This window comes from Ixodes scapularis, unplaced genomic scaffold (genome assembly GCF_016920785.2).
Source record: "Ixodes scapularis isolate PalLabHiFi unplaced genomic scaffold, ASM1692078v2 PGA_scaffold11__112_contigs__length_91849675, whole genome shotgun sequence".
NCBI classification, from domain to species: domain Eukaryota; kingdom Metazoa; phylum Arthropoda; class Arachnida; order Ixodida; family Ixodidae; genus Ixodes; species Ixodes scapularis.
Window position 1 is genome coordinate 38654361 of NW_024609837.1, and position 288358 is coordinate 38942718.

Sequence of the window (288358 nt, forward strand, 5' to 3'; positions counted from 1 at the left end):
AATCAAACTCCCCCGGTCGACTCTTCTCCGAAGTCCTGTCTCTGCCCTCATCGGCCCCTGCCTCTCCTCCTCTCACATTCTCGTCTTTTCTTCCCTTCGGTTAGTGACATACTAGAGAGTGACATACAGCAGAACATGCGTCTGCCCCATCCACCACCGGTGGTGCGACATCGCCAGTGTCGCGGCCAGCGACAGCATGACTCTTCTATGACGTCATCAAACGGAAATGGAGTGACCACTTTTTTTTTTGACGCGGTAAACACACCAGTCGGAGACACGCTTCAGGCGCCATAGTACGATTGCGAACAGCATCACAGGGAACGACGGAGTGCGTAGCCTGCTCTAAGTTCTAACCGTGGATTGGAGAGGAGTCTGCAAGAGTGGGTGCCTACTCGGATGTCCACTCACTCACAAGTGCCACCCCCCCCCCCCCCCCCCAATATTCTTCACTACGCTGTTTTATCAGCTTCCAGGTAGCGCAGTGTGTATCAAAGGTCACGCACTTTTGCGTTCTTACACTGTTCACGTTAATGCCTAATTGTTTTTACAAATAACAAGCTACAATTAGTTGCAGGAAGCATTGAGTTACTCCAAATAACTCTCAATAGCCATCTAAAAAGTGTAAGGGTAAAATATATCTTTTTTGCATGATTTTAGCGTGTATTGTAAGACTTGTACGAACGTCACTAGAAATAGGAAGGTGTCTTTTATCCGATTTTTACAGTGGAGCTGTTCAGTGCTAGTTTCCCCAGGGTCGTGTCCGGTACCAAAGAAATGTCGACGCCCGTGGTCGACACAATACTCTGGTTGCCGCTGTCACTCATAGATGGAGGTAGCTGTCCAGAGTGTTATGTCTGCCGGTTATCTGCTTGCCGCCGTCACTTATAGATGGCGGTAAATGTTTTTAGGAGGAAGAGCGGGAACGGAACGAGCGGCGATGTGCGCAGCAGCGCGACTGGTTCCGCAACCGCCGCGAGGCCGCTATCGCCTAAAGTTCCACTGCGTCGAGCGCTTCAGATTCACTTGCGAAAGAAGGGCAGATCGCTCGCGTGGAAAGCCCCCGCCAAGAACAGAAGCTAAAGCTCCGCTGCTCTTCCTTCATCACCAGAGTGGAAAGGCTGAAAATTTCTTTTTTTTTATTTATGTTCCCGAAAGAACATTATTTAAGTCAGTATTTATTACAACATGTTCATCTCGGCAGTAGTTCGACTTAACAATATACATATCTTTGCATGTATGTAATATCAACTTTCTAAAGAGAGCCTTTGACTCTTTTGCCCCTTCCTCTCTTCCTGTCTTTATCTTTGCATGTATGTAAAATCAACTTTCTAAAGAGAGCCTTTGACTCTTTTGCCCCTTCCTCTCTTTCTGTCTTTCCCTCTATCTCTCTATCTCTCTCCGTTCTTTTTCTTTTCTTGCTACGATTCTTCTTTCAACCAGCGTATCTACCTGCTTGAATTGGCTTCGCTCATGCCGCGATTTTTTCTAAAATACGCTTCGCATTGTAGTGTTCTTTATTTAGTTCCTCTTTTTCTTTTTATTGTTGTTATTGTTTCATTGACTGTTTGCGTCTGTCTGTCTTGTGCCGCATAGAAGCGACTAGGTTTGGGCATGCAGAAAAGCGGGCAAATGCCTTGCCCCGAGGCCTTTCGAACCACTTCCTGCACGCACCACCGATTAATTTAATTTTGGATTCGCTCCTGCCGCAACGCCTTTGCAACGAGGCATGCTGTTTCAGCTCTTGCCACGCGATCCTGGGTTCCTGAGCTACGAGACAAGGCCCGCAGGCCTGTTTAGAAAGACGCGCCAAAGTTAATTTACAGTTTGCGTCTTCACGCTGAAAGTATGCTTCGGATGACGGGACCTGCGCTCACAAGGTTTACTTCGCCAGAGATGCTTCTGTCGTACGTACTTAAACACTTGCGCTACAGATAGGAGAAAAGTTGCTTGCCTATTTTCGAAACATGTTCGGTATTGCCGTTGCGTCTATATTTCAAGTTTTTACGCTATAATTATTTTTATTTGCTTATATTTTTAAATATCTCCTGAAGCAAGACTCGAATCTTCTCGAACCTGGCAAAAAGAATACAAAAAAGGTAACCTCCAGGAATCCTTAAGCCGGGGCCACAATGCAAATACATCGTACAAAAGGCAGTCGGCAGACACCGTCTAAGGCATGTTTATTCTTTGTTTGACGGTGCTTTCACATTGGTGATCAAAAACTGTTTGCAGATATGTTCGAAGTATACTCGAAAATTCGAAGCATACATGAAGCTTTGAAGATACTTGATACATGTCCACACACACTTCTGTCATCATGTCTGGAGAAAAACTCTGTGCCTCTGCTTGGTATGGGAGCAGTACAAGTGCGGCTTGAAAGTGCCAGCCGATATTATGCTTAGTATTGTAGCTTCTCCCGTTTCATAAACACTACACTCGAAACTAATCTGAGACGCACAGAAGGTATAACGTAAAAACTTGAAATATAGACGCAACGGCAAACCGAACATTTTTCGAAAATAGGAAAGCAACTTTTATCGTATCTGTAGCGCGAGCATATTGCGAGCTTTCATTTTGTAACAGTCTTTGCGTCGAGAGTATGTTGTGTTCCACAAAACCGGTTCATATATGGCCCTCGGTTTCCATGACGACCCGTACCAGCAGTACGGTGCCCGGAGCGCGTCTCCGACTGGTGTGTACAGCGTCCTAAGCTGCCCATACATCAAAAGTTGTCCCGAATCGGCAATAAATGACGTCACAGAAGCCGAAGTGCCATGCTGTTACATGTCAATATCCTGGCGGCTGGTCATAGAAATGCTAACAAGAAGCTGCGAGTAGCTCGAGTGAGCGCGAGCGTCGCCGTCGTCACGGCGTCCCAATTTCTGGATGCCGAAGCATCCGCGGACTGCCACATTGGAGAGTGACCTGCAGGAGAACAGGCATCTGCCAAAGACACCACACCTGTTGGGACTCCGCCAAGATCCCGATTGCGAAAGCATGACACTTCTATTTCGTCATCAGGTGGAAATCGAGAGACTACTTTTTAAACGGGGTAAAGACACGAGTCGGAGGCGCGTTCCAGGCACCATAGCAGCTGCTTGTCGCAAACAGTCGAAACGGTCGAAACTCAGTCGCTCATACTCAAAACGCACAAGCCCAAACTAGCTCATGAGTTAGTAAAATAGCGCAAAACAACAAGGAAGGAAGTACGACGTAGCCAGGAAGGGCGCTAAACTGACAACTGACATTTAATAGAGTCTTTAAAGGAGGAGAGGAAAGAAGCAAGAAGTTACTGGTGTTGCTACTTAACAGAAAAACAAAGTAGACCCTCAAAGTTGTTATACGTAAAAATTTAAAATAAAATGTATGAAAAAGGTGAGTTGCTGATGATATCTGTGAGTGAAAAAAACGTAAAAAAACGCGCTATTTTACTAATGATGAACGACCAACTAGCCCGCCAGCCCACCTTATTGTAGCTCATGAGCCCTACCTCCTCTAAGAAAAAACGAAAGGTGCGGGCGGTCTCTGCATATGAACATAGTGTTAACGCTGGTCCCCTGGCACTCTACGTCCACGGGGAGCACCAAGGCCCGTTGACATTGTGAATGCGCGCTTATGTTTATTCAACTTTTTACTCGAGTCCTCGTGATGCGACTCGCGTGTTGTCCTATAAATGCCCAACAGAGTGAGTGCTTTTATAGTCCAGTCAACGAGGGAGTGCAGAGCGCGACATGGCTCACACGAACAACAAAGTGGCGCTTTCTTTTTTCTTGCTTACGCAGGCTTCTGTTGCAGATGGAAAGACATACAACACCATTACCTACGCCTCCGCGACGACAAGAAAAACACCAAAAGAAAAGAAATTGCAACAACTACTACTAATAATACTACTACTGCTATTACGACTACTATTGTCACAGTGCTACTACAACATGCTGCTATTTGATGGGGACGATCAAGCATCGCCAAAAGGGCATCGTCATGACGCTCGTCATATTTGTGTGTTTGCTATTGTCGGCTAAATTAATCGCGCACAAAAGCAAACACGCAGCATTGCGCCGCATTCCCCGTGCCTGATTGGTCCAGCCGCTTGTAGCAAACGCCCAATGGCGACGAGGGCCATGGCGACACATCCTTGGCGTTGAGTAATCGGCTCCGTAGAGTCGTAGCGTTAGCTTCGGTTGGACTTAGTGTGAAACGGAGTCTGGTATCGCTCTTAGTTCAACTACTACTAATGTTACTAGATTCATGACTACTTCACTGCAACGGGTTTGCTATGGAAAAAAATAACCACTACTACCACTGACAGTACTGCTACTGCCTCTACCACTATGTACAACTACAACTACTAAAATAATAATTCTTGCTACTACTTCCATTGCAGCAACCATCTTGCACATCTACTTTGGTGGCACACATGAGCAGTTTCCAGCGAGATAGTAGTCTTTTTTTTATGACAGCTTTACATCTGCTTTTTTGACAATAAAAACATCGACATTAGCTTGCTTCTGTAAATGCGTCCCTCTCTGTATCCGCGCAGGTGAAAAATATTGCTTACACACCGCACATATTTTTCGCCAAATTTCCAATTTTGATCAGGCTTGAAAACAGAATATGTCACCTAGACAAATCTTTTTACTGGGTCTTGTTTCCAAGCGATCACGTTTTTTTTTTTTTTTCATTCGGGTCTTTTGTTTTTTTTTCCCTGAAACATGACGTCATCCCTCTCCGATCGGTTAAATGGCGTTCAGTTGCCCCAACCACCTGCTCCTTCTCGCAATAACTTAGTCTGTCGCCATCTTGTTTTTGTTTGTTAGTTAACTTGGCTCAGTCTGAAGCTCGATACCAAACTCTTTTCTTTTTGCCGCACAGTCTACTTGTTTTTTGTTTTTTTTTTAATTTAGCTGGTGGAGTTTTTTGGTTGAAGCTCAGAGAGCAGCTTGCAAGCTGTCTTGTTTTGAACATGGGAACAAAAAGACGGCACTCCTTAGAGTCAAGAAAAAGTTACGATATACAGTTAAGAATTGGAACCGTGTCCCATTTCGAACTGCTAAAAGACAGAGTCGGGGTGTACCGCAGGAAAGCACCATGAAGTATGAAATAAAAGAACATATCAGGTAACAATACAGTGAGAATAACAATAGTATCTTGTTACAGGGAGTTCGTGAGGATATAGACAAAGTGGGCGGAATTGTGTATCTCGCCTCCCCCCCCCTTCCCTCACACACACACCAAACGAAAAATGAAATCAACGAGCAAGACATGTGCGTATATCTGTCAACGAATCTGGTACTGGCCTTATATACTTTTGTATTTTGTATTGGAGTTTTATTTTTCCAACTTGTACTCGAAATTTGTGAAGTCCGAAAGCATTTCCGTGTTTTTACAATCCGTTTTTTTTTTTATATCAATATCGAGAGCGCAATTTGAGTCAAAAGAAGTTCTTATCGCATTTAAAAGCGAAGGAATATTAAGGTGAATCAGGTTGCGCAAAGAGCTATACATAGAGAGGGATTGCACCATTCGTCCTTTCCGTCGATGCGCCAGTATACCGGGAATCCTGTTCTTTGGCCTCAGAGTATCACCTGTGCGGGTATCTCAAAGGGGGGCATCAACTCTTCATTTTGCCATTTTTTTAATGCCACACTGCATTGCTCCTGTACTCGGTATAGGAGAGGAGAGATCAGAATTCGAAGCATCACTAGTTTTTTCCTCATGGTTGAAAAAACCCCGAGACTGCGGGTAAACGACACAACACTAAAACGTCTATGTACACACTTTTTAGTGTTGTGTCGTTTACCCGCAGTCTCGGGGTTTTTTCAAGCATGTGCAATGTACACCAGCTCGTTGGCGCTCTTACATTTTGTTCACTAGATTTTTTTTTTATCCGGCAGGTTGTATATGCTTCCACCTGCTCGCTAATAAAAGGGAAGGAGCGGTGCGCTTTGAGTTTCCCTGCCTTCCGAAATGACGAAACGAAAACATCCAGGACCGGTTGCGAAAGATCACCCGACCGGGAAACATTCATCTTAATCTTCTACCCCATGTACGCTTGACTGCGCTTACACATCCCTCGATGTCCTGGAATGGTCCTCCCATCAGTCATCTTTCTAGTTTGAGTCTTTTATTCTCCGATATGTTTTTTTCTCTATTTTTCTTCCACAAATATTATTTGTCATTTTTTGTTTAGTGCTGGCTGGAGTTGCACAGATATTTCAGTTGCCTAATAACTGTTGGTTTTTTTCTAAACATTTCATCTCTTCATCGCGATATATCAAAATAAAACCCCGCAAAGAGGATATTTTCTTTTTTTAGTGAAACGACTTTGCAATTTGCGAGAAAACACCGCAATACCACCTTAATTCACAACTTTATATCTGACTTTAGTTCGTCTCTTTTTTGTTTTGTTTGCCATCACGTATTGTCAAGGAGAGAGCTGTAATCCGCATACACCAACTCGTGCTCATTGCGGCTTACCACAACGACCGCGGAGAGCGTAACATGGAGCATGCGAGAACACTTCGCATTTCAAAAGCTCGCTTTTGCTCATGCGTACTTCTCGTAGACCTGCGGGCAAGCGCGCGCTTGTTTATAAACAGCAAGTCGGTGTATGCAAAATTAAGTGTCACATACAAGGGCCGTGCGCTTATACTTTAGTACACTGACGGCTACCTTGTTCCTCGTTAAAACATCGTCATTTGCAGATGCAAATGACGATGTTTCTAATTATTATCTGAACTAAACCTCTGAGCAAGTAAACGGTAATTCTTGGAATCTCAACGCTAAAGACGTTACTTGGCAAAAAAAAAAATATGAACCTTGTAGTTCGATCATTTCTTACAGATGAAACCAGCAATATTGGCTTCAAGCTTGTCCTAGAACAAACTGCACGAGAGAGAGGTCTTGGCAGAAAAACTCGTATTATCCGCTAGAAAGCTAGTTATTAGAGTGTGGCGAAGGAACCACCTCATACGATTAAATGGAGATAGCCACAAGGCATTTCGCCAAATTTCAAACCTGATATTTAATAGCGCAGGTCGGAGCTTGTCATACTAAAAACCTAATCATAAGTTTAAAAATATTTTTTTTCAAGCACACCTAGAACAAGTAGTCAGCCCATAAAATTGTCTTCTTTGATGGCTTGTGTCTGTGCTGATAGAAGAGAACAAAAAGATAAATTATTAAAGAACAAGGCCCAGGCGAGCTGGTTGACGTTCATGTTTTCAGACAAACCCGAGAAAAGGGAAACAAGATGGACAAACGTTGCAACTTTTTGTCATGTTTGTCCTACTTGTTTCCCCTGTCTCAGGGTTGTCTTCAATAATTGAAAATAATTCCAAATGTAATTGTGTCAGAATTTTAACGGCGATTCGGCGCCTTTACAGGAGACTGAGAGCGGTGGCTGCAAATCTTAACTTAATCTCACCGCGGTCTCTGCGCAACAACAGGCTCTGCTCCTCGAAATACAATGAACGTGTTATGGATTCTCGCTCATCGCGACGACAAAAGTGGAGCTTTACGGAGTCGACAGGCTACGCGGTAGTTTACCAACAGACTCCACATAATCCCGCTGTTGACGGAGTGGAGAATATTGGCTTGCAATTTAAGGGGGATCTTTTGTTGGGTACCAGAAGGGGACCTTGATGTCACGTAAGACTCCTTATATTTTCTTGAGCCTCGAATCAAAAACGACACGCTTTCAGAAGGACGGCGTCTCAGGGAAAAATCGACACAACGTTCTGTAATCTGATCTGTTATTAAGGTCTCTTTAAAGTGTTATTGAATTTTCTCGATGAAATCAACATAAGATGTCGAGCAATTGGCATAAAAACGTAAACTATTCATTAAAAAGTATCAATGGTCTTGAAAGACAATTCGTTTTATTCTGGTAGCCAAAAAAATAAAATAAAAAAAGAATAAAACATTTACCAATTCAAAAACTTGGTAAAAATTAATTAGGTGTTTTTTTCTTGGCTGCAGGAATAGAACAAATTACCCCTCCTTTTCATGCGTCTTGAGGAAGCTTATAAGTATAGTGGTTCTGTTTAAAAAACCTCTGACACGCCAAAAAAAAAAAGGATTCAAAGTGCCCGCCAGTGCCCTGTGACGTAACAGTTAACCGCAAGGTGTCGGGGCGGTCAGAAGGGAGGCATCGATCTACGTCACTAAATTGTATTTGCCAGAATTCACGTGAGTTTCACTCCTCGTGCTCCCCACAAAGGTACATAATTCGTTGCTTTTTTTTTTTTTTTTTGGGGGGGGGGGGGGGGTGAGGGTGGTTTACGAGCGATCTTAGAAAACGAAGTTTCAGTTCCACTAGCTTTTTTATCACTGCACCGTTGGTTAGTTTGCGTGCTGTAAAAGTTGAGGACGAAGAGTCAGTAGATCGACGTGATGGAGGACAATGATGAAAGCGTTGCGAGTACAAGCCTGTGTGCGAGTGCATGCCATCAGTCCAATAGTACAGAACCATACTCAACACAAAGCAAGCTATCGAGTTTCGAAAAAAAAAAAGATTTCAATGCTCGTAGAAATTAGGATTGGTAGCATACGACACGCCCAATCGCATTGCTGAAGGTTCAGACACCGAGGTCATCGAATCATCGGATACTCTCCAGGCTGAAGATGTTTGCCGTCTAGAGAATACGAACTGGTGAGTGTACCAAGTACAAGTAAACATCAAGCGTAAAGTACGTGTTTTGTCTAGAACATGAGCAGAACTTGTTTACTAGGTTCACTGACTCCTCTTCTTCTACCGTTACAGCACATCAGGTGATGAAAAGCAAATAAAAGAAACCTTGTATGATTGGATTGCTCACGGAGGTTCGGAGAATAACAAAAATATAAAAACGATATTACACACGGTCGTAGTAAGCATGAGGAGTGATACAACTCACGTGACTTCCGGCGATGCCTCCCTTCTGACCGCCCCGACATCTTGCGGTACGTTGTTACGTCACTGGGCATTGGTGGGCACTTTGAATTAACTTCGTATTTCTATATTTTATAAAAACACTGCGCAACTCTAAAATGAAACAATATTTGGGTGATATCCTGATAAACTATTGTAATGCCTAGCATGAAAAAAACTTTTTTTTTGGCGTGTCAGAGGTCTTTCAAGCGAGACCGAGCGAGAATTTTATATGCGGCCACAACAATGCGACCGCTTAAATATACCTCCCTTAAAAATAATGTGCCAGCGGCATTTGAGAACTTCCAATTCGTTAAAAGCGGTCTGAAATACTGGCGCTGATTAGCGCCAATATTTCAGACGACGAAAATATGTTTTTTTTTTTTTTTTTTCATAACACTATCACTTTCTCAAATGCCAATTCTTCGTCTGTAAGCACTCGTTCACTCCTAGATATTACTGCTCCTCGTTCCAATGAGCGACTAAGTCACCGGCTTTTTTCTCACCCCACTCAAACTTCATGTCAAGTCTCTTCGTATTGTGAGGTTTCAGTTTTGTGCGCATGTATCGAATGCAGTTCTCAGCTGCCTTTACAGCCTGTACAAATGTTATCTACTTTACCTGGGGCCGGCAGTCATGACACTTTATATTAAAGTTGTGTGGGAGTCACGCGTGATTACTAGCGGAGAATCATCATAATTTTGCAAATGTAAAAATATGAAGGAAGTGACGGTCGGTGAAGAGAAACTTAGTGGCTTCTGTGAGGTGATGTAGCCCATCGGTGGTGTAGTGTTTCACGGGAGGTGCATATTGGAAAGATATTCAATATTTTCCTAACGGATTGTACTAAACGTCTTCTTCAATATGTATCTGCTCGGGGTTTTCGTACAGACAAGAATAGCGAGAATTTCCTTGGACTCTTAAAGAAATCTAATGGTGTCTCTTTTGCACGCCTACCCCGAAAACGATGTGATGAGCAAGGTGTCCGTTCCATAAGGTATCAAACGACACACAGTCAAAGAGGAACAGCGTCGCAAGTGACGCATTCGGCAGATGATACTGCAGGATGACAGTGGCGCCATCTTTCAAATTAATCCGCTGACCTACCTTAACGAAGTTGGACATAAGAAAACTCCGAAACCAATAAAACTGAATCAACTAGTTCTTTTTGTCGTTTTTGGTTATTGTAACATAGCATTACCTAACTTTGACAACATTTGATATAATAATATACTCTTTTTTTAAATATATTGCCGTAATAAGAAATAACGTGGAATGTAATTGTTTACTTTCCAGTAGATTGTCGGCTTACTTTTAGGGGGATTTACTTGGTCATTTTTTAATTTCATTTTAGTTAAATAATTGTAACGATAATCAACTAACATTTTTAGGAACGTTCACTTCCTTATCATTTTTTTATTTATATTTAAGAAAGACAAACGCCATTAGGAGCAGGATTTCCACACAGAAAGGCGGTTGAGTTCTTTTTTTTTTCAACAATGACTTTGGTGCAAACGATGAACCTGTTTAATGCGAACAAAAAAAGTGGAAATAATTGACTAAACACTAGCGTTTTGATAATAACGGTTTGTTTTGCTTAATGGCATTTTAATGGATCACGGAAATCTTAAATCTAGGTTTCAGCTCAATAGTTTCTTTAATGACCCGCTGAGAGGCGAACCAGGTAATCTTGTTTCAAAGTGCTTCCGAATTTCGATGAAGGATGTAATGCAAGTTTCCATTAACGCGCCGCTTTTCAATTTCTGTAGAAGGATCTAGACAGATAATCTCCGCTGAAAATAGTTATTTGCGCAACAAACACTACTAATGATTTCTGTATATTTTGAGGGAGAAAAAAACGGTCTTTGTTGGTGAACAGATTAGACTCTTGGTTCTGCCACCAAATAATGATTAGATCACCGAGATACCTAAAAATAGTTTACATAGGTGAGCTCATGCAATAAAGGCGATTCAGATTTGTGATATGTCTTTGTATTGTGACATTTAATCGAATGCACTTTTAATATTGAAAGATTATGATGTCTGATATTGTATTACGTTGTCGATTTTAATTTTAAGACGTGGAACCTGAATTTCAGTAACGGTCAATAGTGGTCGGTTTTATTTTGTATTGTATTTTTGCGAATAATGCGTCCTTAAAAGAGCCATGAAACGATTTTTCTACCTTCTTTAAATACTACTTACAATCACTCCCTAACGTTTACAACTGAATAAACTTGCCATAGATTTTTGTATCTTGGCAATGGCAGTCGCCAAAAAATTCCAGAAATATAAGCATCTTTCATGCACTCTACTCGGCGCCAGAACAAGCGGACACGTGACCTGGTTCCTATCCTGTGCCGCCAACGTTAGTCATATCCACGCGCTAAGATTGGCAAAATAGAAAACGCGTGCTGAGCTCCAGGCATTGTTAGTGTTCGACTATGTTCATCACCGCAGTGGTGGGACACCAGCCACTAACCGAGCGTCCGCCAACGCATTGATTGTTTCGAGCCGAGGTCAAGTTCGCACGCAGTTCTTGTATGAACTTCATGAGTCGCGCTCGACTGTTGTCAGGTGGGTGGTTTCGATCTCACAATTAGGTCATCAAGCTTTGCGAAGGCAAGAATAAAATAAATACACTGCAACCCATTTATACCAATGATGAGAAATCCTGAAATTTCAATCGCTACTATCGATTACCGTTGTGTCTGAACGAGAAACTTATCATTTCCAGTATAGAAACTTTATAAACTGACAGTTATAAGCGGTACATCCTTATATAGGATGTCGTAATAAGTGTTTGGGATACTGCGTCGTGGTGAGACAAATCCCGACATAGAAAAAGGGCGTCGCTTTATTGTCTTTGTAGCGGTAGTCGGCAAACGTTCCGGTGCATCGCGTACGTGTAGCAAGTCGTCTTGTTCGAGCTACGCCAGTCTGCTTTTATATTTTTATACCACCGGGGACGGGAACATGCGTCAGGGGCAGTCGACGATGACGCTGTGGTAGCTGTTTTTCTTATCGGCAACGCAGTGAAGCGAGCGGCCGTACTTCGCCGGAGTAGACGACGACGAGGTGAAGGCCGTGCCGAAATGATAGGGATAGTGCGTCGCCACAAGTGGGTTGCACAATAGTCCCCTTTTATCGCGATTTCAACGTGACAAAGAAGCTTCTGAATCAGTGGAGGTATTTTCGATTATATTTTAGCCAGACTAGGCCCAGTACTCCATTGCAAAGTCATTAGAAATTGTTTCATGTCCCCTTTAATGTGCTAACGAAGCAGTGAGTGATGTCTGGAGTAGCTGTTGGCGATAGAGGTATGTTCTTCTTGACTAGGTCGGTTCTAAACTAGAACCCGAAAATTTGTTTGAATTGCTCAACTGCTGGGTTGTAAATATGACTAAAATAAGCAGCAAAAAAAATGTGCACGTAAAAAACAAACAAAAAAACATCAAACATATTTTAGAACACTTTTTTTTATCGGCATGTGGTTAACAAACAAAGTACCCCTTAGCACTCGCCGCCTTAAAAGTGTTAATTTTCAATGGGCCGAAGAACACAAAAATTAGATAAAAACACTATATAAAAATTTTTGGTGCGAATAATAACTGACACCAGATAAAAAATGTCCGTCAATAGCACTAGGTGTTGACAACTACAAGGGAAGCGACAGCCACCCAACAAGAATAACGCGATCAACAGACTCGCGCTTATCCAAACGGGCAGCGTAAATTGATGCAGTCTGCTGGCAGATGCGTCAAATAGAGAGAAGAAAAATAGAATTGGATGTTTAGCTTGCGAGCATAGCAATCCATTGAACAACAACTTTTTTTTTTTTTTTTTAAACAGCATAGGCCCTATGTTTACGGGGGTTGGTAAACACTGAAGTAGGCGAGGCAGCTTTCCAACCATGCGGACGTCGTCTAATCCTGTCGTTTTCATACTGCAGATCTTCGCCTTGTTCATGCTGTCAGTGAACTACACCGGCCCGCCTGGATTACCGGGATGCAGGCAACACCAGCAAACGCAGATTTTGTCCGCCAGTGAGGTCGGTGGACATTCCGGGCCTCACCAATAATTTTTTCTGGGTTCGCAAACGTTTCATGACGCCACCGGATCGACATCGTCATCATCGGGATCTTCACGAACCGCCCCCCTGCTTATCGTGGAATTCGTCAGTGGGCAAGGCAGCTTTTTAACCATGCAAACTTCGTCTAGTGCTGTCGTTTTCATACTGCAGATCTTCGCCTTGTACACGCTGTCAGTGGACTACAGCTTGCCTTGATTACAGGGATGCAAGCAACACCAGCAAACACGGATTCTGTCCGCCAGTGAAGTCGGTGGACATTCCGTGCCTCAAGAAGAATTTCTTCTAGTTTCGCCTGCGTTTCATCGCGACACCGGATCAACATCGTCATCATCGGGATCTTCACGAACCGTCCCCCTGCTTGGCGCGGAATGGGTCAGTGGGCGAGGCAGTTTCCAACCATGCGAACATCGTCTGATCCTGTCAGTTTCATACTGAAGGTGGGTAGTCGTCCTTACTTTTCGAAAGTAAAAAGCGACTATTTGTGTCTCGTAGTGCTGCCTCGCCCGGAAGCTTTGTGTCTCTGTGTTTCGACTGTGTTGATGCATTATGTTCTTTGATTATGCTTTGGTGCGGGGATATTTAGTATAACCCGGGGCCTAAGCCTGACGGCCAAGGCAAGCAGCTTGACGAAGTGCTGAAGCTTCTCCATGAGTAGAATTCTCGTACCCTCAAGTTTGAGGAGGGCCAAGTTAATCTGGTGACATCTGTCAACGAGAAAAGAAGCAACCAACAATCGATTGAAAAATAAGTCGTTGAAGCAAACACTAATCTAACCGTGGTTGGAAACAAGGCCTTAATGTCTGACGAGTGGCAGAATGAACTGCGGGTAGCACAGGTGATCGCCAATAACACAAAGAGAAAATGCGCTCCTTCGCGCCCGAGTGGACCGAGTGGTTGAAATGGAGGACAGGTCGAGACGGGACAACTTAATATTCCATGGTGTTATTGACGCTCCACTTGAGACATGAGCCCTATCCCAAGAGAAAGTGCGGGAGTCACTCAATCGGGAAGCTAACATGCAGATTGCTGAAGACGGCATAGCTCGGGCTCATAAACTCGGCGCCTTTGTCGCGGGAAAATGCCACCCAATAGTTGTTAAGTTTGCGCTTACAGGCATCGAGAAAACGTGCTGGGCGTGTCGATCAAAATTAAAGGGCAGTAGTGTGTCTGTGAGCGACACACTAATATGTCACCTTGTTTCTTACCTCAGTGCCACTTCATGCCTATGGAACATTTTGAAATTGAATCCATTGGCATTGTTCGAATAATCGATAACCTTAAAGGGCAACTCCGGTCCATACTTTCGATTTTGGGATTATGGCTGTTTTTAGTGCAGTTAGCGCCCCTGAATTTCAAGGTGTAATATTTTCTGGTTATTGTGCGTAGTTTTAAAGATATCGACGTCTCAAAGTTTTGTTTGGGGCGCGGCCGACAAAACCGAAACTAGCCGCTCGAGGTTCCGGCAACACTGGAAATCAGCCGCTATGTGAACGTGACGTCAAGATCGTTCTCGTTCAACGAGTACGCAGTCCAAGCGGCACCTACCTCTGTTGCGCTAGCCGTCTAAAGATAGAAGGTAAGCTGATTTTGTTTTAATTTTGTATACGTGGTAGTTATCGAGCATATGTAGCAAGAGTTAGTGCGTATACCCAAAAGCTAGCGACTGGAAAACCCGTCAACTCGTTCCGTGCCGTACATGGCGGTCGCCGCCGCGCGTGCGCTATGCCGTGCCGTACTCGTTGCTTGTATACACAAAAGCTAGCGACTGGAAAACGAGTGAACTCGTTCGGTGCCGTACTCGGCAGCTGTCGGCGTGCGTGCGGTCTCCCGCACTCGTCGCTAGGCCTAAATTGTCATCGGGGCTCCGTGGATGGAGCGGCGTTGCTCTACGCCGCGCTGCCGGTGACGTAAAGTACTGGGGGCCCTCTCGCTTTCGCGCTGCGGGTCAGTCCCAGACAGGAAGCTTTAAGGCTCTCCGGCGCGGGCCGCGACGCCCGAACAGACGTGTGCTAAGCTGTAGACGTCTGTTTTTTCGTTATTTTTTCCTCAGGCGCGTAAAAGCCGAATTTGTAAGCTACGACACTAATTCATCACATAAGTTCGTCCAGGTAGTGAATCTTTGTACAAATAAAAAAAATCTTGCCGCACTAAAAAATAAAAAATAAAAGTTGTTTGGGCAGTCATTTTCTTCTCAAGACTAGCAAACGTTTGTGTAGGTGATAAAGGAAAACAGAGAACGTTAGCAAGGTGAGAACACTTTCTTTCCCTTCCGCGTTCCGACCCCCACCCACAACAATTTTTTTTTTTATTGGAATACATAGGATTTTAAGTTTTCCTTCGTAACTTTTGACTAAGGCAAGTGTTTTTCTTTGTTTTTTTGCATTTTTAAATATTATATTTACCTCCAGCCTAACGCGGGTAAATCAGAGAGTTGTAACTTAAAAAATCCTAACTTTCGCGATTTCTTTAAAGTCCCTTGTGGTATTCACAAGCGCAATGTTAACTAATACTGCTGCGTAACGGGTTCGAACGATTGGGAGGCGAATGTTTATATCGCATGAGCTTCACGCGCCGCAGTTCCCTAGTAGTCGTTACGGACCTGAATACTACGCACGAGATTGCGTAGTAAACAAGCAGTGACGCAAAGCAGAACATTGTTTTCCTTTTCATTACAAACTTAAGTGTTTGGAGCTAGTTAGTGGTTGTACTCTACATGCCCACCATTCCCCATTCAACAGACATTCAATGGAGCGTGAATGCTCAATCTTCAACACTGCACTTGACAATGACTGTTTCCTTTATTGATCAGGATACTTTCATCATGTTTACCTTTTCTGTACATGTACGATGGGAGCGACGGGCGAAGAGCGACGGCACGACATCCTTTTTAAGCCTCGGCCCCTTCGCTGGCAAGCCACAAGCAACCAACACCTGTGGGTTTCGTTCGTAACTCTCCGGCGAAAAATGATCGGAGCAGAGCTTCGATCTGGAGGTCGGCGTCCAAGGCTTTCCAAAGTCCACTCGTCGAACAGCGTTCACCCACACCTTCTCCAATTTCCGATCCGTTGGAAACTTGTGAAAAAGCACCCCCGGGTTGCGCAGCGGGTTGTTTGAGCAGTCCACAGCGCTTTAAGTTGTACTCGGCATCTTTCGAGGAACACCTGGGCAGTCTTGGGCGCACCGAGTTGCTCGCTAAAACGAGTCTAGGACTCCTCACAAGCAAATAAACAAAAGACTATACCAAGCTACACGGGCTACAGGTAAAAGCAACGGCTAAACACGCATTCACAAGCCGAAGTAGCGGTGGTAGCGGCACAAAGAAGCGCGCGCGACGGCTGCGCCCTGCGCCCGTGCGGAACGGAGGAAAAAAAGAGAACGATGTTGACATCACGGCCCAATGTTGCTTTAGCGATCGGCAACCCGCTGGCCGCCCGCTAAGGAGCAGCGGCTCGCGGCGGGTCGCATTTTTATTATGGGTATTAGTTGAGAATGCGGCGTCCCACAGACGTGAAATTTTGGCTGGGGTCGTATTTTGTGTCACTAAAGCGATACCAGTAATTTAATTCATTTTGAGTTTTGGCCAGAGTTGCCCTTTAAACTACTATCCAGTGCTGGTGTTGACAATATTAACTCCAAATTTTAAAAAAAAACACAAGTGTATTTTCTTCCATCGTACTGTCAAAAATATTCACCCAATCACTAGATCTCGGTGTCCTCCCAGACGATTGGAAAGTTGGGAATGTGGTTCCGTTGCACAAAGGATGTGATAAACATTCCCCTAAGAACAAGATACCAATTTCACTCACTAGCATTCATACCATGTAAAATACTTGAACATGTCATTTATTCACAGCTTGTTAATTGTTTGGAGTCTAACATGTTTTTTTAACGCGGCTCAACATGGATTCCGAAAATAATTTTTCTACGAAACCCAGCTTTTATTATTTATTAACGACTTGCACTCTGTTCTTGATCGGAGGTTCCACATGGACTGTGTATTTTTGGATCTCTCGAATGCGTTCGATAAAGTCTCACATGAGTTTCTTTTGTTGAAACTAAATAACCTTCGCATTGATGCTAACGTTATGGCTTGGATCCAGTGCTTTCTTACTAACCGATTCGAGGCCGTTACACTCTAAAAAAAAGGATATATTCTTACACTCCTTGTCTCATATATGACACCCCAAAACATCATTTAGACTGACAGCGCGCTGGCGTCAAACAGACGGCCTCAACTTTTACGAGGTGCCTGAGAATGTTGAGATACACCTCATTAAACAGCTAAAGTACGTGTCAAATACTACAGAAAAGAAACACTGAAGTTTTGCCGTAATACCAAAAAAGCCCCAATTAGTTTTTTTTTTTTTTTGTAGTCAATAGCACAGTGCATTACCTATTTCAATAAGTTGTAGCACTCGGCTCTTAAGCCGTTTGTGAAAATTGGGAACGACGGTTCGAAATCAGCGTGCTGTACGTCGAACTGAAGTTTTTGGGTGTCGTATATGGGAGAAAGGGTGTAAGGATATACCTTTTTTTTTTCCCGAGAGGCCACCGCAATTAACCATGCATCTCCGCTCGCGCCAGTGACCTCCGGCGTGCCTCAGGGCTCTGTACGAGGCCCGCTTCTGTTCTTAAGATTCACCAATGACGTGCCGAATAGCATTTCTTCCTCAATTAACCTTTTTGCAGATGATTGTGTCATTCATCGTGAAATTAAGGATGGTTCAGATGTTATCAAGCTCTACACTGACATTAATGTTAGTATTCATTGGTGTAAAACTTGGCATATAGAGCTTAACGCAACTAAGTGCAAAGTAATGATAGTGACTCTTAATCACTCAGTTTCTCCCTGCTACTATCTTAACAATGTTTCTTTACTTTCTGTGTCTTCTTATAAGTACCTGGCCGTAGTACATATAAGATCTGAATTTTCCTGGAAAATACATTTTGGATACGTTATTAGTAACGCTAATCGCATGCTTCGCTATTTAAAACAGAATTGTTCTTTAGCTCACTCCTCTTTGAAATTAACTCTTTATAACACACTTGCACGCTCATAGCTTGAATGCGGATCGTCTATCTGGGACCCGAGCCTTTTTAAATTTGGTTAGCCCCCTAGAAGCTGTTCAAACTCGTTCGGCTCGTTTTATCCCCAGTAATTGTCAACGCACTGCAAATGTAACCTCTATGAAATCTAACTTATCTTTGCCTAGTTTTGCTTCACGCCGAAAGGTAGCCCGTTTGTGTATCTTCCATAAGGTATTTCACACTAACTTATTCCTCAGTCAACATCTCCTCACACCACTTTCTATGTTTTATCCCGTCTTGATCATCCTCACAAAGTAGGTGTACCACTATGTCGCACGAACACATTTAACTAATCCTTCATCCCACAACTTCTTTGGATTGGAACCGTCTTCCAACCTCCATCGCCATGATCCAGGCCGATGATTTGTTTAAAACTGCGGTTTCTATTTTTTATTGTTCATAACTAATATGCGCATTGTGTTTAAGTGAATCATTGTATCATTTTTCTTGTTGAATGCAACCCACTGCCCTCTGCAATGCCGTTGGCCTTGAGGGTATTGAAACAAATTAATAAATAAATATATTTTTTTAATTATATATAACGCCTCTTCACATTTTGTACACACATATGCTTTTGAGAATAAAAAACAAGTTTACTTTGTTTCGTATAACCTAACGTAAAAATAAATCTTCCTCACAAAAAAAGAAGAGAAAAAAACGCGCTTGAACAAAAACAACACACTGACCAAGATGTTAACATGACCAATTGGGGACCTAGTTGGTGGGACATATAGAGTGTGAATTAACAAGCGCGAATGACTAAGAAGAGAAGAAGAGAAAAAGCGCTGTCCTGTCCCCTTCTGTTCTTAGTCATTTGCGTTTTTTAACTCACAGTCTAGGAGATATAAACGATCGTCGATTTTTTTCTTTTTATCTTCTCCAAATTAAATGCCTTGAGGAAAACTACTATCCTCGTGAGAGGCAGCCATGTAAGGCATTTGACTGGAAACTATGGTGCTGTTTACTACATTGTCTAATTAAAAAATAGAAACAGGCAACTCCATTTTTGCCTTTACTGTCTGTCGCAGCTTCCAGCTGAGTGTCCATCCTCCCGTTTGCGTTTTCTTTCTATTAGGTTTCATTAAATTCCCCTTTGTAAATTCCTTATCAGCAGCTACAATATGCCCGTGTTTCTCTATCTACTGCTTTCATCGTGAGAACTAACCCAGGTAGCACGCCAGAGTTTAACTTGACACAAGCTTGGCAATCCTACGAAACCTAACATGAGGCCTAACACGGCTTTGCCCCAATGCGATGTTTAGTGCCAGATTACTTTTATTTGGTAGTTTTATTTTATGGCTGCTTTTTAACTCGCCACATAATTGCCAAAAGTGCAGGTTGAAAGCCGAAGGTACCACGTAAAAACCGAAGAACCAGCGGTGGAGCATAAATCTGGCACTTGTTATTGGGGGATTTCGACGAGGTGAAGGGGTTTTGAGTGATAAACCGGAAGTTCGAAAGTGGCAGACTTGCCGCCCCCCCCCCCCCCCTCCCTCGGTTGCCGTCATGTTGCATGCAAACTTTAATACTCGTCACGTGACCTACAAGAGTCGTGACGTCACCGGTGAAGTGGACGCGTTCGGAGCTGGTGGATGCGTGTTCGGTGTTCGGTAGTCGTGATGTGCCACTGCTTGCCGACGATTTCGGGGTTCTTCGTGCTGTCAGACACAGCTATAACGTGAAGATGTGAAGGATTGAGACTTTCTTCCGTTTTTGCGAAAGTTCGCTCTGGATAATAGCACCTGTGAGACAGCACCAATCGTATCGCCGTAGCGAAGCTCGGATTCCCGGATGGGTTTGAGGATCGGTAGAACATTTAGTGCTTTTAGCATTAAATTTTCGCATGCTCTTAGTTTTGTTTGAACTTTGAAATGTCTGAGAATCGATAAAAAATATAAGCCTCGCACGTAGGACCTGGGGGAAGTTGTTACAGCCCTGTGTAACCGCATAATCACAGCGACTTGTAACGAGAAAGCTCCGGCAATTTTTACGTTTTGTAGGAAGTAACGATTTTGCGATACAACTTTTAGCATACAATTTTCGCATTTTCTTAGTTTCGTTTGAACGTTAAAATGTCTGAGAATCTAAGCGCAAGGTATGCGTCGCGTGTAGAGCCTAGGGGAAGTTGTTTCAGCCATAGGTCACTGCGTAAAGTTCGACGTGAACAGGGGCCCATTCGTGTGCCTTACGCCGACAACAGAATGGTGACAGTCAATATTGGTTGATGGGGTTTTGCAAAAGGTCTCTTGTACCATGTGTATATGAAATGTCCAGCTACATAACATACATCAAAACACACTATTAAACTCGATGCTGACAGTTGGTTTTGTTTTTGTAATTGACACGTTACAGCAATAACTATTTCTTACGAGTGTAATATTTATTTCCGGTAGTTGGGCCCGTTTTGTGCTCATTAATGTCAGTGTGCTATGATGCTATTACCATGTGTTTAGTTTTAACTATCCTATCTACAATGCCTACAAAGGCCCTTGGAGGGTATACATTAATAAAATACATTTTTACATTAGTGGAGTTGGTTTTCGGGTACACCACATGTTCAGGAGAGGTGGAATGAGTGCAGCACAATGCAACAAGTCTGCCAGTCTGGTATGTCCCATTGGTTAATATTGAGGATTGAGGGGCCAGAGATGCGAGTGTCCTGAATATGTCCAGCGCGTGCAGTGAATAAAATTCTTGGCGTCTAGACTTTGAAGGCGTAAAACCGAGTGGGAATATGGTCTCTATTTCGTTGGTGCATCAAATATGTTTATTTTGACCTGATTACAAAAATTATTGATCCTCACCAAGCGGTTCCTTGACGAGTTCTTTCTGCGACAGTCTTGTGTCAGGTGTTCAGTCGTACTACCTATGCTCCTTGTTGTCGGATGACGCTCCAGGCACGTCGGTTTTAAGTTTAGTCGAGTGGCGACTTTCACTGACTAATGCCATCTTGTAATCACACGTCATGTGCCGCACCTGACATCTGATGCACTGAAGCTGCAGGGCTGGCTTCTAATTCGCAAATTTTACTTGTAGTTTTTTCCGTCAGTGTAGTAATTTTGGGCATGTATTGCTTACATGGCTGTGCCTTTTGCTGTACTGTTAACTCGTACTGTTGACGTAGGCCCCTGGTGAAATATCTCTTCGAGAGAGGAGATACCAGACGCCTCTGACTTATTTCAATACAAAAGAATTTCTTACTTTCTAGAGTATGCTTATAAAACGTTTTGGTTTTATTATGGCCGCACCTATTTGTTCACTTTTTGACTGAATTAAAATAGAGATGAAAAGAAATAGAGCGAAAAAAATAATCTATCTTTCTTATTGCGTCTTATAAAGAAACTGAGGCGCTGTACAGAAGCTAGAGACAATCATTCGCCACTTCCTGAAGAAAATACAGCAAAACTGCGAGGATTATACTTCCACGTGACGTCACAATTAAAACTCTTCCTGCAAAATGTGTCGGGGAAGTTGTGACGTGACGCGATATAGTGTAACGTGGGACTGTGACGTCACCTGGTCATGTAACGTAATCTCACGTCCCAGTGTCACGAAACGTCACAACTTTCGCGCTAAATTTCGCAGAAAAACTTTAGCACTAAATTTAGTGGGAAAACGTGTCGCGTGAGGCAACGGTGTCGGGTGACGCTACATCAGGTGACGTTATATGACGCCGCGATTTTCTCACACAAATTATCAAGGAAACAAGACTTGAGGCCTCGTGACGCCACAGTTTTTCTCGCCGAATACGTTTGCTGAAAAATGGCTCACGTGCCGTCACTTGATGATGACATAAGACGTGAAACTTTCGGCGCTAAATGTAATGCAGAAACGCATCGTGTGGTTTCACTGACACGCGGTGTCACGAAGCAATTTTCCGCTACATTTAGCGGGTCACACCTTACAACGCGCAGGGCTTCGCCGATAGAATGTTTTCGTACTCCCTTTCTCTCCCTCCGCTACGCTCTACGCAACAGACACGCCATTTAAGCGCATGCGCACTGCGAGTCTCGTCTTCTGGGCTTCAGTTCTCCTACCGATTTCAGAGAGTGCCGTGTGACGGCAGAAACGGTCTGCTAAAACCTCTCCATAAAAAGATGTTATCTTGAAAAAGAAAAAAAAAAAAAACTGACAGTAGAAGAAAGAAAGAGAAAGAGAGCCGTCATTCAAAGTTCACTTACATCCCCTGAAGCTGTTGTCCCATTGCAAATGCAGCACACAAAAGGCCGTCTGGAAACACTCTGACGGGTGCTTCTTCCTTGTGTGAGGGTTCTGTCCATTGGGTCATACCAAGGCTGTCCGCAGACATGTTTGAATTCTGCACATGCACAAAGCGAACATGCTTCAAGGCGCTTGAGGCGTTTACGAAGATACTTCATTCATCATGTATGCAGAGAAACTCCGTGTCTAGGTTGGTCTGACTAAGGCTCGATGGACAAGGCTTCAAACTAAAAGTGACTATGCTAAGTATCGAGCGGTATAAGAAAGGATATTGAAAGGGTGACGAAGGGGAGGTAAGGAACCCCCCTAAATTTAACGTCTGGCGGTTTACCAATTTGTACCCTCTTCCGGAGACCGGTGTCAGGCCCAATCCTGCCATAATTGACGACTCGTAATTTTGCTTCCCGACCTGCATAATTTCTAAAGGAGAGGATTTCTATAATACAAAGGACGTGTTCGGAACTGGGAATATCGTTTTTATTTCTTTCAATAGTTTTTTTTTTCATTTATTGACAATATCCACTTTATTTATGCTCGTCCATGCATAAATGTTTATGCTCTACGATCATCGGGGGCAAACACAATACAAGAAATCGGACTTTTCTTTCCCCTACATTGCCAAGCAAAGGAATGGTTCCGACTTTGCCTAATCATCAATCGTTTTGAATACAGTATATAAAAAGTGTGACGAAATATCCTCAGTGCCTTCAATTTGCATAATGAACTTTTTCGTGCTCTTGAGCCTCTACAATTCGTTTCATCATCCCCGTCCCATTTGCCGGAACGTTCTTTTCGCTTCTTTGTATAAGCATTGTTACACTGTTTTTTGTGAGCCTTATTTTTTTTTTACGGCAAAAAAACCTTTTATTTTGGTTTTTGATAATAACATCATTACGTTATTTTTCTGTCATTTTTAACGTATGTTCTAAATTTTTTACATTAAGTTTTGAGTAATTTTGTCTGTGCCGGAGGTGTCGTAAAGTGGTTGCTGCGCTCACTTTTCATGGTGATAAATGGTTCCGAAAAACACAAATTTGCATCGTAAACAGAAAAAATACAAATTCGATTTTTTTTTTTTTTACGTGAACCAGTGAGTGTGAAATGCGAGCTGCGTAGTTAAATTGCCGTGTTCGAACGTACGGGATGGGATGCCAATGCATTCAGAACAAATAAGCAACAGAACGAAGTACAACTTTGTGATTTGTAAAATATTTCTGTGATTGGTTCGCAATTATGACCATCCTACCAACATTCGCTTGTGCAGTAAGTTTCTTTTTTTTTATCTTTGCATGAGTATGTTATAAGGAATCCTCGCCCTAAAAACAATATGGCGAAGTGTGCAAAAATGTTCCAAAAGCCGGGATTCATGATTGCAAAGCAAACACCTCCGACTTCTATAACAATCTGAACAATTTATGAGTAGACGTATCGTCTCTCACGCGAGTGAAATCATCAGTGCAGCCTAGGAACAACCCGACTAGCTACCAGCAACCAAACGCTTGCTTTGTCCTTCTCTTCTTTCGTAGTGTTGGTTCCGACGACTTCTTCGTCCATGGTATCCAGGAGGCATCATCATTACGGTTAGAATTACAGGCGGATGGGTATCTACGAATACACCATAATTTTCTAAAATTTTCAAAGGAAAAATGGAGCCCATTTTTGCCCGTTTTCAGTTTCTGGTGCCATAGAGCCCCATGTATTCAAAAACTCCGTCGGCCGCCATTTTCCCATTGAAAGTTTCAGAAAATGTTTTATAAGTTATGAATAAAGTATCGGATCGGGCTGAAACTTTGGCATCTGGTTATGACCTATAGCGCTACCTTTGGGCGGCAAATGAGCGTTCAGCGAAGCCTAGTTTATGTTTGCGGTAAAAAAAAAACTAAATTTTTTTTTGTGACACCCTGTACCTATGTCCCAAATCAACTGAAATGACGAAATTTTCACGCTTGGTACAAATGAAAGGTTAAAACGTGGCAACAGATTGCTTGAGCTACGTCGCATCTGACTTTATTGTGAGGGTTTTGTGTATATCTCGTAAAATCCGTGCTCAATTTTGGAAAAAGCGCTAAAACAAAAACAGAAAAATTAACGGGCAATTTATGCCCGCCATTCACATTCCTAACGGTATTACTACCACTCAGATAGCACGCCAAATAAGAGCTGTTCCACCGCCTGTCACATAATTTGGGAAGGTTTGACATAAATATTGTTTCAGTAGAGCTTTCGGTTCCCGACCAATATTTTCACATCGCTTATCAGAGACAGCCGCTATTGTTCAATAACTACCGTCGTTCTGAAATGTTTGAAACTAAGCACAATTCCACCTTAATTGCGTTTGGACCCTTGAACTTTCGACACAATACAAAGTTGACACTTCCCCGTTGTGGGTTTTCGGTCATCTGACACCAACGTCGGACAAGCTCATGACGATCGTAAAAGTCGTTCTTTTCAAACGTTTTCTTTCGCATTTTCGGCACTGAGTTTGGCTATGTTTACGCTTGCATCATGATCTGCCGCAAAGTCCACGAAAAGGGAATGATATCCCTATTCCCAAAGGGAGTGCGCGTGCTCTCCAGCAGCGTCTCTCTGTAAATAAGGATGACGGCTTCGGAATAATGAAAACAAATAATAAAACGACGTCAGAGCAAAATGCGGTTTTCGAGGTCTCGCGGGGGGACGGTGAAGTCCACCAGAGCCCTTTCAAGTAAACACCCCCCCCCCCCCACTATGCGGTGCCACTTCGTGCGCCTGCCCCAACGCCGTAGCCGCACTCAAAAGCAGAACACGTGAAAGCGCGCGCACACGCACTCGGATGAATATCGAGGAGGGGGTGATCGTTAAACTTTCCTAAACTGATCCGGGGTCCTCGACAAGTTTTTCTTTCGGTCTTCGTTCAAGTTTATGGCGCTCCCATTGGGCGGCATGCCTTTGCCAATTTTGGATAGGACTCTTCCGAATATTATTCACTTCGGAGATTTCTAAAACTGAAGAGGACAATTAGGTGCTGTTCAGTTTTATGTTGGCCCACGCGTCCTGTTTGTCTGTGTCTAAAGCCAGTCCGCCTTTTTAGAAAATGCTCCCACAAGGTTTCGATAAAGCTGGGTGCGTGGTTGACGAATTCTTTGGGGCTCGTATGTGTGAACTGGTGCGACCGCTTGAGCGTCCTATATTTTATACGAATTCCGGCTTAAATGCGAGATTAAATTAATAATAGTTGCGTTATTTTCCTCCAGAATGAGTAGCGGTCAGCGACAACCGGATGGGTAGATTGTCATTCAATCGTAGTTTTCCGATACTTCTTTGTAAACAGAGAACTTTATACTTTGAAAGCGTACATTATAATAATCTGCTAGTGTAATCAGTACTGTGCAGATGCGTTGTGTGAGTGGGTTGCTGAGCGCAAATTTATACATCGATCTGTGTATACATGTGTTCGTGGGTACCTTTTAATTGTGAATCAGAATCCTCACACGTCTTTTAACGTCTAAAGTAGGTGCTACAGCCATTCAAAACACGCTTGACTAATAGCCCGGATGCTAATGCGCCCTCACATCAAAGTATACATAGCTAGTAGACAAATAAAGTTTTCAATTGTTTGCTTATTATCATAATATTCGGCTGGTACAACATATTTTCCTAGATTGGCTATGATATAGACAGTTTTGCCACGTAACAAAATTATTTTGTTTTAAAAAATTCGGAGTAATTTTTTACAAGAATATCTCATATATGCGTTGCCAATATAAAGGGACATGCAAAAATATGTATAAGCAAATATTGTACAACGATGGTCTATCCTCAACGTTAGGTTTGAAGTTTTGTCACTTTATGAATCGCCTCAAACTTATGGTTCCGTGTTAGGCCGCATAAACCAATAAATGATAGCCTTGTTTTTTAAACCAGCTCCATGGCAGGATTTCTCTCTCTCTCTCCCCCCCCCCCCCCCCGCCTTATATGGGAGCACATATGCCACATTTTTAAGATATGGAGTTTCAAAGACGTTACCCTATTCTTAATGTCCTTTTTTTTTAGACTCGCACCGTTCAGTCCAGAGTAAACAGCAATATCCACGCCGTTCCGCCTTTCCTGGTTCCACTGAAAAGGGATGCGTGACCAACAGTACTTAAAAACGCACGCTAAATAAAAATAAAATAAAAACAAAACAAAAAACCATACCGAAGTGTGTGTTCTTTTCTTTTTTTTTTCAGGGGGGAGGAGGGGGGCTGCTTTCCCGTAGTTGCTTTGTTGTGCGTGTGTGCGTGCGTGTGTGTGTGTGTGCGTGTGTGCGTGTGTGCGTGTGTGCGTGTGTGCGTGTGTGTGTTAGAATTTCTGTTTACACTCTTTGAATTAAGATAACAGCAGAAAAACGCGTCGGATAATTTGAATGTAAGCATTAACCAACTTGCCCTACCCGCTTCTTTGACTCTGTATTTTTCCCGCATGAAAACAAAGTTCGCAACGCTGAACCTGTCTGAAGCCGGGAACACATTTGCGAAAAAAAGCCGAATTTTGTGCGAAAACCGCACACGAAAATTGCACGGCAGCTAGGCTCCTCCCCTTTTCCGAAAATCGGGAGCTGTTCGAAAGATCTGCAGCGCCAGATATTTTCGCACGGCGCCTCCGAATTCGGGGCGGAGGAGCTCGGTGAGCGAAAGCCTGGAACAGGACGGAACGAAACGATACGATCGGCTCGCAACGTGGCGGCTCACGCAGCTTCGGAAGCAGCGCCGGCAACATCGTATGCCATCCCTGCGTTCTCGTCTCAACCTTCGTAGAAAACCCCTTCTGTCTCTATCAAAGGGTGGTGGTACAAAGTCTCGCGTGGCATTCAACGAGGTTTTAATAGCTGAAGTTTTTAAGAGGCGCGAAATGCGGGACGCCAGTTCGCCAGACTACCGCACAGCCTCCTAAAGTCGGAGCTCCGCGCCGCGCATTCCACCTCATGTGGCTCGTCTTCCGCAAATCGCAAGCTACGATTTTCGCAGCCTCCGATTTCTCTCCGATTTTCGGTTCGTTTTTTCGCGAATGTGTTCCCGCCTTAAGACGAGAACGTCGGTCCGTGAAATTAGGGACGAATTTTAAGAGTTCAAATGCGATTGAAGTTACACAAATGACTTCTTCCTTCTATTATTTTTATTTGTCTATCATCTTTATGACAGCAAACACATTTACTGCTTCAGAAACAAAGAACGATGCCTGAAACGTTCACGCGGATTGCCTTGCGATTGGTTCTTTTGACTTTTTATTCTTCAATTTAGGAGTCTGTTTGGCGGTGGTGGAACAATAATAAGAGATCAGGAAGTCGCCACATCCTCCATTTATTAAGCTGCCGGCGACTATATGACGAGCAAGTGTCCCAAAATGCGTTTTCGGCACACCCGAACGCAAGGAGGAACACGCCAATGAAAGGGCAACATGAGGAACGCTCAGAGAGAACACGCGATGACAACGGAGCCAAGTGAGCGCCGTAATTGGCTGAAAAGAGGGATGGGGGCGGGACAAAAGTGCGTGGGCGCTTTTGGGGCTGGGGCGGGGTTAAGCAAACCATTCGGTGAACAAGCAGGAGAGGAACTTGCACTCCGTATGCCCAACCCAGGTAATGTAGGCTACATCCTATAATTTGGAGTGCGATTCCGTAACCTTCTGTTGCCGTGTCGTTCAGAACGAAAAAATTGCCTTTGGTGACAGCCGATAAGAAATGCAGAGCGCGGTGAGGTGAATTCCGAGTTTCTATTATCGCTTTGCAGCCAATGAGATTAGGGTATTAGCTAATAAAAATGAAAAAAAAAAAACTAATCTAGGCAAAATTATGTGAACATATAAATCCTCACCTTTGCGTTTCTTTTTTTTTTTGTTGTAAACTGTGAGTGACGATAATAAATGAATAGACTCACTGCAGATACTTTTGAATAAGGTCACGACGATTATTCTTCAAATCGAAATATCTGTACAACAAAAATGTATTCATTAAGCCATCTTCGCTGAACCTACGTATCATAAACACGTCGAAAGTGGGTGGGAGTGTTCGCAATAGCCAACGTGCCGCTAAACACGCTTCACAACCTGCGATTGTGGTTGTTCTGCTGCTAAGTGAAGCAAGCACGGGCCTTGTTTCCTTTAAGCGGCAAATGGGAAGAGACAGGATCGACAACAACGTACTCAGACTCCCGACTGCGGCGCATGCTTTCAACGTGATTAGGAAGGCGCCATGAGTGTGGTGTTGGGGAAGCTGCATGCGCTTTTCGCTGTAGGTCACGTGCTCTGAGGTGCATATTCTTTGACTGCGGAGTTTGTTTGTCTTTGGTACCGGCTCCTTTGATAAAAATGGGGCTTGGGGAAAGCGAAGTGCGGCCTCGTCTCGTCGATCGAATCGAACTGGGGCCCCCATTTACCTACCTTTTCTTAATATATTTATTTCAAACAAACCTAGTGCGCCACATGCAGCCAATGCCTGGCTTGAGAAACAAAGGTCTGCATACTGCTCACCGTTGGAAAGGATGAAGCGAACGGTTATCGCATTCTGTTTGAACTTTGTTGGCTTTGAGGAGAACCAATCACGAGCCGAGAGAACGCGCCGCCATACTAGCTTTGTGAGTGATTGATTGGTCGCTAGCAACGCCATCCGCCTGCCTAAATTGTCAGTTGCTTGCTACGACACACCCAAGCATTCATTCGTATTCAAGTTTCTCGCGGCTATCGTTTAAGTTGCTGTGAACGCAACCCCCATGTCAATCTATAATTTACTCCTAGACTCGTGTCGCGCAGTGAAGTTGGTTGCATCTCGCGGGTATATTGTGCTCGTTACGGGGTTTTTTTAAGCGAAACGAGTACCCTCGCGTTCGTTTTTCATTTGCCGACCGTCCTCAAACTTGGCAAACCAGGCTGACTGAGCCAAGAAGTTTCCCCCAAAAGCAGTAAATATAAAAACAAAAAGACAAAAAAAATCAGTCTTTGCTTGGTTGTTTAACTTGTGGAAGATTCAGCTGCTGAAACATCAGTCGATCATCGCGGTTTCAACCCGCCAGGATCATGAAGTACGGCGTACTTAGCGCCCCATCGTTAAGAGGTAAGGACGACCACAACTTGCGACAGAAGACTAAATATGAGCACATATTCCGGAAGTTTTGAAGTTTTTTTTTTATTTTCGTTGGATGGAAACACTACAGAAATCTACAAGTAACAGAAAACGCGGGCGTAAGCATCAAATTCAAATGCTATATCACATCGTGTCACCTCTTCTTTATCTGACCACGGCAAACTTGAAGCTTTGTCTATCTGATGGTGCATCTTGTACTTCGTTTCAGTGAAAGTCCAGACGCAGCCGTCGCCACTATATGAAACCAACCGAACAGCTTCAAAAGCTCAAGTAACTCGGCTTTTTTTGTTTACGATTGACTCAGCGATGGTCGAACACGTGCAGAAACTTGGCGAGCACCATTATGATGCCCTTTAAACACTCTCTGATTAGTCCCATTAGCTCGTAGCGTCGGCTGCATCTAGACTGAAGGTGAAACGAAGTATAGTCGAACTCTTAAAACTCTACTCGCTTAAAATCTTCGACCTTCTTATAGCCTTCGGCGCATATTGCCTAATTTTGTACTCTTAAATTTGCAAATCGCGAAAACAAGAAGGTGAGGAGAGCTATGACGTGACTGCTGCGCCATCTCGGCGTTACCGACTGATCAGGTCTCATTGCTTGTATTGTCCTACGGGGTCACTCTTTTGTTGACGAGCAGCCGCGCCCACTACGAGTAGAAGCGGAGGTCACGCGCGAACCATCGTTACGACTACGCATCCCGTGGCCCCAACCGAGCTAGAAGTGAATAAAATAAAACACAACGTAGTGACCAGAGATAAAGAAGTAAGTACAAAATGTAGAGGGAAGGAATGAGGAAAGCAACGTGATTCTCCCATAAGGTGAGCCTACTCCAGAATTTACTGCTACTTTAACGAAGAGCGGGGATGCCGAATAAAAAAAGGCGTTAATAGGGGTGACAAAATATGCGCCCGAAGAGACGAACAATCAGGGTGACAAAACGACTGCTAAATTGCGATATAAAGAGATGGTAACAACAGCAGTCCGGAAGAACAGCGAGGTATCTGATGAGTGCGATTTAAGGGGTACTTTTGAATTGTCACGAAATTAACTGACAGGACGTTTGCGTGGAGGTACGAAAAGTGACTTCTGGGGATCAAAAAACCAAGCTTTTTTTTTTATATACTGCGTGTATAGCTGGAGAGGAATACTAAATAAAACAAAATAAAATAAAGTTGCGATAACAAAAAAAAGATATATTAAACTAAGCAGATAGAATGTAGTAAAAGTTTTAAAATTACGTAAAAATAAAGTTGAGGGGTAATGCTAAAAAAACTCTGAAATAAAATTGCTGCAAGTAACGGATATTTTGCAATTTAGCTCGCCCGCGTCTTATATCAATATGGTTCGTTTTCCTCGAGGTTTTATTTTTTGTTGTACCCGAAGACACGCAGTCACAGAAATATTAGCGCCAATCGCGAGAGTCATACTGGCAGCAAAGCACTGTCATGTTCGGCGAGATGGCAACCTCTGATGATTTCCAGTTTGCCGATTGGGCGAGGGTAGTTTCATAATTGAGCCTTCAAAGTAGAGTACCATCCGTAATGGGCTGTCTATACAGGACAAAGCTGATGCCGCGAGCGACAAGGTAAACGGGGGCGCTTCTCAGAAAGCCTGAAAATTGCGACACCCACGTCCGTTTTCAGTTTTGACAAGAACCCCGCAAATAGCACGGCTTTCCTCCTCGCCTCCTCACTGTCGTCTCTTCTCTTTGCTTGTTTTCGTTAGATTGGGAACCCGCAACAATTTTGAACGCCTTGCAGGGTTGCCAGGTTGGGCTATAAATAGCCAAATCGGGCTCCTTTTTATGCATTTGGCGTCGATATTTGGCGGTTGGCTATGTGGCTATTTTTGGGCTAATTCAAATCCTAACGCGGCACCTCTTTTCTTTTTTGGCTTGGTTTAGAGTAGATGTACAAAAGGCACTTCAGCATGAACACAAAGTGACAGTCCACTCTTTCTGGATTCCTGCTTTCAGGGATTTTCTGCGTGAAGATTCGTGGGCTTGATGCCAGAACTTATTAGCTCAAGTAAGCTACTGTGACCTATAGATTCAGCTCCGACGACATCGCTTTTGTATGAATTGTGGCTTATTTGATGCTCCCAAGTTCCTTCTGCTTTCTACTGGCGTCTCTTATTTTCTCGAGTTTCCCACCATCCTCCTACAGGAAGCACCTGATCCGAGAAAAAATTATACTAAAGGCAACTCAAGATATCCTGCAGAATTTGATGTCGCCCGATAACGCGTGCTGTACCGGATATATAACAAAGGAGGCTTTACCGCGAAACATGGAAGTTTCTTAAAGCAAAATGAGCCATAACAAAAGACAACAGATTTGGGACAATGAATATTCCGAACAAGGCCAAGATCAATGCGCAGGAGCAGCCCTGTTTTTGCTGCTATCCGAGCTTGCCATCACACTTCCGACAATGCCCATGTCAAATGCCGCCAAGGAGAGTATTCAGTCACGTGTCCCTCAGAAAGTCAGGCCAGAGGAAGAACTTTTCAACAAAGGAAAAACTCAGAAAGTCAGGCCAAAGAAAAAACCCAACTCTTCAAAACGTCCTCTATCTAAAGTCTGCTTTCCTTGGGAAGAACGAGTTCTGTAAGGACACCAACCCTACTGAAGAAGTTTTTGCCCTTTTTTACACGGAAATCATGTATGAGGCGAGTAAGCCGGGCACGAGCGAGTGCTTCATAACTATGTGACTGCAAAAACGCGTGGGGAAAAGTTTCGTACTTTTGCGCTCGAAATAAAACGTTCAATACATAAGTGCGGAACGGGACAAAACTTCATCTTCCGGTACGGATATGTCATGCATCAAAAAACAGACAAAAAATTGCGCGACAATCACACAACGTGATGAGTTTAGAAAGTGACAGCTGCACTGCTTATTGGACAATGACGATGACAACCGATTGAAATTAAGCCGGTACTGGGCGTCATACGATGATCTAAAATTAGAATGACGTTGCGTCGATTTAGTTTAGAATATAGGTCACTTGATGTCAATTTTTGCGCCAAATTTAGCGGGAAAACTGAATTGGTGGTTCACGTGTCGTTAAGTTTTCTGCCCAATTTAGCGGGGAACCTCAATTTGTTTGTAGGTCCCGTGAGGTCAGGTCGAGTAACATCAATTTTAGTGCCATATTTAGCGGAAAACAGAATTGGTGCATAGCTCACGTGGCGCCGATTTTTCCGCTAAATTTAGCGGAAAAAGTGGCGGTATTTACCCTGATGCGGTCATGAAATCGGGGAGCAGGCCACTAACAGCATTCGCTCTGAAAAAACAAAAACGTCCTGTTTCAGCCTCAAATAACTGTCACGAGGTTGGCTCCTTGACACACAGCAGGAGTCTCAGATGACACTGTGCTCCGTACGCTGAGTTCCGGTACAGGTATCTCTTATAAAATCACCCCATTTCTGCTTCTAGCCCCGTAGCTCTCTCCAAGGCAAGTGGTTGGAACCGAAGACGCCATTCCGCCTACCCCAAACTTAAATACGGGTAGAAGAACCATAGGACAAAATGTCCGCATGTCACCAACTGCGACGGGTGCACAATGAAGCACCGTAGCCCGCACTACAAGATTGGCAACTACGGCTCATAATTCAATCGAATAAAAAGCGTTAAAATATAATATTTACACCTAAACTAAGAAAAAATATTGAATTATAGATTAGAATGCATAGCAAAAAAGGAGGCAAGCATTCGGTCCATATGGGGCAGGACAATAAATTGAAATGCATATACCGTAAACACACCCGAATAGACAGACAGAAGGACAAATAAATTCCTGTGAACAAAGACGCCTACCGAGATTGTCGGGAAGCAGACTAGAAAAGAAGAAGCGCTTTCAGAGAGGGGAATGGGGCAAAAAAGGTTTCAAAATAAATGGCATCGCGTGGAGCGTCCGGGCGCAAAAAAGATGAAGGGTGGTTCCCAAGTTGGCTGTAATTAGTCAACTGTGCTCTTAATCTCGGCAGTCCAGCTAGGCTCCAATCCAAAAGCCGGGTCGTAGCCCGAGCCGTAGCCAGAAGAAAAAAAAAAGGAGAGGGTGCAGAATTGACTGCCGTCTTTCTCTTTCTCTTGCTATCCTCTCCGATAATGTCTCCTTAGGGACAGTTGATTTGTGGTTGGTGGCCCTGCTAATGACCGTTAAAGGGTGCTGGCCTTTCAGTTGCCAGCCATGTGTTGATGCTGCTTTTCTAACTAATTTGAGACACAGCCACGCCTATGCAAAGACCGATAGCATGACAAAACAAAAAAGGAACACAAAACAAGTTTCAAGCAGAAAGACGGAGAATCCGCCTTGCTGCCTTGCTGCTCCTTTGTGTGAGAAAGAGCTACTCCGCTGGTTTGTATTGCGACAGAAACAATGTCGTTTCTTTATCTCTAAACCCAGTGCCAGACTCCGGCGGCAGGACCGAGAAGTTGCAGCAATAAACACCAAATTAAAATTGCGACGTTGCGCAACTTTGTCAAGCGTTTTAGTCAGCCCACAGAATTCTTATACTACAACAATAAGAAGTTTGTTTGTCGCCAACTTCCGCACGCAGCTTCAACACCGATTCTGACCAGACTTCGATGACTGGTTTGCTGTAAACGAAAGTATCGCTCGAAAACTACATGTGTTGCTTTCTTTGAGTAACGAAAGCTACTGCGTGTGAATGCTTAATAAATTTCTCAAGTAAGGATTCCAAATTTATCAGGAAAAGCGATCTAGTTTTAAGTGGAGTTTGATCAAATAAATGTTCCGAAGCAATATCACCTCCACCAAAATCACGCTCGGAATGAAGCAGACAGCCTCACCTTTCAAAACTACATGTGATATGTACGTGTTCAATTTTTGGTTTGAAAAGTCCATAGAAACGAAGCGTCTCATCCTTAACAAAAATTATTGAAAGCCTGGAAGAGTAAGTGTCTTCACTGCTAGGTGTTATGAAATTCCACTAGAAGACCGAACTTCAAAACTTCTCGGCGTCAAAACCCTAAATTATATGTGTACCAAATGCTTTTAATTGTTAATTTACTATCCCCTTGGGATTGCGGCTACTCTCCAAACCACAATTTGTTTTAGACCCATTCATTGGCGTTAAATGTGTTTTCGATAATTACCACTGCCGTGAAATGGCACAATGCACAAATCTTTTTGTCGTCTCTGGCCTTTCTTATGTAACAGTGGAGGAAACCTATTGTATTGGAAGAAGAATACCAGGCTTTACCCGCCTGGAGCAGCCTATGCTACTCCTACTTGTACCAAAGAATGCAACTGCACACCTCCTCAAACCTTAAAAAAAAGGTGAAGCAAGAAAGCAATAAAACTACCAAGAACAAGGACAAGCTAATGACCACCGGATAAAATCAAAAACAAGACAAGAAGGAGAGCAAATTCTTTTTTCTTACCTTCATGACAAAGGTTAACATTGTCAGTTCTGTGCCTCAGTGCATATCATAGCAATATTTTTTTTTTCTCATGGTCATTTTCAACCAAATTAAGATATCTTTTTGTTGGTACACTTAAATTATTCAGTTATTTTAAACTGCTTTTAAGCCCGCAGTGGACGCAGGAGCCGACACGAGAGACTTTTTGTTTTAATATGTTCCCTTACCTTCCCAACTAATTCTCTGTATTATGCTGATGTATAGCTTACATGAAAGCATTTTAAAGACGTTTTGCTTCCCTTCCAGAAGCATACATTTTGGGGAATATCCAAGTCACGATACTGTCCCAAGTTTTCCTGACTCAGCACGATGTCTGCAATAACACGCCGTTGAAATCCGGCGCCACACAAAATGGCGCCGAGGAACGTTATTCAAACTTGAAAGCCCCGAACCATGTTCTATTGGCAGGACATGCCAACGTGTTCTTTATGCTTGGGCTATGTCTGCCCCGTTGGCGTGCCCCTACCCGATGACCTCAACGGAAAGCGGCTAGACCTGACCGCAAGCGAAATAGACCATTGGGAGAAGGTTATGCGTAGAGGCCTAAAAAAAGAACACATGGAGGTGGGAGGTTTATGGTTTGGTCTAAAACGCGTAAAGGGCTCCCAGCCGGTTTAAGTCAAATGATACTGTCTAATTGATTTTCTTTCTTACTTTTTCTTACTTTTCTTTCTTTTAGCCTTTCACTGTTTTGAGACAGCCTCAAATGTCTGATGTCGTTATTGATTTTGTTGATTTATATTATTATGTATATCCCTCAGACGTAGAAGCATCATATATTGTAATGATCCCGCAGCATTAAGTACGGTATTGGAAAGAGGTGATTAATGCGTATTGTAGATAATGAGGTGATTTTAGAAATTACGACTTTTGTAGAAGAAATTTGGCAATCGCTGTCCCAGACTCAATCTTCAAAACGTGCTATGAACCATGCGCTTGGAGTAATGTAGGCCCTTGAAAAAAAAAACTCCAAAATCTTCCTGATTAGACGATCGTTACACTTTCTGTAAAACCAAAAGCAAAAAACCTAAAAAGTAAAGTTTTAAAATAAAAAAGGAACTAGTGAAAAAAAAAACCGGCGACAAACCATTTATGCTATTTTTCGCACGACGTTTGGATATCAAAATAATTCTTTGTTTTTGTTTAATGACAGGGTTTTGTCTAGTTTACAAATAAATGCCAAATTCTCGCAAACATAAATTTCACACATAGATTTTTTTTTTTTTTTTTTAGATTCAATCTTCTGGGGAGCCTCATGATAACGGACGAGGTATTACTCAGGAACAAAGTGTTTCATATTTATTTCGGCCCGAAAATTGTGGTGCATCAATTATCGTGCTCGAGGTGTTTCAACATATTTTTACGCTGCCTTAGAAATTAGCGAACAAGCCTTTTTTTCAGTTATTTGGCTCTAGAAAAGGAAAACGTAACTGTCACTGAGATATGAAAACACTTGGGGTCTTTGTTGCAACTAGTAGTGGCAAGCGTCGTGACTTAAAAACATTGTGGAGCTACAGACCACTACGCAGTTAGCACAAACAAATTACTGCTGACGTTTTCTGTTTGTTTTCTCACACAATTGTAAGGCCGTTATCAAATCTGATAGTGTTGTAAAGTGCAGTCTCTCTGGGCACGAACGTTTGCTTTAAACTTCGAGGTTTATTATTACCTTCTTGCATTAAAACACATTAAAACTTCTTGAGTTAAAACATAAAACATTCTTCTGTCTACCGTACATCTTCCACTATATCGCAAGCTAGTAATGCAGTGAAGGTTTATTTTAAAATGTCTATCACTATATTCCAGGGGGGATGAGTGGCCGAGGGTGTTAGCGCCCCACAGCTCTGAGCCTGTGGACCGAACATTCGCGCTGCGCAGAGCCCAGGGATCCTGGGCTCAATCTCCACCCCTAACCGTTTAATTCATGATTATCATCGCACTGCCATGCAGCGGTGAATCACTACCGCGTGATGCACGTTAAAGGCCCCAGGCGAGCAAAAATACTGCATTGGCAAATATTGTCATCTACAGCGTAAACGATTGTCGCCGCACCTCAAAGGCAGACCAACTCTACGCTGTCTAATCTTGAACGTCAAATTTGGTTTGGGTTTTGTAACTATATTTTAAGAACAAACTCTGCAATGATAAAAAAAAATAGAGGCGCGCACGCTTTGAGTGTTAGAATTGTCCAATATGTAAGCCACATTTGGCTATCGTAATCCGGGGGTAATCCTCGCGATTATAGAAAACGTGCGATACCCTCCTCTACGTCATCATGCTTTTCAAAGTAGGGACTAAATAAAGAAAGAGTTCACTTTTATACTTAAAATTACCCGTCGACTGATAAGCTTCAAGGGTCTGTGGCGCTGCAACGAGTATACTTGTGTTTAAAAGTGTCAGGATGCATTTGAAAAGTGAGGGGCATTGCAACGGAAGATTGTTGCACATACCAAAGCAGCGGCGCCTCCTTCGCACCCACGTTGCCATGCACGCGTTCCCCAAGTGCTCAAGCCGTCACACAGCAAGCGCAAAGCTTAGTTGTGCAGTGACATCAATAGATGTCGCTAGGCTACGTAACCTCATCACACGTTACGGTTTTTTTTTGCTTGGGCCCGGTCGACAGCCCCTCAAATGATGACGTAACGTTCTGGCATTCTCTTCTAGACAAAACTGCATTAGCACACGCTTCGAAGCAATGTGCCAAGCTTGATATTTCAGAATCTGTAAGTCTTCTCTGTTCACGCATTTACCCGTAACCTTAGATAACCCGGTTCTAAACCTGCCAGTCACCATTACTTCTGATTTTCACCAGAAATCACTCGCTATATTCGGCAATGGCGTCCTTAATTAGCGCGGGACTGCCTATTATGCGCTTTGTTTTTTCAAGGGAAGCAGAAAGCCTGCTTAATGGCGCTGACAGTGAAGGAGACAAAAGAGACGGGCTTTCGAAAGACGGTGCCAAGCAAAGTGAGAAAAACTAAAAATAAAGTAAAAGGAAACAAGGACCTAATCAAGACAGCGAAAGGACAAGGAAGGAGGCAGAAAAACGTTTTGTAAGGAGTCGATGAAATTAGGTCTTGCGATGGTGTGGATATAGGTCTAGAACTGATGATGTGACGTTTAAGCCGCCGTGGATCTCTTTCGTGCAGATAAAAAAGCATAAGGTGAAAGGTAAAAATCGTAAAAATTCTAGTAGAAGGAAGAGAGGAATGCAATGCAAAAAATATCGTTGTAGATTTTGTTGCGAACAATAGAAAATAAAGACTACAGAAAGAAATTAAAATATATATATATTAGTAATAAAAAACACGAGGCGTTATTTCTTTTTCTTAAGATGTTTCTTGCTGGTTTCATTATTGTTAGGGTATATGTGGGAGAGTGTCTGCATTTGGGAGAAGCATCGTGCTATGAAGATATTGCCTGATCTCTCCACTTAATATGTTCTAGTTCCCTTTTTTAGTTCAGCTAAATTGCTACGTTGGTTATGTGGAAAGAGGGTCATCGAACTCTCTGAAATAACAGTTTGAGCTACGTATAAAGGGCGGTAGAAAAAAGAAAATCACTACAAGAAAGGCGACGAGCACGAAAATATTGTCTTCTGCCTGAGCCGCGGTTATGGCCTTCCGGGTGAGAACGGTTTTCAAGCCCATTTTTCGACTTGGTAGCGGCAACGGGCTACTAAGAACATCTGGAAAAAAAAAAAAGTGTAGCTCGGAATTTTGTACTGGCGCAAAAATTAGGAGTTCTCGCGTACGGTTGAATCAAATACGCTAAAAAACGATGATCACTGCACGTAAAACGCTCGTAGGGGTTGGCGTTAATTGGTTTCTAACAGCAACAAAGTTAACAGTTGCGATAGATCTAAAATGACGTGATGAGCTTAGGATATTCATTGTCTAGTTATGACAACAATAATAGTCAGGCTTCGATTACATACATACATACATATATACATTTTATTGACTCAGTTTTGATTCAGTTAACGTTTGATAACGCTGTTAGTCGTTTTTTTCTCCTTTTTTTTTTATGGCAGAATGAACAGTCAGCGTTTTGCGGCGGTACGTTGCAAACGGCAGATGCCAACAAGTTGTGGTTTTTAGAACCTTTTAAAATGTCATTTATACATTTTAGCAAGACTCCCGTGACCAAAAATGAGATATGTTGAGATTACATTAATTGAAGTTAGTGTTGCGGGACAGAAAGTGCTTACTCTTGAAAGTTAGGCGACAATGCCACTTCAACACACTTTATACAATAGCAACCCTGCAATTTCTTGGCAACTTTTAGTTTGATGCTCCACGCCACATAACTCCGTAGGTTTGACGGTACGTTAGAAGGAATATATAAGCTATAATTGGCATTCAGGTTATTTTTAGAGCGCAGCTCTTAGGGCGCCCGTTTCCGGCTTGAGCGGCGTCGCCGTCGGCGGAACCGCGCGGTGCAATATGGGTAAATTTCCCCGCTAAATTTAGCGGAAAAATTTCCCCGCTAAATCTAGCGGAAAAACTTCCCCACTAAATCTAGCGGATAAATTTCCCCGCTAAATCTAGCGGAAAAGTTTCCCCGCTAAATCTAGCGGAAAAATTCCCCCTCTCAATCTAGCGGAAAATTTTCCCTGCTAAATCTAGACGAAAAATTTTCCCGCTAAATCCAGCGGAAAAAATTGCCCGCTATATCTAGCAGATTTATTATAGCCACACGTTATATAGATGCGTTTGATTCTGTTTTGGATGGGCACATAAGGGAGGTATGTAGTTGTATTTTTATTCCGCAGCTTCGTTTAAATGCTTTATACTTTCTACCTGATTCTGCGAAAAATATTTTTCTCTTGGATGCGCCGCTGGATACAAGGGATGAAAATGAACAATCCGGCCGAGTTTTAGGAGCAGCCCTCGAGAAGTTTATTGCAGGGTATTAATATTTTTGTTCTCGTCCGGGTAATCTTGAGATTAGAAAGGATCACGTGGACTAAGCTCGAAGCAATAGCAGCGCAAGCATATCTCGTTAGTTCCATCCGTAAGATTTCTTTCCGTATACCGAAGTATATATTTTGTTTGTGTTTTTACTTTCTTTTTCTTGAAGTAAAGGTTGTTGTTTTTTTCTTCTTTTGAGAGCGTCACCGATAAAAGTCAGGATTTAGTGGATGAGACGCTATCGTTACAAAATTAGAGTGCCTTCATGTGCGCTTCGCATAGAGTGATGCCAACTGCCTGTTTCCCTTTCCCACACCCTCTTCTACCGCCATTTTGTTTCTCTCATTGTTTCCCCGTGCGCCGGAAAGTGGCCTTTGTGTCCATCGGTAATCCCATCCGAGGGGGAAAACGCTAATCCTCCCTCCGTGGGTTCCACAACGCTGCTCCGAACTTCTGAGATAAGGTGCTTGTTTCCGGGAGGGTTATAAGCCCCACGGATTATCGCCGAGAACCAAGATGGCTGCTGGTCTGTCGGCGAGTGGTATTACAAAGGGTGGCATCACCCTAGCAAAGCGCACATGAAGGCTCCCTATACAAAATGATTCTTCAGGGAAGTACAACGGGGAGGCAAGCCCTTGCAATAACGGGAGAGGCTTTACGCAATTTTGCCGAGCTTCGCGGTGAAGATTTCAGAGAGACAAGAGATATTGGTTCTTGGATCGCGATGACCATATAAGGGGCTTTCAGACGGGCCTTGGGAATAGAAAGAAAATTGGAAAAACTTTGAAGGGAAACATATTTATGAGTACAAATAGATAAAACGCTTGCTTTTCTGTGTCTATTATAATAATATTTATTAATGATAATATTTATTTACACGAGTACGAGCTACATCCTGAGAGGCGTGCAAGCCGAAACAGAAAAACGAAAGTCCGTACGCATGTGCGTCTGCTGGCCCGCCTTGCCGTTGGCAAGGTGGGCGAACAGCAAGACGGTAACGCATTAGGTTAGCGGCATATTATTACATGTGTTACTCTTTTCGGTAACGTAGTAACGTACTAGTTATCACTTTAAAACTGTAACGGATGGTATACTTACGTTAATTATTTTGAGTAATGGGAAACGTCGTTACGTTACACCATAACGTCTTCCTCCAAAGATACACAAAAGAAAGGAACTTAGCGTTTTTGTGTTCTTAGGTGCCCAGTCAAATCAAACCTCGTTTTTTTCCCCGTATTTTTTCTCGTTTTTTTGCGTTCGTTTCTTTACGTGAGTATACAGGTGGAACTGTAAGAACAATAAGGTAATTATGTTAAGCTTCTGCTTGAACACAGTGTTTTTTTTAAAGTATGACGCTTATGCTACCTGTAATTTCAAAGCAATAAAACGTTTTAATTCAGATATGGAAAGTAACCGCCGAATTCAGAAACCTCACTCAAACTACACTCAAACTCAAGGGCCCCTCCACTTCCTCGAGGAAGGCGCGAGAGCCGGCGCTGCCCAATCGCGAGGACAGATCCGCCGTCGCGATTGGGCAGCGCCGGCCCTCGCGCCTTCCTCGAGGAAGTGAAGGGGCCCTTGAGTTTGAGTGTAGTTTGAGTGAGGTTTCTGAATTCGGCGGTAAGGCAAACGTTACGTGCGATGCTTCTTATGGGTAATGGTAACTCGCTCTATTTATTAACAAGCAGCGAGTGGCGTATTTCGTTACATTTTAGGTAGAGCCTACAACACAGGTGAATAATAAACCTATTGTTTTGTGTGTTTTTGTTGTTCAGTTTTTATAAAAAAATATCGGTCTTTTTTATGACTCCCGTAACACAATAGAACTGGCGTGAGAGGCGAAAATAGTGTAAACTACACATATGCTCCATAAACACAATAAATGAAAAGTGAAAACCAACAAAACGACTACTTTCTAATGTAAGATTGTTTGGGAGTTGCTATGAAATGAATGAAGTCAGTACCACTTAGATAATGAATAGAAAATTGGAAATGAAAAGACATGCCAAGTTTCTAGGGAACATTATGAATTGCGTAATACGCTATCTATTTAAACGAACAAGCATATTTATAATACTCACTCACAGATATACAACAGCTGGCTAGACCGTTCAATGATTCCTTTGAACTGGAACTTTACTGAGCAAACTCTATTGTACAGAGTGATTCAAGGGGAGGCCAGGCTCTTTAAATCGAACGCAAAATTCGGTTTCTTAACCTATCGCGCTACGACTTTGTGGAGCTTTGCCCACAGATGGTGCACTTTTTGTTTTGTAAAATTTGCTAAGAGCGAACTTACCTGAGGAAAACGTTAGTAAAGAAAAAGGGTTAGTTCCCATGGAAACGCAGCGACGCCTCCGGTCTTCAAACAACACGGCACCGTTTGGCACGGGAGACAAAAGATGGCGCAACAATAACCACCAACGAACGAGCATACGGCACCGAGAGTCGGCGTCTTTAGCAGACGAAATTTTCGACTTAAAAGCGACGCGCGTTCTGCAGGCAGCGACAGTCGCAGAAACAAAAACAGGCGCGGTAACAACAAGGAACTGCACTTCCTTCTCTGCTAAAGACGCCGGCTCTCGGCGTCGCATGCTCGTTCGTTGGCGGCAGTGCGTCGCGACCGCTTGCGCCATCTCTTGTCTCCGTGCGAAACGGCGCCGTATTGTTTGAAGACCAGTGGCTTCGCTGCGTTTCCGTAGGAGCTAAGCATTTTTCTTTCTTTACCTTTTCCTCAGGTAAGTGCACTCTTTGCAAATTTTACAACAAAAAGAATGCACCATCAGTGGGCAACGCTGCACAAAGTCGTAGCGCGAAAGGTTAAGAAACCGAATTTTGCGGTCGATTTAAAAAGCCTGGCCTTTCCTTGAATCACCCTGTACTTTAAATATATTTCAGGTATTTTCGTTGTACGTCACTTGATAGCGTAAGTTGTGAAAATAACGACATTTTATGATACAAAAGATGCGCCATCGTCCGCGTGTACTTGTTTCACTTTTAGGTAAGTTGTCAGTCCATTTTAAAATGTCTATAGTCCGAAATTCACAACATTGAAGTTACAAAAATGGCTCTGCTAAGCGTACCACATAAAACTTTCTGTGCCGTTCAAATTCCCGAAGAGACTGTCACGGGTTGAGTGTTGCGCGTAATACATCTCAGCATTTAATTAGTAGCGCGGAGCTAAGACTGCACAATAAAAGAATCTCAGGCGAACATTATACATTGACTGGGACGATTACGTTAACCAGCGACCAGCTTACGCCGACGAAATAATTCCTAGGACGACATATCTTAAGCATGGATAATTCCTCCGATGTCGCGTTGTAGTGAACACCTTGAAGATTGACGCCCTCACAAGTGTGTTGCACTTTACTTTATCCAATCCACTGACTTGTCTTGTGTAACGGCACTATGTGCCAAGAAAAAATATATTAAACAGCCCAAATTCAACGTCACAAACTTTCAATTTTACTGAAACGCGAGTCATCGTAATCACAAATGTAAGGTCAATACTAAAATCAATACAATGTGTAATATAAACAATCACGCACAAACAATTGCGGCATGAATTGGTTTTGCTCAAGTCAAAATGCACTGTACAAACATATATTCGGACAGTCGTATGGAAACCAGCGACTGAGGGTAACTGTAGCTTTCAGACAATAAGGCAAAGAAACGGCACACGAAACAGATCAACTCGCATATATCTGTGCTTTGTAGGGCACTTGTCTTCTGTTCGCCTAACATGAACTTAAATGAATTTCTAAACGAGTTAGCGAGTTTATTCTTTTTAGAACAAACTTGCTACAACCCATTCTCGATGGACGTTTTTTATTTCCTTATTTTTTTCGGTAATATTATTTTCTTTCTTTTTTTGATGCATGAATGGCGACTTTTGTTTTCTACCCATAAACTATCAGTTTTATATAAGAAAAATAAAATTGGATATTTCATAATTGCCATATAATCGATTAATAATATTTTGAGGATCAATAAAGAAAACGAACAGCTGAAACATGTTAACAATACAATTGGAGCGTGTGCCCAATTTTGTAAATCTAGAACGAATACGTTTCTTCAGAAAAAAAAAAAGAATCAATGGCATTATGCATATCCTTAACTAAAACGTAACTTCCTACACTTGTCAAACTTTATAAATAATACAACACACACAATCCACATCCCTTTACAGGTGCCTAAAATTCGATCCAATTAAAAGGTCCTATTCTGTTTTACGACGCCCGCTTTATTTTCAATGCGCTACTTATATCATAAAAAATTAAGTTCAGATTTTTTTTTATATTAAGAATAAAGCAATTGCTCTGGAGTGGCAAATAATGACGAAAAAATCTCAGTAAATTTCTGCTACGGCGTAGCGTGTGTTGTCACAGCGATAGCACTGCTCGGCGCTCGCGTAATTCGCTAGCATTGCATCGTAGCGCCGTTGTAGTTCCTGCTCCGCCCACTAAGCTAACTTCCGAGGATGCACGCACGACCTTTCGCTCACCGCTCTCAACTCCGTTATAGTGCCTCGTCAGTACACTGTCCACGACGAGCCTCCTCAACAAGTCGTATAACTGAAATTCGCGTTCTTCGTACTCACTATACGGACTTTCCAGGGCCTTGTAGGCCATACGGCGTGCAAGCTCGTCTGCACCGATCGTCGCGCGCGTCCGCCGGCACGGTCGACTACAGCCAATACCAGCTAGAAGACGGGGCTCCCCCCCCCCCCCCCCCCTCTATATGTCACCACTTGTGGATCCACGCAGTGACGCCTAGGAGGCGGCATCATGGACGCTGGCGAGTCCCTCCGCGTTTCAAAATGAGCGCGACGCTAACACACGGATACGCAAAAAAGGACGCTTCTGCTGCTTCTTCTCTCGTCCATCATGCACCACCGTATCCGTTTTTTCTCGGAAGAAACAAGTGGCAACGACCACCAGCAGGGCGCAATGACCTAAGGTATAGACGCCATGTATCGAGATTAACATTTGCATTGCGTGTTTCGTACGATAGGTATTATGGGCATCACGAACAAATTGGTCTGTACGTTTGCATCATGAGCTTCGCCAAACGATCTTCTCTTCCGTTTCCAGGCTCAAGCTTGAGGTTCTCACCGGCAGCGGCTTCCCCGTGGGAAGCGGCTCATGCAGAGCGGAGCTCCAGGGAGATGTCCGGCTCGGGTCTGGGCTCTGGTCCCAGCTCGGTCCTGGGGCAGGAACCGCGATCTGCGCCCCACGTCGTCGGCGGAGGGCCGGCAGCGGGAGGCGCCGCCGTGTTCTCGTTGTCGACGACCGGCGTGGCCGGCGAGACCCTGTCCCGGCCGAGCGCCTGCTGGGACAACCCCACTTCAAGCCCCACTTTGACAACGGCACCGACCCTAACGTGGCGGCGCAGCTGAGGAAGTCCGCCTTCCTGCACTGCAGGATATGGGAGCTTGGAATCAGGACGGTGAGCGTGACGTGAGGTCTGGGACGTCTTCGTCTAGGACGCCCTAACGCCCGCCGAAAAATGCTGCCGGGAGTCTTGGTCCAGGGCTGAGCTTTTTGTATGAAAGTGGTATTAAGTTTCCGTGGGGTTTGTTGTGAACTACATCAACAGAAATATTTTGACAAGTGCTAAAATAAGCCGAACTAAATGTGCACTTCCGATAGCAACGTTATTCCGGTCAACATCTCGCCTTTTTTGCGATAAATAATTTTCACCCCGAAACTCTAAAATTTGCTTATTTTCCCCTTCTTTAGTTTGATTTTTTATTATTTACAGTTTTGGCCAAAATATATTAAAAAATGATGACAAAGTGCCTCTTTGCGAAAAAAACAATATCTTATCACCTTTATTTTCGGCACTACTCGATGATAAAAGCAACATTTCTGTCTTATGAGCGTTTCCTAATAACACATCTATTATCTCCATTCCTCGGGCTATGGACTTTGGTGTTGTCCTTTTAAGCCTTTAAATTTGGGTTTTGCAGTTTAAAATGCCTTATTGACGCAACGCGAAATGCGCATAATCCTTAATATACAATCCTTGAGAACTTCATCACTATTTCAACTCGTTATATAGTGTAACGCGGAGGCAATAAAAACTTCTAATACACTCCTTAATGCTCATTATTATGACAATAATTAGCAATACAATATACAAGGCATACGATTCGAGAGCATTTTATTACGAAGAAGAGTATTCCAACCACGTTATTTTTTACAAACAAATACTGGATCGATGACTAGCGCTATAGACATAACTGCAGAAGCCTTCATTTGTAACTGTAAAGATTGTAATAGTGATATTTAATCATCTGTTGCATAACGAACGTCACAAACATACACACAGATTAATGCTAAAGGAAGGCAGCGTCGGCTGCTGAAATAGCAAAACAAAACACCTACACATCATTAAATCAGAAGAGCACATATGTGAGCAGTTTGTAGTTTACTGCGCGTATTTTTGCCGTAAGTTATAGTCTCAAATCAAGTTGAACGCCAAAAAACAAAATATTAACTCGAATAAATAGTTTCCAGATTAACTGAAAATCAGGTTTTCACACCAGGGACATAGCAATTATGTAATTTGAAACTGAGCTTTGATAAGACACTCTGACTGCTCGTTCAAGCGTCGTGCCTTAAAGAAACACCTATATAAAAGATGTACCAAAGCTAACCAGGTATCAGGCTTAGATTTTTGTCTCTGAATTTCCATTTTAATTTTAGTTTCCTGTTTTAGCGGTTTTTAGTTTTTAGTGCTTTTTTTGTATCAGTGAATGCATCGAAGTAACCCATTTTTAAGATGACTTTTTTAAATATGTTCTATGATGGTGCATAGTGTGTTTTTTACAGTTTTTGTATTTACAGTCGTTTTGCTGTTGGATCTATCGTTTAACTGGTTTTAGAGCAACACCGGCTACAATGCCCCTGCGTCCCTTAAGGTTTCTGAAATAAAAGATAAATAAAAAAAAAAAAACAAGAATAAGAACCGGAAATCCCAAAATGGCACCTCTCCGGTTTCCGCCATGTTGTACGCAAATGTGGCTGCTTGTCACGTGAACTCACGAAATTCGGGACGTCAGTTAATGGATCACAACGCCCAGGGCCTGCGAGGGCCACGGGAGGCGTGAATCCAAGAGGCCACTCGAGGCGCAGGAATCGTTACATAGGACTGGCTCAAAGCGTTTTCTGCGCTCTTCATCCTCTGACCACGAAGGTATTCAAAGATTCAAACATGCCCTTTCAAAACCCCATTAAGCAACATTGGCGGCCGCCATTTCTCGGCCACGAAGCGTGGGACTGAATGAGAGTTCTCGCCGACCGTCAATGTAGCTCTCGCACCAAAAACAGAGGCTCAGAGTACGTGTTCAAAGAATAGTAGACTCGGGTACGTGCCGCTGCTACTACTAGATGGCCCTGAGTCGTCAAACCGGTCTATTAGAACTCATTAAAGCGATGGGCGCTGTCTGTGCCCCATCGTTTCGAAAGGAGGTCAAACGCGAATCCGAACGGAGACAGACCCTACGTATTGATTCCCCTATTCGTTTTTCTTAATATTCATACGTCCCTATATAAACGGGGTTGGCAATCCGGGACACGCGTCGCTGGGTTTCAATGCGAAACGCGGACACTGCAGAGTGCTATTTGAAGAGCGAGAGCGTGCCCTCTTTGAGGTTTCAGAAATTTCCAAATGGCACGTTCTTTTTTGCACGTTGCCGTGCTCGCACGTGTTTAAAAGAGATGCTGACACGACATCTAGACTAGTCTGGAAGGTCGTGCTTATATTTAGGGCACCATTCAAAGAGCTTCACATTATTCGCAAGACGCAGAGTTTCTCCGCAGATACGATGAGAGAAATATCTGCGGACATGCCCGAAGCTTGTCCGAAGCATGTGTGCTTCATGCATACGTATGCATAGATTATGTCTGCAGACAGTTCTCGTGTGAACGATGTGGGAGTCATAAAAGGAAGAAACACGACCTAGAAATTGTTTCCAGACTGTTTTTGTATTATAGATTAGAGTGTGCCCGCTGCTTAAACGAGTTTGCAGTTATATATAACTAAAAGAAAAGATGGCATCCATATTAGTGTTGACAAAGCGTCGTGATTCAGGTTATGCAAATCATTGGTTTGGTCAACGAGGTAGAAGAGCTTAAAGTTCTAAAGTCGGGTTTCTGGTCCCCGCACGTGAACCCCCCCCCCCCCCTCCCCTCTCTTTCGCCTTGTACTCAAAAGTGACTACTCTTCACGTCACGTCAAAAAATCCGTGAAGTCAGAGGGAAGACGGCATTGCCCGGAGCCTGCAGTGGCTGCGAGAAATATGGATACAAGCTAGGCAACTTCAGCCGCGGGAATTACAGCATAGCCCTGGCCCGGTTCAAAAAAATTTCTACTTTGTTCATGCTCACTCGAGTAGGTATAACATAAAAATTCCACTACCCTAGATTTTTCGGTGGTTTTTTGCTCCCAATCGGCGGAATTATGGCAAGAAGTGTAATACATAAAGGGCCCCACGTTGGTTGGAGGTGTTGGAGTATCTTAAGGCGTTGCTTGAACGTCAGTTGAACATCGGAGATCTGCCATATGCATCACGCGTGGATGCACGATTTTGCTAAGGCAGCCAGCCGCTTATTTTTACATCAGAAACCCTGCCAGAATCTCAGTAATTTATAGAAGTCCTTAAGTCGCCACGTCTCCCCCCTTCTGCTGCAGTATTACACCAGAACGATGCAGCTCCTCTGGAGATCAAGAGGCGCGCTCTGTAGTGAATTTGGTGAGACCTCTTTGTCTGCCCGCGTCCCATTGGCACGAAATTTTCTCCCTTCAGCTGCGCCAAAGCTCTCGTTTCGAAATTATCGAGATGGTGCCGTGCCAAGTGTCTCGGCTGCCGTTTTCTTCCCCCTCTTGTTTTAGTCTTCCACCGGAATCAAGCAGTTTCTTTGGAGTCTACGTCGTGTGTCCTCTAGTGTTTGGTGAGACGTATTTGTCTGCCCGCGTTCCATTGGCACAACGTATCCTTGGCAGAGATCGGTCGCCGAGAATGTTAGTGCACCGCAGCTTGGAGTACGTAGGGCGAATGTTCACGCTGCAAAACTAAGATGCTTGCTGTTCAGCGCCCTCCTCCTCGCATTTTAAATCAATGAGCATCGCACCGGCGTGCGGTCGTGTATCACTAAACCGTGATGCATGTTGAGGACCCTAAGCTAGCAGTGGTACTACACTGACTAAATTTTTCTTATAAGTAAGGAGCGTAATGTCTATTGAGGCTGACTTGGTAACTTCCCACTGTCAAGCATGCTGGTGGCCAACCAGCCAGCCTTATCGCACACTGGCCCACTTCGCCCATACGCTTTCATTGAGTTGTCATGATGTCTGGTCAGTCACACTATGAAGGCTTCTAGAGCGCAGCTCTCAGAAGCCCGTAACCGGGTTGAGCGGCGTCGGCGTCGGCGTCGGCGTCGCCGTCGCCGTCGGAGTCGGAGTAACCGAGCTAAACTGAGCTGGAAAATTGATATCCTGTGCCCTCGACGCCAATTAAATTCCCCGATAGATTTAGCGGGAAAATTGACGTCACGTGACATCAACAGAAATTCAGTTTCTGCTCTAAGTTTAGCTGGGAAAATGACGTCACATGACTCGGTGTCACGTCACCTATGAATAAATTCAATTTCTCCGCTAAATTTGGCAAACAATAGACGTCACGTGACCTCAACACCAATTAGATTTCCCTCTAAATATAACGGAAAAATTAACATCACCTCACCTCAACACTAATCTAGTTTATCCGCTACACTTAGTGGGAGAAAGGACATCACATAACTTGGTGTCACGTCGCCTATGAACAGATTCAGATTCTCCGCTAGATTTAGAGGGAAAATTGACGTCACGACCTCAACAGCAATTGAATTCCCCGCTAGATTCAGCCGGGAAAATAACATCACATGACTTGGTGTAACGTCGCTTATGAACAAACTCAGTTTCTCTGCTAGATTTAGAAGAAAATTGACGTCACGTGACATCAACACCAATTTAGTTTTCCCGCTAAATTAAGCGGGGAAAATGACGTCAAATGACTTGGTGTCACATCACCTATGAACTAATTGAACGTCTTAGCTAGATTTAGCCGAAAAATCGACATCACTTGTTCTCAACAGCAATTCAATCGCCCGCAAAATTTAGTGTCGAATTGAATTGCAGTTGAGGTCACGTCGCGTCAGTTTTTCAGCTAAATTTAGCGGGAAAACTGTAGGAGGAGGGGAGGGTAGGAAGGAGGAGGAGGAGGAAAGGAGAGGAGAAGGGGAGGGTACGAAGAAGGAGGAGAGGTATACCATCTCCTCCGTACCCTCCCCTCCTCTTCCACAAGAGCAGCGCTCTAATTTTGCGTTACAGAGATATGTGAACGTCCCTCATTTTATGGTCTCTACGTATTTCAGGTCTTGCAAAGCTCCAGTGGCGTTAAAATGATTCCGTTCTTGCTTTTTCTTAAATCATGCTTTTATTGATGTGCCCGCCACGTTTCTATTTGGGTCCTTCTGTTGAAGAGGGCACATCCGGAGTACTTGCTCCTGGAAGCTCTAATGTAGCCGTGGCCTTGGCATAGCCCTCAAAATATCACCAGCCTTGTCAAAAGCTGTTCGAAACCACCCCTTTTTCAGCGCAGCTTGAAGTAGTGCTCCAGCAAAATCTTTATCATGATAGCACAGTGAGACTGGTTGTAAATTGTTTGAGCAAGAAATCAATGTTCGAACCTACTTTGTAAAAAAACCTTAATTTAACAGCCTTTCTCAAAACTGGAAAGCGCCATTAAAGGAGCGCGTGGGCAAAGCACCATAGAATCGGCATGACGGTACGAGTTAGTAAATGTACGACTTCAGATACCTCTAGTTGAGGTCTGTGCTCCCTCTTCTTCCAAGTGTCGATCGTGACCAGTGCAATCCTGGTGCCCTTTTGACACTTAGTTACTTTGGCGAAGTTAACGGCCACGTTCCCTGCGATGCAGTTGACAACGCATTCAGCTAACTGAGAAAGCGTCTTCTAGGAGTCAGTTTCATGGGTGCCTTCGTCCACGACAGGTTCATCTCTTGCCTGGCATTGCTGGTGTAGCGCTTCTCTGACGATCTCTCAAGAAGTGTTGTGGTGCCATCATCCTGGCAGTTGCCGCGAGTTGAGGGCGAGACTTTAGCGACCAGGCACTGCTAAAGTCAGAGCCGAACTTGAGTGCCGTGAGGTTGTCGATGCTGCCCGTTGTCGTTTGCACAGTTGCAAGGAACAGCTCAAGGTGGGCCTGGCTGAACTTCCTCGTCAGCAGGCACCTGATTGGTGGACCAGTGCCCACACCAGGTCTTCAGCCAGGCCCTTGGTGCACTCTCGCACAAGCTGGAAGCCGTAGATGGGGCTCTTCCGTCCTGTTTCTCTCAGCAGCTGGCTCGTCCAGTCCTTTAAGTACCGTAGGTAGTGCGAAGCATGGTTGATGCGTGTCTACAGGGTGTCCCTTTTGATAACATGAACAGTGGCCTCAATCGCTTCCATGGTTATGTGGTTGGCACCAATTTCTCAGGGCAAAGTTATGGTCGACTTCTGTAGCAAGCTCTGTGGTGGCCCCCACACCCTCGAAGCATCAGATGCCCTTCTTAATGGAAAACAAGAAGCCGCAGCTCGCTGATTAACTCAAAGTATGGGCCGCCAGGGTTGTTGCGACGACTGCATAGGCGGTTTCTGGGTAGTACTAGACGAAATGTGCAAAGGGCATGAAAATTGTTTCAAAAGGCAAAGAAGATGATCAAAAGAAAAAGGGCCAGGATGAGAGGGCTAAATAGCTGCCTCCAAGAACTGAAACGACAGCTTCGTGTGAGAGCAGTCAACATTTCTGAGAGCATCTTCACCGACATGCTGCGCAACCTAGTCGAGAGAAAATAGAGGAAAATGAACAAAACCTTCACAAAATACTTGTGCATGTTCGCCCTCACAATGTGCTTTTACTCGGGAAAGGCGTACAAGTTTCTGCGCAGGCACGTCAGGCCACCACACACAGCTGCGCTCCACCAATGGGCAGAGGTGATACATGCAAAACAAGGCTTTACCAAAAAGTCCTGAAAAATAGTCACGAATGAAGCCCGAAGAGGCGCGTCTTCTGGTCAGCCTGATGGTTGACGAATTGAGCATAAGGAAACAAGCGGATCGGGACGGCAAAAAGATCATCGGGTACCGCGACTTGGCCGCGGCATCCTTAACAACCACTGCGTCGCCTATTCCAAGCACGCGCTTGTGTTTCTGGCGATGCCAGTAAACACAACATGGAAAATCACCCTGAACTATGCCCTTATCAATGACCTGGACAAAGTAATCCGAGCCAACCTGATGCGCCAGCATTTAATTGAACTCAAGGAAGCTGAAGCAGGGTGCATCAGTGTGGCGTGAGATGACACCAACTGCAAATTGTTTGTGTTGACAGCATAATCAGAAACAGCGCAAAAGGGACAGGACACGAAGTAGAAGAAGGACACAGGACATAAGCTAACAACTAAAGGCTTAATATAAATCCCACGCGCACACTGTGGCCCGCGCAAGCACAGTGGCCCGCGCAAGCACAAGCTCTTCTTTCTCTTTCAAATGAGATAAATGCTAATAAAGAAAGAAACAGCGGCACTAGAAGGACGTTGCAAAACGCGTTACCAGAACAAATATTTAAAAAAAATATATATACATTAAAATCCTGATAGAGGCACGAGAAAGCAATAAGGTCATGCGCTGCGTACACTCCACGTTCGCACCGCGTGCAGGACACACGTTTAGGACACAAATTAGATCTTTACAAATCGCGTGTACAGTATTGGCGACGTGCGCGATCGGAAGCTTCGCGGTGGTCGGCCTTCCACAATTGGACGGATGCTGACTATGACGTCAGCAAAGGATTGCTCATGGGCGGAAATAAGAGGAACGTGAGAACTTCAATTTTGACGGTGTTGGAAGTGTTGGTTCAAGAGCACGTCGCTTTGATGCGTTCTATCTAGTAAACCTATTTCACGACTCAGCGCCATCTAGTAGCTGCAGCGGCACTTTAGTCCGCCATTGCTTGGACACGTACTTTGAGCCTCTGTTGGACACAAGAGCTACGTCAACACTCGGCGAAAAAAAATAAAAAGAAAGTTTTTTTCAGCACAGGGACGCATACTTTGTCCGCGACTTGATTCGCCGCCTTCTAGATTGTCGAGTCCTTTTCACAAAATCCAGACTATCGTCAGATTCGCGCGCGCCTGTGCGCGTCTCCTGGTCGGACCGGTCATCTTAGCTCGGTGCAAGTAGAGAGGAATCGGCAAGGCGATTACCTTCCCCGTCTGTCTCTTCCGCACGATCGCCAGAACTTAGGACATTGACCGGTGCGGAAAGCGTTCGATATTTCGCCTGCATGCTTCTCTGGTCATGCGTGTTTGCAGAGTTAAACTTTCACGGGTTCTCATGCGTGTAACTAACCACTTTTCTTTTTTCTGCCACACCGACGGAAACCCGCCACCGCCGATCTTCCTGAAGCGCAACACCGATGGGTGCAGTAGATGCTCGCCTTACGGAATCGATAATCACTCCTCGTTCGTGCGCCTCTTTTCCGGAGTATAAGTTCTTTCGCGGATGCCGGGGAGTGCGTCCCAGCGCCCAGCGATAATATTCTGTCATACGAATATTTGCGTACTTTGGCCCGCTCCTAGTCGCGGAGAATGTGCAAAGCGGTATCCTTCTGATCTCTCAATATATTGCGCCTCGAATAGGACTAGCTTTTAGATAAACGTGCCATCTGTGCTCGTTCGTTCATCAACACGGATCACCGACTTGACTATGCTAATTTTACAGCGCGAACTTAATATTTGTAATCGAGTAATTACTAGAAATGCGCACCGCTCCTCCGGAATTAAGTCGCGTCCGAGCGGCACATAAAAAGACTCGGTAGCTAGTGATTCGAACAGCATTGTACTATTCACTCTGCGAACAGCGTGCCAATCATCATTTTAGCCGATCACTAAGATAGCCGACCTCTTCAAGTTAGGCAAAGCTAGACACTACGGTAGGCCGGAACACTTTTTTCCGCGCGTATAGAACCTCACGGTTGGCGGCCGTGGCAGATCTAAGGGCCCACTGACTACCCCCAGCGTAAATACTGTCTCGTTCTCTTAAATGCCTTATGGGAGTTTGACCGACGACGTCATGCGACTGCGGCGGCGCGGCTGTCGGTAGTGCGCCTGAGGAGACACTGCACTCCTCCCGATATAGGTTTCTGCGCACGCGCAGTGCCCACGACTGGTGCTTGTAATCAATGTGTTGCTGTATACCCCCCCCCCCAACCAAAAAAAAAAAAAAGAAAACATTTTATTTTAAACAATGGATTCCATTCTTCGTTTTATATTAGATTTTACCGCAGTAAGTGATTCCATCCGATGGATCCAATCGAGCAGAGCTAAAACTGCAGTTCCGGCAGTCGTCTTTATTTTTTTTTTTTGCCTCCGTTATCAGGGGCTAAACCAATCACACTCTGCATGCGCCAGTATCCTGCGCATTGTTTTTTTTTTTATTCGTGATAGTCATAGCCAGTTATTCAAGAAGTACGGAGAAGGCGAGCACCATGACGATTACCTTTGATCGATGCTTGATTGCGTACATCGGATGAAAGCGTGGGTTGCTGTCTGACCAAAGATGAAATGGAGTACAGCACGAAAAAAAGCCTGTCGAAAATTCACGTCAAAACTAGGTTCTAGGCATTTCTTATCCAGCACTAGACCGTGGTATGGAGGCGTGTCTTAATAAACGCACAAATAATATTTAGAAAGCAGGATCATATCTATACATCGTGTAAAACTAAAAAAAAAAAATTAGTTTTTTTTTTTTTTTTTTTTTTTTACAACAAACCCAAAGCACAGATTATCGCACACTAATTCTTCTCCCGAATATGCCACTAGCGGTCTGAAACAGATGCCCAAGTCTTAACACTGACTGCTACCTCATTAAAAAGATTTTTTTTTTATATTTCATTGGTGAAATTGGAGCCAGTTGTTGCCCGATTTGGCCCGGTTTCGGTAACTAGCCCTATTCAGCTCTATGCATTCGAGAACTTGGGTGGCCGCAATTTTTCCCATTGAAGATATAAAAAAATCACTCTTAACATTAGAATGAGATGTCGGTTAGCTTTGCAACCTTGACATCTGGTTCGAACCGGTTGCGCTACGTTTGGACGAAGATGAACGTTCGGCGATCCTTAGTTAATTTTCGTGTTAAAAAAAAAAGAAAAATTTTTATTGCATATTCTTTTTTTGTCAGGGGGGATTTCGTACTTTGTGCAACCTCTCGAGAAAGTGCAGCGAATGTTGCAAAGCGATGGGTTAAGGAAGCAGCGCCAAGATCGCTACATCCCGGCGATACTCACATACACACCAATTTAGTTCGTCCTGAATTTGTTGCGGAAATCGACGTCATGCAATTTTTGTCCCAAGTCAGTTCACTCTCTAAAATTAACGAGGCAATGAATAAATAAATTTACAAAATACAGCGCAAAATATTGACGAATGGCAGGTAGAAAGCGTAGACACGACAAGGGTTGTCGTGTAAACCCTTATAATAAATATTGGTTCTTCACTCTTCGAAACGACTGTTTCATGACTTCTAGACGCATTTAAAAGATCGGTCGTCAAACACTGCATGTGACAACTGGATGGTGACCCACCTCCTTCCATCATTCGGACACCGCAGTAAAATGCCATCAATTGTCGGCGGTGTTTCCAGTGGACTATTACCGCATCGTGTAAGTACCTTTATTTTTACTTATCAAAAATATTTCAATAGAGTGACTTACGAATAGCTACTTCCGCCCAGCATTAACTAGTGAACTATTTAACAAAAAGAATGTACGTCTGTCAGCTTCCTGCAACTGAGCGGAGTGTCCTTAGAAGCTTGCGAATTGTTTGCTGCGTACACATTCGTCAAACGCAATGCACCGATCTGAAGACTGAATTTTGAGTCTTTTGGATAGCTGGTCTCAGTGCATGGCAGAAAACAAACCAGTCGCCGATTGAAAACATATGCGCCTAGAATAAAATCAGGCCGCTTTGCGCCCTGATTTTATTTGCGTTATAATCGCTAGCGTTTTCTTTGCTTGCTTTGCATCACAATCGCTAGCGTTTTCGGGTTTCATCGACTCTCAATTACGGTTGTGGGGAAGCTCAAAGAAAAAAAAAAAAGGCGGGAGAAAGAAAGGTGTAGGAGGATTTTAGGAGAGGAGGGAAACGTCGATGGCGGGGAGAGGGGAACCGAATTCGGACGCAAAAGTGCGCATTTGCGCCAATGACCACTAATGTCCTGTGTCGGTTCTCAGTGGTAGGAGCCGTAGTCGTATTGCATCAGTCGTTGCTGTTTGCGGTCCGGAACTTCACTTCGCGAATGTTCTACAAGCAAACTACGAGGGTGCTTTAATTATGCATTTGTTAATGCAGTATTGTACGGGTATTCCTTCAATGCGATGCAGTATTAAATAGCGATGGTACGCACTGCCAGGTTTCCCACTCAGCATTGCAAAAGTAAACGCCATGACTCGAGGCATACTAAAGTTACGCTATGCACATTGTCCTTTTCGCAACAGGCTTCACTATGCCGTTGAGTAAGCGATTTAACTTTTCTGATCTGAGCTTATGGCGCGTTTACACTTCCGGTTTCGCGGGCTGATCCCCGCAGGCGGAAAGTGGAGTTTGGAGCCGGTTGGCGAAATCGAATCGTTGCTGGAGGAACATGTCGATATGAGTTCCGGTCTGACCCAGATCTTCTGCCAGTGAGGAGTGGATTTCGGCGCCCGGCTCCAAAATGAACTTTCCACCTGCGCGGATCCGCCCGTGATTCCAAAGTGTAAACGCGCCATGAACCATTTTTGTGATTCACACCGGACACGAAGGTTAATGTGATTTCCGCTTTTTAATTTTGTTTCTTTAATTTTTTTCCGATGATGACAGAACTGTGATATTTGCCAACGATAATCATTGACCACCAGCTCGGGACTTGCGGACCCTATGGCCAACTGGAACTGACCAGCAAAGTCGCAGAGCGCATTCGTATCACGTCTTCGCGAGCGCAAAAGGATTCAGTTCCATCACGCGTCGGCAAGTTCTTCTTTTTTTTAACCGGACATTCTGGAGCTGTTTAAAGTGCAAACTCAGCGTCCGTCGTTTTACCCCGTCTCCCTTCATCTTTCGCCGCTGCGTGCGCGTTTTGTTTTATTGATAACACGCACATTATCTGGAAGGAACTGTTTTGCTGCGTCAGAGAACGCCTCCAGTCCTGTTGGGAACAGGAAGTTTCGGTTAACAAGGGACAAGTGGAGAGGGGCCATCCTTTATGCTTCTACATTTTGTGCCTCGTTTTGCCAAAAAAACAGCAATAAAGTGGACTGGAGACGAGCAGGCTTGGCTCAAAGATTACATTTGTGGTGCTCAGCAAAATCTCTCACCCTCCTCGATACGTTAAATTTATTCATTTCAGCCAAGAAGGCGAAAAGCAGAACAAAAATTACATTCTTAGTATTACTATTCTGACGACATTTGTAAGCTTTGCGGTTTGGTGCGTTGAGCGAAAAAGGAGGTCAACTTATTTTTAGCGCTGCACTCGCATATATATGTTGCTCCTTTGGTTTCCTCTAGTAATGACTCCGCGTACTACCTTTTTACGTCATCTCAATTACACTGAAGATGTTTTCCGGCGAACCGCAAAAGGCATTCCCCTGGAGTGTGCGTGCAGGACTGTGAATCTGCTACTTGTAATTATATATGTATACGCTTTTACTTTCTTGTATTTTTCGTAAGGGGGTGGTTTGCATTTTTATTGAGGAACGATTTTATACGACAGATATCTTTAAGCGTACGACAAATGGGTTAGCACACTATTTAGAGAAGTATTTTCGGTACTTTTAGAATACGTTAAACTGAAAGGATCGAAGGTGCTTGGCTAGGTCAGTTCATAAATCTCGAGACAATTATGTTTCAGCAGACACATTTTTATTCAAACTCTTTTTAGCAACTGACGCCTAATCAGGATATATTGCCTTTCGATCGCATATTTACTTACATTTCGGTTCGGTTCATGGTTTTTGTTAATACAATATGCTAGACAACATTCCTGATTTTTTTTAGAGTTATTCGTGAATACTCCGTGTGAGGTGTGTAGGCCCAAATCTAAACTATTGTTACCCATTTCGAGTATACGCACAGCCGAAACAACATCGAAAGTAACACATATGTGTGAAACTGTGGCTCACTAATGTCGCTGTTATGCCAAATAATGTTAAGACAAACGCTAATAAAAAAACAGAAACTAACTGCCAGGTCACTGACTCTCAGCCGAAGATTTGTGACGAGCCTGAGAATATTTGAGGCGGCCTGAGACAAGCTACGCTTCGGGCGTAACTGACATTCAACAGGTCGTCTTTTATTCTTCCATTTGTGATTTCTCAATAAATTGTTTTTCGAAGCTATTACATCACTCAACTACAAAATAATAAAAATCGGACACATGCAAGATATGAGAAAATTGTTTGGGGGTTTTACTTGCCAAACCCATAAGGACACATGGCACGCTTCGGCAGATGAGTGAGGATTATTCTCGGCAGCCTGGGGATCTTTCGGCATGCAACCGAAATCTCCGTTACATGACGCCTTCTCTGTAATAGGCCTCTATCAGATTGCGGGCGCCTCGGCCGGTATTCGAACTTGACACTCGGACTTTCGCAGGCCGGCGCATTGCCTGGAAGTCACTTAGGCGGCAAGTACGAGATGTAAATATCGGAAGTACCTACACCAACGCATTTTGGTCATCGAGGAAAGTGTTGGGCGCGCATACTTTTTCAATCATCGCTTCTGCCGTGTAGAATTGACCAATCAAAACAAACTCATTATGATTGCTCTAAAACTCGACTCAGCGGCAGTCATTTTTGACCAAGATCACAACAGTGTACTTTGAAAATTGCAGTTAGAAATACCGCTATAAATGCTTACGCTTGGCTTTGCCGCAGCTGACGTCGAGCGTGTGCCCTACTTTCACACAAAAAACAACAACAAAAAGCAGCCTCGTTACACAAACGCACGGGCATAATTAAGAGGCCTCTTAATTTCCGGTCGGACCCCAGGGAAGGCACGTGAGAACGACGTGCACCAAAATGAACGATGCATCGCGTGAGGCGAAAATAGCACCAGTGGGGTCGAAGGGAAGCGAAAAGGGAAACTAGAAAAAAAAAATGAGGAAAGCAAAAGTAAACATGCAAAACGTGACCCTTCTGTTGCCCGTAGTTCGTGCCTAAATGCTGGGACCAGTTTTCGGTTACGTGTTCCTGGAATTGTTAATGAACGCACCGCTAAGGTTGTGCTGTGTTATCAACAGCGATACGCTAGAATTGTACAAAAGTAGACAGATCGAAAGAAAGCCAACTCGGCGTGATGAACATGGTGAGTTTTTTATCAGGCCATCCACCGTAAACACTGCTGGATAACACGCACGCGACCCAGGCAAAAATTCTAGTTCTTGCTTTTTTTTTTCTGTTTTAATATGCATCATCTAAGCAGCGCGCACGCAAGCTTGCTTTTATGTACATCTTTTACGCTTCACTGAGGCATGAAGATAAACTAGTTTGTGAATTGCTGAGGCAAAATCAGCAAGAAAAAACAAAGCAACGCAGGACCAGGAACTAGGAACGCACACAGTGTTGTTTAATTCAAAAGAAAAAATAAGGACAGGGCAATTGATTAATAAACCCAGAAATTAATCAATTATGTTTTAATCGCGAATAAAGTTTTTTAGCCGATTAATCAGTAAACATTTGGCGAACTAAACTTTAGGTAAATTTTTACCCTAAACTAACCTGTAGGGGCAAGATTTTTAACTCCAGACAAGTGCAAAGGTTACACGTATCCTGGTCACTACAACACCGTGCGAGTGTTCGTTTAGCGCAGCGGAGACTACGAATATCTAAGAAGGGTCGTTGTTGCCGGAGATTACCGACGAACATTTTTCCTTCGTGCAGCTGAAGTGTAAGTGTCTGCGGCATCTGTGAGTGTGAGTGTCTTTCAAATGCCCTCAATTAAACATCGACGTTGATTCATAACCAAATATGTATATTGCACCGTTCAACAAAAAAAAAAAGACATTTTTTGTTTTGTAAGTTTTTATGCATGGTTATGAACGAGGCCGATTAATCGATTAGATAATCGATCAAATGATGGCGATTAGTGTGGTTAAACTTCTTACTCCACTCCCAGGCCTAGAGAAAATGTTCCATCAACAACTCACTGCAATGCATTTTTCAACACGTGAGACATTATGTGCAAAGACGACGTCGGCATTTTGTCTTGCTTTCGCATTTCAGTCAGGGTATTAAGGCGCATTATATTTTACTACATATATTTGTTCTCTAAAGGAAGGTGTTACACCATAATATTGCTTTTATAGCACTTCGTTATTTAAACAACGGGACGACTCCTGTTCGCATTAACAGTTGCGCGCTATGTTCAACCATCAGCATTGGAAGTTATGGAGCATTATTGCGAGTATAAATAGTGTACTCTGTTTTTATTGGCTTTCATCGATTTGCTCCGGTCATAATATTTGCCTTTTTTTCTAGTTATGCTGAAACAAAGTATTAAAAAAATGTATGTTTTTCAGTGTATGTTTGTTTGCAATGTATGTTTTTAAGCACATACGACAGTTCATTTTGATATATTTGTTTTACTATCTTTTAGTATTTCTTGCTCTACTTTGTTCATTTTTCGCGGTAGAGTCTGACGACAAACATGACTGTGTACACGCAACATTCGCTTTGTCGGACAACGTTTGAATACTCATGCATGGCCTGCTTGCAACATACTTGCATCTGTAAACACTGCTGAGGATTTATTGTGTCACCAAAAATCTTACTTGCATTTGCCGGCTAATCAAAACTGTTTTTTTTTTTACAAACCTACAGAACTAAGCCATCGTGCGACACTGTCCAATTGAATTTATGTAAACGCTGGAGGCAGCGTCACCGTAGATGAGTAACTTTTGTGTTCTGTTTTTGTGCCAATTAAAACGAAACAGGCAACATATAAAGAAAAAAACAAATATGAGATTAGGTGTTCGGATTTACGGCTGTATCCAAGTTGCAATACAATGCTCAATTCTTTCATTTGCTGAAAAACCCTCTCTATTCTAGCCCCAGGGTGGAGGGTGGCGCGGCTTCCCGCGCATAAATAGTGCTCAGTTCTGAAAGCTCGAATTGCGGGACGGTTCTCGTCCCACGCGATTGTCACACCTGCCGTTCTAGCCCACAGTAACAGCGTAGTATGCACCTTTTGCTGCGAAGCCAAGCGTAAATAAAGACCCCAGGACGGTTGCTAATCGCGGAAATCTCGGAGGAGCGCACCCTTCCTGTAAACACCGGCACGCCGCGCTGACGTCGCACCGCTGCGATGGCGCTGCTATCGGCAAGGCGCATGCGCAGACACTCCACTTTCACGCGTGTCTTACGCCCAGTGCCCCCATTTCGCGTGCGGGAACTGCGCGTTTGCCCCTGCACTTCCTGTGGCCTTCTTTGGAAACAGGGCGCTGGTCTACGCCTTTGTTTTCAGTTTGTCCGACCACAAGCTACCCTACAATCCAATGAAACCAATCAAGGAGCACTAAAATTGCATCGACACGGCGGTCGTCGTTTTTATGCGTTTTCTATCCCGCCTAAATCAATCACGCGTAGAAAAGGACGATGCGCGTTTTGCGCTGCTTGATTTGCTCCACCGGATGGTCGTGACTGCGGCGGTCGGACTCAAGGTGAAACGGAGTATAGGAACTGCAACTATTCTGAATTGACGACCTTTGTTCACATTTAGATCTGACTACTTTGTACAAAACTGACAGGAATAGCTGGCCAGGGCAAGAAGTAGCCTAAATACGCTTAGCCGTTTATTTATGACGGCATAAGAATATCGAGCTCCTTCGGAACAAAATATGATGCTGAGAAAGCGCTTAGAATAACATAACATGGTGCATACTCGCAAGATTTTGTGGAGAGCTTGCCGAGCTCGCTGGCTTAAATATTCAAGCATTCAAAGATTAAAAAAAAAATGCAAGGAGCTAGAGAAACAACCGCAAACCTTTATGCGTCTGTCTTTGTTCCCTTTTTACGTTTTAAACTTTCAGGTTTTCTGCGAGACTTTTTTTTTTTTTTTTTGCGGTTTTTAGAAGTGCTTTTAAAACCACGAACATTATAGCAACGAAAAGTCAAAATGAAGCCGAGTGTTAGAGGCACAAGATTAAGAAAAGCTCGGCATCGCTAAGGAATATTTTTTGAAGAAAACGATGCATTTTACGTGGGAAAGATACCTCGCCGCTTCTTCATCAAAGTGATCGAATATAAATCGCCCACCGAATGCCCGAGACAGTCGAGCCGATGTTCGGCTGTCCTAAAAATTAAGTCTGCGCTGTGGCATTACGCAATGCATAGCGTCATGCTTGCACTGCGTAATGTGACAGCGCAGACTTAATTTTGATGTCAAAACAGGTGTTCCGGCTCGTCATTCGCCGAGTTGATTTCGTTGATTACATAGATTGCCTATGACTGTTTTGCCGGTGAGTACACGCGCAGGCATTTTTTAGAGTGTACCTCTACAAAATGGCTAATGAAGGTGTGGAATGCGTCATTAATGCTCCTATGAGGGAAGTGGTTTTATTAGATAGATAGTGTTGTCATTCATTGACCATATATATGTCTCAGAGCTCCAAATACTATGGTCATGGCGACGGTTATTACTCAGAAACTTCTAGATTTTTTACTTGATTGCACGCCAATTTTGGACAATAGTGAAAACGAGGTTAAATATGAAAAAAAATATACGGCTTATTGAAGAGGAAGAAATGTTCTAAAACCAAGATTCATAATGATGACAAAAAAGTACACCAACTTGACTTAAAACTATTAACAATTTATTAATACCGTTCATCTCCCATCCAGAAGACTTCATCAGTTCGTGTTCAGAGACACGAATGAGAGGAGTACAGAAACTAGCAGACTATTTAAGGCCACTTTAGAAACGGGGCCTCAGTTTTTATTGCCGGCGGGTGCATCGCTACGAATGCACCACGGCTCTAAAACCTTTCGTGGGCCCACCTTTCTTCTCGCACGAAGGTCACGTCACTCGGAATATCCAAACTGTGACCCGTTTTCCTGCAGTCCTCTACTTAGTCAGCTTTTGATCTCGTGGCATGTGTGGCCTTTTCCACGTCCCTCTTTGTGTTCTTTGAAGCGGGTTTTTTTTTTTTTTTTTTCTTTTTTTGTTTTGTTTTTCGGCCAGCTTTAACGATGTAGTACGCATCACAATCTTGGTAGGTCACTTTGTACATCCCAACACACTGGGTCTCTGGAGAGGTTGCGTCCTTTGGTTCCGAAACGAGGTCACACAGCTTTGGCTGGAGCTTTAAAGTTTTATTTATGGAGGGAGGAGAAAGCGGCAAATAGATTCTTAGACACCTTTTACGTATGGAATGGCCATAAAGCCAGCTTTGTAGCTATTTGTTTTTTCACTCCTGCCTCAGCGCATCTGCTTCTGCGTGGTTGGAATAAATCTTCGTTGGTAGCCTCGTTTCAAGAGGGATTCAACAACTGCACTTTCAGATGTGCGCAATTTTGCTTTTGAAAGGATGTTCTCAGATCGGTTCATTGAGGTCTTCACAACAGCAGGCTTATATTCCAAAGGGTAGTGGGAGTTAAAACTCAAAACGTTACCACTTGTAGAGGTCTTGCGGTATGAAGCCGTCTCTACAAGACCGCCGTCACCTCGGCAAACAGTTACATTCAAGAAAGGTAGCACGTTGTTATGCTCGACTTCTCATGTGAATTGAATAGACGGTCCAATGCTGTTGAAATTCAAGTAAACGTAAGTTACATAATCGCGGTTTAAAATAACAAAGGTGTCATCTGCGAAACGCCGGTAGAACTTTTATTAATCCCGGATAAAAGCTCACCGCAAAACCAGAGGATGTGGAATAAAGCTCACCGGCCGTTGAGCAAATGCAAAGAAAATTTCAATGATTTTTTGTTGCTTTTCATATGGAGGCTGTTGGATCATGCGTAACATATATCAATTTATTATCATTAAAATTCGTCAGCTTTGTAAAAAAATATACTGTTTTGTTATATTTTTTAAGCCTATTGTGTATGTTGCTCCCAAATTATTAATTGTGGGCGAGTGTTTTTGTGCGGTTTACACTGTTGTTCTCGGAAGCCTAACTGAAAACTTCATGAACTTGAAAAACAGAAAGAAGCTTGAAAACCTAATAATGTATGCCTAAAACCTAAAAAAGCAAAACTGAAAAGCCGAAAGTCCGAAAGTGCGTGCGCAACAACGCAGTGCCTGAAATTATATTTCAAACATTTGTCACCTTTGAAAAAAGGATAAAACGTTCTGTAGGATATTGAGGTTTCTTTCTCCTACGTACATGCACGTTTGCTAGGTGTTCGTGCTGGTGTTTCCTCATGTTGCCTTTATGTGATGGTGCCCTTCTACGGCCAGCCACCAATGACCTTCAGAGATGCATACTGTCATCGTTGCTACTCGTGACCTATATAAGAACTAGTCTTCTGTAAGGTAGCAAATTGGGCGAGTTGGTAAACGTTATACACAATGAAAACCGCTCAAACCACAACGGCGAAGTGAAAACAACAAACACGACAGGACGAAGCTGTTTTCGAAACTAAAGTTTTATTAGTGAAAATAACCGAAGTAAAACTGCGTAGCTTACAGTGATTACAACAATAAACTCTTAGTTATCTATCAGGCACCACACAATGTGCGGAGATGAAATGATTCACACACCACTATTCTTATTAGCTCGCAAAAACTAACATCTATGTCTGACAGAGCTACCGATGGCGCTCTGTGAAGCTGTCTATAAACGTTATTTTATTTACGGGTGTCCGATGTTCTGATTTCATACTTGCGGCGTCAATAATATACACAATGGGTGATTACTAAATTCTGGGGAATTGGTAAATATGCCCAATGGACTTCAAAAATATTTCAAATATTGGCAATTTTTTTTTAGGAAGGTGAGGATTTCTAGTTGCGTTAAATTGCCAAGTGTGACGCACAATCCGCTAAGCTAAAAAAAAAGAATAATCAGTGATTTTTTTTTATCACAAGCCGGTGAGCTTTTCTCCTCATGTGTTGGTTTTACAGTGAGCTTTTCTCCGGCGCGCTTTTCTCCGCCGCCCGAACTTAACTGGGCGTCCATTTATTTGAAACGCCTTTTCTTCCACGTGTAACAGCAAGAGGTTAATTAGCCATGGTCACTGAAACCCGACTACCAATGGAAGAGCCTTCAGTTTGGTGATATATTTGCCGCGAAAGGTGAAATGCGATTGATTTAAACAAAACCGCAAAAGGATAACAATATCTTGAACTGACAGTGACATACGTGACAAAATTATGACGTCACTTTGCAAGCGAGCTTCAGCAACACCTATGGCGAGAGTTGTCGGGACGTCTCTAAAAAAGGATACATCATAATAAGACACCATTATGTCTTTCTCGTAAAGAAGATGATCTCGAATGAGGCCCATAAATACCCAAGAGTTTTGAACTGTCATGTTGTTATTTTCGGTTAAGGGCGCAAGAAGCTCACCTAAGTATTTTGAAATGTTGTTAAGTAGGAGAACCGATTAACAAAATCAGTCTCATAGGGCACTCGGGTTTCTGTACCTTAAAGAGGTCATACAGTTTAGAAGTAAAACCGAAAGAGGAAAAAAGGCGCCGATACGGGGTTTTGTCTAGGCGCTCCTTTCTTTTGAGATATCGCAAAATTACTAGTAAGGGACCTTTCAAATTTCGGAACTGTGGATGAAGCTGATCATAGTTTTGATCACAACCTGACAGATGTAACGGGGCGTTTTAATACTTTTTTTTTTGTAAATGTCTTCAGTGTTTTACGAAAAATGTTCGATCACGAGACCGAAATCAAAAATAACGAGTCATCTGCGTTTTTTCTTTCAGTAACCCGTGATGAACTCCGTTCCAATTTATTCAGTATTAAACCTTCTAGGTAACTTGGTCTAGATGGTATAAGTGTGGGTGTGTTCAGCGTAAGTGTGAGTGTGTTAGATATTGCTGTGTTTATAATTAAGAGCTTATTGGAATTGTGCGTGATTCTTGAACCGTTAAAGACGACTAGTATCTGGCCCAATTTTAAAAAATGAAGAGTCGAACAAAATAAAAAAAATTACTGCTCAGTATCGATTTTACCCGTCCTTGACCACGTTATTCAAACGCATCTTTTTAACATTATGAATCGTTTCGTTTTAGTTATCTAGCAGGCAGTGTGGCTTTGTTTCTGGTAGCGGCACGCAGCTTCTTTTAGACGACGTGACCGATTCAATTTACTCGGCATTGGAGGTAACATTTTTTTTTCTTTTTTTTTTTTTTGCGCTGTATGTTTAGGTGTCAGCAAAGCCACCGACACGGTGGCTTTTCTGAAACTTAAAAAATCGACGTTTTCTCCTTTGATTTTTAATATTGTCACGAATGACAAGTGATGAGGCGACGAAAACTGAAGAAAACTAAACGCTTAGTGGGGCGAGCTTGTGTCCAAAACAGAAAGAGAACAAACAATAGAGCATCGTGGGCGTCGGTGGCGGCGTAACAGCAGGATTGAATGCTGGGGCTAGACTGCCTGAGGCTCGACACGCGGAGCCCCTTATGTACATGCGTGGGCTTCTGGAACAATCACTGTAGAAAGTTCGACGCGTATAGCATTCGGACCTCAGACAAGCCCGACAGGAATCTCGAATTTACCAGAACACTAAATTTCAAGAACAAACAAAAGGCTCGTCACCCCAAGGAACCAAACCCTGGATCTTCGCGTGGGAGGCAAACACGATAACCCTTAGGCCACGGCCGCGCTGCCTACTTGACCAGCTGCGCGCGCGGCAATATTTAGGTCAATGACTTGGGATCTGTAATTTATGGTTGAAGAGTCGGTACGCAGATAATATTTTGCGTGTTTGACGACACGTAGATATTTTTTAAGCTGTAAATATTTTATAGTATAACGTTGCTCATCTAATGAATTGATTCTTTACAGTCGTATAAAATTTAACCCATTTAACAACCAAGCCGATCTGTTTTAGAAATTCCCTGAATCCATGATTTTTAAAGGTTCTGTCTTCCTTGAGAATTAGGCTCGCTAAACTTCGTTTATGTTCTCCGATGCCCTGGGTCGACTCAACTTAACGGATGGGACTAACTTTCATATATGATACTTCTTTGAATATTTGCGTTACTCATGTATGTAGTATTCTAAACAAAGTGATTTTTATAATGTGTAATATGAAAGTGCCTGAGCACTTTTCTGTTAAAAATGATTGCTCATACACCCGTTTATATCGTTCTGAGATACGGAGTTCCTGTTCATGCTTTTTGCGCAGCGTCTTGGCGATCAATGTTTATAATATTTTGAAGGGAATCTTGCGTAGTGTCGCATATAAATATCCCTTATAATCCAGTTGAGAGTTGTTTAGTGACCTGCAGATGGCATCTCTGCTTCATTTGTTCACTCAGGCGTCAAGTTTATGTACGTGTTATATCATCGTTCAGCCAATAATAAACAGAACAGGCCCAGTGAACTGCGCTTTTGACGCTGTTTCAACGACTATTGAAAAGAAAACGAAAAACCTTGAAACAAAAAAAAGTCGTGAAAGTAACGAGAATAGTAACTCGCTTCATTTGAGGTAAAGTAACGCGTTCCTTTTGAGAAGCGGTAACGAGTAACTTGTTTAGTTTCTTTTTGAGCCCGTAACGAGTAATGGTATTTAGTTACATTTGGGGGGTACTGTGTAAGCATGTATGGTTTATATACACCGAGTGTTTCAACGAAGACGGGGAAAAATTAAAAAGAATTAGGGTTTTCAAGGTTAAAAATATTTTCACGGGACCGCATTGTTCGTGGTGGCAAACGTCAGAAAATACGTGTGCTTACGAATTACTTAACTAATTAATTTGAAACGACTAACTAACTTTTTAGTTAGTGAAAATAGAGGTATGGTTGCAAACAGAAACTTGCTGAGCGTTATCGAAATCCACTAATTCAGCAAAGTTTTGAAACACTTTGAGCGCGTGAAAAGCGTCTGTAGTGCGCAAAAGTTACTACTCGTGGAACAGGTACGAGTTGCGATAAGTCGCCCGCGCGATTTTTTCGACGATTATCTGAGCCCCAGGTAATATATATATATATATATATATATATATATATATATATAAACTCTTGGAAACCATGTTTACTTTTAGAAGCTAATATATTATATGAGTTTTGTTTCGAGCATTGTCCCCTTTGCGCGTAATTGAAGCAGGCATATCAGAGATGCGCGCCGCCTGCTTCATTGGTTGCAGTCCACAGATGGATAAATAAAATGATTAAAAAACATAACACAATACTATACAACCCAATAAACACAGTAACACAATAAAAACGTTAAAAGTTGCGCCGTATTGACATACGTACGCAATCCGCCTATGGTTTCAGCGGGGATAACGTCGTAGGGCGGCTTCATACGCTCTCCAAAAAACACCGATGACATCAAAGTCCTCAGCGAAGCAACAGCTAGTGAAGCCACGAGATCGACCAAGACTCCTTGGCCTCGAGGGAAATGGCTGGTCCGATGAGGGCTCTCCGAGGGCAGCTTTGCCGGCGTCAATTGAATTTGCGCACAGCCTCCGGCTGTCCCTGAGCGGCCCGCTTTTCCGTCTACTCGCCAACGCAATCGGCGACGTTCTTCGTACGGGTGGCGCAGTCTCGGTCGGGCACAGCTTTTTGCTTCCCACCAGACTCCTCTAGCTGCCTAAATTATTTTCTCCGTGGGAGAGCTGGCATTGTCGTCGTCACCCCTGGTGGACGGCGGTCGTCGCCATTTTTGTAACCGTGAAGTCCTGCAGGTAGCACTCATCATTAAACAACGACAATAACAGCCTCACATTCATTAACGATACTCGAGGCTCGGAGTTTCTTGATATCCCTTAATCGCTCTCTTTCAAATTTTCTTTCTATGCGCCAGCATTTCCAGGGCCAACAAACCGTGAGATTGTGCACGTTTATCCTTCACGGTTCGACAGGTAAATTAAAATTAGCGAGAAAACCTGATTCGGTGTCTCATTGTACACCGATTCGATTTAGTAAGGATTGATGCGTTGTGCCGCGCTCAGGAAAACCGGTATCGCCGATCTCGACAGACGTCGCAAGTTGTGTCAAGGATGCCTCCATACGCTATATCATAGCATATCGTATAAAAGCATCCGGAGGCAAAGCGTATTTTTTCTCTTTTTATATCTTTATTTTTATAATTGCTTTTCCCAAAATAAAATTAAAAAAAAAATTATATATGGACCATATAACATCACTTCTAAAGCCCGACAGCCTAATATATTTTGCGGGGGGTTGTTATATCTAGGTTTTTAGCACACCAGTCGAACATTATAATGCAGTTTCTAATATTTAAAAAAATACAACGCATATGCGACATAAGTACTGCGGTTAAATAACTTTCGACAGCAGGTCTAAGATACTAAAACCTTGGACTTTTCGTTAACCTCCGAAGGTGCATTATCTCCTCCAGACGCCGCGATTGCCCAATATTTCGCAATACATAACAAAATAAAGACGCTAAAAATTTAGACCCTTCAACATACGACCACAGACGGTGTAAGCCTAATTTTACCGCTTTTGATCCATCGGCTCTACGCTAGTTGCGCGGTCCGGCGTCGTAATAATGAAGGTTGACCAACAATTGAGGCTGCATGTATTTGATAGGAGCGTAGAATTTAAATAGGAAAATATTTGTTTATCGATCGCTTTGAAAAGCTGCCAAGTTCCGAGCGTTGACCAACAGGGACACGGTCAAAGTGCGAAACTGCTTGTCTCTGTTTTCTGCGCTGTTATTTTCGACAATGTCTGGCCGTTAGCGGCGCTCAGCTAAACAAAAGCAAACGAAGTTGGTGTTCAAAGTTTGCCTACATTTACATCCGTGCGTCATATGAGTAGCCAAAAATTCGTTAGAGTTATAAAATTTTGTTTTATAATTTTTTATTTTTATCCTCAAGGACTTGCATCACAGGGCCATTACAGGGGGGGGGGGGGGGGGGGGGGGGGCAGGACAAACACTTATTGCAAGTTAATACATCTGAAAAAAAAAACAAAAAAAAACGCTAACAATTAAACTAACGCGTTTCTAGAAAGGTTACAGTCGACATTCAAAACAACAAAGGCTGGTAGAAATAAATAAAAAGCATTGAAATTCTAATGAGAAATTTCAACAATATCATGGTGACCACGCGCGATGATACATCAAAATGAAATAAAATAAGTCATTCACGTAGGGTTATGTTTTTCTAATAAAGTCTTTCAAATAAGCAATCTCTCTGCGGATTGATAAATATGGGAGTCAAAGATTTATCTTGAATGTGAAAATTCTTGCACTTGGATAATAGTTTGAGAAAAACACGAAACGTATTTATACGTTTTGTTTTGTTTCAACCAATGTCATTAGTAGGAAAATACCTATCGGTTTGGTATTGTTCTGACTCATATAATTTGGTGAAATAAGAATTCTAAATAACAAATGCATACAAATAACAAATGTTGGGGTCGTACAAGTGTTTTATATAATGATCAATAAAGTTTAATTATAAAATTTAGACTGATTTCTAGCGGAAATTAAGATTATTGATTCTGCCTGCGTCGAAAGCAGATAAGATTTCAAGCCTGTCAAGATTTCCTTCAGACACAAGCTGCGCAATATTGCGTGCAAGGTAATAATTGTAGCACTATGTTTTTCTTTTTCTTTTTTTTATTTGTCGGCTTTTATCTAGATAAAATTACAAGCAGTAAGAATCTGACAACTTACCAGTTTTCTTTCAGCTCACCACTTATTTCGCCGAGTTGATAGCGATCACTGCGAAGTGAACTTTATGAGTTGGGGTCAACTCGCTGAACGTAACACCGACTGTGCCTGTCGGACCAAACTACTACAAGTTAACTTAAAAAAAAAATATTGCTCCCATTTTATTATACGCTACGGCTAACGTACAAAGCTTTCCTGGGCAATAGTGTACTCTAGTTTTATATTCAATGTTCTCCCCCGCTCATAACGAGACCCGGCTGCTACAATGACAGAAGCGAAGCGTCGCCTACTGCACCATGCCGTGCCGGTGCAGGGAAAAGCAGAAAAAGCTGAAAACACCATGAAATCGCGCATTGCGGATGAAAAAGTATAATAGTAAGCTATCTTAATAACTTGAAATGGAATCACCGAAGTAGATAGAGTGTGCAAACGTGAGCCGACAAATTGGTCGTGAAACGTAAACACGACTAGACAGCTGGCGCATACGTAGCGTCTTCCGGTCTGATTTAATTGCAGGTTCAGCCCACCGAAAACTTTGCTATCGCAAGTGGATCGCTGATCAAAGGATCGAAGACACTCTGCTTTCATTCTTGTGTCGACGCTCACTTGCGTGCGAGTACTTCGCTCTATGGTCGTGCTTAATTATATTTCCAACTTGGATTCCACCGCCTTGCGTTGCGAACGTATTTGCGGTTTCTTTTCTTTCTTTTTTTTTTTTTGGAAGGGGGGGCGGGGAAAGGAGATTGAGTTCGCTAGAAACTGTATTAGTTCGGGTATTTAGTTTCCGGTATGACAGTACCCCAGGATTTAGTTAGGTTACTAATTTCGGACTTTTGTTTCAAACGGCGCAACAGACAATACTAGCAGTTTCGACGGTAGTCCAAACTTATTGCCAAAGTCATTGATGAGAGAGAAGAGACTTGTGGCAGCATGATTTTTACACCTAGCGGTGAAATATATCTGGGCCTATTCTTTATTTCAATAACATTGCAAAGCTAACCTTGCAGAGTTGTTTTTTTTAATATATATTTATCAATCTAATATGTTTAGAACGTTCGCAGTTTCTCACGTTATCGCGGAATACTATACTTCATATCAAAATTAGTCCGATCGCAACCGGCACCACGAACCCACTGAGCCAATCAAACAGCGGCACATGTTGAATCTCACGGCGCTCGTTGTTTTTGTCCGTCTGTTATAACAAAATGATTCTAAAGTAAAAAACAAAAACAAAAAGAAAACACGCACGATCAGGGGGCATTCAATCTGCACTATTGATTAAGCCGGGAATAGCAAACGTTCAGAAGACAACGAGTGCCATGATGATGCATTTCAGGGGCTGCTGGACTGACTCCATTAGTTTGTGGCGTCGACTACAGTCAAACTTAGAGCAAAAAAGTGTTTACAAACGCGACAAAACAGCAAACAAGAAAACACCGCGATTTTGGGGATTTGTTTGTTCATTCAGGTTCGATTATATAGCCCGGACTTCGTTGTTCTCGCGTTCTCGAAAATGCTCTTCCTCCACATTAATCCGGTACAACACCCTCGCAACTTGGAAATCTGCGCGTGCTTAAAGCTGCGAGTCGTTGAGGCTACGCGTGTACCCTTATTTTTAAAACTAAACATCTATCGCAATCTCAAATGCTAATAAAGGTGTTTTTTTTTTTTTTTTTCTGGAAGAGGCACTCAGTTTAGACAAGAGAATAATGGTGTTTACTTCGGAAGTATTTTTGGCCTTAATTAGTTTTTGAGACTTTTAAAGTTACAGCGTATATTAAATATTAACTTTCAGACTGGGGAGAATGTAAAGTGGAAAGGGCACACGCAAAGAAATGAACTCAGTCACCAATTTTCTTGCTGCCTTATAATTTTGTTTTTTTCAAAGCAGGGTTGCATTTTTAATATAGGGTTGCAATTTTCCCACACATGCCACCTAGCTCCTCGTTTCTGGTCAAAAGCTAAAAACAAATAGGCCCGCTTTAAAGCCGAACGCACGTTTAATAAAACTCTCCTCAAGACTTGGCACCATAGGAGCCCTCAGCGTATAGGTAACAGACGGAAGTAGTTTTTTTTTTTGCGCGGCCCAGGTTTGCAGACTGGCGGGAGCCTCGAAACTTTCTGGTTGACTTCTTTTTCTTTTTTTATTTATATTTATAGTTGCCATAAATACATATCGGTGAGCTTCTCACCGCGTGTCCCCATCGTCGACCGCAATATCTTCCCTGTCCTCGCTCACAGGGACCCCCTTTCTCTCCCGAAAGGAGGTTCGCTGCGATATTTACTGTGGGCGTAGATCGATCGCGAAAACGTTTTTTTGGGACGGTCCCTCTTTCCTTTCCAGGGGATAGGGGCACGGAGGAGGGTAAGGAAAGAGCCTTTTTTCCGCATAGATGTCACCACGACCATCGCCACATCGAAGGATCTTTGCTACTTTCCCCTATACTTTATCCCTTATACGCCGCCCCGTCCAAACATGTCGGTTCAACGATGAGGAAAGAGTCGCAAGACCAGCAGCCTTTCGCATCGCTTCGTGGATTTTGGTCTACTGAAGAAAGAAAGGAAACGTTTTGCTGTGCACGTCGATGCTCTCTTCTGTGATAGGGTCGATATGCTCTCGCCAATTTGTCTTCCCCGAGGAGACACTCGACGGCCTTCGAGGCTCCGGGGTCAAAACGATCGGGACATAGCTTCACGTTTCATTATTTATATTTCATTCGCTGGCCTTTCCAACCCATATTTAATTGTTTTTAAAGTGGTATGCTTTGACGCGGTCTTTTTTTAGAGCGCAGCTCTTAGGGGCCCGTTTCCAGCCTGAGCGGCGTCGGCGTCGGCGTCGGCGTCTCCGTCGGCGTAACTGGGGGGGGGGGGGTCACGTGACCCCCCCCGAGGTCACGTGACCCCCCCAGGCCAAGTGACCCCCCCCCCCCGAGGTCACGTAAGCCCCCCGAGGTCACGTGACCCCCCCCCCCCCCGAGGTCACGTAACCCCTTCCCGAGATCACGTGACCCCCCCCCCCCCCCGACGTCACGTGACCCCCGCCCCCCCGAGGTCACGTGACCCCCCCGGGGTTACGTGACTACCCGCAGGTGACGTGACCCCCCTTAGTACCCTTCCCTACTCCTCCTCAAAAGCTGCGCTCCAATCCGACGTTACAGGGATTTGTAAACGGCTTTCATTTTTTTTTCTTGCTACTTCGATGGCGGATACTGGTTTTGTTGACGTGAGTGTAAGGCATTCAGTCGAAGTATTGAATGTAGGTCAATCTAATGATTACATAGTGAGAGTAAGCCAACATGTTGGCTATGATTAATTACAAAAACAAAATAATATTATGACGACGTTGTACTGTTGCGTTGGGCAGCAGGAGAACGGGCTGTTGTTGCCGGGATCTCAAACAACGATCGCGTGCATTAGTAACTCCGAACTCCACTTCAATATTGCGAAAACATGTTAGAAAGGCTGGAAGTAGCCTTTGAAAACTATCTTAAAAAGGTGAGAAGCTAAAGCCACTCCCGCGCTATTGTAAAACTCGATAGAGTTAAAGGGATAGTGAACCGAAATTTGGATTTCGCTAAGTAAGGCTGCAGAAGTGTTGAACCGGACACTACGAACTCCAAAACATCACTTGTACATCCATATCTCACGCGGATGGCCGTACTTTAGGAAAAGAAGGACGCGATCAAGCGAGTTCTTTGGCGTAACTGTCCTCCGGGAGAATTTGAGAATGAGGAGAAGCGGCCTCGCTTTTCTCCTCCTAGTTTCGGTTCACCAGCTTGACGGGACGTAGCGAGTAGGAGAGAGAATGGGAATCGTGACGTGCCTTGTCTCGTCGGCCAGGTTCAATCGCGCACTTCTTTTAAAGAAAATACGGCGATCCGTTAGATATATCGCCGTATGAGTGATAATTTTTGGTTTTGCAGCTTCCCGCCTATCCGCCCGGCCTTGTTTGGTGAGCTCAAAATTTCGGTTCAGTATCCCGTTATACCTTGGAATGTAGCTGGTTCTTGTGGAAGGGCAAAGTTGCAAAACAGGTCTTGCAACACAAGACCAGTTTGCGCACAATATGCGCACGTGCGATTTTTTGTTACCTGGGTAGTCGTATCTAGAGCCTATTGAGCAGGTGCAGTTCATGTTTTGCATAGACTTATACAAAAATAGGATAGATTACGACAGATTGCGATGAATTACACCCGGTCTATTTTTATGCTCCTACGAAAATAAATGAGTTTTGGGGATCGAGGTTACCATTTAGTGTAGGTAAATTTAGCTTGTGGTAGACTAAGTAGTTTCGTTAGGATAGTTTAGGTTAGGCAAGTTAGGCTAATTTAGTTAACGTGAAAACTGTGATTCAGCAGGCGAGATGGTGATAGTTAATCATAAATTAATGCATTAGACTGTCGTGGGGAAAAATAAGGGGCTTTTAAGTCATAGAACAGATGATAGCAGGAAAACGTGTGCGTTTGAGATTTTTTTTTTTTTCGACTTGGAAATTTGTTAATTTTTTTTCTTCCTCAAGTGTTATATTATTACTCTGTCATATTGGCTTATATTAGGCTGTCCGACAGCACTTTTAATTTTCATCTGTATTTTGTGTTGAAATATTGAATTGCTCTTCAAATCACGTCGTACGCACGTACACAAATTTCACAAACCACAACCGCAATGAAATGCTGGCGCAGCTTGTACAGAAGCACACTCGCTCTTCCGGCACTTCAGCTTCCCACTGACACACGCGCTTGCATCACAGAGGCTGAGGTTTCGTATTCACTGCTGCTGCCGCGTCTACTGCCGCCGTCTATCTTTGGAGACGCGGAGAAGAGCTGTGGATAAAAGCACTTCCGCAATGAGCCTATTTTTCCAGTCCCGAGAGCTCGCCGGAGCGAGATGCGCTTAGCTGATGCACTCCGCGGCTCTTGGCGGGAACGCATACTTCTATAATGTTATTACGAACGTTTTGGAACGTTTCGCCAAGTGGCGGGACTTTTCCTCCACAGCGCCCTGGGCATACTGAGGGCAGGACTCCACCCTGAACCGCTGCTGCATTGCTCTGGGTAAACAGATCTATATTTAGGAAGACTCAGCTGTTCTCCGAAGCCTCTGCGGTGGTCTAGCTTCGCAGACGGCGTCTAAGCGCATAGCCCACGTCCAGTACTCTTTGTGCAGAGGACCCGACGGGGTTACGTGCTATATGTATCTGGTTCCTGGTATAAGAATGGAGAAGCTTTTTTGTTTCTTATTGTTCCTCAGTTGTCGTTTAGCAGTTATAGGTACAATTGACTTAATTGGGTTTCTGTAACGTATACTGATTTCAATTGTCACTTGGGATTCAGGGGTTCGGTATTCACGTCAGAATTCCCCTGACTGTGAGCCCGTGTATTACGAGAGATCAAAGGACTTGTGAAAATGTCCTTAATTTAGACTGGTTTGTATTGTTTGCAATAGACCTCTATCAAAATTCATTCTGGCAACGTTAACCTCGAACATCATATCAGTGAATGGCATCTGCGCCAAACTATGGGAACCGTTTTGAGGTCGGTGGAGGTAGAAGGTGAATATTTTATCGAGCGGAGGATAGATGAGGCATGGACGTTCGAGACGTCAGTACAACACGAGGCACGAATTGGATACGAGAGCTGCGTAAGCGTTTATTTCCAAGTCTAGCCCAATCAGTTTCTCGGAACAAGTTCAGCCCTAAAGCCTCTTGATAACGGAAATTTAATCAAGGGGCGAATGAGTCGCTGCTTTGTAAGTGTTAGCTCTCATGTTCCCACCATCGAAACTGAAGCACATCGAGAACGAATTATGAGGTGACCAACGAGCCGATTCTCGCCTGCCACTGACGTACGAAAGTGACGGCGCTCCCAATGGAATAGAGTTTCGTGACCACCATTACTTTTTCAAAAGTGAAACTGCTCTCTGAGTCGCCAGATGGCACTTAGTTTTGAAAAGTGTCTCTTACTTTGTGGCTTTTGTTCTGAATGAAAGTTCTTGAAGGAGCAGAGTCTTATTGTAGGACAAGACACTATAACGCTTTTATTAACAAATATGCGATTAAAGTGGTTATTAAGCAACCAAATCAAATAAAATACGTTTTTTTTGCTTTATATTCATGCGGAAGCACTTGCTCTCTTATAGCGCAGTTTTGCCTACGATATGCAATTGTATTCCAAGTTCTATCCGCCAAAGTGTTGCACCTTCGACAAGAATACACAGAAGCGCAGTTGTATCTGAAAAGTCACGGATTTTGCGTTATATATAAAAAAAAAGTGTGTACCTCTAAAAATAAGGCAATTTATCAGTTAGTCTGTTGTCACTTTTTTATTTTGTGTCCTAAGAGTTCATTATGGCTGCTCCTGCAATCGTCAGTAGTGGATGTTTTACTGCCCTCTTGAATTGTCGATAGAGTTAAATTTATTTAAATAATATTCAAATGTTCTCAACGCTCTCGAAGCGGGGATTTTGTTTAATTTTACGGTGGAAGATGCGCGCTTAGCAGTATTTATACGCATCACCCTGTTTCTTGAGCCACCGAACCGATGCCGTTCAATCGCTGGGACGCAAAACCTCCCAGGAAATATCCCAAACCGGGTCCATGATCCTGAACTCAGCGCAGACACGCTAGAGAGTTTTAGTAGATGGTTCCGATACCTCCGTATCCTCGATAACGATACCCGATACCCCGCCGCTACCTTTACGCATGCATTGCATCGTTATCGAGGGTATCAGAACGACCTACTAAAATTGTCTAATAAGGTGCATTCCCAAAAGTGGCGGCGAGATATCGGCTATCGTTAACGGAGTCTTCGGAACGATCCACTAAAACTCTCCATTGTCTTACCCTACCCGGATATCAGGGTGCGAGCGAGCGCGGGTTAAGGTGACGAGAGCGGAGGAAGTCCCGTGTCCAAACTCTGCGAGTTAATTATAGCCACTGCCGCGGGCCGTCAAGCTTCCTCGTATCCCGAACTGGGCGCTGGCGTCCATTGCCTCGGAAACGCTGTTTTGTTGGCGCTTCTGGGCGTCGCTTAAACGGTCCCCTGGTCGCCGAAGTGAACCGCTTCCGCTGGCCCGGCCACGCTTCCCGTGAACCGCGGCTCGGAAATTGGTATTTTTCTCGTTCCCAGAACACCGAGCCTCTCGGCACCTTTGTTGAGAAATTAGAGGCACCTTGAGGGTTAGAAGTGTGACGGCAGGTCGGAGAATATGAGGACACGCCAATTATCAAGTTTAACTGTCTATAGGGGGCGCACTAGTTCCTATCAAAGTGGCTGTCATCAGATGGTCGTTATAGAACATTTGTACGAGGTTGTGTCTACGACGCCTACGTTATTATCTTTTTGTAGAATACGAGCAAATATAAGAGCCTTGCCTCCTCCTTTTAAGTCGGAGATGTGTAAATAAGCCGCGTATTTTTGGAGCGGAAGATCCAAGAGCTAGAGAGCGCGATTCTCACGTCGCTGTACCACCATCGCCGAAATATGCGAATAGTTGATACGCAACATAATCACGGAGATATTTATTGGTCGTGTCCCTAATTAGGAGGCCAATCAATATAGATTTCTTGAAACGCTGGTTTTCAAATTAAGGTCACAACATTTATAGGCCTACTGGGTCTGCTCTTGAGAGGTTACTGGCAATGGTCACTTTTTTTTTCTTGTCTTGCCCGAACAAAATAAAATTCTGTCAAATATCAATTTTCAAAATGTTGTTTCCTTGTTAGCATGAAGGATCAGTTGTCTAAACGAGAATAAAATTTGGTGGTGTGTTTTCCCGACTCATTAAAATTATATGATTTCTTTACTAAAAAGATCAGGCAAAAGAAAACTGGAATTTGATTTAGTTTTGTGATTCTGGTTTGCTACTTCGTGCGAAATAGAATTGACTGAAGCGATGAAATAGAAAAGAAAGAAAACAAAGCGTATCCAAGACATACAGTCTTTCATTTTACACGCCGCACATCCGTTCACTTACGAGCAGGGAATCGAACGTTGCGGAAGCTTTCGAGAAACCGATTGAAGTAACATTCATATCTTCAAGTAAAAGTTAAGAAAAAATAAATTTTTTTCAAAGATATTCTGCACGCTTGTTGTTAACATTTTAACTTATAAAGATGCACCAAAAGTATAAAGGTTTCCTCGTCAGTGTGACATACCGCGCAGTCGGGCCACAGAGAAGAGCCCTGTTGCTCCTCCAGCGGTTTCGTCTTTTCGGTCGATAGAACCAACTCCACGGAGCCACGGGAATAAGACGCGGAGTATTGGAAAACGAAACAAAGATCGCCGCACAAAAGCAAGCATAAAAACACCAAGGATAAAACAAGAACGAAGCTTGACAAAACAGATAAAAGCTCAAGGTACACCTAAGCATTTCTTATGAGTTGTGAATGCGAAAGCATGCAAGCCACTCGTCCGCTCCCTTTGTCGTCTATTGCGTACTAATGCACGCGCGCTTCGGGATTTCGGAGGCAAGGGCGCAGCGGCCAATGAGGGCTTCGTCGACTCGCGCCAGCCAATGGAACCGAAGGCGAATCGCACCTATTGGGATCGCGGAAACTAGGAGCCGCTTTCGCGCTTTAAACTGATGACGTCAGCTCGCTCCATAAGACCGTTAATGCTTTCGCATTAGAAGGAATGATTCGGGAGCGACGGAGGCTTCCTTCTGTCTTTTGCTCCACTAGGTGAGAGCTTTAGCGGTGACCGCAGTGGGGCAGAAGCTCCATCCGTAATTACGTTACTGTAATTTGGGACAACGCAGCTGCACACCGAAACGTAGCGTGTGTCGGTTTTCACACATCGATATTTTTTGACGGTTTTGAATACGCGTATTGTTATGAGAGGGTGACCTTGTGCGGCACAGACAGCAGTCGTGAATTCTACTCGACAGGGATGGAGTTTAAACTCCATCCAAAATTTTTGTTTTCTCTACGAGACGTTTTCTAGTACCGCGCCTTTTATGAAAAACCGGATAACGAATTGGCTTATAAAAATTTTTGTTTCTTGTTTTGTTTTCTTACGTGCCTTTTTTTATTGTTTGGTCTTATTTTCGCCCCGAATTTACACAGTTGTCGATTAATTTTGTACTACATTTTTGTGAAATGAGAGCTTTATACTCTCATTCAGCAGTTTTGTTTCGAAATTCTAAAGTATTGGTTTTATTTAACATCTGAAGTCCCGAAGTCTGTCGGTTTTTAGTGTATTTTTTATTTTTTTATTTTACTGAGCTTCTGCATCTTGAACTTGTACACTTATCCGGAATATGGGCATTATGTGTGGGTTTTCAACTTTATGTGCTTTCTTCTCTGTTTTTAATAGCTTTCTTTAGTAAAGTAGCTACTTTTAGTAGAATCAGTATGAATGCCTTTATTTCACAAAAACTAAATAAACTGTCAAAGTTTTTTTTTCTTTTTTTACGCAATACGACAAGGCGTTATTTAAGAAATTTGCATTTATTTACGGCTTGACTTACAATTAAGAGCACAAATCGTGGCCCTAAATGTTTCTGAATTTCTTATCTAAGATATAAAAAAGAACCTCATTTAACGTGCTATGAATAACATCATTTAACGTGTTATGAATATTTTAATCTAAAGTACCCTGTTGGAAAATATCGATGATGGAAAGATGATGGAAAAGGCTCATACAAGCGTAACCGTAATATGGGACATCCTATACAAGCGAAAAGGCAGCTCCAGTATAGTGGATTACGGCGGAACGATACAGGTAGGCGGAACCATACAAGCGTGTCGTATTATGGGACGTCCTATACCGGTGTAGTGGATTATGGCGGAACCACGTAGGCGGACGGAACCATACATGGATAACGTAATATGGGACATCCTATACCAGCGAAAAGGCGATACCGGCATGTTGGAGCCATATGGCTCCAACATGGTGGTTTCGCCTTTTCACTGTTGTACACGGCAATTTAGTTTTAAGCTTTACATATATGTTTAGAAAGGTCGTGAAAGCTAAATTAATGCGATTTGTGCAGGCGAGTTATATGGCCAGGCGTACGTAGTATAGGGACCTAGTCGTAACGATCAGTCAGATAATTAAATACAATTTGTTAATTAACTTTTTAATTAGTGAAAATGAAACTATGGTTTCTATTGGAAACTTGCTGAGTCACTGAAAACCACAAAATCAACTCTTTTTAGAAGGATATAATGCAGGGGTAGCATTTTACGCGTTCTGTAAAAATGCTTTATTTGGACGAGTTTCTAGGTTTCAGTTTCTTATCAGAGCTCATCTTTGCGCCCACGGTCCTGTTCCCCAGGGGCTTAGACGCGCAACACACGTGCGCCTTGCTTCCCTCCATCCTACGAGGGAGGCGAGGGGGCGGCTTCGCACTGCGGCCACCGGGCAGCAGGACCGTAGGTGCAAAGATGCGCTCTGGTAAGAAACCGAAGTCTCGAAACGCGTCCAAATTGACCATTTTTTTAGAACACCATAAAATGCTGCTCTTGTCTTATATCTTCACAAAGAAAATTGATTTAGTGTGTTTTGATGATGCTTAGAAGTTTCTAATTGGAACCATGGGTCTATTTTTACTGATTAAAAATTTCAGGAACATACTATACTTAGAGAGAGGCTGAAGCGGTTTTGTATTTGAGAGAACACTTTTAAATCTTCTTCATTTGACCTCCAGAATCTCAAATATCAAAATTATTTGCCAATTTAATTAATCGAGGCTGCATAGAGTCATTTTTAAAGCGCTTTGAAAGCACTTCCCTAGAGAGCGACGTCACAAGAGCAGCTTTCAAAATCTTGGTTCACGCATCTTCAGCGCCTATGAAAGCTATGCACGCACATGCTATTTTTTAAAGGGGCAGAAAAATGTGTCACGACTGGTGCCAATGCGGGAGAATATACCTAGAAAACTTGCGACTGGACGCGCGGCCCTTAAGCGACACACACTTGGCGGCTGAAAGGTCTTCTTACGATGTCACTATTGGTAGGATGTTTTTTTTATGTTTTCTCACGTTTAGTTATATCTTTGTGGAAAACGAACGGGATATTCAGATTCGCGGGATAAAACCACGCGAGAATGAACCTCCATCTAGTTTTCTGAAAGAAGTCTGGCACATCTCTGTAATAAGCCGACTGATCATTACAAATTAGCCTTTTATACCATGCCGCCCTGGCCATATAACTCACATGTACAGACTGCGTAAAGGTAGCTTTTACAGCTTTTTTTTTAAAAATCTGTAAAATATACAAAAAAAAACACTCTGTAGAATGTCCCCCAATACAATATGATTGTATGCTTCCTTTCTCGCTTGCATTGTTCAAGAAAGACTTGTGGATATCCAGCGTTTCATTGGAATGCCGGATGTCAATGAGTCTCTACATCAGTGAGTGGTTTCAAACAATTATGATGTTTGCACACCAGTAAGCTCTTATCTGAGGCTCACCAGGAGCACTAAGAGCAGAGGCAAAATGTCGTGACCTGGTAAATTTGGTTGCAGGTATTTATTTTTAGAAGAACTGCATGCAGCAAAGCTTAACTTTGCTCAAAAGAAGATAATTAAAAATTCAATACTGAACAATGGTGTCCCTTGAGCTGTCAGACCAAACTCCCACTCTTGTCACTCAGGAGTTCCTAACTTGTGCGTAGAGGATCAGCACAACCCAGATTTGTGCTGCAAGCGCACCTGCAATATAAAAGTTGAAAAAACATGAGATGAAATATGAGACGTTTACAATTCTCTGTAATGAGAAAATACAGTACAGCTCTCGAAGAGGAAGATGGGAGGGTATGCCCCTCCTTCCCCTCCCCTCCTCCTCTTCTGCTCCCTCCGATTTAGGGGGAAATTTCCCCACTAAATTTAGCGGGTTAAGTTTCCCAATAAATTTAGCGCGGAAATTGATGTCACATAACCTCAACACAAATGCAGTTTTTCCGCTAAAAGTAGCGGGGAAAATGACGTCACATGACCGTGTCACGTCATCCATAAAAACATTCAGTTTCTCAGCTAGACTTAGCGGAAATATTAATGTCACATCACCACAACATTAATTCAATTTCCTGCCAAGTTTAGTTAAACGGTTACGCCGACAGCGACGCCGCGAAACGCGGAAACGGGTGCTAACAGCTGCGCTAAAAACTAAATGCATCAGGTGAAATAAAGTGAACATTAGATATACTGTAAGAAAAAGAAGAGAATCTAAGATACCGTTCTCAGATCCTTCCTTTTGTCCGTTCTCAAACGTTTTGATATCAAGAAATGTTTATCTCTTTATTCATACCCAGAGAACCCGTCCCAGTTTCAGCATGAATGCAATAAATCAATGCAGACTAGACCTAGTAAACTATAATGCACATAAAAATGAATGTTTGCCACATAGTCAGGTATCAGTCAGTGGCTCAGATCTCAAAATACATTTGTATTGAGGAACATTCCTGAATAAAACTTCTGGGCTTCGAATTCAACAGTTTGTACTTCCATAAGGAACACTGTATGGCACTGATTTTTTTTGTTTTTTGTGACACATCAGAAACAGCACAACACTGTCATCCTTGCATACCTAACAAGAATTTGTATTTTTTTTTTTTAGCATGGCATGTGCTATTCTAATGCCCATACAGCCTCCTTTAACAAAATTTCCTTTGTATAGCTTTTTATTGGTTCTTATTTAGCTCGCACGACAGATTCGGTACCTTGAATTCTCACTCGGCATCAACAGTTTTATATATTAATGTAATAGCGAAAGACAAGATGTATGGACTTGAGTACGGTTCAACAAGCACAGATGTCGAGAAAAGTACTGAGGAAAACTCAAATGTCAAAATAAAAATAAGCTGGAATGTGGATACAATTATGGACATGGTCATGAATACAGTTAGCAGATTCAATATAAAGAATATGTGTTAGACGCACGCTCAAAGAAACCTGTTGCATCATTATTCATTCAAATTACTTTGCAGAACCCAGCGCTGCAGTCTCAGGTGGAAGTTCGCTGGATGAGTCTACTGAAAATGAGTGTAGACGGAAAAAGCAGTTTGATCTGCGATAATGAGCATCACATAAGTGACATGTCATTATTACTGTTACAGTGCCGAATGTTCCAAACTGTCAGTCGCATCATTCTGTGAATTCCCTCCGTACATTACAGGGTTTGGCTCTTTCGAATGCTTTGCGAGAAAAATGATGAACTGGAAATATCTAGAGTAGTTCTAGAAAAACTATTTCCAGAATCTTATCTCAGCATCGCAAAGAATATAAAAAGTTTCTAAAGACAAGGTTAGTGCAGGAGTTGAATAAACTAAATACTTTGTTTTTCGAAACCATCTTGCCGTAGTAAACGTATGAAGTTCCCCTAGGTAGAGCTAGTCATTACGGATGATTGTGCCCATTGCATACCATAAAAATTTAATTTGCGACCTACAATATTTACAAACTCAATTAACTCTGAATAAGTGGACCACTTGGCATTAAAGATTGGCCTCACCATGACTGTCTGCCAACATCTACATAATAATTTTCATGAACCTATGTATTTCAAGAAAATATTTGGTGCGAGCTGCTTAAAACACAATAGCACTTTTTAACGAGTGCTGATTGTTGGGCAAGTTGGTACGGTACGTTAGAAAACATAATTGCGCTTTGAAGACGGGGACATAGGAAGGACAGACACCATCGAGTGCTAACTTTCAACTGATTTAATTCAAGAACCTCAGCGTAAAAACACACTGCGTCACCGCACCACATCTCAACCAATCCGTGGCCCTGCCACGGACCGCAAGTACGCCAACTCCTTATCCGCCAAGTCAATTGACGCCACACTGACACAACACGTGCCAGAACTATTTATAGCATCAGCCTCCATAATCTCTCTAACAGTCATATCTTTGTGCCTAGCAAGAACAGTAGACAAAGCAAATAATGGTTTGCACTCGCAGTGATGATCTGTCGTGTCACTGTCATGACTGAGGGTGCAAACAATTATTTGCTTCGTCTACTGTTCTTGAGAGGCACAAAGATAGGACTGTTAGCGAGATTATGGAGGCTGACACTATAAATAGTTCCGGCACAAGTTGTGTCAGTATGGCGTCAATTGACTTGGCGGATAAGGAGTTGGCATACTTGCGGTCCGTGGCAGAACGGATTGGTTGAGATGTGGTGCGGTGACAAAGTTCGTTTCTACGCTGAGGTTCTTGAATTAAATCAGTTGAATGTTAGCGCTCTGTTGTGTCTGTCCTTCCTATGTCCCCATCTTCCAAGCGCAATCATGTTTTCTATCACACTTTTTAACACTAATAGAAAGCCTGTAGTGGGCCACAACTTAAGCAGTTTTCACTTCATTACGAAGAGCAATTACACATATGTGAACCATGAATATAGGCCTGCACTGAATTTTTTTCTTAAGCTGAACGTGCAAGTTCCTGTTTTTTTATATTTCACATGTCCCGACTGCTGGGTGTGGTAGGGACATAAGATTGATGACACCAACGAAACACAATGATTATTTTAAGAATTTGTTTGGGTAAATCACGAACAAGGCGATCTGCGGGAAGTTATTTCTGTGACACCGTCGAACCTACATCCGCGGGCTTTAAGTTCACATGTTAATCATGTCTGCAGACTCCTTTTTGTAATTGGAACTCCATCCAACCCAATATTTGAATATGTTTTTTTTGCATTTTAGGCTTAGTAGTGCTTTTGCTGTTCTAGTAATAGGTAAGAAAAATGCTTATTTCAAGTGGCATACCTAACACCTGGTGGCACGAGGACTCCCCTGTCGTGACGCTGATCGAAAGTCATAGGCAGGGAGATACTGCGATGCTCTTGTTGCTGGGATTATCTCCCCCATGGTCCTGGCCAGACCAGAGAAAAAGATTGAGTCCAAGCTTGTGGCCACTAGGATCTCCAGATCTTGAGGCACCCAAGTAGCTGAAAATAAAAACAAATCACAATCAAGTACTTGGCAGAGCTACATTAGAATGGCTAGCATATTCTTTCGTGATCAGCACATAGATCCTCTTATTTTAGTCACAGTCAACCCCAGGACAAGGCCACGTAGGCGTTAAAATGATGGGCACCGAATTAAGGCGAATGATCAAATGCATTCATTTAACCCTCTTTCGCCCCAACCTGAGAGACTTCTGTCAAATATTCACATTCAACTGTAAAGACTACAAATAAAACTACTACTGCAATGCAGAGCCGTATAGTCTGTTCTCAAATGTTTTGATTTTAAGAAATGTTTATATCTTTATTCATACCCAGAGAACCCCTCCCAGTTTCAGCATGAATGCAATAAATCAATGCAGACTTGACCTTGTAAACTATAATGCACATGAAAATGAATGTTCGCCACATAGTCATGTATGAGTCAGTGGCTCAGATCTCTAAATACATTTGTATTGAGGAACATTCTTGAATAAAACTTCTGGGCTTTGAATTCGACAGTTTGTACTTCCATAAGGAACACTGTATGGCACTGATTTTTTTTGTGACACATCAGAAACAGCACAGCAGTGTCATCCTTGCATACCTAACAAGAATTTGTATTTTTTTTTTTTAGCATGGCATGTGCTATTTTAATGCTTATACAGCCTCCTTTAACAAAATTTCCTTTGTAGAGCTTTCTATTGGTTCTTATTTAACTCGCACGACAGATTCGGTACCTTGAATTCTCACTCGGCATCAACAGTTTTATATATTAATGTAATAGGAAAAGACAAGATGTATGGTCTTGAGTATGGCTCAACAAGCACAGATGTTGAGAAAAGTACTGAAGAAAACTCAAACGTCAAAATAAAAATAAGCTGGAATGTGGATACATTTAAGGACACGGTCATAAATACAGTAGCAGATTCAATGTGAAGAATACGTGTTAGACGCACACTCAAAGAAACCTGTTGCATCTATATTCATTCAAATTACTTCGCAGAACCCAGCGCTGCAGTCTCGGGTGCGAGTTCGCTGAATGAGTCCACTGAAAATGAGTGCAGACGGAAAAAGCAGTTTGATCTGCGAAAATGAGCATTACATAGGCAAATGACATGGCATTATTACTGTTACAGTGCCGAATGTTTCAAACTGCCAGTCGCATCATTCTGGAACTCCATCCGTATATTATAGGGTTTGGCTCTCTCGAATGCTTTGCGAGAAAAATTATCAACTGGAAATGTCTAGCGTAGTTCTAGAAAAACTACTTCCAGAATCCTAACTCAGCATCGTAAAGAATACAAAAAGTTTCTAGAGATAAGGTTAGTGCAGGAGTTGAATAAACTAAATACTTAGTTTTGCGAAACCATCTTGCCGTAGTAAACGTATAAAGTTCCCCTAGGTAGAGCTAGTCATTACGTATGATTGTGCCCATTGCATGCCATAAAAATTTAATTTGCGACCTACAATATTTACAGACTCAACCAACTCTGAATAAATGGAACACTTGGCACTAAAGATTGGTCTCACCATGACTGTCTGCAAACATCCACATAATAATTTCCATAAACCTATGCATTTCTAGAAAATATTTGGAGCGAGCTGTTTAAACTGCCATAACACTTTTTAACACTAATAGAAAGCCTGTAGTGGGCCACAACTTCAGCAGTTTTTACTTCATTATGAAGGGCAGTAACAAATATGTGAACCTTAAAACTAGGCCTGCACTGAATTGCTTTCTTAAGTTGAACGTGCTATGCTCGGTTCAATATATTATCTTTGCAGAGCTGACAATGTGCAAGTTTCCATTTTTTTATATTTCAAATCGCCCGACTGCTGGGTGGGGTAGGTACATAAGATTGATGACACCAACGTAACACAATGATTATTTTAAGAATTTGCTTGGGTATAGCACTAGCGAAGCCATCTGCGGGAAGCTATTTCTGTGACTCCGTCGAACCTACATCCGTGGGCTTTAAGTTCACATGTGAATCATGTCTGCAGACGCCTTTTTGTAATTGGAACTCCATCCAACCCGAGATTTGAATGTTTTTTGCATTTTAGGCTTAGCAGTGCTTTTGCTGTTTCACTTCAAGAATAGGTAAGAATGCTTATTTCGAGTAGCATACCTAACACTTGGTGGCATGAGCACGCCCTTGTCGTGATGCTAATCGAAAGTCACAGGCAGGGAGATACTGTGATGCTCTTGTTGCTGGGATTACCTCCCCCATGGTCCTGGCCGGACCACAGAAGAAGATTGAGTCCAAGCTTGTGGCCACTAGGATCCCCAGATCTTGAGGCAACCAAGTAGCTGGAAATAAAAACAAATCACAATCAAGTACTTGGCAGAGCTACATTAGAATGGCTAGCATATTCTTTCGTGATCAGCACATAGATCCTTTTGCTTTTATACTTTGTACTTGTACCTATTAAAAAACTGCTCCTTCACAGCCACAGTCATAGACACACCCCAGGACAAGGCCACACAGGCCTTGAAATGATGGGTACTGAATTAAGGCGAATGATCAAATGCATTCATTTAACCCTCTTTCACCCCAACCTGGGAGATTTCTGTCAAATATTCACATTCAACTCTAAAGACTATAAAAAAAACTACTATTGCAATGCAGAGCCGTATAGTGGGAGAGTTTAGCCAGTGGGTGTGGTGACAAAGGTGGCGGAAAGGAGGAAAGGGAGGAGAGCGCCGAAGGAGGGAGAGAGAAGGCAGCAAAAAGGAGACGACCACTATTTTGACGCAACGCTGTTGGCGCGGAGCACTGTTGAGGCTATGTGTCGTCTGCTACTGGCTTAATTCATTTTTGCCTTTATAAAACTTTGCGTTTAAACATGGAAAAACTTCTTTCTTTAGGTTTTTAAGCCACCGAGGAATAACACTATATTATTTTATTGCCAGAGCCTGCCAAATAAAAGCAAAGGGCAGGTGTCTGGATAGAAAGAGTTTAGTTGGCGCACCAAGAGGCTAACCAATAAAAATGGGTACCACTCTGCGCAAAATGCCTAAAGAGCGTGCATCTCAACTTGACACTAACAGCGGCATACACTATCTATTTTACTGACTAAAGGGTACTAGATCATTATTTCCAGCTAACTAGTCAAACTAGATATTCTTGCCGACTTGCTTTTTAGGAAAATTTTTAAATTTACAAGAACTATTAAGACAACAGCTAAAAAAAAGCAATGGCAAAACCAACAATCGAATTCGCCTGCTCTCCAGTAGCACGACATCTATAGAAGGCAGACCTGCAGAATGAGCAAGCAGTCTAAAAAAGAGTATGTCCCATGTATAATTTGTTTCCATGCTGCAAAGCAAGTGCTGGAAAGAGGTTTCACGACATTAACAAAATTTCTTGCAATCAGTTGAGAACAAGTTAGAGCAGCGAACTTGTCCTTGCCCTTGGCATAACGTCTTAGTGTTGCCCATGGAAACTCAAATAAATTTGTAAATAAAAACAAAAAAACTAACCTTTATAAAAAAAAATCTAGCTTTCGCAAAGAAAAGTTATCTTGAACAAAATATGCGGGATACGGTTGTACAGCATCCATTTCTGTGCTGAACCAATTTTGAGGCAAATCTGCGACAATGAAAAGAAAACGCCCGAGTACATTAGGGAAAGACCTACAAGAAAAAAATTTAGAACGACCACGGGCAGGAATTTCTGGTGAGGCTCTCGGAGTGACACCCTGCAATGGGCCTGCGCAGACCAGAGAACAAGATCGGTCAGAGCTTGCAGCCATAAGGTGCTTCATACCATGAAGTTCCAGAAGTAGCTGCAATTGGAAGCAGAGTGCATTTCATTTCTCTGCAGAATGGAGAGTTTAATAGCTAGTATGCATTCATAAGGTGATACAGTCACGAATGCAGATTTTTCAATGCAGCACTATATCACCAAATTGTTAACCGTGCCGGGCAACACTAAACACCGAGAGCATTATTCCAAACTATCTCAGTTTAAAGTTAACCACGGCAGAAGCTGCAAGCCATGTGACCTTCAAGTTGGACGCCATGGTACGTCGAGCTTATAATCATGTGTCACACTGTTTTTGCTGCAATGGCTTGTAGTGTAAAAAGTGGTCCAGCTTAAAGAGATGCAAAGTATAGACGTTTGTGAGTGGGGCCCTGACCTAGTCTTGAGCTACATTGCGAGGAAGGACGTTTCAACCGGGATGTTTGCTGCCTGTATCCACACAACCAGCTTGTGGACAGCGATTGCTCGAGCCGAGTACATGTCCTCGACAGTGCCATTATTTGACAAGCAGTTTTATGAATGTTAAACATGACTGACTTACAGAGAGACTGCATTTCAACGACTAATGACTTGGGATACCTAACTGAATACTGATATATTAACTGAATGCAAAACAAATTACCTGGCAGGCATTAAATTCATCAACAAGGTGGGTCGACTCCGCATTAAGTTGGAGTCGATGCGTCAGGCACGTAGCCAGGATTTTGTTTCAGGGGGGGCCCACTCAAAACAAAATGCTGTATGAGGGGGAGGGGGGAGAGGAGGACCCATGCAAAATGGAAGATATCGGGGGGGGGGGGGGGTGGGGGGGGGGGGCCGGGCCTCATAAGCCTCCCCCTGGCTACGTGCCTGCGATACGTAATAGGACAATACAAACAAAGATATGCCTTACAATTCCTCTTGCACCCCCAAAATGATGTGTTTTTGAAGGTAAGATACACAATGTTCTTGATTCAGAAAGTGCCTCAGCTGTACAAATGCATATGCAGTAAGGGCACTCGCCAAGCCTATTCTCCTCAGCTCTGTGCAGGTTAAGCTAAGTTAGAGTATAGAGGTACACGCTCACTGACAGCATGAGGAAGGCAGGGAGAAGTCTCCGTTGTTCCACCACCAGCCCGTCTGCTACCTTCGATGACGTTTCAGCGCCTCATGAGCCTGGAGCGAGCACATCTGTCCAAAGTGGGGTAAAAAGCACAAGCACGTGCTGGAGGACGCCCAGCCATTCTCTTTTTGTCATCGGCTATTCTACATATTTTAGTATGACATATTTTTAAGTGAGAAAAAGTATTGCAAATATGCAGTCCAACTTTGACCATAATACAGAAGTCTGATAAAGATAACAGTTGCCATTCACCATTTTCCAAATAAGTGGTCCCATGTATTGGAACATCTACACATGTGGTGCGTGAGTGGGTTCAGGACTGAGACGCTAGAAAACGAAGCGCTCACAAGGCATGTCTGGCCCTTCCAACCATGCGGGTACATTCATCGCAAATCCCCGATTTTTAGACAAAATGATTTAGAATGAGCAAATCTTGTCTACGCCCGAGGTAGAACATTGAATTGTGATTCCCCCATATTGTGCCAACCATCCTTCAACCTGCGGTACCAAGTGCAAATGAACTATGTTGCGCTGCGGCACGCGTCCATGCTGCCTATTTCAGGGAAAACCACTGCTCGTGTTGAAGACGACATCCCACAGTGTACAGGCAACAATGTTTAACGAACTAAAACAAAATTGATATCATTCAATAGACACAGATAGGCTCACAAAGTGTCGACACCATGATTGTTGTTGTTGGTTTTACTCTTGCATACAAACAAAAGCGACTTCCTCTTTCCTCTGATGTACAGTAAAACCCCCTTATCTTCGTGGCCCCTATTTCTTCTCGAATCGGTCACAGAGCACATAATCGCAGCCACTGAATTCTGCAAAATTAAAGGCCGCGAAAATTAAAGGTTCGCCAACATTAAAGAGTTTACTGTTCTTCCGTGTGTCACATGATGTTAACATTTCAAGGAGGCTGAAGGTATTGGTTTAAGAAAAAATTGACCTATAAAAAAAATGCCCTTCTCCAGGTTAGGCACGCGAGGTTCTTTTGCACTACCTATAAGGCGGCAAGTTTGTTTCGGCAGAGCTTTTGGTTAAACGGAGTCACAAAAGTAGCTATACTTGGAGTCAACTATTTTGTGCTGCACTATAAAGCTAGAGTAAATTCCACTGTGCTTCTGCACAGCACTGCTTGTTGCGAGAGCATATGTGGTTTAGTGTTGCATCCCATTTGCATGATCTAGAGAAACTAGCACTAGCAGAGTTTGAGCACTCAAAAAAAAAAAAACACACAGCCGACTGTGGAAACATTGAGAGATGCACACATGTGAACTGTGCATTTCTTAAAAGTGTATTCCAGCAAAGGTAAAGACAATATGTATACTTACGGCGGCCATACTTGGCTTTCCCAAGCATGACCACTTTTCCCTCGGTAGCACCATCCAGTAAGCACCAGCAACACGCCCATGAGACGCCGCCGACTCATGGATTGAATGACGACCCGCCTGAGGTCTTGGAAGGAGATCCGGAACACTGCTTTAGGCCAGATGTGGTATCTGGAGGGGGCAGGGACTAAAAGTAAAAATTAACAAATTTATCTGAAGCGCTACATTCCTATAGCATAAACTCTAGGATAGCAGTATCATTTTTTTTTTTGAGGTCAGTGATGCATTTTAATTAAACACAAATGGTTGGTTTATATGATGAACCAGCAGCCCCTATTTTCCTTAAGTGTAACGGAGTGTCTAACGTTACGTCCGACGGAACCCGAAATAAAAATTAAAGTTACGCCCAACGTAACTGTCAAGCATTCGAGTTGCGTCCGTCGTAAACCAAAATAAAAATTAAAGTTACCTTATTTACTCGAAAATAGGTCGAACCCTATTTACTGGGTCCATAGAGAATAAAAAAAAAAGTAATTCAAATATAGGTCGACTTTTTTTTTATTTTTAAGAACAGGGGAAATTTTGGGCAAAAGAAAGAAACAAACCTTTATTTACATCACTCTCAGCTAAATCACGGGGCGATGCCAAAAACTTCATCACCGTCAGAACTTCTGGACATGTCATCGTCGTCCGAAGCTTCTTCAGCTGGGTAGACATCCTCGCGTATTCGCAGCAATACTTCACTGACACCGTTGTAAAATGACGACAGGAAACGAAAGAAGGTGCGAAGCGACGGAAGACAAACTACAAAGACGCAAGCAAAGCCGCCGTGTCGCCATGAGCAACACGCGAGCCGAGCCGCCTCAAGCAACTAACAAAAGTAACTTTTTTTTTTTTTTTTTTTTGTGTGTGCGCGTTTGCAAGGATGGAAGGTAAAGTGCGTGGCGCATCGCGTTCCTCTCCTTCCCCGTTGCCCAGCAAGGGGAACGCTAGAGGCGCGATGTCGACATCCGACGCCCGAGGAGCGGCACGGGCCACCGCGGGCGGCGAGCCATTTCGGTTACCAAAAGCTTTTTGAAACAAGAAGCGGCGCGGCTCTACGGCAACGCCGGCTCGGTGACTCGATAGCTTCATGCCTCCGGTAGGGTCGAAAAATTTGGTCGCGAATACAGGTGTCAAAATTCTTTAGTCACAACTTCTGAAAAAAAAAAGAAAAAAAAAAAGGTCGACTTATATTCGAATAAACACGGCCGCGCGACGACACACACATTATGAAAGCGATTGGTGCGAGCGACCAAGGCGATGAGCGACGTTTTCTAGAAGCCCAAGAACCGAGCGGCGCAAGCAGCGGGAGTGAGAAATCTTCGTCGCTCGGCGCCGGCACTCGTAGCTTCTCGCCGTCGCTCGTCTCGTTGATCGCTATATTGCTTACATGCCGTTCAGAAAGGCGCTCTAAGTGCTTAACATTGCATTGGGACCAGCCTCGCATCCAACCGTAACCAGTCTTGACTTTCTTTAAAGCCGCACAGGTAGAAGTTAACATCGTACATACATCGTTTTCAAGCATGGCTCCTCGTTCATTGCTCGATTTACATTTGCGGTAAATGACAAACCGCAATGAAGCACAATTATTTTAGTTCAAAATTGTCACGAACACTTGGCACGCATGCTTACACAGTAGCGCACCAAACGTAATTTAAAAGTAGAACGAAAACGGGACGAGATTCGCTTACCGTTTCACGGAGACAGACGCCTTCGGATCACAGGCCTAAAGAACTCGGAAGTCGCCGGCGGTCCGGAGATCGGACGAGGCGAGCCGACCGCGCTGACCCAGGCCGACCACACCTGGTTGAACTATGAGAGGCGCCGTCGAGTTTAGAACCAGAGACGCAGTAGAAACGGACCGCAAAACATCTGTCCCGTAACCGTAAACGAGCCAACGAACCACATTATGGTGTACTAGAACTGGGCAGTGTGTCGTCCGCGCCGAGAAGCAACGGAGGGAGGAGGTCGGCGCAGCGATGACGGCGCGCGAGGAGGCCAGGGGGCGCTGCGGGTAACAGGCGTGCTCCTTCCCGCTCGGATTGCCGTGTGGTCGTACTGCTTGTGATCGCGTGGTTCGCGTCGTCGCCTTGTTTTGCTGCAGTTTTATTTATTTTAATGGTTGAGTGAAATGGATTGTGATCGGTGCCGCTCAGTAGGGTGTAGAGAACGCGTGCAATGACAGAAAAACGGCGGGACAAGAGAGACGGGACGTGTTTTGTGTCGGGGCAGTGATTTCCCTACACCCCTCAGCGGGGGTGTACTCCCCCCTTGTTTTTCCGAAAGCACCCCTTTAATTCGCAACGACTCTTATATTCTCAATGCCCTCCGAATACCCTCCCTAACCTCAATTCCTGGGGTTCGTGCCGGGTTGCAACAGTGGCTACCGGTCCTGCAAAGAAGCCCGTTCCCTTTTTCGTGCCCCTCTCGAGTTCAATCGGCGTCAGTCGTCGTCCCGCAACATTAAAAGGAGTGACAGGGAGACTCTGCTTCATGTAATGCAGGCTGTCATGACAGTCGTCCTCTACATTTTTTTTCCCGGACTTTTTGCACTCTAAAGTATCTGCTAAATCGGTTTTATAGACACTGGTTTGGGCACACCGAAGGGTCCTGTGCACGCTGACTGCATTAGAAAGGCTTGGAGAAGTGACTGTGAAAATATGACGTTAAAGGTTATGGCCTCACATGAGCAAATTATTTTTTTTTTCCTAACGGCTTTAAAAATATGACGGTTGGCCCAGCACTCCGTCTCTTCAATGAAGAGGTGCTAAGAGGCCTCTTTTTTTTTACCGCAAGAAAATTGAAGGGTCTTATGGCCCAGCGGAAGATACTGAGTAATTTATCCTGAAGATGTCAAAGCTCATCAAGATCATGACCTCACGTTGGAGAATGCAGAGGTACAAAACGCCATAGGCGCCGACTACGAAGGAGCTCGGGAGCCCCCCTCTCCCGAGCTCTTGTGAAAAGCAAGTACCATCGCCTCCGGAATCCTTGGGTGCACCTCATTAATCTCATCTGTGCGCTGGCGCCCAGTGTATAATTAAAAATTTATCTGTGTGCCCTGGTGCCCACACATATCAATATAGCTGGTGCTCAGTGGATAAATAAGAATATATACACTGTGGTTACTACCAGAGCTGGTGAGTGGATACATTTTTCTAACTATTGGCACAATCCTGTTTGAAGACCCCACGTAGTAACAGCAAATACGATAAAGGCTATTGCTGGAAATTCCTTCGAAAGCCCGTGGAAGTAGTTGCGTGAGTCGGCAGTGGCACCTCCATGCAGCCTACGGAAGTAGACGGTATAGCCCGTTTTGTAAGCCCCATTTTGTTTTCCCAAACATTGAAACAATTCATTAGGGTAGTGAGCTTGAACCACGGAATTCATTGATCACAACTACAGTGACAGCGAAATTATAGGGTCACAAAAGCACACATTTGTTTAGGTATCACGCCATCAGCATGCTTATCCTACGTTATCCAGGGGATTACACACGTTTGGGACGTCTCTTTCAAGAGACTTCCCCAACGTTTCACTGGGGGATGGATTTCCCGCAGCTATTCAGAACGCAACATTGTCAGCGCGAACAAGCGATCGCCGGTTTTTCTATGAGAAACCAAAGGATCTCAGCAAAGTTCGAATTGCTGAGGACAAAGCTCATTCGGGTCTATAATGCAGGCGATAAAAGTTCGTCCTCACTAATACTCTTTCGAAGTAAATCCAAGAAAGCGCCAATGTCTTGTTCGCGCTAGCAGTGTCGCGATGTGTACTGTGGCGTCCTGCCCGAAGATGCACGTCTCGGGCAAAGCATTTGGCAACGAATTAGTGTGATAAATAATATGTGAAACAGCAGAAATAAAGAATACCGTAAAGAGTTGGCCAAACAATACGAAACAATCGAACATGTGCGGAACGCCAAGCCAGCCAAGCGCTACCGCTGCCTGCGCTCCGCACTCCGGCAGCACGCCTACTACACGTTGCGCCCTCTCGCGGCCACCGATCCGGTCATCGCTGAAAGAGCCCCCCCTCCGCCGGCGCTCGCTACACTGCCCAGTCTTCTAGTACACCATAACCACATCGCGCTATCTTCGCCATTGTTCGCCATCTCCGCGACGACCGGAAGTGGAAGCCGCGAACTGAGAAAAGCCGCGGCAGCGGAAGCACCGAAGCCACTGGGCGGAAGCCTTAAGTTTCGGTTTCGGTTTCGGTTTTCTCCAACGCCGGCTACGGTCGCTACGGTTGCGGGCTGGTGAGTTTGTGGCTGGTTGCGAGGACGCGAGGGGCCACGAAAAGACGCCGAGTTTGCCGAGTACGAGCAACGGGCCGTTTGCCGCTGTCGACCGGCGATGCGGTATCCGCGGCTTGGTGTTACGATCGGTTTCTTGCCGTGCACGTTAACTCAAAGCTCGAAGTTTCGCAGTTCCGTTCCGGCACCAGCCGCACCACGTTTTCCGGTGCATCGCACGTGGAGTCCTTTCGACGCATTCAGTGAAAGTAAAGATCGTGTCCGCTGTCTTCGGTGCTGTGGAAGAAGTTGCGAGACGGAAGAAGCATCAAAACCAAGGCGTTTAGGACTCCAGGCCGGGCCGCCGGTTCACTCTGAACGAGAGGCGACGTGTGTGCCCACGCTTTGAGGAAGCCTCCGCGTTTCGCCGCGCCAGACCTCGCCGATCGCGACAGAACCAACCGGACCCCGAGTCCGAGAGGCTCTTGCGCAGCCAGGAACGGCACCGAAGTAGGAGCTGCTCGTTCTGCGCTACCATGCAGTGCTCTACAGTGCTCGGAGCTCTCGGGTGTCATTCGTGCTTGCACTGAAGCCATTGTGACCCCTTCGGACGCGCAAGTCGTACTTCGCAAAGGTTTGGACGGGGCCGCCCTCACCGAGCAGCTCCGCTATATTCCGCTTACTTATGATCGCAACGAAAGCTTGCGTTTGTTCTCGGGAAAAAAAATTGCGGGACCGCTCTCCGCGCCGCTGACGAGGTTGGCCGCCGCCATGTTCTCAGCTGTTCACTCGCTCCTGCAGCGAGCGCCTTGCGATTATCCTTCCCGTTCCAAAATGCGATGCGCTTTGCGCATTATGCCGTTTACATGATCATATATTGAATGCGGCAACTGGATTCAATGCGACTAAGTCGCATTCATGTAAACGCGGCTTATGTTCTTTTTCGACATACATGGTGTATGTACGATACCGGTGGTGAACGATGGACGTTTTTGGTGGAAGATGGCGGTCGTCTTTCTGCATGTATGATTTAGTTATACCGGTGGTCCTGTGGTGTAAGCGTTTTGTTGGAAAGAAGGCGGTCGCCTACGTCATCGGACGCAAAATCATACCAGCCACACGGATTCATATCGGCAAGCAAACTGGCTGCCAGTATAGACAGACCCGGAGCCATAGCGGTGCCGGTATCTCCAGTTATGCAGAACGCCAAACCAAACTAGCTGCATACTTAATACCAAGAAATTATGGTGGTGTCATACCAGAATTGTAAAAGCGGCAGGTTTGTTTCTTGTACGTTTTTCCAATAGGGTATTATGTAGTTTTATGTAAGTATTGATTAATAATGCATGAAAACATGAAGACACACGAGCAAGAACTATTAACTGCGACCATTATTTACTTTCAGACACTTTGAAACTTCCAAGCGTAAACTCACGTCGTATGCGCCCATCCCACCATGCATTTATACAGATCACGTGACCCCTCATTGTTTTTATCCGCCTGCCGCACCGGGATATTTATTCGGTCGTTTATCTCTCGACCGGCGTCAGAATCGCGGTTTTGCTTCGGCGCTTTAGGCACGTCGAGGCTTTCCATCGTCGTCGCCAAGAGGTGTCCTTATCCCTCTCTCGGGTCCCTTAACATTCGTCGCGGTCTTTTCTCTTCCCTCCGGATGGAGTCCTTTAGAGTACAGAGGAGCATTAATCTCGGAGTCGTGGCACCGCTTCAGCTTCTTTCGTGAGGTTCGGTGGTGGCGAGGGTGTTCTGTCTTGTTCGTGTTCCCGGCTGTCACGACGCCGTGATTAGGGCTGTGTCTCGGACTGTGTGCATGTGATTTGACGTGGCGGTACGATCTACACAGCTGCCGATCGCGAAATCTGCACAGCTGCCGATCTACGATCTACACAGCTGCCCAAAACAGCGGCATTAGCGGGAAACATCGCCAGAAAAACAAACCCGGAATTAAGATGTGCGAACATAATAGGCCACCAATGTCCCAACGAGGAGCCCCAAGTGACACAATTACGTGAGCCCGAAACACAGCGTAAAAGACGCCGCTAGAAATTCTTCGATCACATTTTTGCTAAATCACGAGTGTGCCTATCTACGTAAATATCTGTGACTAGAATAATTTTTTCTCCTTTTTTCTGCGCTGCATGACCTCCGGGATGCGGACCTGTCTACTACAGGGTAAAACAGGCAGACGCTAGGCTCTTTAAATCGACCGAAAAGTTCGGTTTCTTAACCTATCGCGCTACGACTTTGTGCAGCGTTGCCCACAGATGGTGCATTTGTTTTTGTACAATTTGCAAAGAGCGAACTTACCTGAGGAAAAAGTAAAGAAAGAAAATGGCTTAGCTGCTATGGAAATGCAGCGACGCCACCGGTCTGCAAACAACACGGCGCCGTTTCGCACGGGAGACAAGAGATGGCGCAAAAAACGGCTCTGCGCCAACGAACGAACATACGGCGCCGAGAGCAGGCCTTTTTAGCAGACGATCTTTTCGACTCAAAAGCGGCGCGCGTTCCGCAGGCGGCGACAGTCGCATAAACAAAAAAGACAGGCGCGGTAACAGCAAGGAACTGCAGTTCCTTGTCTGTTAAATACACCGGCTCTCGGCGTCGTCTGCTCGTTCGTTGGCGGCAGTTGGCGTCGCGACCGCTTGCGCCATCTCTTGTCTCCCGTGCGAAACGGCGCCGTGCTGTTTGCAGACCGGTGGCGTCGCTGCCTTTCAGGAACACGAGTGTTTGATAATTTATGGGGAAAAATGCTATCACCTAAAATCTTGCGTTGCATAGGACACTCGGCAAAAGGTGTGACGTGTGTTCGAAACAACACCCTCTACAACGTCGACATCGCATGCTTCACAGCCCTTACAATCGCACGCTGTTTCTTTTAGAGCGCAGCTCTTAGGGGCCCGTTTCCGGCTTGAGCGGCGTCGGTGTCGCCGTCGGCGTCGGCGTAACCGCGCGGTGCATCATGGGAAATGTCCCATAATGCACCGCGCGAGCCCCCCACCGGGGTCACGTGACCTCGTGGGGGGCACGTGACCCCCCGAGGTCACGTGACCCCGGTGCATCATGGGAAATGTCCCATAATGCACCGCGCGATCCCCCCACCGGGGTCACGTGACCTCGTGGGGGGCACGTGACCCCCCGAGGTCACGTAACCCCCGCCGATGTTGCGTGACCCCCCAATAACGTCATCGTCACTGATGACGTCACCGGCATCCACATCGTCATCATCACTGATGACGTCATCACCACTGATGACGTCACCGGCATCCACATCGTCATCATCACTGATGACGTCACCGGCATCCACATCGTCATCGTCATCATCACTGATGACGTCACCGGCATCCGCATCGTCATCGTCATCATCACTGATGACGTTACCGACATCCGCATCGTCATCGTCATCATCACTGATGACGTCATCAGTGACGTCACTGATGTCGTCACCGGCATCCACATCGTCATCGTCATCGTCACTGATGACGTCACCGGTATCCGCATCGTCATCGTCATCATCACTGATGACGTCACCGGCATCCGCATCGTCATCATCACTGATGACGTTACCGACATCCGCATCGTCATCGTCATCATCACTGATGACGTCATCAGTGACGTCACTGATGACGTAACCGACATTCGCATCGTCATCGTCATCATCACTGGTGAAGTCATCAGTGACGTCACTAATGACGTCATCGGTACCCGCATCGTCATCGTCACTGATGACGTCATCAGTGACGTCAGTGATGACATTATCGGCATTGGGGTCACGTGACCCCCAAGGTCACGTGACCCCCCCCTGGTTAGTTTAACCCCCCCCCCCCCAGTGCCCTTCCCTCCTCCGCCTCAAGAGCTGCGCTCTAATTCGGCGTTACAGGGAGTTGTAAGCAGCTTTCATTTTTTAACTCCTCCGTTGCGCTCAGAGGCAAGAACCGTAATCGATTCATTCCTTTGTACATTCTCATATCACTTTTCTTGTTGGTCTCAGAGCGGTGACAACATGCGTTGCTTACCCAAATATCGGCGGATGTCAGGTGCATCGTGTAGTAACAGACGTGTTCAACTATCGCTTAAGCACTGTTTTCAATGGAGTGACAGACAGCTTAAAGAGCAGGGCATGGCAAACCCCGAGCATTTCATTACTGCTCCTCAGCCAATAAGATTGCGGCATCATCCAACATGTTCTCCGAAGAACAAATGGCGAAGCTAGTATCGTGATCATAACAGTGATCCTAACACCTAATAGCCCTGAGTGTTCTGAGCTGTCAGTTTTCATAATAGCGGTTTTGTAATAATTTCGCCTCAGTTTAAATTTGTACTCTTTTAGTTTTTCCGTGACAAGTAAACTCATTGTGTGTTTTAAACATACTCTGGTTCCAAAAATAGTAAATTTACGTGTTTTATTTTCTCTTTAGCGAGGCATCTCTCCACCAATGAGTCGAAGATAAGAAACAACAAAAAGAATAACATGATCAACCCGCTGTTGGTAATAAAAGAAAAACGATGACAACTAGGGCGACAAAACGGGGCTTGCGACACGTCTGCTTAAAACCACTGTTTAGTTCAGGGGTGGCCAGAGGTGTTGGAGACGCAGACAAAACTAGAAACGTTAAGAGAGCTACAGGGAAATATAAAAGAGAAAGGTGGAAGGGGGAGGAGGGCCGCGTTTTACAAGAAACAATATGGAGGGAACACTCTTTTCCAAGGGGGACAAGTAAAATTGTTGAAAACGACAAATGACGCCAGGCTGCAGAACGTTTCTTCAATCGCCGAGCAATAATGAATACGTGGTTCGCTAGCCAGCCACTGCCCCTGATGCTCGTTATTCGTACACAGTTCGAAATTCTTTCTGTATAAAAAAAAAAAGGGTTACTGGACAAATCTAGGCGAAGGTGAGGGTGCGAAGGTGGAGGGGAGGAGCAGGAGGATGCGAGAAGAGGAGCAGGAGGATGCCAGGAGAGGAGAAGGAGAGGGGACGAGGGAAAGAAGAGGGGAGGAGGAGAGGGAGGAAACGACGAGGGGGAGGAGGAGGAGGAGGGGAGAAGGGGAGGAGGAGGGAAGAAAGAGAAGGGAGGCAAAGAGAATGAGCAGGAAAGGAGGGGAGAGTACGGAGGAGAAGGAGGGGCATACCCTCCCATCTTTCTGCTGAAGGGCTGCGCTCTAAGTTAGTTCTAAACTATATACGAAAGAGTCTGACGAAGAGGACGGACAGGACAGACGAAAGATGTTTGTCCTGTCCGTCCTCTTCGTCTTACTCTTTCATATATAATTTTGAATTTATTACCAACGCGCTCAATCCAAGTTCTCTAAATTAGCATTACAGATATTTGTAAACGTCTTTCATGCTTACTTTTCTTTCTTTTATATATATTTTTTATTAGTTCCCGTTCATAAATCTGTTCCATTCTTTTTAGTTTTCTTCCTTTTTGTAAGCTTGTCAGTCCCTTTCTATTTCAGTATTCGTACTTTTCCTTTTTCCCTCACTTTCACTATGCACCACGCCCAATCTTATTTTTATTGTTCCTCTATTCACTCTACATCTTTCTTTATATCTAATAGCAACATTTTTATTACTCTATTCTTCTAACCGTTCGTACTTCTCCCGGTGTTCGTCCCAATTTTCTTCTTTCTAAGACCCCGAATCTTCCACTCCCTGTTATGGCCGAATGCACTTTGCATCCAATACAAAGCTCTGGACAAACTGGCTTTCGTTGTTTCAATGTATTCTTGCTCTTTTTTCCCTATATTTCAATTGTATTTTTTACGAGCAATTACGATCGCACCCCCAAACAACAATTGTTTCGGGGCAGCGACCTTCGAACATGTGTAATCTTCCGAAACAAACTTGATAATGATCACTTATGTCTTTCAAAAACAAGTTGATTATAATCAAAATGAACAACAAGAACAATCGTTAAAAAGAACTACAACCTTTGGATTTGTATTGAGTGCCTGAATAAGGTACATTAAAAATATTTTATGCACAAAATGCTTTTCTAGGGCAAGGCAAATTTTTTTTTTGGCATTGCATATAAAAATTGTGTAGCCCGCACTCTGCGTTTGCAATGCATCGAAGTTTTGGGGCAATATGTCTAACCTTCAGAAGCTAGTTCCAGGACACGAGCAAAATAAATTAACGGAAAAGAGCGGACAGCCGGTATTTCAACAAATTACCATTTTTCAATGACTGCATAGAGCTTAACGTTCTAACCGAAAACAGCAAATATAACCAAAACCGAAAAAACAAATTTGAAGACCCAAGAAAACGCCGTGAGATAAATCAATAACGCAATACAGAACGGAGCCGGTCGCCCAACAAGTGTGCACCAATAACTGAAACAGCATGCAGAGGGGAGGGGTGCTGTCTCTGTTGGGCGCTCGTCATAGCTAGAAATTATGAGTCGCCGACAGTTCGAGCGTGGGAGGCGGCGAACGGAAAGCATCGCCCCTACATGTCGGGTTCCGTCGTCTGTACAAAGGAGGAGAAGTGCTCGCGACATTGATGTCCCGCTCAGCCCCCTCCCTGAAACTTATACGCGGGCTTAGAAAGATTGAGCCTTGATGTCCGATTCCTATGTGTGCAGTGCCATTCGCTTAATATCACGTTGATTTTTGCCACACTCGTTGTGCGAGATATCGTCTCCCCGAATATCGCCTACGCGAGCTAGTAAAATCAAAATTTTTAAGTTTCACCACAGATAAATTTTAGGAGATGAATAGAGTGTCAGGAACGTGCTGATTGCTCACCAGGCTTATCTCTTTCGTCTATTGTGTATCGCAATTGAATAAGTACTTCTGGAACTTAGCGACCTATTGGTAAGAGGCTTGAACAGAAAAAAATATATAAAAAATATAAACAATAATTAATTTTCACGAGAATAATTTATGTAGGTATTACTCTCTATATTGCATAAATTAAAAACAGGAATTGAGAACGTAAGATTATGTCTTAAAACCGTGCAAAGACAGGTCCTTTTTTTTAAAATTGATTTTGGCCTGAGTTGGAAGATAATGCCTATCATATCTACCCACCTCAAAATAAAAAAAAAAATAAAATATTTTTATACCGAGCTAATCACCGAACGGGGGTGGTGTACGTAGTATGACTCGTTTTAATAATGTTTATTTTATATTTAGACAACTTCCTTTAAACCATTTTGTGCGAAAAAAAGGGCATTTAGTAAAATCAATAACAATTTCTTGTGTTTCTTAGTTTTTGTGGAGACTAGCTCTAATTTCTTCCTAGTTAAGACGATAACTATTATGAAACTTTAACCAAAACAAGCCATATGATTTAAGAAAAAGTAAAACACGCTAACCAGATTTCTTATAAAAGGAGCGTCTAATATCGAGTCATATTATAGCGGTCCTTGCGCGCCGACTGCGCAGGCATTGCTTGTGTAATCGATGGCCGAACGCTTTTGCGCGCTGTCGATATTGGCAGCGACGTCCTGTGACGTCATTGGCCCTTTAATAAAACCCATGATTCGCGTACGTGCATGTTGCCGCGCTACTAGTTCGCATTGCCATGTTCGCTGTCTTCTGAAGGAAGTGACCTAGGTAGAATTTTATTTGATGTATTTATGTGATTCAACAAGTTATATTTGTGAGTGTTACCAAAATATTTTTTAGTGTCAGCTTATATATTACATCTTATTGTTTTCCCTATTTTCACTGCACAATCATAGCAGAGACCATTTATCTTTGCGAAGTTCCTGTTGTGTGTTTCATAATATAACCGCGCTTTTTATATGCGTTCGACAGGATGCAAGATGAAATGCATTAGAGCTCATTTTACCTTCATTAAGAAATACTGACCAATTTAAGTTTTTTGTAGGGTAACGACGAGGTTTAATGATTGTGCTTGTTGATACTATGTTACATATTTGCTTCGCTTCCTAGGAATCTATGGTGGTTTATTTATTTATATTAACAAAAAAGGTTAGGTTTGTTTTATGACAATCGTTGGGATATACCAGTAGTGAAGTATACAGTAGGAAGTAAGGCATTTTTTCCGGTTTACATTTCCGTCTTTTGTCTGACACCGCAGTCAGACGGACAAATTAAAGGCCTTCATAACGAACTCCTTTAAAGAATCAGCGAAATAGCGCATCATCTTGGGCTTACCGACGTGCGCCAGTTTGCTGACCTTTCAAATAAGCTCATTCTGAAGGACTCTATGGTGCCAATCTGATTGCGGTGTAAGTCTGTTTTTAAGCAAAATATAATCTCCGCAACCACCACAAACAATGAACATCGCTCGACGTACTTTTCGCCAACTAAGCCAATTGGAACTGGCAAAGAATATGTTGTGATTGCTTGCAGAGGTCTGCCCGATCGTCATGGTTCAATATTTTGAAGGAAACTGAAATTAAAGTCACTGCTTACTGAATGTCGGCCCCCTGTGTTGTTTAGAGGTTTGGTTTTTGTTTCTCGGGCAGAAATATAGTTTACCTTACAGCTATGTGAGCAATGACTGAACCTATTTCAAGACTCCCGAGAAGTACTTTCGCTGCCCATCTACACCGACATCTCTCAGGGAGACCTTGCAAGTGTTATTACGTACTAAGTTGTAAGTGGGGCAATGTTTTGTTACAAAGATGCCGCAAAAAATCACCAGGATAACTGCGTGTAACCGGCTTTGTAGGAGATACAAAACGTACCAAGGCGTTGAGCGCCGAGAAAGTGCACCACTTTTGGCGGTCCTTAATTGGGTTTCATCGGATTGTAGCTTCGCCCGCTGTCTTACTTAAAATGAAGCAGACTGTAGCGGCAAAGGCACTTAAATATGGTCTTCTCCCTTTGTCCACGTTTTGCTGTTGCTGTCCTATCCCCAAAAAGTGGTCGGCGTAACCCGAGTTTCCATCCTCCTCGGGTTCCTGCCTGCAGGTGTCGAGGGTCTGTCAGCGCGACCTGCACATCCTGACGGTGGGCACGTACACGTAAATGTCGGAACAGCGGTTCCGCTCGATCCATATGGAGGGCTCCGAGGAGTGGACCCTGGAGGTGCGTTACACCCAGACGAGGGACTCTGGCGTCTACGAATGCCAGGTCTTCACCGAGCCCAAGATGAGCCTCAACATCTCGCTCGCCGTCGTCGGTGATTCCTTGCCCACCCGCGGGATCACATGGCCTCGATCATCGGCAAATCCTAAGCAATATCACTTTTAGGACAGGGCGTGCGTACTTTTTTTTGTTTGTTTTTACTTATAACTACAGTCACTGACAGATTGAAAATGGCAGGTTGCCTTGTTCAGACGCCCGGCCTCTCTTTGCGTTTCGTCGTGCTCTGGTTGAGCGTGCATGCTCGAAGTTCGAGAGACGCCGAAGCATAATCGAAGATACAAAACTCGCACTGGAGGTTCGGCAACTGAAGCTCCTGCCTGCCGTTCTTACCTAATAAGTGACTGAAGTGGATCCCCGCGGAAATGCCTCAGTGCACGAATGTTTATGCTGCATGGTGACGAGACCGTGAAGCTATGAATGTCGATAAAAAGTATATATTGAACAGAGCATTGCACATTTATTTGACTTTTTAATTTTTAAATGAACATAATAAATTATGTTTGGTGCATGCTAATTTTGGTATAAAAAAAAGACGCACAGAAACAAATTTTAACACTGAAGTCGATTGCATTACCTTTTTGGGTTAATACTAAAACACAGAAGAAAGTCGCTTAGAAAGACGAAGCTCAGTGTACAATAAAGCTATGCTTCCCTGTGGGTTAATTTTTTTTATGTGGTTCTGCGTGTTTTGGAAGCTAGCCCATGTGTGTTTCTAATTTTAACAACCTCTGCTTTTCTTCTTTCCTTCTGCAAAGCGACGAGGCGCACTTAATATTCACGGGCACACTGCTTTGTTATTTTAGTGATCACACAGTCTACACAAAACGAACTGTATACCTGTCTCCCAAAATATTCGCACTGTACGCTGAAGAAAGAAAAGGCTGCAATCGTGGAAATTTGTTTTATGTCCTGGTTGTCTGTAACTTTTCTCTCAAAATAATTTCGTGAGACTGCAATCTATGATATTATTCCTCCTGAACACGCGTTTTTGAGCTGAAGTATAGTAAGGCTGGCGTGCTGGCGTAAGTTCACAATAAACCCACAATATATAGGGAAATAGTCAAGTTTGTAATCTTAAAATGTCTGCATTTGGCAGAAATTTAAGTTAAATGTTTTTTAGTCTAAGACATTTACAAGAAACACCTTGAGTATTTTAAAACCAAAGCGCGGGGTTTCAAGATGGCAAGGGGTCATTTTCTTTTTTGCAATGAAGGTGTAATTAAACTTAATAGAATTACTCTCGTAGACATTTAAAGCAAAATTTTAAATTCTAATTCAGATCAGCTAAATTGTTTTCGGTTTTATTCCATAAAGCAGAATACCTTGCGAATATGAGTAAGAACAACCGAATTCAAGTTTCTATGCTTGCGCACTTTCTTTTCTAACACACGCTCACTACGGAAAAAAAAACAGCGGTGTATACTTTATCTGATCTCAAATCCTTTAAAGCTAAATCCCGTCCTGAGTTCATAATGAAAGGACGGCTCCCAAAGGCCAAGATACAAGATACTACAAGATACAAGATACAAGATACTACCGCGAACAAAGTGCGAGAGAAATACACCTTTTCCGCTCGAAGGAATTCTCAGCGGAACGCGTAAGAAAATGAAAACCGATATCTTTCCGAATGCCTGTTTCAAGCCGATATCGTCAGAAGGTCAACCGCGGCAAAAACCCACTTCCGAGTTAGGGGAATCGAGGTGCCGCACTCTCGTCGACATTCAGCTTCTGTCTTTTTTCTTCTGTGTTATCCAGAGAAGAAAGTAAAAAGGTAAACAATGGATTCGTTAAGATTGATTTAAAGCATATCGCTTCACTGGCACCGTAAAACGCACACAAATAGAACGCAGCACATAGACAAAAAAAAAAAAAGAGAAGTAACGTAAGCATAATATTTATGCACGCACCTTACCTTCCTTCTCTGAACTCTTTTTTCTTTCCCTATCGTTTTGGATCTGATACTAGTTTGTTTTGTTTTTTCTTGATAATGGCCTTCCTTTGCGCTCACCCTCAGAGCTGATTGCGGGTGTAAGAGTCAAATTTATGGCGTCCATTCTTGAAAGCACATCGTTTTCTCTAATAGAGCCCCAACTTCATTTTTTTTTAAATAAAGATAAAGATTAATAAATAAAGATTATTATTATTATTATTATTATTATTATTATTATTATTATTATTATTATTATTATATGTGAAAGTAGATGGCGCGTTAGCAGTGCTGTGTATGTCCTTTAATTTCTACTATTTTGTTCACTTTTTTCTCCGGAAGATATGGCGAGCTTCGCTGTTATATATTTCTCAATTAGGCAGGTAGTCGTCAGGGTTCGCTTCTTTCAGCTTTGGCTTTTAAGATTGTAATTTCTAAGTCAATACTAGGGATGCCGCGAACTACCCTACACTCTAAAAAAAGCCCGTGCGTCTACTTTCCCGCATGACACCCGGAGAGCCAATCACCGCAACTTACGGAGGCAGCTCAGCGAATGACGATGCGGAACCATATGTTTAGACCAAAAAACGCAGTCCGAGTTGTGACATTAACCAAAGCAAAACGTCACGCTTGCATTGCTTAATGTCACAACTCAGACTGCGTTTTTTGATCTTAGCATATGTTTCGGCACCGTCATTCGCTGAGCTAGCTTTGTAAGTTGTGGCCATTGGCTCTCCGAGTGTTGTACGGGAAAGTAGACGCACGGGCTTTTTTTAGAGTGTAGGTTCGAATTCGAAAGGTTTCGGTATTTTCGAACCGAACTGATGTTCGATTTAAAAAAGTTTCGATATTTTCGACCGTAGGGAGGTTCGAAATCGAAAAATTCGCAACTTTTTCAAATCATGGGGTTTCGAATCGAAAAATTCGAAGCTTTTACGGTTTCTAAAAGTTCGGGTTCGATTATTTCGAATATTTGTTTACTTGCAGATCGATAAATTCGAAGATTTCGACCTTCCCGACTTGAAATCGAGAGATTCGAATGTTTCGAATTTTTTGGATCTAAAATTCGAAAAATCGAACCTTTCAAATTTTTAAAGACATAAAGTTCGATAAATTCGAAGATTTCAAATTTCTTTCTACATAAGTTCGAAAAATTCGAAGGTTTCGATTCTTTTTTAATGCTAAATTCGAAAAACAAAATAAAAAAAAACATTGAGGGTTTCCAATTTCTTTGAAATCCAAGTGCGCAAAGTTCGAAGTCCGGTTTTCATGTTCCGCCACAGCTTCAGTTTCAAATAACGTTTTCACGCCTCACTGGTTTTCAAGAAATCAGGCTTAGAAAAGTTCTGGTGTGATATTTAGACTGTGCGAAGTTGGTCAGGCAATTAAATGGGACGACGAGTGCCCTGGATGTGCTGGAATATTTGCCAGTGCAGTGACGTGTAACAATAGATCAGCAATTGTGACCGCCAGACCGGGGTGGTCATTAAGGTGCATTACGAAGTAGTGATCCTACGAACGCACTGTTTAACGATACTCACCCAGTTCCACACGGCCAGGGGCAGGCAGGTGGTTGAGGTTCAGAAAAACCTTGAAGTGATCTGGCAAACTGCCCCCCTACGCCCTTGCACGCTGGTAGTAATCCGATCGAACGCCGCCCGAGTGACGCTGGCATATAGTAAGTTTAATTTGTACATGATGCAAAATCCTGAGACTGTGAAAGAAATTTGAAAGAAAAAGTGTAAAAAGACAGAAAAAAGGGGACAGGACAACGTCTCAAACTCAGCTCCACGACAACGTCTCAAACTCAACTCAGCTGAAAACTCAGCTCAGGACAACGTTTCAAACTCAACTCAGCTGAGTTTGAGACGTTGTCATGTCCCCTTTTTTCTTTCTTCTTACACTTTATGTTTTATAATTTTATAAGAAGACGCGTATAAACTATAAACTTTATAAAACATTTCTTGTGACACGTGAGGCAGTGGCATTAGTCAATTTCAAAGAATACAGAAACCAACTAACAGCGGAAATTAGAAAATATAAAATAATTTACTATTCTAGTCTAGTTCATGCTGAGTGTCTAAAAAAGGCCGATATATTATGGAAACGTATAAATAGTGTTTTCAATACGTCTTACAAGCCAGAAAGTTTTGAAAATTTTAAACATAATGGAGAGGTCTTAAGTGCCTCAAACCTGGTAAATGTATTTAACAACCATTTTGTGAATATCGGGAACAACTGTTATTATCATGAAGCGTCAGAAAATATTAAGCCTATCTCGGAATCGCTCTTTATGTACCCCACATATGAGACTGAAGTGTGTTCCTCTATTATGAGTCTGAGTAACAGTGGCAGTCGTGATGCGGATGATTTACTAATTAAACCCGTAAAATATGCAGTAGATATTATTGCCCCATATATAACTTACATATACAACCTCGCAATATCTTCCGGTATCTTTCCTAAAAAAATGCAAATCGCAAAAGTTGTAGCTTTATTCAAATCAGGAAACAAAAATGAGTTAGCGAATTACCGTACTATATTCATTCTTCCAGTATTCTCAAAAGGGTTAGGAAAGATTATTCACTCCCGCATTATTAATTTCTGTGATAAGCACTCGCTCATTACTGACTGTAAATTTGGGTTGCGAAAACATAGATCAACAGAAACAGCCTTATAAGTTCAAAAAGAACATATACTTAGAAATTTCGAAGACAAAATTTTGACGCTTGGGTTGTTTTTAGATTTCAGCAAAGCATTTGATTGCATAAATCATTTAATCCTGCTATGTAAATTATTTTCTTATGGCATTCGCGACCTTCCACTCACACTAATCAAGTCATATTTACAGCATCGCTCCCAATTTGTGCAAATTAAAAATCAGAGATCAACAACTTTAAATATATTATCAGGAGTTCCCCAGGGGAGTATCCTCGGGCCAGTTCTTTTTTTGTTATATATATATATGACATAGTGAAACTCGATTCAAGTTGCAAATATATTATCTATGCAGACGACACCAGTGTTTTTTTTTTTCAGATTCATCCGAAGAGGGCCTTGTAAATAAAGCAAATGTGTTTCTTTTAAAATTAAAAACATGGGCTGAAGTAAATTGTTTAACTATTAATGTCTCAAAAACAAAAGCAATAATATTTCGCCCACGTGGTTCGAGCGATAGATTATACAACCCTCTAAACTTTGGGTCCTTGCACATTCAATTTGTAAATAGTGTTAAAACACTCGGAGCTATTTTTTGTGATAATATGCTCTAGACTAACCACGTAAAAAAGCTCAGCTCTAAACAGGGTAAATCTGTAGGAATTATGAACAAACATAGACATGTTCTACCGAAAAGCGTAAAAAGGGTTTTATATAACTCATTATTTTATTCCCATTTGTGTTATTGTAATCTCGTACGTGGGAAACTCGCCTGATTCAAATTTAAATATGATAAATTTATTACAAAAAAAGGTGATACGAATAATAGCATATGTTTGTTACATTCATCACACCGAATCATTGTTTCAATCATATAGGATACTTAACATACAGCAAATTTATAACTACCGTTTAACAATAGCTTGCAGAAATGTGACATACGGCCGTTCCAGTACAATTCTTCAACTATCTGAATTAAAAAAACAGAGAATTATTACCCGTCTAGACATCACCGACATTGGAAAATTCCGAAATGCAGGACAAATTATGGAAAACAAACAATACGTTATGCTTTACCTTTTTGTTGAATGAATATTGTGATCAAAATATTGATGTAGTGAAAATGTCAAATAGCAGTATACTCAATTTGTATTTTAATACTTAAGAATGTCTTCCTTATGCGCGCACTATATTTGCATTGTTTATTTCTGAACGCAATTTATTTGTTTTTGTGCTCCGTCACAGCTGCTGAGTGGGGGGCCCGGTGCTTGTCAAGTTGCATTTCTGCAGCTCTTTCTCCGGCCTCCAATTCACCACATGTATCTGTGGTGAGAATAAAGTTTGTATTGTATTGTATTGTACTATTTCTTGCAAATTTCATTCCCAGTCTCGGGATTTTGCATCATGATCAACATACACCAGCTCGCCTGCACCTTGACAATTTTTTTGTTTGTCATTGCTTTGGAGGTTTATTTTCCAGGGCGGAAGAAACGCAGAGAAAAAAGCACAGAAGCTGACGCAACTTGAGGTCGAGGAGCGTTCTACCATACCAGTGGCGTCAAAAGAGGAAAACAGGGGGGGAAGTGGGGGAGCTCTATTCTTTCCCCCCCCCCCCCCCCTCCCAAATATTTCGGGCTGTTAAAGAAAACAATACGGGGTGAGAGGGCATGGTCGCCCTTATTTTAATCTGAAATTATTTATGCATATGTATAGCTACTGTCGCTCTTCACTGCATAAAAGATCGCGTAGATGGACATTGTTAAGGCCGGTTCTCACATGCAGCGAAGCGCTGATGTAACGCTGCTCACGTGCCGTCAAGTACTTATCGTATGCTATGAGCAACAGTTTTGACGGTGCAATACAAAGCTGGTGAACGCTCCCGTCGGCACGTGCTTAGCACAAGGTCAGCGCTGTGCTTGTTGCGCTCCGCTGCATGTGTGAACAGGCCTCCAGAAACTCGTTGTCAGGAGGCACTACTCGTCACATGCTCGGTGGCTCGAAAGTTCAAAGCTATGTCTTTTCGACCTAATAAGTGTGCCATCGGTAAAAAATAATCAATAAATAAACATAAAAATAACTGCAAAAATAAAAAGCTGGAGAGAAAAAAAAAACTATCAAGAACCCGCCGGAAGTGTTCTATTCTTGCATATGCAGAGGCCCAGAACTATGAAACAAGTTTCTCCTACCAAAATGTGTACAGGCCAAAAGAAACACGTCCCAAAAGCGTAAAATGAGAATTTTTTTTTTTTTTATGACGCGTTGATTTTGAACAGTTTTAGAAATCTTTCCCCGCGAGTTAATGTATTCCTCAACGTGAAAAAAAAACAATAAATACATTTTTTTGTATTCTAAATATGATAATAATATATACTGTCTCGGGTGTTAATTTAAATGTGATACCCAAACAATGTAGGCGAAAACAAATTACCAAGTTTAGGGCATAATTGTCCGTAGGTACATGTTTGGATATTTATTCGAAACTCGTCTTGAACTACAATAATCGTATCTTAAGACGACACTCACCTAGGCTATATATAGATCATTCTTAAAATGTTTAACATCTCTACCATAAATAGCTTCGGCTATAGCGCGCTTCAAATATGGCACAAACGACAATTGTCAAAAACCCGTCGTCCTTCCTCGCTCCTTCGGGAATCTATTTTTCTAAAACCAAGCATGCCATATGATTGAAATATACGGCACATAGAGTTATTATAATGTACGCTAGAGGTTCAAGTGGCGCTAGTATGCTGACGGAAATTGAAGCAGACAGGAACCAGTCCACAATTGACTTCCGGTAATGCCTTTCTATGGGAAAAAGTGAGTGCATTTTCTCTCAGCGCTCGATCATAAGAGCAAATATCCCAAATAATTCGTACGTACTAGGTAGCTTGGAACATTTCTCAGTCCGACCGACGAAATAATTGGTCAGTTACGGCGTTTTTCTTTCAAATTTATCGCATTAAAAACGGTGCTTTAATGGCTCTGTACGTGCATTTATGTGCACTGTCGGACACTGTTAGTGCGAACACGACGTCGGCGCTTTTCAGCATGAGGGATATACGTGCCAAACGAACGAAGTACATTTGGAAATTAAGGGGGATGGCAAGAACTACGCAGTAACACTGAATCAGTAACTACCCGTGCATGTACGATAAAAATAAATTGAAGGCCACGTAATCTATTCCGATTTTAAATAAGTAATATAACGCTTTATTCTCTCTGCTCTGAGCGAAGCTGCTTGTTCTACGTTCAAAATATCACCCGCACGCTTGAAATCTTTGAGAACAAGTGCCCGATAAAAGCTGTCCGGCAGAGAAAACAATACAAAGAGACACTTTTCATAGCCCACGGACTTTATTCTCTACGTTTTGAATGTTTTTTTATCTGCTCATGCACGACGGGGCCATTTCCATATAGTGACAGGACTGGCATATTATCAATACGTAAGCGTCACCGGAATGCTGGCGAGTCTTGAACACACTCTATATTCCTTTCGATTGTAATTTTGCTTTGAATCGTCACTTGTTTTTACACAACTGCTGCGGAACACACGTTTGGGACTGAAATGTAGCGAAGTTAAACTTCGTTCACTTATGAAGAAAAATGCGCTAACTAAAACAATTACACTTTTACAGTGTTAATCAAGGTACATACTATTCGGTACGACCCAAATAACCAAAGTGTTCCGTGTTATTTCCCGGCGAAGAGACAAAATGCACGCGCGTTTTCCCATAGGAATGCACATGAGCACCGGAAAAGTAGACTGGTTGCTGTCTGCTTCAATTTGCGTCACGGAAGTTGCATAGACACTAGCGCCAGTTGAACCTCTAGCGTACATTATAATAACTCTATGATACGGCATTGTCTTTCGTAAGAAGTACGGCACCCCATGTAAAATTGCGAAAAAAAAAAATGCGAATGGACCTCACTGCTTGAATCCAAATGAAACCGCCCGCCGGTCTTTCGAAGTTCGACGAGCTTCGAACTTTTACCCTAAAAGTTCGAAGTTCGTCGAACTATTGACTTTTAAGGAATCGACAGTTTGACAATTTTCGAATTCTTTAAAAAATAAGTTCTAAAGTTTGAAAAATATCGAATTTCTTAGCGTAAGAAGTTCGAAAGTTCAAAAAGCTTCGAACTTTTTAGTGAACAAAGTTCGAAACTTAAAAAAATAATCGAATTTTTTAGTCCATCAAGTTCGAAAGTTCGACACGCATCAAATTTGCAGCGCATTAAGTTCGAAAATTCGACTTCCGTCGAATTTCTCGATATACAAAGTTAGAAATCTTTCGAACCTTTTGAACCGCTTGATTCGATCATCAAAACTTCGATTCGAAAAAAGTTCGCGGCATCCCTAGTCAATGCTCGTTTTTGCCCAATGTAGCGCTCGGCTGAGTTTCTGGTACGCGCCTTATGGTATTAAAGTAAACAGCTCAGCCGGCTGCCTAGTCAGCAATGTTGAAGATTGCAAGCACAGTGCTACTTTTAATGTGATAAGTGTACTGGTATATGGGTACCCTCCACGGACGTTGCTTGGCCGTGTTAGTCTTACCCACTGATCTCTACTATGAGTGGCTGGATAACGCGTCGAGCGCGAGGGACTCAAGTCAACGGAAGTAAGCGGCTTGTCCCCGAAGTGAGCGCTTGGCAGGCTTCGTAACTCTTTCGAGTTACTCATTGAAACTTGTTGTTTCAATAAGCCCCGTAACGAATCTTTTGATAAATCTTAATACTGCAGTCAGATCTGGCCGCTGATTGGTTCTTTCCTCCTCTCTCCGTGCCCTTTTCCGAGGCGCGCATCCCGGAGGGCTCGAAGTTGTACATCCAGAGCGGCAACACCGTCAACCGACGTGCGTGATGACGGACAGCCGGGTGCCCCCGGTCTACGTGTTCTGGTACCATGACAACCGGTTGATCAACTACGACTCAGCGAGGAGGGGGACATCCGTGTGGCCACAGAGAGGGGGCCCTCGACCACCGTATCCAGGCTCCAGGTGCCGGAAGCTACCACGGGCGGCTCGAGCAATTACTCGTGCATCCAGTGGTACGCGGACTCGGCAAACGTTACCGTGCACGTGCTCAACTGTACGGTATGCGAGACACGTGACTCGAGAGAAGGCTCTGTTCGAGTAAGAGGGCAGGAGTTGAGCGTGCTCAAAGCATTACATCTGGAACGCGTCCTCAACAGGTTTGTTCACAACGAGTGACGTCACGAAGGTCATGAGTGACGTCACAAAGGTCACTCGTGCAGGTCACGACGGACACGAAGGTCACAGTGGCCTTCACAACTCCTTCACAAGTTGCCTTCATGACGCCACGAGTGACGTCACGAAGAAGGGCACGAGTGACGTCACGAGGGTCACTAGGGTCACGAGGGAGGAGAGAGGGAGGTGATGTGGGGACGAGGAAGGCAGAAGGAGGAGAAGGAGAGGAGGGAGGAGGGGAAGTTGGTGGAGGGGAAGGAAGAGCAGGGATGAAATAATGAGGAAGGGAAAGGAAGGAGGAAGAGGGTCATATCCTGCTCTCCGTAACCCCTCCTCCACCTCCGCCTCAAGAGCTGCGCTTTAATTCGGCATTAGAGGGAATTGGAAACGTCTTTCATTTCTTGTTTTGTATTTTATATAAAATCGGTTATTACCGCTCGCAGTCTATTGTTGCTTGAGACCGCATAGACCTACAGCCGGTAACAAAAAAGAATGAACCCCAATGCTGCTACGTAACCTTAATATAAACCATCACTGTTTAGGAAACTGGTGGGAAGCCAAAAACCAGGAGTTTTAACACGCGGATGGCTGTGCTCTTTCAATGACGCCCGGCCCGCTGAGCGCAGCTAGCAACGCAAGAATAAGCGAGTCTAAACCAATTGGAGCCGTGACACGCACCAAAAGCGCAAACGTAGCTATAAGATTAAGAGTAAACCGTAAGTAAACCGTAGCGTTCTGCGAATATTCGAATTTTTGAATAGTCATTTCGAAGAATACGCTTTTTCATATCCGCTTTAAGATGAACTCTGATATTCGTATTTCCGAAATGTTGACAGCTGCAGATTAGCCCTGCTGAGCGCGCTTCCTACCGAGCACCGCTGCACTGCAGAGAAGCAACACCAGCGGCGCTCGTTTCCGTGGGTGTTCCATTTCCGCAGTGCACTGGTGCTCGGTAAGAAGCGCGCTAAATGCGGCTATGTTGACGCGATGAACTCTTCGAAAAGTACAGGTATTGCGGTCACGTCCTTAACAGGAGCGCCCACTTTCAAAACGGTATGGTGCATGCGCGTGCGTGATGTGAGCAAGCAGATATGGAAGATTTGTCAGTTTTGACATCTACACTGCAGTAAAATTTTCAAAGCCAAACTGTGGCTCGCCTGAGATGTACAGACACCTTATACGTTCACTATTCATGATTGTCTTTTTTTTATTTCTTCCAATCCTAGAAGCAAATAGATTTATAAATCTCTCGATTAGGTAGAACTCGGGATATCTACATGTTTAGTTTTATGTCATCCTTCGTTTACTTGCCATTCCACGTAGGTAGTGAATGTTCTGAGGTAACAGTTAATAAATATAACTAGATTAAAATAGCTTAGTTATGGGCAAGTGAAAATTTGGGAACAACCTTCACGAATTCAGATATTATTTTTTTTTTCTTTTTTAGGAATGGTGCAGTAGTGAAAGCTTGGACGAATTATTTAAACTCGATTTTAAAATATTTGGCCGAAATCACCATTTTCTTCGAATTCGCTTTGAACTCAAAATCTAGTATGCCTCGAAAACTGAATCGCAACGCCGGTTCTTTCTGCATAATACTTATTGCACATTGTCATCTCCAGAATTTTTATTCGTAGTTCCCTACTTCATGTCTGAGTAAGCACGAAAACATACCTTCACGTTCTCGTGCATATCGTGCACGGCGATTTGTTTTGATCTACCTTTTTTATTAGTATTTTGCGCTTTGTTAATATGCCGTAGTTCTTGTGCGCTTTGATTTTTTTCGGGTGAGTTCTTGGGATAACAATTACTTTTAAATGTCATAAATAATAAATATTCGAATTAAAAAAAATGTATGTATTTGAACAACTTGTTTTTTTTTAATATTTGCTCTAGTTTAACATGCCGTATTTAATGCCTGTTTAGGCTTATTTATTTTCCGGCCCTCGAGAATGCAACACGTCCCCAATCCGGCTTTTTGGCAATATGTTTAGAGATCGCTCTTTTAGACCTAAAAAGATAATTAGCAGAGGGTAGGGGAGGGGGGGGGGGGGGAGGATTCTGGTCTTGCAAGTGACTCACAGCGAGAGAGGCACTTGCTGCGCTTGTTGATGAGCGTGCTTGAACCCTGGTCCGTCATTAAGGACGGCTCGCATTATGAACGTCTTTTTTTGGGGGGAACGGAGGCGTCTATATTAATGAGCCATGGCTGTAACCGAGAGAGAGCGGCGCTGAACATCGGGAGCAAATGGCTCTGTCAGTTAGCTTAAGAATGCAATGTTGCAAGCCGTTTACTCCGAACTGAGATAGAATAAATTTGGAACACGGCACTAACCTTGTTCTTCTGTTTTCAAAACCCCTTTTCATGAACAGAGTAGCCAGATGGTAGAAGTGTCCAGGGTTGCCCTTTGACTTTCACTCATTCAAGACTAAAGCATGGTTCATGGTCGTATTTTCGCTCACAGAACAATAAATGTATGTGAAAACTTTAACTAAATGTTTAATAGGGCTGACTTGCACCTACGAGTTAAAAGAGAGAAGCACACACGTTTTCGCAAGCGACGGAAGGGTGAGTGTCCATAACCAGTGCTTAAGCCCTGCTTTCATGTACACGGTACGTTGTGAACCGGAACATACGATGGCATGCGAGAATGGTCTAGAAATTTTCAGAAAAGCAAAAGTTGATAAAAAAAAGGACTGGTTTGATGCGGGGTTCGAGCGCCGTTTCTCCCATGGCAGCCGCGAACGTTGCACACTTTACCACGCGAGTGGCAATAGTTTTATTGCATATTGTGTGACAGATTTATTTTACCACCTGTATCAGACGAGACAAGACATGACCGCTCAGTCTGGCTCCAACAGCAGGACTGACGTTTATTGGTCCACGTCACTATATATATAGCCGGTGCCCATGGTGTCCAGACTTACATCTTCCTTTCTTTAAAAAAACAAACAAACAATATAAACACTAAGAAGAAGTCATATATAAAAATGGGCGAAGTAAAATATGAACAAAAAAAAAAAAACTTCATGACACAAAAAAAAAAAAAACAAGAAAAAAAACGAATCAGACTATTTGATGAAAGTTTTCGTCATATGTTAGTGCAGCCCGAGGCTTGCGCTGCCTGGTTGATCGTCGAGGCTGGGTCCCTTGTTGAAGGGAGGTACCCCCAGTTGGTGTGCTCGCAGCTGTAGTTGCGTCGAGGCGGTTTTCAGGCGTACTTGGAGCTGTGGCTACGGCGGGCTGGCACACTGTTGGTGGTTCTTCATTGTCGTTCGAGTACAGAGATTCTCCCGATTCACTGCCAGTACCGTCGGCCTCCTCCAGATGGAACTGTTCTTGTGTCTTTTGTAGGTGCTGCCTATTCCTGCGAAATGAACGATGGTCCTCTGTTAACACCTCGAAAGACCGCGGTGCAACCTTGCGAATTACTTTCGCTTTTGGTTCCCATGACCCAGCATTCTTGATTCTTACAACAACGCCAGGGTGAAGTTCGTCGAGATTAGTTCCTTTGTGTTGCTGCTGGTGTTTCTGTACGCTGTTTTTTTCTCTGCTTGTAAAGTTGGGCAACCTACACCTTAAAATTCTTTTCATGAGCAACTCGCTCGGTGAAAGGCCCCCTTCAAGCGGAGTCGATCTATAATTTAGGAGTCCCAACCATTTGTCTTCACCAACCGCATTGGTTTTCTTAAAAATTCGTTTTACAATCTGAACTCCTTTTTCCGCTAGGCCGTTCGAGCGTGGGAACCTGGGACTGGACGTTAGATGTTCGAAGTCATACGACATAGCAAACGCTTTGAATTCGTGAGACGAAAACTGTGGGCCATTGTCCGAAGTGACAACCATCGGTACACCGTGCCTTGCGAATATGGCTTTCAGTTTCTCGATCACTGTCGTAGTTGTCAGGTCGTCTAGCTTTTCAACTTCAGGGTAATTAGAGAATGCATCGAAGACAACTAAATACGATTTCCCGGCAAACTCAAATATATCCGTTCCTACCCGACTCCATGGAAGTTTCGGTGTTTCACGCATTAAAAAAGGTTCAGATGGCAGTGCGTAGGCATAGCGCTTGCAGACGGAGCAGCTGTTTATCATCGATGTTATTTCTTCGTTTAAACCGGGCCAAAAAATAAGCCTGCGTGCTTTAGCCTTACATTTGCTCATTCCTTGATGTCCGTCATGCAGACGCAATAACATTTCTTTACGCATACTTTGAGGCACTACATCCCTGCTTCCTTTGAATAGAATTCCTTCTATTACCGTTAAGTTCGACTCAAAAGACTTGAAGACCCCTTCGACAGGTGTGCTAGAGGTAATTGCGTTGATTACCTGTTGTAGTACTAGATATTTTACAGTTTCTGCTGTCAACCGTGTCAGGGTAGCTGCAGACACCAAGTCCCACAGGACACCGGTTGCATGAATCTCAACGTCGGCAGTTGACTCTTGGGAGCCGTCATTGACTGGTGCTCTTGAGAGCATGTCAGCCACTAGCCGGTTCTTTCCGGGAACGAACTGCATCGTGTAATCGTACTTGAGCAAACGAATAAAGAATCTCTGAAGACGCGGGGGAATGTCACCTATGGATTTCTTGCAAATGGAGATAAGTGGCTGATGATCAGTTTCAATTGTTATGTGCATTCCGTAGACAAACTGGTGAAATGTTTCACAGCCCATTACTATCCCTAGTGCCTCCTTCTCTATTTGAGAATAGCGCGATTCAACATCTGTTAATACCCTTGACACATAGGCCACGGGTCGCCAATTATTCTGATTCTGCTGCAAGAGTACTGCTCCCAGTCCTGTAGAGGATGCGTCTGACGAGATTTTTGTGGGTTTCTGCGGGTCAAAGATTGCCAAGAGTGGTGGTTTTGCAAGCAGCATCTTCAAATCATCGAACTCTTTTTGATGGGCTGGTAACCATTCGAAAATTACATCTTTCCTTAGTAGGCTTCTGAGACAGATTGTCTTGTGCGCTAGGTGAGGAAGGTATTTCCCGAAGTAGTTGATTACTCCCAGCTAACGTTGTAATGCTTTTTTGTTTTCCGGCACAGTCATCGATGACAGACCGCTGATCAAACTGGGATTGGGCTTGATATCATTGCTGCAGTAATGTCTCCTAGAAATGTAATTTCTCGCAAGGCAAATTTGCACTTCTCCGCGTTGAATGTTAAACCCGCACTTGCAGCTTTCTGCAAGGTTATTCGCAAACGCTCATCGTGCTCCTGTCTAGTACGTCCCCAAATGAGAATATCGTCTATGTAGATTTGCACACCCGGTACTCCTTCAAAAATTTCATTTAGAGTCTTCTGAAAAACCTCTGGCGCAGAAGAAATGCCAAAGGGAAGTCTAAGAAATTTGTATCTTCCAAAGGGCGTTCCAAACGTACATAGTTTTGATGTATCTTCATCCAACGGAATCTGGTGAAAACCAGCTTTTGCATCCAGCGTTGTAAAAAATTGAGCTCCTGACAGCTCGGCTTCAATATCCTCCCGCCGAGGCAACTGGTAATGCTCTCTTTTCAATTGTGAATTAATGCGTCTAGGGTCTAGGCACACCCTTAGAGTCCCGTCTTTCTTTTTTACAATTACCAACGGACTTACCCAGTCTGTGGGTGCGTCGACTTTCTCGATGATGCCATGCTTTACCATTCGTTGCAGCTCGTTTTTCAGAGGTTCGCGTAGAGCTAGAGGCACGCGCCGGGCCGGCTGAACACTTGGCTGGACGTGTTCTTGGAGAACCAAGTGGTAACGACGACTGACGCAACCCGTTCCCGAAAAGACGCTTGCAAACTCCTGAGGCACGCTCCTCTCAATGCCTACAGATCCAACGCGCGTGACAAGACCGAACATCTCCGATGCTTGTAGCCCTAGGATTGCTTGGCATCCATTCTTTACAACAAAGAAAATTTCTGATCTTTCCATGCCATGAACCCTCAGTCGCAACGTCGCAATGCCCAAGTGCTTTATCACACCTCCATCGTAGTTCCTGAGTGTTGAGCCACTGGGGCGAAGGCTAGATGTTTGGCCCACCTTTCGGAAGACCGAGAACGGGATCAGGTTTGCTTGCGAGCCGGTGTCCACCTTGAGCTCGACCGTGGTGCGAGGTCCAGTGCCTTGAACCACGGATGCGGTGATTATCCAGTCTCCGCGGGTGTCTGCTGAACAGACGCTTATATCCAGGATGTCGAAGTCGTCGGAGGAGTCGCTGCCAAGGTTCAGCGGGGCGACGTTTTGCTGTTCTTCGTTTCGAAGAGCTCGCAACGCGGCTGCAGACTGCTTCCTGCCCTGGTGAGTGGAATTTGTATCTTGTTCTTTACTTCGTTCTTGTTGCTGGTGTACGCAACAATTGCGCTGATCCTGCGAAGTGGCTTTCAAAGGGCAGCGGACGGCAAAGTGGTTCTTTCTTCCACATCTCAGGCATACCTTACCATATGCAGGACACGATCGGGTCGCGTGCTTCAGATTGCAGCGCGCGCATTTTGACGATGATGTCGACTCGCGCAACTTCGTTTTTTCCATTGCGTCCACGGTTGCGCTTTTTTGATTCCCTTCCCAGGTCCTGTTTTGATGCTGAGCCATTTCTGCTGCCTTGCAGATCTGACCTGCCTTCTCTAGCGTCAAGTCGACTTCCCGTAGCAGTCTTGCACGAAGTTTCTTGTCAAGGATTCCATAGACAATCTGGTCTCTGATCATTGAGTCCATGACCGCTCCGAAATTGCAGGATTGGGCCTTAGTTTTCACGTCGCGCAGAAATTGCTCAAACGGCAAACCTTCAGTTTGCTGTCGCGTCCGGAAGACATACCTTTCGAACGTCTCGTTCTTTCTTGGGATGCAGTATTGTTCAAATTTCTGCACCAGCGTGTCGTACGCTTCCCTTTCTTCGTCTTCAGCAAATTCAAAGGTGTTGTAGATCTCCAGCGCTTCCTCTCCCGCGACGTGCAGAAACAGAGCTGCCTTTTCGTCATCGGGCTTCAGTGCGTATCCCGTGGCCTTCAAGTAAATGTCCAGCCTTTGCTTGAATCTGCGCCAATTCTCTTCGAGATTCCCAGTGAGACGCAGCTCCGCTGGCGGCTTGAGGCTGTTCATCTTCCACGCAGAGCAAGAGCCGGTTTCGCTGGAGTCTGGTCTGCGTGAACCCTCGGCGTTCGATGTCGGCTGCGCCATGTATCAGACGAGACAAGACATGACCGCTCAGTCTGGCTCCAGCAGCAGGACTGACTTTTATTGGTCCACGTCACTATATATATAGCCGGTGCCCATGGTGTCCAGACTTACATATGGTACACCACCCACATTTTCATTTGCCTTTCTCTTTCTGGTCGAGGCACAGTCGTTCTAACCGCTTTGGGCTTGGCATGTCAGTGCTTAGAAGACATAACAAATATTGTTTTGCTGTTTTGTTTTAAATATTTTTGCGTGCAGCAGCGCTCAGCTGTCTTATTTTATTATACAGTCATGTCTTTTGCAAGACGGTAATGCAAAAAAAAGGACACTTACCAACTCCCATTTCTTATGTAGCAACAAAGCTTTGGAGCGGCCTATTCAACTGTATATGGTTTATCCTCCTAAAGCCGCACTCCTGCGCTTGAAAGCAAAAAAAACAAAAAAAAGAAGAAAAGAAAAAAAAATTTAGGCAAGTTGGTAATTAAAACCTACAAAAAAACGTGTTAATATAACTGACAAACACGCACAGAACGTCGCAAACATATCGTAAACACAATGTTGCACACCCTGCTTTTCTTAAGTTGCGAGTTAGTGTAGTGTGTAGGTATTCGTCAGATTACATTCTTTGGTCCTAGTCCCATAAAATAGAGCGTCTTGTTGGCTCTGTCTGTGCTGTGATAATGATCTTCTCGTGTAGGTAGTTCGTAGTGGTATAATGCCAGCCGCCCTGACCCACCGCCGCGAGATTGTGCGTGCGTGTGTTAAGGAGCTCTAATCTACTCGGCGGGATCAACCTTGAACAAGGGTCCGGGACAGCGGCGCCACGTGCAATTGGTCGGCTGCACGGCGCTGGGAAATTGCAGATGGCACCGCTGTCTGATACTATTCCCGTCTCCAGCAAAACGGACGGCACCTAGAGGGAAAACACTGTACTGACTCGGACAGGTCCTTTCGCGATTTATGTTCGTCTCTTGCGGCTTCCGGGATTGCATGTTGTCGGCGGTTGGTGCCATGAAACAGTTATTCCGGTTACTCTGTTGTTATTGTTGTGTGAGCGTGTTGCTCAGGGCACCTTGAACACAACCTAGACAACCGCCTGACCCGGACATTGTGCGTGCGTTTGTTGATCTTCATCAGCGCGGTACAAGGACAGTAGGCGGTCCTTCCGTCGCTTACGCGAAGAAGGCTAAGCCTCTGGAAGCACGCTTACGCCAGCACAGCTTCGCGGGTTTGCTACGTAGTGGGTAGATTTCGGGTAAACCAATTCACTTGAAGTCAACGCATGCCTGCTTCGACCCTGGCGTTGTGCTTTGAGTTGGCACATGGCACGACCCGAGCGTCTTTCGGTCGCAATATCTTGTTGAAACTGGCCACACCCATAGGTTTCTGGATTCGCGAATAGACGCCGGGCCCTACTGATATGTATTTCAATTATTCCATTTCCCGTTCTTTGGCACTTTTCCTTCTATATTTCCTCCCCATTCTCTTTTCAGTAACACCCTCCCTCCCCTCGACAAATGCTGAAATATTCCGAGCCTGTGAAACATGCTCCAAATTCGTGAGTCAGAACTTCCGATATACATACAACACACACAACAACAACCAGCAAAAATTACGTCCCAGCAACGCCCAGAACACCGATATTTGTCCGCCAACATATACTCTCTAATCTTTTGATCCTCGACTGATCTTTTGAGATGGTGCTTGCTCACCAACGCGTTTTTTTTTTTCTGTACCAGTCAGTGGACCCCATTTGCGAATGAGCTGGCAATCGAGGTTTGATTGCCGTGTCTGCAGGCACTGTTTGTTGTTTCTCGCTCCGGTAAGACGTGGGGAATTAGAATCCCGCTTTTAGCGACAAACATTCAAGAGGCATCGACGCTCTGCATCACAAGAGGTTGTTTTTGTTGTTTTGCACGACAGAGATTGATGACGCTCAAAGGTAGTTCAAGCATGACTTCTATAAACCAAAACTCCGGCCGTGTCGCGTTATAATTTTACGAATAGGAAACTGTCCCTCATTGACAGGGGTAAAATCTGCGGCTACGTCCACAGAACGAGACTCAATCGACGTGTGCGTTGAAACGCATCACCATAAAAATAGTCGCAGGTATACCAGACGCTGTAGCGAAAGCCAGAAAAATATTGAATGCTTTTTGTTCATCTTTACAGGTTAGTTGACGCTACCTTGGTTTTGAAGACTTCCGTAGATCTTTTCGAGGTAATGGCAAAGTTTGCAACGTAGCACGCTGTTCGTACGTGGCAAACTTTAAAATAATGATTCACTGAATTTATTTGCGTAGTAAAACTATATAGGATATAACACCCATGCCTTTTTTTACCAAGTGATTAAGTTAGCCACACATTTGAAGCAAATAAGCCTTTGAAGGCCCCCTTTTTTTAACAAAACGTATTTTTTTATGTTTGAATGCTTTGAGGCTTGTACTGGTACTGGTCGCCCGCAGCCGTGGTACAACCTGGCGTTCGTCCACAAACAGTTTTAGTATATTGTTCTGAAACCTCCATCCCCCTAATAACGACACAATGCGTGCGCATAGGCGGCGGAGGAGTATCGGGCATTGTTATCGGAGTCACGGAACGATGTACAAAAACTCTATAGTATCCGGACGCAAAATTCGAAAAACGGTTCAATGTGTCGTCCGCGCTAACTGTGTCGCAGAGTGTGCATTTAGAACTTACCGTGGTGGTCCCATTGACTGCAGTGTCCGTTCAGGTCATTTTCTGCTTAATCACAACCTGTTTTGGAGTTCAATTTAACGTACAGGGTGCGGCAGTATATAAGCTGTTCCAACTGAGGCAGCACGATAGCATGGGCCCTGAACACGTTAATCTGTTTAAAAACAAAAACAAAAAAACTTTGAAATAGAGCACCACATTTTCTATTGTCTCAGTGCGGCAGTCAGGCTCGTAGCACAGCATTTCAGACTTTGTTCATGCGGCATTTTACCCCATTCGGTTGGCACTAAACTGGGTAAGCTTGTATTGCTGCTGCTTGTATTTCTGTAGACAAATACGGGTTCCTTAGAACGTAACGTCCTTAAAAGTTTTTTTTTTTTTTTCTGCACGGAACAGTGCACAGCGAAACAATAGTTTGTTTCACTTAAAGAAAGCGTCAAGTGGTGCCTTGACTAAAAATAAACCTTCAATTTAACACGCATTTAATTCATATGTTTTTGGAATATTATACTAGAGAGGGCGTTAATTGGATATTCCCTTTTGCTCCAGACTCCTATACTTATCACACGACTACGTGCCATTCTCAACGAAGGAGCAACGGGTATAGCGTAGTCATTGAATTTAAGTAACCGATTAAAACATTAATCTTTTGTCTTGGTTTATACGTACGAAACTGTACCCCCATGTTTCAATTGAACCAACATGGAGAGTTATAGTAGATCGCTCTCACTCTCCGATAAAGATGCAAGGCAGGCGCAGGGGCATTGATGGACCATCGAGTATCGTTATCGAAGTTATTAGAACAATCTGCTGAAACTCGTCATTGAAGTGGCCCGCTTCTTCACGATTAGGTGACCGTCCACAAGGTCAATAGTGTCTCTCGGTGAAGTATTCGGCCTGTACCGCCTTGTAGGAGAGACATATCTTGTAACGCTGCACCGCTGTTTCTCAACAATATCACGAAAAAATTTGCACGTCTATTTTGTTTCAGAAAAAACAAAAAAACATTGACGTACTACCAGAGAAAACGGATGGTCAACAGTCTCGCTGTAGGTTAAAATATGTAACGCAGTGTTCTTCTTATAGTTAACGAAGAAAAGAAAACGTGTTGAAAACAATGCACACTTACAACACATAACAAAAATTATCCCAGAGTGCACGCGTGAAATCAGGGAGTTGTTTTGTTGCTCTTTCTAGAGAAGAGAGATTGAATGCTATAACGTAACTTTGTCTTGTCCTCAAAATTTTCTTTATTTTGAACAGGCTTCAAAATAGAAGTTGGCGGTGGTTCAGCCGCTTCAGCGCCATCAAAACCAGGTGAACTTGTTCGCTTACATCTTCTGGCTTCATTTACAAAAAGAACGATGATGTAAGAGGTGTTGAGCCAATCACAGCGAACCAGGCCACTAAAGTAGAAATATCGCAGCTTAAGTGTCCTGGAGGAATTCCCTTTTTACAGCAGCACAGCGTCATATCCGCAGGAAAAACAAGCCGTTTCTGGCGCACCTTTGAAATGTACTGTCTTACAGAAGAATGAGGGGAGGTACTAACAGCGTGGCGTCATTTTTATAGGTTCTAGTGATGTCTTGAATGGCGCACTGAGTATATTACCATCGTTAAAAAAATGTGAGACTTCGAGTTCAATTAGCCAAAAAAGTTATGCAGAAAGAAAAGGCTTTTTAGACGTAGGGATCGAAAATATTGTGGATGATATTTTTATAAATAGTGCAATAGCAGTTGTGTTTGGTTAGTTGGAAGAGCCTTTTTTTAACACTGTCTAAATCTCCGCGTGAGTTTAAATATAAAGAAAGATGCATATTGAACCAAAAGGTCCAAAACAAAAAACACAGAAAGAGAGCTAAACGTAGTGATAATATAATATAAAAGAGGGGTTACATTGATCGCAATGGCTGGTCTTGAACTGTGTCTAAGGGACAGCAAAAGCAGACGACTTATGAGACGCCGCATCCGGTGTGTTTTTAATTGATGGCCACACTCTACTACTCATTCCTCGTTATTTTGTTGTATCCTTCAGCGACTAAACCCCACAACATTCCCATAGACACTCCTTAACACTGTGCTCCCAATTCATAAACCAACTGCGTTCATGCTATTGAGGACCTTCCCCGGTCAAGTAGCAAACGCTGTCTGCAAGACCTAGGAAAAAAGTAAGAAATATAAAACTGGGGCGTTAGTTTCTGGCGAACAGCTTAACACTTTGGCCGCAAGGGTGGTGCTTCTGCCATGCCTCGGGCATTGTTTCAACTATCACGCACATAGCTTTGAGTTAGCCGGTGATGTCACTAGCACTGCGACTGGCGAGCACACAGGGAGGACGAGGGTCTTGGAGCTTCATGTGCACAAATGGTTATGCTTTTGGCGTTGGGACGCACTGCACTATCTTTGCAACACGACGTGAATGAAGACTCGGTATGACATCAGCGCTCCCGTGATGAGATGCAGCGACGATAGCGACCTCTCACTGAGGTTTCCCCGGGGGCCGTGCTGCATCGCTGCGGGTTTTTCCCCTGCACAAAGCAAAGCAACACAATGACAGTTACTTTAATAGTTTTAGGAAAGTTACATAAACTGGGTGGTTGAATATAGTTTATTGTTATACACGAGGCAATTGCTTGTTAGATAAGTTTACTCTCAAAAGCTTTGTCAACTGCGCAAGCGGAGGAGCCCAAGTTTTCAAGATGAAGCATCTGCCCGTTCCCCGTTCGGCAGTCATAACCTCCTCGAGATGACATGAAAACATGAGTTCATTTACATTGTATCTTAATTTAGTATATTGTCTTTTTCCTAAATACACTAGTGGACAATCCAGAGGTGATACATGCCACACAAATTCGAACCAACTAAAAATATTCTATAAATAAATATTAATGTTCCCAAATCACCAGATGCCCACCAGACTTGAGCCCGTTACTCGAAAAATGTAATGGATTACAATCACAAATTACCGAGCCTCAAATTTATTGGATAACCATTAGAAATTACTTTCGTTGAAAAGTAGTAGATTACTTTACTCGTTACTTTACAAATTACTTGAACTTTACATTTCCCGTACACCAAGAAAACATTGAAAACAATTTGGGTGCTTTCAAGAATGTTCTGTAACACTACTTTCCATTTCTCATACGCCCGCATTATTGTAATCCTTGTAAAAAATACTTTGTTTGAGAGGAAGAATCTGGGTGCAGTCCGTTCACCTGTAAGCTGTCAAGGCAACGACCACAAGCCCCATCCCGCTCGATTACGGCGACCGAAAATGATCCCTGGAATTCTGCAGACAGAGCTAGCGATGCGCATTGTCCGCGGCAGTGTCTACCTATGCTAGAAGATTGAGAGGGAAGGAACCGACCAACGAAAGATCTATTTTGAAACTTGCCTTTCGAGCGTGAGCGCAACGTCTCAGAACGGTGGTCTGGTGCTTGTATCTTTGTGCATGTGGCGAGAGACGTCGAAAAAGTTGGAAAGGGGGAAATGTTGTAAACGTCAAAAACAAATAAATACGAAGAGATTTCTCCTGCCCGGGAGAAGTAAAGCACAATTGAAAGGCGGTGGAATGAGGCAGAACCTTTTTCCACCGTTTTGAACATTTTTCTAGTGTTTCTAGCGACTATTCACTAAAAATCGTGTTTTGGTTTTGGTCAATATTCTCTTCTCAATGTTTCCTATATTGGTGTACTTGCTCTATCTTTGTGCGGCTGAATTTTCTGCTCATATTACTCCAGTTTTGTATTATGTTCATATTTTGAAAAAAAGTAACGAGTAATTAAAGTAATTCATTATCAACATTTTGTAACAAAATTACCTTACAAATTACTGGCGCAAAAAAAGTAGCCTGGCAAATACAAAATTACTTAAAAAAGTAAAAAAATTACTTTCTAGGTCTGATGCCCACTAAGCACTTAACCCCTAAGCGCACACTGGCCATTGCGGTTGTTACTCGAATGCACACAGCAGAAACCATAAGTCCGCTAGAGACAAAATCAATCGGTCACAATATATTTGGGTAGAAAATTACAACCCACAATTTTGAGGTTGTGTGTGACTGATAAGCATGGGCAGGTCTCCTGGCTTATCACACGAGATGGCGGCTAAGAAAAAAGTGTGATTACCTAGGTGTGAAAAGAACAGAATAAAAAGATGATGTAACACAACAGTTTAAATATCTGTGAATGCTGTACACGTTCCTCAAAGAAAGGAACAAAAGCTCGTTTCTCGTTCCTTATGAGTTTTAGAACGCGTTCCCGTTACAAGTTTCATATGTGAGAAAGGAACTCGTTCCCATTACCGTTGCAGAAATGGAACGTGTCGTTACATATGCGTTACATGAGTATTTTGGTGATTACCATATTTAGCTAGATCCAACAAAGTTATTTGTCTTCTTCTTTATCTATTCCATCAAATGGCAACATACGAATTCGAATGCCGTGATGAAGGACACCAGAAGAAGAAAGCAGGCGGAAGCAAGGTTTTATTTGATGAAATATTCTCCATAGAAATCTCAGCAGTTATCATAATCATGTTTGTGGTGTGCGATTCAGACGAGCCAAATGTACTGTTACCCCACATAGCACGAGCGTATTACAACAACCTCAGACGTTCCAGTCTAACAAAGCCCCTTGTTTGAACGTAGCAACAGTTTCTGCTCGTTGTTGCTGTCCGCAAGGAGAGCAAGTGAAGAAGAGGGTAGGGCGTCTGGAAGGTCAGTCTCAGAAATTAGAAGTCGCTTTTCATGGAGGAACTTCTAGTTTCTCGTTGTTCGTTGTTCAGTTTGAAGGCAGGAGACGAGAAGAGAAAGAATAAAGGATAATTTGTGGTTATCTTTTAAATAATCAATCTTCATGATACAAGGGTGCGTTCGATGTCTAGTCACTTGTTCCTTTGTTGTAACTGTAGGCCTCTTTGTGGAAGTTCTGTGAGGGCTGTAGTCGGCCTTACATTTCTGGGTCTATGAGGATTCGTGGCAGCAAAAAAAAAAGCAGCTTGGTTTGAAACGTCTTTCTTTGTGTTTCTTTTCCTTCGACTAAAAGTTTTGCTTTTTGTACCGGAACCTTGAGTACTGAAAAAGAATCAATGTCTGCTAGCTATCCTGCACCCGACCGTTACCAGCGAGAACCAAACAAACTAAACCCTGAGATAAGTTACAAAAACTTTGAACAGACCTTGATCTTCATAACGATATTGTTTTTATACTTTTAAAGTTTCCCTCTTAGAAATAAAATAAAGATAACCTCACAGGACGACAAAAAGGAACGCCGTTTCTTTTTACGTTCCAGTAAAAGTGTAATGAGTTCCCGTTCCAGTTCCACCAATGCGAAATGGAAAGGCGGCGTTCTTTCGTTCCTCCTATAAAGAACGCGTTCCAAGAACACCGTTCCGTAAAACACTGATATCAGCGCCTCTCGGCTTATTAGGTTGGCTTTAACTGAGTTTGGCCGCGTGTTCCCAAAGAATTGGATGCGTGCTCTTGTCGCTCTCACTAAATATTTATCGCCTTATCATGTGCCCCTCTGGCGGCAGGAAAAAAAAACCCTGTCTAGCCTTCAGCATTGACTGTATAATCGAATAGCTAAATACCAGCATTGTCGCATGAAGCATTGGCATTTCGTTTATTGGTTTGCACTTTAAAAAAAACGGGATCGAAAATTGAAGTGCGAAACATTGAAGGGACACTTATCAAGGATTAATGCGCATTCAGTGAGCTGGTTCTTGAAATATTGCTCCTGGGACGCGTGTTCAAGTGGAGAGCTAAGCGTAAGAATATGTTGGTGTTGATTCGAAATAAAAAAAAAATAAAATAAAAGGGTAAGTAAAGTAAAATAAAAAGGTAATACCAGAACAAATACACACTCATACACACACGCACACAAAGACTCGCACACTCGCACGCACGCACACACACACAGGCACACTAGCACACACACACACACACGTGGTCGCGAGCCTTGCAGTTGTTCAGAGAGGCGCCGAGGACATAGACGAGCAAGCTCGGTCGCCACTGTTTACTTGGCCACCTAAACCCGTGGCTAGTGAAGTTTGTGTTGACTGGCCGGTTGCGTGCCGTGGTATGCGGACTGCAAGTTCGTCCGCTTTTTTTACATAGGTTGCGATTATGCCAGAACGTCAGGCTCTTATTAGCTGATGAAAAAAAAAAAAATTGTGGGTAGACCTCAAGGCATCTATGGCATTGAGGTCTACCCACTATCCTTCCAATCATAACCCATCAGAACTCGGCGTCGCTCAGAAGTCACCGCAACCCCCTGCGCAAGGAACAGACGACTTGCTCTCCGCATAGAGCACGACAGGGGACGGACGTATCCACCTTCACGGCCGCACCACCGCCAGGGTCGCGGCGAGCGGCAGAACAAACAGTAGCGATGTCGCCAACGAGAAATTCAAATGACAAATAGGAGACACATCTTTAACATGGGTTGAAAACCCAAGTGCTATGCTTTGACCAGTCTTGGCCGCTGTCCTTTTACTGGAATACAAGGAGTTTCCCGAGCGCTATTCGATCGTACAACAAAATCGTATAAATAAAGCAATGAACTGAGCGGAATATAACAATTCACAGAGGTGTCTTTAGGTTCCGCATTTATTATACTCGAGTTTCGTTAGTGTAACTTTTAGGAAAATATTTGCGCCTAAAACTTCTGATACCTTCTATGCACAGGAAAGGAAACGCTAAAAACTGCCCGGTTGACGCTGCCATTCACAAATCACACGACATTCGAGACGTTGTACTACGGTTCTCTTTTCCTTCAACTCAGAAGTTTCTTTATTTTTCAGAACCACAAACAAGTGTGCTACTTTATGATAAACCAAAAACGTAAAAGCTCATTTCTAGATGAACACCCGAAATAAGACCCAGCGAATCCAAGCGTGTGTGGTACCATCTGTGAGTATACAACGTCACCCGGATAATATTTATCGTTTTTCCTTCTGTGCATAAGTAAAAAAAAACAGGCTGAGAAGTTTTACCTGATACCCACATTCGTGAAATTTTAGCCTAAAAAATGCGCCGTCTAAGAACACCTTCGAGAAAAGTTTCAATGCGCATTTTAACTTAATATATATATACGTTTTTTTTTTTTACTCCAGAGTAGCGCTCGGAAATACCCTGTATAGGGTGAGTCATCCCTGCAGTCACGTGCCCTCCATACCGTACTGTTGAGCACGTGCACAGTAATGTGGGCCGGGTCCGCGTACGACGGGGTGCACGAATAGTTGCCCGAGTCGCCCGTGGCAGCGTCGAGCACCTGGAGCCTGGACACGGTGGTCGAGGGCCTCCTCTCTGTCGCGACCCGGATGCCAGCCGTCCTCGCCGAGTCGTAGTTGATCATGTGGTCGTCGCGGTACCAGAACACATAGACCGGAGGCGCCCGGCAGTCCGTCACCACGCACGTCAGGTTGACGGTGTAGCCGCTCTGGATGTAGAGGTTCGATCCCTCTGGGATGCGCGCCTTGGCCACTGGTAAGTTTGGAACGGAGGCAGGCAGAAGAGGAAAGCATCAATCAGCGGCCAGTTTTAATTAGACGGCTATGATTTGCCTTTTTTGCTTATAGGTCTAATTTGTGATCGGAAAAGAACCCAGTAGACGATCTACCTCCAGCACGTGCTCTTTTTGTTCCACCGGAATCTGGCTGCGTATGGGACGAGGTGGGACAAAAGGCAGATGTCCCGCGCGGGGCCAAACATCTACTGGGTTTATTACGACTCACCGAATATAGCCCGGTTTTTTGTTTACAAACACAAGCCGGCTCTTGTGCCCCAAGAGACTTCTGGTCGATTCGTTTCGGCATGCCTTCCTAACCTGTTAATATCAAAGTTTCAGGCACGATAAAGTGTTACAGAAATCACGTATTTGGGAATATAGTGAGGCTCTAATGCTGTGATATTTAAAAAGGGAGGGCGATCGGTCGTCTTACAGTATTAACAAGAAATCTACAGAAAATATTTGGCTAACCAGTCCTTTAGCTAACCACCTGGAGAGCTGGTCATAAAATATTGCATGAATGTTACCAAAAGCGGTGCTGCAGTGGGAATCGTTTGTCCTCTCATTTGGCCGGAAATTAGCGAGGACGCAAATTGCCAACACCACATTCCTTTTTAAAAAAGAAAATAGAGGCCTATAGTCACATTATCAACGCGCTTATTATATGAACAAGGTCAAGTTATTCTTGTCCCAACTTGGTTACGTCAATTGGTGACATCAGTTAAACTTTTGCCGACCTGTTTTCCCTATGCTTGACGTCTAACTACGGTGTGTAATTTTTGCGGACATATAGCAATGAACAAAAAATTGTGATATTTCGTTTCTTTTACAGAAGCATTGCTTGACGTCAGGTTGATTGATTCATATTTAAGTAAGCACCAGTTTCTACTCTATAAATACGTTAATGTAGTGTTCCATTACAATGTTCATATCTGTATCACTGCTCGAAGAAAAGTTACCGACGTAAAACCGGAATGGCATATCTTTTTGTTCTCTACTGCAGGTAAATACCGCATCAATTCTGTCCATTTTATGTTTCGGTGAATAAATCAACCTAAACTTCTGTGTAAAAGCTTTAAAATAGCACAAGAGGTGGGGTCGTTTATCCCCGAATCGACCAAAAATCTACAGCTGCTGGCGGCCTCAGCACGAAGATGTAAAGTTCATATGCTTCACTCTAGTTAACAAAAGCGCAGGCAACAGCTCTTTACGGCAGAAGTAATCTAGATGGAATATGATAATGCGATTGCAATGTTTTACGTTGCTAACTGTGCCAAGACGTCAACAGAGTTAATTATTTCAAACAATAAGAAGCGTGTGCAAAAAAAAATATTGTCATCCAACGTTTTATTGGTTGGATGAGAGTTTTGATGCGAGCGGCCCTTATCTCCCTAGTCGGAGCAGATATATCCAAACCCTAATGACTACTGAGAAACAATATTTTCGCAATAAAATATTTATAGGAAAAAGATTAAAGTAGCCCCGCTAACCAGACCTTACACTTTCAGTAGAAAAGAAGGGAGAGATGGGTCATTAGAACCGGATAAATGATCACACGCTTTCGAAAAACCAGTGTGCTTTCAAAGCTTTACGGTACGATACTTGCAATAGGCTCTAAGCCAGCGCAAAGGGAAGGCAACATAAACTAGAAGAACCAAACAAGGATAAAACTCAAAATAGATAAAAGAAAAAAAAAAGTCTTCATGGACGAAAAGTGAGGTGCGTAAATAAATCTCATCCCTACGTCTCTCTTTTTTTTTTTTGGTTGGGGGGGGGGGGGGGTTCTGCATGTGCTGCTTTTTATCCTCGTGTGTTTTACGGCACTTGAGGGCGTGGTGAGTGACACGCCCTAAATCAGTCATAACGAGACTTCCGTTTTTGTTTTGTCTTTCTTTAATGTACCGGATAGCACTGAAAAAAGCGGAGTGCAGCTGGTCGTGAAAAAGAGTGCGGCACCTAGCTTCTATCACGGAATCGGGTACGTGTAGCGGTTGACCTGACAGAATTGAGTGAAGCGGGCATTCGGAACGATATCGGTTTTGATTTTTCTAGCGTTCCGATTAGAAGTTCACCCGTGAAAGATATGCACGTCTCTCGCAAATTGTGGGCGGCGCTAATTCATGTGGAACGTTGTGAGACTTTCGTTAATTATCAACAAAAGGCAAAAGTTTCGTTTTTTCGGCTTCAATATGAGGTTAAGGACACCGCTTTGCTATTTAGTAAAACTACTCAAAACTAAAGTGTAAGAAAAGAAGTGTTCGAGCCGAAGCAACAGGACACGGGAAAAAAACTTTGGCATAATTTTGCCTTCTTTTGAATTTTTCTTTTTTTGAGTATTTTTTACTGTGGTATTTTTATATTCAGAACCCAGACGAGAACAGCTCACGAATATTATGAGGCCTGAATACTGTAATAAATAAAAATAAATGAGCGCAAATCAATCAAAATTGCAAATGTACAATGCTAACTTAAAAAAAAAAGGAACGGTGCATTTATTGTAGAAAAGAATGAACAGACTCACAAACAAATCGTAAGAACTCTCTACCTTCCTAGCGCGCTCAAATTATTTCGATATAGCAACAGAGCCAGCGTGTGTTGTGGGTCGTAATATTATATAAAATAATAGATAAAATTGCATTTGTGTTTTGCTAACAGTTTTATTTGTATCAGTTTTTTTTTTTTTTTTTTGAGGGGCGTGGGGAATTAACATACACGAATCGGCTCTGGAATTGAAGATTGTTGCCGACAGTAATAAAACGACAAGGAGGTCATTTAATTGCCATGTGCCTTCAGCGTGGGAATTTCTATCGTCGATAACGGTTTGGCTGCCTGCGAGCCCCAAGCCTGCGCTCATAGCCAAAGTGCGTCCGAAGGCTTCGAGCTCGTGCTGGATGCCGTGCATGACCGAGGCCATGGCGAGCCCGAGTAGAAGGAACTCACCCACGACGGCGAGCGAGACGTTGAGGCTCATCTTGGGCTCGGTGGAGACCTGGCACTCGTAGACGCCGGCGTCCCCTTTCTGGGTGTAGCTCACCTCCAGGGTCCAGTCTTCGGAGCCCTCCAGATGGATCGAGTGGAACCTCTGGTCCGACGTGTACGTGTACGTGCCCACCGTCAGGATGTGCAGGTCGCGCTGGCGCACCCGCCACACCTGCACACAGGGGGACATAGATGATGGAAGCTCAAGTTATGCCTACCCCGCCTCAATGACGGAACCGCGAGACAAATAGGAAGGACAAAGCGAAGGTATCAACGCAGTGTTGTGTCTACTAATGCCTTTAATAACTTGTCTTCTTTAATTGCGATTGTTGAATGAAAACTCATAGAAGAAAATATGGTCGTCATTGTATGCCTGGACGCTCTCCGATTTCTTTCGCTTTTAGAATTTGTGTAAGAAAGCTGTTTGCTACCGTTTTTTTTTTTTTTTTTCTCTATACTTTAGATACAGTGCCTGAGTGCGTATTTTCAATACTTGATGCTTTTACTTATGCTCTTGTGTTTTTTTTAATGGTTATATTTGCATGTTAGATCGCCCCCCCCCCCCCCCATTTTAAATATGCAATTCCCTTCAGAAATGACGTTACATAAGAAATTAAAGCCCTTCATGGTTCTACCGTCAACACTTCCCACATGCAGATTACATTACCAGTCTATACGGAAATTTGCACCCAATCGATAGTGGTGTATGTCTTTACGTTTTGCATCGTTAGCTAGGTTTTTTATCGGGAATATTGCGTGCTAAATGTATTACATTGCTATTTTTCTAAATTTATCTGACGACGGCACGGTACGTTGGGGAGTCTTGACATTCCTTCTGTGAAAGTGCATTATACCTGCAAAAAAATTAATGAGCTAAATTACTGAAACAACCTTCACGCTTAAAAAGCAGATAACAGAATGGGTGGTATACCAGCTGCTCACAAACATAGCCCTTAACAGGAAGTTAGCTAGACTCAGATTACGACTTTGTGTGAATTACTTGACTTCAGCTAAACATACCATATTCAACACTATCAATACATTTCAACGATGGTAATATGAACGTAAGTGTTGCTCATCTTGTATCTTGGCAAATAAGAAATTAATGTGAATTGGCTAAATAGTCACAGCAAAAGGCAGTGCATATTTTAATCAGTCTTGCTTAATCCGCGGCGATCAATTTTCCCCACTACTCTTCCGGTTTCCTTCTTCCTAATCTGAGTAATTCTAAAGTGTGCTGCCTCATTAGAGTGACCACAAGTTCCGACAAACCCGTCAAATTTAGTAGTATTAACAAAAAAATTAACCTATCACTTCTTCGTGTTGCTATCTTCACATATATTTTATTTATACATTTGTCTTTAAGGTATCCGTCAGTGTCCACTAGCTTAAATTCAAGTAAGTCAATTACAGTTGGTACTTCATAAAACAAATAAGCGAAAATATTGAAGGCACAGTATGCCATTGCCAATAGCCCCTGAATAATAAAAAACATTCACTACTTTTTAAGTTTAGCTTAACATAGAGCAAACAGGCCAGTGATTAGAAAGCCTAAGAAAGATTAGAGCACCGAAATTGTTCAAAATTGTAAAGGATTAGAAGCAAATTTTGTGTCATCCGTATATTGTTTTTTTTTTTATACTTTTTATTATTTTTAAGCCGGAGGGTTAGCTTTTTTTATTGTTCGAATTTATGTGTAAAAATCAAATTAATATATAAACAGACAATAGAAAATCGGAAAGGTCACGCAGTCTCTCGTAAAGAAATTCTCTATAAAATCATTGAAAATCTAAATTAGTCAACGGCCCAAATATCTACATAAATGCATAAAAACATGCTTACACTTATGTTATCTCCTTCTCAAATCAGCCACCAACATGGTTCAAACAAGTCTAGTTGTAACATATACGAGTGCGACATACACAATTTAATAAACGACCGTCGGCGTCGAAGGACGTCGGCCGTCACTGCGCAAAAGCAACCTTTCGCCAATTCCACCACCCGTGCCTGTGCAACCGGCGCGCAAAGACAGCGCCCATATATCGAGCTCCACCTATATGCAGTCTGGTTAGTGCAAACTATCGGGTATAAACATGTGTGGGGACTATATCCAGAGATCCCCCCCTCCCCTGAACGTTCACATGACGGGGGAAGTTTGAGACAGTGTCGTCCTTAAAATCAAGGGCAAGTAATTGTTATTTTTGAGTTCAATAATTTTTAACAAATGTAAATAATGCTGAACCATAAGAAACACTATAAAAAATCATACTGCATCCAAGTGTGGTAATTTTTCTTTTGGTATTTCTATCTAACATATTCATCTTATTTTGCTGCGGTGCGAGAATATTATGATACCTTTCAGCGTTTGCCGAACTCGACAACAAATATAAAAAAATTAAAAGGAGGGCCCTGTTTGGCATGGTTGCATGTTAAAGTTTGCTTTCTGATTTGGAATCTTTATGTTCTATAACGATTCCCCCGTTTCGCTATTCCCATTGTTGTTCCGCACTAAACTTCTTTTTATATATTACAAAGAAGCGTTGCACGAAAAGTCTGACAATTCCACCCAGCCACTTTTTTTTTCATTAACACTTTCTCTCTGTTGCGTCTCCGGTTTCTACAGCCATAATAAGTGGCGACGAGCATTAAATCGTACAACAAATGCTTATTCCGACCGATCTATATCTTGTTATTTCATCGTTGCCTCCTTAATCATCCTCCAGAAATACACTACCGATAGTTTGCTCCTTAAAACGCAAACCCATTTTTTTGCGAGTTTTTTCTTTTTTTTTTAAATATATGGTCTTGGAAGGTATTTGCTGATGGCTTTAAACGTATATAACTAAGCTGGAGTGCGATTCACAGTAGGGTCAAGGCACTTGACTTGGAGACTACTCAAGAAACGTCATTATCCAAAATCCCCGGTCGCACCCTTACCACGTCATATGAAAGAAAGTCTGCGGAAAATATCTGGGACGTGCAGAAGGTCCTCACATAGGTCATACAAAAACTGTCTGCGGGCATGTTCCAAGTATGCAAACATATAAAGCAACCATGCATCGAACATGCTTCAGGTGTGTCCGCAGGTAATTTCATGATCATGTCTGCAGAGAAACTCCGTGTCTCTTGTACCATGTACGAGAAGTGTAACATGCGGCTTCACCCCGTCGTTATCCTGTAACGATGTTCCCTAGTAAACTTCTAATAGCTTCGTTGCATTCGTCCGCTTTAGCGCCATTTCGGAGTACGGTACAACTCACGTTTAAGTGCAGCGAAACCCGATATGGGGCATTAACCGAGCGGTGCCGCAGGAGTAGAAATCGGCCGTTATTGTTAATTATTTATATGACCCTGTGTATAGCTGCGACGGGGACTGAGCGGGCCGTCAATGTCCGACGACGTTTCTCCTCCTGTTCGCGTACGACCAAACACGACATGAGTGGGGTTATGTGCTTTGCGCTTGCCGCCTTCCACGCTCCAACTCTCAGCGACTCGTAATTTCCAACTCTGAGGAGCGGCGAGGGCAGATACCGCTCCCTTCCCTTTGTACGTTGTTGGAGTTATGGTTGCACGCTATCGGCCTATTCCGCTTTGTTTCGTGTTAATCTATGAATTTATGCGATGGAGGCGCGTTTATTGTTCAAGTTATTGTCCTTGTTGTTACTGTGGCTGTTGTTGACAATGATACAGCGTTTTATTCCATCGTTGATATGCGGCCACTTACTAGAATACTGATTGTCTTTTTTTCTTTCATTCGCGTTGTGTTATTTGCTTTGCGACTTAGCGGTAGTTGAGTCAATTCAGACAGAATGTGGATAGATTTGTCTCTTGCCTCGTGCGTAATGAGTTTGAATAACGATATTTATTAAGAAATGCAAGCGCGCTGTCGCTTCGAGACTGAGTTCAGCTCGGCGATATTTTAATAGTGTCACCAAACTGTAAAATCCAAGAAATGAACATTTCATCCAAAAGCTGTGTGCAGCAGTTGATGATCCCCATAAAAACTAGGGTAAACATATTTTGGTTCCACGCCAGGGGCTCTAGGCTCGTCAAAAACAAAATTGGAGCCTAATGTAGGCGAGCGCGCGCGCCTATCGGACTTCTGCGATAAAAGCGCTGCGTCATTGTCGCGAGAGTTCAACCGTCGCGCTTTGTAAGCCAAAGTCAAAGTCAAATTTGGTGGTTTTACGTGCCAAACCAACGAACAGCATCTGGCATGCCTCAGCAAAGGACTGAGGATTGATTTTGACAACCTTGGTATCTTTTTTTGACGTGCAGCCAAAAACCCCGTTACACGGCGCCTTCCCCGCAATTAGCCTCTGTCAAACTGTGGGCACCTCGACAAAGATTCAAACCCGCCACCTAAGGATCTGTGGGTTCACGCTTTGCCTCGGAGGCACCGAGGGAGCTTTGCGCGCTCCGTAAGCTTCGGCCCAAATATGTTGTGTTTCACAAGACTAGGGCCCCCAGATGCATACCCTGACATCATTGATTTGCAGTCGACGCTCGCTTGTCGCCGGTGTCCCTCCCCCGCCCCCCCTCTTCAGTAAGGAAAGTAAATACTTCCTTATTAGATGCGGAGCATCCCTTCCTCGGGTCTATGTCCCGCCGCGTCGTAGTCCGCACTCACACTACGCATGCGCTACTCTCCTCCTTCCCTCTCTCCAACAGCTGCGCGTTACTCTCTCCGCTCTCTCTCTCTACCAGCTGCGTGCACTTCACGTGCGTTCGCTTCTACTCACACCGCGCGCGCATGCGCAACTCTCCTCCTCTAGTCTCCTCTCCTTCAAGTGAGAATATAAGCAGCAGTAACGCGCTGCGCGCGTTCAGTTCCACCGCTGTTTACTGCACTTCACTCCGTTCTTCCGATGAAGTGTGATGGAAGCAACAGTCCCGTCACTTAGTGGGTTGGCGCAAGCAAGCGTCAGCACCACCCCACAAACTAACAGCAACGCTACGTCCACTGAAGACAAAGCTGCGCAGCGAAGGGCACGCGACGCTGAGCGCAAACGCTTGAAGCGAGCGGCAGACCCTGAACTACTGCAACGAGAAGCGGCGTCCATTCGTCAACGTCCAGTGGCGGATGCTGAACTACGACAACGTGAAGCAGCGGCGGTTCGAGAACGTCGAGCAGCAGAACCCGAGGTTCGGAACCTTGAAGTTCAACGTAAGCGTACGAAGCGAGCGGCGGAACCCGACCTTCGAGAACGGGAAGCCGCGTTGGTTCGTGAACGTCGAGCAGCAGAACCTGAGGTTCGGAACCGTGAAGTTCAACAACGTTACTAACACCGTTAATAACACCATTAATAGCGGTCCGCGATGCTCCGCATCACCCCATGGTTCCCCTCGGGAAGATGGTGTTTACTTTTTTTCTCTCCATTGAGCGTAGGAGCATAGACAAAAAGCTTCATTTAGCAGCTTGACGAGGTCCCTACCCCGTTGCAAACGGCAGAGAGAGCAGTGATAACTAGGGTGACCACCCGTCCCACGACTCGCGGGACTGTCCCGCATTGAGGACTCGTGTCCCCCGTCCCGCGAGAAATTCTCAAATCTTCAAATCTTCAAAATGTCCCGCATTTCATACTGTAGTAAAATTCACTCTGAAACTCATGGCTCTGCCGGACAACGGGGCAGGGGGAAGCGCGGAGGTCGGTGGTAGTTGTGTGAATCGCAATGGTACACCATTTTCTATCCAAGCATTGTAAGAAGCAACCATCGTTCTTGCAGGAGAACCGACGCGCTTGCTCCGTTGTGCCTCTCCCCTTCGTGGCAATATATTGCAAGAAAAGTTGCTTTCCAAAAGTTTAAATATAAAATATTAACTATTTTGAAATCTTTGCGTCAATGCGAAAGGAGTGCTGTGGATTTTTGTTTTAGTGAAGGCAGCCAGACAAGGCAAAAAGCCTACAACTCGCAACGGTCGTAAAATAATATAATGTTAAAAATTTGTGTAGTGCCATGTTGATAAAAGTGAGCGTTGACAGGAAACAATAACGCGAAAAAGATTTCCTGTTTCTTATTTCCGTTTGATGCATTGAGTTCTTCTACAGTCAATTTTTATATTTTCAAATTCGGCACATTAATAACACATTTGCCATAAAACATATATCATTGGAAGTGAAAATTAATTGAGCTTAATTGCCGCAATATAATCAGCAGGTGTATAAACAGTACATGATATTAAATGTGTTAACAGAGGCTGGGTTCGCGGAGCGTGTGTTAATAAATTTCCTCCAACCCCCCCCCCCCCCCCCCACCCACCCCTTGCGTGTCCCGCATTTCGCTAGCAGCAAGGGGGTCACCCTAGTGATAACATGTTTCATAATCGCTTATTAAAAAAAGAAAAAAGAACACGTGCTACAAGCAGGAAACATAGAAAGACAAAGAGTCGCTCGAAAAAGTGCATTGTCACAGCGCTGACGCGCTCAGATTCCCCGTGATTTTTGCTGTCGCAGGCTAAACCAATCCCGCACAGTGAACGCGCCGTGACGCTGAACAGACGTTCATTACCCTGCTAACGGCAAAACGAAGCACTCATTGGTGTAGCTTGATTTTCTCTACCGGATCATGGCATCGACTTCTTTCGAATGTGCGAATAGTAGTTCCAATCAAATAGCGCAGCGTCATCCCCAGTTTCTGCACTGTTAAAAGAACTGGCCGTCTTCGCTTTCCCTTGCATATTCAAGGCTATGGATGACGCAGCACTATTCGAACCACTATTCGCAGAACCCTACTTTCGTACTCAGTGTGTGAAAAGGAGATATAGACCTTTACATCGCTTATCACCCGGGTGAAACATGCTGAATCAATGAGCTGTGGACGCATGCGCAGCGTTTGATATACAGCACAACAGAGCAACAGCGCACGCACAGAAGGCGGTCCACAGCTCAGCAGATAAAGATGCCAGCTCACAGAAGGTGATTTTTTGCAAAGGTCTATATACTTCGTCTCATCCTACGATGGACTAAAGGCCAAAGCCACAGGCCGCAAGGTCCAATCAAGTTGCAAGCTAAAATATGACACGCTTAGCATTGGTTAGGGGTGGACGAATGATCCTCCGAGTCCAAAAGCGCTGCATCATTTTTATAGCTTCGACACTGCAAAGAGACTGTGTGACATAGCTTTCTTTGCAATGTAAAATTGTTGAGTCACTCAGTGCTATTCAATCCAAACTACCCTCCGCCCCTCCCCATTAGTGATTCGAGACGCGGGTGCCGATACGCGCATCGAAGCGACATACCACGCAACTTGTAAGTGGCTCGTGATTGGATCTGGCGGTCCGTAGCTGCTGCCTTTATTCCATCGTAGGGTGAGACGAAGTATAGAAAGAAAAGAAAGCCGTTTACAATTCCCTGCAACACCGAATTAGAGCGCAGCTTTTGAGGAGGAGGAGGGAAGGGCACTGAGGTGAGGGTATACTCCTCCTCCGTCCTCCTCAGCTCCTCATCCTGCCTGCTACTCCTCCTTCCGAGCGGCGTGAGCGTCGCCGTCGCCGTCGGCGTAACAGTGACATCACGTGACCACGTGACCTCAAGGGGGTCATGTGACTTCACGGTTACGCCGACGCCGCTGAAGTGTGAAACGGGCGCCTAAGAGCTGAGCTCTAAAACTGGCCACGAGCATGGGACGTTCTGGGCCTTATGCTACACGGTGGGACCAAGAGGGACCAAGGGACCGGGATAACGTCATCTGCTGCGATTGTTCAGCGCCGCGCTGCTGACCAATCGCAGCAGGCGGCGTTGTCTCTGTCCCTGTGTCCCGCTTTTTCTCGCTCCTTAGCATAGGGCCCCTGGCGGCATCTGGACACGACACCCAGCCCACTGCCCAATAGCCCCGCGCGGCAGGAGGAACACTAAAGCAGCCTTGAGTACCGCGGAAACGACCAAGCGGCTGCGGTCGACGGAACAGCTAAGTGCAGCGTTTTGACAAAATGTGAACGTTAGCGTCTAACGCTCCGCAATGCCTAAAAGGGGGGGGGGGGGGGTGTTCTATGCACAGAGGAAAAAATGATAACATTAAATCGTACTCCGGAATCCAGGGCTCGAAGATACTGTAGAAATAAACGAAGGATCCGCAGCAAGGAAAGCTGAAGCTGTTTATTAACGTCGAGTCTGGTCAGGCTGTGAGGAGCTAAAGAAAATGTTTACGCTCCGTGTCACTTTACAATAGACCGCAGGAAGGGCTACGAGTCATCGATGCCGATTCAATGTTACTTGAATGTCACGTGATCTTTGAAAGGAGCGGAGCGACGCGGTGTGTGTAGCCATGTGACACGTTTACTGCGCTGGATTGGCTTTGACGGCTTGTAGCGTCCGCTGCGCTTCACTGCACTGTAAAACGAGGGATATTTACAATTAAGGTCATCGACCAAACGTTTGATAAAGTGCTGAAGTAGTTAGAAAGCACTTCCATGTGAAATACACCTTAATTGCCGAATGCTGCAAATACAGCGGGAGATCGCAACAAGAAAGTGGAAACGTGAAGAATTTTATGACAGAACTAAAGCGTCTAACCAATAACTGTGAGTTCAAAAGCATTCCTGGACGAATTGTTGAGAGAACGCCTGGTGGTGGGGGGGGGGGGGGGGGGGGGGGGAAGGGGGGGGGGGCGTTTTTAAGGCCTGTCCGAACAGGATACTCTATTTCAAAAATCGCGAGGCGACACGACTCCCACATAAATTCTGCAAAACTCGGCTTTCGTCCGATTTTTTTTTATTTTCTTCTTTTTTTTTTTTACTTGGGTGAAAGTTATTTTTATCTAAGATCGCCCGGGTCTTCACCGGGGGCCTTGGACATGCTTATCACGTGGGCCTGGGCAGCCACTAACAAGCTCTGTTGGCTTCCGGCCAATCGCTCCAGGCCTCTTCAGGTCCCGAAAACGGGAAAGGGAAGGGCTGTGATCGAAATCTTACCCAAATTTATCCGAGCTACTCTAGCGGGTCATGTCACGTGATAACACAGATAGAGCGGCGCTTGACGTGAGTAGGTTTTCGAACGCAAAGGTACAAAACCCTTACCCTGTAGTATGATCGAGTAAATTTTGGAATACGCGCAAGGATACCAGGGTCCGGCAGAACGGATGGACAGCAGTGGTAGGTGGCGTGTGACGTCGTCTGACGAACACCAAGGTCACCGAAAACCGGACGAAGTGAGAAAGAAAATTGTGATGTTTGCTTGGCCGGTGTCCAAACAAACATCGAACTGACGAACGCTTCCATTTCTATTTTTGACGGAGTCGTGTCGCCTAACAATTTTCGAAGTGTCCTGTTTGGACTGGCTTTTACGCGCAATGAGAGGCAGAGATTACTGTCGGCTAGATAGGCCCGAATTTTGAAGGCGCATGCGTAAAGAAGTTTGAAAAGGAACTTGCTTCGCCGTAAATTAGCCAGGTGCGCATATTCGAAGCGAAACCAGGCCCTGCTTCCTAGAAGCACCGGCTCAGCTAGGATTGTGTAAAAGAAAGCACTTGCCGAATCTAAGGATTTAGAAAGGATTGGCACCTGAAGCGCGATTCAATGGTGCTGGAAGACTACCCAATTAATATTTTGCTAAAGTTTCACGTATATTTTTAATAAAGCCAAGAAGCGCAACTGCTCGAAACCGAGACGGAAACCTGCGCACCGTGTCCAGAAAAATATAGAGGAGGAGAGAGTGCCGGAAGTCATGTGGCTACAACCGACTATGCTTTTTTTTCACCGTTTCCTTTTTTTTTTTTTCGTGGTTGCGCGTAGTAGACGGTGTTTTCGACAGCGTTGCGGGTACCGTTTGCCGTGCGATTGCTTTGATATTATGTTCATTCCGCTCTCTGTTCCACACTTCAAGATGAGTTATTTTGTGCATTAAAGAGTTGGAAATGAGTAGTGAGTGCTCGTGGCCAAAGCCCATGATCGGCTCCGAAAAGAATGCCCCAATATGTTGCGCGAAGAGCTGTCTCGGAGGTTCTACATCTTAAAGTGGCATGTGCGGCCGTCTGCACAAGTTTCCGAAAGATCAAGGGGATATGGACCAATGGCTGGTTGCAATGCCTGCCGAACAATTACGGGCACCTCAAAAAGTGTACGCTACCAAATTTATATGCTCCTTGCATTTTGTGGAAAGTGAGTGTGGAAAGTGGAAAGTGAGTGTCGAAAAAGGAGCCCCATAACGTATAATCCAGTGAAGTTTCGTCCACAACACTTTTTTTTCAGTGATAATTGTAAAAAATGAATGTATAGAATTCGCAAAATATTGGACAAAAAAAAGTATGCCCACACTCTGGATTGAACCTAGGTGTGCTGCTTGTAAAGCGGACACCTCTCCACTGAACTCCTCTGTAGCTTTAGATAGCCGTTTTTACAACTCGTTTCATACGAGACCCAATGGGGGAAAACTGCCCGCAATTTTTTTCCGGGTTGTGCAGGCTGCCGGCATAATATCCCCTTCCTAACATGGATGTCTTGGAAATAGGCAGCTCTCTGTCGTGGGGCTCGAATACGATAGTTTTAACCTCGTAACGTTCAAGCAGACAAGGGGGAACTCCTCGTTCGTAGTAATCCAGCCTACTGAGTATAGGTCGGAAACTTTGCTGCCGATTTCCCTGCAGCAAAGGCACTCCCCAGGCCGGAATTCGGGCAGCACCGCTCATTGGCCACATTCGTACCCACTAAAGAAATCGTACGCGTGCATATTGAGCTCGATGTACGACGTTCGTGCTTGAAGTTTGCACGTTGATCAAGCTCTTACCAATTCGTGTTCGTTAGACGAGCGACGACGCTTTCAGCCACGAGAAGGGGCGACGATTCGGCGACGTCTTCGTGCAAACCGGCTTGGTGGTGAGGCGTGTCTTACGGAATGAATCCTAATTGTTTTGATCACTGCAAATGATTTCTTTCGAAGGAAGACGGATTCGCCGGTACCATGAGCGACAGTTTTGAAGTAGAGGTCCCACGCCCGTGGTCCGCCGCCATCGCACTCCAGCCCGCGAGTCCCACGGTGCGCGATACGATCCCATGTAGAGAATTACGCAGTGAACGCACAGAATGCTTCCGGTACTCTGTGCAACTTTTTTTTTTCTCAATCAACGTATTTCCAGCTTCTTAGAGGCCACAAAAAGTAGGTTTCTTTTTTTTTTAATATTGAGTATGTGTTTTTAGTGACGCACGACCTTGATTAAGTTTGGTGGTTGTGTCTAAAGCTCAGAAAACGGCTTGTGACCACAAAAAGAGAGTGAGCGTGACACAAACCAGGTAATTCTCGATCAGAGGGTTTCGGGCGGAAAGAAACCGAATTTTAAGCCAAAAATTTTGTTCTGGGTATTTTGGCTCTCATATGTGATGCGCAACTAAAACCCTCGGCGAGTATAAATACCCTGTCAGTGTCCCTTTAAGCTGAGACAGCAGCCAAAGCTACAAGCGCGAGCTAGCAAGCGCTGCTGGCTTTTAGAGGTGCATTTCTAGTGCCACTGCTGGTTTTGCGGAAGAACGTTTCAAAGCAGCGGCCTCACGCTTTCGTGCTTGTGGCATTGGCTGCACTTTCAGCTTAAGGGTGAACGGAGTATAGCATAGGCAACAGGGAAGGTTGATTTCTATGCTGCTGTTACAATATGTTTAGACAAACTGTTCGTGTTTCCATAAAAAGTTGTCAATGTCCACTTCATCACCATTATGAATTTCACGTTATGTATATGCATCGTGATTACAATAGATGAACCGCCGTAGCAAACATTTTATGCAAACATTGCATCTCTACACGGCTGACTCGGGTACTTGATGGTTTGAATGCCATTAAACGTTTATTGAACATTATTTGAAAGCTTCGTGTTTGCACGTGGTTCTTTCGGGTTGATCTCCTCCACTCTGTAACACATACCTCTAACGGGTTCCGGATTAGTGGAAAATCTGCAGCGGAAGTCTTACCCACAAATTAAACAAATAAGAAAATTATTGCCTTGCCATTATTCCTTTCTTTAATGACTGATAAAAATAAGAAAAAGCATTGCCTGCCGCTATAGCGTCGTCGGGCACTCCTTTAAACTTGCGAATAATTAGTGGGAATTTACTTGAGAGTTCACAATTGTCACTTAAACGAATCGATGCACAAGGCACCCTGCAATACATTCTATAGTATAAAAACATTTTATTTACATTAAGGTGCAATGATTTGCTCTGCTATTTACATAACATACGTTAGACGCGAGTACATTAAGTACTGTACAGTAAAATTTAAACAAGTTTTGCGTATACATTAAATACGTGAGATATATAATTCGTTATATTACGCAAACACTTTTCACTTTAAAAACTAATTTTTGAAAGATATTATACAAACAAGGTGTACCAGTATAGTATATAGCAATACACGGTTCAAGATTATGTATATAATGCCACTTTATCGTGAAATAATATTTCTACTTGTGTGCCATGTCTGTGCTGCTTTTCATGATAGTCTATTACTCTCAATATCTCTACGCTATTCAAGTTTCCAAGAGAAAATCATGTAAGGCAAACAGCGCCCTCTAGAACAGGAGTTGGTCTCTTCTCTAGCGACAAGGGGCGGTCGTCAAGTGCCATGGGCCGTACAAGGAACTTTTTACGGCACTTTTAGCTCGAGCATTCTAGTAAGATGTGAGTTTCTTCCTCGACTGCAAATCCTACATACACATTCTGCAGAACTCGAACGGCGGGTACGATGCAAAAAGAGTAGCAGTGTAAGCGACGTTGAGACGGAGCCTATGCAGTATTGATTTTATATGCTGCGTGTGAAAGAAATGGGTGTGCAGAGTTTTATCTGATGGTTGATTTCGTTAATAATCGAGCATTTAGAGTGTTCATCACGCCACATAGAACTACTCTATCTGCTCAAATTCGTGTTACAAAATCTACAAAACCGCATTACCGGATTTCTAAAAAAGTTTCAATTTCCCATGCTTTTCCGCAATATACAAACAAAAACCTCAAAATGTTCAGTTCTTTTGCTGAATAAGTTAAAGGAAGCTCGCCCAAATGCAATCCCAATATTAATAAGAAACAAATGGAGTCTGACAGGGCAGGAAGTAATCATTACGAAATTTACTATGGAAGATTACACACGATCGTTGCTCGCTGCAGCGAAACAATCGTTGTTGCGGGATGGAATTATAGTTGCTCGCGCCAAGCAATGTGGGACACATAAAAACAAGGCAACACAATAAAAAAAAACAATAACAACAACGATGTAACACAGAAAGCAATTGCGGCCCGTGCTGATTTGGAAGCGGATGCGTTCGACAAAAGCGTGGATGTAGAAACAGCAAGAACTTGTAAAAATAACTGAAAAAATATGATGGAACTAAGAGACGAACAGTACCAAGAAAAATAGTGGGAAATTGTGATATATAGAAAAGTAAAGAATATAAAGGAAAGCAAATAAGTATAGATTAGAAACAGATGGAGGTGAGGTGCAGAGCGAGCTTGAGCGAGATTGGGAAAAAGAACACGAAAATGTAGAAACACTTTGAAACAGGACCTACGAAGTTGACATAAAAATCATAACAAGCTAAAAGAAAGTAAATTAGAAAAAAAAATTAAGGGGTAAAATGATTAAACGGAAAGAGAAAATAAAAGAGGGATAGAAACTGGGAGAACTAGAAAGAATGCGCTCGAAGGCCCAATACAGAAACAGTAAACTCAGCGTATATATATACATACGTAAGCAAAACGAAAAAAAAAAAAAAAATGAGATGAACAAATACAAAAGCTTGAGAAAAGAGGGAGAATGATGGCTGCCAAGTTGTAATTGGGGCCGCATCCAATATTTCCTGCAGCGCCTACTCTGGCTGCTTGATGGCGGGACAATTATTGGAAAGTGCGACAGAGCCGCCCTCTGGTCGTATCAAGCGGTCATTTTGGGCCGGAACGAACGACAAACGCGTTTTTGAAGGCGGTGAAACGCAAATTAGAGAGAAAGGCGACATGTTAGCGCGTCTACAATGTCTAGATGAAAACAAAGCACCCGTCATCTCTAAGCATGTCCTGACTGATGTCGTACGTTCTGGATTCCAGATCTTAATCTGAATTGAACCTATCATCCTTTTAGTCGGCTGTCGAACTCAACTAGTTTATGCGAGGAATCAAATGTATACTTAATATGGATAGTTATATTTGGACATCAAATGCCACTTACCCTTGGTGAGAAATTCGAAGGCACCTCACAAGCGCAATGATTTTCCACATCTTGATCGTATCTGGTGAACTATACTTAATGGCTTTTGTTACGCAGACGTGGACCAGTATACTTGTATGAATGATAACTTTAGGATAAATCTTGACCTAAAGTAAACTGTGGGGGCGAGATTTGTAACTTCAAACAAGCTGGGAAGGTATTACGAGTTCCACCTACTTCAGCACCATGCGAGAGTCCATTTAGCGCGGCAGAGACTAATGGGAACAATCAAGGGAGTGCCTTTTGGCCTGAGAATATCAACGAAACTCTTTTCGTCTGCGGCTGAAGTGGTAACTCGTGAGTGTGGTTGTCTTTTTTCTGTCCTCTTAGCCATACTTCAATGTTGATTTAAAACCCGAACTTCTACGCCACGCCGTATGTTATATACGGCGTGGCGTAGAAGTTCGGGTTTTCAACAAAAACAACATTTATTTTCACTTTTTGATACTGTAGTGCATTGCAGTGGGCGGAACAGATCAATTCAATAATTAATCAATTAAAGAGTGACGATTAATCGGATTAACTTTAATCAAAACCCAGCCCTGATATTTCCGCGTTTTAAAATGATCCGACATTAAAGACACATAATGTCGTGGCAGGTTGTAGATACTTCTTTCTGTACCTGTATATCCGTCAAATAGACTATGAAAAAAAGTTCCATTTCATGCATTTTCACCTTTCTTAAAGCCGGGGGCAGACTGCTCATATATCATTCAAAAGACAGTCTACACGTAAGAGTAACCGCACTATCCGTGGTTCGAACGCCACGTGCCACGTTTCCACCTTGAACTCATTACCATGCGGCATTCGAAGCACAGATCTCGCGCTGACGCTTTCAAATCTTTATGCAGACTGTATTTTACAATATGTAGTCAGTGTGACCTTGGCTTGAAGCAGTTTTCAACCAAATCTACATTTCATTTTTGTGCAACTTGTGAACAATTATTAAAAACCTTAGCGCTTCTTGTGCATGAGGATGAAGTCAATGAAGTAATTAAAGCTAAGCCGATATCTAGACAGCGTAAAGAGCGGTATAATATCTAACCCATCCAGATGATCAAAAGCCAGTAACTAAACTCTTGCTCTCCACTTGGCGGAGGGATGCAAAACCCTAGGTAAATTAACGGTGGCCCTCTCAGTATTTGCGAGGAGAGTCCGGTGACTTGAAAAGTAGGGCGCTTCTGAGCTGACTTAATTTGAAGTCAGATTGAGTTTGCAGAGAACAGATTAAAGAAAAAAACGAAATGGCGGATACATTATATAATTATTTCTCTAAACGTTCCTCGCATAGCTAGATGTGCTTTGTACGAAGTTATGTAAACCTAGCCACTGGTTGACTCCATCAATGTTTGTAATAACTATTGCTTTTTATCTACTGGAATCGAGAAATGTATAACCGAATTTAGGGACACTAAATATACCTAAGCATACTTAACCTAGCGGTGAATAACCATGGTGTCCGTTTTATAATCTGGTGCATTCTTGCAGACCTTAAACATAGATGAAAAAGCGCAGGGAAAGATAGCACCGTTGTGCTTTGACTTCTGTGATATAAAGAAGCAAATTAATGTTTGCAGGAAGACGCTGAAGGTAAATCAACAATGTTTATTCATGTTGCACGCCCACGCTGAACGCATTGACCTAAAAACCTAAAGTTTAACGAAATATTTCGTATTCTTTCTTTACAATAATTAATAAACACTTTACGTCAACGGATAACATTAGTTGGTGTGCTCTAGTGGATGTCCTACGCTTTCTTCCTACAAAAATACTCTAAAAGCTACAATGTATGAGCAGAAAAAAAACCACGAAAATAAAAAAAAAGGTCTGCTGGGACCCATTTTTCTTGTGCCGCCAGCAACGAAAACAAAGAAAGAGACGGCCCGTGCTTCTATCATATCACTGATTAAGCGAGGGTGACTAGATGGGGTCTCCGCCCCTGGACGTTCGACTTCAAGTCTCCCTCCGGCACCGGAGATTCGACGTACGGTCCACTGGACGCCGACAGTGGGGACCCAATGATTAATATACGAGGATGGCGCTCTAATACGTATCGGGGTGTTGGAAAAAGACTAGAACACCCGGAGTCAGTATCTTTCGGACTTTTTTTGAGTTAGATAACCCTGATTTTAGCAAATTTTGTGACAGATCACGCAGCCCAGAAAAGAGACATAACACATGCATATTTTCATTGTTCATGGCGACTGACAATATTAGAAACGCAGGTCGTGGCAAGTTTGGAACATCTTATTTTCACTCCAGAGGCAATGATATTGCTGCATTTGCAGATAATAGCACCAAAGAACCTATTAAAGCGCGGACACGTTAAAAAAAAAAAAAAAACCAGTTGGAGAACTTTGTCCATCAACAGGAAAGAAACTTGTTTTCGGCTACCCTGTCACATTGAGGCAACAGCAACTGTCGGGAGACATGTTTTTGCTGCCCGCCGTCAACCGTGTTCGGCGATTCCCTGTCCGACAGTCAGAGCACTCTGTCACACCGCGCTGACGGCGGAGTCCACAGGGGGAACACTTCGCAATCTTGATTGTTTATTTTTTTTGTGCGCGACGCGGCGGCGCTGGAAATGTGATTCTATCAAGTGCTAGTACGTTCGAATGATCGGACACGGAACGACATCAACGAGTGGCTGTGATTAGGAAACTTGACAGGGCGAGATTTTTCCGCTCCTTATTTTATCAAAATGTTCTGCATTCGCCGATGATGCCGCGAGACCCGACAGAACAAGGTAAGATCGTTGCTATGTTCGTGCGTTAGGCCACTGTATGAAGTGTTTCGGCCCGGTTCATTCTTTCATGCAACTCTAACGTGTAGAGTAAAATTGGAGTTAGCCCCGTCAGTAACCCTAAGTGTTTTTTGGTGTGTGGTGTTGAGCTGAACAGACAGTGCTTAGAGCCTGCGATACTGACACAATCGGCCTTCGCAACAATCGGTGGAATAAAAGTTTTTAATGCTGTCTATTTTTCTAGAATCGTCTACGTGATCGCTTCACTCCCCAAAACGTCCTGTAGAGTTTTGAAACAATTCATGTCTCTGGAAGCAGGTGTTTTTAAGATCCAAGCATTAACAAGAGCGCGGTCGTTTTCACACTTCGATTTTTTTATCCCACGCTTTTAAGGATAATGTCTGTTACATCTTACCAATGTGTAAGTAGGCATGCCACTTTAATTCACAGTAATATGAGCTGGTCTTTCAACAGTTCAGATTTCAACAATCGTCTGAACATTCACCACCATAGCTGCGACCATTGCGAAGATCGCTTCCCTAATTACGTAGTAAAAACATTCATCACAATATTTTAGCTGGACGCCGGGTTTAATTATTGTTAAATAGCCTTTTCCAAGCCTCTATTTGAGTAAACACTTAAAAAAAAAAGACACGTCACTGAGGGAAAACTCTTCCATCGAAGCTATGTGCTGTGTTGACGGCACGAAATTTACTCATTCACCGATCTGGGCAACATTTGCCGTACAACGCAGGCTGCACCTGTTTTTGCTGCCGAAAGCTTTCAAGCTGAAGCAACATTGCTGCTGTCGCCTGTCTTGTTCTGATGATCCCGGGATGTGCTAGGCTTGTCGGCGAAAAGGGCGACCGAGAACAATGTTGACCAGCTGTTGATGGATATATATATCTTGTTGCTCTTACCACCGTCTTTCCTCAATGAGACAGGGCCTTCACGTGATTGTAAATAATGTTATTGGCATTAAGATATTCAGAGACGAAAACCCCACCAGGATCCGACAGGAGAAACACACCGAACGATCGCTTGTACCGTACGCCTATTTTTCTTGTTCTTGTCTCGTTTCTAAATAATAAAGTATAGTGTAGGGGGATTTAGACGTAGTGAATTTAGTCATTTTGAAACATGCAGTTGGATCTCTTTAAAGAAGCACTTGGCTCGCTCTTTAAGAAATGTTTCTTAAAGTGCGAGCCAACAGCACGTGCACTTTTCCACAGCCGGCGCCACAGCTTTGATATGTTGTAAAGAAACGTGAGTTGTCGAAACGCCTCCCCTTAAAGCCGAGGTCAGACTGATATTACATTATGCGTAAAACAGTCTGCAGACAATGTATGAGGCGTGCTAATGTATGGAGCAAACGTGGTTTGAACATGGGCGTGGCCGCGAAGAGTTGTGTCTTCATGTCTGCGTCGAACGCCGTGTCTTTCGTATAGTGTATGAACAGTGTGAGGGCGACTTTAAGTATCTACAAAGCGGTTACTTCCCGATACAGAGATGCACTCTACGAATTGAAATGTATGGAGCTATTCGATTACGTGGGTGCAGTGTTTAGGGGGTTAGAGAAAAGCAGATAGCAAAATAACTTACTTGTTTCTTGTAAATAAAAGGAACGCGTTACCAACCTACGTTTCCTTGAAAAAAAAGAACGCTTTACGTTTACTGTTAAACATGAACGCATGCTACTTTCGCGTTAGTATCTATTCATTAATTACAGCGTTCTATTGTTTTGACGTTAAGGGTAGGCATGAGCGCCACAACTTAAGAAGCATATTGCCCACGTGGAAACTTAACTTAAGTGCTTTGCATTCTGTTTTGTTCCACCTAGATCGTGACGAGAAAGAATACGTGAATATGATGGAAAAAAAACGCAAGAACTTATACGACTTGACGCATAAAATAAAAAAAAATTGAAGAGTAATATCGTTTAGTCTTAGGAGAAATGATAACGAGCAACGTAACTACGTAATCCGTTACACGGAATAAGAAACGCAAGTATAGGTTATTCGTTACAGTTTTGAATAAACTTAAGGTGTACGTTACTACGGCATGAGACATTGCTGTTGTGTCTACGTTGATTCTGGACGAAATGCGTTAACACATAGTGCAGTGTTTCGTTGTCAATCGAGAGCCAGTCTGTTCTTCCGGGCGTCGGCTGTACCAAATGCAGCCACCACAGCTTCCCTCGATCGCCGTCTGCGGTCCGCATACTGTTGTCTAAGAAGAGCCAATCGTTCCTCCCGTATGTCGGAAGGAAAGATACCGCGCAAAGCAGCGTCATTCCTGCGCCTCGATTTTACGTTGTCGCGTACGTTGTGCACACTGGGAAAACAAAGTCATGTGTCTACGCCCGGTGCCATCGTAAGAGAGGTGCGCGTGAACAACGGCGCGTCACTGGAAACGTGCGAGAAGACTCTTTTTCACTAAGGCAAGAGTGGAAGTGAACATAACTAGCCCAACAGAGCGAAAGAGCAGGGCACAAACCGCGTTGCGCCCTTGAACCGGGGTCACATTTCTCATACATCAGACAACGGACAGTCTGCATGCAGATTCGAAAGCGAGTCACCGTGAGATCCGTGCTTCGAATGCCGCATGTCAATAAGTTTAAGGAGAAACCTGGCTCGCAGCATTCGAACCACGGATATTGCGGTGACTCGTGTTTGCAGATTCTTTTTTGTATAATGTATGAACAGTGTGACTCCGGCTTTAAGATACCAATCCTGTCCCGTCCAAACCAAACAAAGCTGCACGCACCAGAGCAACGAATGCTGACGCATTTAAAAATAAGGGTTACCGGTAATGTTGTTACCAGAAAGGCGTTACCGCGAACATTGCGTGGGCGTATCAAACATAAAATATTAGAAATCGCAGACAGGGGTTTTCAGAAAGAATTTTCTAGCGAAATATCAAACTCCAGCTCGCAGTCGCCCGCATCGACAACGGTGCGCAGAAATGAGCCGAGGTGGGTCGCAGCCCGGAAGCAATCAGCGGAGGATTTATTCTCAGCCAACACCCCCAGCAGCCGTTATCTTCCTTCACTCGTCATTGGAAAGACAAGTTTTTTTTCCAAGCAGCTTGCATCGGGCTGCAAAGATATATTAGAAGGACATACTACTACTCTAATAGATATACTGTTAAACTTCATTATTCACCGCTCATTCCACGATCACATTGATTGCGACCTGCTCTTTCATTCAGCCCCTTAGTGGTCAAGTATTTCAAGCCAATATAGTACCAAAGCGGTTTAATTTTTTATTGTTCTAACGTTAATTTATATTATAAAATACACACAAAATATAATTGGCTGAAGTGAAGCAGACAAAAGCTAAGCCTTCTACAGCTGAAGAACAGAACACAAAGTTAACTTCATCTTCGCTGTTATCACCATTGTCCGTGGGAATCGGGTTTGCCGCTTCTCCACGCCGTCCATGTCCTGTAATTTTCACAGCAGAACAGAGTTTCGTGTTTCAAAAAGGGAAACTATGCTGGCTTTGTTTACGATATTAACACTGAGCAATTCCCTCTGTAGTTACGTGAATAAATGAAAACTAATAATGCAAAAACGTTAAATGTTTTATGGAGCAAAGCAGACGAAAAACGGCACCTAAATGCCCTTTGGCTGAGTGAAATGGCACCTAAATTCCCGTTGGTAGGGCGAAACTCACCTAAATTCCCATTGGCTGCGATGCGTCATGCAGCGCCAGAGCAATGGCGTCATTGTTACTAATAGCCAACTCACACGACGGACCGAATTGCGATTTTCGTCCGCGGACCGCGTACCAGGTGTCCGGCACGTCACCGATTTCTGTGGTCCGCTCATCGGCCGCATTTGCGCGGAGTCATAAATTCAAATGCTTTGTCACTCGCGGATGAATGGTTGTAGATTAACTTGAAAAGCGTCTAGTCTGGCAACGTTACAAAAGTTTTCTTTTTCTCTTTGGACGATTAAAACCAAAATGGCGTATCGCAGTGCTTTCTGCGTTTACTGGTTCATTTGGTCGCGCAATTCTTGGTTCCACCCGTGAAAGAAACTGCAGAAACTTTGTCCGGCTGATTCGACGTAGGTTCCGGTACTCCTCCGGGTCCGTGTCATGAAGCTCCCGTCAAAACTTGTCTAGCACGCCACGATAATTCTTGCACGTCCAATAAGGACTTCACAGAGCAAGACTTTTCTTGTGGCTGTCATGTGCTTCAGTGTTGTACACGAGCGCGTAGTTCGTGAAGGCATCTTCAAACGCCACTCCGCAAGCCCAGAACTTCGTCGCTTCCACGCCGAACCCTTCTCGAGCAGGACCATGCCTAGAGATGTAAAATGTCGTGAAATATTGCATGGCCCGAAAAAAAAAACGTTTTTTTTTTTCAGGTTTTTTTTTTTTAGGAAGAATTGGAAATTTTGGAAAAAATGAGATTGCTGGGTAGACACATTTATTACATCAACACAATATGATAAGGGAATTTGGGAATTTTCATTATCTGAAATACTTCAAATTAAGGTGTATGTAATAAAAACAGCTTACCAAACAGAAATGCCGAGCACTTGTTATTCCGAGTCGGAATCGCTGGTTCGAGAAACACTCGCGTTCACGTCGGTCGAAGATTTTTTCAGGTTCAGATTCGAGTGCACATACACAAGTTTTTTCACACGTTCACCTGCAAGCGGGTTGCGCAGTTTTGTGTGTACATTCCCAAACTGAGACCAGTTTTGTTCACACGTTGCAGACGATGGGGGAATCTGCAAAAGCCGACATGCCAGGGGTGTCAATGGCTGGTTAGTGCAGAGTCCTTGCCACCAGGTGGATGGTCCCACGTGCTTCGCAGACTCCCAAAGTGCTGCCCTGGACCAAATCCCCGTAGACGCCCTATATTCTGCGAGATTAGAAAACAGCTTCCAGATGTCAAGCGCAAGGTGCTCAGCCTGCTTGGAGATCCAGTCAAATGTATCTGCAATCTGTGCGTCATCAAGGTTCCAACCCTATATCTCGCATCCAGCAAGTTAGCAGCGACATGAATGGGTCGATCGCAAGCAAAACTCTCCGCGCCTGCTCATGATCTCTTTTACGCGAGCCTTCTCCTGGTCTGTTAAAGTGGTGGTCGCCAGCTTCATGATTACTTCGATTTTTATGGAATGCAGAACTTCCGGAACGTCCGGCAGCAAAGCCTTGTCCGACTCATATTCTGTCATGGCAGAGGAAATGGGTGTCACCAGTTCCAAACAGCTGCACAAGGGTTTCCAGAATCCATCCTCGTCCAAGACGGCTTGCCGCACTGGTTTGTTTACTTTCAGATGTTCCAACATCACGGTCTCTTGCAGAGCTTCTTTGTTCCTGAGAAAACTTTGAAGCGGGAGGGTAACGCCGTTCCATCTTGTTTTGCTGGGCAGCTTGAGGGTCGTGGAACTTCCTTTGCCATCTCTGGACTCTTGCTCTGGTTGGAACGTGGCAGCAACTACGTGAGTCTGCTTCACATACTTAATCACTTCTCTGGATGTCTGATGGACCTTCTCCAAGGTTGTTAGCCTCACGAGATCATTCAGGAGAAGATTCAGCCCGTGAGCAGCACACCCGATTGTTGCGATATGCGGAAATTTGCATGTAACCATTTGACATGCCGCTTTCATGTTGCTGGCGTTGTCCGTGACCAGTGCCACTACCTTTTCACTTTCGGGGGAATCAATGACATCACATATTTTGCCGCTAATATAAGACGCAGTGTGCCGGTTTGTGCCTGTTTCAATTGACGTGTATAACACTGTCTGCGGCGTAATTACGACAAAGTTTATCACCGATTCTCCTCGAATGTTGGTCCACCCATCAGTCAGCAGTGCGAGGCACGTAGCGTCTTTCAAGATCTCCTCCACATGACTTTTCACACGCTCATACTTTGCGTCAAGTAGAGGCCCGCTCAATAGGTATCGGCTAGGCGGTGTGTGCGATGGTCGAAGCATCTTGAAGGCTGCTTGCGAATGCTCGTTTTCCGCAAGGGAGAATGGCGCGTTGGCTGAGTACATCGCCCTAGCGAAAGCTGCGTCAATTTGGTTTTGAAGCGCAGGGGTTATCTTGTCAACAAACGAAGAAATACTTGCGCCTCTTTTTGACGACGTAGATTCCGCTGCGCGTCGGCTAGCCTCTGACTCACTTGATGTGGGCACTGATGAGCTCCCAGAGGTTTTTTTTCCATGTTCTTTTGCACACGCCTCCTTGACGTCTTGACGACACTTCTTGCACGACAGCAGATGCCTTGTAAGGTGTGTAGCATTCGGAAATACGTGCGACACTTGGCAGTACTTACATACTGCTTGTTTTTTTCCCGCGGTCGACGTTTGTAAGACTTCGAAATGCTTCCAAACGCTAGACTGCGGACGAACCATGTTGTGAAATTCTTCACGTTGCGCGTTCTCCGATGAGATACACGTTGGTTGAAATAGTTTAGATCAACGGCCATATGAAAATGGCGATGGCGATTGCTGGCCGCGATTTCATTGAAGTACGCGTTTTGTATTCGCAAAACAAAACCGAAACCCGAACTGCACAAAATGTAATATTGTGAAAACGTAATTGTGAATGGAAATTTTGATATTTTTTTAAGTGTCCAGCCTTCTGATTTAACAACGAAAAAAAATTTATCCGACAATTTTTCACGGTTCCGCGTGATGGTTTGTAGTGATAAAAATAGCTCATAACTGGTTGCAGTAGACAATTTCCACAACGTAAGATGTCTGAAAATGTTGAAGTGCGCGTGAAACACATCGTCAAAATCGCCGAAAATGTACCACTTCGACGAAAAGAAATATGTAAATCCCATTTCAAAGAGTTAGAGAGCTTGTACATTAGAAAATGACAACTTCAATAATTGTCTACTGTTTATTTAAATCACAATATAGTTTTCTTAAAACGAAATCAAAAGTAGGACTGCTCCAAATAGTGGTACTGTGAAGCAAAAATGTGACTGATAATTTTTGAAGTTTTTTTTTTTTGACTTCTGCCTCTTTGAAAGAACACAAAAAACTGTTTGTTTTTTTAATTTTTTCGTTTTTTTTTCAACACCTTTACATCTCTATACTCCGCGACAACTTTTCTTGGCAATGCAGTGGAAGGTACAGGCCCGCGTCCTCTCTCCCATTTTGCGTGTACGCAGGCTCTCCTCCTCCCCCATATCCGGGGAGAGTAGGAGAGCCCGCGCACACTCAAAATGGGAGAGGGGACGAGGGACTGTACCTTCCACTGCATTGCCACGAAAAGTTGTCGCGGAGTATAGTGATGAGTTATGTATGCGAAAGCATCTCTGGCTCGCTGGTGAGTGCTGCCCCACTGGGTGAGGCAGCGGCGGGAGTGCGAAGCTCGGCGCGGCGCGCGCTGAAATCACGTGTCCTCTCATAATCATCATCTACCTAGCTGCGGGTACCGGTTGAAGGCGTTAAACATCAAAGCCAACGTTACTAGAACCACTTAGTTGGGAAGCTGCCATAAAGCCTGCTCTGAAAAGGTTGCGCCGATCCTTATCACAGTACCGAGCTAATGGCGATCGCTACGCTGCCATTTCTCCCGCAGCGGCCACTCCGTGAGCTGCACGCGAGTCATAGAAGGGCCGGTGGTGCCATCTCGCAGAGCCATCTTGCAGTATTCATATACAGCAACTGTCATGTTTCAACTCGTCGCTAAAGGGTGGCGCTGTTATCGTATTCAGCTTGGTTTCGGTGAACGCCAGCGGCCCAGGCTTCAAAGGAGAGTTTCCCAACTGAGTTGCTTAGTAACGTTGATCAAAGCGTAGCGTTAGGCCTAATGTTAGGCCTAACGTTAGGCCTGATGTGAGGCCAGTGCATACCCGCGTCCTCCCCCCCTCCCCTCATGTCAAACAGCTGCGCATACCGGTTGACGACGTTAGATGTCAAAGCGTAACGTTAAACCTAACGTCAGGCCAGCGCACGCCCGCGTTCCCCCTACCACTGTGCCGCCAGCAGTTAGGCTGGCTCGTTATGGCTGATTCACACGACGGACTGATCCGCGGACGGATTGATCATGAGACGGGTTCGTCCGTCTCCTAAGCGCACCCACACGAGAAAGGCGATGAGCAGACGCCAGCCAGGACGAACCGAACCTGTTCGCTCCCCCCCCCCCCCCCACACACACACACACAGTGCCGCGAAATTCCACCATAATACCGTGGCACCGTGGCCCAAGAGAGAAATCAACGCTTGCTACCGTGATTAAGAATCATACGCAGCTGTTACCTACAGATCGAGACAAAACACCGTGATTCATAGCTTGTATGTGTCGCCATTGCAGGGTACTGACGGTTATTCCTACCTACTGGTTTCTTCAATTTACATCTCCGGTGAGAAACTAACACGGCAAACCAGGCGCTCGTGGCGCATAAAATACTGCATGACCGCGAGTGACGTCACATGCAAACTATGTATAAACAGAGTAGTACAGGCTTTGCGCGAATCGCCACTAGCTTTATTAACCCAAAACACGGCAGTGAAAGAGGGTGTTTAAAAAGAACGGAAAAATTAAGAAAAAACGTTTTTTTGTTTTTTTTTTCTTTCAAAGAGGAAAAAGCCGAAAAAAACCTTCAAAACTTTTCAGTCACATTTTTGCTTTACAGTACCACTATTTCAAGGAGTCCTACTTTTGATTTTATTCTAGGAAAACAATAAAGCGACTCAAATAAATAGCAGACAATAATTGAAGTTGTCATTTTCAAATGTACAAGCTCTGTAACTCTTTGAAAGGTTATTTATTTATTTCGTTTCGTTGAAGTGGTAAATTTTCGGCGATTTTGACGATGTGTTTCACGCGCACTTCAACATTTTCAGACATCTTACGTTGTGGAAATTGTTTACTGCAACCAAATATGAGCCATTTGTATTACTACAAACCATCAGACGGAACCGTAAAAAATTTTCGGATAAAATCTTTTTTTTTTTTTTTTTTGTTACATCAGAAGGCAGAACACGTGAAAAAATATCAAAATTTCCATTCACAATTACGTTTTCACAATATCACACTTCGTGCAGTTCGGGTTTCGGTTTTGTTTTTGCGAATACAAAACGCGTACTTCAATGAAATCGCGGCCAGCAATCGCCATCGCCATTTTTATATGGCCGTTGATCTAAACTATTTCAACCAACGTGTATCTCATCGGAGAACGCGCAACGTAAAGAATTTCACAACATGGTTCGTCCGCAGTCTAGCGTTTGGAAGCATTTCGAAGTCTTACAAACGTCGACCGCGGGAAAAAAACAAGCAGTATGTAAGTACTGCCAAGTGTCGCACGTATTTCCGAATGCTACACACCTTACAAGGCATCTGCTGTCGTGCAAGAAGTGTCGTCAAGACGTCAAGGAGGCGTGTGCAAAAGAACATGGAAAAAAAACCTCTGGGAGCTCATCAGTGCCCACATCAAGTGAGTCAGAGGCTAACCGACGCGCAGCGGAATCTACGTCGTCAAAAAGAGGCGCAAGTATTTCTTCGTTTGTTGACAAAATAACCCCTGCGCTTCAAAACCAAATTGACGCAGCTTTCGCTAGGGCGATGTACTCAGCCAACGCGCCATTCTCCCTTCCGGAAAACGAGCATTGGCAAGCAGCCTTCAAGATGCTTCGACCATCGCACACACCGCCTAGCCGATACCTATTGAGCGGGCCTCTACTTGACGCAGAGTATGAGCGTGTGAAAAGTCATGTGGAGGAGATATTGAAAGACGCTACGTGCCTCACACTGCAGACTGATGGGTGGACCAACATTCGAGGAGAATCGGTGATAAACTTTGTCGTAGCTACGCCGCAGCCAGTGTTTTACACGTCAATTGAAAGAGGCACAAACCGACACACTGCGTCTTATATCAGCGGCGAAATATGTGATGTCATTGATTCCCCCGAAAGTGAAAAGGTAGTGGCACTGGTCACGGACAACGCCAGCAACATGCAAGCGGCAGGTCAAATGGTTACATGCACATTTCCGCACATTGCAACAATCGGATGTGCTGCTCACGGGCTGAATCTGCTCCTGAATGATCGCATGAGGCTAAAAACCTTGGAGAAGGTCCATCAGACATCCAGAGAAGTGATTAATTATGTGAAGCAGACTCACGTAGTTGCTGCCACGTTCCAACCAAAGCAAGAGTCCAGAGGTAGCGAAGGAAGTTCCACGATTCTCAAGCTGTCCAGCAAGACAAGATGGAACGGCGTTACCCTCTCACTTCAAAGTTTTCTCAGGAACAAAGCTCTGCAAGAGACCGTGATCTTGGAAGATCTGAAAGTAAACAAATCAGTGCGGCAAGCCGTCTTGGACGAGGATGGATTCTGGAAACCCTTGCGCAGCTGTTTGGAACTGGTGACACCTATTTCCTCTGCCATTACAAATTGGAGTCGGACAAGGCTTTGCTGTCGGACGTTCCGAAAGTTCTCCATTCCATAAAAACCGAAGTAATCATGAAGCTGGCGACCACCACTTTAACAGACCAGGAGAAGGCTCGAGCAAAAGAGATCATGAGCAGGCGCGGAGAGTTTTGCTTGCGACCCATTCATGTCGCTGCTAACTCGCTGGATGCAAGATATAGGGGTGGAACCTTGATGACGCGCAGATTGCAGATACATTTGACTGGATCTCCAAGCAGGCTGAGCACCTTTCGCTTGACATCTGGAAGCTGTTTTCTAATCTCGCAGAATATAGGGCGTCTACGGGGATTTGGTCCAGGGCAGCACTTTGGGAGTCTGCGAAGCACGTGGAACCATCCACCTGGTGGCAAGGACTCTGCACTAACCAGCCTTTGACACCCCTGGCATGTCGGCTTTTGCAGATTCCCCATCGTCTGCAACGTGTGAACGAAACTGGTCTCAGTTTGGGAATGTACACACAAAACTGCGCAACCGGCTTGAAGGTGAACGTGTGAAAAAACTTGTGTATGTGCACTCGAATCTGAACCTGAAAAAATCTTCGACCGACGTGAACGCGAGTGTTCCTCTAACCAGCGATTCCTACTCGGAATAACCAGTGCTCGGGGACATATGCATGGCTGTTTAGCCTTACCGAAATATGGTATTTCTGCTTGGTAAGCTGTTGATAATACATGCCCCTTAATTTGAAGTATTTCAGATATTGAAAATTCCCAAATGGTCCTACCTTATCATACTGTGTTGATGTAATAAATGCGTCTACGCAGTAATCTCATTTTTTCCAAAATTGCCAATTCTTCCTGAAAAAAACCTGAAAATACACGTTTTTTTTTTTTTGTTTTGTTTAGGGGGGGGGGGGGCGCATTATTTTACGAAATTTTACATCTCTACTCATAACACGTCCCTAGGCGTCCTCGGAATTTTTGTTTGTTTGTTTTGATTTTGTTGTTTTAAAAATAACACAATTCGTACTGGTTTACGAGCACCTAGAAAGAACATTAAAAATGATGATAATCACGGCTGTTCACGTAGCGCCATCTGCTTTACGAAGCGGGAAACCACGTTTGAGGAGCTGAGTTTGTCATGAACCAAGCTAACGGCACCGAAGGCTGCATGACGAAGTGAGCTCATTTAAACCGCGAAATGGCGGATGAGTGGTGACGACACTGATCTCTATATTTGCTGGATCGTGTTTGCCCGCTCCGGAAACGCGGCCACTGGTGGCCATATTTTCGGTAGAGTTCTTTTACCTTTAGCCAAACCATAGTAATATGGTGGCGCAATCTACTGCCCGTTAGATAAGGTACAGCTGGCGAAGCCACTATCATCTATTCATGGCAGACAGCGCTTTGGCAGTTGGGGTGGCAGGCTGCCATAAAAATAGCCGTGGGTGAAATTTCGTGCTTGACTGAAAATGTTTGACTAAACATATTGTTGAAACGGCGAAAGTTTCAGGAAATTGCAGCACCTGGGAAAAGCAGCACAGCTCGCATCGAAAGCGGATTTGGGCGATGGCGGTGCCCTCACACGCTTTTGCGCATCTTCGGCTCCTCTTATGTCTTACTAGCCCCGAGAAGTTCGCGTGGCGCCCCCTTACGGCGAACCGGATTGACGTCACGGCGAGGAGAGAAGTTTTCTCCGACTCGACCCGCTCGCCCTGTGGGGGCTCTGACGACGCTAGCTGTCGGCGCGCTCGTTTCTATTTAATATTTTTTTGCGTGTTTTTCGTAGGAAGTGTAAATTTTTATATGTGCCTTTGTTGAGGTATGGCCTGTAGCTACAGGCGAAACTTCAACCAACATTTTAAGCTAGGTTGACGGGGCAGGCAACGCGTGAATCACAGCTGGTATATGAAAATAAAGAAATATGGCCACAATTGCAGGGGCATCACTATAGATTTAGATCTAGTACATTAAATGCTGCTGGTGGTCTGAATGAATTGGCAGGCTATGTATACTATTGTTTTTTGTATCTCTGTTTTTATACAAGATCGCCGAAGCAGAAAAGCTGCATGGTGCTCGAGCAACATGCTAAATACAGTCTGGGCCGTGGGAGGAAAATCACAAGTAACAAACCAACTGCAGGGGCAAAGTAAAAAAGAAACAAGGAACATTTATTATATACATTGCTCGCATTTGGCCTTTGCTGGATTCGGATAGTATTTCAATGGACTATACACGGGTGGTATCTGTGGACTTGTTTATATCAACCCTCGAGTCATGTATAACAAACGTAAGCGAAGGTGTCTAGGTCGTTATTAGTCCCTTAAGCCCTAACATTTATATTTTACTTAAATCGAATTGTCCTGAAGCTAAAATACCAGAAGCTTTTCTCACGCAGACTGTCGCCCTTCACCGGTTCCACATTTTCTGCTACTAGTGCTGCATCTACAACTGGACAGACGTTCGAATGCTTGCTTTTACTCCTGTTTTTCTCTGTTGTCAGAGAGTCCAGCTGTAGGGGGTTTAGAGGCTGAGGAAGCTTTTGGGGACCTGCAGCAGTGCCTCTTTTAATTGGAAATGACAATTCAGACTGAACGGTGTATTTTTCGGATACCCAAGGATGTCAGGAAAAAGTATAAACATTCCAAATTACGGCACTATTGCTGTGCATATTTTGGGCAGTTCAATACATATCATACAGGCAACTGGGGGCAATTCGGCCGTTTTTGCGGCTGCCATACAAACTAATTTCCAGTAATTGTGCATCGTCTAAGAAATATGGCTGTATACGTGTATAAACTATATAATTAATTGAGGAAGAAGCTACATTTATGTAAAACAACCCTGTTCCGCGAGCACTTTAAATTTCATCAGACGCAGGGCCTTTAAAACATCTGCGAACCAGCGCATGCGGAGTGGCAGCGCGGAGTCGGGGATGCGAGCTAATTTGCCGACCACCCAAAGGCACATGATATAAATGTCACTTCAAATGCCTTGAAAGCGGGATGTAATATCGTCTTAAATCATAAACATGCAAGAAACAGAATTCCAGCGTCTGAAACACACGGGCCACCGCTTCACCGACCCCTCGCAAGATTGCCTTGTGTCGTGTGGACGGACGGGGAGGTTCATCGGCGGAATTGCCTCCGCCGATAGATTTCGTGATTTGTAACCCAATTTTAAAGGTAAAAGGTACAAGCAGGCTTATAACATCTACGGAAGCACGTCAATATCGGCCTAACTGAACGTCTTCTACACCGGGTAAACGAAGTCCAGCTCCTCGAAGAGCTTGCGGCACACAACGCAAAACCAGGAAACCGGTGCTGGGAAATCCGAGATCGCGGAGCGGAGTCCTCCCGCTCACGTCACGGTACACCTCACCCAATCAGGGCGCGGCGACCGCAGTGACGCTTGTGTTCGCTCTCGGGGCTAATAGAACTAGTGAACCTTCGGCAAAGGGGCCCCCCGCCATCGATAGGCAGTGAACATTTGCTGACACGCCTGTGCACAACAGCAGGCTCGTCAAGCGCGTCAAGCCTCGCTGTCCGCGGAGAATTGTTGCAGTGGGCAGGCGACACCAGGTGACGAACTGCTGATTTCGCACGACACTGACAACGCCCGATCTGCGGTCTCTCGGTCTAGCGGAGGACGCTCTGGACTTCTTGCGTTGACCAGTATGATCGGGAAAAGATATCAATTCACTTCGTTTCAATGTATTTTATTTAGAACGTCGCAGGCAAATATGTAGTAAAAAAAAAAAAAAAAAACTTTCAGCCTTTTTACTTTGGTGAAGAAGGAAGACCAGCGAAGCTGTACTATCGGGGCAATAAAGTAATGGCCGGCCCCAAGTCGGCAAGCCGGAGTGGAAAGGCTGGAAAGATTGCCGCCGTCGCTCATAGATGGCGGTAGCTGTCCAGAGTGTTGTGTCGACATTTATTTGCTGGCGGAGATGATTCTGGGGAAAGTAGCCTTTAACAGCTCGGCTGTAAAATATGTTAATCAATTACAGGCACACCGGCACACAAGTTTGTAGAGAGACCTCGGTGAATATATACACCCGCGAGAATCCCCCGAATGATTGCGAACACATCAACGGCGTCTCTTGATCCGTATCCAAGCGTTAGGGGGCACAAGACTTCACCAGCTTCGAAATCACATTACCACCTGTCACGAATGTCGAACCGCGAGGGGGCCCATTCTCAATACGGCTTCTGTTTTTGATTTGAGCTGCGCTGCTTTCCGGCGGTGCTGCGCTTTCGTAAAACTTTTGCCGCGTACTCAAAAATGGGATGGGCTATCGTTCACGCCGGGTTTCAAGAATCTGCTTCGTCGAACAACTTCAACCAATCAAGCAATATCACCCACGGTGCAGTGTACTTGACCCACGGCTATATTTATGGCAGCCTTCCGCCACAGCGCTGTCCGCCATATTACAATGATGGGTAGATATAGTAAAACTCTACCAAAGAGATGGCCGACCGTGGCCCACATTCCCGTTCATAGGCGGAGCTGGTCAAACGCGATCCGGAAAATAGACATAGAAATCAGTGTTTGACGAGGTCAACTCGTCACAAGCCAGTAAGGGGTTAAAGAATAAAATGTGTTTTAAGGCTACCCCCAAACATTTGTCCGTCCCTCAGTCCGTCCGTAAAGAAGTTCGTACATTTGCCGCTCAATTTAGTGGGGAAAGCGGGGTCATATGACATCACGTGGCATCTCCTGGCCTATACACTTCGGGAATACAGACGGCACGTGACCGCTATGTCAGCTAAGTTTCCCCACAAAATCTAATGCAAAAATTCTAGTCTTGTGGCCAAAATATCAATTCATTTTCACGCTAAATTTCGCTTAAAATGTATGTCACGTTACCTATACACCAATTTAGTTACCCACTAAATTTAGCGGGAAATTTCACGTCCTGTTACCTACACTCTAAAAAAAGCCCGTGCTATCCCGCACAACACTTGGAGAGCCAATCAGCGCAACTTACTGGGGCAGCTCAGCGAATGACAATGCCGAAACATATGTTTACACCAAAAAACGCAGTCCGAGTTATGACATTAAGCAATATAATAGTGACGTTTTGCATTGCTTAATGTCACAACTCGGACTGCGTTTTTTGGTCTAAACATATGTTTTGGCATTGTCATTCGCTGAGCTGCCCCAGTAAGTTGCGCTGATTGGCTCTCCGAGGGTCTTGCGTGAAAGTAGACACCCAAAATTTTTTTAGAGTGTAGACACCAATCCCGTTTCCCCGCTATATTCAGCGGTAGAAATCGACGTCATGCGACTTGTACCACCATTCAATTTCCCACTAAATTTAAAGGAAAAATATACTTGAAGTAACACAACAATATTCTCTTCCCACTCCTCTTCTCTCTTTTCTCTTTTTTCCTCTCCTCACCCCTTTCGCCTCCCAGCAACACCGCCTAGATAACACTAAGTGTTGTTGCTCCCAGAGTGCTTCACAGCATTTCATGCGGTATAGCAGTTCGAAGGTAAAGGTTGCTCCCAATTGTTTCATCACTCTTGTGTTCTTATTTTTATACAAAGGCGCGCAAGAGTTTTCACTTCCGCACGTCCAGATTTCCGTCGCCGAGCCCGCTCCCTTCTTCAACCAGCTTCCAATATTTTTATTTAGTCTGAGCGATCTATCGTGAACGCAAGCTGCCGAGCAAATACATTAAACTTTACTACAGCCAGGTAAAATCGGAATGCTCTGTTTTATTTTAAACACAGCATTTATGAGTTTCAACCCTCATCTTTGTAACAACAGTGTAATTCCGAGCCAAGTATTGGCGACTCGACCGAAATTCACACCGCGTGGCGGCAGTGCCGAGAAGCTCAGGAGAGGAGGTCGTTTTGACTTCTGCTGTGGCTGCTTGATTCTCGTAGGCAGCACAAAACAAACATCGTTCCCAGTAATATTTTTAAGCTTCCGCCGTGTCATTCCTACGCACTGAATAGGATAAGCTTTCTACCGTCGAAAAATCGCTTTGCTTTTATATGTAACACCAATTTTACGCTGCAGTGCAAAATAAATATGGCGGTCCGTGTGCTGAAAGGCAAAAACAACCTCTTTTTATCCGCCATTTTGCCTGAGCAGAGCGGCCCTTATAGTTCGCTGGAGTCGCAAATAGGTAACGCTGACTTCAGAATCAGGCCAGATCTAGCAGAGTTTACTTAAACAACATACACTTGACACCTAAGGTCTTTGCAGATATTATTACTATCAGATAATTGCTGTGCCTAGCCACGGCCGCGGACTCACGTTCGACGTGTCCAAAAATACTTACTGTTTACTTCAGGTTTACAGATGTTTTTCAAACCATCCGGTTTTTGGAGCGATATAGAGGTCCACGTACCGGTGGGTCGGGAGCACAGCTATCGGTGTTCCGCCCGAGACTGTGCTGAGGCCGTAAGCTGGACACTCGGCGAGCATGTCGGCTTGGTTTTTGACCGCCGAGATTGGCGAGTGTGGGGCTTGGCCTTGCCGCTGGCCAAACGCGGTGGTCAGACATCTCGCCGACATACTCGCCGAGTGTCCAGCTTGGTGCACCCGGTGGAGTATCGCCCAACGGCGAGTTTTTACAGCGACAGCTGTCATGGGCTCTTGCCACCACTGGAAATGACGTCCGTATTTTATGTTTTGGTTGTTGATATAATAGTTGTAGTTTTAGGTGTTGTTTCTTTTGTAGTTTTAGGGCGCTCAACGTCGGTGTTGCCAAAACCTTGAAAAACGATATGGCAACATCCGCGAACTTTGCTTCGTGCGTCCGCTGTGTGCGAAGCGAAGGCATTACCACAGAGCTACTCCACGGCGCTAACATACTACTCTATACTTAAGGTTTCTGTTGTGCCTGATGCCCACTGCACACGCTCTCTGGAAAAAATAATATCCGACAGCAAAATACTGTTGTAGCAGCGTCTTTGCCAAGAGATCCTCCAGGGAGACGCGCCTTCACGCGCTGCAGAATAAAAAAGAGAAACAAAAGCTTTCTAAACAAAATGGTCAGATGTGTGTTTTGTTCCAAAAGATTTTGTTCACCTGCTACACGGTGCGTGAACGGGATGCCGATGCCGAACGACTTCTCCGTGACTTTTGGAGATATCGTTGTGACTGCGCTGTGGATTAACGCGAGACTGCTAATTTTATTAAAGCTCCGCTATTGAAGACCGGAATGAGCAGCTGATCAAACCTTGACTCCGCGAAAATAGCTGATTCGTAGACACCGCAAATCAAACTCCAAGCTGTCTGTGTAGCGCTTGCGTGTTTACGTTTGTTCTACATCTAACCTTACGGGTTCAAAATGTCAAACATTTTGTATCACGAAATGATTTCGGTTTCATTCTTAACATTATTCCAAGATAATAAGAGGTCGCATTTTAATTTTAAGTAACTTTACTTTGTTTTCCGGGCGCAGACAGATTAGAAATTATTTTGCTTGAAATGATCCAGTAATGCTGTTGTGTTTTGGTTTACACAGCCGGAAGTTAGTCAGCCTTAATGGGCACTTGTTGCCTGTAGACGCGAATACCCGACCACACGCCGCTGCAATGCTCATCGAGTTCAAAATGGGCAGGGCTAGGAGTTGAACCTAGGATTGCTGAATTCAGTAGCGCGAGCTTTTCCCCCATGGGCTTCAGTAGTGCAGTGCAGTAACACGCTCGGTCACCGATTCCCCGAAAATGTATCGACCCACACAGACGCCGGAAAGCGGTGTAACAACGTTATGAATCGTTCGCTAATTGCAGCCACATTTATCGCACGGCCATGTCGAATCCCGCGCTCTTCGTACACAAGACGGTACCAATCTGAGCCTCATGACCTCGGCGAACACGAGCAACACAGAACGCCCACGCCTAAAGCAAAGCTCGGAAAGCAAGCTGGTGTGGCCCGACACGCTGGGATTAATGCGCCCTTGTACGCGAAGGTGGTTTTACCGAGAGAAAGCGAAAGGGGCGCAATGAATGTTTAAAAACCCGAGAGAAGGATAAGGACGTCTTGGCCAGGACGATGGAGAGACCCTACGTGTCGCCAGCCGCTACGAAACGTCCGACACCAACAACGACGCGACATAAACGACCGAATAAATATCCCGCAACATCAGGGGGATAAAAAAATGGGACTCTCGTGGTCTGTGTAGATGTACGGTGGTAAGAGTGCCAACAGTACGAGTTGACGCTAAGTTACTGCGGACGTTTTGAAGGAGCAGACAGATAATAGGGACCGCTTCTATCTTGCAGAAGACGTATATTCACGCTTCTGTCCGAGAACATACGTACGGTCCTCGGGCATGCTACAACTTCAAGCCCTATCTTGTTGCGTTTGATCGCCCCACAACTCTATGAACTCTTGTGGAGCAGGAGAACCAGTGGATGCTCTACGCCGTTTCACATGAAGTTTCATAGCTCTAGTCTAACAAGCGATTCTGTGACCCTTTCATACTTATAAAAAAGCACAAAAGCGTCTGATTCGATTTCTAGATCTGTGTTAGAAGCCAAATGAGACGCTTTTGTGTTTTTTTTATAAGTATGAAAGGGTCGCCGAATTGTTTGTTCGACTTTTTCGCAGGTTACCTGTGCATTTGTTTCAAGGAAAGCGTGTGTAAAATTTACGGTCAGATTTTGCGCGAGTGCATGAAGTGATGCCATGAACGAATCCACGTTGAATTCTCCTCACCACTTCTACTTTAATAAATAAATAAGAAAAATAAAAAGAGACCTTAGTTCTTCCTCCAAGTGTTTTTTAGTATTATGCTTAAGAAATTAAACCTAGAAAAGAAACAAAAGACTATAAAAAGAAGGCCTCTAAAAATATCGCGTATACAGACTGTCACTGTCTCCAATAAAAATGAATGCAAGGTATTGCGTGCATCAGCTTCACGCAAGCAAAAATAGACCATGACAATTCGAGAGTAAAATTTAACCGGGACTTCATAACTGTGCTACGATACACCGTAAGGATTACTCTGCCAGAATATAATGTAGAATTTATGGCCGACCGTCTAAATTTAGTCCAACGGAAATAAAGACAAGAACAAAATAAGATATCGATTAAAACATCGAGACAACCAGTACAGACTTCCGGCTACTTCAGTATTCGACCCTTTTGAAAATTTGCGGAAAAAATTATATCTTGTACGAAAATAAAACAAAACAAAAATGACTCCGTGTTCTATTCTTGTCGAGGAGAATTCATGACTGCGGTCTGAGTGGCACAAGGCCACGTTCCCGACACTGTGCACGGGCTGGAAACAAAAGAAAGGTCGATGCGGGAAAGCCGAAACTTCGTATGTTTTGCTGTGCAGTCACGCTGTCCCTGGCCACGATAACGTGGTTATGTATGGAACTATTGTATCGCCGCGGTCGACGCCAAGGCTCCCACGTTGTGGTGCAGAAAGAAACGAAGCCTTTTTCGTCACTCAAGCACTTCCTTTTATCCCATGACGTTTCTTTTTTTAGCTCTCGCAGAATTGATTTGTTTTCTTTTTGTAATTTTGCAGATATATTTATTTTGATTCTTGATCTTCTCCGTTTTACGTCCGCAGCTCCTGGGAATCGGTTCCGTCGATTTGTGAGATTGATCGTCCGGTACAGCAACAGGGCTCTTTTCTTCGGCGGTTTGACTCCGCAGTATAGCATTCGCTCGCAGAGTTCCTTTTATTCACAATATATTTTTATACGAGGAATCTAATAAACAAGCTTAAAGGAAAATATATCAACGAAAAAAATTTACTTCCTTTTTCCGGAATTAGTGAATAAAATTCAAAATATTCCTTGAATTGGTTTCTAAACCTCTTTTGCAGAACGTAACGTTCGATTTAGAGGTCAAACTAGGTGGAAAACATTTCGCCGTGCGGGTCCAAGAAGTCTGAAACTATCATAAACTTTATTATCCATAGCCGTAGCGGTGAACCAAGACTATTCCTTCTGTCCGTGACAAGCACGCGTGTTTGGCGTGCTGCTATTGCGCCTATTGCGTTGGGATAAGCCCTGACGAGTATTGAACATCACAAAAATCACCTTCTTCGCTCCGCCATCTTTGTCTAGAGGCTGTGGAGCATTTTATCAGCATGCGTCGACAGAACAGGCAAGTGGCTGGTGCGAACATTGTTATCTGTGGTGCCATGACGATAAATACTATTTCCAATAGCCTTGTCGATTAATATGACTCTTACCTACTATACACCACAACACGGCCCTTACGTCACGCCTCCTTTGTGGCGCTTTTGTCAGCACGGCACATCCACAGACGCCGCACTTCGAGCAAATTTCTTTTCTGCGCACGCGCAGTGCCACTAACGATGACGTCATGCGCCGGCCTTGTCGTCTAGGCGGCATTGCATGGGGCGGACAAACGCGGACTTGTCTGTAAGCAGCGTGTCTGTCTATGGGCGTGCGCTCCCCTCTCCAACACTGACTTCGTGTTTCCAGACCCCGAGATTCATCGGCGTCCCCATCGAAGACGCCGAGGCGCTCGGTGTTCCGGGAGCGATACAACGAGCAAGTTCCGAACCGCAGGTCGCGGGCAGCGTGGCCACGACGGAGGAAGCGGTTCCCTTCGGCGACTAGGGAATCGTTTTAGGTGACGCCCGGAAGCGCCACCGATGCAGCGTTTCCCACGCAACGGACGTTAGCGCCTAGCGCGGGATCTTAGAAAGCTGACAGTGGCTCTAATTAACCCATGACAGTGGCTCTAATTAACCCATTGTGTCCGGAGAATCAATTCCTTCCCGTCTCGTCACCCTACACCGCGCTCGCTTCTTCTGCGATGTCCGGGCAAGGTAGCGTCTCTCAGTCGCATTCACAAAAGGGACGCACTTTCAGCCCCACTTTCCGTGGTTCACGTCCCGTCAATTGAACGGAATAGGTACTGTGTAAGGGTGGGAGTGCAGCTTATTACATACCTCAAAAGGAATCCCGTGACGCAACCACTGCCTTTTGATTTCTATATATATGCTGCGACCCGATTATAAATTCTTAAGATCTTAAAATTCTTCTTAAGAACTTTCATTCTATCGGCAACCAGTCGTGCCCGTATCACACCGTGTGGTTTAAAGCTGGTACAGGTGGAGCTACAAGAAATACTGAAATAACGGGACAAAAGATCTAACAAACTGATAAACTTGGTAATCGATTGTGGTGTTCATTCTTTCAAGTAAGTGATGAAACTAATCAGCAATCTAGAATTACGCAACCGGCGTTTATTGGTATGAATTTCGTAAAGGCTCAAACTTAGTACGCAAACGTAGTAGAGCAATTTCATACTGTAAACAAGAACGGAGACGTATCAGAAAGAAAATGCGCAGAAATATAATACCTGCGGAATGTCCTCTCCTTCATTTGGTTACTCGAGGTCCTACTATATAGAGGCTCTGGTAAAGAAATCATTAGTTTCCAGTCTAGTGATATAAATATTAACCTCTCAATAATTTGTCCTTCGTAAAGGCAGTTACAAAACTAATGAAAAAGAGCAATATCATTTCGATTTCACGCAACTTACTTTCATCCACCAATCTATAGATATATGTCGGTCATATTTTGAGGAGTTTTTTCTCCATCTATACTTAAAATATAAATCTCGAAGTCTAGACAACCAACATTTCTAAAGTTAGCAAAGTAGAGCTACCCAATTTTTACGATGCATTAATTATAAAGTGCAAAACAATAAAAATAATAAAGAACTTACATGACCAAGGAAGCAGATTTTCAGAGGATGTCTACGTAAAAATGTATACGCGCTCGTTCCCCGGCCTTATGGGGTATACTAGACGTGGACTGTGTTCTATTACTTAGACGCCGGCTGCGAAGAGAGCACCGCAAAGCATACGGAGAACTGCGTCTTCTTCAATCTAGATTTCCTTACTTTTGTAAACGCTGCAGCGGCGGCAGGGAGTAGTTCTGCCTCCCTTATTCCATGAACGCAGTGAAAAAAAGAAAAAAACGCCCGCCAGTCGAAGGAAGGTTTTAAAGCGTTCGCCGTAGCGTTATGGAGGTACGCATTCCCGCTTAGTGCACTGGGAGCGCGTCTGCTGAGAGACTCTCGTTGCAGCGAGAACTCGGGAGTAGGAAAAGAGGCTCGTTGCAGAGGTGCATCACTCTCAGCTGCTGCTGCTGCTGCTGAGAAACGCTGGCGGTTGAAGCCGCACCAGCAAAAGCGACATCCCAGTATCTGTGACGCTTGCGCGTATACACGCTGGAAACAAATGTGGCATGGAATATATGGGGCGAAGCAGTCTTGGGTAAGTTACTTTTAAAAAGTAATTCGTTACAGTTACTTTCAGAAAAAATAGCGAAATTACCGTTACAGTTACCGCAATAAAAAGTAACTCGTTACAGTTACAGTTACTTTTAAAAAATAACGATGTTACTTCTCAGTTGCTTTTCTACAACATAAACAATTTAAGGAAAACTAGAAAACGCCCCTCGCCAACGTTTATTGCATAAAATTAAAAAGTGCGTTTTTTAGTTTATATTGTAACTTCGCAGCAGTTGCTTCTAGAAAGTAGTATCTGGAAGTTTCCCTTGTTTGATGGCGAACACGTTCCTGCCTTTGCTAAACAGGCGCTCAACTGGCGCGCTGGAAGGAAATGCAAGGGGACAAACGAGGACTCCATACAAATGCCCTATCATTGGTAGCACTAGCTCATTGCTGGCTTGTTGACGGTTGCGCTGGATTCATAGGCTCGCAGGACGTATTTCTGTTTCTACCCGGCAAGCCATAAACAAACCCCGCGCAAACAGCGGTAAATTTTGCCTCGACTGTTGACACCACGCCGGAGTAGTGGCGCTGATCAAAATACGGAACATGAGCATTAAGTAGTAGAATGTTAATCAAAATACAAAACATGTGGAGCGCCCTCTGCGTGCATTGTTGATTAACGGTTGATTCACCCGATTAAAACGCGTTTGCGCAGAAAAAGGAACAACCGCAACATGTATAGTGCTTCAAGATACTTAGATGTAAGTACTCTGTCACAAAGTACAAGCGCGTCCGTAAAAATAACTAGATTTTTTTCCATCATATTTACACGTAGCCATATTCGTGTCGTGACTCGCGAGAAAGAACGTATTTACAAGTGTGCGCAAGGCCAACTTGACACTCGAAATGTCGGAAAAGACAATTTGGAAAGTGCAAGGAATAGCTAGATTGTACTCTTTCAATGATATATTCTTCATAAAACAACAGGAAAGTAACGTCAAAAGTAACGTTGTTACTTTCATCGTTACCTTAAAAAAGTAATAGAACTACAGTTGCAAGTTACATTTTTAAAAAGTAACTTGTTACAGTTACAATTTACTGAAAAAGTAACGAAGTTACAGTAACGCGTTCCTAGTAGCGTGTTACTACCCAAGACTGGGGCGACGACAGCAAGCGCGTTTTTGTATGAGCTGTAACTGCCTCCAATTGTTTTTTATTTTTTTATTTAATTTGTGTAGGAATGTAGGATGTGATTTGAAGCGCACATCAATATCTTGAAACAAAGAAATAAAGTTTGGAATTTGAAGAAAGGCGTGTGAAAATATAACATATACGCAATGTGACGAGCGTTCTTACAGTGCTCCAGCATCATACTTAGCGCGGGTTGTGCGTTTGAAAAGGCTTCACCTTGAAATAAATCTCATTGTCTAGACATTGTTTGCATAAACTGATCAGTCCTAAAATTCTAGACCCCTTCAATATACTTTGTAATTCCGCGTGTTTCTTTTTTCGAATGTATAGTTTCTTCTATACAACTTAACTGAACAATACATTATTCTCGATAACATCCTCCCGTGAAAGCGGAGTAAGGATATTCTTGTTAGCCATGTTGACCAAACGAATGTCTTACATTTTCCATTTAAACCAGACATATTCGAATAGAATACAGTATCAGCGAAGGCGTCTGGAATTCGGCAGACGGAAACGTGTAAATCTCTAAACCACTAAAATAGCCTGGCGTGAAAAACATAAATAATGGTAACCCTCTGTAATATTTGGGGCAACAGTCGTTTTTTTTTTTTAAATTTAAGCAAAGGAAGAAAACTTTATAACTTCCTTGGAGTCCAAGGATTCAGGCACAGTTTTCTGGTCTAACTTCTCTTATTATTGCGTAGGCGCAATATAAACTGCTTTACCGCTGAACCTGCTGGCTGTGACCTCCAAATAGATTACTAATAATACAAACCATTCGTCTCACAAATTCTATGAAAAAAGAAACATTAAATGAGTTGCCAAAAATCACATTTATTCACGAACTACGTTTCACCTAAATCTGGCAAATGAGAAGGCCGGCCATTTATTGCGGAATTTCCAAGTCCTCAGTAGAAAACATTATGCAGATGGCGTCTTACTTCCTGAACGTATCTCGTGCGAGACCTATGGCTATTTCCAAGGCGGATGTGCTCGTATTTTTAAATGCCATAACAACCTGTGGATATTTAAATATGTACATTGCTTATGACATTACCTCTCTCTTTATTTCTGCCCTTTACTTGAGCATAGGTCCTTCTTTATTTGTTCCTTACTTTCTTAATTTTATTTCTTCTTAAACGTATGTTTCTGCATGACAGGGAAATTTGTTGTTCCCCATCTAGAGCGAGTATCTTAATTTAGTTTGTGGTTCGACAGCGCACAAACTCCAATAAGATGGCCCGAACATAGATGCTGGTGAACACAACTGGTTCATTTAGTTATATTGTACAGAATTCGACGGTCATCGCAAAATCAAAAGTTCTGCTTGGAATGCGCTATTCGAAAGTCCTCTGTAGCCTTCTTATCTTATTATCGCTCACTATTCAATAAGATTGAGGCCTTAGCTGATAAGAACACCAAATGGAAATTCGCGACGTGTGAATATACAAAGCCAGGCGCTAAGTATTTTGTAATCTGCATGGAACTATATAATTAATCAAAATCAAGCTTCATACAGTGGATAGAAAACTTTGTGTTTTAAGCGTAGTCATAGAACTCTGCATAGAGCTGAGATCCTTACTTAACACGATCGTGACCTCACTCATTAAGTCACCTAAAATAAAGGCTTCCTGCTCTATGGGTGCAGCCTAATGCTCACACGTTCAAACTCCTTCGCTAAAGAGCAGTTTAGTTAATCCGACACGCGGTTAATTATTTGTACAGTATGAAACATGTTGTATTACAGCTGAAATTTCTCGAGTAGATTAAAACAAATAATTTAGGGAAGCGGCCCTACAGCACATCAATATATCTTTCAAAGGAAATGACCTGAAGGGTGGCCTGGAAACACAAAAACTCTGCTATAAATAAAGAGCGAACGCCAACCTATCCCTAAAGGATCATAGGGTCCCAACGTTTCGGTACCGGCTCGGCACCTTCTTCAGGGGGGACTTCAGGGGAAGAAGGTGCCGAGCCGGCACCAAAACGTTGGAACCCTACGATCTTATAGGTATTGGTTGGCGTTTGCCCTTTATTTATAAGGTTTAACCCAACCAGACAGACGTCTGCCAAAATGTTCACCTTCGAAAACTCTGCTCAGTGCTTAAAAAGTAATGCATGTCAAAAATGGCTTACGAAGCTTCCTTCCGAAAAGAGTTCAAACAAATAGCATCAATATAAGAACGCAGCGCTTTAAAGGGATACTTCAACGAAATTTGAAATATTCCCGTCGTGTTCGAAAATAGGTTGAATATGATCCACAATATCCGTAAATGACAATCGCACGTTTGTATTTTGATCCTGGTAGCTGTATTTTTCGTTATAAACGGCCCACTCTGGCAAGCGCTCGGAGAAGGCCCAGCTTAGAGCACGTGTCATCCAACGCAATCATGACGTAGGTCGTCTCAAGACGAGCAAAGCTACGGCGAGGTTGACGTCGAGAGGATGGCCTAGTCGTTCTAGCCACCGAAGCGGCTGCTTTTGTACGAATTTTGAGTGACGGGTTAATCTTTTATAATCTTCTAGGGGGACAATAGCGACTTCTGCGACACACAAAAGGGATTCTTGGGAAGAGGGGAGTTCCTCCTTCCCCCCTTCTCTCCTCGTGGCCGGAGACGAGACAACCTCCGTCACTAGCTGTCAAGGTTCCTAGACGGGCATTACAAACGGGGCGTTAGCGAGATCCACCAGGTGCTCTTTGCTAATCGTTTAATTCGTTTTAAAATTCCTTTTCGAGACTTTTTTAACAAGACATTGGTATGTTTTATGTGATACTGCTCTTTTGAACACATATAGACCAAAAAAATGAGCGCCGAAATTTCGTTGTATTATCCCTTTAAAGACTGCAGCACTTTCTTCCTCCGAAGCGCCGAGCCGCCCAGCTTTCAGAAAATCGGCAGAACGGCTACCCTCCGAATGATCCTAGTCTTCTGTTTAGCGACTTCTTTAACGCGGTTGGCAAATTTCTAGGTTGATTGAGGGGTGAACTTTTTCGCCGAGCACCACAAATTTATATCATCTACTGGCCTCCTCGTTTCCCGTGCGCTTCGCAGGTGTGCTCCGCAAAACGAAACGCAAAGAAACAAAGCCAATATGCAAAGGAAGGCTTCTCAACGTTGTCTGCCTTGTTACCGGGAACTTCGCGTGCGCAACAGGAGAAGGTGGGATTCTCTAGCGCAGCGAAGATGCCTCCGGCTACCGCGCGCACGTTCGCAGAGTAGGACACGCATGTGGGGGGGGGGGGGGGGGGGGGATAAACTATCGGGAAACTCCAGAAGAAAACAGCGACCGCTGAGCTGTCACTTTCGGCGGTGCCTGAAGTTCCGCCTGGAAGTTAGAAGGGCGGCCTTCGACGGAATCGCATATTTCGGTGCTTGCGAAGACGTTATGTGAATTCAGCACGCGACGGTACTGGGTGGCTTGGGTTGTGCGCAAGCGCTGAACGGTTGAACTAAGTGCCAACCAGACAAAGAAGCGAATGAAAAGAAAACTAAAAGAAACACGGTTAGCGCGAAAAAACAAATTTAAATTTTTATCGTTTTTTTTTCCGCGACTATAAGGCTGTCTTAGCGCTACTAGTGTTGTGGAATGTGCTTATCGTGACCGTCGACGTATGTTGTTAATCGTGATACACGATTAACACTATGCATCCCTTACTTGTTGCTATGCATCCCTTACAAAAATTATCAATGAGTATCAATTAGGTTTTTGGTGTATTCTTGTTAGAATACAAATTAGAAACTGAATTGAAACCCATTGATACTTGTTTAAAGGAGGACACCATTAGTAAGGAGGACCCGCTATATGGATACCTTCTTCGGGGACAAACTCTGAAAATACTTGCATTTCTGTCTCGTTATCACAGACAGATCACGTCATGAACGATGTTTTGGGGAAACGCGGGCGTTCATACTGACGAGATATCATTGTAATTATATTTGCAATAAGGTTTTTTTTTTTTTGTAGAGACACCATTATGGTGAACGACGCATTTAAATTAGTGCAAGATGTCAATTATTTAGTCGCATTCGAAGCGCAACATACAGCGTGATTTTAAGAGACCTACAGCCTCTGCAGATGCAAGTGAAGTCAACCATGTAAATATGCTTATAAGACACCGGCCTCCTTGCGTGAAGGCAGGGACTCCCGTGCATGGCGTCTGCGAAAGGGCTTAGACTTCGGAAAAACAGGTGCTTTAGCGAGAAGCGATCATCGATTTCGAAAAGCGTGCACCGATCCTTCGTTCTGGAAAGATCGGTGGGGGAGACATTCCGCCGCTGCGGCGGGCACGAGGAGTTTTAAGGCCCGACCACACTAGCGTGAACGGCGCCGCCGGTCGGCGCCGCCGGGCGGTACCGCCGTCCGGCGTCCCAACGCGAGGAGTCCACATTGGCCTCCGTTTTGCAGGCGTCACGTGACAGCACTGGTTCCCGCGATCGCGCCTCCCGTCGGATTTCCCGCTCTTTCGTCGTCTGCTCTTCGTTAGATTCCTCCGTTCCGCACTCGCTGTCTAGACGGTAAGAGTTCATAATGACCTGGTGATCAGCGTGAATGTGATTATCCTAGCCTGCTCGTTGATCTTGCGACGTCGCCGCGCTCTGAAGGGAAGGAGGCGCAGGTTTTGGGTCCGGCCGGGTTGGTTCTACCGAAATACCGAAGGACAGGAGAGGTCTGGCGCGCCGCCGGGGCTTTGCTGCCCCGGCGGCGCGCCAGAGACGAAGACTACTTTCGAAAGTGTCACCAAATCAACACGACATCCGTCACAACAGAGACGACATGCAACAAGTGCCACGGAGAAACTCACTTGTAATTCCGAATTGGTTAGTTTCAAGGAACCGCTCCGTTGGGGAAGGCATCGGGGGAAATAGGGGGAGCAGACGACACCAAACACGTCCTTCGCTTCGAAAGGCGCCGAGGACCGGCTTGAGCGTTGCCATGGCATCGCGACGTCACTATCTACGCCACCTCCCATTGGCTCCTCTCTTCTGCGGCGTGCGGCGTCAAGCTCTGAACCGCGCACGGAGCGGTTGGGTGTGCGGCGCCGCACGTCGTGACGTTGAAGCCGAAAACTGGTTTCCGCCGGCAACCGGCAGCGACGACCGTCGCGCCGCAGGCCTCCGAAACGCCAATGTGGTCGCGCCTTTAAGCGCGAGACACATGCGCGTCAAAACTGTCCGATCCGGCGTGCGAACTGTCGGGAAGATGGCTGCTCCGAATCGCCGCACAGGACGGTTCGCGACACATGGTTTCCGACGCGTCGTTGCGTCGCTCCGTTCAGCTCCGCCCAGTTTCGTGTGTCCCTCTACCAAATGGATGGATGGATGCTAATGGCTCTATTTATAACGGGCGGTAGCCCGCGCCACCTAGCCTAGAACACTAAAATACTTCCCTCGCCCTTCTTGGTTTTTTTGGCTTTAAAGCAAACATAATATTTTTATTACCTTCTATTAAAGTGTGCGTGTGTGAAGATTTTCCGTGAGCTGTTTTTCTGCTCAAAATCACTTAATCGCGAAGGACCGCAGCGGACCTTAGAGCCATCCCAGAGAAACGAGCACTGCGTAAAAATCACGTGACTACGTACCGCGCACATAACTGCGTCTCTCCCGAAGCTCACATGACATTGGAATGGCTCGTAGCGTCCGCTGCTGTCCATCGAAGGTGAAACGGAGTATATTCGGGTTTCGACGGGCTTGATCGGTCCCAGAAGGCAGGCTTGCTTTGGCGCTCGAAATCAGCAGCTCGTTTTGTGCGCGCGGGAAAACTCGATGGCGTCCGTTTCCTTCACAACCACGACCCGCCGCGCGTGACGCACAGCGCACCGCCACATCCGCTTCCCCGAACCACATGGCGCCTCCTCGCCCGATCGGTCCGAAAGTCACTTGACAACATGACCTTCGCCATCCGTGCTCATTGGCTGCGGCCACTGCGGCCTTCCGAAAATCGGACCGTGCGTGCGGCGATATCTGGCAAGTTGGACGCACGCGGGCGCCGGACGGAGCCCCCGTCCGACGCTCCGGTGCGACGAAAACCCTCGCCCTCGGACGTCGTTCCGGCGGTTCGCACGTCGGATCGCATGGCTTTTTCGCGCATGTGTCTCGCGCTTTACTCCTCTTGCCCGCCGCAGATGGGTGTGGAAACACTCAGGCAATGCATCGAACGCTCTTTGCACCGGTCAATGGTCTCAGTTGTGGTCTCGCGCTAAGAAAACAGGTGGAGAGAGGACGTATCGCCGAAATATTGCGCCACGCATCGAACGCGGACGCCTCGTCTGCTCGGGGGACGCACATGAGGCGCCGCCGGCTCTGAAGACCGCCTCGGCTTTGCAACGAATGTGTCACACCAATAAAAAAGGCGTAGAAAGACTCGCGAACGAAAAGTGCGTGTCTAATGAGAGAATAAGCTGTAGGCCGTAGGACCTTTCTTTTGCGGTTAAACCCCTTAGAATTTGTTAATATTTCGCATCCAGGTTGGCGCATTTCGAACGCGGTCTCAGTCTATTAAAAATGAGGAGTGTGTCAAATCGTAGAACGTTCTCGGACATTCTGTTTCACACGGGAGAGGACAAGGACCGAGAAAATATGCGCTAATAAGCCATGCCACAAAGAAAAGTACGTTGTGTTAGATGGTTTTTGTTAAATTGCCGATATTGAAGGTATGGAAAATAAAATAAGTGTAGTCAAATTAGTATAAATGTTTAATTGATCGTAAATTCGACTCTGAACGTAAACATATGCCGCAGTATTTTTTTTTTTGAAATAAAACCAGTTTTTAACGTAAGACTTCACATATATTGAATCATTGGATGGTCACATCATACTTCAGAAATGCCATCTCTTTTATCACGAAGCCGAAACCTACTTGCTCAGATACATTGATACCTCTCGCTGCCCTTTGCATGCGTGGATGGCTGGAAGAAACCTTAGCGTTCAACCTACCAACAGTTCAGCATTAAACCAAGTACCGCAATCCGCCTGTCTAAAGCTCATTTCGAACGGCCATTATGCCGAACGCCATCGGTCGAACGACGAATGAGCTGGGATTCAAGTTATATGTGTGCTCCCCTTGACGTGAGCTCGTTCTGCAATTCCTCAAGGGCCACATCGTAATAAATCCCATTCGAAATTCCTGCGAGCCAGGGATTATGATGCCCTCACGTAATATCTTGCGTTCTGACGGAATGCGGAGAGCTAGTCGTCTGCTTTTTGCGCAGGAGTTGCGGTGACATCCGGACAACGCCGAGCTCTGATGGGCGTTGATTAAAAGGATGGTTGGCACATCTTAATGGGCTAAATGCCTTGAGTTCTATCCACTATTTTTTTTTAATCTGCCAGTAAGAGTTTGCGCAGCGTTCTAACATCATCGCAACCCCTGTGCAAGAAGCAGACGAACTTGGTCTCCGCATTATTTCGGGCATCGTAGACCGTAGCGACGCCCGCTGGCCAGTTGTCCGCGTTCAGTGCGCAGCGGACACTAAATAATAAGAACAAAGAGACAAAATTTGTACTCAATTTTAATTTTACTTTTAAGATCATTATTTATCTCCTACCACGTCTTTTGACTAAATATTATTTTGTTTGTAAATAAAACAACAAACAAGCCAAAGAGACTGTCATTGACATGGTGGACGGCGCATCTGGCGCTTGCAGACTTAAAATTGAAGGCATCGGAGTGAAGCGACGGGCGGTTTAGGTGCACGCTGGTTGTACCCCGCGTTGTGGTCTGAAACCAACAGGGGGCAATGCGAATCATGGGCAACCCTGTGCTCCCATTCCACGAAGTGTTGATATCTTTTTTTTTTCTATCTGGACGTTTTTAAATAAACAAGGTGTCCAACACTTTATGACGACTTGTTGAGTTTTACCGGAAAAGGGAATATCGTAACGCGCCGTTTGGAGAGCGGGAACGTGCCGTTCTTAAGTTTTCTCAAAATTCACCAAATGCGACATTAACGTCAGAGATGTCGGTGATTGCTCACGTTCGGGGAAGGTGATGGGACAACGCTTGATCAAATGTAGCAGCTCCTGTCGATCGCTTGTAACAGTTTCTAGCTATATGAAATTCAAGGACGAGATAAAGTGAGCACCAATTTTTACACAACGGTGCAAATCAAGATTAATCAGTATTATCATTTATAAACAATTTCTCCGGAGGGAGGTTTGAGGCACTCGTTCTGAAGGGCTTTGGAGACATTTAGTGTTAATCTTTTTTTTTTTTAATATTATGCCGTGTCATTACGTATAAAGACGGGTTTCAGAGTTTATAAAAGTCCTGTGCTTTGGTGTTTATTTACTTTATTTTATTTACGTGTTATTTACATTGTTAGGGGAAATTTTAGCAGTAATCAACGGGATAGTTTTTCATTTTGTGCTAGTGGACCCGCCACTGGCTCTTAGACGTTTAGGTGTTAATTGTTAATCTGATTGGTTTACTCCTTACCTTGTGTGTACTTTTATACTAAATAATTCTAACGGTCGATGTTATTAAGTTAATATAAGTAAATTTTACTAACGGTTCTATCGCTACACAGAGGTTCTAACATTTTTGATGGTAGTAATCTAATTCAAGGAAAGATAAAAATTCTAATCGATCTGCCTTCTGTGATACCTATGCAATTACAGTTTTCGGTATCATGACGATGTTTTGTGAAAAAAAGCAGAATTGAAAATTTTGATAATGAGGCCTATGATATTCGATACAAAAAAACTTTGTGGAGATGAAGAATAACAAGTATGTGCGTCGAAATGTTATTTACTGATTACCGTAAGATTTCGAGAGATGCCCGGCTGCCGAAATGCAACCCACCCCTATATCTTGGCTTGATTTTCTATTTCCTTTTAAACACCGGAACAGAGTAAAATCCTAGTAATCGTAGTGTTCGGATCAAAGACGATCTTAGGGTAACTGCGACTAATTAGCTATGGCAGAATATAAGCTAACATTGCTGACTGGGAAGTACAATCATCTTTGCTTTATGGCCCCTCGCCGCGAAAAGTTTAACAAAGACATACAATCTTAAGATAGCATTTTTTTAACTTGTTCTCGATTGCACACACAAAGTGAGCCCAGTCTTTATTTTCACCCGATGTTTTCAGGGTTTTCGGTGCGCTATATCTGAAAATATTACGGTATCGATATTTCATGACTTTCATCTAAAATATTCCCGAGTCACGTTCTCATGTTTATTGTTGTTCAGTTTAAATTCTCGTCTTGGTGCATTTAGCAGAGTATCGCCGAGAGAGGGATGTCCAAGAAAGTTGGGGACGTGACAGCCTTGTCGCATTGGTTATGCAGAAAATGCCTGCAGAAATGTTCTCACCGTACAACTAGGCCTGCAATATATATGATTGAGACGTGTCGGCAAATAACTCCGTCGGCATGTAATCAGTGAACACCGTGTCTTTTGTATAATGCATGAGCAGGGTGACTCTAACTTTACTGGGCAGAGGCAAAGGCTAGCTGACCTTATCTCTAACCTTAGTCTCCCTCCAATCAGAGTGAGCGAGTGCGTCATCTACTCCTTGCGCTTGCGCAGCGTCTCGCGTTCGAACGCGTTTACCTATCAATAGAGATGGAGCCAGCTAACCTTTAAATGGACACTGCAAGGAAAACGCAATGATTTTTAAAAGACATAGTTGTGAAGCAAAATTTTGAAAATAATGATTGTACGAAAAATTATTTTTTTAGCGCAAGATTTACGCTTTTTGACGCCATTAAATTGCAGACGCCCCCCCCCCCCCCCCCCTTCCCATTGTTTACACCTTAATGTTGTCTGACGGCGTAAATGTTGGGCGATAAAAATGTTTTTTTGTGTGTGTAAACAATATTTTAATGGGGGTTGCAGCCTGGCAAAGCCCCGCCCCGTGCTTACTAGGTGCTTACATCTCTCAATGGCTAGAGTGATGACTGACGTGTGAAAGGTCGGTTCTAAATATGTATCTCCGTTCCGTAATAGTATTTTAATCTACTATTCATTCATGTTTGAGAAGCAAATAATCAAAAGAGAGTCATAATTGTTTTCAAATATATCCCCAGATTGCTTTCCCCGCTTTTGTTTGAAACGTTAACAAACACGGTTGCCGGCGTTGGCGGAGTACTGAGTGACCAAAGCTCGACGAGCACGTCAATTTTCATGCGTGCGAGTGGTTTTGTGTTCAGGGATGGTGTTTAGAGGAAGATCTCATCAACCGACAACGTTTGCAGCAAACAAGTGTCGGACGTACGTGCCTTCGGAAGCTCTGTCCAAAAGTTTGCTCTCGTAACGGGACTGGCTACGGTGCCTGAAACGCTTTTTCGACAGGTGTGTTTACCGCGTCCAAAAAAACTAGTCCCTCGATTTACGCCAGGTGACGTCATAGAAGTGTCATGCTGTCTCCAGTCGCGATCCTGGCGGCGTCCCAACAGCTGTGGCGTACGTGGCAGATGCCTATTGTGCTGTAGGTCGCTCCTCAGTGTGGCAGTCCGCGGAAACACCGGAAGCCAGAAGTTTGGACGCTGTGATGACTGCGACACTCGCGTTTGCTCGTACTACTCGCAGCTTGTCGTTAGAATTTCTACGACCCAACCGCCAGGATCACGACATGTACGGCATGACACTTTGCCTTCTGTGACGTCATTTGTTGCCAATTCTGGACCACTTTTGTTGTATGCGCAGCTTAGGACGCTAAATGCACCAGTCGAAGACGAGCCCCAGGCGCCATCGCCTAGCGTCCTAGATCAATTATTCTAAACAATCTGGCTTGATATATTTTTTTTTTGCCCGTGTTGATGTTGAATAAATATGTTAGTTTCCGAAAAAAGCGGCCCAGTTGCTTTGTGAATCGTACAAGCGTCGTGATTGCGACCATGGTTTCAATACCGAGTAGGTACCTACAGATATAAGAATTTGCGAGTTTTTTGGTTGGAAGCAATCGGGCGTTCGGTTCGCATCAAGTTTGTCTAAGTATACCCCCATCATTGCGCCTCGAAGGCAAGCTTTCAAGTTTTACGCAGTGCTCCTGGACTACCAAAGTGAAGAGTTTTACGTCATGTTTTAAATGTGCTTCCTGACGCTCACAGATGCCATTCGGAAAAAAAAAATAAATACCAAGAACCGTAAAGCTGGAAAGACTGCGTATTTATTTTGTGGATTTCTTTAGTTCTCTAGGTCGCTTATCATGCACATCTATAGGCTCTGACAGTCGGTTGTATCGCATCGTTGCTCGTGCACGATAAAACGCTAGAATGCCGCTTTCATAGTCGCGTCATCTAAGGGTTGCAGAAGACTTTTGACGTGAGATATATAGCAGACGGTCGGAGACGAAAATGGTCGCCAACGCGCACCTTTCGTGTCCCCGTCTCTCGCGGCACTGCAGACGACGATAGGCGGCTGACTGTGAAATAGCAGACGATGCCGGAGGCTGCCGCTCTTCTGCTCGCACGAGTAGCAGGCGGTGTTAGACTTCCAGATTGGACGGAGCGGATAACGCAAAAGGCAGCACCACGCTTGTGTCCTATTCAGTCGAGCAGCCAAGCCAGTCTTGTAGTAATGGGCGGGGATATTGATTTCCGGGTGGGGCAGAGCAGGCTGTTGCCTCCACCTAAAGCGTTGAACATCGTAAATATTGCGCAAAAAAAAAGTGGTTCTTCCGTGGAAAAAATATTTAAAAAAGATTCGACCTTCACAATTCTCTGTACAGCGAAATAAATGTACAGTTCTTAATAAAGAGGAGGGAAAGGCACGGAGGGGAAGGTATGCCTCACCTCCTTTTACGTACCCTCCCCTCCTACTTCCTTGCTCCTTCTTCCCCTCCTTTCCTCCTCAAATCCTCCTCACGTTCAGTTTCACCGCTAAAGTTTCCTCTAAATTTAGCGAAAATATTTCCCTCTAAATTTAGCGGGGAAACTGACGTCACGTGACTTCAACAACAATGCAATTTCCCGCTAAATTCAGCGGGGCGGTTACGGCGACGGCGACGGCGAATACCGCGAAACGCGGAAGCGGGCGCTCAAGAGCTGCGCTCTAAAACAACGTGTCCCATCTGTGCCCTTTAAAAAAGACCATATTTTTTTCTTGCAATATCCTTTTAAATTTACCGATTATCTTTCCAATCAAAGCTGGGCACTCCGAAATTCCCGCGCGCTCTCATCACCTCCTCTCCCTCACTTTCTCTCCGCATAGCATGCAAGGAAGTCTTAGGTGTGGCGTGAACTCACCGTCCTGTCACCGAGCTGCGCGATCCTGCAGCGCAGGAAGGCCGGCTTTCCCAACTGGGCCATTACGTTCCGGTTGGTGCTGAAGTGGGGGTCGTCCCAGTGGGCGCTGGGCCGCGACGGGGGCTCGCCACCCACGCCAGTCGAAGACAACCAGGACACGGCGCCTTCAGTTACTCGCCCTCCTCTGTAAATGGGGGCCGCCGGTCCCGGTCCCGGCAACAGGCTCGAGCTTGAAGACGAGCCCAAACCAGTGTCGAGCCTCTCGCTAAAGTTCCGCTCCGTGGGAGGTGCTTCCCAAAAGATAGCCTCTGTCTGCACCGGCAGCGAATCAGAGCGGGGGCCTCTAAAACATAAGAAAGAACAGCTCGGTGAAACCTTTTTTTGAAACGCAGTTACCAAACTCTTATGCGCAACTCTAAGCCGACAAAAGGAAAAAACCAGCACCAACAAGCCTCAAACACGTGCGGCATCTACGCAATGGTACTTTTGGCAGGCTTTTCAGTCTTCCAGGGCTGTTAAATGAAGCATGAGCATTTTTAAGCCTGGCAAAGATACCCCCGCGTACACAATGGTCCTTTTTGAGGTTTGTCAGTTTCGGCTGTTTCTCTTTGTTGCCCTAGTGGAACTCGGGTATTGTAGAAACAGACTAAAGAACATGTTTCAGCAGATCATAAACGTTCAAATGCCGAGAGCAAGTCGTCTGCTTCTTGCGCAAGGGTTGCAGTGACGTCAGTACGGCGCCGAGCTCTAATGGGCCCTAATTGAAAGAACAGAGGGTAGACCTCAATCCTAGATGCCTTGATGTCTAACCCACTATGTTTTTTTCGATCAGTTTATAAGATCTCGACGTTCTGACATCATGGCAACACATGTGCAAGAAGCAGACGAACTTGCGCTCCGGATACTTCCATTCGTCTCCATTTTATTTCTGGAACGGTGCATCACCTATAGACACTGACAGGGTGAAAACGGCAGAACGTCTATTTCCAATGCTGCGGCCTCCAGCACGAGCTCGGTGCCTTCCGTCGTGCTTTCTCTGCGCTCGCCCACTCGATGTGCTCGAAACACCAGAGCGTCGTCGAAGGTAAGAAGTTCGCTCTAATGACGGGACAACTGAAGCTCGTCCCTGAACTTCTCAGCTTGTCAGCCAACGTAGTCATACCTTTACGAAATGTCGGAAAATATTGGAATTGTTTATGGTGGAGCTATTGAGCTAGATTTTGTACAGACAGTACATTATTTTTTATGCCGTTTTTTCTTTAGCGCGGAGTGATTGAAACTTTTACTGGTTATGAAGAGGTTTGGCATAGCCTCTGTGCAACGTTTGAAGATATGGACCTGTACAGGTATACACCTGGGCACTACCACGTTCATGCACAGAAACACAGAGGTGGCGCATTTTTCGGTCTATTCAAGTCACACCATTGTGTAGGTCGCTCCCACCATAGACGTATGTTTAGAAAGAAATCCGGTGTATAGTCGCACCTTCTTATCAGTCGCTCTTACATATGTGCACGATCTGCGCGACCACAGTGCATTGAAAAGTTCGCATATGTGTGTTGTGGTTGCCATATTTTGCACGGGCGGGAGGCAGTTTCAACGTTCTCGTCGAAGAGTCGAATGAGAAATGTGACGACTACCGCGAATTTGACAGTTAACTTCCATAAACGCTTATAATTCGCAACGTTGTATAAAACGCACCAAATAAAATTTTCTAAAAAAAAAAAAACGCAACTTATGCATTGAAAATTGCGGTATACGAACATGTGCACGAAAATAAAAAGAACCACATATGAACGTGCATTCAAAAACGGAAGTACAGAAACGCGTCTAGGGCAGCACAAACACAAACCCAAGCTGCTGACACCTATAAGCGGACTGCACTTTCGTTTATCAAACGGTTTTCAAATATATATTCCTTCCTATTTAAAATTTTCCGCACCCTTTTCTAGAAGCCAAGCTTTGAGTTCGACGGCTTGCATATTTCAATTCAGCTTTTTGCGTAGTGAACTTCAATCATTATGGAAATTTTTACAGTCGTAAATAAACGCGCTTATAAAAAGCTATTCCTGTTTGTTTTTTCTTGCATCTTACTTTTATGTATCAAAAAATACCTTCACCAAAAAATTAAAAAAACGCCTCTTGATTTTATATTATTCTAATATGTTTCCGGGGCTTATTTTTGCTTCTTATTGACTAAAAAAATCTGTGTAACGTAAAGAAACAAAAAAAAAAAAGGCGTCGACCGACACCATCACAATATTGGTTGCATCCGTCAGAAGAGATTGGGCCAATTTCAGAGTCGTATCTAAACTATCGTCCTCGTAATATCTTTGATTCAACGCAAAATAAAACAAAAGGTTTTAAAAGAGCACACTAAAAAGTTTTGACAATTTTGAAGAAAAAAAAAAAGATAAGAAAGGTACTCTGTTTCAGCCTACCCCGACTTCCTGCAAATATTAGACAAAAAAAGAAGAGCAACATTTTAAAACTCTTGTCTTTCACAGCTTTATAACGCTTCTATGTTGCTTATCTTTGAAATTACAGAAGAACTTCAACATATTTTTTTAGAAATAAAAAAAAGTAAAAACTAGGACGAGTGAACAAAAATTAGAAAGCAATCGGGGCCAAGTTTCTTTTTCATTTCCCAATTTCGAAAGGCATATGGATAGCGAGAGTCTAGAACTCATTGGACGCCATTGGGACATTTTTGGGTTATATATTTTGGCGCACAGAACGGAGCTTCTTCTACTCAACGTTAATCATAAGCGAGAGTTATCATCCACGTTTTTGTGTCTTTATCTCATATCGTTGTGTTGCTGCTACTTCTAGTTGCATTAAGGTAAACCCTTATATAAATGTGAGCCTAGTCAGGACTTTCCTGAATTTAGTAAAGAAGAAAGGCCAAAGGAGAACTACCGCCGTGGTTTTTTGTTGTCTTTCGTTTTGTAAGAAAGTTCCTTATGTTGTCGAGTGTATAAATCTTGATTTTTAACACTTCAAAACAATCATTATAATTATTCGACATTATGGAGGGTAAATTTTTTTCTTTACCGTACGTCTGTTTTATGGTGCTAGCGGGGAAAACGCCAATCTTTTTTTGCTGACAAAGCAAAATAAACTTTACGGTGGATTCCACCGCAAGTATCTCGCAGAAGCGCTTGCTCACAAGCACTCTCCCTTGCAGTCACTGGGTCATGCTTAAGCACAACTGATTTGCCAACAAAGGATACGTGGCTCGTGTTCGAAAATTGTTGGTGTGTACTGTTTTAATGCGAAAACACTGAGACTCGCATACCCAGGCTTTGCCACGACGACAACCACTAAAACAAAAACCTCCCAGGTTTTCTTTTTTTTTTTTTTCCAGTGGTTTGCGGCTTTAACAACGTCGGCTCCAATGACGTCGGCTCCAAAAATGTCGGATTCTTTTCTAGCTGTTGGAGTCGACATTTCCCTAAGTGTTTTGACCTGAAAAGTCTAAATAACTTAAGAAATCTTCAGACACCAATCTAAAGCTTCCCGAAAGTTTTTTTTCTTTATTATTATTATTCTGTGTTAGATTGTAATGCTTTCTTTGTTTCGATTGCATTGGAAACAGTTTAAAGCGAGTAATTGAATTCGTATTTCAAGAGATTTTATTTTCTTACGTAAGTGTAAACTATGAAAGCTCTGATTTACTCTTTCTACAAGTAATAATTGAAACTAATAAAAGAAACGCCGAAAAATGTTAAATGGAAAAAAAATATATTAAAAACTTTGCGAAGAGAATAGGGGCGAAAAGGGAAGGTCACCGAGGCCGAGCAATAGCGAGCTTCTATAGAAATTATCTCGCTACGGTGCCTACAGACGCTATTGTTAGTCAAAATTCTGTAAAAAGAATGAACCAGAAGAAACACATTACGCCGAAGCACATTCCAACATATCTGTGTGGTGTTTTGAGTGTTGTCTCGTTTCTTGCTGCGTGCGTTAAACTCAGACTAAAGATGTTCTATTGTCTGTCGTTCGCTTCCCTGTGAACTTTAAATGTCTGCAAACGGAAGGAAGCTGCCGCTATCCGTTTGACCGCAGAAAAAATAATTTCTTTGTAATACGAAAGTCGGAAAGGGCCACGTCCACGGAAACGTCATCGTCTGACATCCGGAACGCAAACCCCAGCAGAAGCCGCCATGAAGGCGGCGTTGTCGATTTCAATGAGGGAATTGTGTCAAGACCCCTAGAGGAACCATCCCTGACAGAGACGGACGACGACCACGGTCCAAGAGTGCACAATGAACCGTCCCCGTCAAGTGATGATGGGAGAAGAGGGCAAGTGCGCCGCTTATATTGAGTAGGACAACCTCTGCCGCTTGAGACGACAGTGATGGCATAATTTCAGGCCTTTATTGAGATGTAGGTGAAATTGGACCGTGACGAGCGTTGTGGTTCATGCGGTGGAGCCGTGCTTCGTGCAGATTATGACATGCGGCGAATCTGACGAGTCAGCAAAAACAGACCCCCTAAAGACACGCATTCTTGCAGAGAATGCAACCTCGAGTCATGCCAAGCACTAACGGCTTAGGGGATGCGTTGGTTGGCTCCTAAAGTGGTTAAAATACATTCGCTGGATACAGGGCGGATTTATGGCTAAGGTTTGGAGGGGAAGGGAGCGGGGGTGATTTGCATTTTTTAAAGTTCCGCGGGCCAGTTATTTTTAAGGTATCTAAAAAGGAAAGTATTAATCGAGCTTTAAAGTTTGATACAGCTTAAAAACGCCCACACAATATTAATTAGCTACTTGTCCTATTTTAAAAACCCGCACTTGCTGCTTAAATGGTTCAAAAATTTTCACTATGAGTAGTAAATAGAGAGAGAGAGAGAGACATACGTGTGCATTGTTTTGTATTCTACATATAAATTGTGACTATCCCCATTTAAGCAACACAGGCTATTGAGCCATGCGGCGTGACAGGTTTTAGCAGATAGTCAATAAAGTAAGATATACCAATTTCGACAAAAAAACACCACGAAGACCGGATAAGAAAGAATTTGTTAACAAGACAAATGTAAGATGGCGAAATATTTTGGAGACTTCCTGATTCCTTGACGAACGTGATCAAAATGCCTTGTTATTTTAATTGTTCTTTTTGTAGACTCACTCTCGAAAATGCACAGTTGTTGAGAATGATTTGACGCGACGGAACTTTGAATATTTAGTTGGAATAATTAAACTCTAAGAGGAAAGCAGTGGGTGGGATTCCTCAGCGGCTTTACTCTCAATGACTTGGTGTTTTACGGAATATAGCCAAACAAAAATAACTGTTCGATTCTTTATGGTAATTTAGTGGAGGCGCGAAGCCAATAGAAAAGAAAAAGCGAGCTCAAAGTTCTTCAGCGGAGTGCCTAAGCAAATTGCATGGAACAGCATTAAAATTATTCATTGAACACGTTCATCTAAAGAAAAGAAGAAAAGAACCCCCTACATTGGAGGAGGACAGTATACAGCCATAATTATTTACACAATTTATCAAATTAAAGGTTCTTCACAGCACGAACATCGCCTTCTATCGTCGTGCTTCCTGCGCGTAGCGGTCTACCACCTTCTGCTGGTCGACGCTGACATCTCGATGGATGTTGAGGATGGCAAGACCGTTGAGTCGCATTTCGCCACACCGCCATCTAATGCGAATCATTATTCAGAAGGGTTTGGATTTGGGCTAGTTGGTTGAACATGTTTAGGGGTTAAAAGCGCTAAAAACGGCGGACGAGTAGGAGAGACACACACCACAGAGCGCTACTTGCAAGTGGTTTATTACCATTATTCAACGAAGCGTAAAGAACCGCTCAACCATTGCAACACTGACTGGCAGTATGGCGAGAACGCGTAGCAGAGTCCTGGTGTTGGGACACGGCTCGGGCTCCGACTCTTGAGGTGTCTCCACAGCCGTCGACGGAAGAGGCTCCTTCCCTTGTTCTCGTATTCATTTCGCCACCAACACAAAAAATTATGCTCCGAGTATGGTTTGCAATGCTGCATCTCCCATTCCGAGGAGCACGCCATATTTCGCTGCCAGGATACTGAGCTTTGCTCGAGCTTTCTTTCCTTACCAACAATTAGGGCTGAGTTTTGATTGAGCTTCTAATATATGTTTATAGAATACATTAGAAACTCAATTGAAACTCATTGATAATTTTTGTAATGGTTGTCATTCAGGTGGCGAGGCAAAAGTGTGTTGAGAGAATACACCTCCAGCACCTCCTCCGGCAAAAGCTGCTTGAGATCTTCCACGACGGATTCCACACGAGGACTGTATACATGTGCGCGGAAATATGACTCGGTTGTCTGTGGAGGCAACTTCGCGCAGTTCATCTGCCGTTGTACTAGTCGATGCACATCTAGTCGGGCTCCCATCTTCTCGGCAATGCCTTCTGCATGTGCAAAACATTTAATTGAAAGACTTTTCGAGGTTAAACGGATCCCGCTTTTGGCTCAGGACGACAATCGTGCCTTTCACAATGCCAGAGGCACTGTTTATTTTGAGATCCGGCTTCTGGAACAGCCGACCCAGGGGAAGCGGGACTGAGAGAACGACGTAGAAAGCTAGGGTTAAGAGGACGTGAATTTGGCATTTAGGACTGAAGTAAGCAGGGATCTTGCATTGGCAGCCAAGCTTTGTTCTCGCCTCTGGGGAACCGTTTATAATGGCTTTCAGATGATTACCAGGCTGTCTCGTAACTGAAAAACAGCGTCATGACGATCTACCCAACGTGTTTTAGTTCAAACGTCTTACGTCGCGCCGCAAAGCTGCAATGTTACGCTCTTAACTTCGAAGAAGCACCGCCATTCCTCGCCGCAGGATTTCGCGTCTGGTGAACTTGTCCAGTCATCTCTTTTACTTGGTTTCTTCTTTTTTTTTTTTTTTGGTTGAAATACCACAAGACGTTGCTAAAAAAAACAATTGGCCGAATCCTTTGCACTGTTTCGGCTGCACAAATCAAATTTGTTGACCAAATAATCACCCATTGACCAACAACGAGTTATTATTTCCGAAATATTTTTATCCTACTAAGGCGCGTCAGGGGGGGGGGGGGCGGTTCCTCCCTCTCCTTTTTAAATTTACCCTGACTGGGTAAGATTATCATGCAGTGGCGAATTATTGTTCGTTTGTCTTTCAAATTATATATATATTGTCAAAACGAATATTTTCTTGAGTGTGCTCATGCTGCATTTCTGACATTGACTGTAAAATTTAATTTTCGACATTATAACTATTTATTTATAACTAGGATTTTGAGTTTTGTGTTTTTTTGTTGTTATTTTTGTTTGTTTGGAGGAGGGGGGAGGGGTTCTCGACCAGTCGGTGTTTTTCAGTGTCAATTCGATATGTCGAGCACACAATGTTGGTGTTAATGGGGAATTATGTTTGAAAAATATGACATGGGCATGGGATTCCCAAACCTCAAAGAAACATGCTCTTGACCTGAATGGTTACAAAACGTCCTGGTACCAATGAAAATAAACGAGGTAAAGGGCGTCCTTTCGAGGGAAGAAGCAGCTTTCCAGGCAGTTTAGTGTGGCCCCTGTTCCCGTTCAAAACAAAATAAAGCTATAGACCGTTCGAGCAAGTGGTCTAAGGCATCATCATATTCTTTGACCCAGGCATTTTAACGAATTTTAAAGGGTGAAAAAAGGTGTGGGCATGATCCCCATTCTTCTAGCATACCGTTCTCAACGGTTGGGCCGCACCCGCGGACTGTAGGTTGGCTGTACCGAACCTCGAACGCTCGGTCGATGCTTCTGCTGAGAGGCGTTTCGCGATTTTTTTAAACATTTTTGGCTCTCCAGGTTTAGTCTATTTGCTTTGTATTTTATTTCAATCAATCATCAACTAGCGTATGTTCGTTCGATCGCTTCCATAGCTCTACCCTCCGCGCTCTGCCTATTGCGTGAGCAGAAAATAATATCCTCATTGTGAAGTTCTGAGTTTGAAGGGGCCTTGGTTAGTTTTTTTGTGAAGCACCATGCAGATGTAAAAGTTTTCTTACTCCGTGGTTAGAAAGGTTAAACCCCAAAGCGGTTGCCATTACGCAAGTGCGCGTTCCTAGTCATAAGTGATAGAATTTAGTTTGTCTGGGAAGAGCCGTCACAAATAACTTAGGTGCTGTCCTTTCGCTTTTTATGAATAACAACAAAGAACTTTTGCAAAAAGATGTTGCAGGTGTATCTGCGTCGTGGGGTTTTCGGTGGTGCATTGAACCCAATTGCGTCTAAATTAGTTTATTCACAAATACCACCTATGCGTAAACATCATTTTAGCGTTAATAAAGTCGTAGAAGAACGACATCAAATTTAAATAACATATCAGCAAGTCACAACGGAGAATTAAGCCGACTTAAAACAAAACAAAAAAAAAAAAAGAAAAACAAGCGGCTTAACTAGATGTCCTTCCGAATTCATCGTCCTTCAGCATCTCAGTGTTTATCCTCTAAATAGTCTTCTCCCTTCCACAAGCCCCCAATATATGCTTCGTAATCCGAGGATCGATAGCAATTCCTTCTTTGAGATCTTCGCCGCAAGAACCTGCAGCATCGCGTAAAGTCTCTTCTGTTATTGCAGGAGCTTACTTTCCCATTATTTCCCCAAGCAATCATCTTGTAACGATGAAGATTGTTATCGAGTGAACTTAGGTTGTTATACGCTATATTTTTAAAATAAAAGTGATCTAGTAATCGCTAAATATAAACGAGCAAAAACAAACACGAAGTATAAATCTAGGCACGCAAAAAGAAAATATCCAAAGAAATGAACTAAACAAACCTGCACGAGTCGTTCGGGCCTTTCCGAAGTGATCCTTCCTAATCTTAAAAAGAATTATCCAGACAAGAAGAAGATTAACGACTCGCAGTAAACTCCCGCAGTGTTTCCCTCACTACTCGGTAGGATTGCCCAACTGAACCACTTCCAGAAGCGGCGGATCGAGAGAAAAAAAAAAAAGGTTTCCCGCACGTTCGCGCTCAAATAGAAAAGATTCGAAATAGAGCTATTAAAGGTTGCAAACCCCGTGCGCACCAAACATGTGACAGACATAAAGATGCCTTATCAACAGGAGCTTATCTGATGATACAGTTTAGAGACTGATAATTTAAAAAAGGCAGGACCTGGAGAAAGGCAAGCCTATCATCATCGCTCTGCTCCCGATGAGAAGGCGTTGTTAGCCGATTATATTTCACACTAATCAATTACGACGAAAAAATGTTGAATAGGACGAGCAATATCCTGCGTTTCTTAAGTTATTACTGACGATAGGAATCAACTTGTTTATATTCCTTTTTTTCGTTTTGGATTCAAGATTTATTATATGAGGCCCGCCACTCCACCACGATAGACACTTAAAGTTAAAAAAAAGAAATAGATGGAGATTACATTAAGAAAAATTTCCTCTTCAATAAAATACTTGTATTCTACAGGGTGTTGAAACTCTTTACACATTTGTTTAAAAGGAAAACGCCTTGAAAGCCACACTAACGCGGTCTCTGGTGGTGAGTTAAACGTCAAAAAGGAAGATAATCGTCACGATAAGTAGATTAATTCACCCGAATTCGTTTAGCTTGCTAACGTTTCTTTTTATATTAAAAAAAATAGGAAAAAAAGATGGGATTTTAATTAGAAACTTTCTGAGCGCCATCAGAAAACACTAAACATGTAAATTGTTGAAGTGTTTGGGGCGCGTGGGAAACGCGTGGAACGCTAAATTTACCAGTCGTGCAGCTCGCACTAGCCTAGTGATGCGAAATTTGCCCCTCGTGGTTTTTCGTCTCTTGATCATCTGCATTTTTGGACCTCCAGCATTGCGCCCGTTGCACCGGGGATAACTTTAGCTCACCACCGCGCCTTCCACGCGCCCCAAATATTTCTTAGATGTTTTAATTTAACGGATTTCAAAAAAGCTCTGCAAGTTTCTAAATTAAGACCATATATCGATTTTCACAAAAAGTAAAAAGGTTATTTAAAAATGTTTGCTAATTATCTAACTTATCGAAAGAATTAGCCCCCTAATTATGTCTCCCTGGCCATATAGCGTACCTACACAGACCGCATTACTGTTGCTTGCCTATTTCGCGGTTAAAAAAACGAAAATATTTACAGCATAAAAAAACACACACACACAGACACACACACTCTATATTTTCTTACCGAACTAGGTTACTTCTGAAGCAGATGGCAGTTAACCGCGAGCCAATCGGCCCCGCGGTTGACGCAGTGATATCACCTGAGAGGTGATATCACTGCGTCATATGATTGCAGGAAAGCTACTTGCCACTCTTACTTATTTTAATTGCAAAGCTAATGGTGTTTTTTTTTTTTTTTATTATTATTATGGTGTTTAAGACAGCCGAGAATCACTGCTGCATAGCAGTTTGCATATAGTTTTTTTTTTAATATAACCACTCTTGTCTACTTAAAATACTGGCTACAAATATTGCACAGGAATGTGTAAGATTCGTGACCAATAATCGAAACTATTTATGAGCATATTGCAGGTGATTAGGTCTGTTATTTTTACTTCAGACACCCGAATGATCGAATACTGCACTTTGTAACATTGTCATAAATGGAGATTTTTTTTCGTATTATTATTGAGTTCTTGTTTTCAAAACGCAGTTTCATTCCAGATAATCTTTTTATCCTTATGCAGACGAATAATAATTGAATATATAAACTAATCGTCCAATTAGAGCCTCCTGATATATAGATTGCTTACATTTATTTTGTGTGTGGTTAATATAAACAATATAGCAAAATCTCTTCCCATTCAAGTGCGTTTTTAACATATATATATACTCGGTTAACTCCATGCAAACATACGACTGTCAATGTATAATAAAGATTAAAGTCTGAATCCTGCCATTTTAAAAAATTCATTCCAGCAAATGAACGTGAACATTGTGAATTCTTGAATCTTGCTTATACTTTGACACAGCCGTGACACAATTGTTGAGGTATTACGCCTTTCAGGGAAAAATATGTTACCTCAGAAGAATGAAAATATTGCGGCAAAAATTTTTCTCGCCGCTGCCTTCATCAACGCAAGCCGTATTTGTAAAAGACAATGAAGCTAATAGCCAAACTTATTGCTCTTGAAGATGTGTAAAAAAACGTTTGCATCACCCCCGAAGTCAAAGTAACGCTCTCTGATATAAAATATATTTGAACACCTTGAACATAAAAACGTATCACGCGAGTGCGTTCTGCTGAAGTGTGTCGCACTCAAAGAAAAAAGAGAACAAGCATAAATATTTTAAAACAGCTGGAAATTCATTTGTTCTCTTTAAGCGTAAAATATTCAACATGAACGCATACCATTTTGTGTGGATAAATGCTTTGTTTTTATACGAACCACAATGCGCCCATTTCACGGATACAGAAATATAAAGAATTACCTAAAATAAATGGATAGAAACATGGCACTAACGACTTTTCCTTCCAACTTAACAAGCGCAGATTAAAAAACCAATCATCTTTTATTATCCCACCCAACTGCACCAAAAGTTACCACGAAGTCGATATTAGACAAAATATTTACAAATAAAAAAGGCAAAAGAAGGAAGCGAGACGACAAGACGTCTTGCGTGAAGCGTGCCTTAACTACTATAAGAGTATCATATAGAAATTTAAAAAAAAAAGAGAGGTGAGGCAGGAAAAAAACAAACAAGAAATCTGAGCATCGTGAACAGTAAAAAAAATATTAAGTGAGGCCGTGGAAAAAAGAAATAAAAGAGGGAGAGGGACAAAGTGTTGAGTGCTAGGCAAACGCAGCTTTCGGAAAGTGTGGTCTACACGAGCACCTGGCCCACCCAAGCAAACGTGCACGTTGGTGTGAACCAATGTTATAGCGACCTCCACACTTCCATCTTCTTCCTTTCCGCTTAATACTATCCGCATTTTGTTTTGATTGGCACTCTTGAAACAGTGGTTAGAAGTACGCTCTACGTCGTTCTGACACGAGATGGAAGCAAGTAAAGGCATTAACGCACGCACCTACACCTTGCGAGAAGGACTCGTTAAATAGAATCAATGCTTTAGTGCCAAAGTATATTTAGGAAATTGATTCGTTTATCTTTGGCCGTGCAATCTGAAGCAAGTCAAATCCCGGCACACGGTTTGCTCATCAGGTTTTTGCATTTATTTCAGCTCATGGTCGGGAATTTAGGTCTTCAAGACTTTATGTGAACTAAAAACTTGAAAGCATACATATCGCACGTTTAGAGCGAGGTTGTCAAAGGTGGACAAAATAAAAGTGGAAGAAATCAAAGGAAGCCGACATTTAAAATGAAACTGAGAATAAAGGAGATGGAGGGCCGACTAACAAAATAAGAACACTTCAGGTGCCTAGTACGCTATTCAGTCTGACGTTTAAAATGAAGGCACCAGACCGAACAGAAAAAAGAAAAACGTTAAAAAGGGTCAAATCTATAAACGAATGAAGACGAATTATTGAACGAGAAAGGGCAACACCTCCTAGAAGACAAGGCCCTAGCGCTCTTCTCGTGACGTCGCAAAGGAAGGCCATCGGGGGCGCGCGTCGAAGCGAAGGCAACGCGCGTGGATCGACCGTCGTAACGCGTTTTTAGTTACATACGCGTGTCATATTAGCTAAAATGAAAGCTGCACATAGCAACGGGTATAGACAACATTTTATTACACAAGCAAGATATTACACCGTTAAATAATCGGTACGAAATGGCACGAGGTATGCTATAGAAAAATGTGATTGTTTTAAGTCAAAAACATTGAGTCATGCAATTATTGTTGTAGGAATGCATATTTTTTACAGAAATACTTCGACAAAATGGCGAGACACGCAGTGATTTGGAAACAGCAAAACAGAACAGTTAAAAATCAGGTAGACGTAGTCAACGCGGAGAAGGCAAGACAAGTGTTTCTCACGATCATGTAAGCTACGTTATCGCGTGCAGTCACTGAATTCTTGCATCATACCCCGGCCACATGGCAAAATTAATGTAATTTCGATCGAATGACAACATGGGGTCGACAAATCCGCTTGCGGCGCTCGTATAATCACTCAAGACCGCGAGCTGATTAAATCATATATAACTGAATTAAAATATATTAACTTTTCCGTGTGGCAGGGGTACTAAACGTACTACTTAGTCTACTAATTTACCTCTACCTATGGGCTCGAGCTGTCTTAGAACAAAACATAACTTATTTTGTACATAATAATACTATTACCTTAATAGTTAAGATTCTAGTATAAACGCGGTAAAGGCAATACAATAACCTTAGTATAAATAAACAGAGAACCACAAACAACGCACTTTCAATAATCACACAAACTTGTTATTTACCTTCCAGTAAAAACTAGATTACCGCGCATATTTACAAATGCCGACGCAACTGCATACGAATAACGACAAAGAACAAAATTGCAATCTATCATGCGATTAAAAAAAAACGATTGCAGCATTTTACTTGCGCCCTACATGACCAAGACAGCCCCTAGATACGTTGTTTCTCACCTGTCGATTGTATCCATACGTCCCACAATATCCGTGACGAACACATTTGAACACGAACTCCAAGAAGCCTCTCTCTGTCGAGAGAGGTCTATCGATTAATCGACCAGAGTCTTCGTTGGCTAGTTGTCACACATGTCACTCAAACCGTAGCAGGACTTGTTTCACGAATCCACGTAAATGCCGTAGTATCAAGCGAACACAAAAAAACTACCCGAGACTACGGTGATGACAGAAATACGACGGGAAACAAGTCTCAAAAGTACCACACACGAGAGCAGCGGCGACGAAAGGCTTAACGTTGTCGACCCATCTCTTGCTGGTGTGCGCTCCCTGCGACAATGACTGGATTTCTTTTGGTTTCCTTCCCTTCTGAGATGTCTCAGCGTTCGTTTTCAGACAGTCAGCTGCTCACACACAACGTAAATTTACCAGAATCGGAGCCATGTGGCATCGGCAGCATCGCAGCCGGTCCTTTGGAAAGGTGTGGGGGGCTGCGGAAGTGCACGTAGTCCCGCGGTTACGGGGATATTCATAAATATAAACTTGGTACTCTCAACCTTAGTAGCGCGTTGTATATTACGTTTATATTATATATATAATAAATTGTACAAGACTGTGCCTTTAAAACGCATATTAATGTCGGATAAACGCGCATGAACGAACACCACCGCGCCGCTTGTCAAGGAACATTTTTTTTCACGTCGATAGCGTATTCTCACGTAGTTGCGCCATGGACTTCCTTCCTCCGCCATTGTGACGTAACCCTTCAGAGCGCTATGGCCTTGTCTTCTAGGAGGTGTTGGAAAGGGAGACATAGTAAGGAAAAGTGAGAGAGAGAAAAGAAATGAGGGAGAGAGAGATGGGAATGAGCGGAGAGCGTCGTTCCTTCTTCCCCTGCCTACCTTCTGCGAAAGCTCACACCTACCATTTGCGGAAGGGGCTGGGTCCTTCGAGCGTGAGATAGATATAGGCCTAGCTTCAGTGTCGTTAGCATGCTCGGGATAATGGGCCCGGGCGAAAGGGCGCGGCCGGCTTTTGAACGGCGTCCACAATCCTCCCTTCGTCACCGCGGTGGTCAGTTGCACCCCCCCCCCCCCCCCCCCCTTCTCGCCTTTATCCAAGCTGTCCGCAGCACACCCGGTTGTCTGAGAACCCTGCTGGATAGCGAAACGTCCCCGGTCCTTGACCTGCGCGAATCGCAATACAAATAGCCACATATGGCAATTCTGAATTAAGAGGTCCGGCGTCCGTGCTTTCTCCGAAGACCAAGCTTTGAGAGATAACACGTATTCTGCACTTTTAGCATGGGCTGCAAAAAGAAAGCCTGGCGATTCCCAGAGATATCATAGATCACCTTGAGTGCCAAAACTAAAACCTCAATTATCAGTGTTTCATAATGGGTACAGCGATATCGATAAATCTTCTGTGCCCCTACAATTGGGGAATGTCCGCTAGGGATAGATATGAAGCTTTCAACAACAAGGGTATGAGATTCCATATGTCGTTTAGACTTTTTGGCGTTTGTGCAAGTACGAGTTTCACAGTGCTCTTTAAGTACTCTTTCCCCCAAAAACCTCTGGCATGAGTCACTGTAGCAGTGCCGTACCCGTTCCGGAATATAAGTAACGAAAAAGCCTTACTCGTTAGCTTGGAAAAAAGCCAACGCGTTACAGAGCTCCCTTAACTTTTTGCGAATGTAACAAAATGCAGGCGTCCTTGCTTGCCATGACTAGCGGATGTTACTTTTACTTCAGTTTGTCGTTACTTTGTGTTTTGTTGTTAGTATATGACAGCTGTTTATAATAAACCGCCTTATAAACTTCGGCAACATTACACTCATTCAGAGCAATTATTCGTTGATTTATTTATTTGTACTCGGCAACGCCGGAACATAACAGCAGAAGAGTGGGGTAAAGATTACGTTTATACTTTCAAAACTCACACGAACAGCACAAGCCAGTAACCAGCAATATAAATAAACAATTCAAAAGCAAATTTCGAAATTTCAATTACGATAAAAAAACAAACAAATAAATTCACATTGCATTGATCAGGTTAATAAAAGATTCCCTGTCGTTACGACGTGTAATGTATATCCTCAAACACGTGACACTTTGCGAGCGCGATTCGCTTAAATGTAGTGTATAATGTAGATGGTTGAGCGTGTTGGTTATTAATTGTTGATAAGGAATTTAGGACGAACAGACAAGACAGGCTTTTGACTTTCAACAAAACGTTTGCTGGCTCGACTTCCCCCTCCTGAAGCTCGACGGAGGGCGTCGGGGAGGTAGAGAGGGAGGATGGTGGGTGAGAGAAGCGCGAGCCATGTGGCCTTGCTTGCAGCTAAGCGTTCATGGCATGCACGCTTAGCTGCAAGCAAGGGGCAAAACAGACCTGTTTATGTAATCAAAGTTAATCCGGTAATATGAACGTTATTATATTCCTTCACAAACCAACGTCGCGTTCCAAATTAGCGACATGTCAGCACCCGGCCACCGCTGACACACTTGTTTTGGTTCAAAGCGTGGGAACGTCAACGCTTCCAAAATTAGAGTTAATCCTTTCTGTTGTTGACAAAACGTGAATTCATTTGTTTTGAAGAGAAGGATGTGACTAGCGGAAGTAACTAGGGACGCTAATACAAAATCCTTCGAGCGGCGGCGGTCCGTTGCCTTCTGATCGGATGTCTCTTTCCAGCGAGCCGGCTCTCCTTCAGGATATTGCGATGGTGATCTTAGCAGCATCTATATAAAGACTGCACCAAGGACACTTAGGGTTCCGCGCAGTTATAATCTCGCTCCTTCTGGGACCGGTCGTGGGAAAGCTAAAAATGTCTTCGGAATGAGGTTGAAATGACGTCGTTCGTACATAGTTTTGTTAAGGTTTCTATGCCACCTTTTCGTGGTGTACAGAATAAAAATCTTTTTGTTTTCAAACAATCATGTGGTCATTTTTAATCAAAAGTGACGAGTAACGGATCACGCAATTTGAGAGGAGATACCATAAAATAATAAGGACATTTCTTTACTCACTCGTCACTTGGGATTCTAACGAGCACTTTAGTACCGTAGTAAGAAAAACTAACGCATTACCATTAACGTCGTTTCTTCTAACGCGTTAGTTCTAACACTGCAATCTAGTTGCCGGATTTGTAAGAGCAAGGTACCCTAAAAGTTCAATTGTTGGCAGGGATGCGTCGCGTTGTGTTAATACCGAATGGCTGAGTTCTGACAGTTCACAAACGCTCTCTTCAAGTGATAGTTTTGTGATCTACGTGACTCTAGCGTACTCCAGTAATTCGCAATTTCGGTTGCCAGCAAGCTTCCGGAACTTCGAAGTGTCGGCGCGTCTACCGACGGCAGCAAAGATAGCATCGTTGCTAAAATCCAGAGGCTTGTTAAGACGACACAGTTGTCGAACATTTGAAAGACTATACTAGTGTTTCGGATGCGGGTTACCTTTAAATTTAGGGTGAGGCAGCATTATATTTTGCCACCACAATTGTCTTGATGATAAAAAAGTTGGGAAGGACCGATGGTTTGATTTTGCAGAAGACATAAAAATGAGCGCTTATGCTCCTCGAGCTCAATGGACCCCTGATACCCCATCGCACCACAGGTCTCTTCAGTTCCTTTGTATTATGATACCTGTTTGAATGCACTTGTAGGTGCATTGAAGGAGCTATCCCGACTGTTGACAGCGGCTCTGAGGAGTCACCGTATCCTCAACAGAGGCAATAGAGATTTTTAGGGAACAGTTTTTGCACATCCGATGCGGTACGGTGAGCCCGCTGCGCGAACTGCGCATAAGTGAGACTTTTGTGGTGGCGCTTGCGCAGTGCGCACTGAAGGACCCACCGCACCATATGGGATGTGCAAAAACGGTTCCCCAAAACTCTCTAGCGCCAGAGTTACGTAAAAGAATTTGAAACAATGTCCTTTTCATATAGCGTTACCAGGACCCCCGGCAGACGGCATCAGAAATATTATCTTTTCATTCCTTGTTGATACGTTTGATCAGACATAGTAAACAGTTGCTATACCTTTTTAATTTTTAATAACGACAGTGTTTTCATCGCTGTAAATTTGATCAAGGTGCAAGCGTTGTTGGAATATTTATTTGTGGACATATTTGCTTCTTCAAATAGCTGACTGTTCAAGCTTTGTGGAAGAGCCCTCTTGCTTGCAGCGTCAACGATTACACGGCCCGGAAAGTAAGAGCTAATCAGATCATGCATATATATCAATATTTGTGGGAGTATCTTTATCCACATCTGCTATTTCATTATTAAAACACTCAAGGCAATATCAAACTGTGATCATGGTATATACAAACATAACTGTAAGCGAACATCTTTCGGCTCTCATTGCACAAAAACAAGATTTGTGAACATACTCGAAATATTCTAGAACAATCGCTACTTGTCTTTTTTTCTTTTTACAAACGACATGTCAGGAACAACCACAAAGATTTTCCTTCACCTAATGAGCGCAGTTTGCTTCGTCTTGGTTTCGCTTGGATGCGAGAAGTGCTCATTATCGCGCCGGTACCGAATTCCGCGTTACCCTCTCTGTGTTGACGATGTGCTCTGGGGTACATTAACACCGCCGTGCTGAAAACGGCTCCCGAAAACAATTCTAACGCGGCGCACAAAGACTGAGGCCCAGATTGCAAACATATTTTTTGTCGTCGTCGCACTCGTTGAATTTATTTACCTTTCCTGCTTCCATCCTCTATACTTAACATAAACCGTCATTTGGGAAGGTTGTGTAACCTGTTTCCGCATAACCAACATTCTAATTTCTATATATAGAAAATTAAAAACAAAACAAAATATAATCAAAGCGGCCAAGCAGTACCTCGTGATTATCGTGCTGGGATGAGGACGCTAAAAAAAAAACATACAGAAAAAAGAAACAAGAAAACTTTCAGCAACGCACAATCTAGGAGAAGCATAGATACCTCGTTTTCAACTCATTGTAAATATGAGCTTTCGTTACTCTCTTCGGCAGCTTTCATTCCACATCGTTCGCGGAGTAATCTAAGGATACTTCTTTTTTGATTGTGATCTGCACGTTTACGTTTTCATCCTTCACCCTATACGTTCCTAATTCCTGCAGGAGATTCAGGGTAAAGCAGAAGTCACGCTACCAGAGCCTCTTAAAACCTTGCCACAGCAGCGCATACTTCATTTGACCGAACCTCCGAATCAACTTCCTCCGGACCTTTTCTTTTTTTCTCTTCGCCCATTCATACATTCATTACCTTTCTTTCCTTTGCCTTATTCCGGTTGGTGCCGTTTACTGATGTTCTGCCTCTTCAGTTTTCGACAATGCCGTTGTTTGAACGCACACTCTCCGCTTTCCTCCATAAACCAAAGAATACAAAAGGAAGGCGTGCGCGAATTAAAGACGCACAGGTTGAACGTACCGAGTGCTTCCCAAGTGAATATGAAAAGAAAAAGGCAATGGAACCGACACGAATGCATCTTGGTTAGATAAAGCCGAGAAAACGTAGGGGCCTGACTAATTCCAGTTTAATAATAATCATCACGCAATTCAGACTGTGCGCGTGCTGCTGCAATACCGCATTCAATCTTTATACAATCTTTATTTATAGCTTTTTGAAATACAGTTCAGATGTAAATCTTACATAAGCTGATACTCGCTTACGCTGGATACCATTTATTTGGGCGAAGGCTGCCTATTACGGCACTGTTAATAGATCACCAGTTTACTCCAAGGAGCAAATGCGCAACAAAATTCCAACAAGCTTAGACGCCAAAGACGCCACCGTGGTGAAGCGAACGCGAGCGCGAGAGAAAGAGAAAGAGAGAAAAAGGTAGAGAAAGGAACATTTTTATTTCATTATTCGTTGTGGTTGTCCGATGACAGCCTAGTCCGGTGATACCCTTCTGTAGTTGCTATCACCGGACTACGACTATTAGGTCTGGATAAAATTTCTGACACAGCATATTTCATAATGCAGTCGTAACTTACTCAAAAAACAAATTTATTGCAACCAAGCTAGTTACTCGTATTACCGCCCGCATAGGCTCTTACACACTTACAGATTGTGTGAAACTACCGTTAAATATTTGAGCGATGAAACAGTAACTTTCCGTATAAATTGAGCCAGCGGCTATCGTTTTCTTGTTTCTGTTGCTCGGTGTCTTTACGTTTGCAAGCATTTTTTTTTTCTACAACCTTATTCGCGTGCTTGAGAATGGGAAAAGAAATACTGCGTTTGTTTCATTTGTTGTTTGATTTTTGGTGTCTGCGTAGTTATCCCGACGTACGAGAAAAAAAATTAAATAAAACTTTCCGAACAAAAGAAGAAGTTGCGTATCTTCCCGAGAGTTTCGCCGTGTCTCTCGTCTTCGGTGATGGTTCCTTTGTCAAAGCTTCGTGTCTCGAGTTACTTCAAGAGAACCGCCTGGCTTCGCACCCATGGCCCGCTTCCGGCTCTACATACCAGCGAGCAACATTTCCGAGACAAAGGAATAAACTCGCATGCACCGAATGACTAAAAACACCAAAAGAAATAAAAATGCTGCAGCACGCGCTAAGGATTGAGAGCAAAGCAGGATGACACTGGAGACGTGCACGTACAAGTATAAAAGGAAATACGACTATGGTGGGCACCCGAGTAAAAGTTGTGTCTTTTTGAAGCACATATGTCAGTGTTTGTGTGCGTGCGTGCGTGCGTTTGTGCGTGTTTGTCCATCAGTGTACGCCTGTGCGTATGCCCGCGTCTGTGCGTCTCTTTTGTTCGTGTTCATGCCTCTATGTGTGCGTGTGCGTCTCTCCGTGTGGTTGAGCGTGTATGTCTGTAAACACATACAAACTCATGACCGGCCGTAAAGACACACCGCAGACACACAGACAGGCACACACAGACAGAGAGACACACACACACGCAGCTCAGATACACGCAATTCCGCTGTCAGGACTGGAGAAGTATAGGGACGTACCAAAATGGTGCATACCAAAGATTCACGAAAGAAAGGTTATTGCACTCTACCAAAACTTTTTTTTATATAGATATGAAAGACTTTGTACGCTGCCATTAACGCGGCAGCTTTTGTAACCACAGTCTTTACCGTGAAACTTATGCGGGGAGCGCTGCGGGCTTATCATCTATGACGTGGTTTTGACATTTGTTTTGTGGTTTCATTATTGAAACAAGTGTCAAAATCGCATGATAAGAGATAAGACGCGCGCGTGGGCTTCCCGTCGACTACTGTTCTGTCGACAGACACGAAAAAACCCGACCAACGAGTCATATACAGCTTCGCTATAATAACTTACCGAAACAGGCTTGCGATGAACCGTTTCCACTGCTTTGTTTCAGTACGTATCGACAATTGCCTCTTGCTGTTTATTACGAAAACACGTGCCGAAGTGGCGGACAACCAAACGGCCAAACACTGGAACTCCACTAAACATTCTCCGGCCTTACCATAGCATGTGGCAAACCATTTTGAGATGCCAGGAAAAACAATGAGGCCTAAAAATACCTGTCTTTCTTATGCACTGAAAGAAAATTTGCGCAAATCGCGCGCTGCTAATCACGTAGGTCACAACACAAAGCCAAAAAAAATGTACATGCTTCTTTGAGATAGAACACCCGAAAGCAGAAGCAGCGTCAGCCAGTGTATTTTTGCCGTGTTGCTCAGTATGAAAAAAAAAAAATGTTTGGATGTTTAAGTCTTGCTTTATAAAATCCACTCGTAATAATTTGAATACAATAAATGCACCACTTGGAGGCACCTTAGTAAAAGGTTTCAATGCGTTCCGTCTGTTATACAAATGTGTTTTTTACGGCAAACTAGCGCTCAGAACAACCCTATAAGAAAGACTAGAAAAAACAAACAGGATACTGCTTCATTTATTGGGAAGTCACGTTGCCTCTCATTCATTAACTCAATTTTGTTTTCTATCTTCTGTCCTGTTTTACAGTTTTTCTTTTTACTTTAGGAACAACGGGAAGCCAGACTCAATGACGGGTCGCGCCTGACCACCTCACCTTTCATCCGTTTGGGGGGAGGGGGGGAAGGCTGTGCTCGTAAATAAGTAATTAATGCGGTTACCGTTGTCATTAGTTTTCTATCTTATCGCCGCCTCGTCTTTGTTATATCTGAACATTTTTACTCGCCCTCTTCTCGTTTATAGAGGTGTGGAAAAAAAGAACTGAACTCAAGCAGTTCCTATTAACTGGGAAGAAATTACCGCTTCATTAATGAGAGCTGATTCGATAAGTATAAGTGTTAGCTACAACATAAACACGAAACCACTAAGAATCAAAAGGGACATACACACGGCTGAGTTACAACTAGCCTATAAGTCCTTTCTTCGTCTTTTAACTTCATTGCAATAACGTGGTTCCTGCGAAAGCTCTTTGAAGAGGAAGTACTTAAGGTTAAAACAAAGAGGAATTAATTTAACCTAGTTGTTAGCCAACAGTGTGAACGTTCCTGTCTCTCCTTCGTTTTTTTTTTTTTTTTCTCCGTGTTTATGCACTAGCCAACGTTTATATCTAACATGAACCAACTGGTTCCACTTACGACTGCAAGACCTGAGTCGCGGCTATGGCCCAGATAGCGCTGGCATATCGCATGGAGGTTTCGACAGCTGAACGTTAAGCCTTGTTCAGAGTGATAAAACGTCTTACGAAAGACACTAAGCAGCCACTGTCTGACGCGTGTTTCTCCACTCGTACGGCGATTTTTTTACGCTGGTCATACACATACTATCTTTAGACACGTTTAAAGCGTACATAAGTATGAAGCAGACATGCTGCGAGCATCTTTGCGGCGTGTCTGAAGGTAATTCTGTCACCATGTCTGCAGCGTTGAACGCGTCTTTTATAGGAATGCTTGAACCGTGTGGCTCCGGCTCGGGACGGTCTAAAGACTACATACGGCGTCTGGCGTCTGCGCTGTGCAGTGCACGACACGCAGCGGTTTGAAAAGAAATCATGATTTTTCTGTTGAAGAAAAATTACATAAATCAAATTTATTGGAGTTCAATCAAATATATTCGATTTAAATCACTTTAATTTGACTTAAATCACAGAAGCTAGAAAATAGTGATTGTTTAACACTAGCTCTGTATTTTGTTTTAACGCGGCAGGTCAGTTGATCAAGTCATCTGACCACTGATAAGAATGCGGATGAAATACTTACTGTTATTGTAGAGTAAAGTTTAGTTTACAACTTTTTATTGCTGGAACCCTCGCCATACTAGAGCGAAAAGCTTAATTTTTCGTTTTAGTTAGGTCAAAATCTTTTGTTTGATTTTTTTAGAGTTATAACTTGATCGCAATGAAACAATATACTCTTCTAGTTCTTATTTCATTATTTTGCATTCTTTTCTAATTTGGAGGATGTTACTTAGCTGACAAAAGAAGTGGAAGGTAGAAATCAAGCTCAAAGCTCAGATTTGCTCGAAAGAGCACTTAAGTTTCCGCGTGCTCAGTCTTATATCTATAAGTCTCTCTTGATTGATGCTCCTTTGATTTAAATACAAAAGAATTGCCCATAAAAGCATCAAATGACAGACAAACTGTAAATATAAACATATTTCCGGGATTATTTCTGCGGCAAAGGTTTGATTTAAATCCGCATAGTGAAACTGGTCAGACAAATAACGCGACTTAAATCATAATTTCAATCATCTATATTTTTATTATCCTAAAGTTGAAGCCTGGGCGAGTTGGCATGACATACTTAAAAGGTTAAAACATCGCAAAAAACGACGGACAGGGTAAAGAAGGACACGGACAGAGCGCTTTGTACGTGTCCTTCTTTTTTTTATTATCCGCTCTAGACACGGCGGCAAGGGCGCGATTCGTGATTTTGTCTCTGTTTTTATTTTCCTAATTGAAACGATGCTGCAAAACTACTGTTGTGGCGGGAAGTGCTTAGGTTGGCCTCGAGACATTAGGTGTAAAATCTAAAGCGCGTCACAACTCTCCCTGAGTAAAATTCATTAGCGTGCCGATGTCGTTTTGCGTAAACCGTAGCGTGCAGTGAGCACGGACAGACTGTACAGAGGAAAAATTGCCGTAAGAGGTAGTATGGCAGTTTATATAGGCAGAAATATAGTGGGGGTAGTTTGACTCTATGAATGACACGCAGCTTTGCAGTTTCTTTTGTAGTTTTTTTTTTTTTTTCTTGAAAAGAAATGGTACTGAGGAAAAAGACAGACCAAAGCCAACAAATATGTCCCCAGAGCGCGTGACCCCGCAACAAACGCCAGCAGCATCTCCCAAGACTACATTCCCGGCGCAGTCCTAATCAGGTCAAAAGCATGCGCCGCAGTTGAGATCTCCTAACGTCGTTGGCCATTACCTCTTCTGTAAGCCCTTTCAAACGAACGGAGGTTTGTCTTTGTTTCACCTAGTAAGGCAGAAAACAACAATAGTGCATTGGGTAGCGCGTTTCCGTCACATGGGGTACTGTCACAAACGCCTCTCATAACCTCCACAATTTTTCGATTCGGCTGAAGTGAACTTGATGATACGATCACACACATATTATAATCACATCATACCATGAAATCATCGTAGTAGCGGGTGTACTCAAAGTTGTCTGTAGTCAATATTTTCGTTTATTAGAAGCACTGTTCTAAACACGTATGGAAAATCGAAGGTTGCAGAATGGCATGCCGGTTTAGATGCTGTAAGCTGCATTAACCGGATAGTGTAGGCTCAAAATACACATGCATGAATAACTGTTTTTCTAACGAGTATTGCATTAGCACTCCAAATTCATACCGGATTTTACGTGCAAAAAGCTATCGCGCTCCTGACTGGTTCGGCGTTGTCAATGCTTTTGCTGTACAAAATACTCAGAGAATAAAAGCAGAACCCCAAAAACTTAGAACAAATGCCAGTGCTTCCTTTCTTTCTTATTTGTTTGTACCGCATACTGGAAGGTACCATTATAGTAATCAAAGTAAGTACTGACGTTTTTTTTTGTTTTCTTTTTGCTTTTTATGTGAACGACGCGCAACTGCGATTGAATTGTTTGCACGGGCGCGCACGAAGCTTTTGGGAAAGTTTATCTTTGGAATCATGCCGTGTTTTTTCAAGAGATGGAAGGCAGTAAGAGAACGAATATTCCGAATTTCAAATTTTATTATTATTATTTATTCCGAACAAATTTTGTAATCGAGCCATGCCGTCTATATTGTTTGATTCGCAATCCCCCCCCCCCCTTTTTTTTTTAACGCATGGCCGAACAATCGGTGTCGTGTCGCAAACTGAGTGTGGCGAGGCGGCGTGTAATATCTGCTTTCGAACTCGCATGTACAAAAAGTACACTTTTTTTCTAAAAACATGGTGCCGCTAAAGAAACCAAACAAAAAAAAAAGAAACAAAGCAAGATTGGCCTTTCGTTTGGCAGTTTTTTTCCTTTCTTTTATTTTAAGGTTTGTATTGCGATTTTGAAGGGCGTTCGGCAACACATTTCTTTCTGTGTGATCTGGAAAAGAAACAACAAATTGCATATTTGGGTTCAAATTGGGGCTGAATTACGCGATCCGGAAAGCAACCTTGTAAAATTTACCTCCCTTACAGATAAGTTCGGATCTTTTCAATATATTATATTTTCCTAGCGCAGTACTATTGCACGCAATCGCCACCAAAACAAATCTTGTCGTGAAAGCTTCTTTAAAAAGTGAACAACGCCGTCTTTTATCAATTTATGCGGCAGTACATATAACCAATAACTTGATTATCTCGGCACTCTATAAAATTTGAGACACCACGTTGAAATTCGGTCAGTGTTCTGTCACTGTTGCTTTCAAGTATTTCTTAGTGTATACGTTAGTCCGCTAATGTTGGCAGTAAACAATACGAAGCTCTTGGTTTTATGATTATTATTAATTAAATTGAAACTAGAATTCGCATAAAGTCATAAACACACAAGCACCCACTTTTCAATTATGCGTTCCTATAAGCCAATATTACAGCCTCCTTCGCATAATTCGCATCTTGGGAACACGCGAAGCCCAATAGGACTTAAAGGGATTGTCCGGTCAAAACCGGAAGTACTTAAGTTCTTGCGCTCGTTACGTCGAGGGAGCCTTCATATAGACAAACGTCATTTTTATTTTGATATATGATCTCCCGTTATTAATTAAACCTTTCATGAGCCTATGTACGAAACTGCACCCCGAATTTCGCCAGTGTCAATGGCTGACATCCGTAGGTGCTGCGTGACGTCACAAACGCAAAGGTTTGTCGGATGGTTGGGATAACAAGCGTTGGTCGATGGATTTCTTGTATTTTGTTTCGAATTATACAGTCTCATAGGCTGTACACTACTGAAATACGGTTCTTTTAATGCAGTTCCTAAGCACGTGCAAAAAAAGTCACGCCTTTTAGCAGGATATTACTCGCAGACAGCCATAAGCTTCGAGCAAACGTATGCCGTTTCGCGCAAACACAACTGCGACGGACGCCGATCGAACTAGGGGCGCTTGCAAAGCAAAGGATGCAGATTTCGCCTCTGAAGCGGCATCTAGGTACACGAAGCGGCATCTGGGTACACATTTCGGCGGATCCACTGGATCGGTGATGAGGCTGCGGGTCATTCCCTCAGAGGCGACGTCCGCGGGTCGAAGGCAAACGGCGAACCGTTAAAATGCATGTCGTCACTTGACCTTGACGAGCTTGGTGAATCGCAGTTACGCTCCATTTTCACACGCGGATCAATCAGATATCGGGCTGCACGCGTGCTAAATAAAACTTCTGGTATCATTTCGAGATGGCCTAGCTGTTGGTTTCGGTTTCGCTGCATAATCAAGGTCAGTTCGATTTGGCCTGGAAGTTCTGAACTATAGTCAGTTTCAAGTCAAAAAGGTAGCGGCAAACGCCCCTCAAAGGGAATCTTTGCATTTCGACGATAGGTTCGTAGCATCAGGATGATTTTGTGTCGGGAGTCACTGGCGACAGCGCGCGGTCGGTATACCGGTCACCTCGAAGACGAAGGCCTGACGATAGCGTCTAGGACAAGACAGTTATCGACCGTTACTTTGGCGTCAAGTTGAAGCGAGAATCGGCAAAAATGCCGGTTCTCGGCGTTTTCCCCAGGCCCGTTAGTGGTCGTCCACAGATACCAGCGGACAAAGCATGCAGTATTATGCTCAGCTACGGGGACATACGAGTGCCAACGCACTAAATCCCAGACCTCTGCAATGTATCGGAGTCGTCAATATGCATCGAAGAGCAACTGAAGCGGGGACTATCAAGAGGGCAATACCTTTCCCGCGTCTGTAAGTAAGAATATTAACACTGTGGATCCCCACATAGCATCAAAAAGAAACAATTTACGTGAGCCAATGTTTCAACACTCACCACAGGGAGCCAAACCTACGCGAGCAGGTGCCAAAAACGCTTTCAGAAGATCATAATCAAGCGAATTCCTACCCTGGTTTATGATCTCAATTACGCGTCCACCGAGGGTACGTTATTATCATAAATAAGAGGAAATGCAACCTCCGTATCGGCGTTATTGTTAAACATCGCAGTCGCAGACATTTGAGCAAGAGCTGCGAAAAATGGCACCGCGAGCAGAGACGGACGAGGAGTGTCGTCTGCTATTGCCTCTGCTCTTGTCGTCTGCATCTGCACGGACGCTGAACTGAGTACGGAGCCGGTGCAAGATTTTTGAGGAACTGGGTCCAAACTCGTTCAGAACTGGGATGAATCGTGTGCGTCAGAGCAGCGGTCGTGCAACTTCCGGTTGAATCGAATGCACCAGTTTCTGCACTGCTGAACTAGTTCAGCCAGTTCAGGCGAATCGAACAGACATAAATTGACTGATCCGATTTGGGCGAGGAGTGGGTGGACGTCGTTTAATATCATTGGCACAGCATCACACTTCAGCTTACAAGCCTTCTGTCCGCTTAGAGCTCAGCTCGTAGCTTTCTTCTGTGAGATGATTGCTGCATAAGCGGGATCTCGATCTTGACGGGAACCCAGTCCCTACGCACGACGACGATCCACTTTGCTCGTCACTGCACGTCTCGCGGAAAAGTGTGGAACGTCATGTCTTGGCTCGCATGTGCTGCACGGTGGTTGTGGCACCCAACCGCGCAACAAAAATCGCACCCAACCACGAAACAAGGCGAGCACAACAACAAAAACGAAGCACGCTGGGGCGTTCACAAGCAGGCAAACGACGAGACAAAAATGCTCGCTTTGTGTTTTGTGACGTCAGAGCTTCAATGTTGCCAACGGAAGCAGCGTTTACGCTAGAATGCGATTGGAGCAGTATAAATTCAATTACTCTCCCAGAGGTGCATATAAAATTCAGATATTGCACGTACAATGCGTCTCGAGGCAATAACAATGATATTCAATTGTTTTCTCGAATACAAAATTTGACCGGACAATCCCTTTAATCAGGAAAAGGTCTTGAGCTTCAGACAGGGCGCTCAGGAGACGCAGGCCAGATGGAAACGGGGCTTCACCGTTTAGCTCCTCCGATATTTTAGAAGTATCTGAATCGAATAACAGTCGGGAGGCTAATCTGAATTAGTAAAGCGAATCTCCTAACGGGATTGCCCAATCTTGAACGAGGGATGGCAGGAACACTTGTCGACAACCTCAGGCAAGTTGTAGGAAAGTTCTACCAACGTCGGTCTCCAATTATGCGTGCGCGCGTTTGCTGAAAAAAAACAAAAAAAAACATTTAATTTTATTTCATTAATTTATTTATCTGTACCCTGCAGCGCCGAAGCATTACAGCAGCGAAGTGTTTGTCCATTCACAAGTTTTGCTTTCGAGCAGTGCTATGGGGTTGGCGCATGCCCAGGAATCGCCGAAGCTTAATTGAGGAACTCGCCTTGTGGAGGTTTTCGGCCAGTTCTCGAGTGGCCCACGAGACCTTGAGACCCGCGTTTTACATGGTTTATTTTTATTTATATAGTTTTTCTTTCAAAGTCTCCCACCTAATTTACAGGGAAGAGCGGTTGGATTGTACGAACACTTCTTTTGAAAAAGAAGCTATCACCCGTACTTTGAACGTTGTGTGGGGACACTGACGCGACTGTAAACACATACGTGAAGCAACGTCAAAGACGACAAGAAAAAATGTTAAAAATAAATATTTTAGGAGTGTTGTGAGACTTGTCGAGGATTGTCTTTAGGTGGACCACTAGACCTCCCCTGGCCATCCACCTTAAGCTCTCACAAAGAAACGAGATTAATGGGGATTTTCGCGGAATTTCGGGTTTCTCGTGGATTTCTTGTGATTGAGAAGCAACTAAATATTTCGATATATGCTGGGGAAGCTGTACTTCAAAAGCAAACAATATACTAAAAATGTTCTTTCAAGCACGCTTACACAAATATTTCGCCACTTTCTGCAAAATATTTGTAAAGAATAGGATGTAGAGTGTATATATATCATAAAAAAGGTATACACTTTTCCATCCAATGTTTATGCCTTTTGGCCGCTTTTTTCTGCAGAAGTTTTATAGAAATTAGTACGAAGAAATTGCATAGAAAACAAGTAGAGATTTCAACAACATTTCTCTTAACTTTCAATCGAAAAGTGACAAGCTTTTCTTGGAGGAAATATCTGAGCATTACTTTTATGTTAGCCCTAATACATTTTTAAATTCAGACGGAAAAGCAGCCACCCGCAAGGAGGTTCTAACTGGGTGTGATGTCGCTTCTCCGCACTGCATCTTATTATTGTATCATGTCTAGACTATAAAAATTCTATAAGCATATGGCAACCAAAATCTATACAGTCTTGGCTATAAATATCTTATATAGGTTCTAACGTCTGTGATTTATATCATCGATTGAACAAATGTATATAGAAAATCGATTGAAACCTGTCGGTACACTGTTACTGGTTAGAAAGTTGATTGTTGTTAAAATGTGGATAGGATTTTTATAGACTGCTTGAAATATTTTTTACGAGTGTGTAGACATGCTGTTTTTATAAACGCGCGAACGTCTAAAATGTAAGAACTAGAAGAAAAAAAAACAAAGATACACAAGTATTGCTGCGAGCGCAGCTCACCAAGCGGGCAGGGCGCTCGTGGCCCAACGGTTATCCCGCGTGTCTTCCACGCAGAAAGCCAGGGTTCGATTTCTGGCCGCGGGGACGCATATTTGTTGACTCTAATTCAATGTTCTGGTAAATTCGAAAACCGCGTTGCTGGTTTGAGGTTAGAATGTTCTACACGCCGAAACTTCTACGCCGATTCTTCCAGAAACCCACGCGTGTAAAACGAACTTCGCGTAACAAGCCGGAGTCAGTCTCGCCCCAGCGCTCGATCCTGCGGTTTCGCCGACATCGACACCCGCGACGCTCTGGTGTTCTCTTCTGTTCCCTTTTTATTTTGGGCACAAGTTCGCCCCATTAAACGTTTAGTTTCTTCAGTTATCATCTTTTAGTCAATTGTCATTCCTGACATTTTGGTGAGGTGCCTTCGTACCGCATGTCCGTAGAGCGCTCCCCACCGAGTTCCCGCAGTGCAAGTCCGAACCCAAGCCCCCAAGAGGCCAACAAAGACCACAGCGGGATCCGATCAAGTCGCCGGAACCTTGGCCTACCCCCGGAATCAGGACGCTTGCCATCCAAGGCCAAGCAAACAAGAGGGACGACGATGGCCAACCATCGGAGACCCCGGCCGCTTCTTCCGTCGTATACCTGCCCGTCGCCCACCGGACTCCGACGCCTTTCCACGGAGACGCCCATGAGGGAGTTGAGGATTGGCTTCAACATTATGAACGAGTGGCCCGCCGTAACCGAAGGACACCGGAGCACTGCCTTCAGAACGTCTACTTCGTCTGGAAGGCACAAAACGCTCCTGGTTCAAGAACCACGAAGCGTCGATTTTGTCGTGTGAAGAATTTCAGGCCGAGCTGTGACGCACCTTTGCCAACCAGCAACTATGACAGCGTGCCGAAGAACTCCTGCGAGCGAGAACCCAAGGTCCAACCGAGAGCGTTCAAGCTAGGTTGAAGATGTTCTTCACCTCATGAGTCGCGCCGAATAAAATGCTCCCGAAGAGAAAAAGCTGCGGGTCCTGAGGCGCGGCGGGAAGGAAAACATCTTCGGTGGCCTTGTGCGAAGCCCGCCTACCACTTTCGAAGGCTTCACCACTGAGGCAATTAACATCAAGCGCGCGCTTCAGGCACGTGCTTCCCACTACCAGAGAAATCCAGGTGTCGCTGCACCCACGCTGCTTAACGACGAAAAAACTCCGGATACGCAGGACATTTGTTTAATTACCCGGGAGGCCGTCCGGGAGGAACCTCAAAGGTTGCTGCCAACCGCCAGTCGTCCGCCAACCCTTTCCACTGCCGAGGCTGTCCGAGACGAAGTGCATCGGGCACTCCAACCGGAGGTTTCCGTCACCACGGTGGCACCGGCAGAACCGACATTGAGCCACGCCGCTATGGCCCGACGCCCGTCGCAAGCTCCCCGCCAACCCACGGCGCTACCCCAAAGAGACTTCCCAACGCCGCAGTACCCCCGACGACGGGAGCATCACGCGCACGTTCGCTCAGAGCAACCTGCGACAAGAAAGAGAGATGTCTGGAGGACGGCCGACCGACACCCGCTGTGTTAACACTGCGGTGAAGCTGACCATGTGTACCCCCGATGCCCATACCAACGACTGTGGCTGCACGGGTTCCAACTTCCACCCGAACGGCCTGCGCCCCGTTTTGGCGAACGCCTTCGGGAGATCGACGAATACCTGCGACGACCTTAGTCCCCCAAAACTAGGTACCGCCGATAGTGTTGGTCACCGTCGCCACGACGTCCAGCTTCGCCGATGCACCGACCCCGACGTAAAAGCCTGTCACCGCTCACACCTCGCCGGGGAAACTAGGCGCGACAACCCCTGGAGGTGGAGTCGCCGAAGACAACCGACGCCAAGATCCTCCACGAACGTCGGAGGGCCCCCAATCAAACGCCACCAAAGACTGAAACACCGCTCCTACAACGGTAAATAATAACCTAAACATCGTTATCGACGGTCACGACACGTCGGTTCTCGTGCACAACGGAGCAGACTACTCCGTCCTGAGTGGGAGGCTCTCCCAACGCCTTCGGTAGGTGACGACGCCGTGGGATGGCCCACAGGTACGGACAGCCGGGCGACGTCTCATCATGCCAGTCAGAAGATGCACTGCTCGCGGCGAGATTCACGGCGAGACGTGTCCGTTAAAGTTCGTCGTTCCGCGAGACTGTGCAAGAGACGTTATACTCGGAATGGACTTTTCGTGCAAATACAGCGCTCTCATCGACCTGGAAGCCAAAGAGTTGAGGCTCTGGAAACCTGTCGTAATGCCCGTGGATCACAAAACTACGGCAGCCACTTTAGCTGCAGTGCGTGTACTCTCCGACCACGTGAACTTGCCACCACGCTCGAGTGTACTTGTGCCTGTCGGGACCGAAAAAGGCGTCTGCGGAGAGGCTTCGCTAGAAGGTAGCGTCCAACTGCTCGTAGGAAGAGGGATCGGCGTCGCAAGAGGCATCACTGAGCTCCAAGACGGACGCACTGTTACACTCGTAATGAACTCTCGGCAGGAGGCTCAGCACCTTACAAAAGGTACCGCCATGGGTCACGCCGAGGAACTCCCCGACTCAGCCGCTATCGCCGGAGTATCAGAAGACCTCTCCTCGTGGCCACACGAGACAACGCCGCCTTCGCAGTTCGACATCGATCCAACCCTGCCTACACCACAACGGCGGCAACTCAGTGACCTTCTCACCTAGTTTAGTGATTGCTTTTCCACGTCGTCAAAGGTACGCCAAACGACGATTGCGAAACATCGAATTGTTACTGATGACGACGCGCTTCCCGTTCATCGGTCGCCGTACCCTGTCTCGGTGAAAAAGAGAGAAGACTTCAAGAAGCAAGTTAAAGAAATGCTCGACGACGACATCATTCAGCCCTCAAACAGTCCGTGGGCTTCACCGGTAGTCCTGGTGAAAAAGAAAAACGGGACTGTTTGGTTCTGCGTGGACTATCGTCGACCGCACGCTGTGACGAAAAGGACGTCTACCCACTGTCCCGCATCGACGACACACTGGACCGGCTGCGCCACACACAATACTCTTCGTCGATGGACCTGAAGAGTGGGTACTGGAAGATCGAGGTCGACGAACGGGGTCGTGAGAAGATTGCCTTTATCCCGCCGGACAGACTGTTTGAATTTCAAGTAATGCCGTTTGGACTGTTCACAGCACCGGCGACCTTCAGCGGGTAATGGATACCGTCCTTTAAGGCTTGAAATCACAACGCTGTCTCGTCCACCTCGACAACGTTGTGGTATTCGAAAGCGACTTCGACGAGCACCTGAGACGTCTGCGAGCCGTGCTACAGGCTATCCAGAATGCTGGACTGAAACTCAAGCCGTCAAAATGTCAGTTCGGTTACGGTGAGCTCAAATTCCTGGGCCATGTCGTGAGTGCTCAGGGTGTAGGCCCTTACCCGGCAAAGGCATCCGCTGTCGCCGCATTTCCGAAGCCATCAGACAAGAAAGCCGTCAGAAGATTTCTTTAGCTGTGCGCTTACTACACACGTTTCGTTTGCGATTTTGCCAAGATTTCTGCACCCCTCACGAATCTGACGGAAAACGAGAACTTCCAGTGGAGAGAGCAGCAAGAACAAGCGTTCAACGAACTGAAGGAAAGACTCCAGTCGCCCCATATGCTCGGACACTTCGATTTATCAGCGGAAACGGAAGTTCACGCGGACGCCAGCAACGCCGGACTTGTCGCGGTACTCGCCCAAAAACAAGACGGAGCGGAGAGGGTGATCGCTTACGCAAGCTGGGCACTGTCGAAGGCAGAGCAAAATTACTCGACGACCAACAAGGAATATCTTGCTGTCGTGTGGGCGTTAACGAAGTTCCGCCCGTACCTGTACGGAATTTTGTTCCGCGCTTTCACGGACTACCACGCTCTCTGTTAGCTCGCCAACCTAAAGGAACCGTCAGGACGCCTCGCTTGCTGGAGTCTCCGACTGCAAGAATTCGACGTAACCATTGTGCATAAGTCTGGCCGCAAGCATAACGACGCCGACTGTTTGTCTACGGCCCCAGTCGAATCTCCTTCCGACAGCACGGACGACGACGATGATGTCCGTTTTGTCGGCGCAGTTACCGATACCGACATGGGAGCACTTCAACGAGACGACCCGGAACTTCGCACGGTGATAGACCACCTCGAGGGCCAAGGAGGTTCAGTTCCGCGAATCTTGGCCCAAGATATGTAAAGCTTTGACGTGGGACGAGACGTGGGACGAGGTGTTGCCGTACGTCACGTCTGCGTACAACACAGCGGTTCAAGAAACCATGGGAATGGCACCGTTCTAACTGGTACACGTCCGGACGGTTACCACGATGCTCGACGTCATGCTGCCTCACGTGCCGGCCGACGATGGGAGCAACAACGCTCAATTGATCTCTCAACGCACGGAATAAGCTCGCCAACTGGCAAGGATCAAGATTCACGATAAACAGCGAGTCGAATCATGCCGGTATAACCTTCGTCGCCGGGACGTCCACTTTCAACCCGGAGACCGGGTATGGGTTCTTCCGAAATAGCTTCTCAAACGCTATTTCGGACCTACAAAATCATCCGACGTCTCGGCGATCTGAACTACGAAGTTCTACCCGACGGAACGCGCCCATCTGCAAGACGCCTGCCACGACCCGAGGTGGTGCACGTCGTCCGGCTCAAGTCATATTACGAACGATAAAACTTTGGACTCCAGTCAAAAAGTGAACTGTGAACTGTGGCTCGCGACTCTGCTATCCTTTTGTTGTGGATCTGTGTTTTCGTTTTGTGCTGCATTGGGACGATGTACATTTTTAAAGGGGAATAATGCTGCGAGCGCAGCTGACCAAGCAGGCAGCGCGCTCGTGGCCTAAAGGTTATCGCGCGTGCCTTCCACGCAGAAAGCCAGGGTTCCATTCCTGGCCACGCGGACGCATTTTAGTTTACTCTAATATAATGTTCTGGTAAATTCGAGAACCGTGTTGCTGATCCGAGGTAGAATGTTCTACATGCCGAACCTTCTACGCCGATAGTTTCAGAAGCCCAAGCGTGTACAAAAGGGACTCTGCGTGGCAAGTCGGAGTCAGCCACGCCCCAGCGCTGGATCCTGCGGTTTCGCCGACGTAAACCCCGGCGACGCTCTGCTGTTTTCTTCTGTTCCCTTTTTGTTTTGGGCACAAGTTAGCCGTATTAAACGTTTAGTTTCTTCAGTTATCATCGCCTAATCAATTGTCATAAGTGATAATGTCGACATACAAAATTGCTGCGAAAGCGAAGCAACCGCCTCAGGGAAAAGCAAATTTTATATTAAAAAAGGAACTCACTGCATTAGCGATTTTCACAACTTCTCTTTTTTGTAGAAGACGATGACAAAAATTAATTTATTTTCAATAAAAAAACGGTTAAGTGCAGGGGAGTTGTTTTAAGTTATACATGATGATTAATTTTAATTTTTGTTGTTAAGTATTTTGTATTATATAAATTATTGTGTATGACTTCCCCAATGCTGTGTACCTGTGGGGGGCAGAGGACCAGTCAGGCTCCTTGCACAGCTTTTTTTCTCAACTCCCACCATACTTGTATGGTTAATAAAGTCATTATTATGATTTAAACCCGAGACTATGGTTTGAAAAACTGAAACTCGTAAAAAAGGAAGAAAAAAAGACAGACAACATGTCAACGTGAGACTCTATAACGCAAGTTAAAGAAAGGTTTGGGGATAAGAATTAACCTCTGAAAAACAAGTAAACACGCTGATATAAAATTTCTAGGGCGACACATTTAACCAAAGTGATAAACCACAGCAGAAAATGAGGAGTACCCACGAACGTTACAGCACACAAATGTGAGCGGAACTCTTCGCTTGTGTATTCTGTTTTCTTTTTGAAAATATGTTCGACGCTTTTTCGGGCCACTCCGATTCCGCTCCTCATTGGGGAGACGAGTGTGCGACTATACCTTGTTTCAGCTCAAGTCCAGACGTCCGACGCGACGAGGGGATAGCTCCAATGAAATTGCGTCAAAACTGCGAGCCACTAGGCCTTTCCTGTTCATGATTGATTCAGTAAAAATAGAACATATACAAAAACATGGCTAAGACCATAATGGTGCGGTTTTGATGTTCTCTGATTGATCTCATCACGTCGTAGCGTTGGCTGCGTCTGGGCCTAAGGGGAAACAAAGTATAGAGCCAGGGGTTTTTGCTGTGGCCATAGTTAATTTATGACAAAAGATCAGGGTTGCTCGTAATTTGATAAAAATAAAAGAGCGCAATCTACACCAACATAAATTAAGAGAACAAAGTAAATACGTACACGTCACGACGACTTAAAAATTAGGTGTAATTATATTTTGCTACTTATTTCTTTTTACTCGTTTCATATATTTGAGACCCCCTTAAATTACGCTTCAAATGCGCCTACAAGCTCACAATGAAATAAATAACTGCTGCCAAAATTTTATAAGGAATGATTTTAAAAGGGCGCAATATTATGCTCCCAGTCCACGCAGCATCATGCAAAAACGCATGCAAAAAAAAAGAAAAAAGAAAAGCCATTTAATTTGGAACAGAGTTGACAGCGAAATAATATGAAGATGGAATGACTGGAAAGAAACATTATTATTTCCCATTCAAAATGCACATGACTAACGGGACTTAAGAAGGGTATAACGAGGTAACAAAAGGTAACATGTGAAAATAACAGGGAGTAAAAAAGGTAGGAGGTTTACTGGCAGCAACGAAAATATTCATTATGCAAATCAACACCGGACAAATACCTCCATCGGGAACGCCTTATGCGCTCAGAGGGATTAATGATTGGTCCACGCGGGTAAGTGATTGAGTTGCTTGGGAATAATAAAAAAAGAAAAAAGAAAACATCCATTAACTTCATTTGCACACCCTAGATAATATAGAATAACTTTTTACGCACGCGTGCAAGCGCCTGTAGCTTCGAGCACGCCGCAGTAGAGAGACAAAGAAGTATAGAAATTAACATATTATTCTCGAAACTTTTGTGGGAAAAAAAAAAAAAACTACAACACAACCTTGAATTGTCTACAGCCCGTTTGCATCTTCATACAAGTTATATGCGTCGGGAAACAAAAAGGCGAGTTCTAAATGATGACGAGATTGGGACTTCCTCCGGTCTCCGGACGTGAATGTAATTTGATCAATCGGGCCGACGGCAAATTGAGAGCCATTTCTGAACTCCTCTTTACCCTCCTCTTTGTCCTTCTCCGCCCCGTTGGTCTCCTCATGCCGCGTTTTTTGTTTCGTTTTGTTTACTGTACTGTAGCCTACTTTGAGGCTGCAATATTGTACCATACTTTGAATCTACAATAATCGGGCAATGTTGCTGAAGTTAGGATATCGTCTCTTAATTCTCTCCTTTTCTTTCGATTACTTTCCGTTTCTTTCTTCCTCACTCACTTCGTTTCTTACCCCAATATTCAGGGATAAACCACACAACTTAATTTACAGCAAGTAAACTAGTCTATAGCATACCTCTTAATGGCAATCACTCTTTGTAATCCTGAGTTGGGAAGTCATAATTTTGTAGTACTTTGTTTTATCGTGGAATTTGCTGTTGAGGATATCCAAGCAACACCAAGTGAATACGTGTACACTTCGAAAAATTGTAATTACCATGTAACGCTTCAGTCCGCATTGATCAGAAATAAATTAGCGGCGCATCAAAAATAGAAGACGCACTCGTACTTAAAACACCATTTTAAAGGCTGGTTCATCCACTGCCGCAACTGCTTATGGCCGTGTGCCTAAATACCTCTTAAAATACCTTATGGCGAAAACACACGCTTGCGAGATTTATCAGGCAGCGGTAGAACACTTAGCATTAGAGTATATTTCGCATTCATTTCGCAAATCATTTTTTTTTTCTTCTTTTCGTTGGCTGGAAATCTCATGACAATTTTACAAACGGCCATTCCTGAACGATAGTAACCACATTTGATCACGCCGATACCTCGAGAAACCATCGCTCTAGTTAAATGCAATTCAACGGTCACCTCGTTGGTGGCGCCAGCGTAACAGTTTCGTTTCTTGTCGTAAGAGATCGAAAGAACTCGGTCGTAAGCAAAACGCAAGTGTTTGAATGGGTCTTAATTCTCTTCCTTTTACCATGTAATATAGCGGTTGCGTACCCCAAGTTGATGCGTTTATATTCAGCTGTTTTTTTTTTATTTAGTTACACACTGCAAGATGGACATTCTGAGCACGTGCGTTTTAGTCAGGTTTAATTCTAGTAGTGCGTGCAGCGTTGCAACTGAAGAAAACACAGCGGGGCACAGATGACTCCACTTATAGTGACGTCTAACCCGGGAACAACGATTGTGACAATACCTGGAGTTGACCCTACGAAAACAAGGCTGAAACCTTTCTGTGCGTTTTGGAGTTTAACAAAAACTTAAAGCATCTTGAATCGATTCGGAAACAAAGATAAGCCTATCTGTTTTGATGGCGGCACACACACTTCTTAGGTAGGCCCTTATTTCTTTGGCGCTGTTGTTACGCCGTTTATTCTATTTTTTTTGTAGGTGCCGAATGAAGTTCGAGTTTCTTGCAGATAATGAAGAACGTAAAAAACTTCGTTCTGAGAGAAGTTGGCAACGCCACTAAGAGCGGCCTTTCTTGCTTCCGCTACATGCCGCTCTGAAGATGAAGCCGATCTCAGAAGCCTTCGACCAACAAAAAGCTCGAAACCAATAAATAAAACACACGAACCCTGAAAGAAAGAGGCAGCCAAAAATGATTCCAGTTGTTCTGGCGTGCGTCGGCTGCCGGGTGAGATGAAACCGCTTTCAATTATGAGAAGAGGGCAAGGTACAATGAAGTGAAACTCTACAAAGCAAATATGTAACGAACGCGAAAGAGCACCTGGGTACAAAGCGTGAGCTACAAAGTGGCAAAATAAACCAGGTCTCGGTCCGATAAAGAGAGTTTTCCATCCGACGACGCACCGTGCTCTCAAAATTGATTCTTCAATTGTGTTTTGGTAAAAAGCAGCGCCATTCTTTTCCCCGCAAAACTAATGTTTAGATTTATTCTTCGGCTCAATGTCTTCAACTTGTTTTTTTTTTATTTAGATCTTAAATGAATACAAAATATGATCCACAGAAATTGGATAAAAAAAAAAAAAATCCAGAACAAACACACCTTCCCTGCCCGGCCCCACCCCCAGAATAGGACATTTTATGCGATTTTACGGAAATATCTGCGAAAGAATTAAATAAAAGGAATATATGGCGGTAAATAAACCAAGAGTGCGCAAAACGCACTACACCATCTGCGGGCAGCCCGCAGTTTCAAATGTTCTAGAAGGTGCATACGCAGCAGCAGACGGACGTAGCGTCCGCTAAGGTATGCGGTGATCGCCTCGAGCTCCGCGGGCAGTATGCACTACTGACACTTGACTCATTGGTGTACAATGAAGCTCTAGAGTTTGTATTTTTCGAAAGCACTGGAGTTGTAGGTCCCGCGGTTGGAGCTGAGATTTACTCAGGTTTGAGATTCAGGCATATTCTTTACAGAATTGTAAGTGGAGATTTGAAAGAAATTTGAAAAACAAAGTTCTTTCCAACCTGTGCCACACGAGGTATAACAGGTTACAAATTCTTTACTACTAAAGTTTGGTGCTCTTAACCCCAACCGTAACTAAATTACTTCTCAATTGCTTATACAAGTTCCGATGATGCTGAGGTAGAGTTCCTTTGAATCGAACTGAATTCAAATTAATATAAATATATTTTAATATTTACGAGGCAAGCCCTATAGGAGAGCAGAGAAAAAATGCATTTTTGCATGACTGCGGCCCCTAACTCTCTAGTTTGCGGCAAGCGCACACAATTATTGAAATATTGCAAAAGCCCAAAATGCGAAGTTTACAGTTATCGTAGCGCGTAAATCTACCAATTAGAGCGTTACACCTTGTCCCATATAGTCCTAACACCGCTCTACCGAAGCAGGAACAAAAAAACATTAGTAGAGCTATTGATGCCCTATTTGTGCCCTTATAAAACATATTGTTATATGGTTAATGCACTTTTATGTGTGCTGAGCACTTCGATTCAGACGTCAAACGTTTAGCCAACCCTTTATATTACACAAATAACGAGGAAATATTGAAGATATCAAAATCGTAAAACAAGTTACACGCGCTGACAACATTTTTATTCGGCTGCGCGACGCAATGCGCACACGCGGCCTAGAAACACAAAGATCTGGTACACGCATTCACATTACACACAAAATGACGCATATAAGCAAACTCGCACAAACACCACATAAGCGTGCATAAATATTTCGATAATGTATAATTAGATTTCTTCTGTATGTTGCGTGTGCGCACACACATACACACACAACTATTCAGGACAAAAATTGGAAGTTAGCACGTCCCAGCAATTAGCCGAACGCGGGACGTCCGAAGGCGAGCTTCTCACTGCCCGGTCGGACGTCTCTTAAATGACGCTCTCGCGTGCAACCAACCATTTCAAAGGCAAAGCGGTGCCAGAACATGAAGCAGCGGTAACGCTTCATCCCGCTGCCAGAGATAAACCAAGGCGTGCTGCGTCCCTGGCAAAGGTTATGTCCCTACCTGCCATAAGCCGGCAGCGAACGTGAGCGCTACGCGCGTCTTGTCCAATCAGCATTCAGCCAGGTACCACCTTACCGTCCTCTTCAACGGCATACACAAAGATGGGTTTCAGCGCATTCGGGTGGCACGAAGCTCAACGGCTGATTAGTGCGTCCAGGCTCGTGGACTCGGCCGTACCGCCTGCTTGGTTTGGGAAGAGTACGGCAAGACGGTGGAAGGCCCTAATTAGCCGAGAGCCTGTCCGTGTCAGTCGACGCTCCGGGCCTGGTGGTATAGTGCTTGCCAAACTGTCAGCAAACCGCCACTTCGACGCGACTGCCTTCCGGTACATGTGCGAACATCGACGCCGGTTCTGCGATTCAAACACTATCTGTTGCAGTGACAAAAGTGCATCGTCATGGCGCTCGTTTCATGTGGGTTTGCGGTCATCGGCTAAAGGCCACTAGACCGATGACGGACAGGAAAAAAGCGCAGGGCCACGGCTCCTTCACTGTGCGTGATTGCTTTGGTCGGTGATTTTAAACACACAAAGACGACAAGGATCGTCACGAGGCACGTTTTTGCGCTGCTTGATTTGTAGGGGTGCGATAATGTGGTCCAAACCGAGTAGTGCAGTGTCATTCCTAGCATCGACGCTGCGAAAATTCCCGGTAGGTCTTGGCTTCCCTTAGTGCCGTGAAAGCTATAAATGAGGCAGCGCTATTTAATTAGAACCACTATTCGCACACCTCTATTGATCAGCTGCGTTAAGTCGTATTGTCAGCTGCGTTATGACTTAGAAGTGAAACGGAATGTAGTTCCGTTCAAATCAATGTCGCTTCGCTTCTTCCGGCAAAGAAAGCCGGGTGGTGTCGATGTGTCTAAGACTGTCTTATCTGATCGTGCCCGCAGAGTAGCTTGCGACGTAGCATGTTGATATTGGAATACTCAAGCAAAACTTTCGATGTGAAGTGTAGTCCCAAAAATGACACTTTTCTTAGTTGTGTTAGAACGAGTTTCTTATCATTCTCTGAGCTTGTATACAGTTAGAAAATATTGTTTTTTATTGTTTAAAAAACATTTGAACACCTCACTCTTTGCATTGACATTAGAAAGCGACTCTTTAGCAAAACCGTACCTCTGCAAAAACCCCATCTCGTTATCAAGCATAACTATTTATACACTAATTTTTACGCTATCAATTTTTTTCAATTTTCAGCTTCCTTTTTTCATCAAACTTGGTGGTCACTTGCTCCGCATAACTTTAAACTGACCGTTCCACGTCACATCGATCTCTTTTGACCTTACTGATTCTTCACAAAACTTCAAACCCCCCCCCCCCCCCAAAAAAAAAAGAAAGATAAATCAAGGACCGCAAACAGTTTTTTTATCTGCTATTTTTATTTCTGGCTTCGTTCATCGTCTTCTGCTAAGAGCTTTTAAAAAATCTGAAAAAAAAAAAATAATACACCCATTCGTTTGGCGCAACTTCCTCTTTCCTTCTTTTTTTTTCGCTTCCTCGCGAGGGCTGTCAGCAAGTGCGAGCTTTTTGTCGGCGTATCGGACAGACAGTGGAAAGAAGAAATTGACAAGTGAACGGAACCGACTCCGATACGAAGAGAAAGAAAGTAAGAGTTCTGCAAGAAATCTTCAGAGACTACAGTCGCGTCCGCCGGGCAAGGAAGATCAACGAAACGCCCGGACTTAACGACTTCGTTTTCGCCGCGCGCAGATCGGGATGGTGGGACCTTGAAAAACGCAAATCCCGATTACGGTTCCGATAAACCGTGCCACAACTTTTCAGGAACGAAACCTTTTTTTCATGTCCAGCTGTGAGTCTTAATCCTTTCATCAGGCCTTTCTCAGATTCGTGTTTACTATGATCGTATTTTACTTCGTTCAATACTGCAGGTGTGAGCATTTTTTTATGTACACGGTGTTGCCATAAGCAAAAATGGATTATTTGTTTTTCTTCCTACCCCAAAAAAAAAATTTAAACCTTGCCGTTTTCCGCCAGATTGTAGCACAAGCAACCCGTACCAGATGCCGAAATTTCAAATCTGACCGTTACCATATTCAAGGCTATAAGCAATCTTCGAAACACTTTAACAAGGCCGTAGTGACTGATGAAGCTCACAAATAAATAAGAATAAATAGCGTCAATTACCGGCAAAGCTTCTTATTTTCTAATTGAACGTTTAAGAAAATCACGTAACTTTGGGATAAGGTAATGGTTATTTCTGAAACTTCGCCACCTTGTCTGGACCGCAAGCTCTACATTTGGACAGAAACTGAGCGTTCGGCATTACATACGTTATGTTAACAATACAAAAAAATACATATACGCTGTAAATGTTTTTTGGGGGGACGCTACAGAGCCTATAATCAACCCTGTAAGGTTTAGATAGGTAAACGTAAGAGTGTGAAGCCTTCCATGCCGAGTAAAATAAAATAAGCACAATTTCTCGCGGCCAACGCTTTTTTCGGTACAAAGTTGAGGTCACATTGATGTAAAATCTGCGACCAAAAAGTTTAAAAAACGCAGGGAGTGGTTCATAAGGATCAGCAGTTCTTGTTTCGTGATTCGCCGTTAGGCGTTGTTGTCGTCTAATGTCATAATCTAACTTCCTGAGTAGCAACAATAAGATGCCCGACACTAGTCGCGCCCCAGTTTTCTTAAGCTAATCCACAACTTTCACGGCCCATAGCGGGAGCACTAAGTTCCTCTCATAACGGCTGTCATCTGGATGATCGTCGCAGCACTGCAGTACGAGGTTAGATCTGCCATGCGTATGTGATTCTTGTTTTTTTGAAATATGAGCGATATAGAAGCCTTACCTTACGCTTCCACGTCGGGAAGGTGTAAAGCGAGCACTTTCATTCTGAAGCCGACCGTCCAGGAGCTATAGGGTGCGGGATCCCCACACGGTTGGTACACCACCTAGGGTGACCGCCCGTCCCGCGACTCGCGGGACTGTCCCGCATTGAGGGCTCGTGTCCCGCGTCCCGCAAGAAATTCCGAAATCTTCAAAAGGACCCGCATTTGTCACTGTCGTAAAATTCATTACGCAACTCATGGCGCTGACGAACAGCGGGGCACGGGGAAGCGCGGAGATCCCTGGTGAACGATATGTCAATCGCGATGGTACAACATTTTCTATCCAAGCATAGCGGGAAGCGACCGTCGTTTTCGCAGGAGAAGTGACGCGCATGCGCCATTGTGCCTCCCTTCCCTTGGTGGCAAAATATTGGAAAAAAACATTGCTCAACAAGAGTTCAAAATAAACTATTCTTATTATTTTCAAATTGTGGTGTGTCAATGTAAAAAGATTGCTGTAAAAAACTTTTTTTTTTTTTATTGAAGACGACTAGACAAGGCAAGAAAACTGCAACTCGAAATGGTCAGAAATAACAACATAAGGTTCGAAATTTGCGTAGGAAAATGCTGGAAAAAATAAGAATCGACAGGAAACCAGAAGCCTTAAAAGATATATTGCTTCTTCTATTCTTCTGATGCATTGAGTTCTGCTGCAGTCGATTTTATGTTTTAAACTTGGTCAGCATACGTGGCATGAAAACTTAAAATATATCACTGGGACTGAAAATTATTAGCTTACTTGCCGTAATACAATTTTCAGCTGTATAATTTGCTTCCGGTCAAGACAGGATATTAAATGCGTTAGCAGAGCCACATTTCGTGGCGTGTGTTGATAAATTTCCTCGAATTGTTACTTCTTCCCGTTATGTCTTCTTTTTGTTTTAACCTGAGACTGGGACAGAAGGCAGAAACAAATGTTTCCTCCTCCTGCTCCAGTCTCGGGTTGAAAGGCACCATGGTAAATGTCCACAGTCCGCACTAAGCTCTTTTTTGCAGTTGCCACAGTCGAAACATAATACTGTTGTTCTCTTACACCCCCCCCCCCCCCCCCCCCCCCAGTCAGCCTGTCCCGCATTTCGCTAGAGGGAAGGTGGTCACCCTAACGCCACCGTCGCTGAAAGTTAAGAATAAGCAGAACAAACACCCACAACATGGAATTCTCTCCAGAGCGCGCCACGGGGTGTGACTCGGAGTTAGGGACGCCCGTGTTACGTAGAGTTTTCCAAACTGCACGATCGCGGTCACGTGGTTTATGGGCCGCGTTAGCAACACGAGCTGCGAAGAGGTAAAGAAAGCGTCGGTCGTCTGCTAACGCCTCCACCTTTCCGCCTGCTTTCCTCCTCACCACGCAAGAGCGCGTGCGCACTTGCGATCGATTTTGGTGAGAGGGGCGTACGCCAATGAATTCCAAATGCTCCACCTGGGTTTGAGATGAGCCGTCTACACATTGTAGTCTCTCTAGTCGGAGTTCGCTGAGCTAATACGCAGGTCGTCGCGAGGGAACTGCGAGCCTGCTGTGAAAATCGGGGGACTAAGGCAGCGGCAGTTGACCTCCGACTGAGTCGACGTCAGATCGATGTTTGCTCGGCGACCCAGAAGCCAGCACCGGGCGCAATTAATGTCCTTCGGCGGCAAACTCGGCGCTCCCGGGGATTAACTCGGTGGCAGGTCGCGTCGTGCTGGCAGGCACCGAAACAAAACAAACCTGATCAGGGAAGCAAATAATAAAAAAGCTCGACAACTATTTGTTCCGGTAGTCGTGAAGCAAGTGAGCTTGTTAGCTAAAAATGAAAAAGAGTGACAAAGGGGGTTAGGGTAGCATCTGCAAGTTTTAAATAAAATTTGTTCACTCCTTTCGATTGTTAAGTAAACATTCTTCTGGTTGTCTACGTAAGCCTTCCCTGGGTCGATTTCTTGAACCTGGAGTAGGGTCCTGAACTCCATTTTACTCACGAAAACTTTGTCACATCTTCCACCTGTTTTCTAGACATTTTTTGTTATTCTGCTCACAAAGTTTTCGAAGCGAAAATGGCTAAAGCCGAGGACACTCCGTGGAGTGTATCCTTAACATGATTTCATTTCCCTTCTTGACAAACAAACCTCGGGGATGTACTTTGGTTTCCGACTGTAATATGAATATTTTCCCAATCGGTCTTAAGCTTGGTAACTTGAAGAATAACTAAACAAGAAAATGAGCTAAGAGATGTTGGCTATTTAATGCGAGCCCGATATCGACCTCTCTTTTAAGTTGTGTTTAGCCGTAGTAACGTAAAACTACCTTTGCATTGATTTATTTTCCCACAGATAAGCAAACAGGATCACATTTGTTGTTTTCGTGGCCAATTATTACTTGCACGTGACAAACAAGAGAAATTGAAAATTGATTTGTGACAACTGTGCCGTGTTCTGCAATTGTTAAACTTTTCTATATTCTTTTTTCTATTTTAAACTTGTCGAAACCCTCTCCTTCCCCCGTCAATATAAAAAAAAGAAAATAAATATTGCATTTAAGTTTATGAATTACAATTGAAAAAAAAAAAGCTGAGCCCTGTTTTTTTTTTCGTATTTTCCTGCAAAATAAAAAAAAATGGTATCATTGCTTCTTTCCTGCAAGGGCTAGGCTCATCTGATTAAATTGCGACGAACCCTATGGCACGTAACCACGGTGTACGTAATTAAAAAGCAAACGTCTCCGCATGCATATTTCCTTGTAGAACGAGCCTGTCTACACTCGATTACGCGAAAATCTGCAGTGAAGACAAATGCACAGGCCCGTTAGCAGAGCTTGGTAAAGTGACTTTGTTCAAAAGCTCGTGCATAAAAATCATTTTTGAAAGCCACGCGCTCCTTCCTATGCCTTTGTCTGTGCAGCTTTAAGGCCGGTTCTCACCTACAGCGATGCGCTGATGTAGTGCTGCCCACGTGTCGTCAGCTACTTGTCGTCTGCTGTGAGCAACACTTTTGACGGTGCGATACAGAGCTGATGAAGGCTCCCGTCAGCACGCGCTTTGCGCAAGATCAGCACTATGCTTGTAGCGCTCCGCAGCTTGTGTGAACAGGCCATTAGCCTAATATAGAGTTTTCTTTGTTTTTGTTTTTTTTTAGCTTAACAGGTTTGTTTAAAAAGGCCATGAAAGTTACACTGACGCGGTACCTTCAGGTGAGTTAAACGGACAGGGGGACATATTATGGGGGATAATCCTAACGATCAGTCAGTTAATTTATTACAATGTCTTAATTAACTTTTAATTACTGAAAATAGACTTATTCCTCCAATTAGGAACTTGCTCAGCGTCATCGAAAACCACTAAATCAATTCTTTTCAGAAAGATATAACGCATGGAGAGCACGGTCCGGCTTCGTGTAAAAACGTTTAATTTGGACGCGTTTCTACGCTTCGGTTTCTTATCGTAGCCCATCTCTGAGCCCGCGGTCCTACTCCTTAGTGGCTGAAAAGGGCAACGAACGTACGCCCTACTTCCCCCAATCCTACGAGGGAGCCCAGGGGGTGGCTTCGCGCCGCGACCAACAGGAAGCAAGACCGCGGCCGCAAAAATGCGCTTCGATAAGGAACCGAAACCTAGAAACAGGTCCAAACTTGCACTTTTTCAGAACGCCGTAAAATTCTGCCCCTGTGTTATATTGTTATAAAAGAGTTGATATAGTGGCTTTCGATGACGCGCAGAAAGTTACTAAATGAACCGTATGTCTAATTTTGATAATTAAAAAGTTAATTAACAAATTTGATTGAATTAACCGTGTGATCGTTACGATTAGCCCCCTATAGTATGCCCACCTGGCCGTATAACTCACCTGCACAAACGGCATCAGTGTAACTTTGAAGACTTTTTTTTAACCAGATTTGTTAAGTTTAAATAAAAAAAAAAAAGCCCTCGGTATACAGGGAAGTTCGTTAAATTGACGGCAGGACAATAGAGCTCCCGGTCGCTGGGAAAGAGAGAAGACAAGCGGCAGAACGGAGAACGCAGTAGGAGCCCCGGATGCCAACTGTCATCAGCGTCAGCTGACCTAGCGGCCTCCCCCAAAAACGCATCAGGTTTTTTTTTTTCTCTTTCCCTTTTTTCTTCTTTCACAAATGCTGTGGCGTCGAGGCAATGCCGAGGAGATGCGGCGACGGTTGCACGGAGGAAGAGAAAAGCATAGGCCGACGGTCATATTTCTCATCTAAAAAAAAAGATAGAAAAGATCAGAAGTGTTATTTTTTATTTGTCCGCACGCGGCTCTGGTGGCGTCACCAAGAGATCTCCTCCAGGAGGCTTTGGGAATCCTCTTTTCCCGTCTCTCCTCTTCCTTTCAGAGCGAAGCTCTTAGGCGCCCGCTTCCGGCTTGAGCGGCGTCGCCCTCGCCGCCGGCGTAACCGCGCAATGACGATGACGATGATGATGACGTCATCGGCATCGTAACTGGTGATGTCATATGTGATGTCACACGTGACGCCACTGACAACATCATCAGTGACAATGACAATGAGGATGACGATGACGTCATCGCAATGACGTCATCGTATCGCCACTGATGACATCAGACGTGACGTCACTGATAACGTTATCAGCGACGATTATGATGACGCTAAATCCTGCGCTAAATTTAGCGAAAACAATTTCCCCGCTTTCTTTAGCGGAAATAATTTCCCCGCAGTGGAAAAACTTCCCCGCTAAAGTTAGGGGAAAAAATTGCACCGCCCAATTCCCGCCACATTTTTACGCGATGTCCTCACCAAAGATGCGCATTTTCTGCGACTTCCGTTAAGCACACGTCGATCCACACCCATGTTAGTAGTGGAGGACTTTCCACCTTGTCCCTTCAATACCGTTTTTTCCTCCTCCTAAAAAGCTGCGCTCTAATTCGGCGTTACAGAGGATTGTAAACGTCTTTCATTTTTTTTCCGTGACATCTATTCTTAGGGTTCCGACAGGCTTTCTGGTATAAAGGGGACTGTGGCACTGCAAGTGTTTGTGAGATAAGAGTACAGCTTCTCTATCTCCAGAAAAACGTCGCCCTCCCTTCTCCAGTGTATCTTTGGCACGGCGGGCACGGCCGTACACGGCACGTCGCCGCTTCTGTCCAGCTACCTCCACTTCAGTCCCTTCCTTCCCCTTGAAAGACAACGCGAACGCTGCGGCGCGTCGAGCAAATCCCTCGTGCCGTCACACGCGCTTGCGCGCTGGACGGCATGTGCACGCCTCTCTCACACTGAACAAAACGTGAGCCTCACTTCCCCACGCATGCGCATACGTTTCAATGTGAAGGCTGGTTTTTTTTTTTATTTTATCTTAGAGCGCAGCTCTTAGCCGCCCGTTTTCGGGTTGAGTGGCGTCGCCGTCACCGTCCGGCGTAGCCATGAGGTCACGTGACCCTCCCCCCGAGGTCACGTGACCTCCGTGACGTCACGGGAGTCACGTCACCTCAGCGGGGGGTCACGCGACCTCACGGGGGCCACGTGGCCCCCGTGGCGGAGTAGCAGGCAGGATGACGAGGTGAGGAGGAGGGAGGAGGGGTATACCCTCCCCTCAGTACCCTTCCATCCTCCTCCTCAAGAGCTGCGCTCTAATGCGGCGTTACAAGGAGTTGAAATGTCTTACTTTTTTATTTCAACGGGTGGTTTGATGCAAATGCAATCACGTAGAATACACTACTCGGCGTCGCATTTTATTATACCAGCACTTAGTGCTGTTTGACCTCACAAGAATATGGGCTCGGGATGTTCTCATATGTTGCAAAGGTAATTATATAAATATATACAGCTTTATTTTCTTAATTTGTTATTACATCTTTGTGCACTTAGGTTCTGTTTTGGTTTTGGTTTGTTTTATGATTTGTCCGCCAGGGCGCGTTAATTTTTGCCGCCCTTTTATTCCCCCGGTTTCCGTCCTTCACGTCTTTCCCGCTAAGAGTGGTAGATAACATAACCTTCTAGAAAGTTTCGCATAGCTGGTGAGATTACCTAAAGCTTGTATCTCGTATAGCAAAGAAAGGGCTCACCTTGGGGGGAAAGTTTTTGGGCGCACGCGAAAAAAACTCTTTTCCTGGAGTTTTTTTTTTATGTGTCCATTTGTATTTTTAGCTATATTGCGTGCCCCCCTATATTTTATGAGTGGAATTCAACCACCTTAAAATTGGCTTTGTATATAGCCGCCCTGAGTCTGCAAATAAAGTATTTGATATACAAGAGCTAGCTTTTATATCGCTTGTTGTTCCGCGAGTAATAGAAGAACACTAACTGTGCCCGATTTGTTAACTATTTGAATTAGCTTCCTAAAGGCTTTTTAAAAAAATAATACGTTGATACGAGGAAAAATACCCAAACCATTGCCAATGGATGCAAAGATCCAGGTATAAATACTGAAAGTTGAAGACTTAGCGTAAACATATTTGTAATTTCACTCACTTCATCTCGCAGCCCTCTTTCATAAGGCAAAATAGTCGAATAAATATTACACATTACATTAATGTGGGGAAATAATGCACTCCCGAATTATGTTTATTATATACGCGCGAAAATGCACATGCATTTCAGATTTGTTAATGAGCTGATCATTATTTGACGCAAGAACCAAAAAATCTATCCGCGCGCGCTTCAAAATGTGGGTTTCTCTCTCAGGAGATACCGATGCCATTAGTCATGTTCATCGTACTCTGAAATAATTCTAACAAAGAACATCAGTTGATCCGCCCTTTCCGAAAAATGAATGAGCCCCACGTCCCCCCTCGTCATATCACAGACCAAAGATACGGAGTGTGTAAACCTCCATTACCGAGATTTTGCTCACCGGCACATCATTATTCTAAAAAAAAAGAAATAACCGCGGCACTCATTTACAATATTCGTGGCCCATTCAAATGTCATTAGGCAAAACAAACCGGTCGTTACAAAGCGCTCTTTCTGGCAGAATTACTTGTTTCCTCTTTACTCCGCGGATGCTGGGTTCGGTCCCTACCCCTGCCCGTTTCGATCTGGATGAGCACCCTACCGGCGTGCGGTCGTGTATCACCACTGCGTGTTGCATGTTAAAGTCTTCCAGGCTAGCAGTTGTGCTGCACCGCCTAAATTTTTAATCTTCAGAGGCCACATCTGACGGCCCAGTGTGGTTGACTAACTTAATTCGGGCTGCGTGATATCGCCCAGTCTTCGAAAATTTAAGGAAACAAAAGTGTTATCGGTGTGTCTATGCTGGTGCGCCCACTAAATCATGGAGGTTACTCAATCGGGTGCTGATTGATCGCCCTCTTGGTCACGTGATCCAATCCGCTATGCATCTTTTTTCATATGAAGTTGGAGCTATGTTCCCAAAATTATGCACTTGGTGGAGATGTCAAAATGTTGCCACGAGTCAGAGTGGCGATAGAGATAAATTTGTAGTGGTATGGCGGCCGGAGTTTCTTAAGTTCGTGAAGATGGCGACGTTCACGCTCAAGGTCTGGGTCGAGCCAAGCAAGCTTTCACAGACCATCGCTACGTTTTGGTATGTTCGGTTCATGGTTCGTCAGGGATATAATCGGGGAGTAACGTTCGACACTCGCTGGCTCTGACACTTGCGTGGTAGCTTTGGCGGCATCACGAGGAGACCCATGTGCTGACAGCCAAGCAGCAAGTGCTTTCAGCTTCTACGTTGCTGGTGGCACATTTTGTGGTGACTAAGGCATTACAGCGCATCGTAGAGCTGTGAGTCGCGCTATGTTAGATGTTACAAAGGAGATAGTTGATCTCCCGGTTCTTGAAGTGGATGGTCATCGCCAAAAGAAAAAACGGAAAGACGACAATCCGACAGCAAAGAAGATTAGCAATGCGAATTCAGCGGTGTGCTTGATAAATATTATCTTACGTATCAATGCACTGCCTTCTAATACGGTCTATGTATAACATTTTCTCAATTCGCTTGCGCAAAAGCTCTCGGTATAAAATGGGCGCCTCATTCAACGTGGTGAGCGTCGTGCGAAATAGTCTTAAGCAAGCATTCGAACATGCTTTCGGGATTGTATGCGTATTATTCATCAAGTGGTCTAGGGCCCCAACATTGGGAAATTGTTCAGCTGCAGCACGGTGCGTACGTTTGTGCTGCCTACAGGAGTCGCCCTGCTCAAACTTGAAGCCTGGCAGCTGTCGAGCCTGTTACGAGCTTCGTCTCTCAGCTTGTCACATTTGTGAAATATACTGTTGTAGATCCGCTTGTGTCATACTTTCAGAGCGCAGCTCTTAGGCGCCCGCATCCGGCTTGAGCTATGTCGCCGTCGCCGTCGGCTTCGCCGTCGCCGTTGGCGTAATCGCGCGGTGGATTATGGGTAAATTTCCCCGCTAAATCTAGCGGAAAAATCTCCCCGCTAAATCTAGCAGAAAAATTTTCCCGCTAAATCTAGCGGAAAAATTTCCCCGCTAAATTTAACGGAAAACTTTCCCCGCTAAGTCTAGCGAAACAAATTCTCTGGGGGGTCACGTGGCCTCACACCGAGGTCACGTGACACCTCCAGATCACGTGACCCCCCCCCCCCCCGAGAACACGCGACTCTCAGTACCCTTCCCTCCTCCTCCTCCTCAAGAGCTGCGCTCTAATTCGGCGTTACAGGGAGTTGCAAACGGCTTTCATTTTTTTTTAATTTGACCAGTCTAGTAGACACGCCAAGTCATTTTTGACTGTAGAGTGCTTCACCTACCGGAGAGTTCAAGCGGCATTCGAGTTTGTCGGGTTCTTTTATCGACTATTTATATTATAGATGTAGAAGCAGTTTGATATAAGCACACTTTTTGTTTATCTGAAGCAAATGCTTGTGCATCAAAACAACTTACCACAAGTCCTTGGTAGGCAAGTCTGATATTTCAGAAAATGTTGTTGTATGTTAGACATTAAAACATAGATCTGACAAGTACTTGTTTATGGTGTACATAAGTGGAAAAAACACCACACCCAGCATGCGTTGTCAAAAAGATTGTTTAGGATGACGCTTAAAATTACCACAAACTTTTTCTTTTTCTCAAAACTCTCATGCAGTACAGGAAACAGAAAAAATGCGAGACTCCTGAAAGACATTTAGTTCATTCGAGCACCTTTCTAACCATGAAAGTGCTCGGACCTGCGCTCTTATGCTGTGGGCTTTCTAGTACCGCAAGTAACCTATAAGACAGGCAGCTTTCAGGAATGTGGAACTAGCTTGATCTAATTTCCTTGCAGTAAACAGGCCTGCTTTGTCAATCACGAGAAGAAATGGGAAGGGTCAGGCTGGTGAAAACCTGTCACTTTGAAACCCAACACACGGTCGGAAAAGGAAAAAGAGGAGAAACACAATAGTTTGGCGTTCACCTTCCTTTTCGATTCTTGTTCTGATGTCTCGGTTTTCATATACCCTTTAACTGCAGAAAATGGCTCGTATACCGATGCAGTCTCCTCCATTTCTTCGAAAACAGAGATCAAGGTGGTTCGCAAGCACGCATGCAGTAGAACGTCCCTCCAAAAAAAGCAGCGGTTGTTTAGAGGCTTTTTGGCTTGCTCATAACAATGCACAAGAGTCAGAATTAAACAGCTGTAACTGTCTATCATAGCTAATCTTTAGTGACAAGCTGTTGTTCCCGGTGAGGCTTTTGTTGCTGTGGAAGTCCAGCTCTTCCGCATTGTGTTGAGCAAGCAACAAAGGCCGTGACCGTGAGCTCCTCTGGATGTTGCTGCATAGAGCAAAGGTAAGGACACTCGACATAAAATAATTCATTAGTGCCATATTACACAGGTTTTATTTCCACACTTTTCTAAACAAAGATTGCCAGCCAATGCTGAACATTGACTGCACTTCTGTACAACTAGAGCATTCTTGATGCCCTATTGGGTGCCCAGCAGCTTGTGCAGTGCGACCAGATGCTCCTGCTGAGTGGACGAGTAATCCTAAACCGTGCAGCTGGGGGCAGTTCAGGCCCTCATCATTCAGAGTGACAGTGTATTGATGACTGGTGCACTGCTGACAACAGAAACTGTTTCAGGAGCACGCCTACATGGTTTGCATATGATGACATGTCAGTATAACAAAGACGGCTTTTGTGCACTTCCAAGAGCGCCCTGCCGTGCCGGTGACCACCGCTTGGCACATGTCACATGCGGTTAATAGCAAAGGCTGCTTAGATGTGCTAGTGCCGGCACTTAGGCTGATGCAAGCACTTGGGCTGCTATTTTTATCTTGTTGTGTCCTAGGCAGAATTTTAAACCGTCATGTGATCACGACAAAGTTTGTCCGTGTCTGTTCAGTTCAGTACGCATAAAATATTGCCCTGCGTGGTGGCAGGAGTCATTGCTACTTACTCTCAATTTGACCATGCCAGACCAGGATCACTATCCGAAGGTAGAGGACTTGGATGCCAGAGTGCACAAAGTTAAAAGAACTATGCAAAACTGCAAGCCGGGGATTCCGCCGAGTTCAACAGGCAATGACCTGCAAGGAGGGTTGGGCAAAGATACTCAAAAATGTATTTGGAAATGCAAATACTAGGACACTACAATATAGTAGCTAAAATACTGATACTAAGAGATATATGTAGAAATGTATCACGATACGTATCGGAAATACATTTTAAATAGAAGCAAAAAGTCTTTGGAAATACAAATACCGGAATACATTTCAAGAAGGGCAGAAATGCAAATATAGAAATACTGATACTGCAATACATTTTTCAAATTTGTTTGAGACGACCATTGAGATGAAGCTTGAAGATGAAGCCTTGAACGTAGTGGTTTCGGGTGACGAGGAGCCTTGAATAGGCTAAAAAAAACGTTCTATGAAGGACTGACCGTGGTCCCCTCCCTGACATCCTGTCTGTCTGATGAGGGATGCGAAAAGACTTTGACCTCTTTATAAATTCTAAGTCACCCTGAATTTCGTCAAAAAATCACCACGTCCCCGGTTCAATAAGAACGCCCCTGTCAACAGTGATCACATGACGTCACTGGGGAATGAACTGGTATTCTTTATCTGTAGCTGTGGCCTTGGACATGAAGCTTTACACTGCTGCTGCATGAAAGGACAATACGTACTTTTGTTTTAGGTTAGCTCGTTGATGATTGTGCGGGCAGTGCAATTTGGTATTGTCGAGAATAGTGGACCACGTGAAGAATCCTGGAACGGATGCCTTATCTTCTGTTACGGTTGAAAAAACCGTAACAGAAGATACGGTTGAAAAGACAGTCTTTTTGCAAACTGATACTGTGTCTCATTAGTCAGATCTGTTGCTGTGTTCGCCAGACAACTTGATTAACCACGTGTGGATTGCCGATGCACTATGTGTGCACTTCAGGTTTTGTGAGTCTCGCTGAGATGTCACCTAGCCAGAAACATCAACACGGTCTGACCATTGGAGCTATCAACGCGACACACGAGACACAATAAAGTTTACGATAGCGTTTTAGACCCTCTCATAGTTTTGAACAGTCGAAATAGCGTTCACAGTTTAATGCAATTGCTGAGATGGGCAAAAAATCTGTCACTTTTGCCACTGGAACCAGCACAGTTCGCCATGATCACAACGTGGCAAAGCTGCAACCACGGAACATCAGTGGCCACCAGCATGACACTACCGACGGCAGTCGTGCGTATTACATGTCAATAACGTGAGAGAGGTGTAAGCCATGTAACATGGAGATGAATCCTGATTGTTTTTTATACCTACCATATGATGGTGGTGGAGCTGCCACTGTACTGACTACTCATTAGCATTTTTGGTCCCAGCAGCTGAGCTTTATATAATCCAAATAAACACGAGCTATTGCACAACAAATGTAAAGCGTTTCACGTTATCCGTTTATGCAGTGCACCATATCCTGCACTTTACGCGCGATTAATTTTCAATTTTTTGTTTAAAATGCAGGTAGCGGGTGCCTCATGCACAGGTTTAGAGACATTAACCAGTGAGCTTGGCCGCTATTATCTAAGCTTTCAAATAAACATTACAACACAGCAACCCCCCCCCCCCCCCCCCGTACAAATTCAAGAATATAAAAAAACGACAGTGTCCGTTCACTATCGGTAGGAACTTTTAGAATACCGTTACCGGGTTCGACCGTGGACACAGTACGGCTTTCATCGCGCGGTGAAGAGCATTCTTCAAAGTAGCAGCGCGATCTCCCAGCATAAGTTCTGTGCACGGCAACGATACGCTAAAATTGACCATTGTAAGGACTTTAGCAGATCATACGCTAGAGCTCCGCTTTGCTAGCGGGAGCACGTGCCTTTACTTCGAAGCATGGGTTGAGCAGGCGTCCGCTGGGCCCGCTTTCCGGAGCGTACGATCTACTAAAACTCTGTAATAATTTCCAGCACTTATCGGCAGTGCAGCCGAGATGGCGTGACGAGACGCTTCCACCCAAGAAATAATGCGCATTCTCGCGCGTTCTTGCGAGGAATCTTCTCCTTGCGTCCAGGATTCTGCCATACTCCTTGATTTCAGCGACGACATTCGGTTCAGTACACCCAGCATACCTTCGTGTGGCAACCGAGACTTGAAAACCTTTACAAAAGTCCGACTCTGAGTTCGACGCACTTGTGCTTACATTTCTCTTGTGTTTTAATAGGTTCAACGCATGTGCGTCGAATTCATAAATGCTATTGCGATTTATGAGTTCCAAGCAAATGCGTCGAACTAAGGAATCGCAATGCACATTCAGGAATGCAACAATTGCGCTGCGTACTGGTCAGGGACGGAAGTTCTATATAAAGAACGAAATAGAGAGTCGTGAATGAAACAATAAGAATAAAGTCTACCAGAAACTGCATATGCTAAGCCTCGATGCAACATGGAATCCACGGCAAAATGTTCCTCACATTGTAAGCAACACCTTAAAGTTTCCTTTGTTTTAGCGAAGAGAAATATGGTTGAAGAGGTGTTAATATTTCGGAAGCTTTGACCGGGTTGGGGTGCAAAGTGCAGCAGTCGCCATATTCCTGAGGTCACTCAGATGTAGGTCCCGCAACCCTCTCCCGTCGTCCTTGATGACAAGAGCACTGTATTGTGGGTTTGACCGCGTATTCTCTTCTAAGTGTATATGCAATCTGTTTTTGAGAATGCTTTCAACAGAGGAGGTATTTGTATAGAAGGTTGTTGACAACGATAGCATTGTGTGTTGAACCGTTTGGTCCTTTGATTATGAGTATGTATTTTTATCTTGAAATGCATTCAACAAAATATATTATTTGCGGAGAAGGTGGTCGAGAGTGGCTGCTAGGGTATATATAGGATGCTTGAGAAATAAACCAGTTAGCTGAGTTTGAGACGTTACCAACTGTGTCTGTTCATTCGACTAAATGTTCTTTTTTTTTTTTGCACCACAGTCTCAGGTGTTAAACGACACAATGAAGGCATCGCCCTTTGTGGAGGAGGACGATTTGTCACTTGCGCACTCGTCACAGGATGATTGGTCACAGGACGATTCGTCACATTGGAACATTCGTCACAGGATGACTCGCCACGCGGGCAACTGGTCACATCGAGCGGCCAGGGGACGATAGTGAAATGTAAATTTCACCAACTGCCCACATTTCCTGATTAGGCGTTTTACGACTTCCCACTGTGATATAAACCAATGGTTAGAAAAGCTGATCCTACAATGCTCAACATAGGAACTTTTTGGCACTCATCCGCTTTTTCTTTCATCATATGACGAGTCTTCAGCAGGTTGATCTCAACGCGGTCTCCCGCGTGTGAATGCTCGCTTGAAAGAGCAATAATCCGACTGGCAGCCAAATCAGTTGTTACTTTTGCCTTGAATACACCCTTTCTGCACAAATCTAATAAGCGTCAGTATTCTTTCTGCTGCATTTGTACGAGTACCTCTCGTGAGGCAGCATAGCTCCACCTCTCTATGTTGCGATCACCTCCATCCTTTTGAATGAAGTCCGAGTTCAAAAAGAGTCGCTCCTATATGGCCTTCGCATTCACCGTTCAGGACAGGACCAGCAGCTCAAACGTTTGTTACAAATTATTCGCCTTTGAGAAGCAAAAGACATGCTAAGATATGAGGAGAACTAGGAAACGGAACAAATGACCCCCGAACAAATTGTTTGTGAACTAATGTTCCTAGGAAAAACTAGGAGAAAATGGTCCCAGATAAATATCCCCAATGTGGCTTCTGCGTTTTTAAATAAATTCGATCAGATCCAATAACACTCGCCGATAAACATTTTACGGTTTGAAATTTTTAAGAAAAGCTCCGTATTTCGAGGCTGCTGGTTGCACGAACTCGACCAGTTTTTACAGTTTTCTGGGAAGCTCAGAAATATTTTGTGCTACGCAAACCTAATTCACCTCTAAAGGCATCGATCCCTGCTCGTTATGTGTGCCTCCCCCACGAGTCATGAGGAGATGAAATTAATTCGAGTTTCATTGCTTCAACAGGGGGAGGCACTCACTTGATCGAATGACGTTTGAGCAAACGGCCACGATTCATAGAATGACACTTTAGCGATTAGTTGGCCGCCGCGGAGCTGCATTTAAGGGTAGGCCAAGTGGGTCCACATTGTCGTAATGAGCCGCCGCAGACTATCGTCGCGAGCGGTGTAATCACTGCGCGGGGGGGGGGGGGGGGGGGGGGGGGGGGGGGGGTTAACGCGCGCTCCTGTTATTCGCTAAAATATCGATTCGCTCAAATGTCGCTAAAAACGACATTCGCTGACGGGATATGGACCCGACTAGGGGTCCATATGAGATTTTTCGCTTCAAACTGATGTCATAAATATTCTAAAGTTCCTATAGGAATATAGTAGTAATTTCTGTAACATCGTATAAGGTCACTAAATTAACAGGTCGGAGATAACTGTTGGACAGTATTCGTTTCGAAAATATTCTGACGATTTTGAATAAAATTAAGTTCAATACCCGACCACTTTCTTCGAAGAAACCGGCCTCAAAATATAGACGAGATCCTTCATTCCACCACGAAATCACCGATTGCATAACGGATGAAGTATATTGCATGGTATATCTTAGTTTCAAAAATCTTTTTGCGGGACCATTTTTTTCTACCTTGGACTTGGGACCATTACTTCTAAGACCATTTGTTCCGTGACCAGTAGTTTCATGACCATTTGTTCCTACACCCTGTGGAGGCTACTATTGGCAAAGAACGCGCTGCTCTTGTCGTCACGCTGAATGAGAATCCATAATACGCTCGTTGTCCTTCGACGAGGGGAGCCTGTTGTTATGCACAGCGACTGGGGTGAAATTAATTTGAGATTCACCGCCTCCAACGTGTGCCTTATATAAAGACGAAGGATGGCCGTTAAAAGTTCAACCGAACATTGTAGGGAAATTGCTCGCATCACTTTATGACTAACGCCTCTCTTTCTTTTTAAGCAGCACTTGTAAGGTTGCGCAAGGGAGTAAACTTGAGGGGCTAAAGAATTTCAACAAGCTGCATTAGAAAAAAAAAAAAACTTTTAAATTTGTGTTGAGGCAATGAATATGACAAACTTCATCCTGTGCTTCGAAATACGCCGCTTCAAGGTTTGCGCAAACCTTTATGGCAGCGATTACATAATCATGGTTAGCAAAGGACGGCCATAACTGACTGTCTGGGGCTTCTATATGTTTCGGTAACGGTAGCTTGCAAGACAAATTTAATTAATTTTCGCTGTAAGTTTTTATTTCATCTATCCGCGTGGTTAATTTAAAGTGCCCTGGTAACCGTAGTCACTGAGTGCGTAGGGTGTGACTCATTATGTACACGCTTTCGGGTTCGTGATTACAAATTCTCCATTCTTATTGTTAAGTGCCTCAATCTGATTGGACGCGCGGTGATATTGAGATTCTCGGGAGAGACCACGCTCTGCGTTTCTTCAATGCGAGTGACTATATTGCAAAAACTATAAAAAATAATGAAAGTGCTCATGCATTGCAATTAAACCTTGGCGCCTCGACAAAAAAATTTTTTTTTTTTTCAAAAGTTCAAGGTTACATTTTTTTTATGCTACCGGGTCATATCTGACCAGCTAAGATTTATGAAAGTTCCTTTGAAAGAAGAACCCCTAAATGTTTCTTTCTACGTTTAAACGCAAGCCTCGAGTTAACGGGAGTATTATTTTTGGATAGGTCAGTGCTTCTTAGATTTTAGGATCCGTCTGGCAGAAGTGCAGCAACACGGTGTGCCTGGGGAGTGACGGAAGCATGGGCGAAGGGAATCCGAAACTAATCGCGATGGTTTTATTTTATAACAAACTATTTTTTTAATCGATGCTGTGTGTCGGAAATTGTTCTATGCGCTTCGGGTAACGCAGGGGCTCCCTTCGTTAAGAGCCCAAACATAGTCGGGCCTACATGGGGCCTGAAACCAAAAAACAAAGTGAATGAAAAAAAAAAAAAAGATGAATAGGAACTAAAAATATATTGCTAGAATGCGGAACTATTTTTTAAGACAATTTGCATCAAGAAAGCCGTCCTCGATAAAAAAACAATATGCTCCCTAAAAAAACTACACAAGAAAAAAAAAGGGCGTAAAAATGTAAAATACAAATTTTATATAGATATTGCGTTGCATGCGCTTTAGCTGCCAGCATTGTTCGAGCTTTAATACTAAAAAATGGAGCATCATACAATTTCTTTTAATATATCCTAACTTTACAAACGCTGTTTCCGGTGCGTTCGAATGAAAAACAAAACAAAACAACAACCCTTATGTTTCTGTTTTAACTTATTATTCAGAATACTATCAAATAATGTCTACAAATAATTTTGTATTTTCCGCATCCCATTCGTTTGACGTGGTTAGCACACACAGTAATACCATTAACAGAATGTTTTTTAAATAAATAGTAAAAATATATATCAGTAACGACTAAAATAAGCAAACCGTGTTTTGGAGGATTCTCTTCGAGATAGTAAATTTTAGACTCATTTTTATTTTTTCGCTTTTTTGTAGGCGCGGTCTGCGCTTCTCACCCTAAATAGCTACATCCTCTCACTGACAATAATTATGGGCGTGGTAGTTTTTTGTGAACACGTCCTTCTTGTAGCGCATTACCACCTCGACCGAGCGTGGCGACATAACGTACCCAAGGAAATAGCTGCATCGAGGTGTTACTGCTCGAAGATGTGTATAGTCATATTCGGCGAAAACTGCATGCGCCGACGTGCGTACACAAATATACGAGTATGCGCAGTTTGAGCTACACTGTGAGCGCAGCGAACTCATTGGCGCACTTTCCCTCTTTTCAAAAAGATTACGTTGATCAGTGCGAATAACCTACCGGAGATGCATTTCCCAACACGCTGGTCGTCCTGATGAAAGTCTTTCAACTGCAAAAACACAAAGTCAAAATAAACGGAAATTGTTTGTCTTACACTGTAAGAAATTCCGGCGCGTCTACTTACCCGCAAAACAGCCAAAGAGCCAATCATTCTTATTTACGAAATCAGCTCAGCAAATGATGAGGCGGAACATTTGTTTCAATCTCAAAATAAAGACTTCGCTGTGGCGTCACGCAGTGCGAGCATGACGCTTTCCATTGCGTTATGCCACAGCGCAGACTTCAATCTTAGGTCATAACGGACGTTCCGCCTCATCATTCGCTGAGCTTATTTCCTAGATCGCCATGATTGGCTCGTTGAGTCTTTTACGGGTAAGTAGGTGCGCATGCATTTCTTAGAGTCTAACTGTGGCAAGTTCTGGGCAGGAACTTTAACGACCCTGCAGAATCGCGCAAATACGTGTTTACGCGCCTATACGTTGAAGCATGGCGAGACATGGGAAAGTCATGTAAAACAAAAATATCCGCACCATGTTTTTTTTTTCTTTTGATAAATCGATTATTTACGTGTTTTTTTTTTGTTTTTTTTTTAGGTGAAGAGCGCATTAGGACACAACAAAAGCAAAATGAAAGACGTTAACGATTCTCTCTAATGCCGAATGGGAGCGCAGCTCTTGACGAGGAGAAGGGGAGGGTTCGGAGGGGAGGGTATGCCCTTCCTCTCTTCCCCTCCTCCTTTCCTACTCCCCTATCATTTATCTAGATTCCGCTAAATTTAGCGGGAAATTTAGTGAACATTTCCCCGCTAAAGTTAGCGAAAACATTTTCCCGCTAAATTTGGCGGAGAACTTTCCCCGCTAAATTTATCGGAAAAAGTTTCCCGTTAAATTTACGGGGAAATTCCCCCGCTACCTTTAGTGGGGAGACGTCCCATAACACAACGCGGAGTTACGCCGACGCCGACGCCGGGAGCGACTCCTCTCAGTCCGGAAACGGGCGCCTAAATGCTGCGCTCCAAAATAAATAAAATGCGGTAGGTAGCGCCTCGGTCTCCAAGAGAGTGCTAGGTAAAATGGCAATCAAATGAAACTTTCCCTGCGATAAAAAAGTGACCCCTTCTCCGTGGAAGGTCTGCGTTAAAAGAACGAGGAAGATAGGGATGGCAAGATGGATCAATAAAGAAATGCGTGACGGCTGTTCCATTAAAATTGGGCTGTGACTTGCGCCACCTGGGCATTTAAGATGACTGACTAAATTTCTCTCGCATAAGGATTTATTTTCTTGCTTCGAAACTCCCCCCTAATTTATTTCCACATTCCGGGAAAAACATGTGAAAAATGGAGTCTTTTGAAAACCCCGTTAAAGCGAGATCGCCCTTCAAGTCATTGACCAAGACAAAGAAAAATGCAAATTACGCAGCTTCTCCATTTCCGGTTTCGTACCGCGTATTTGATGTTAATTCGGTTAGAGTAGCGTACCGTAACAATCTTAGTGGTATACTTTCTCTGCCAATTAAAATAAAACAAGAAAAAACAAACCGAACTTTGAATGGCGGAGTCTGGTTTAAGCTACGCAATAACCCATAGGAACGTTCTGCAATATGAACTTTAAGTAAACATAATTACACACTGGCACTTAACGAAGAAAAAAATATTCTATAGCAATACCATTTCAACTCAAAACAAGCCCATAAATTCTGTTTTTTTTTTCACGTTATACCGCAGGTGTAGTTAGATTAATAAGATTGACCGCCCCCTCTACCAAATATCTGCAAACAATGTTTTATTTGACAACAATACCAAAAAGAAGGTTATATAAAAAAAAAAACAGTGATGAGTATACACAAGTTACATGTAGACAAGAACAACTAGTATAAATAAAGATCGAGTAAAAGATTAACATCAGTGGGACTCAAATGCCATTTCTATATTGTTTTCGTAACATTCAAATATCAACAAAACATTTTCGGCTCAAAACAATTTGAGGCATAAAAAATGACAAAAAACGGTAAAGAAAAAAAAAAAGAGAAAGAAAGACAGCCATAGGAAATATTATTTCGAATGAAGATTAAGTTTGGAACCTGTTGGTTTTGATCATCTTTCCCAAAACCACTCTGTAATTTGACTTGCCGCGAAGATAGATGAGACCGAGAAATCAGACGAGAAGCGATGAGCGGGCGCTAATGATAATAAATACTGTAAAACAAAAGGCTGCCTTTTGATAAGCCTTCACGTCGTCCCCTGAATTGGACCTTGAACCTTCGCATCAGCAGACCCCAACGACGACCGATCACTACACCAGCTCCTTACCAGGGACGTTGCTCGATATACGATGGAACAGATCGTGCCATTAAGCCCGTGCCCTAATCGAGTGCGCCACCCGCTCGTGCACGCGTAGGTCCCGCCTCCTTCGTTACGTCGTCCCTCGAACCACCGAAGCCTTCCGTGGGTCCATCGACGCAGCCCACCCCTGCTTGACCCCTGAAGTTGTGACCGATAAACCCCAGTGCGCCCCGGTGACTGCCTCCAGACAGCGCAGTGCCGCGGCGGCTATCAGACGACCCGGACAAATCAGAAGGCCCCGTTCATTCGTGGCACGAAAAATAGCCTATTCCTTTTGCGCATGCCAGAATAACCACCGTTCTTAATTCCCTTACTTCTCTTTAAAAAAAATGTTTATCATTTTTTTCTTTTTTTGCGTCTACATGTTATATCTTATTACCTTTACAATTGAGCGTATTTGAATGCGTTGTAACCTATGAACATTTATGCATTTTTCGTGGTGGGTACACAAGTATAGGATAATGAGATAGTGGTGTTTACAGCAAAAAAATATTTCTCATGTAATTATGTAATTATGCTATGTGATACCAGTTCATATAGTGATTTAACACAAAAGGAAATTAAAAAACCTCTGTGAATAACTGATTTATGCGTGTGTCCAGCAGTACCATAATAAAATGCTTCTGCTTCCTACGATGAGGTTGGCAGACAGACCAGGCTATGATCTCCCTAGTCTAAGACGGCGGCCAGTCGGAAAGGAGAAAGAGAGAGAGAGAGAAGAGATACACCTTGTTGATGCAAAATAAAATTCATTAAGCATTTAAATTCTTAATGAATTTAACAAGTATTGCGTTATTCAAGCAATGTAAATTGTACGTAAAACATCCTCTAAAAAAATGCAAGTTTCCCATTTCTTCAACATAAAAAAAGACCGTGTTGGTAAATACTTAAACAACCGGAAAGAATAAACACAAATTCGGGACGCAAGCAATCGTCTGTTTGCGTCCCAAATTTGTGTTTATTATTTTCGGTTGTTTAAGTTTTTTTCCTTTTTCTGCGGTTTTTTGTTTTCTTGGAAGATGACAATTTTAGCTCACTCATGGGAAGCCTATTTTTTGCGAGGATTCTTTAAGCCGCTTGAGTAGGAATTTTTTACCTTGATTTGATTCATACTACACTTGTTTGACACTGAAATGAGAAGAAAAAGAAAGAAAAAGAGAGAGAAAATATTTTTATTGTCATACATACGCCCTTTCTGGCGCTGGAAGTTAACGTGAAGAAATAAACTGCGTCTCATATATAACCAACTTGGACAGGGGAAAAAAAGGAAAATCACTGTTGACGGAAGAACGTACAAGAAGGATATTACGTTATCTTTCCAAGAACGTATATTCTTGAATCAGCGTTCAATAGATGTTCTGAGTGCAAAGATGAGTGATTTTGAGGAATATAATTTAATTTTAGGCCCGAAGGACCCAATATAATTTACTCACGTTGGTGTTTTAATTGCTCATATTTCATTTTAGTACCACAGTTTCCCTGGAAATGTTACATAACCATCGGTACAATTACGTTCAGCATTATGATTGTTTAATGCTAATATTGCAACGTTGTAAAACCCGTTTGAGCAGATAATCGTTGAAACGCCGTTTTACTCCGCATCACACTTCGACAAGGTAAAGCAAAACACATAATAAGAAAGGATAACATGGCTCACCTATTTGTGGAGAGATTGCAAAATTAATTTGCCGCTCGCTCAGACAAAATGATAAAATAGATCTTCACCGAATCCGTTTCTGGGCACCACCAAAAAAAGTATCGCCCCTGGTCCGCTTTGTAACCGTAATTGGTTCATGAGGAACGTCCTCGTGATGGCAGCCCTTATTTTGTACCAACACACAGGTTTATTTTCCAAGAAAATATTATGAGGCAATCAAATTGAGAGGAATACTCCTGTCGAAACACTCGCCAACCGAGGAATGAAGCAAGCGACCCGAAAGTCAGAGGTGCGACTAAACCACGCCATAAAAACACTCAAGAACCTAAAGTAAATACAAAAAGAAACAAAAAGACAAATGGTGCGATGCACTAACCGTACCTCTGCGACATCTTGACAAGGGCGATCTACATTCGGGCGTCATTATACTATTCGGGCGTTGACCAATGGTGATATGCAACAGCTGACTATTAGCCTGCCTTCGTGGCGTTTTTGCTATTTTATCTTCCTAAATATCTTATTTTGTTTGATTAAACCCAGCTCAATGGCATCCGCATTGATAATGTGTTTTCTGCCTTGGAATCATTTTTTTCTTGTTTTATTACCTATTTATGTTTTTTGTTCCTTTTTTAATTGATTTCGATTTTTTTTTGTCTCTTCGTTAGCCCCTTCTCCATGTTATTACTTTAATCCTACACCTCTCCAACGACCCTATAATCTCTCACTTTACGCACTGACACTTCCTGTGTGATATTTTCCTCTTTCTGCTTGCGTTACCCACCCCTTTCGTGTATTGCGCTTAGTTAACCTCATTCTGCTTTTTTAGCGTGATACTTATTTTCCACCATTCTCAGCCCTAATTCTCCTTTTTCCTCGTAATTTCTCTTTCACACTATTTCTTTCGATACTTCGCAACTAATTCCTACATCTGCCTTTTACATTTCCCGATCTGCAAATGCACTCCCTTCTTTATTTCCGTCTTCGGGATGCTTTATATCCAACTTCTGACGATCCTACTTTCCATTTCCTATTTTCTTTATCCTACTTTTTTTCTTATAACGTCCTGTTTGATGTCTCTAAAGAGACCGTTCGTCCATGAAAAATAAAAAAAAAAGCAATGCTGCTACAACAAAAGAAGCTAAAAAAATGTTTAAGAAACCTCCCATGGAAGGCAGACAATGGCGGATCTCTGAATAAGTTGGACGGAACAGACAGGAATGTCACGAATTGACAAACGTCTTCTTTCCATTCGTCTTTGCCACGAAAAGAAAAAGGAAAACCAAGTAGGAAAGCAGAATAGGCTGCGCAGTTGTTTGTATTTTGGGCGGGTGTGCGACGCCTACTAAGTAAATGCACACATCTCCTTCGCCCAAGGTTCCGGTTTCAGATTCCCCCCCCCCCCCCCATTTTCAGCATGGCCTTTCTTCTCCCCGCAGTGTCGTTCGTACAATTCCTTCTGTCGGAATCCTTACTGTTCTCTTCCTTACGCCTTCTTTATTTTTATCGTGGCGGCCCAGCTTATCTGTATCTTTCACTGACCCCCTTCGTCTTCTTTGGCAGTTGTCTGCTACACTCAGGACCGAAGGAAGCCCTTACAAAAAAAAAAGAAAATATATCTGGCCAGATCTGAAGATTTCAGATATGGCAAATACCAAAAATTCGCCATATATAACCTGATATCGTATATCTGCCTTAAATATCCTGATATCCCTGGACAGGTATAAAAATCCTATGTCTGGCTAAGTATGGGAATTCCAGATATGGCCAGGCATATCAAAAGAAGCACACAGGCCTGAAATTAGCGCTTAATATATTTTATTGTCTAGAATAGACCATTTTCTAGATCCCCTAAGCGACCCGGCCCGCACTCGAGGAATCATGGGAACGGTGTTCCTTCAGCTCCCTAGTGATCGGCAATGGCGAACAATTTCATGGTTACACAGATTCGAGCGTAATTTAGAGTTAAACTGAACAAGCAACCTAAAGAGCCCCAGGACCTGTCATATCACTCCTAAAACTTCTCGTCAATTCTATCGTTTGTAATACTGTGCATGCGGTCCACCTTTCGACCTGGCGGAGCCGCACAAATCTCTTACAATATTATCATTGTCATGATTGTTGCTTTAACAGAAATTGCTTAAAAAGCCGGGAAATCGCTACAACGAAAACCAAGATTTAGCTCGGAGTCAGCGGGGCTCTTTCTAGCAATTTTAGCGTTTCTAGCTGAATATCAGCGTCTTTGAAGCTGTACAAGAATAATAATAATGTAAGAGGTGTCTGGCAGCTCATCAAAGTGATATGACAGTTCCCATGATTACTCGAATACGGGCCAGGGAGCTTGAAAGATTTAGCAAACGTTCGAAAGTAAACGCTTCGAAATAATTAAGCTATAAAGAAATTCTCTTGAAAAGGAAAATAATCCAAAACTTAAGCCTGCCAAAACTGAAGTTTGGAATTATTTGACCTCATATTCAGCTCACGAACAATGAGTCATTTACAGTTCGCTACCAAATCACTTTTTTATTCTTTGGTTTTTTACTTTTCTATATATTGAAACCCGGCCGCCACATAAGGCTGTATATGCCAGATAACGAAGGATATACCTCAGATAAGGCTGCATATTATCAAGATAAGGCTTTATATTCGCCAGATAAGGCTGTATGTACGTCAGACTAGGCTGCATATGCGCCATATAAGGCTGTATATAGGCCGTATATAATAATGTTTGATATGGGCAGTTACGCCCCAGATTTAATATTTTCATACGGGAGGCTACAACACAATCTCGAGACGTTTTGCTGCATCACTTAAAAATACATTGTCCGAGCCCGCGCTTTTTTGCTTGCCAAGTAAAAGGAGCTATCATCACGATATCCGTCCCTGAGCAAATCTCTCCTCAAGGTACAATGAGCTCTGATTGTTGTGAAATGTATGTATGATCCTAGAAACACACTGAACTATAGTTTGAACCTTCAGCAAGCCGGAAGTCAACTTTTCTTGCCTGAAATACGGGGACTTGTGGCTCGACTGTAGAGGTATAATACGACAAGCCAAGCAACAAGGCTAACCTGGAGCATTTAACGCGTATCACTAGCCAGGATTGTGAAGATGAACGGTGGTGCAACAAGTGTCTATTTCATAATCGGAAGGTGTAAAAACTGTGCTCGCGATGGAATAGTCCACAGTTTAAACTTTCGCTGTGTAATCCGTTCTGCTCAACTGCTTAGCATTATCGGACTCATTAATGGAGACTTCCCACCACCTCTTCCTATATTTCGTGCGCAACCTTTTGTCCGGCATAGTATCTGGACACCTAAATATCCTCCTGCAAAATATAATTTTTTGTCCCCCTAACAAAAAACTTTTAACAGAAAATGTGTTTTATAAGAAGTTTTTTTTATGAAAATATCGTTATAAACAGGAGTCATCAACGAGCATCAATAACGGGCCTCACGAAGGAGCTGGATGAATACACAAACACAAATACATTGATGTCACATGACCTTACATCACGAGACCTATACACCAATTAAGTTTCAATGTAAATCTGACGGGAAACTTGATGTCGTGTGACCTATTTACCGCCAATTCCATATATATAAGGAGACCTGTCGTCACGAGACCCCTACACCAATTTAGTTTACCCGCTCAAGTTTGCGAGAAAATTGATGACACGTGATTAATATACCGTCAGTTTTCCAGAAAATATAGCAGTGAAATTCACGTCACGGGACCCTCGGTTTCGTAACTCACTATTGCGGGGAAATTGACGTCGCGCGACCTATGTACAATCTGTTTCCCCGCTATATTCGTTACATCAAAAATATAGAAAATACCAAATAAATAAATATTAAAACAATTCACGTCTGTGTGCTTCATGCGGGACAGATTTTGAGCTCCCTACTTGTTTTGATGTGTACTACCGACCCAGTGTAAGCCTTTTTAAACATGTACGTACACTTGCTCAGAAAGAAACGAGCAACGCTTTTGTTTGAGATCGTCCTATTGAAGAGACAGGCAGAGGTAGCTCACGTACCTGCCGCATCCCACAGGTTGCCCCGCCAACATCACCTATGCTTTTCATACCACTGTTTTGGGAGCCCTTGCTTTTTGATTCTTCTAAACTTATATTTATTCGTTTCATGTTTACTTTGCTTTTCATATATGTTAGGGCTCGTCCACTTTGAATGGCACGACGGTAATTAAATTAAACGCAACGTACCAAACTACAAAATTTAGCTAATATTTTGTGATAATGAATAGAAAAACGAGGTGTGGCTTGCTGGCTTTGAAGTGCAAGCTCAAAGACGTTTGATGAGTACACTTCATATTTTAAGATATAGTGTACGCGTCATATTGCGCAGACGAATATATCGTGTACAGCGATGAGGGCAGCATCTCTGAAGGTATTCAGAAAACAAAGAGAAAAACGGTGTGCTCAGACTATAAGCCTGCTTTAGCGTGCATTTTACTGCCTCATCCTGACTTATTTACGATAACTTTATAATACTCTAATATTTATTGTCTTAAAAAGGACTGTCGTCAAAAGGGATCGTCTTTCTCAAGGAATAGTTACGATGCCTATGATATATTTAATTAAAAAAAAGATAGCATTACCGCCGAGAAATTTAAAAGTAATTCTTCTAGCTAAAATTTAAAAAAAAAACAATACTGTAAACGACTAAATTTTCGCGAATTTCTCGAAACGCCTACAATTTGTGAAAAATACATCCCGCGAACAACTCGGGCACTACATGAACGCCACGGAAGCCGCACTCGATTCGTGAAAATTAGAACCCGCGGATAATTTCAAGTTTTCAGTTTTTCCCGATTCGAAAAAAGATACCGAATGTACACTGATCTGCCCAGCACGGACATGGGGTTTTTTGTTTCTTATATTTTGCTACCACAAGGCACTCAAGAGTATCCTATTTTACCTGCATCGTTTTCACCCGCTCTGAGCACGCATGAACCCACTAGTGCACTGTATTAAAGCGTTTTTATTTGTTAGAGAAGACGAAGCGTGTTATACGGCAGTCACTTGTTAGTGCTAGCTGGATCAAACTCTGTGCCACGTGGGACTCCAATATAAAAATCGATAGTAACAAAAAATATTGTTAATATAATATTAATAATATAATTATTTTGTTTTTCCTTAGGGCCCACAAACAGCTGTAACGCCTTTTGTGTGGAGCAGTATTATTTAGTGTTCATAGCAACACTACTTATAATACGAACACATACAAAATTACACAGCCATTTGCGAGGACAAAAATACAAGATTGCAAAGCAAATACAACCTTACACTAACTTTTGGTTGGATAGTATACACACGTTTGCAAAGCCGACTTGAAACTAACGAAATCAATAAAAATATCTAGGTTACACTGGCATATAATATTAAAGGCAGACTGCATACGACATAATGGCGATGATTTACAAATTCTAGTAGGTTTTAATAAAGTCGCAGTAGCATATATTAAAAATTATATTCTGCTGGAACGCCATGCACACTGTGACATGAAACAAGCATCGGTAAAGGTGTTTGACGCAATAGACAAACACACGCAAAAAGTGAAAAAATAAAAAAAAACAGGGAGCTTGAGAAATGTCTTGTCGATCGATGATCCACAAAAACCATAAAATGGCACCGTTCAAAAAAAAAAAAAGTGCCCCACTTTTTTTGTGCTTGTAAAATCAAACTCTATCAAAAAGTCACGCAGAAAACTATGAAGTCACGAAAAGTAATAAAAGTGGCGAAGTGAGGAAGTGATTAAATAAATTTAAACCTAAGAAACAAACACAAAAACAAAAAGGATTACCAGGAGCCATGTGCCATTGGGACATTTTTGTTACCCTGGCATGTAATTTCGCCTTTGATTTCGACCGTAAAACATGCCTCCTCTCTAGCGGCGTACGGCTCCGGAAGTGCGAATCATCCAAGCGACGGTGCAGACTAAGGACGCAGTAGATCAGCCCGTAGTCTATTTTTAAACACCAAGGCTCACGCTTTAACCGCGGCAACATTACTCACAGAGAGACTTAAAAAACTCCACGCAAGACGATCTGCATAACAGGCATACTGAATTGACAAAACGTCAACGCCCAGATACGAATATCCGGCGCAGTTTTTTTTTTCTTCGCTTACAAAACTTGTTTTTAGTTATTAGTGATCGCAAGGTAAATTAACGCCGTATGGGATAGCATCAAAAGAAGTCAAAATCAAATTTGAAGCAAGAACACCTTGGGAGCTAAGTACTTACACAGAGAGTTGAAATTAATATGTAGCTGCCACTACAATACGAAGAGAGAGTTCGCTGTTTTTTTTTTTTTTTCATACTTTTTTACGAATTTGTGTGTTCAATGAGCATACAAGATTGTTGGTAGGAATCTGAAAAAAAAGAGTATGTCAGGTTTAATTAATTTTTCTTACTAGCAATTCGGGTATGTCGGTAGGAATGAGCGCATGCTGGCAATAGTATGTCTTTATGTACGAAGACTGAAAACCGTCCGAAGAAGAACCGAAGCATCTTACGGGTGACTCACCTGTAGGAGAAACACTGAATAATAATTTAACATTTTTACATGAATCTGGTGTAGAAAGCCGGCGGTTGAGACGTGAACACCATAAATACAAGAAGGGAAAAAATCAGGCAAGCCGGTGAACTAGCTCCATACTATTAAACCGAGGCTCAAGTTTATTAAATTCAAAGCAACTCAACTGGGCTGAATAAAACAATTCAAATGTGACGCCCCACAAGAACTCAGACCCGGCTAAACAGAGTTGTGTTCTGAGACGGTCTGTGTAGTTATCCGTTATTAGGAGGAATAAAGATGTGGCAGCTGCCAGGCGCCAAACGCTTTCGGGAGGCATTTTCAACAGTACACAACGGCAATAGAGGCTAACAAAATTGCAAAGCTGGAGACGTACAAAAACAAGCGATCTCTTTGTGAACGCCTCAAAGAAGCAAAATGCGTATTTTTTTTAGGTTAATATTAACTCTGTGTTAAAAGAAAAGGCAAGCAACAAATGACAAACTAGGGTTTGAAAGACTGCATGATACAATTTAAAAAAAAAAAGATAAAAACGACCAAAATAAAATTGCCATCCTTCCATGACCTCCCGTCTTTCTTATATACCTGGCGGAGGTTTTCAATGTCATCCTGAAAGGCTAAACTATAAATCCTGAACGACCGTTTTACTTCGGCTGCTCGTTGCAGACATCGCTGGGGGAGAAGATGTATATAGAAAGCTCAAACGGGCCGAAAACACCTTCTTTCCTCTCTGCACCACGGCGATCCCACTACAGAAATACGAAAAGAAAACAATACAATATAAAGGCATCGTTAAGAAAGTAAATTACTCTGCCATAAAAGAAAACAAAAAAAAAAGCTGTAACGATTTACTAAAATAAAGAAGATAATGGAAGATTTCCTCTTTCAGACCAAATGATTTGTAGTCCGCGTAACACATAGGTTCGTGCCGAGCTCTATCCTGTTTGCAATATTCGCTATAATAATGAAATCAAAAAGAATAAACAAAAAAGACAGATTTGTTCCAGGTACCCGAAGAGCCACCTATGCACGAAACGGCACTTCGGTTTCGAGTAAATATTCAAAACCGGAAGAACTAAGTAAATTACTCACAATTTCGGAGAGCGAGAAGACGACAAGAAAATGTACTTTCTCAAATGGTCGTTAGGTAGCTTTACACGGGATCAGAAACTATATCCTATTCCGAGTGTAAAACAGACACATGAAAGGATGACGACTAATCTGAAAACATATGACATGATCAGCCAAGATATAATGCATATTTATAATTTATTTTGTCTTTAACCCTACAGTGGACTACCAAAAAGAAAGTTAAGCTTCCAAACCCCCCAAATATTCTTACAAATAATTAACCCGTACCGGTTATGCCCAGCGTACTACGTGTATGCGTTACTGTTGTGCGTAGGATGACTAACTTTCAGGCTACCCATATCTCTGTCGTACTAGGCACACGGCGAGTTCTTCATCACACAAACTGGCATATACAGGTGATCACCTGTGACCAAGGCGATAACTGTGAATAAGTATTCGTGTTACTAACTTTATTTTAAGCCGTCTATTAACCCCCAAGCCGTTTGAAATCGACACCAAAACAGTTGTTTAGTGCACACAATAAACAGAACGTTCCATCGACGGGACATCGAAATATCACAAGACCCTTTGTCACTTATGATTTATGCTGATGCAGTTGAGCTCATAACCCGTCCGGTCTTGCCCTTTTATATTTTTTTTCGGTTTCGCACTTTCCACACAATTCTCCCTTTTCCTTACAAGTCAGGTGAATGAGAAAATAATCTGATCCTTCAGGTGGAATACAAAGATGTTCTAAGTGGCGATGAAAGATAGCAGCTGTAGAAAAACACGAAGATGTACAAAAAAGGCAAGTACGAACTAAGTAGAACGAATAAATCTAAATCATTCACCGTCGTTGGAGAAGCACGAAACTATCAAACAAAATGGTAGGCAAAACAGAGTACCATTCTCAAAAACAAAACAAAACACGAATGCCCATGTTTTGACTTAAAATGTGCTTTGGGGAGCTGGGCGCCAAAATGGTCCTGAAATTTACCGTTCTCCGGAATGAAAAACGACGGTGCATATAGTACGAGTTCCCAGGGAATTGTCGCTTGCTTGCATGTTTTTTTTTGTTTTTGTTTTCTTTTTTTTTGGGGGGGGAAGAAGAAGATTTGTACTTTTGGAGTTGAGTAGAACGTTTTATCTCTGCAGAGATGTTTCTTATTACTAGTTCCTCCTGTGCCTTGGCTTTTGTCGCTTCTTACGTCCATAAATCAGAACGTCAAGCAGCTGAAACTAATTCGGATAATAAAATATCCAAACGCAAATTACAAAAGCGGCGCTGTAATATAGAGCAAGAATAAAATAGGTATTTAACAAAATTGAAGGTTACACTAATTTTAGGCATATTGTTTCCGCCGCCGTGACATACTTTAATAAATTCGTGGCGATTAGGCTATTTCCTGTTTCACTTTAATGCCGAGCACCATGAAGGCTAAAAAAAGCCGATCGGGCAAATCAAAAAGCACGAGACGTGCGACTTAACGGAAATTACCAAGTTTCTGGGCCTGTGATATAATCGGCTAAACCAATCAAGACACACGGAATCGTTCATAACCTTGCGTTTTTAGTGTGCGGTGTGCCGATGTTTGTACTGCGCTGAACAAAAAAAATGTACCGCCGTAGCACGAAGCCCAGGTACAAAAAGTTCACTCATGTAAAACGTCAGAGAAACGCCTAAATTGACGCGAGCTTGGGATTCCTAGGGACCTCAGCTGGGCCTAATAAGGTTTTTTCTCCAACGGGTTAGTTACCGTGAAAGTACTTCCATTTAGCGTTTCTATGACTTCTTTTGTCTCGCCACTTAATTGTGAAAGTGCCAAAGTTGATAATAATAATAAAACTAATACTAATGCCAAAATGAAAATAATAATCTTTATTTGGCTTTGGACAGCCGCCGCAGCGGGGAAAGGCAAAAGCTTGTACCTTGGAGGCCCGTGATGCCGCGTCTAATAAGCATGATAATGAGATGTGTAGCCCTAAATACATGAAGATGACGACGAGATGGATTGCTGTTATTGCGGAGGATGGCGGTCCGATTTGAAGATTCCCAGATTTTGTTGAGGCGGGTCAGCAGCGAGCCATGGGGACCTGGCACACACCATTCGACCGGTGCATGAAGAACGAAGGAGCCCCAGGAGCATGTTGGTTCTGTTGCTAACAGTGGTCGAAGCATCAGGCTCCAAGGAGGTAGCTCAGTCAAAGAAGAATGCTGTCGCCTCCCAGGTACCGAGGCCAAGGTCTCAGACTGACGCAGCGCCGTCGCCCGGTGTGCCATCTTCTCAACATCCATCGCCTTCTCCAGAGATGCTACTTAAGAACTGAAAATCGAGCAGTGAAGCCTAAATCTGAAAATTGTTTGGCAACGAAGGTCCGAATGTTAGGGCGTGCGAAGACTGATTTGAATGGAATAACGCAACGTGATCGCTAGCTTCTGCAGCGTTGAATGAACCGGCCGTCTTGGCGTTTCCTTACACTGCCAAGTTATGTGTGACTATGCGCTATTCGATTTCTACCACTATTTGCAAAACCTTACCAAATCTAGCAGGTGACCGCCAAACTACCAGCACTGAATACTAACTTTGCCTCTTGTTTGACGAATTAAGACCAAGATAGCCAGACTGTAAAAACAAAAGTAAAGTTTGGGTCTACTGGGGTTTCTTCGTGGATTTCAAGGCCTTATATTTCCAGTGAAAAGCACAGATATAAACAAAGAAATCTCTTACACATGTATTTGTAAAGCATATGCACGTTATTATATGGTAAGCTGCTAGCTCAGACAGTTACCCTGGACAAGAGTAAGAATATGACGCTATCATTTATTAACTCTAGATATCGATAAAAAATAAGTGTTTGTGAAAAAGGCCAGGAGCTCCGCTGTTTTGTTTTGTTCTGTTGAGCGCTCCACGTCTTGTAGCCTTTGTCACCGCTCCTACTTTGTGTGTAACAAAGTATTAGACCAACTCTTTCACGACTCGAGCAACTCTCTGCTTCACCGCTTGTTCACCACCGCACTCTTTCAATGGAAGATGGTAAAAACTTAACGGCAACACAAACGCTCCTGACAATTTGTATTTTTGATCTCTCAAAACAGCATTTGCTGTTTGTCGCTCTAATCTGTGAGGTCTTCAAAATACAACTTTGAACAACGCCAAGGACCTGAACACCGTCAAAATGGGCTAAAGTACACCAACCATAAACAAAATCAAGAGAGTTTTTAAGTGCAGAACAATCCAGAACGTTCGGGAAGTTTTCCCGCGACATTCTGGATTGTTTTGCATGTCCGACGGTTACTCCTGCCTGTCGTCAGACAAGGGCGTACGAATCACATACGACTGGTACCACAAATTAATAGCAAAAACAACCCTACACCTTCCCCCATTTCGACGGAAACCATGAGTCTAGTCCAGATCTCTAAGCTGATAAAGGACGGTTCCACGGTTTACCACAGAGATACACGACATTTCATAGCCCGGATGAGATCAGTGAAAACTGGCGATTTCTCTCAACTCCCCACAATACGTATATATAGATATATATATATGGTTAGGAAGGTGAAGACGACGACGGGGCAGTGGCTGGCACGACCATCTCGCGCCAGGCCCCACGTGCCGGCTCGGCCTCCGTAAATCTTTTGTCTGTTCTATCATCGTGTACTGCCCAGTCCTTTCTGCTGCCGACAGCATCACCGTAACAGTATGGTGGAGGTGCGGAGCCATACTCATCTACTTCATTGAACATCAGCGCCGCTTTGATCCTGTGAACCCGGCTCGTTGAGGAAGTCATCCGCAGCAGCAGACCAAACACCAGCCCATGGCCCCGTCGCCCAGCCCCCGCCCTGAAGCCATGACAAGCCGAATCAGACGAAGCAGCATTAGACGAAGCCCACAGACTATCCCCCGCCCTATCCCTAGCCCACGACGTCCCGACGCTTCTCAGTGACGTGAGTCCCCCAGCCCGGACCGTGCCGTCGTGTGGCTGGTGCAGAGGTATTCGACGCTGCGGAAAATGCCGAAATTCAACGTCTCCATCTTCATCCTCACCCTCGCTGTCGGCAGCTTTCCTTTGTTCTTCTGTGTGTGTGGCGTTGTAAGTGTGCTTCATGTGCTCATTTATTCACCGGCCGGGTCGGCCGTTTTCGTCGGAGGGAGGACTGTTAGGAAGGTGAAGACGACGTTGGGGCAATGGCTCGCACGACCATCTCGCGCCAGGCCCCACGTGCCGGCTCGGCTCCCATAAATCCTTTGTCTATTCTTTCATGGTGTAAGTACTCTCCTGTTTTTTCTACAGCAGACAGCATCACCCTAACAATATATATATATATATATATATATATATATATACCCCAAATATGATCCCCGATTTCGGTCGCATCAGATCCCTGGCAGATTCTTTTTCCTATTTTTAAGAGTCCGGCGTTCGTACAAAGGTCAATCATTGCGTTCCATCGGACAGCACCAATTATTATTCCAGCTGTTCCATAAAGCCATATCGAGCCCCATATAGCCCGATCAACGTTTTTTTTACAAATTGTGTCTTTTTTCTCTTACAACCTTCATTAGCGCTAATCAAGGAGACATAACAAAACAAGTTCCAAATCAACGTGGACAAACTTTTTTTATATAAAAGAAGCTGAGTACAACTATTCGTCTTGATGTGGCCAGTGAAAAGCAGTCAGCCATCGTCAACCAAGCTGTTGACACTGTCCTCCCCATAAATTCCCAAATGCGAAAGCCGCGAATCTTTCTCAATTCCTTTCAGTTATATTTTTGGGCTTTTCCTCGCGAATGGTTGTAAAAAAAAAAAAAAAAAAGAAAAAAAGAACACGTATTTTAGGATCTGCGCAGTTCAAAACATTTCGGAGCCTTTTTAGATAGGGATCTTTTCGTGTTTGTTTTAGAGCGCAGCTATTAGGCGCCCGTCTCCGGGTTGAGTGGCGTCGGCGTCGGCGTCGGCGTCGGCGAATGCGTACTTGCCCGCGTTGCATTATGAGACGTCACAGTTTCCCCGCTAAATTTAGCGGGGACACTAAATTTGTGTTGAGGTCACGTGACGTCGATTTCAACGCTAAATTCAGCGGAAACATTTTCGCTAAATCTGGCGGGAAATTTAGTGTAAATTTCCCACTGTATGAGAGGCGAGCAGTAGAGGAGGAGGGGAGGTTACGGAGGGGAAGGAGAGGCATACCCTACCCTCAAGAGCTGCGCTCTAATTTCGCATTACTGAGAATTGTAAACGTTTTTCACTTTTTTGATGTCGCTATGTTCTCTTCCTCCGGAGAATATTTTACTTTTTTCTTTAGGTGTCGTATAGGACTCGGTGCTGTCTGTACCCTGTTTGTTTGTGTGTACCTGTGTCGTTCAACAACGAGCAACTGAAATCTACTGCTGCGACACCCGGGCTACTTAGACAGTAAAAACTCATTTGTTTGTTCTTTTTGCTATTGCTTTCTAGAAGGTCGCTTCAATTCTTCCGAGGTTTATCAGTTTTCATTTTGTCATTATTGCGTTGTTTCGCAAGTCTTGCTGTTTACCTTTATGTGCGTTATTTATTGCTTCTTTATATCTCTGCATGTCGTCTCGTTTTCTGCACCGCCGCCAATGTGGACCGTGAGCAGGTAGACGGCATGTTGCCTCGACTCAAGTGAAATAACGCAGCAGCGGTTCGTGCGGGTAACTGTTTCTTGTTCCATATTACACCGGTTAGACGCCCCTTTCGTCGAGTTCTTTCAGGGAGACAAACATGTAAGTTCATTTTTTTCTCGAAGGGACTGTTGTGAAACTTCATAAAAAGGGGACCCAAAGCTTAAATTCTGCCCGCTTTTATGTTGAGCGAAAGGCGAATTCTTTCTCGTATGCGTGTGTATGTGTGTTTGAGCGTGAATATTCAAAAAGGGAGTTAACCCTCCGTTTTTAATAAAAAATGAAATGGTCAGTTTGTGTTTTTTTTTTGTAGTTACAGACGTGCTTACTATGAGAGGTGCTGAATGGGTTACTACGCGGACAAAACGTTTCCCACAGTAACATAACTTGAAATATTGGCTAGGGAAAGCAAAAAGGAGGTGTCAACTTTTTTATTCTTCATTCACAGATTACCCCGCAGTGCCTGAGAGCATTACAGCAAAGGAATTTCGGTGCTGAAAAACAAAAGAACACATATCCATTTTCACTGAACATTTGCAGCTCCGACCACTACGCTGTTGTATCGTTCTAACGAAAAAACCGTGAGCAGTGCGAAAAGCCCAGGAAGTTAGAATCTTTCTTCATAAATTTAAATTCCATTAATTTTTAAAAACAAATATTTTACACAAAAAAAAAGGAACTCGGTTGTTGTCGTTCCAATTTGTATATATATATATATATATATATACAATTTTTTTTTCTTCTCAGTTTTATACCCACGCCTTCGGCCTCCCGCCACCATGCCCGTTATATATATATATATATATATATATATATATATATATATATATTGTAACGGGCGAAAGTGAAGAAGACAAACGGGGACATTAGAAGAAAGAGGACGATGTACGGACAGTAGGAAAAGAACAACGGCTGGAACGCTCGTAAAAATATATATATATATATATATATATATATATATATAAGTCAAAGATGCGTACTGTCGGAGTTACTAATTCGAAGTTTATTACGACGTTTCGAGCGGGGACCGCTCTTCATCAGGTAGCGGGCTTTTTTCTTCTTTTTTTTTTTTTTGTGCGAGAGGGGATAATCTCCTTACCTTTTTCTTTTTTTGTGCGCGCGAGCGTAAATAATTTATTTTTGCAAACCGATTTTTTTTTTTTTTTTGCATTTGCAAATTTTGGTGTTCTTTCCTTTCTGTGTAAACTATCTGTTTTGTCAACGCTGTTTCCATTTCCGACTGCACTTTACTCCCTCTAATTTCTTCTTAGGGGTATATAAACATTCGCGGGCTGTACACTGGCTACCTGATGAAGAGCGGTCCCCGCTCGAAACGTCGTAATAAACTTCGAATTAGTAACTCCGACAGTACGCATCTTTGACTTATTAACTTTTCCCGGTCCATTGTTTTTATATTTACCTTACTTTACCTATATATATATTGATATATATAAACACCCGTTCCGCAACGTGCTGAAAAGCTGCCACACGGAAATATCAAGAGGAGAGCCGAGGTTTCGCGAATAGTCAACAGCTTATTAAAGGCTGGAATACTTCGTCTCTCATTGGAACTCGGACCAAATTCAGGATTTCTGTAGACTGTCACATATTGTAGAACGAATGTTGTTACAAGTTGTACCGCCGGAAAATGCCGCAGGCAGGTCAGTGTCTTCAATGCGCCTTCCATCGATGCACTAAACCCCTTTCGAAACCTTATTTTCTTGGACATGAAGCAGGTCATCAGATCTGTGTCCTCGCCGTATAGTCTGACGCAGTGCTCTTGACCTTCACGTGATCAGACTAACTGCCCAAAGAATGACTAACCCGAATAATTGGCTCAGCAGTTCCTGAATGGCGCGCAATTTTGAAAAGGGTGTATACACAAAGCTCCAATACTATCTGTCTTTTTTTCTTCAGAACGGCAGAACCCAATAGGGTGGTTTAAAAAAGCATACGCAAGGAATTGCGTCTTCGCCACTGCGCATGCTTTGAACGCTAACTGCGTTTCGCGCTTTGCTAGCGCTATTTTAGCGTGCGCTCTTAGTCGGAAATTGAGTGCGTACACAACAAGACCTTGCGCTCCTCCAAAGAAGATTCGTGGTGAGAAGTTGGCTAAAGCCAAGACGTTCCCAAGAGAACAGTTACGAAAATAGCGGCTCCCAGGGTCGCGACTGCAACCGCTTTGGCGGCGTCGTGAGCGCGACGTCGGCGGCATCCTCGCGATTGCGATGATCAGCGCTGGACGACATTGCACACCCCTAAGGCAGGTGAACTTCACAAACGGCTTGGAAAACCCAGTAGGGTGTGCAACAATTGCCGGAAACTTTCCCCTAGCGACACGCGAACATTTCTTGTCGAAGGCATGGTGTACGAAGGTCAGTACTGTAGACCTCACTTGCCGAGGCGACTTAAGAGGACGCGACCGGTCAACTGCTTCCGTCGCATTCTCATATTTAAAGGAGTCTGAAATGTTACACTTGACGAAAAAGTCTTTTTTTTTATTAAGGTGAGAGCTCTTTTGTGTGACATAAAACTTGTTACTGTATCTTGGTAGCATTGGAAGCGCGAGATGCTTAGACTTTTGCTTTACGATGGAGAAACGCTTTTGGGAAACTCTCTCGCGTAGCGTGCGCTAACGCGAGCGATACATTTAACGCTTGTATGGGCTAAAATTGCATACGTTATTCTAAAGCTCCCTAATGTAGCTACTACTCTTTAGAGACTATAATTTAGCTTTTAAAGAGCTTGCATTCTAAGTCAGGCGAGGCGTCCTGGCCATGTATTCGGAAACACTTGTTAAGTAAGTCAGCAGGCCAATATCGGCACTCGCTTCTGCGAGTATTCAGGGAGGTCACATCTCCTGGTTCTTGATAGGATAAAGAGGAGGGTGGGGGTGGGGGAAGAATCGGGGCTTCGGTAAACACATTTTAGTGACTCACACGCGAGCCATTAGCCGGATCCCAGGTTTGATTACTTCTTTTCGCGGAACCGAATCTGGGAGGTGACCATAGGTTAGGGAATGAATAACTGCGGTGTGTCTACCTAATCATCCCACCCCCCTCCCCCTCGTGAAGCAGTTGGTGATGTAGCGTCCATGGAAATTTGCCGAACGGAGTGCCGCTATTGCCTTGTTGAGCTACTCCGGAAGCTTTTCCGAATACGCGTCCCGGCCTGTTTTAATTCAAGCGACCCGTTAGGGCCAGTAGCCGTCCCTCGACCTGTTGAATGAATTCCTAGGCTCCTTTTCGAAATGCAGTTGTCCACGCATCTTATGATCAAAAACGTCACCTATGAGCATTAGTTACCGAAGTCGGGCTCGCAACTAACTATATCGGCGACTGATGTTTAGTTCACGCCACGTACCATGTTTCAGTTAGGTGAAGGTTATTTTGGAGAACGGGTTTCTATAGTCACTAAGACAAGCATGGTGTGGAAAATCCCGGGTATTTTATTATGATTACGCAGCCAGTCAGACTGCATTACTAGCCATAAAGGACGACAGAGGTCCAATCAAGAAGTAAGAACAAATCAAGAAACCCTACGTTTCTTACGTTGACGGTTACGGTACCAACGGTGGTCCTCTTCACCTCGCAACAACTTGCAGATCTTAATATGAGAAAGTGATAAGGAAACGAAGAGAAAAACGCCAACATCAGGAGGAAGTGATAACAATGTGTTGCCAGACCGCATAGCCTTATCACCAGCATCAACGACCCACGACTGGGTATCGAGAGAGCGCACGATGAGCGCGAAGACAAAACAGAACGGAATAAAATTGGGCGGCGACCTTTACCTTGAAAGTCCTGTAAGGGATGAAACGCATTATTTAAGAAGGAATAATTTCTTAAAGTTTTGCTTTATTTTAAATTGAATACGTGTATAGCTTCCATGATGTCAAGTCACGTTATATTTATTTCCGCCAAATTCAGTGGGGAAACGGAAGTGGTGTATAAGTGACGTGACGTCAATTTTTTTGCTAAATTTATCGCAGAACTTGGTTTTTTCTGAAGGTCCTGTGACGTCAGGTGATGTGATTTTAAGATCCCCGCTAAGTTTAACGGGGAATTCGAATTCGTGTATAGGTCACGTAAAGCCAATTTTGCCGCTAAATTCAGCGGGAAATGCACAAAAGAACGTACGCATAGATGGGCAACATTTTGGGATTGGGTGGTGGCCTAGAAAAGCATTCTACGCTTAATTAAAAGAAAACGAAAAGCAAGTTGGGAAGAGGGAGAGCCTAAGAGCTTTGCGTACACGCTTTCGTTAATTTCACTTAAAGGGTAACTGCAAAGAAAAAAAAGTTTTTTTTTAAATAGCTTAATTGGAACAAGCATGTCAAAAAACAATTTTTCCGCGAGAAAAAACATTTTTTACAGCAATATTTATCGCGTGAGACTCATTTTAGTTTGCGGCTATTTCGTCCGTTTTAAATCGCGCGCCACGAAGTTGTGATTATGTGACGTCAATCCCAAAAGGTTCTCATTGGCTAAGAGTTTGATTGACAGCTTAGATCTTGGTTGTTAAACCTTTGTTATATGTTGCAATTTCCTTTTGAGCGGCATATTTTTATGTTTAAAGAATAACCCATGTGATGAGAGTTATTATTCTTTACAAAAGGTTTACAAGACGGGCACTTCCGTTTGGATTCATACAAACAGAAGCTTCGCCATTCTTTCATGGCCGCCGAAGTCTCTGCTCCCGCCTGTCTCGCCTACCTCGACTAATCGTTTCGCCAAAGTGATCAGTGTTTCGTCGTTTCGTACTGACCCAGGTACTTCTTGAAGTGAGGTAGTGTGTGTTTAGCAGCTGTCGCAGGTGTTAGTGATAGGAAGCGACGCGGGGTTTTGGCTTTCATAGCGCGGTTCTTTCGTCTTCCTCTTTGCTTGCTTGGCGTGTTTTCTGTTTTTTTTTTTTTTGTTTTGCTTGTTTGCGCGTGCAAATGCTGACTTTTCGGAGATGTCAGATGCGTGATCTCGACAGTGAGCCTTCCAGCAGCCATGTCGCCCCGAAAGGAATGCTATTTGGCTGGAGGCAATCGGGCGTTCGCGTAGCGACCAACGTGTCTAGTTACGTTCTCGTCATATCGCTCTGGAGGCCGTCGATATTCGCCCCGTGTGCACCTAACGTCCGCGACTAGACAGAAAATAAAAAAGCACTATGTCTACTACGTAAAAATGGTCTCAGTTCATGCATCTGTAGGCAGGTACGAAATCGTGCCCAAATTTATTCACACCGCACGATGCAACACGTCGCTGTGCAAACGCAGTCCAACACGAAGCATAAAAACGGCAGATTTAGGACAACAATTCGGAGTCCATTGTTCAATTAAAACAACGTAATTTTGTTGAAAACGCCCGCAGCGTTTTACTCACGGTATCTGTCGGGAAACTTCCACATTTTGAAACAGAACGAGGCAGATTTACTTTTAAAAACGCTCCCAGCGTCCTCCCGGACCAGTTTGACTGGATCCGCTGACGACGACGGGACTTATCTGGTTGAACGTCAACCCCACAACAACCAATTTGCGCTCCGTGTTAGCACCGCATTACACACACCACGAACGTTTCAGCTCTGTCGCATCGCCGTGTTGCACCAAACAGAACGAGATCGCCGAAACCAACGCAGCGCTGTCGTGAACCTTGGCTTGTGGTTGCGCACTCGTGGATTCTGTGACTCCCTTCGCTTTCAAAGCGCTCACGACGATTACGAACGATACTTTCCGTCATCCGGGAACATCACAGGGGCACTTCTCCGGTCACGTCTTCGCTACATGTGCTCGCAAACCGCGTCAAACCAACAACCAAAACAATACCAGAGGAGTGCAACTTCCTATACCGCCCATGGAACGCAAATTGGAAAACCCTGGGAGGCCGCAGCGCCATTTGAATCCCCTGGTATCTGGTGGCTGTACTAAAATCAACATGGCGGCACAGCGAAACCAAAACCGAAACTGCACGGCAGCGCCATTGTGTTTGGATGGATGGGCGGTAGCTTGCGCCACCTAGAGTTAAAAATATATATATTGTAGCTTTTTTTTTTTTTTTTTTTGCCCGGTGTGCGCGTTGCTTTGCTAGGCTTCTGCTGCTTTGCGGCTGGTTTTCGCATTTCAATGCTGGTTAATTTGCGTTGAAACGCACACAAGCCAGCACTGAAAAGCGAGACCAGCAGCAAAGCAGCAGAAACCTAGCAAAGCAAGGAAAGTGACACATACACAAAAAATATGCAATGCTTGTCCTTTTGCGTTCATTTTTATTCAACAGACAGTAGAACATACAGACGAAATTTCTCACTGTTTTGCACACGAGAAACAAAGAAATGAACAACAAAACAGGATAAAACGTTAAGGTTACGTGCGACGAAGGTGATGATATGCGTCCTTGCAAATTTGATTATATAAGTAAGCATATAAGTAAAGACCGACGACGGTGTCTTAATTGCAACTAAAGGAAACTAACAATGAGTACCAAGAAAAACAGCTCAGCTCTTTGGTATTGAGTCTTCATCGAGAACCTGCCCATTCGTTTTTAATATTATCACTTAAATTTAGGAGTGAGTCACTGCTAAACGAAACGGGAAACCAGAGCGGATCGCTCTATCGCTCATCCTCAGTTAATCGAAAAATATTTAGGCTCATATTTTCACTCCTCGCGAGCAGACGCGTGAATCGCTGACAACAGTGCCAAATAAACAGCTCGCAGCAAAAAGTTTGCCATCTGTTAAAGTGAGCATATGTGCTCGATCTTGAAATGAAAAAGTCTACACAGAAGTCTCCAGTAATTTGACAATGACATATTTCTCGCGGCGAGTGAAGAGCAATCCTGAACAACGATAGGATTTGGTTTTGTGATTGGAAACCATAGTAGCTATTGCCAAAATCAAACAATTAATACTCACTACCACTGCGACAGTTAGGTTTTGTTGCAAACATCTAATCAGAAACTTAAGCAAGAGAAGACCAAAAGCGTACCGCACGTCCATTGGAACTCGAAACCATTGATATCCCGGCTTTCGGCAGTCATTGTTTCCCCACTTGGCACATCAGGTGGTGTGTTGATGACGAAAATCCATGCTTGACCACATTACACCATCAAGTTCCCACGAAAAAGAAAAGATAGCCGCGCGCGCACGAACGCGGGACGAATCTCGCGCCGCGACGCACTCCCAGAAGCGAAACAGATCGCCGGCTCGCGTCCCTCGCGCGTTCTAACGGTCCACCGACTTCCCGTCGCCAGCGGCCGGCGCATCTCGAGGCAAGGGGCGCGGGTTCGGAGAGAGAGAAAGCGCGCCCAGACACGTTGAAAGAGGAAAAGAGAAATTTACAATAACTAGCTTCAAAGCCATTCACACCTTCAAAACAACTTCACCTTTATTTCGCATCATTAGATATATGAATCAATTTTATTTAAAATGAAATAACAAGTGCCAACAGCCGCTGGGAGCGCGGCAATCGGAAGCACTTCGCCGGACCGGACAAACGTCATAAGTATACGCGGCGGGACGGAAGTAGCCGAGAGCTTCACCCCACTGACAATACCGCGGCCTGGCGTAGTTGCCAGATCTTGCCGGAAGTCGAGACGCTGCGCCGGTTCAACTCCGCAACGCAAGGAGAGTGAGGGGCGGGGCGTACTCCTCTTCCGCGGGGGTCGAAAGAGCGGGAGTTTCAAATGTGGAGAGGTTCTGACTCTACTAAATTACGTCCTGTGGCGTAAATATTGATAAAAAAAAAAAAATCATTTTTTTCGCGGAACATTTGTTTTGTGACATGCTTGTCCCAATTAGGCTGTTTAAAAAAAAACTTTTTTTTCTTTGCAGTTACCCTTTAACGCGAAGCCGTCGAGAAGGGAGCGGTATTAGGCAAATGCCTGCCCGCTTCAGGAGCCCGTGCAAGTGTCGTCACCCCGCCACGTCCGCCAGAGGGGATCAAGAAGGGACATCCTTCGGTGCCGTGGCGGTTCTTCGGGTAGTGCGTCGACAAGGGCTCGAGGCGCGATTAACTCGAGCCTAATTATGCTAATGAGCCTGTGGGCCCTCGGTTCATTTGCTGCCAGGTGGGAGACATGCACTTACCACGCCGCCTGCGTTTTGTGACGGATAACTGAGGAGACTGAGAGAACGGCGTCTTCTTGGTGAATAGCCGGAGGCCTTCAGAACGCGAAGGGACCGTCTCTTCAACGCGTCGCTTTATTCGCTGGCACAAAGCTTAGATGTTTCTCACCGAAGAGAACTTGTCGCAATTCAAAGAAACCTCGCTTAAGCCGTAGTCACACTGCTTATAATTTATAAAACAAAAAGCCTGCATACAAATTCAAACGTGTGGCCCCTCGAGATCCGTGCCTCGAATGCCGCATAACCATGAGTTTAAGGAGAAACCTGGCACGCAGCATTCGAACCACGGATATTGCGGTGCCTCGGATTTGCATACTGTCTTTTGTATGATGTATGAGCAGTGTGACCCGGGCTTTCGGGAAAAAGACTATCAACCAATCAACAACTAAACAGCCATTGGGAAACGTTGAATCACGAGATACAATGCATCAACTTTGCCTGAAGGCTGTGGCAGCAGCTAGTGCAGTTGTTGAGTAATCTCTTGTTAGTAAAAAAAATCACTATTCTTTTTTTTTAATAACCCAGGTCGATTACGCGTTTGGCATCTAAGTACGCTTTTATATTACTTCTTAAACCGCGTATGTCAAAAATCTGACTTCGTTAAAGAAAACATACTTAGCTGCACGCGAGAAAACAGTGCGTCGTTAATCTTAGGACACTGGTGTGTCAATATTATTTTTCGATTTATGGCTGTTGCGTTTTTTGTGTTTTCGCTAATTTGTTTTAGCATTAATAGGCGCACTAACCGCGCAAGGTCGCTTACCTGTAGAACTCTCTGGTAGATACGCTGTCGTGGCGGTTACCGTTGGCGACGGCACGCTCTTTGCTGCTGAAGCCTGGATCCACCTCACTTCAAACGAAACCAGACTACACAGCAAAAACCGAAGCAGGGTGGGCCGCCCAGGCATCGTCTTATCCAAACATGTCACGCTGACACGTCGCTGACGAAAAAACGCAAACGCACTGGCACGGCCGATGAGGCGCAGTATTCCCAACGCTGGCCCCTATCCTTCTAACACAAAATATATCGGCACCCACTGCACTAGGTCAGAGCCGATAAGCCACTCAAAACAACCACATTCATGTCGTGTGTTACACCAAATTGAGTCGATTAATTATCCAGGCGCGAAATCGCTGGTGGGGTTGTCGGAGATCGAGTGCGTCGTCATCGGAAAACTGTTTTCCGATGCGTGTCTGTTGTTCTCACAGGGGCTCCCTTGGAGAAATCCAACGAGTTACGAGGGCCAGCCTGCACCTGCCGTCTTTCGTATTCCTCAAGCACGGCGGTAGACTTCAATTCACTCCCGTAAAAGCAGCACTCTGAGATCCTCTTGGAGCATAAGAAAGGTTTTATCCGCCGCATTTTGTTTCCTCGCCCGCTCCTTCTCGTGAAAGCTTGGCAGTCCGTGCATGAGGAATGAACGTCAACGTGCAACTTTTTCGTAGCCGACGACCCACGGAGCGTCTTCCCTTGCCGCGTCACACCCCCTCTGCGATCGATGTTTTGCGGGATCGGCGCTTGGCGGAGCCATGTGTCGGCGTTTGGGCCAGGAGAAAAACGGGAGGTCACAGCTGACGTAGCTGTGCCGTCATATTCGCGGGCAGCCGCACACAGCAGATGCATGGAGATGCAGTACGTGTGCAGGCGAGCTAGTGGATGTTGATCATGTAGAAAACTACACGAGAGTGTATGGAGGCGAAAGTGGTCGAGGACTTCGAGGGAAATTGAATTGATCTTTCTACATTTACGTCTGTAAACTGGGCCACAAATATTTTACGAGGTTCTGAGAACCACGCTACACCTTCGCTGCTTCCCACACCCATTAAACTTGGCAGCCTTACACGGGACTACCAATCTGTGCTGCTTGCTACAAACGCGAGAAGCGACTTTATAAAAGACGGTCGCATCGTATGAGCCTCACCAATTGTCTCACTTTCACGGATAAACGTAAAAAAAGTATACTTTCCGCATGTGGCGTGGCATGCCAATCACGCCCAGTGGAACGCGAACGCTCCATGCAGAACCACCGTAACACTGGTCCAACCGTGCGCTTGCATCAATAAATTAAACCTTCGAGAGTTTTCCGATTAACTCGGAGCCCGCTTTTCCGTGTTGATCATATTCATCCGTGAAAACAAAATTATTTCCTGTGTGGAGTGCTCGCGCTATCAACATGAGCGCCCGGGACATCGTTCAGATTTTTTGAACTGAAAGGAGACACGCTGGACGCAGCGGAACGTAATGTCGTTCTGATAATGATGTCGGAAGATTAAAAACGATACAATCCCTTCACCCTGCTCTCGTTTCAGTTGCTGACAATGCAACTGAAGAGGTCGAATCGTCGACAAAGCACCCACTACAGCTACGCGCTCAGGCTGTGGATATTCAGAGGTGCACTCGCCGACAGCTTACATATCGTAGGCGTGGCTCGCAATTTGCATTGTATTAACGCTCCGTAGCCTAAGAGACGGCGCCACTAGTCAATAAAAATCTCAACATTAAATCACTACGAAGAATCTTGATCATAATAGTACGCGCCTTGAATTTTTCAGCTGCCAGTTCAGAAAAGCATTTAGGCTGTCCAATGGGCGAGCTACCATTACCCTGTAGGAGGTGAATGTGTATAAAGCTACAAAAGAGAATCGATCAGGGGTGCCATCTGTTTGAAATTGGGTAAGGCAGGAAAGAATCTGGTCACACGGTAGTCAGCTTATAATGAGTGTTTCTCCCCTCACCCCCCCCCCCCCTCACACACACACACACAAGCTCTCCGTATTTTCCAGTTCCGGAAAATATACATGACTAGCCACTACAACATCAAGTTTCACTTTTAATTCTATTGTGTTCCATTATATCGAGTGTAGCTGCATTAGATTCGATGTCACAACTCCAAAGCGCCTCGGTCAATACCGGCATTGAAAAAGTACACTCTATTATTTCAGACGGCTAGAGTGCATAACGGGCTCGCGCCGACGTCGCCTTTTAAAAAAGATCGCATTTGGGAATCGGCAAATGCGACGACGCGAACTTTGGCGATTTTATTTGAGTCGAAAATAACCGGGTTCGTTTTCATAAACGCCTTTTCCTGGAATTCCCTTCCGCATTTCTGTATGCTTTTGTGGAAACATCAGCAGGTTCGGCGATCATGTGCTTAAAATGCAAGAGCACGTTCTCTTCTCCTGAGCAGAACTAAGTGCAAAATCGGCGCCTAAAAAACTAAATATGCGTAACAAATGCCAATAGCATCTGTTTATGCGGAGCTTGCGTGAATGTGGCAAAAAACAATATTAAGCATTCAACGGCAAGAAGTTATATCTTTTTCCTTCTCATTAACCTTTATCTTTCATGTTGCACGTTTTTATGCCTTATGTCGCTGTCTCTTGAAGCGAGAGAAACGTTACCGGCAAAACCGATATCCTGTTGAGATATTCAAGTCAGAAAACAAAAATGCGATGAGATGACAATAAACGAAAAAGAAATTATTTTACTCTCGAAGAAAAGGTTGTTTGGATGATAGGTCTCCTCGTGTTTCTTATTCTGCGTCAATCTAGACTACTGTCCTCTTTTCCTGATTGAATTCCAAAGACCACTTTTCCGACACTTTCGCGTTGCTTCGGTGAGCGCCCTTGCTTTACTTATTCAATATGTAACGTTCTATATCTTTTCCTTATATTGTATTTAGTCACATCATTTCGTATGCATTACTTTATTTTTTCATTACGCTTCGCCTACGATGATACCGCTCTTTCCGTGTGTAGACTATGGTTAGTGGGATCGCGCGCAAGCAAACAGTCTTCACAAATTGGAACTTATGTAAGAATTGCGTACCACAGTTTTCTTTCACTTGTGTGCACTTTATATATATATATATATATATATATATATATATATATATATATATATATATATATATATATATATTTACATTCTGGCGTTCTTTTACACTCAGTGTACAGAATGTTGCCACCCCCTTCTGCCGGACGAGGGACTATACCCTTTCGTCTTTCATCTTGTCGCAAAAGAAATACACGAACAACTGATATTTGTATTCACCTCAAGAACAGCACTAAAAAAAGCCGGGATCCTCGCAGAGTTTTACTAATTTACTCCTTAGTGTGTTGAATTAAGATATGTATATGCATTTCTTAGATTAGCGTTATGTTATTTTTTCAAGACGTAGAGGTTTCAAACCCCAAAGGCATCGCTTCTTCTTCCGACAAACAAATCTCTTAATAACTACTTCGCACAGCCCATCAATAACGCGCAAAAATTAATTTTCTTATGCGACAACGAGGTTAGTTATCATATCAAATCAAGAGGTTGAAATCTTTACGTCCACGTACGTGGATGAGGCGCCGGGTGTGCGCAAGATCAAGTCCACTGCTTCTTTGCGCCGACCAAAGGCGTGCGCATTTTTCTTGCCAGATTCACTTTTCATTCATTCTTTCTCTTTCTGTTTGGATTTGTAGCTTTGTTTCTTAGTTTGGGACGGACTCATAAGAGATTTGAAATTATGGCTTGATGTTCTTGTTATTTCCAAATTATGCTTCCTCTCTTCCTTCGGTATCTTGGCTCGCATTATTCATTCCAGCTTTATCAGAAAGCTGTACCTCTGCAAATATACCACTTGCTATACCAATCATCTTTTTAGAACAAGGCACAAGGTGAGCATACCGAGAAATATTTAACGCCAACGCAATTTTAACCTATGCCCACAATTCACTTAGGGGCTATCGGTGATCGAGCTCGTTAGCGCACCGCGACTCGAAACACTAGCTAAGTGCAAAAGTTAGCGCTGCCACGGTTGTATTAAAAAGCTATCCTTTGGATGCAGGGGTGATAAGTTACATTCAAATTGTTGATACAAGGACCGCGACAGACACAATTAAGGAACATAATTACTCTCAGTTTGTTTATTTTATTTGGCTTCCTTTGAATATTTAATGGAAACAAATTCCAGAGCACATTTCTAGAAACACATTCAGTTCGATTGGATTTGGTTTGTTTATTTACATAAGGTACACGACAGTGTAGGCGTGAGAAAAAAAGTGTCAGAGGAACAGCTTGACAAAGCCGCAGGCCCACTCATTAACCATCCTGCAGTACGAGGAAAAACAAAATCTGCATGCAGTTCCATTTCCAGCGTTAAAAAGGAAACTTCACAATAGCGATATAAAACAAAATTTCAAAACAATAAAACTACTGTGTCATTTTTTGATTGAACAAAACAAAACAATAAAGAGACAGAAATGTTGTCATCAGAGTAGCGTGTTTGGAAGGAGTTGAAAGAACGCTTTAAATAGGTTTGAAATAGGCATATCGACCGCTCATGGCTTACTAATCTCCTCAATCGTACATATTTATTTGTCTACAATCCGCTTTATGTGTATGTGTCGAAGTTAGTTTTTTTACTCGTAATTATATAACCAGCATCCTAAAGCCCCCCCTCCCCCCAAAAAAAAATTAAAATAATGTATGAAAGATATGTGAGTGCGAAACACATTCTATTGTAAATAAATTAAAAAAATAAAGGTGTTCACAATTCTATGTACTGACGAATTAGAGCGCAGTCCTTGAGGAGGAGGAGGGGAGTGTATGCCCCTTGTCCCCTTTCGGGCCTTGCCCTCCTCGGCGCCTGCTGCCCTTCCATTAGTAGGGAGACTTAACCCGATAAGTTTAGCGGAACAAATTCCCTGATAAATTTAGCGGGGGAATTTTTTTGTTCATAACGACTTCACACATGACGTCACGTGTGGCGTTATTATGGGAAACGTCCCGTAATGCAACGTGGAGTTACGCCGACGCCGAGGCCGACGGCGAAGCCGCTCAACCCGGAACGGGTGCCTAAGAGCTGCGTTTTAAAACGTGTGAATATTTGTTTTGAATGAATCATTCAAAACAAATATTTTTTTTGAGCGATATAAACAAATATTCATTTTTTTTGTGCTCATAAATGTCTATACGCTTTGGTAATGGTGCACAACAGATTGATCACAGGTTAGTTACAAGCGCCACAAAAGTTGTATTAAAAAACATTAATATCTGCTACGCCAAGGGTATTATACAAGTGTTGAATACGGGTCATGGGACTGGTTAGGATGATTTGATTAACATAGAAAGTAAGAAAATCTAAAACAGTTGTCTCGGATACTGAATATTAGTAGCTGATGATAGATCAGGACTATAAATTAGCCCTTAAAGACAACTATTTGGGAAAACTAGATATCGCGCTCGCGTCGTCTAGAACTCAAAGTAGGACAATTGCATCGTTCCGAAAATCTCGCATAAAAATAATAAACAGTACGACCAATCTAACGATATATAAAATTAAAAAAAAATTCGTTCTGAGCTTTTCTTGTCGTCACTTGACTTGTAAGTCTAATAAGATTCCAGACAACACAAGAAAACTCCACCTTGGACCGGATTAACGAGAGGTATAATCGTGAAATACATGTTGACGTGGAGAACCCTCGCGTTATTCTATAGATAACACCCAGCTTAAGAGAAGGGTCATTTATAAGGTTATTAAACATGTACAGTAAAAGATAAGGAAGGTTCTATGTACAAACCAAGATCATGTGTTCACTCGACCCTTCACAACGGAACATTGCCAAGCTGGTACCAAAAGGAGAATTTTCGTTATCTGTTTATCTTCATATATTCAATCGTTCTTGAATCGTGTGCACCTTTGTATTGTTTGGTTTTATTGTTATTTACATATTTGTAAGCTACAGGGAAAGTGCCGATCACATTTTTGAGTTTGTAAGTTTCTTCCGAGTGAACGTTTCTTTCTATTTATGTACCATATGTGAGCAGGAAGGTCTAGTGCCTTGTCGGGCTGTTTTGCCTTCTGTACTGGCCCCTATTTCCGAAGGAAAATAATTTAAATAAATATTACAAAACGAAATGTCTAATCTGAATGGAGTACTTAGTAAACGCTAACCAATTTCTTTAATGTGCCCGACGTTTCAAAGCCGGCTCGGTTCCTTGTTCACGGGTGCCTGCATGTGGGCCCAAAAGGTCACAATCTGTCATCGTTATCTTCTTCTTGTCAATGATTTTTTTATGTGTGTGGCGCTTTGTAGTTCGTGCATATAGACGATTGCAAGCATGGCGGCCCGACTGGAGCCTATTGCGTGCAAGGACGTGAATCGTGTACGTGGACGTAACTTTGGCAAGCTTGCAATTGCAGGGGCATGCTCGCGCGAGCAGAGACATGGCGGCAGCCGGACCCTCCGCTTGCAATTATCTATTGCTGTTTGGCAACGCTCTACGTATATAGTTTCGGGTTGTTGTTCCTATTTTTTAAAAATCGTGATTCTAATAGGAAACCCGGTTTCCTCCAGTTTCTTTCTCAGACGAGCTTGGAACTGCCGTTGATGTGTTAAGCAGACGGGAAAAGGGGAACTGCCCGTGCGTAAATGTTATCCGCCCATCTCGTTGGAAAGACTCGCACGGGCAGGGGAGAGTGGAATACTAAAGTGAAAGGCAGAACGTTTTTCACGTGGCGGCAAACCGAGAAATACGAATAGGTAACTGCGGATATTAAGGCTGGTGTGTATTGCCTAAAACCACAATGAGTGAGGGAAGCTTAACATACGTAAATTGTGGCAAGCTATATGCGGATATAGAAGTATTAAGACACAAAGTGTCACACCAGGCGGCGAAAATGCCGGCTGGCATATCGTTTCACCCGTGATGTCGAATTGATACGATTACAGTGCCATAGTTCCGCTCTTGCAGATATCATAGTCAAGACTAACGCGTCAAATTGAAGCTCTCGGTCGCAAACGGCGCATTAAAGTCGCGATTTGAGGCCACTTCCTTAAAGGAACTTCAACACCGCTCAATTGGACGGAACTTATGTCGAAGGCGATGACATGGCCAGCCTTTTCACCATGTTCCGCCAGCGCGTTACATTAAATGTCTTTCTTCTTCACATCATACTTAAGCCTTCGCAAACATCTGGAAAAGTCCTTCACTTCCCGCACATACGACGCATCGCATTAAGAACGAGGAAATCGGTAAATCTGCCTTTGTGTTTTTTTCCTTTAAGGAAGATCCTTCGGAAGAGGAAGATAATGACCTTTGGTTGGGACAGGTTTATGTGTATCAGCGATGCCGTATGATCTCAGAGCGTGGGCGAGGACCTCGCTCGTGTCATGGAGGTACGGGACGGACATCCGTCTGGAGGTGCTTTTGTTCTTGGCTGCAGGAGAAGGACGCAATTTTTTGTATATTTTGCTGACGAATCTTGTTGGTTATTAAAAATTGAGTTAGGGCTAGATACTCCATACTGAATAAAAGGTTAAAAGCGCAAACAATACGGCGACAATGAATATAAACACACGGCAGGACTCGCGCTTTCAAGCCAGTGTCCTGTCGTGTCTGTATCTTCTTCGTCCCGTTTTGCTCGCGCTTTTATCCTTTTATTTGTGTTGGGTAGTCTTAGAATCTTGGCATATATAAGATACGAACGACCACTCGAAACAATCCACTAGAATGTTGCAAAGCAGCTATACACATGGGCTACGATGCGCCACACACAAACACATAAGAAAACAATACTGACAGAAATAAGAAGATAACAACGAGAGATCGCGAAATATGGGCTCACATAATCGTGAACAAGGAACCAAGCCTGCTTCGAAACTTCAGGCCCATTCAAGAAACTGGCTAGTCTACTAGTAGCCCTTTCTCATTGATTACCTCACCATGCGTACTTGCGCCAAAATGTTTACATTTTAATGTATAATCTCAGTAAAAAATAAACAATACCCTACCAATGGCTCCAGACAGAGGCTTCCCACTGCAGCTATCTGGGCCCGTTTGCTCGAAGCGCTAACCGCGGCTAAAGTTAGCCGCAGTACCTAGGAGAGGGATTTTGAAATCACGTGACTGGGACTCGGTAGGGATGCGGGGAAACATGGCGGTGTCCCGGTGAGTGAGCGCCGCTCGCTTTAAAACTAATATGTCGTTGTAGCTGCAATATCGGGCGCGTTAGTCAGCAACGAATGGTGCAGGAGGCTTTCGCTTTGCCTTACCTCAAATAAATCGCAAAGCATGAGCAATAACCTCGCCGCATTTTTAGATAGTCTTTCGATTGTGGCCATCCCTAAGCCTAAAGGAACGCAATAATTGTCGGCATAGCAACGTCTTTCGAAAGCGGATTGCCTTGACTCGATCGGTCGGGCATTGATAGCACACAAAAGCAGACAGCGCCCCAATATACCTTTTTTAAATTTCTGAAGCACCGAGGTGCATGCTACGAGTGTAGTTGCACGCGTTGCACGTGCTGCCGTCCGCAGTAGTAATTGTTCTAAAGCAAAAAGTCTAAAACAAATTTTACCTTGCACGCGCGTTCGTCAAATCCTTCCTACGATTGTTTACTTCGAATCTTTTATAAAAGAAAGGCCAGCGCACGCGGATTGTAGAATTAGACTTCCAGCGTTCTCCGCGATGCTTGGGTAATCTAGGAAAGGTCTATTGGGACTCTGTCTGCTTTTGTGTGCTATCAATAGCCGGCCGATTGAGTCAAGGCAATCCGCTTTCCAAAGACGTTGCCATGCCGACAATTATCGCGTTCATTTAGGCTTAGGAATGGCCAAAATCGAAAGACTATGTAAAAAATGCGGCGAGGTCATTGCTCATGCTTTGCGATTTAAGTGAGGTAAGGCAAAGCCAAAGCCTCCTGCACCATTTGTTGCTGACTAACGCTCCCGATATTGCAGCTACAACGACATATTAGTTCCAAAGCGAGCGGCGCTCACTCACCGGGGCACCGCCCTGTTTCCCCACATCCCTACCAAGCCAGTCACGTGATTTCAAAATCCCTCTCCTAGGTACTGCGGCTAACTTTAGCCGCGGTTAGCGCATCCATAGAGTAATATAGTAAACGTAAAGAGAGGACACAGGAGCCGATTCGTGGCCCAGATAGTACGTTTCATACCCTCCGCTACGTGGCGCTTTTCTGCAATTTGGTTAAAATTAATTGAAACTCTTTCTGTGAAAAGTATTTATTTTTTAAATGGTAATGCTTTAACATTGTTTAAAGTACTTAAAACGACTAAATAGAATAAATCAAATACGTCACAAAAACCACGTGATGAATGGCGCCTGCCATAGCCTGCCTGCCTGCATGCCGTCGCCTCTGCATCATTCTGCATGGCCTCTGCTCGTCCCTTCGTCGTTCGTCTGCGCCGTGCGTGCCGTCCATCTGTGCTTTCTGCTGCATCATGTTCGGTCGACTTTGCATCAATCAAGGTGACGCATGACCGCCCGCGTGCTCGCATGCTCGGCGTGAATTCGTGGAGCCGATCGGTTCGAGCTTCTCGCGCTGTTGTTTCTGCCGGGCTGTCTGGCTGCACTTGAACGTGTGTGCATGTTGATTTTCGATGAGATTGTTTAAAAAAAAAAGAATTTAACTTACGACCTTGCACACGACATTGCCCATGGGTTTACAGATAACGGTGTTGAACGAACCTCTAACATTGCAGATAGAGCCTTGGTTGTTATGCTGTCTGAAATTTCCAGGAGGTGCGTTTGCACACACTGTTGTGCGCACTCCAACAACGTCTTCTGTTTAACGCAGTCTCCTCATTTCTCTCATTCGGGAGCTTAAAGGGGCAGTGCAATGATATTCAATTGGAATGTTTTTCACTTTACACGAGCTTACTGGCACAAGTGGGACTCAAGGATACTCGCACACAACGCCACTGACCAAGAAACTCCTCTGTTGCACTGTAATTTCAAGGACAAAACCCAGTGTTTTTATTCAATCTCTTTTTCGAAAAACCTGATGACATAGCTGGATGGTAGTAGTACCGCCCAGTGACGATATTTGAATACGGCTCATAGATTGGCCCCGAGTATGGCGTGAACACTCGATTTGGGCTCGTGATAATCGATAGCTCGAGAAACATTCGGGTAGTGTCCTGTGTCAAATCGCCGCAATGACGACAGCAGCCGAACCATAACAATGTCTGGAACTCAGCGCGTGTCCTGTGCCTTGCCAACCCCAGCGCATGACTATGATCAACATTGGCGGCATATAATCGGCTCCAGATCGCGGGGCCGCTTGTTCTGGTTGCGAGTTGAGGGGGTGAACTCTGCTCGTTTTTCTTAATTTTTTTCTGCGACTTCGATTGTGTGTGGTGAAAACGAACGGGTATATTTTACGGATCATTAACGTCAGGGATTCGTTCTAAGCGGTATTTGCGCAAAATACAAATATCAGTGCATCGCCCCTTAAAACAGTTGTCTTCACAGTAAAGGCTGTGGCCTGTGGTTAGGGGGCTTCAAACGTAAGCTTGGTGTGTGTGGTGATAAGCCATTTTTTGAAGTTGACAACGAACACGTTTACTTTGTCTTTGATGTTCCGCACCTTCCCAAAACAACCAAGAGCAATCTCCAAGCCCACAAACTTTGCATTGGAAATGAGGTCATTGAGCGGTCTTCTATTGTTGAACTTCATTGTTCTATCCATGAGATTAGCTTGCAATTGACTCCGAAACTTACTGAGAGACACATTTATTCAAAAACCTTTCTGTAACATGGAAGAAAATTGTGCCCCACAGGTACAGAGTGCCTCAATCTTTCTTGTAATCATATCTCTTGTTTATGCAAAGGAACTTCCTGAGGCAGCCATGGCTACAGCCTATTTCTGTGATAGGATGTGCATACTTTTTGATTGTCTAAATAGCTAAAAAATTCAAGAAGACAGGGCAGAAGTTGCGTCATGCCATTCTGAAGGGAGAATCTCAAATACTTGATTTTCTCCACCAGTAACTCGGATGGATTTCAGCATGGCAGTTCCAAAGTAAGAGGCAGCCATAAGCCATCATTGGGTGGCAAGTTACTATAAAAAGTGTCCTCATGCTTTGGGATGAGCTTTCAAGCAGCCATGACTTTAAGGTCTTACTTATTCTACGCCTGCAGCAAGACACACTTGAGAACGTTTTTGGAGCTATATACGACAAATGCTGGGCTGCAACACAAACCCAAATGTTCATCAGTTCACCTCAGGACTAAAACACCTCTGGATAAAGAAACTGTTCAAACTGTCGGACAATGAAAACGTAGAAGATGACAAGGCTGACCTCCTAAAGGAGTTGCAAATATCTTCGCACCATGAAAGTTTAATTTCAGACATTGTGGAATGTCTTCCAATTGATAACTTCCCGCCACTAGAGGATATTTCTGATCTAGCATCAGACATCAGGTCTAACATAATTGATGACTCGTCCACGTTTTCATTACGTTTGGAGCTATTTGATGAAGCTTTTGCTTGAACAGACAACTTACAGCTGTGGCTGTTCTCAGCTTCTATCGGATGAGTCTAATAACTTGACCAGGCCTCATCAGTACTGTCTTGTTCCTAAAGCATACCACGTGCCTGGAAAATTCTTCGGGAATTCAGTAGTACCATCACAGGCTGCGTTTCATTTCATTCAGCAACTAGAAAATCACTTTCTTCCCATAATAGAGAGTGTGACACATGTTCGAGGAGTGTGTGCCGCCTTGTATAGCACACTTTGAGGTCTGGGTGGTTTTCGCCTTTGCCCAGAGGAGTACCACAAAGGGTTTTTAAAATTGTTTTGTAGAATACGCTTGTGTTGACATGTTTGATTTCTTTACCGGAATTCGGACAAAGTTCGGTTGCACTCTTCAGTGGCTAGTAAGAACGAGACAGGTTTAACTGTTAATAGCGTATTAACAGAGGCGGTTGCCAAACCAAAAACAAAAAGTGATTAAGTGGGCGGTGCAGCTTGCTCTCCAAATATTTGTTTCCCCTTTTTCCAGCGAATGTGTATCACGGCTCCCTAACAAAAATATTTGTCCACTTTCTAAAAAAATTCGATAGAAAATAGTGTATAGAGGCTAACAATATCTGAAAGAAAATGTATCCACTTTTGTATCCACTGTCCATAGTTTTTTAGCCGCTTTTTTCTGAAGCCATATTTCTTTTCTGGACAATTTCGGGGAATATTTAGGGACGTTGAATCTTGTCAGACTTCAAATAGAGTTCTCATTGTTTGGTAATGGCTCGCCCGCAGTGAGTTTGAGGCTATGCAAATTGGTGTTTTTTTATATTTGCCGGAAATCGGAAATTTGTACTATCCGGCGTGTGCTTCGCACTGTTGTTATACTCTTATGACTGGTAATGATAGCGATGTCTTATTTATTTTTGCACTTACTTCCCGTACCCGAGTCGGCGTGAAAGTCAATGTATCATACAGCATGTTTTCCGTGGAAGGGCTTTGTTAACTGAATTCCGCTAAGAATCTATTACGAAGTGTACGAATGCCGAAGTCCTTCATATTCAAAATGGTGGATACTTGGGCTAGTTCTTCATATTCATTTATTTTTGTGAGTATCGATCTCTTTCGTATAAAACATACAGAGCTTCTGAAGTAAATCATGTGTACATGAATGTGGTCCAAAAAATGTGTTCGAACCACTTACTGTTGTTGACCCCAAAATGCTCCACCAGCCAGGAGTCAATGCGGTGATTGTGTAACTTTAATGCTTTACAATATAAAAAGAACAAGAAATATATATACTTCTGCTTTGTGAAGTAAGTTGAAATATTGTTTGACACATTTTGCACGGACTCTATTGTAAAAAATAAAGAAAAAATGTGTCAGTATTAAAAAAAAAACAAAAAAACGGCGGTTTCGGGGGTCAAGGTGCTCCCGAGAGATGAGCGAGGCGGGGAGGAAAGAGAGAGAGAAGGGTATATGAGAACCGGAGCAAAAACGCCCAAACCGAAACCGAAACTAACTTGACCGGAAACGGAATCAGATTATACTTAATACCGCCCGCTAGGAGCGCTGCCTGTCACTGGTCTATCTGGGCCGCTGGGGCCTATGGCAGTGTCCGCTCTTTACCTTGTGTATATTACTCTATGGCGCATCGAGCAAACGGGCCCAGTTTTGCGTTGGTGTAGGAGGAGGCTTACTTGCTAAGCAGACACTCATAATGAAGGTTCCGTTTATGACTACGCAACGGACGGGCTGAAGAGCCCGCTAGCGTTTCTGACAGTCCAACAAACATAAGTGATGGCAAATTCTGAACAACTCATTATTACCCCCACTGCCAATCAGATTGCTGCGTTAGCCGATAAGAACGCCGGAAAACCAATCATGAAGCAGGTGACTATACGGCATGCAATTTCGTCTGCTTCTTGCATACCTTCGGTATTTTCTTAGCAATCAAATCCGTATAAGTGCTTTTGTTTGCTCCCCCCTCCCCAACATCAACCAATTGCGACGCGTGCTTGACTGCCTCGTCCTCGCGAGTTCTCAGCGCACTCTCCATATTGTATTTCGATTGGCGTACCCCTCCTTCCGTTTCCATGCGAAAAAGACACAACTTTAAACAATTGCTTGCCGTATAGGGGGTCTTCACCAGAGCCGTATCTAGAAAGAGGTTTTCCATTCATTGGAAAGTACTGGAGGCAAATAAAAAAAATGGGTTGGGCGTGTACCAAAGGGTGTTTACAAATTCGAATCTGGCCTACCAGAACCCGCAAATAAGACCCTGGCGTTGGTCGCGAGAAACGAAATTAGTAAGTGCGT

At 43.8% G+C, this 288358-nt stretch overlaps 1 protein-coding gene and 1 pseudogene across 1 annotated transcript; one reads left to right on the forward strand and one right to left on the reverse strand.

Moving 5' to 3' along the window:
* The first annotated feature begins 44937 nt into the window (after positions 1-44937).
* LOC8037963 lies at positions 44938-114931 on the forward strand (annotated as a pseudogene).
* A 12255-nt stretch (positions 114932-127186) lies between these two features.
* Positions 127187-191587, reverse strand: LOC8038642. The gene is made up of 5 exons (XM_042288972.1): positions 191436-191587; positions 188138-188366; positions 135241-135451; positions 131973-132275; positions 127187-127317 (listed from the first exon to the last, which is right to left on the reverse strand). Exons 1-5 carry the CDS (start codon positions 191585-191587, stop codon positions 127187-127189), a joined length of 1026 nt encoding a protein of 341 aa, XP_042144906.1.
* Between the last annotated feature and the right edge of the window lie 96771 nt (positions 191588-288358).

Bases quoted from the DNA above. Each gene is read 5' to 3' on its own strand.
- LOC8038642 (XM_042288972.1), bottom strand. From the start codon at position 191,587: ATGTCGACTCCAACAGCTAGAAAAGAATCCGACATTTTTGGAGCCGAC. The intron at 135,452-188,137 runs GTGAGTTCACGC...CCCTGTGTGCAG, and splicing joins CGCAGCTCGGTGACAGGACG to GTGTGGCGGGTGCGCCAGCG. The intron at 132,276-135,240 runs GTGAGTTCCTTC...CAAACTTACCAG, and splicing joins CGTCTCGCTCGCCGTCGTGG to TGGCCAAGGCGCGCATCCCA.